Source organism: Choloepus didactylus, chromosome 11 (genome assembly GCF_015220235.1).
Source record: "Choloepus didactylus isolate mChoDid1 chromosome 11, mChoDid1.pri, whole genome shotgun sequence".
NCBI lineage: Eukaryota > Metazoa > Chordata > Mammalia > Pilosa > Megalonychidae > Choloepus > Choloepus didactylus.
Window position 1 is genome coordinate 80,646,770 of NC_051317.1, and position 277,008 is coordinate 80,923,777.

At 37.6% G+C, this 277,008-nt stretch overlaps 2 protein-coding genes and 1 pseudogene across 2 annotated transcripts; 2 read left to right on the forward strand and 1 right to left on the reverse strand.

Annotated features, from left to right (window-relative positions):
* The first annotated feature begins 38,469 nt into the window (after positions 1–38,469).
* DDX4 (DEAD-box helicase 4) lies at positions 38,470–173,418 on the forward strand. The gene is made up of 21 exons (XM_037798993.1): positions 38,470–38,551; positions 65,542–65,602; positions 118,152–118,229; positions 132,157–132,234; positions 133,893–133,943; positions 137,176–137,232; positions 145,340–145,441; positions 146,331–146,411; positions 146,949–146,996; positions 148,713–148,760; positions 148,887–148,931; positions 149,149–149,291; positions 149,759–149,911; positions 154,740–154,894; positions 157,604–157,733; positions 159,148–159,314; positions 161,940–162,085; positions 170,506–170,605; positions 171,503–171,773; positions 171,926–172,036; positions 173,095–173,418. Exons 1-21 carry the CDS (start codon positions 38,480–38,482, stop codon positions 173,179–173,181), a joined length of 2,184 nt encoding a protein of 727 aa, XP_037654921.1. The 5' UTR covers positions 38,470–38,479; the 3' UTR covers positions 173,182–173,418.
* Positions 173,419–212,100: 38,682 nt separating this feature from the next.
* On the forward strand, positions 212,101–271,114 carry IL31RA (interleukin 31 receptor A). Its single transcript, XM_037799232.1, has 16 exons — positions 212,101–212,188; positions 220,334–220,451; positions 223,436–223,617; positions 235,224–235,375; positions 240,828–240,993; positions 246,678–246,757; positions 249,743–249,959; positions 254,576–254,758; positions 258,069–258,170; positions 258,988–259,134; positions 262,725–262,865; positions 263,235–263,328; positions 264,642–264,723; positions 265,598–265,652; positions 270,604–270,662; positions 270,757–271,114. The coding sequence occupies exons 1-15, from the start codon at positions 212,134–212,136 to the stop codon at positions 270,612–270,614; spliced, it is 1,785 nt and encodes a 594-aa protein (XP_037655160.1). The 5' UTR covers positions 212,101–212,133; the 3' UTR covers positions 270,615–270,662; positions 270,757–271,114.
* On the reverse strand, positions 231,950–232,469 carry LOC119506522 (annotated as a pseudogene).
* Positions 271,115–277,008: the final 5,894 nt, after the last annotated feature.

Sequence of the window (277,008 nt, forward strand, 5' to 3'; positions counted from 1 at the left end):
ACTTTCCACAAAGTTGGGAAGCACAAAAGTAATGAGTGTGGAGCAACATCAACAAAAATGGTATAGTAGGGAACACTACAAATCTGGCTTTTCACAAAAGCAACAAATAGAGTGGCCAAAAAATGATAGAATTAACTTTTTAAAACCTTGGAATCTAATAAAAACTCACAACAATCAGGGAAACATTTAATGAAGAAAAAGCTGCTGAATTTCATTATGAGATTTCTATGGCTATTTCCAAACTTGGTGGCCATTTGGAAAATGACAGCCCACATTCCTGGTGCAGGGTGGTCATAACGGAGCAAAATGGACCTTTTTCTAAAAGAATTGTGGTTGTGTGTTTTGGCCTTGTCTGGTGACTCCCAGAAGTTTCCATTCAAAGCCTTGTCTTTGTTTTGTCTGCTTCAGAGCTTCTTTAGTACTGAGGTGGCTTCCCAAATGGTATTTAGTCTAAAGCATTTAAAGGCAAATGAATAAGCAACTGCCCTTAAGGGCAAGATATAACTGTCTGGGAAAGCAGTATACAAACCAAAAAGCCTAGAAAAGAATATGCTGGAGAAGAAGACGTTAGACAGGATAAGGAGATTGAAAAGCTCCCTTTATTCCAGGAAATCTGTAAAGCCATATTCATGCCCAGGACTGGATGCACACCCAGGAAAAAACCTGAGAAGACCCTAATCTCTTACCTTTGGTCGGTCAGTGCAAACAGGTATTAAAAGCTAAGGCAGAACTGTAAAGTGCCTGGCTGAGCATTGAAGGAGAGCCCTAACATACAGCCAATCTACAAAGACTGGGAGAGTTATTATTATTTTGTTTGTTTTGTTTTGGTCCCAGGCATTTAAGGAAATCTTCATCAAATCAATAGCTGATCATTAATCTAACCAAGCAGAGACATCAAGAACCACATGACAAAGAATACAAACTTTACACAATTAGTCAAGAAGGTTACTAAACAAATAACAACAATCACCACAAAGAGTAACAAAAAACTCTGGGGAAGGAGGAGAATCTGATTTCCAGAATTGCCAAACTATTGTATTCAAAATGTCCAATTTTTGACCAAGGAAACTCTGAGATGTGTAAATAAATGAGAAAATATGTCCCATTCTTAGGAGAAAAAGAAGAAATTAATAGAAACTGTCCCTGAGGAAGTCCTGAAATTGGACTTTCTAGACAAAAACTTTAAATCAACTGTCTTAAATATACTCAAAGAGCTAAAGGCAAGCATGAACAAAGAATTAAAGGAAAATGGAAGAACAATGCCTAACAAATAATAATATAAATAGACATAGAAATTATGACTAGGAACCATACAGAATTGATGGAGTTGAAAAGTACAATAATTGAAATAAAAATTCACTAAAGGGATTTAATAGCACATTTGAGCAGGAAAAAGATGATAGGTCAATTGAGATAATCCAGTCTGAAAAGCAGAAAGAAAAAAGAGTGAAGAATGATAAACAAACCTCAGATACTGGTGGGACACTGTTTGGTTTGCTAATGCTGCCATTATGCAAAATGCCAGAAATGGATTGGATTTTATAAAGGAGGGTTATTTGGCTACAAATCTACAGTCTGAAGGTCATGAAAATGTCCAAATTAAGGCATCAGCAAGAGGCTACCTTCACTGAAGAACACCGATGGCATCCAGAAAACCTCTGTTAGCTGGGAAGGCACAGGCATGTGGCTAGCATCTGCTCCAGGTTCTGGTTTCAAGATGGCTTTCTCCCAGTTCATTTCTCTCTAGGCACCTGGGGGTATTCTCTTAGTTTCTTCCAGGCAAACTCCGGATTAGCAAAAGTCTGCTTTCAATGGCTGTCTCTAAAATGACTCTCTCGGCTGCAGCAGCACTAAGTTCCTTCTGTTTGTCAGCTCTTTTATATTGCTCCAGTGATTTAATTAAGACCCACCCTGAATGAGTGGGGTAACACCTCCATGGAAGTTATCCAATCAAAGTTCTTCCCACAGTTGATTGAGTCACATTTCCATGGAAACAATCAATAGGTTCCAACCTATTCAACACTAATACATCAGCCCCCAGACGATTGCATTAAAGAACATGGCATTTTCTAGGACATAATACATCCGACCTGGCACAGACACAATTAAACCTACTGTGCCAGTTTAAATGTATTATGTCCCCCCAAACACCATTATCTTTGATGTAATCTTGTGTGGGCAGACCTATCAGTGTTAATTAGATTGTAATTCTTTGAGTGTTTCTGTGGAGATGTGCCCCACCCAACTGTGGGTGATGACTCTGATTGGATAATTTCCATGGAGGTGTTGGCCCGCCCATTCAGGGTGGGTCTGAATTAAACTACTGGAGCAGTATGTAAGATCAGACAGAAAGAGCAAGCTTGCTACAGCCAAGAGGGACACTTTGAAGAACACACTGGAACTGAGAGAGGAGCTTCAGCTTACAAAGTCATTTTGGAGATGGCCTTTGAAAGCAGACTCTTGCTCTTGAGAAGCTAAGAGGGGACAAATACCCCAAGTGCAACTAAGAGTGACATTTTTGAGGAACTGTAGCCTAGAGAGGAATGTCCTGGGAGAAAGCCATTTTGAAACCAGAACTTTGGAGCAGATGCCAGCCATTTGCCTTCCCAGCTAACAGAGGTTTTCTGGACACCATTGGCCATCCTCCAGCAAAGGTACCTGATTGCTGATGTGTTACTTTGGACACTTTATGGCCTTAAGACTGTAACTGTGTAACCAAATAAACCCCTTTTATAAAAGCCAATCCATCTCTGGTGTTTTGCATTCTGGCAGCATTAGCAAACTAGAACACCTACCAACATGAGCAAAATGGGAGTCCTGGAAGGAGAAGAGAGTGAAAAAATGGCAGAAAGAATATTTGAAGGAATAATGGCTGAAATTTCCCAAATTTGATGAAATACATGAATCCACACATCCAAGAAACTCAATGAACTCTAAGTAGGATAAACTCAAAGAGATTCACACCAAGAGAAATTATAATAAAATCATCAAAAGACAAAGGCAGGAGGCGGGGCAAGATGGCGGCATAGAGAGGAGTGGAAGCTAAGTAGTCCCCATGGAACAACTACAAAAAACCAGAAACAACTAGTAAATAATCCAGAATAACTGTGGGGGGACAAACGAGACCATCCACTCATCATACACCAACCTGAATTGGGAGGAATGCCTGAGAATACAGCATAAAATCTGTAAGTAAAACCTGCGGATCCAAGTCGTGAGACCCCCTCCCCCATAGCCCGAGTTGCAAAGCCTCCTGGTGCCAGAGAGAAGCTATCTCCCAGCAAGTGAATATACCTCAGCTGAGCTCCAACTGGGGTTTTAAGTAGCAAGTGTGATCTGCTCACTACAGGTACGCATCCCCAAAAAACAGACAGAGGCTTTGGGTGATGACTGACCTTGGAGAGCCGGAGGGTCGCCTTGGACGGGGTCTGAAGGGGACTATCTGTTTCTTTTTTGGCTCAGTGGAGAAAGCCCCAGTCATTTTCAGTTTCCAGGGCTGTGACTCGGGGAAGGGTGGAGACAGCACAAGCAGAGAGTGAGACATTAAAATGCTAATGACCTCCACCTGGGGGGGGGTCTGTCTTTTCTAGGAGGAAAGGGATGGGGCCCTTTCCATTCAGAACCAGACCCCAGAGCCTGGGGGAACATGGCCATACCTCCTCACACAAGTCAAGAATTATAGGCTAACAGGCATCACCTGCTGGGCAGAAAAGCACAGTGACCCGAGGCATCAAAGGGTGGAGCAATTTTCTAAGACACACCCACAGGGAGACCAGATACTGAATATTTCTTCCCTCTGGGACCTGAGCCTGTTCTGGTCTGGGAAAACCTGATTTAGATAACCAAGGAAACCATGCCTAGACAACAGAAAATTACAACCTACACTAAGAAAAACAAAGTTATGGCCCAGTCAAAGGAACAAATGTACACTTCAACTGAGATACAGGAATTTAAACAACTAATGCTAAATCAAATCAAAAAATTTAGAGAAGATATTGCAAAAGAGATAGAGGCTGTAAAGGAAACACTGGGCATATATATGGCAGAAATCAAAAGTTCAAAAAAACAACTAGTAGAATCTATGGAAATGAAAGGCACAACACAAGAGATGAAAGACACAATGGAAACATACAACAGCAGATCTCAAGAGGCAGAAGAAAACACTCAGGAACTGGAGAACAAAACACCTGAAAGCCTACACGCAAAGGAGCAGATGGAGAAAAGAATGAAAAAATATGAGCAACGTCTCCGGGAACTCAAGGATGAAACAAAGTACAATAATGTACGTATCATTGGTGTCCCAGAAGGAGAAGAGAAGGGAAAAGGGGCAGAGGCAATAACAGAGGAAATAATCAATGAAAATTTCCCATCTCTTATGAAAGACATAAAATTACAGATCCAAGAAGCGCAGCGTACTCCAAACAGAAGAGATATGAATAGGCCTATGCCAAGACGCTTAATAATCAGATTATCAAATGTCAAAGACAAAGAGAGAATCCTGAAAGCAGCAAGAGAAAAGCGATCCATTACATACAAAGGAAGCTTAATAAGACTATATACGGATCTCTCAGCAGAAACCATGGAGGCAAGAAGGAAGTGGTGTGATATATTTAAGATACTGAAAGGGAAAAACTGCCAACCAAGAATCCTATATCCAGCAAAGCTGTCCTTCAAATATGAGGGAGAGCTCAAAATATTTTCTGGCAAACAGACAATGAGAGACTTTGTGAACAAGACACCTGCCCTATAGGAAATACTAAAGGGAGCACTACAGGGTGATAGAAGACAGGAGCGCGTGGTTTGGAACACAATTTTGGGAGATGGTAGCACAACAATGTAAGTACACTGAACAAAGGTAACTATGAATACAGTTGAGAGAGGAAGGTGGGGAGCATGTGAGACACCACAAGAAAGGAGGAAAGATAAAGACTGGGACTGTGTAACTTGGTGAAATCTAGAGTATTCAACAATTGTGATAAAATGTACAAATATGTTCTTTTACGAGGCAGAACAAGCAAATGTCAACCTCGCAAGCTGTTAAAAATGGGGAGGCATTGGGGGAGGGATGCAATCAGCATAAACTAGAGACTGTAACTAATAGAATCATTGTATTATGCTTCCTTTAATGTTACAAAGGTGATATACCAAGGTAAATGCAGATAAGAGGAGGGGATAGGGGAGGCATGTTAGACACTTGACATTGGTGGTATTGTCTGATTCTTTATTCTACTTTGATTTAAGGTTATTTTTCCTTTTGCTGCTTCCTAGCTGTCATTTTTTTTCCTCTTTCTTTTGCCTCTCTACCTTCTTTGACTCTCCCTCCTGCCTTGTGGAAGAAATGTAGATGCACTTATATAGATAGTGGTGAAGGTGGTGAACACATAAATGTATGACCATGCAGAGAAACATCGATTATTTACTAGGGATGGAATAGATGGTGAGTGAACAAAACCATATTTAAAAAAAATTGGGTTGATGACAAAACCTCGAGGGCAATATACTGAGTGAAATAAGCCAGACACATAAGGACAATTATTGCAGGGTCTTACTGATAGGAATTAATTATAATATATAAACTCATAGACATGAAATATAAGGTACCAAGATACAGGATGAGGCTTAAGAATGGGGAGTGGTTGCTTAGTATGAGCAGAATGTTCAATTAGGATGAACTTAAATGTTTGGAAATGAACGCGGGTATTGGTAGCAAGATGTGAGAATAACTAACAGCGCTTAATGGTGTGTGAATGAGGTGGAAAGGGGAAGCTCAGAGTCATATATGTCACCAGAAGGAAAGCTGGAGGTCAGAAGATGGGAATGTATAAAACTGAATCCTATGGTGGGCAATGTCCATGATCAACTGTACAAATACTAGAAATCGCTTCCATGAACCAGAACAAATGTATGACAATACAATTAGAAGTTAATAATAGAGGGGCATATAGGGAAGAACTATATACCTATTACAAACTATATACTACAGTTAGTAGTATTTCAATATTTTTTCATAAAAAGTAACAAATGTACTATATCAATACTATGAGTCAACAATTGAGGGGGGTTGGTTAGGGATAGGGGAGGATTAGAGTTTCCTTTTCTTTTTTTCTTTTTTCATCTTTCACTTTATTTCTTGTCTGGAGTAATGAAAAGTTTCTAAAAATTGAACAAAAATTAAGTGTGATGGATGCACAGCTGTATGAGGGTACCTAGGGGCAAGTGATTGTACACTTTGGATCTTTGGATAATTGTATGGTATCTGAACAATCTCAATAAAAATGAAAAAAAATGTAAAAAAAAAAAAGACAAAGGCAAAGAGAATCTTAAAAGCATCAAGAAAGAATCAACTCTTCACCTGTGAGGGATCCTCAATAGAAATAACAGTTGCTTTCTCATCAGAAACATGGAGGACAGAAGGCAGTAAGATCAAGTATTTAAAGTGCCAAAGGAAAAAAAAACTGGCATCAAAGAATTCTATATCTGGTAAAACTATGCCTCAAAATGAAGGGAAATTAAGACATTCAAGATAAACAAAAATGGAAGGAGCTCATCACTAGTAGACTTGCTCTACAAAAAATGCTAGTAGGAGTCCATCAGGCTGAACTAAAAGGCCATTAGAGAGTAACTTGAAGCCAGATGAAGAAATAAAGCACAATGGTAAGGGTAAATACATAAGTAAATGTAAAAGCCAATAGTATTGTATTTTTCATTTTTGACTTCTCTTTTTTTCCTATATGATTTAAAAGAAAAATGCATAAATGTATGCTAATGCACATACAATGTATAAAGATGTAATTTGTGACAATAACAACACAAAGAGGGGATGGAGCTCAATAGGAGTAGAGTTTTTATATACTATTGAAACTATTAAATAAACTAAGGTGTTATTAATTCAAAATACATAGTTAAGAATTGAGATGTTTAATGTAATCCCAGGGCAACCACTAAGAAAAAACTTTAAAAATTCAGTAAAGAAACAATATAGGGATAAAATAGTATGCTAGACAAAAGCAAACACAAAAGAAGGCAGTAATGCAGGAATTGAGGAATTAAAATACTTAAACATATACAAAAATAGTAAATGGCAGAAGTAAGTCCTCCTTTATCAATAACTACATTAAATGTAAATATATTAATCTCTCCAATTTGAAGGCAGAGATTGGCAAAATGGATAGAAATCATGATTTAACTATATGCTCCCTACAAGGGACTCGCTTTAGATATAAAGACAGAAATAAGTTGAAAGTGAAAGGATGGAAAAGCTATCTCATGCCAACAGTAATCAAAAGAGGCTAGAGTGGCTATACAAATATCAGAAAAATAGACTTTAAGTCGAATATTGTTACAAGAGACAGAGAAGAGCATTATATACTGATAAAAGGGTCAACCCAACAAGAAGATATAACAATTATAAACATAAACTCACTTAACAACAGGACCCAAAATATGTTACATAAATGTGACAGAATTGATTGGAGAAATAGGCAGTTCTACAAAAATAACTGGAGACTTCAATATGCCACTTTCAATAATGGATAGAATAGACAGAAGATCAAAAGGAAATAGAAGACATGAACAACACTAAAAACCAAATAAACCTAAAAGACATGTAGAACACTCCACCCAACAACAGCAGAATACATATTCTTCTCAAGTGCATATGGAACATTCTTCAGGATAGGCCATATGATAAGCCACAAAATAAGTCTCAATAGATTCAAAAGATTGAAATCATAAAAAGTGTCTTTTCTGACCACAACGGAATGAAATAAGCAATCAATAACAGAAGGAAATCTGGAAATTCACAAATATGTGAAAATTAAACAACACACTGTTAAATAACCAATGCATCAAGGAGGAAATAACAAGGGAAATTAGAAAGTACTTTGAGATGAATGAAAGTGAAAGCACAACATACCTAAAACCTACGGGATGCGATAAAGGCAGAGGTGAGAGGGAAATTTATAGTTCTAAATGCTTACACATAAAGAAGAAAGATCTCAAATCAGTAACCTAACCTCATATCTGCAAGAACTAAAATAAGGAGAGTAAACTAAATAAGAGTGAGTAGAAGGAAGTGAGAGTCAGGGACAGTGGTCCTAAATTTTGTGTATCAACCCTACTCCCATCTCTAAATGACCACTAAATCATGACTGTGGAATAAATTCTAAACATCCTAGTTAAAAATAAAATACCTGAGCTGAGATTTGAGCTGCCTTCCAAGAAAAAGAGTTTGCAGTTTGAGTCAAAACAAGTTAACTGTCTCCCGAAACAAGGAAAATTAATGTTCTTTGAAGGAAAAAAACAGAATCCAGAGTTTCTACAAAATATCATAATCAAAGAATCACATTGAAGATCAGTCATATTCCTAGGGCTTAATAAATAGAAAATACTGACACCATGGATGATTGTATGGCATGTAAATATATTTCAATAAAACTGAATTTAATTTTTTAAAAAATAAAACACTGAGAATTTTGTCAGGTTTTATTTTATGTATGGAAAGCCTATGCAGTTGATCATAATATTTAATGTGAATATTAATTCAAGCTTGAATTCACTGCTTTCATTTTTCTGTATTATTTTTAGTAGCAATAAAAATTTCATTAAAAATTTAAAAAAATCATATTCAATGTCTAGGATACAATGAAAAGTACTCAACCTATGAAGAAACAGGAAAACACAACCTTTTTAAAAAATTTTTATTATTTATTTATTTTTACTTTTTAAATTCAGTTTTATTGAGATATAGTCACATACCATACAGTCATCCATGGTATACAATCTGTACAATCAGCTATTCACAGTACCATAATATAGTTGTACATTCATCACCCCAATCTATTTTTGAACATTTTTCTTACACCAGAAAGAATGAGAATAAGAATAAAAATAAACGTAAAAAAGAACACCCAAATCATCTCCCCCATCCCACCCTATTTTTCATTTAGTTTTTATCCCCATTTTTCTATTCATCCATCCATACACTGGATAAAGGGAGTGTGATCCACAAGGTTTACACAATCACACTGTCACCCCTTGTAATCTACATTGTTATACAATTGTCTTCAAGAGTCAAGGCTACTGGGTTGGAGTTTGATAGTTTCAGGTATTTACTTCTAGCTATTCGAATATATTAAAACCTAAAAAGTGTTATCTATATAGTGCATAAGAATGTTCACCAGAGTGACCTCTTGTCTCCATTTGAAATCTCTCAGCCACTGAAGCTTCACTTTGTTTCATTTCACATCCCCCTTTTGATCAAGAAGATGTTCTCAATCCCACAGTGCTGGGTTCAGATTCATTCCCAGGAGTCATATCCTGCAGTGCCAGGGAGATTTACACCCCTGGGAGTCAGGTCCCATGTGGTGGGGAGGGCAGTGAGATCACCTGCCAAGGTGGCTCAGTTAGAGAGAGAGGGCCACATCTAAGCAACAAAGAGGCACTCAGGGGGAGACTCTTAGGCACAATTATAAACAGGTTTAGCCTCTGCTTTGTGTAACAAGTTTCATAGGGGCAAGCACCAAGACAGAGGGCTCAGCATATCAAGCCATCAGTCCCCAATGATTGTGAGAATATCAGCAACAATCCGGGTGAGGAAGTCCACACCTCCGCATCCTCCCCCAGCTCCTCAGGGAGCCCCAACTACATATTTTCATTCTCCACCCAAATTACTTTGGGGTGAAACACAACCAAAAATAACGTAGACAGGTCCCAAGATGACCCAGATGTTAGAATTAGTAGACAAGGATTTTAAAGCACCTATTTAACTATGTCAAGGATGTAAAGGTAAATATGTTCATAATGAATGAAAATGGGAAATACTAGCAGGGAAATAAAAACCAAAAATAAACCCTAAAATATTCAATATCTGAAATAAAAAACCAACTAGATAGGCTTAACAGCAAGATGGAAATGACAGATGAAGTGAACTTGCAAATAAAACAAAAGGAAGTATCCAGTCTGAAGAAAAGAGAGGTTAATGGTTGAAAAAATATAGAGACTCAGGGACATGTGGGACAATTTCAAAAGGTCTAACATATATGTAATTGTAGACCCAAAAAGAGAGAAGAGAGAATATTTGGAGAAATAACAGCTTGAAAATTCCCCAAATTTGGTTAAAATCAAAATTTTAGATTCAAGAAATACAGTGAAACATAATAGGATTAAAGAAAAAAAATTTGATTGCCAGACTGTATCCCCACTCTTTTTTTTTCTTTATCAAACCTTGCCTGTTTAATGGTGATTTTTGTCCAATCAAGCTTGCATAGTGTTTTTTACAAATAATATTTATCCCTATATCAGTTGATTTAGTCACCCTAATCTAGAAGCAAATAGGATCAACATGGTTTCTGCTGTCAAGGGCCTTATGTTCAAGTGAGGGAGACAAATAGTAATAACAATAATAATTAAATAAACATTTTATTTTAATTAAATAATTATTTAAGATATTATGGTAAGTTCTATTACATAAATAAACTAGGTGCCATGTTAAAATATAATGGGTTGGCGGTCCTACTTTAGATGACGAGATCAGAAAAAGATACTGCAGTAATCTAGATGAGAAGTGGCCACTGAACTATTGTACTGACAATGATAAAGAGATGAGTGAGCACAGCCAAGATATAGAGATACTGACATAGAATTGACAGGTATTGCTGATTGAGTGTGGAGGATGATGGATAGTCAGAAGTAAAGAAGGGGATTCACAAGTTTGGGACTTGCACAAGTGTGTGAATGGTGTTGTCCTTCATTGAAATTGGAAATACAGAGAGAAAGCAGATTGAGAGAGGTTGAAAGAATGAATTCAGCATTGGAAATGCTGAGTTCAGAATATATGTAAAATGTTCAATTGGAGATATCCAGGGGGCTGTCGGATGTGTAGATCTGGAGCTCAGGAGACCTCTACATTTGAGAGTTTCATCATACAAATGGTAATTGTAGCCTTGTTTGGGGTACTGGGGTAGCTATTTTTATTTGCCCAGTAAACCCTTTCCTCTGATAATAGACCCTACTCCCTTGGCCACCAGAAGGCTCTCCTGACCCAGGCCTAGACAATAATCCTACCCTGACAACAGTGATTGTCCAAAGATAGGGCACATGACTCAAAAGGCATATCAGAATCTATCTCTAGAGTTGATATCTAGACACCAAGAGAAAAAAATTCTCTTCTTAAGTTGCTTGTTCATTCACTGAATGGCTGAGTTAGATGACTGTGATTCTGGGACTTATGGTAGCAATTATCTCCCCTACCTCATGGTGAGAACCCATCTGTAGAACAAAGATATCTCTGCTTGATGGATGGAGAGTCCTAGCAGCACTGTCTGGGACTGACATCTTGTTTCCCACAACTCTGCTCTTTATTCTATATTCTTCCTAGATACATTAACCAATAAATCTCCACCCACCACCACCAGATACATACAATTATTATTTTTTTTTTAAAGCTAGTGAAGCCAGGTTTGCACTGAAAAAGTCATGACTAATACACTGTGAGAAAAGACAAAATCACTCAGGACAAAGAAAGGATTGGGCCAAGAGTTGAGGACAAACCCAAGAAACCCCAGTGTTTAAGGGTTATCAGAGAAAGAGGAATCTGCAAAAAAGACTAAGAAGGAATTGATTATAGTGGTAGAGGAAAGCCAGAATTCAGAGGAAGGAGGGAGATTTTCTATTTTTTTTTCTAATGGAAAACTCTGTACATATACAAAAGTAGGGAGTATGATGAACCCACATGTATCCATCACTCATAACAGCAACCAACACAAAGCCAATCTTGTTTCATCTATAACCACACACCAATGTGTATTTCTAAAAGATAAAAGACTCCTAAAAATCCTAAAAAAAGATAAAAGACTCCTAAAAATCAAAACCACAATACCATTACCACATCTAAAAATTAGTATTTGCTTAATATCATTTAGTATCCAGTTAGTGTACAAATTTCTCCAGTTGTTTCACACATATATATATACATATATATATACATATACATATGTGTATATATATATATGTATACATATATATACATATATATAATATATATATATTATATATATATATAATATAAATATATATATTCATATATATAAATATATATATATTTACAATTGGCTTGGTTTGAGTCAAGGTCCAAACAAGATCAACAAGTTGCATTTGGTTATGTTTTTTAAATCTCTTTTAGTCTCTAAGTTCTCTTTTTCCTGTTAAAATTAACTTTTTGAAGAAACAGTTTATTTTTTCGAGTAAAATTTCCTGCATTTTAGATTTTGCTGATTATATCTCTGGGGTGTCATTTGGCATTATCTATTTGTTGTAGACTGTAGTTAGGTCTAGAAGCTTGATCATAGTCAAACTTGATTTTTTAAGTTAAGCATTTATAGGCAGTATATTGTACTTCCTATTGTTTCACATTGGGACGCACATAATCTCTGCAAGTTTTTCTTTTATGACATAAACACTGTTCACTGGGATCAAATACTGTCTATTATAAAGTTCCCCTTCAGCTTTACATCTACTTCTTTTAGCAGCCATTGATGGTCATCTGCTAGATCAGAGGTTCGTGGCACCCTTAGTGTCTCAGTAATTTTTTCTCAGTCCCCGTAAGACAATATAAAAACATAACAGTCACGTTTAAAGAGGTAGTTATGTCCAAAAAACTTGACATGTTTATATGTGCTGACAACTTAGTAACTATCTAAAACATATACATAAATTGAAATGAAGAATAATATTTTTATTTCACTCTTAAATAACCACAATTAATCACTAATGGGTTATGTATACCTATTGGGCACTACATAACTTCTCAAACTTTGAAGTCACATTGTAAACCACTACCCTCGTTTCCCTCATTACACTAGATTTTGTGCAACACTTGCTTGGTATCATAGCAACTGCTGAAAACTAGGCTTTACAATGGTATGATGTTATTGAGAAGAATAAAGCTTGCACTAATGTTGAAACTGAGAATTTCCCAAGTTCATGTGGTTTCCAACAGACGTCACTGTGTATTCTCAAATATTTAAAATACCCTCCCATGTCTGGGTGAGGTAGTTGTAGTGCCTGCACAGTTTGGGAACTGGGGGTCACTAGCCGTTAGTTTCCTGGCCTGGGGCAAGGGTTGGCAATATTTTTGTGTTATGGACCCAGTGGTAAGTATTTTAGGCTTTGTGGCCATGTGGTCTCAGTTGCAACTATTCAATTCTGCTCTTATAGCATGAAAGCAGCACCATAGGCAATATATAAATAAATGGGGTGACTGTATTCCAATTTATTTACAGAAATTGACCATAGGTGGATTTGTCCAGAGAGCTATAGTTTGCTGACAGCTGGCCTAGAGGATACAGAGTGGAGTTTTTTTGTCTATTAGCAGGAATTCTTCTAAGGAGAAGAATTTCCCCTCAGTAATTTGGTTATGCCAGGATCACATGTGTTTAGGAAATGCAGTGCAAATGCTTGTTTCTTTCCCTGTACCAGTTTTCAGAATGAGCTAGTTTCCTAGCATCTTGCAAAGGTGACCAATGAAGTTTGTTTGTTTTTTCGGTATCATCATGAACTCATGAATTTTAAAAACATTTTTGATGTTTTAATCCTTTGAAGATATTATTTTTGAAAATTGAAATAATATCTAACTTAAAAATAGTTGCAAAGATATTGCAAAGAACTCTGATATACCCTTCACCCAGAATTCATTTTGCCATATTTGTTTTACTATTCTCTCTTACTCTCTCCATATACAAACACACATGCACGCACACACACACACACACACACACACACACACACACTCATACATTTTCCTAAAACATTTGAGATTAAGTTGCAGATAACATGACTCTTTGTCCCTAAATTCTTCAGTATCTATTTCCTAAGAGTAAGGATATTCATATTACAATTATTGAAATCAGAAAATTTCATCTTAAAACAATGCTATTATTTAACCTAAATCCTTATTCAAATTTCCACCAATTGTTCCAATAATGTCCTTTATAGCATTTTTTTTTTTCCTCATCCAGAATTCAGTCTAGGGTTAGGCATTGCATTTGGTCTTTAAGTCTCTTTAGGCTGCTTTTATCTAGAATGGTTCCTTAGCCTTTTTCTTTTACATCATTGAAAGTTTTGAAGAGTATAGCCCTCAATTGGGCTTATCTGATGTTTCTTCATGAAGTTATACGTTTTTGGCAGGAATAATACACGAGTACTGCAGGGTTCTTTTCAGTGCATTACATCAATAAGCACGTGATGTCAGCTGACACATATTAATCATCATTGGTAGCTAATTTCCAAGTCCTTACTGCCAATGAAACATGTTTCCAGTTTTCCAAGGCTTTATGTAGTTCCTTCTCCTTGAATCTGGATGGGCCCTGTAACATTCTTGTAAGCAGGAGAATGTGACAGATGTGACACTGTATGGCTTTGGTCTGAAGAAGGCTTGCCTTGTCCCACTTGGAATGCCCACGCTGGGGGTAGGCAGCCACTGTAAGAAGTTCTGACTACTCTGAGATGTCAACCTGTGAGGAAGCCTAAGCTAGTCACTTGGGGAGAAAGAGACACTTGAGAGATGCCTGCCCAGCCCCCAACTGTTGACCCATTCCAGCCACCTGATATCTGAGTAAAAAAGCCATCTGGGATATTTCACCAGATTGATTTGAGCCTTTAGCTGAACTAAGCACCAGGTAACAACTGGCTGCAACTGCAGGAGAGTTCCCAATTGAGCCTACTCAATCAATAGAACCATCAAAGATAATAATAAATTGTTTTAAACCACTAAGTTTTGTAATAGTTTTTTATGCAGCAATAATAACCAGAATAGCAATGGTAATAATAATGATAACTTTGATCTCTTGGAAACAGCCCAAATGTCCATCAAAGGACGAGTGGATAAACAAACTGTGGTATATACACATGATGAAATATTATGCAGCTGTAAGACAGAACAAAGACATGGATCATGTAATAATGTGGATGAACCTTGAGGACATTATGTTGAGTGAAGTTAGCCAGAAACAAAAGGACAGATTCTGTATGGTCTCACTAATATGAACAGACATTAATGAACAAACTTTGGGAGTTAAAAGCTGACAACACAGGCGACCAGGAGATAGAAAGAGGGCAGAGATCAGCCATTTGATGCTGAAGGACTACAGAATGTTTAGGATTGATTGCATAGATCCAGAAATAGATAGCATAATACTGTGTGATGGTAGCACGGTATTGCAAGTACACTGAACAAAGATGTCTGTGAGTAAAGCTGAAAGAGGTGGGATAGGAGAATGTATGACACCAGAGGTAAAGATAGATGATAAAGACTGGGACTGTATAACATGGCAAAAACTGGAGTGGCCAATGACTGTTGCTAAATATACAAATATAAAAATGGTTTTGCATGTGGGAAAGCAAATGAGTGTCAACCATGTAGAAATTTGAAAAGGAGATGGTATTCAGGAAAAAACATAATCAAAGCAAACTGGAGTCTATGGTCAACAGTAACATTGTAATATACCTCCATTAAATGTAACAGGCAATATGCCAATGCTAAATGTATATGAGAGGGGGATATAGGGGAGGAATATGGGATTCTTGGTAGCGGTGTTATTTGCTGTCCTTACTAGTATATTGTATTGTATGACATGTTATTTTTCTTTTTATCATTTTTTTCTTATTGCTAAAAAAAAAACAATTTTTCTTGTAGTAATCAGTATGTTCAAGTACTGATTGTGGTGATAAATGTACAACTTTATGATGATACCATGAACAACTGATTGTACACTGTGGATAAATGTATGGTGTGTGAATATAACTCTATAAAATTGTAGGAAAATATATATATAGGAGTAAAAGTGTTGGAGAAAACATGGTGAGAGGGATGATGCCTCACCAATATGGACTAACTACAATGTGTAAACTCAGAATTGAATCTTAGAACATAGCCTAACGTGGACATAATAATTGTAATAGTCCTTAGATTGTAAGCTCTTACAGCAGTTAACTCTATCCCTGAATTGTAATGCCTATCTCTAAACTTTGAGACGCTGATCCCCTAGCGTATAACCTGATTGGTCTCTGGAACAATGCATATCTCTGAGACACCTGAAACTCAGAGCTAGAGCTCGGCAGATATGAATGTCAGTATTAGTGCATACAGCCACTGTCAAAAAAAAAAAAAAAAAAAAAAGCTGAAAAAGAGCCTAGACTTCTATTAGTGATATGAATGAAGCAGGTCTGGTTAAGACCAGGGCAAGCCAGGCCAAAGGGTAAAGGTTGAAACTGATTGTACTTTAAAACTTCAACTTCCATATGAGACCAAGGGAAGAGATATCTGTTTGGTACAGGATCTAAATTTTCTAAACAGTACAACTCTACAGTCAATTTGTTCAAACACCACAATTGCATGGAACTTTGAATAGGAAGTGAGATGCGGTAGGTTAGTATAGGCTGGAGTGAAATAGTGACACATCCCAGAGTAATTTGGGCAGTTAATAAAAAATATATTTACAGCCTCCCCCTCCCCAGCCCCGAGGATCTGGGGGAAGGTGCGGATGTGTTGGACATCTTCACCTGGACTGGTGTTGATGTTGTCACAAACATTGGGACTGGCGGTTTGATGTGCTGAGCCCTCGAGCATGGGACTTGCCCTTATGAAGCTCATTACCACAAAGGAGAGTCTAAACTTGCATGTAATGGTGCCTGAGAGTCTCCCCCTGAGTACCTCTTTGTTGCTCAGATGTGGCCCTCTCTCTCTCTAACTGAGCCATCTCGACAGGTGAACTCACTGCCCTCCCCCCTACGTTGGACCTGACTCCCAGGGGTGTAAATCTCCCTAGCAATGCAGAATATGACTCCCAGGGATGAATGTGGACCCGGCATCGTGGGACTGAGAGTATCTTCTTGACCAAAAGGGGGATGCAAAATGAGACAAAATAGTTTCAGTGGCTGAGAGATTTCAAATGGAGTCGAGAGGTCACTCTGGTGGACATTCTTATGCACTATATAGATAACACCTCTTAGGTTTTAATGTATTAGAATAGCTGGAAGTAAATACCTGAAACGACCAAACTCCAACCCAGCAGTCTGGACTCCTGAAGACAATTATATAATAATGTAGATTACAAGGGGTGACAGTGTGATTGTGAAGACCTTGTGGATCACACCCCCTTTATCTAGTGTATGGATGAGTAGAAAAATGGGGATAAAAACTAAAGGATAAATGGGGTGGGATGGGGGGATGATTTGGGTGTTCTTTTTTTCACTTTTATTTTTTATTCTTGTTCTGGTTCTTTCTGATGTAAGGAAAATGTTCAGAGATAGATTGTGGTGATGAACGCATAACTATGTTATCATACTGTGGACAGTGGATTGTACCCCATGGATGATTGTATGGTGTGTGAATGTATTTCAATAAAACTGAATTTAATTAAAAAAAAAAAAAAGATGGTGTCTGCCAGTTTTCTTCATTGTGTAGTTATGGTTCTTTCTTTATATTTGCTAAATAATTTGTGGGGTGATATTTTTAGACCTTACTAATATCATTTTATTCATCAGGCTTTCAGCTGCTCATGTTTGTAAGCCAGAATCAAATAATACTGTGATGTTTTCAAATTGATGATTTTTTCCCTAATGCTATGAGTTCTTCTACATTTATTAGTTAGTTTTCTGCTGTAAGGAAGAGCTTTGCCTTCTTACTTTTTTACTTGTTACCAATATATATGCATGTGTTCTTATTTTATTCAATGGGTTATCATTTGTTACTATAGTTATTTATTTTGGTGCTAAAATTGTCCCAGATTTGGCCAGTGGGAACCCATTTTGATTGGCTCCTTAGTGCACTGGTAGTCTTTGAAAGCTTCCTTGCTTTTTGGTATGAGCTGTATCTCTGGCTTATCTTGTATATTTCTTGCCCCAGACCTAGTACTAGTCTTTTCTCCAATGAGGTTATTTCCTCATAGTGAGAAATGGTATTTAGAGACCATAGTCTGTGCACTAGCATGTTTATTACTAATAAATTGGCCATTGTTTCTAGTTTTTTTCAGTAGATAGTTAGGAAATACTTTTTTTGAAAGAGATAGTATGTCATGAGTTCATACACATATTTCCAGTTTAAATTTAGAAGTACAGGGTTGTTTTTTTTACAAGCTTTATTAAGATATAATTCACATAACATACAACTCACCCATTTAAAGCAAACAATTCAATGTTTTTTAGTATTTTCACAGATTTGTGCAACCATTACCACAGTCAATTTTAGAATATTTTCATTACCTCAACAAGGAACCCATACCCTTTAGCTATCACCCTCCTATCTCACAGTCCCCCCACCAGCACCACCTCACCTCCAGCCTTAAACAATAACTAATCTACCTGGTGTCTCTATAGATTTCTCTGTTATGGACTTCCATATGAACAGAATCATATAGTACATGGTCTTTTGTGACTGTCTTCTTTTACTTAGCATGATGTTTTCAAGGTTCATCTATGTTGTAACATGTATTGGTACTTCGTTACTTTTCACGGCCAAATAATATTTCATTGTATGAATATGTCATATTTGTTTATCAAGTTATCTGTTGAGGTGCCTTTTTGTTGTAGCCATCTTTTAGTTATTATGAATAATGCTATTATGAAAATTTGTGTACAATTTTCCATATGTGTTCATTTCTCTTGGGTATATCCCAGATCATATGGTAACTCCATATTGAATTGTTTGAGAAATTGCCAGACTATTTTCCAAAGTGGCCACACCATTTTATATACCCAAAAGCAATGTATGAGGGTTCCAACTTCTCTAAATCCTCAAACAACCCTTGTTCTTATGTGACTTTTTGATTCATATCCTAGTGGGTGTGAAGGAGAATCTTACTATAGTTGCATTTCCCAGAAGACTAATGGTGTTGAGTGTCTTTTCATGTGTTAACTGCCCATTTTTATATCTTCTTAGAGAATATATTCAGATCTTTTCCCATTTTTTAATTGAGTTTATTGTCTTTTTGCTGTTGAGTTGTAAGACTTCTTTTTATATTCTGGATACTAGACTGTTATCAGATATATGATTTTCAAATATTTTCTCCAATTCTGTGGGTTGTCTTCTTACTTTCTTGATAGTGTCCTTTGAAGCACAAAGGTTTGAATTTTGATGAAGTCTAATTTATCTATTTTTTTTCTTTTGTTGCTCATGTTTTTGATGTCTTGTTTTGGATAAACAAGAATTCTTTGCCAAATCCAAGGTATAAAGTTGTTTCTCAACTTTGATTTTATATTTTAATCTCTTCTCTCATATTGCAAATCTTAGTTCTTAACAATATTAACTTAATTATATATATTACCATCAATGTAATTACAGAAATAGTTTATTATTATTTTTTTGCAGTTCTTTTTGTCTTAGAATATATCTCATTAGAGATATATAATCAAATTACTATATTTTAAATCACTTGAAATAATTCCTGTGTGGTTAAGCCACCAACTCAAGTATTTGTATATCTGTTTCCTTTTGCTTTAAATTTTAATGCTTTTTTCATTTTGATTTAATTTTTTTAAATTATAAAATTTCATTTCATAGTCACATGGTTTCACAATCAAATTCATTCAGCACCCATCCCTATCCATTTCTACCTGTTCCTATTTACTCAGTAGCAATTTTATTAATTTTGGGATTATCCTTCCATTTTAAAAAAAATCAAAGCATATATATCTCTTGTTTTACTTGTAAGCTAGCATACTGGACACACTGCTCTGCACCTGATTTTTTTTTACATAATGAATACTGAAGATTATTTCATAGCAGTATATAGACTGCTATATAGAGATAATCCTTTTCCTTTTTTACAGCTGCAGAGTGCTCCATTGGTGGATATTCAAGTCTGCTATTGAGAAACTTTGGGGTTGCTTCCATTCTTTTGCTTTTAGTTCTGCAATTAATAGCTTTGTGTATAGATCCTTCTGTATTTTCTACCACTGTTTTGAGAAAATGTCTAGAAGTAGGTTTGCTGGATCAAAGGGTAAATGCATATGTAATTTTATTATATGTCGCCAATTTCCCCTGCCTTAGCATCTCTAACTTCAATGTATGAGAGTTCCTGTTACTTCACAGCCTCTTAACAGAGCTCATTTTTCAAAAGCTTGACATTCTAATAAGTGAAAAATTATATTGAAGTATAGTTTCAATGTGCATTGCTCATAAAATAAATGAAGTTGAGCATTTCAGGGCTGTTTGCTTTTCTTTTTCTGTGAACTCTTTGCTTACATCTCTTAACCATTTTTCTTTAGATTGTTTTATTTTTAGATGCTTTCTCTATATTACAGATATCAACCCTATGTGTTGATATATGTTGGAAATTTTTTTTTCTAGTTTGTTGTCTTTTGACTTTGTTATGGTGTTTTTTTGGTCATGAAAATATTTTATTTTTTAATCTTTATGTAGTCACATTCCATAAAATTATTGTTTTTGGATTTTGAATCATAAGTAGAAAAGCTTTTCCAAGTATAGAGGAATTCACCCCTGTTTTCTTCTAGTACTTGCATGGTTTCATTGTTTTTACAGTTGAATTTCTTATCCTTTTGGAATTTATCTTGTTTGCATGGTTTGAAGAAGCAGCCCAATTTAATTTATTTTTCATATAGCTATTCAGTTATACAGTATTTTCAGTAAGAAGTAGTCAAAAGTGACAAAGACTGCTGAGAAGTCCACTAGGCTAAGAATTGAAAATTGTCCACTGGGTTTAGAAACAAAGAGGTCAATGTGACCTTACCATTAGCAGTTTCATTGAAGCAATGGGGCAGAAGCCAGGTTGCAATGGGTTGAGGATTGAAAGGTAGTGAATTAGCAAGAGCAAGTGTAGATAATTTCTTGTGAGTCAACTACATTAATAATGTCTTTTTTATTAGGCAACATACAAAATATTCAGAATTCTAAAAGATTTCAGACAAAGCAATTTTTTAGTAAAGTCCTTATATAAGTCAAGGACCAATAAGAAAAATAGAAATCATTATATATATTTAAAATAGAGAAACTTTAACCTTCATAAGAATCAAAAAAAGGTGCCCAAATGGGTGAATGCAGCTCCACAGGTGCACAGTTTGACAAGTGGCATGCAGTATTTGTTCAGCTCCCTCTTGCCTTTTGGCTTGATGGCTTTGTGCAGAGCCCAGCTTCCACAGTTCATAAGTAGGACCTAGTCACAATGTCTCCTCTTGAGATGAACTACTTTCCTCTTTTATACCCAGCATGACTGACAGTGATGACATTCACAAATCACTTTGCCTTTGCCATTTGGGATGCAGATATGTCAGCTTTCTTTGTTCTCAGATGTAGCAAACCTGTTGTGGGAATGGAAACTAAACCTTGGTATATACTATGCTTCCCTAGCAACTCTTTACCAAGCTCCATGGGTCACTGATGATGTGTTTTGTGGAAATTGACCAAAAAGATCTAAGTCTTAAGGAGACTTTAACACACCACTCTAAATAATGGATAGAACATCTAGTCAGAAGATCAATAAGGAAGTACAGGACTTGAATGACACATCAACTAGACCTAACAGATATATAGAGAACACTGCACCCAACAAAAACAGAATGTAAATTCTTCTCCAGTACACATGGATCATTTTACAGGATATAAGATACTTTGGGTCACAAAACAAATCTCAATAAATTAAAAAAATTCTGAAATCATATAATGTATAGTCTCTGATCACAAAGGAATAAAGCTAGAATTCAATAATAGAGGGAGAAATGGCAATTCAAAAATATGTGGAAATTAAACAATGTACTCTTAAACAAGCAACGGATTGAAGAGGAAATCAGAAGCAAAAAATTAGGAAATAACTTTAGGTGAATGAAAATGAAAATAAACATACCAAAATTTATGAGCTGCAGTAAAGGCAGTGCTGAGAGGGAAATTCACAGCTCTAAATGCTTACATTGAAAAAGAAGAAAAACTTCAACTCAGAGACCTATCCCCAAAACTGGAAGAACTAAAAGAGAAGAGCAAACTAAACTCAAAGAAAGAAGAAAGAAATAACAAATATTAGAGGGGAGTTAAATGAATAGAAAACAAAACAAAACAAAAAAATAGAATCAACAAAACCAAAAATAGTTACTTTGAAAAGATCAATAAAATGGAAGCTTTATATATAGACTGACAAGGAAAAAAAGAGAGAGTATACAAATAACAAAAATCAGATTTGAAAAGGGGGACATCACTACCAACATGCTGAAATAAAAAGGATTGTAAGAGGATACTATAAACAACTGTATGCCAATAAATTAGATAACCTAGATTATCTAATTCTTAGAAACACACAAACTACTTACATTGACTGAAGAAGAAATAGAAGATCTCAACAAGCCAATCACTAGGAAGGAGATTGAATAAATAATCAAAAACTTGCCAGCAGGAGGAGCTAAGATGGCAGCATAGAGAGGAGGGGAAGCTAGTTAGTCCCTCTGGAACAATTAATAAACAACAGGAACAACAAGTAAATAACCTGGAATAACTGTGAGGAGACAAACGTGACTGTCCACTTATCATACAACAACCTGAATTGGGAGGAATGCCCGAGATTGCAGCATAAAATCTGTAGGTAAAAACTGCAGACCTGAGCTGAGAGCTGAGAGCCTGTCCCTCATGGAAGCCTTGCAGTGCTAGAGAGCAGCACTCTCTAAACAAATGAATATACCTCAGCCCAGCTCCAACTGAGGTTTTAATGTTAATTGCTCAATACAGGCTGTGAATCCCCAACTGGCAGTCAGAGGCTTTTGGAGATGACTGACCTTGGAAAGTCAGGGGATGTATCTGTCTCGGGACAGGGAGCCCAAAGGATTGGGTGCTGTCTCTGGCTGATGGGTGAATCTGGGCGCTTTCTGTCTCTTTCTCTCTCTGTCAACTTGGGCAACTCAGTGGAGAAAGCCTCAACTGTTTTCAGCTCACAGCACTCTGCAGTAGAGAAAGCCTCAGCCATTTTAAACTCACAGCACTCTGACCCAGACAAGGGTGGAGATAGCAGAGTCAGAGAAACAAATAATCTATTTATATGCAGATGACCTCTCTCTAGGGGGCATAGCTTTCCAAGAAAAAAGAGTTGGGGTCCAGCTCTACTACTTGCCTTCAGTTTAGGGCCAGACCCCAGAGCCTGAGGGAGGAGAGCCACAGGTCATACCTCCTTACACCAGTCTGGAGTGAGAGGCTGACAGGCACCACCTCCTGGGCAGAAAAGCACAGGGTGTGTCAATCCTCTAAGACACACCATCAGGGAAGCCAGATACTGAATATTTCCTCCTTCTGGGACCTGAGCCTGCTCTCTTCTGGGAAAACCTGACTGGGGTGGCCAAGGAGGCCAGATGCCTAAACAACAGAAAACTACAATCTACGCTAAAAGAAATGAAGTTATGGCCCAGTCAAAGGAACAAAGTTACACTTCAACTGAGATACAGGAATTTAAACAACTAATATTAAATCAATTCAAAAAGTTTAGAGAAGATATGGCAAAAGAGATAAAAACTATAAAGAAAACACTGGGTGTACATAAGGCAAAAATCAAGAGTTCAAAAAAACTGGCAGAATCTATGGAAATGAAAGGCACAACACAAGAGATGAAAGACACAATGGAAACATAAAACAGCAGCTCTCAAGAGGCAGAAGAAAACACTCAGGAACTGGAGAACAAGATACCTGAAAACCTACACACAAAAGAACAGATAGAGAAAAGAATGGAAAAATATGAACAACCTCTCTGGGAACTTAAGGACAAAATGAAATACAAGAATGTATGTATCATTGGTGTCCCAGAAGGAGAAGAGAAGGGAAAAGGGGCAGAAGCAATAATAGAGGAAATAATCAATGAAAATTTCCCATCTCTTATGAAAGACATAAAATTACAGATCCAAGAAATACAGCATACTCCAAACAAAATAGATCTGAATAGGCCTACACCAAGACAATTAATGATCAGATTATCAAATGTCAAGGACAAAGAGAGAATCCTGAAAGCAGCAAGAGAAAAGCGATCCATCACATACAAAGGAAGCTCAATAAGACTATGTGTGGATTTCTTAGCAGAAACCATGGAGGCAAGAAGGAAGTGGTGTGATATATTTAAGATACTGAAAGAGAAAAACCACCAACCAAGAATCCTATATCCAGCAAAACTGTCCTTCAAATATGAGAGAGAGTTCAAAATATTCTCTGACAAACAGACAATGAGAGAATTTGTGAACAAGATACATGCCCTATAGGAAATACTGAAGGGAGCACTAAAGACTGATAGAAAAAGACAGGAGTGAGAGGTTTGGAACACAATTTTGGGTGATTGTAGCAGAGCAGTGTAAGTATACTGAACAAAGATAATTATGAATATGGTTGAAAGAGAAAGGTGAGGAGCATGTGGGACACCAGAAGAAAAGAGAAAAGATAAAGACTTGGACTGTATAACTCAGTGAAACCTAGAGTGTTCAACAATTGTGATAAAATGTACAAATATGTTTTTTCATGAGGGAGAACAAACAAATGTCAACCTTGCAAGGTGTTAAAAATAGGGAGGTATTAGGGGGAAAATACAATCAAAGTAAACTAGACACTATAATTAACAGAATCATCGTATTATACTTCCTTTAATGTAACAAAGGCAATATACCAAGGTAAATGCAGATAAGAGGGGAGCATAGTGGAGGGGTTTGAGACTCTTGGCATTGGTGATGTTGTCTGACTCTATTCGACTTTGTTCTAAGGTTATCTTTCCTTTTGCTGCTTCCTAGCTGTCATGTTTTTGTTTGTTTGTTTCTCTCTTTTTTTTCTTTTTCTTTTGCCTCTTTACCTTCTTTGACTCTTCCTCCTGCTTTGTGGAAGAAATGTAGGTGTCCTTATATAGATAGTGGTGAAGGTGGTGAACACATAAATATGTGACTATACAGGGAACCATTGACTGTTTACTTAGGATGGACTGTATGGTGTGTGAACAAAACCATCTTAAAAAAAAATAAGGGTTGATGAGGAAACCTTGAGGGCAGTATACTGAGTGAAATAAGCCAGATACGTAAGGACAAATATTGCAGGGTCTCACTGATAGGAATCAACTATAATATGTAAACTCATAGACATGAAATATAAGTAACCAAGATATAGAATGAGGCTAAAGAATGGGGAGCAGTTGCTTAGTATGAGCAGAACATTCAACTAGGGTGAACTTAAATATTTGGAAATGAACAGAGGTGATGGTAGCATGTTGTGAGAATAACTAACAGTGCTGAATGGTGTGTGAATTTGGTGGAAAGAGGAAGCTCAGAGTCATTTTTGTCACCAGAAAGAAAGTTGGAGGTTGAAAGATGGTGAAGATGGCCGTTGAAAGCAGACTTTTGCTCTGGAGAAGCTAAGAGAGGAAAAACACTCCAAAAGCAACTAAGAGTGACATTTTTGAGGAACTGCAGCCTAGAGAGGCGCGTCCTGGGAGAAAGCCATTTTGAAACCAGAACTCTGGAGCAGACGCCAGCCACGTGCCTTCCCAGCTAACAGAGGTTTTCCAGACACCGGTGGCCATCCTCCAGTGAAGGTACCCAATTGTTGATGATTTACCTTGGACACTTTATGGCCTTAAGACTGTAACTTTGTAACCAAATAAACCCCCTTTATAAAAGCGAATCCATTTCTGGTGTTTTGCATTCCAGCAGCATTAGCAAACTAGAACAGAAGGGAATGTATAAAACAATAAACTTTGTGGTGGGCAATGTCTGAGATTAACTGTACAAATATTAGAAATCTCTTTCATGAACCAGAACAAATATATGACACTAAAACTAGAAGTTATTAATAGAGGGGTATATAGGAAAAAATATATATATATACCTATTGCAAGCTATATACTACAGTTAGTAGTATTTCAATGTTCTTTCATAAACAGTAACAAATGTACTACACAAATACTACGAGTCAACAATGGAAGAGGGGTTGGTTAGGGATATGGGAGCATGTGAGTTTCCTTTTCTTTTTCTCTTTTTTTTCCTTCTTTGTCTTTATTTCTTTTCTAGAGTAATGAAAATGTTCTAAAAATTGAACAAAAATTAATTGTAGTGATGGATGCACAGCTGTGTGATGGTATTGGGGGCAACTGATTGTACACTTTGGATCTTTGGATAATTGTATGGTATGTGAACAATCACAGTAAAAAAAATGGCAAAACAAAAAAACAAAAAACAAAAACCTCCCAACAAAGAAAAGCCCAGGACCGGATGGCTTCACAGAGAAATTCTACCAGATATTCCAAGAAGACTTAACTCAAACTCTGCTCAAACTCTCCCCCAAAACTGAAGAGCATGGAACTATCTAACTAATTCTACAAGGTCAACATCCCCAAAGCTGGGTCAAAGAAGAATACCACAAGAAAAGAGAATTACAGATCAAGATCTCTTATGAATATAGATGCAAAAATCTTCAAAAATATACAAGCAAACCAAATCCAACAGCATATTAAAAGAATTATACACCATGATCAAGTGGGTATACACATATTATACACATATACACATTATACACATATGCCTGATATGTGAGGTTGGTTCAACATAAGAAAATCAATTAATGTAATACCACATTAACAGAAAAAAGGGGAAAACCATGTGATTGTCTCAATTGATGCAGAAAAGGCATTTGATGAAATACAGCACCTTTTCTTGATAAAAAACACTTTGAAATAAACACTAGGAATAGAAGGAAACTTCCTTAACATGATAAAGGAAAAGCCCACAACTAACTTCCTATTTAATGGTGAAAAACTGAAAGCTTTCTTTCTAAAATCAGGAACAAGACAAGGATGCCCACTGTCACTACTGTTATTCAACACTGTACTCAAATTTATAGCCAGAGCAATTAGGCAAGAAAAAGAAATAAAAGTCATCCAAATTGGAAAGGAAGAAGTAAAACTTTCTGTATTTGCAGAGGATATGATCCTATATACAGAAAATCCTGAAAAATCCACAGCAGAACTCCTGGAGCTAATAAATGAATTCAGCAAAGTGGCAGGATACAAGATCTACACCCCAAAATAAGTAATGTTTTTATAGAAAAACAATGAACAATTGGAAGAAGAAATCAAGAGAAGAATTCCATTCACAATAGCAACCAAAAGAATCAAATATCTAGGAATAAATCTAACCAAGTATTTTAGTTTCCTAAACTGCTCAAAATAGATACCATGAAATGCACTGGCTTTAATTATGGGGATTTATTAGCTTGAAAGCTTACAGTCTTGAAGCCAAGAAAATGTACAAATCAAGGCATCATCAAGACAGTGTTTTCTTTCTGAAGACCAATGGCTGGTGATCTTGGACTTCTCTGCCACATAGCAAGTCACACGGTCTGCTGGTCCTTCCCTTCTCTTCTGGATTTCTTTACTTCAAGCTTCTTATTTCCATGGCTCCCCCCTCCCTTTCTGTATTCATTGTATTTATAAAGAACGCCACTAAGAGGATTAAGACCTACTCTGAATGAGGTGAATCATATCTTTGTTTAAAACTTATTTTGTTTATTCATTCATTGCTTCTTTTTTATGCAATTTAATTGAGATATAGTCACATACCACACAATCCAAAGTGTACAATCAGTTGTTCACAGTATTATCATAGAGTTGTGCGTTCATCACCACAGTCAATTTTTGAACATTTTCATTACTCCCAAAAAAGTAAAAATAAGAATAAAAATAAAAGTAAAAAAGAACATCCAAAACATCCCATCCTCCCCATCCCCCCCATTATTCACTTACTTTTTGTCCTCATTTTTCTACTCATCTGTCCATACACTGGATAAAGGGATTGTGAGCCACAAGGTTTTCACAATCACGCAGTCACACCATAGAAGCTATAGAGTTATATAATCATCTCCAATAATCAAGGCAACTGGATTGCAGTTCAACAGTTTCAGATATTTCTTTCTAGCTATTCTAATACACTAAAAACTAAAAAGGGGTAGCTATATAATGCATAAGAATAAACTCCAGAATGAACTCTTGACTCCATTTGAGATCTCTCAGCCACTGGAATTTATTTTGTTTCATTTCTCTTCCCTCTTTTGGTCAGGAAGGCTTTCTCAATCCCACAATGCCAGGTCCAGACTCATCCATGGGAATCATGTCCCACATTGCCAGAGAGATTTACACCCCTGGAAGTCATATCCATGTCGGGGGAGGGCAGTGAGTCCACCTGCCAAGTTGGCTAGAAAGAGAGGCCACGTCTGAGCAACAAAGAGGTTCTTTGGAGGTGACTGTTAGGCACAATTATAAGTAGGCTTAGCCTCTCCTTTGCAGTAACAGGCTTCATAAGGGCAAGCCCCCAAATCTAGAGCTCAGCCTATTAAACTGGCAGTCCCCAATGCTTGCTAGAATATAAGGAATTACCCAGATGGGGAAATTTAATATTTCCACATTTTCCCCCAGTCTCTCAAGGGGGCTTTTCAAATACATTTTTATTCTCTGCCCAAATTAACTCTGGGATGTATCAGAGCTCCAGACTAACCTGTACAAAGAAACCAGCTCTTACTTCCTATTCAAGTTTCCAAGTAATTACAGTGTTTGAATAAACTGACCATACAAGTTAAATTATATAGCATGCTACAAAAAATACAGATTTTTGAGTCACATCTTAACTGAAGTGGCCTTATCAAAAGATTGTACTTACAATGTGTCCATAACTATGGGAATGGATTAGCTTTAAGAGCATGATTTTTAGGGGTACATACAGTTTCAAACCACTACACCAAGAATGTCAAGGACTTGTACAGAAAACTACAAAACATTGCTAAAATAAATCAAAGAAGACCTAAATAAATGGAAGGACATTCCATGTTCATGGTTTGGAAGACTAAATATCATTAAGATGTCAATACTACCTAAAGCAATTTATAGACTCAATGCAATCCCAATCAAAATTCCAACAACCTTTGCAGAAATGGAAAAGCCAATCATCAAATTTATATGGAAGTGTAAGGAACCCTGAATAGCTACAGCCGTTTTAAAAAGAATGAAGTTGGAGGATTCACACTTCTGATCTTAAAGCCACAATAATCAAAATAGCATGGCATTGAAACAAGGACAGACATATAGACTAAAGGAATTGAATTGAGAGCTCAGAAATCAACCCTAACATTTTATGGCCAACTGATTTTTGACAAGGTGGCAAAGACCACTCAATTGGGAAAGAATAGTCTCTTCAACAAATGGTGCTGGGAAAACTGGATCTCCATTCGGAAAAAAAGAAGGAGGACCTCTACCTCACACCATATACAAAAGTCAACTCAAAATGGATCAAAGACCTTAATGTATGAGCCAGAATGATCAAACTTCTAGAATAAAATGTAGGGAAGCATCTTCAGAACCTTCTGTTAGGCAATGGTTTCTTAGACTTTACACCCAAAGCACAAGCAACAAAAGAAAAAAAAAACAGATAAATGGGGCTTTCTCAAAATTAAAAACTTTTGCCATGAAAGGAATTTATCGTCAAAGTAAAATGACAACCTATACAATGCGAGAAAATATTTGGAAGAAACATATCCGATAAAGGATTAATGTCCAGAATATATAAAGAAGTCCTTCAACTCACCACAAAAAAACAAACAACCCAATTAAAAAATGGGCAGAAGACTTGAATAGACATTTCTTCATAGAAGGTATACAAATGACCTAAAAGCACATGAAAACATTCTCAATATCATTAGAAATCCAGGGAATGCAAATCAAAACCACAACAGGATACCATTTCATACCCATTAAAATGGCTATTATTTTAAAAAAGTGTTGGAGAGGATGTGGAGAAATAGGAACACTCATTCATTACTGGTGGCAATGTAAAATGGTGAAGCTGCTGTGGAAGACAGCTTAACAGTTCCTTAGAAAGCTATGTATTGAACAACTATATGATACAGGATGCTCACTACTAGCTATATGCCCCAAAGAATGGAAAGCAGAGACTTGAACAGGCATTAGCACAGTAATGTTCATAGCGACATTATTCACAATTGCCAAAATATGGAAGCAACCCCAGTGTCCATTAACCAATGAATGGATAAATAAAATGTGGTATATGCATACAATGGAATATTATTTAGCCAAAAAAAAAAAAGGAATGAAGTCCTTATACATGTGACCACATGGATAAACCTGGAAGATATCATGTTGAGTTAAATAAGCTATGCACAAAAGGACAGATATTGTATGGTCTCACCGATTTAAAACAATTAGAATAAGTAAAATAATAGAGTCAGAATCTGGAATACAGGTTACCAGGGGATGGGGTGGGGATAGGGAATGGGAAGTTAAGGCCTAAAATGTACAGGGTTCCTATTTGGAATGATGGAAATGTTTTGGTAATGGATGGTGGTAATGGTAGCACAACATTCTGAATACAATTAACAGTACTGAAATATATATCTGAATATGGTTAAAAGGGAAGATGTTACACAGGATATAATATGGTAACAGAATAAAAATTTTTAAAAAATCCATGAACTGCACTGTACAAACAGTCCACCCTAAGTTAAACCAAGGACTTGAATTAATAGTACAAGGTTTAAATATGATATCATCAATTGTAACAAATGTTCCACACCAATGCAATTTGTTGTTGGTGGGGTAGTGTATGGAAATCCTATATTTTATGCATGATTGTTCTGTAAACCCACAACTTCTCTAATAAAGAAGAAAAAAAAAGAGGCTCTCTTAGCCTAAGGAAGCACTTATCAATTTACCCCGACACAGTAATTACCTTTTATCCTCCACTCATTTAAAACTATCATTAAATGCATTTGTAACAATGTTTGGGGGCTAATGAATGTATTATGTTATCTAAGAGAACTGATCAATTACAAGGAAGGACTCTCAGGAACATTACCTAAACTTACACAAGAATGATTTCTAAACCAGAATGCCAGTATATTAATTCATATATAGATATTGAAACCCCCCACAACATAGTTCCTGACACCAATTATTTTGTTATCAGAAACTTCAATCAGCAACTGCAAATAGCTACTGAGTCACTCAGTCACTTCAATTCAACTCTAACTACCCAGAGTTAGGCCAGACTCCACAGGAAAAGGGCAATTCTCTGCCCTTCAGGTACCAGTTTTAATACCAATCAAAAGTGGTGTGTTCTCTTCCAAATGCACTCAAATGACCAATTCCTGAGACACCAGCATTTAAAAGAGAGAAAGAATTTATTGCTAGGCACAGAGCAGGAGATCAGATGGCTTAAAAATCTGTCTGCCTGAACTGAAGTAATTCTGATCATTTTATAGTATCAAAAAATGGACAGGTTTTAGGATAAATACAATGGCTCAAGACAACAAGGTTAGAGATGATCTAATTATTGAGCATTCACAGACTGATTACATGCTTAGTCACAGAATGTACGTAAGAAAATGGGAGCCTTAATATGAGGACGTACATGATTTTTAGGTCACTTAAATGTTAAAGTTTAAGCTACTGCACATGTCAGGCAGGTCCATTTTTGTTAGATCCAGCTTCGTCTATCAAGATAGTTTTGGAATTGAGGTAGGGTATTTCTAGGCTGATTCAAGGCCCTTCATTAATAAACATTAGGGGCTGTCTTTAGTGATCATAGGACTGTAAAATGGAAAAACTGGATAAAGGGGTAAAAGTGAGGGGCAATCACAAGGTTTTTATAATCACAAGATAAAGGCTATATAGTTATACAATCATTCTCAGAGATCAAGGCAGCTGGATTACAGTTCAGAGATTTCAAGTATTGCCCTTCTATTCTAATATACCAGAAGGTAAAAAGGAATATCTATATAATGATGCAGTAATCATAATCATCCTGTAAATCCTAACTTCTCAGTTAAAGTTGCAAGTGCAGAGACCCAGGCCAACTGCACTTCCTACAAACTGACTACAAATTCGTAGGTTCCTACCATCCCTTCTCAGGTTTGAAAATTCACTAGAATGTCTCACAGAACTCACTGAAAGCATTACACTTAAATGATTATAGTTTTATATTAAAAGGATACAAATAAGAAGAAGCTAAAAGAAGAGATGCATAGGCTGAGGTATGGGAGGATCTCAAATGCAAGCTTCCTTATCCTCTCCATATTGAGTCAGAACGTTTCAAACTCCCAGCACAGCAGTGATGTCTTTTCTCAATCATGGAAGTTCCTCGTGGTTTTGAGTGTCCCAAGTTATTTGGGGTCTCATTCTGTAGGCATGAGTGATGGAATCATTGTTGCACGGTTATGGTTGAACTCAATCTGCATTCTCCTTCCCCTGCCAGAGGTCAGGGAGGAGGGGCCAATGAGAGGTGACTCAAAGCCCCAACCCCTTAATCACCTGATTGTTCTTTCTGGTAGGGCTAGCCCCTACTAAGAGTGCAGGTATGGCTGGGAGTCTGATCTCTCTATCTCATTAGCGTATAGCAGGCGTGGTTCTGGGCCACCATGAATAAGGAAAGACACTCCTATCACAGAAAATTCCAAAGATTCAGAGGTTGCTTCCCCAGGAACTGAGGGCAAGAACCAGCCAAATTTTGTATTGCATTCATAATGGGGAGTAAGTAAGCCTTGTATCTCCTTTTCACTGTACCTCCTTTCCCAATATGGAAGTACCTGGAAGACCAAATTATTAATTGGGATGTTGCTGTGTGAGTATGAAATTAGAACAGATGCTGATGAAATATTTTTACCTCACAATAGAGAATAGTTCCTTAGTGACCAGCTCCTCGATCCAGAACCTTTTCCCATTGGACCAGTGATTACCACACTTCAGTCATTTAAATACCACCTTCATGAGTTTTGCTGTTCCTCCATACTATTATGTACTGAATTTTTCTTTGGTTGAACACACTTTTTAAAAAAATGTGATTTTATTGAGTTATCTTCATACACCATACAATCCATCCAAAGTATACAATCAGTGGCTCACAGTATTATAACATAGTTGTGCATTTATCACCATAATCAACTTTAGAACATTTTCATTACTCCCCCCAAAAAAGATAAAAAAATACCCCAAAACATCCTATATCCCTTACCTCCCCCCGCCATTACTGACCCCTTGTATTGGTGTGGTACATTTGTTACTGTTGGGGAAGGAATATTAAGATCCTAATGCTAATTATAGTCCATAGTCTGCAATAGGCACACACCCCCCCATACCATTAACTTCTTATAAGAGTGTTGTACATTCCTTCTAGTTCATGAAGGAACTTTCTAATATTTGTACTGTTATTCATAGTCATTGTCCACCAGAAGATTCACTGTGCTATACATTCCCATGTTTTAATCTCTAGCTTTCCTTCTGGCAACATACATGACTCTAAACTTCCCCTTTCAACCACATTCACATGCAGTTCAGCACTGTTAATTATGCTCACAATAACGTGCTACCACCACCTCTATATATTTCCAAACATTTAAAAGTTCAACTTAATTAAGAATTCTGCACATATGAAGCAACCACTCTCCATTCTCTAACCACATTCTATTTCTTGGTAACCTATGTTCTGGATTTTATGTCTTATGAGTTTACCTATTATAATTAGTCCATATTAGTAAGATCATACAATATCTATTCTTTTGTGTCTGACTTTTTTCACTCAACAAAATGTCCTCAAGTCCTCAAGGTCATGCATGTTACCACATGCTTCAGGACTTCATTCCTTCTTACTGCTGAGTAATATTCCATCATATGTATATAACACATTTTGTTTATCCATTCATTAGTTAATGGACACTTGAGCTGCTTCCATCTTTTGACAGTTGTGAATAATGCCGCTATGAACATTGCTGTGCAGGTGTCTATTCACATCCCTGCTTTAGATATTCTGGGCATATACTGAGTAGTGGGATTGCCGGGTTGTAAGGCAACTCTGTGCTTAGCTTTCTGAGGAATCGCCAAAACATCCCACAGCAGTTGTACCATTTTACACTCCCACCAGCAGTGAATGTTCCTATTTCTCCACATCCTCTCCACCAATTGTAGTTTCCTGTTTGTTTAATAGTGGTCATTCTAGTAGGTGTGAAATGACATCTCATTGTGGTTTTGATTTGCTTTTCCTTAATGACTAGTGAAGATGAGCATCTTTTCATGTGCTTTAAGTCATTTGTATTTTCTCTTCGGAAAAATGTCTATTCATGTCTTTCATCATTTTTTAAATTGGGTTGTTTATCTTTTTATTGTTGAGTTGGAACAATTTCTTTTTAAAATTAAAACATTTATTTTAGCCTTATTCTAAGAAGTTATATTTCTGAAATTATAGGTTTGGTGTGCTAGTTATAGTTTTCCAGTACGTACTAAAATAAATATTGAAAATAAATGTTAAGATAATCATCAAAATGAAAATTGTCCATGAACTGCCTAAGGTCAGTGTCATGTATACCACACTTTGATAAATACTGCCTTTGCCACTACTGGAAAAACTACAGAGATTTTGTCTTTCTGAACCCTACTTTTTATGACAAAAACGTCACTATTGATGTTCTGGTTTGCTAGAGCTGCCATTATGCAAAATATCAGAAATGGATTGGCTTTTATAAAGGGGATTTATTAAGTTACAAATTTACACTCCAAAGGCATGAAAATGTCCAAACTAAGGCATCAACAAGAGGATACCTTCACTGAAGAATGGCCAATGGCATCCGGAAAACCTCTGTTAGCTGGGAAGTCACATGGCTGGCATCTACTGATCCTTTGCTCTGGGATTCTGGTTTCGAAAATGGCTTTCTCCAAAATGTCTCTGGGCTAGCATCTCCAAATGTCTCCAAGTATCCCTAAGCGTCAGCTCCCAAGCATCTCTCCAGAAGTCTCTCAGCTGCTCTGGGGTGTTTTGTCTTCTCTTAGTTTCTCCAGAGCAAACTCTGGGCTAGCATCTCAGAGCATCAGCAAGCATCTCTCCAGAAGTCTCTCTCAGCTGCTCTGTGTGAGCTCCTCTTAAAGGACTCCAGTAAACTAATCAAGACCTACCCTGAATGGGTGGGGTTAAATCTCCATGGAAACATTCAATCAAGAGATCTCACCCAATCAGAACGATTAATAAGTCTGCCTCCACAAAACTGCATTAAAGAATATGGCTTTTGGGGGGGGGGGGAGGGGACATAATATATCCAAACCGGCACAACTGAATTTCCTCCTCTGATGTGTTGCTAGTACCAAGGTATCTTGAAGATACTGTATTCCGCTCCTCCTCCTCATCTTGTGTTGATTGAAAGAACAACTTCACAAGACCCCACAGTTCCAATCTACAATATATTTTAATATATTTTTTTAATTCCCTTGATTTTTTTCAACATTCAGATATTAATCAGTGTGAGCCCCAACACAATACACCAACATGATTTTGTGCATTTAGAGGGGAAATATTTCTGGGTTAAGTGGAAAATGTTGTGGATAGCTTCTGGAAGAACTTCATTTTAAGCAGGTTTGGAGGGAACTATTTCATTTAGAAGTGTGGGCGTTCTTTCTTCAGTTTGTCACATTCACTGTGTAACACTATCTTCAAAAGGATCAAACTCGGATATTTCTTGGTCTGACAGAGGGTCTGGCAGGCCATATTTGTGGCAGAGACCTCCAGTTCCAAAGAAGCAAAAAACAAAGTTGCAAGGCCCAGGACTTAGCCATCTCTGCCCTTCTGATTTTAAGTATAATGTATTATTAGGGAACTACAACTTTGATTTTAAGGTACTTTACCTTAGAATTGTTCATAGTTTTACGTATTTATATTATGCACATATGTATATGGTTATGTGCATAGAGGTAGTTTCTCAAATATTTATAGTAGCTAAGAATGAATATCTACACTCTCCATTTGAGATGATCCATTTTTGGCCTACTGGTAGATTAAAAGCAATTTTTGCAGATTTGACATGGTGCTAGGCACAGATTACACTAATATAAAAAAACAGTAATGTGGAGATAATGCTGAAACCATAAAATCACTAAAATTTCCATTTTCTTTATCTGCATTAACTTGGAGAATTTGGTGCCTCTCTCTGAGAGAGAAGGATCATAACTTCAACGTTTGATTTACAACTGTATCTTTGAGGAAACGCTTGCTCTACCATATTTCATGGAATTTAGAGAACTTGGAGAAACTCTATATGAGAAAACTTTCCTCATGTAAGTTTTCTTGTGATTCTTGAGACAAGCACATTAAGTTTTTCATTTCGTTTCCACTACATTCTTTATCTAGACTGTTGAGGTTCTTGAGTCATGGGCTTACCTAACTCATAGTACTTAGTTGTATAGCACTTGGCATATAGTAGGTATCCGTTTAAAGACTATTCAACAACTAAATGAATACCTACCTGCCTTTTCCCTATGTTACAATGTATTACCACCACTAAGATCTGTTAGAGAGAACCTGGAAATAGACTATACTGGCTTCACTTTTCTTGAGTCACATATCAGAGAACAAGAGTTTCCTGAACTGTGTGTGTGTCTTTTTTCACTGTTTCATTTTTGAATTATATTATTATCATCCATTGCTTACTTATCCTTTCCTCAATATTGAATCAGAATTCACTTTTTCTTAACCAGGGCTAGCTTGCACAAATTATATATATCAAGTTTTTCATAAAGAACCTTTTGAGATACCTGAAAGCAACAAAAATCTGTTCCCTCCAAGTGTGAGTATCAGAGAATGAGGTGTTTTTCATTAAAAAACCTGTTTATTTAAAAAATATGTTCACTTTAGAAATTTGTTACGTTTGGGGTAACATGAAAAAAATCCTACTTTTTTTGTATTTTACAATAATCTAGTTGGTTATAATCCTGTCTACACAATTTTATATCTTGCTCTTTTCATTTATTTTCCCACAGAATTAACATTTTCCCAAAGAATAACATTTAATTCAAATTGAGTTAAAATACCTCAGAGGACCCTGGATATATATTCAGAGCACCAGGAGGAGGCTTGGCTGCCCTCCCCCTTATATATACAATAATTTAAGGTACTAGCTGCCTCAAGAGTATGGTGTGAAAATTTGGTTTAAAAAGGGAAGTTATTAAAAATTGACAGTTAGTACCATTGGGACCTAATCTTGTCCTGGCTCTTCCACTGGGAGGAAAAGGGAGAAACTCTATATGAGAAAACTTCACCAGTCTCGGCCAGACGTTGAAATACTGGAAATCCCCGGATGTGAAGTGAGCGGCTCAGAAAATAACCAGAGGTGGTAACTGCCAGGGACTGCGGTAGGTTGAAAGGGAGAGAAAGCTAAAGGGGAAGGAAGGAGGGCTTTAACCTCCCCTCCATCCCCTTTTATTTTTGGTGTTGGAAAAAGGGAGATGGACATCTTTGGCTTGGAGTGCTGGCGTAGGGAAATTCTAAGGCCTCCCCAGACTGAGAACCCCACCCGAGATCGCAGGGACAAGTGGGTACTAGGCCCACAGCTAGCCTTGTACCCACAGGCTCAACGGGCCACTTTGAGTAAGTCAGTAGATCTCAGTGCGATCACCTCGAACTCAGGCAAGTAGAAAACGCTAGGGCCGAGGGTGGGGGCGGGACGACGCCGGTCCTCTGATCGCTGATTGGCTGGTGGCATCAGTCTCCTGGTGCCATTTGACGCATTCGCCGTCAGGCACGTGCGGCCGTTTAACCGGCGTAGGCGCCTGCGAGGACCCTGGGAGAGCAAGTGGTGGAGAGGTGAGTGGGTCAGGTTTTCCTCGTTGCGACTTTGGCCTTGCCCCTGGACTGTGGACTTCCCAGTGGCCGGAGTTTGGGCAAGTTGGAAGAATGAGTGGCGCGAGTAGGGGTTCGAAGCAGCCCTGTGGGGCCTTTTCGATTCCCTCCTGCGAGTCCTAAGACCCTATGGACGCTCGAAGTCCAGGCAAAAGGCCTGCCAGGGAGGAAAAAGAGCCTTCGAGGAGACAAAGAAGACTTTTCTGCCTCGACTCTGCACGTTTTTTTCTCCGAACAAATATAGGTTGTGGTACAATTAGTGTCGAGGTACTCCTTGGCTCGTCTATTGTTGGAGGGATTTGGGATGTTTCACCCCTCTTCCCCGCCTCCCAGACTTCCAAGGCCTCTTTCTCTTCCCAACCCCCTCTTCCAAACGCCAAGACCTTTCTCTCCTCATAATACCACCCCCCACCCATCAACCAAACTCCCAAACCAAACATCCTGCCCACCTTTGAAGGGAAAGGCCAGAAGGAAGAAATATTGTGTAGTATATGAAAAATTTCCCTTCTTAATATCGAATAAGCTGTTGGGGGACAGAGATAAACTATGAAGAGATATTGAGTGAAAACTTAGGAGTCAGTGGGGGCTTGGTTATTTTACTAATTAGTTGAGTGGTTCAACTACGTTTTAAAGCAGAAAAGACTGATCTGTGTAAGAAACAAGAACAACTGCAGATTTTGCAAAAATATATCTGAGAGAACAGTACCTAATTGAGTAGTTTCAAGAGATATATGTGAAATGATGCCATTCTAATCTAATTGAGGTCAAAGGTGCATGTTTGTTATTTTTCAAAAATAGAACTGAACTTGAAGCCACCATGGGAGATGAAGATTGGGAAGCAGAAATCGTCAAACCTCATATGTCTTCCTATGTCCCTGTTTTTGAGACGGTAATAAAATTTAAACTTCAAAATTTTTAAATGCTATAAATTTTATCAGAGTCAAAAATCACTGTGGTGGGAAAGTTCTAAATTATGCAGTGAATTTCAGTAGGCTGTGCTTATGTTCATGTGATTGTTATTAACTATCTAATGGGGAATGAGAAAGAGGCACCCTAAGCCTCATATTGAGTAAAATAGTCTGGGGTGATTTGATAATTAAAAAGTAAAATATATATACTAATGTTAACAAAAGCAAAATCTCAATGATTTAGGATTTATGGGTGAAATCAGACCTGTACAAATGTGGTTACATGTCCCTGAAAGATACTTGTATAGAAAATTGAAAACTATAATTTGGTTCTGGGTGACATTTTGAATTCTGAAAATTGGTTTTATGTGATGAGGACTCAAGATAAATCTGTTAGGCTGATTCAGATGGAACCATCCGTTTGATCTTCAAGTGTGTAAAATCATATCTTTTCCCTTAATGGCATTTGGGAGTTACATTGTAATTCTGACAATGAAGCCCTGTAATAGGTTTTTGGGTTTTAATTTGACTTGGAAATTGACACTTGAAAAAAAAAAAGTTAATAGAATGTACCTTAGAAGACAATATGTTTTAAGAAATTGTTTTTGTGTAAGTGTTATCTACTTGAAAATGATTTTTTTCTTCAGAATTGTCAGTTGGAGTATACAGCAGTCAAATACAATTAATTCTGATGAACACTTTCTGATTTCAAGTGATGCCTTAGTGGATGGAGCTTTTATTTATACAAAAACATAAATTATGCAATATTTTGTCTTAATTAGAGTAAATATGTACAGAGAGTTTATCTTAAAATACCCAAGACAGAGCTTATTTTCTTTCTTGTCTTGAAACTTAATAATTTTAGAAATAATGTTTTGTATGTTTTCTTTCCATAGTCCTCTTCCCATCATAAAGGTATGATAACAATATTTTGGGGGACAGAGGAGAAAAGTCGCCTAAAAATCTTGCCCACTGGAACAGCCACTCTTATTAAATTTTTAGTAAATTTTCTTCTGTTTTTCCCAAACATGTTTTTATACAGTTGTGCATATTAGTAAGTTTTGAATCCAGCCTTTTCACTGTTTAGAGCTAACTATTCTTTATTACTAATTTTCTAAAAATATTTTTTATTGTTATATAATATTTCAAAGAATGGTTGTACCATAATATGAATATTTTCCTGTTGGTGAGAATTTAAGATATTAGCTTTTCACTATTGTGAATATCTACAGCTTATTATTTGTTCATTTGGGAATTCTTTTTTTTTTCTTTCCCAAAAGTGTGATTACCTGGTCAAAGGACATTTTATGCTTTTTTTTTTCCTGGTTCTCAATAGATTTATTATAATACAAAGTTCAATTCACAGACTTTCTTCTATCCAGACATTCATACTCATCTGTCCAATTTTTCAGTTTTCTCTTAGCCTGTGGTTTTTACTTCTTGAAGTGTTCTTCAGACAGCATACTGCACTGTATCATGTTGTGCATCTGTCTTGCATTTATTACATTGGATATCTGAAATTGAGACACCTGATTACCTATTTGGAATTTTTGTGCTATTCAATAATATACCTTGTTCCTTGATACTGGTAATGCTAAGTTGAGTGTTAATTTATGTTGACAATTCCATTTTATGATTCTTAATACTTGTGTAGGGCCAATTTGTAGTAAATTTTTTGCGGTTGTCTGCAAACTTGACACATGGTGCTGGTTGTGCAGTTAGTTGTCTGCCTAGTTCAAGGGACAGCGTGCAATCAAGGGCTTTACTTAACCTTCCTTTCTTGAATAAAAAGTGCAGAGACTAAGGATGAATAAATGGTATTTTTATGTGAGAAATCTTTTATTCAGTGAAGCTTCTTTTAAAAACACTATGCTTTTGATTTTTTTTTTTTAACTAGTATTTCAAGAAAAAGCTGGGCTTCCCTTTTGTTAAATTTATAGTGGCTTGGACAGTCTTGGATTGCTGTCTTCTAAAGCATTATCCGTTATCAGTCTTTTCTGAGTTCTCAGCATGTATATTTGGAGAGTTAATGTATACACAATCTTTATACAGTCTTGAACTAATAGGATACTGTTTTGTTAGCTATTCTAGTTTTTGAAGTGATATGCCATCTAGGAATAGAACAATGAAAGATGTTAATTTAAGAAAAATTTGGTAATCTGGCAGTTACATACTCAGAATTCCCAAGGGCTAGGCATTTGCACATTTCATGCAATTTTGTTGGGATAAGTGTTGGAATGAATGGGTGTGGTAAGTGTATCAGGGTATTTGGTTTTCTTACTAGCTGTAATGGTTCTTGTTAGCAGACCATGGAGCAAGTCTACGTATCAGATTCTGTGTGATATAATTGCTATTTTTGTGGCACATTTCAGAAGGCAAATACTTTTGTGAGTAAAGTGGAGTAGCTTGAGATGATTAGCCCATCCATAATTATAATTTTGTTAAGCAGTAGTAGCAAAGTTGATAATAATTGTTAGATAAAGTGATAAACATGTATATTATATTCCAGAATTGCAAATAATAAAAATACAAAGTGGAAAAAATGTGTTCATTAAAATACGGAAGTATTAATTATTTGTAGCTGCATGTAAGAACCTTTGTGTTTAAACATTTTGAAATTCCTGGATTAGTTCATTTAAGTGGTTTATGAGGTTATAAAGGGTTTACAGCTAAATGTTCTAAGGGTAAACTGATTCATTTAACAGATTTTATTTTTAGCCCTCCTAGGTGATGGAGATAGAGGTGAATATGATACCTAAGGTTGCTGCTCTCATGGATGGTATTCCTTTAGGGGAGACAGAAAATAAGCACATTTGAGAACCAAATAATTATACATAACAAAGAATGCTATAAGGGATAAATTAGGGAAGTGTGTGTGTGCCAGGAGTGGGAGTAGATTTAAATCAGGTGGAGAGGGAAGGCCTCTCTGACACAGTGATACATGAGCCAAGATTTGAAGGAGTTCTAAGAAAACAGTATGTGCAAAAGTCATGAGGAGAGAATGAGCTTGGAGATATAAGGGAAAGAGGAAGGAGGCCAGTATATTAGTTTTCTAGGATTGCTGTAATAAATTACTGCAAACTGGGTGGCTTAAAACAACAGATTTATTCTCTCAGTTCAGGAGAGAAGTCCAGTATCAAGATGTCAGTCAGGCTGTACTCCCTCTGGAGACTCTAGAGGAGAATCTTTGTCTTTTTCAGCTATGGGTGGTTGTTCACATTACTTGACTGGTGGCCAGATCTCTCTCTCTGTCTTCACATGGCCTTCTGTGTGTGTCTCTGTTATCAACCTTTGTCTCTCTTATCAGGGAATGGGATGTGATGTCTTTGGGTAGCCATTATTCAAACTGGTATAGCCAGTATGGCTAAAGCACAATGAGATAGGACAAGTATGATAGAAAATGAAGTAGAGAAGAAAGGGGGAGGGAAAAAGTGGCGGGGGGGACTGATTTGGAATAGTGGTGGACATAGAATTGATAGGACTTGATGGACAAGATATGGGGAATGAAAGGGCAGAATCAAGGGTGATAACTAGGTTTTTTTTTGTTTTTGTTTTTGTTTCCCCTGCTTAAACAGTGGAATTTGTTAGCTTACAGGTTTCAGGCTAAAAGAAAGTCCAAGTCAAGTCATCATTAAGGGGATGCTTTGTCCTCAAAGATTGTGGCATTCTAGGACTGGCTGCCAGCAATCCTTGGCTTCTCTGTCACATGGCAGGGCACATGGTGGTGTCTTCTGGTCTCTCCCTTTTCTTCTGGGTTCCACTGATGGATGGGTTCCATCCTTGCTTTCTGTGGCTTTCTCTCCCTCTCTGAATTTCATTCTCTTATAAAGGACTCCAGTAATAGGATTAAGACTCATCTTGATTGAGATGGGACACATCTCAACTGAAGTAACCTCATCGAAAGGTCTCTTTTACAATGAGTTTACATCCATGGAAATGGATTAAATTTAAAAACATGTTTTTTCTTGGGTACGTAGAGCTTCAAACCACCACACATTTAAGCAATTTTTGTAAACTTTTCAGATTTTTGGTGCTTATATGCTAAATCACATTCAGCATGTATATATTTTTGTTTTTTAGTCTGAAAATTTTATTGAAATATATTCAATACCATATATTCCATCCAAAGTATACAATGTCTCACAGTGTCATCAGCTAGCTGTGCAATCACCATCACACTCAATTTTAGATCATTCGCTTTACTCCAAAAAGAAAAATATCAGATAAATATAAAAAAAGAAAACCCCAAACACCCCATATCCCTTACCCCCTCCCCCCCATTATTGACCCCTGATATCTGCGTGCCATACCTGCCACCACTGATGAAAGAACCTTAAGGTATTGTTAACTATAGTCCGTAGCCTGCAACAGATAATTTTTCCCCATAAACCTCTCTATTATTAACTCTTTGTACAATATTGTATATTTGTACTAGTTCATGCAAGAACTCATTTATATTTGTAGTACTAATCAGTGACATACATGACTCTAAATAACCCTTTTCAACCCAAATTCACCCACCATAAAGCACTAACACATAATCCCAATTATGAGCTCCATCCATTTCCAAACATTTAAGTTCAACCTCATTAAAAACGCTATACAGATCAGGCAACTGTTCCCCTTTCTCTACTTTCTGTCTGTCTCTAGGTATCTTATATTCTACATTTTAAGACCCCAAGTTTACATGTCATAATTAGTTCATATTAGTGAAATCATACAATAACAGCCCTTTTGTTTCTGACTTATTTCACTCAGCATTATGTCATCAAGGTTCAATTCGTGTTGTTGTATGCTTCAGGACCTCATTCCTTCTTACTGCTGCCTAATATTCCATCGTATGTCTATCCACATCTGTTGATGGACACTTGGATTGTTTCCATCTTTTGGCAATTGTGAATAATACCTCTATGAATGTTGGTGTGCAGATGTCTTTTCATGTCCCTGCTTTCAGATCTTCTGTGTATATACTGAGTAGTGGAATTGCCGGGTTGTAGGGAATTCAATATTTAGTTTTCTGAGAAATTGCCAAACCATCTTCCACAGCGGCTGTACAGTTTTGAAGTAGTGAATAAGTGTTCCTGTTTTTCCACATCCTCTCCAACACTTGTAGTTCCCTGTTTAATAGCAGCCATTCTGATAGGTGTGAGATATTTCGTTGTGGTTTTGGTTTGCATTTCCCTAATAGCTAATGATGATGAACAACTTTTCATGTGCTTTGTAGCCATTTGTATTTCCTCTTTGGAGAAATGTCTATTTGTATCTTTTACCCATTTTATAATTGGGTGGTTTGTCCTTTTATTTTTGAGTTGTAGAATTTCTTTATATATACTGGTTATCAAACCCTTATCAGATATATAAGTTACCAAATATTCTCTCCCATTGAGTTGGCTGCCTTTTCACCTTTTAGACAAAGTCCTTTGAAGCACAGAAGTGTTCAGTCTTGAGGAGTTCCCATTTATCAATTTTTTTGTTGTTGCTTGTGCTTTGGGTGTAAGGTCTTAAGAGGCTACCTCATATCACTAGGTCTTGAAGAGGTTTCCCTATATTTTTCTCTAGGGGTTTTATGGTACTGGCTCTTACATTTAGGTCTTTGATCCACTATGAGTTAATTTTTGTATCGAGTGTGAGGTAGGGGTCCTCTTTCATTCCTTTGGATATGAATATCCAGTTATCCTGGCACCATTTGTTGAAGAGACTATTCTGTCCCACTCTGTGGATTTGGGGGTCTTGTCAAACATAAATTGACCATAGATCTGAGGGTCTATTTCTGAATTCTCAATTCGATTCCATTGATAAATATGTCTATTTTGTGCTAGCACCATGCTGTTTTGACGACTGTGACATTATAATAAGCTTTAAAGTCAGGAAATGTGTCTTCCCACTTCGTTCTTTCTTTTAGAGATGGTTTTGGCCATTTGAGAACTCTTTCCCTTCCAAATAAATTTGATAACTAGCTTCCAAGTATGCAAAGTAGGTTGTTGGAATTTTGGTTGGTATTGCGTTGAACTATAGAGCAATTTAGATTAAATTGACATCTTAATAACATTTAGCCTTCCTGTCTGTGAATATGGAATGTCTTTCCACCTATTTAGGTCTTCTTTGATTTCTTTTAACAATGTTTTGTAGTTTTCTGTGTACAGATCCTGTACGTCCTTGGTTAACTTTATTCCCAGATATTTGATTCTTTTAGTTGCTATTGTGAATGGAATTTTTTTCTTAGCTGCCTCCTCAGTTGGCTCATTACTAGTGTATAGAGACACTATTTGCACATTGATTTGTATCCTAAATATCCTTGCTGAATTTATTAGCTTGAGTAGCTTTGTTGTAGATTTCTCAGGATTGTCCACATAAAGGATCATGTCATCTGCAAATAATGAGAGTTTTACTTTTCCTTTCCAATTTGTATGCCTTTTGTTTATCTTGTCTAATTGCTCTAGCTAGAACTTCTAGCATAATGTTGAGTAAGAATGGTGACAGTGGGCATCCTTGTCTTGTTCCTGATATTAGAGGGAAGGCTTTCAGTCTCTCACCAGAGTACTATGCTGACTGAGGGTTTTTCATATATGCCCTTTATCATATTGAGGAAGCTTCCTTTGACTGCTCCCTTTTGAAGTGTTTTTATCAAGAAAGGATGCTGAATTTTGTCGAATGCCTTTACGGCATTAGTAGAGATAATTATGTGATTTTTCCCTTTTTATTTCTTAAAGTGTTGTATTACATTAATTGATTTTCTTGTGTTGAACCACCCTTGCATGCTTGGAAAAAAACCCATTTGGTTGTGGTGTATTTTTCTTTCAATGTGCCTTTGAATTCAGTTTGCAAGTATTTTATTGAGAGTTTTTGCAACTATATCATTAGGGAAATTGGCCTGTAGTTTTCCTTTCTGCAGTATCCTTATCGGGTTCTGGTTTTAGAGTGATGTTAGCTTCATAGAATGAATTAGGTAGTGTTTCCTTTTCTTCAATTTTTTTGGAAGAGTTTGAGCAGTAATTGTGTAATTCTACTTGGAATATTTGGTATAATTCCCCTGTGAAGTCATCTGGCCCTGGGCTTTTCTTAGTAAGGAGGTTTTCGTTGACTGGTTGAATCTCTTTACTTGTGATTGGTTTGTTGAAGTCTTCTATTTCTTCTCAAGTCAGTATAGGTTGTTCATGTGTTTCTAACAAATTGTCCATTTCATCTTAGTTGCCTAGTTTGTTCGCATACAGTTGTCATAGTATCCTCTTATGATCTTTTTTATTTATTCGGGCTCTGTGGTAATGACCCCCCCCCATTTCTGATTTTATTTATTTGAATCTCTTTTTTACTTTGTCAGTCTAGCTAAGGGTTTGTTGATCTTCTCAGAGAACCAACTTTTGGATTCATTCTCTCTGTTGTGTTTTTGTTTTGCAGTTCATTTATTTCCACTTTAATCGTTGTTATTTTGTTTCTTCTACTTGCTTTAGGGTTTGTTTGCTCCTCTTTCCCCAGTTTCTTCAGTTGTTTAGTTAGGGCTTTGGTTTTAGCTCCCTCTCCCTTTTTAATGTAGGTGTTTAGAGCTGCCTCCCATAGGTTTTGATATCTTGTATTCTCATTTTCAGTCTCCAGATATTTGCTGATTTTGCTTGCAGTTTCTTCTTTGACCCATTGATTGTTTAAGAGTGTGTTGTTTAACTTCCATATATTTGTGAAAGTTCCCGTTCTTTGGTGGTTATTAATTTCTAGCTTCATTCTATTGTGATCAGAGAAAGTACTTTGAATAATTTCAAGCTTTTTAAAATTAAGAACTATTTTATGCCCCAGCATATGATCTGTCTTGGGGAATGTTCCATAAGCACTTGAGAAGAATCTTTATCCTACTCTTTTAGTGTGCGCTGATCTATATATGTCTGTTAGATCTAATTCATTTATCATATTTCAATTGATTTCCTTATTGATCCTCTCTCTAGTTCTATTTATTGAAGAGAATGGTCTGTTGAAGTCTCCCACTATCATTGTAGAAATGTCTTTTGCTCCCTTCAATTTTGCCATTTTTTGCCTCATGTACTTTGGAGCACTTTGATGGGTGCATAAACATTTATGATTATTTCTTCTTGGTGAATTGTCCCTTTATTAATATATAGTGCCCTTCCTTGTCTCTTGTAACATCTTTGCATTTAAAGTCTATTTTATCTGATATTGGTATAGTTACATTGGCTTTTTTTTTTGTTATCACTTGTATGGAATATCGTTTTCCATGCATTTTCTTTCAACCTATTTATATATTTGGGTCTAAAATGAGTCTCTTATAAAAAGCATATAGATGGATCATATTTTTTTAATCCATTCTACCAATCTGTGTCTTTTGATTGGGGAATTTAATCCATTAACATTCGAAGTTATTACCATAAAAGCTGTCCTTCTTTCAAACATTTTATCCCTTAGCTTCTGTTTGCTAGATCTAGTATTATTTTCTCTTTTTATCCTTTTATCCTTACTGATAGTTATCACTTCTATACTCTCCTCCAAGCCTCTCTCTCCTGTCTTTTTTTTTCACCCTGCAGAATGCCTTTTAATATTTCTTGCAAGGCAGGTCTCTTGTTACCAGATTCTCTAAGCATTTGTTTATCTGTGAAGATTTTAAATTCTTCCTCATTAAAAATTTTTTTTCACTGAAATATATTCACATACCATACAGTCATCCAAAGTGTAAAACAGTTGTTCATAGTGTATCATCATATAGTTTTGCATTCATCACTGCAGTCAGTTTTTGAACATTTTCATTACTCCAAAAAATAAAAGAATAAAAATAAAAGTAAAAATAACACCCCAAATGTCCCATGCCCCCCCCCCATATTATTCATTTACTTTTTGTCCCCATTTTTCTACTTATTTGTCCATACACTGGGTAAAGGGAGTGTGAGCCCAAGTTTTTCACAATCACATGGTCACATTATATAAGCTATATAGTTATTTGCTCTCCTTCAAGAATGAAGGCTACTGGATTGCAGTTCAACAGTTCAGATATTTTCTTCTAACTCTTTTAATAAACTAAAAACTAAAGAGGGATATCTATATAACACATAAAAGTTACCTCCAGGAGGCGGGGCAAGATGGCAGACTGGTGAGCTGTATGTTTTAGTTACTCCTCCAGGAAAGTAGGTAGAAAGCCAGGAACTGCGTGGACTGGACACCACAGAGCAATCTGTCTTTGGGCATACTTCATACAACACTCATGAAAATGTCGAACTGCTGAGATCAGCGAAATCTGTAAGTTTTTGCGGCCAGGGGACCTGCGCCCCTCCCTGCCAGGCTCAGTCCCTTGGGAGGAGGGGCTGTCAGCTCCGGGAAGGAGAAGGGAGAACTGCAGTGGCTACTCTTATCGGAAACTCATTTACTGATCCAGACTCCAACCATAGATAGACTGAGACCAGACACCAGAGAATCTGAGAGCAGCCAGCCCAGCAGAGAGGAGACAGGCATAGAAAAAAAAAAAAAACACAAAAAACTCCAAAATAAAAGCGGAGGATTTTTGGAGTTCTGGTGAACACAGAAAGGGGAAGGGCGGAGCTCAGGCCCTAAGGCGCATATGCAAATCCTGAAGAAAAGCTGATCTCTCTACCCTGTGGACCTTTCCTTAATGGCCCTGGTTGCTTTGTCTCTTAGCATTTCAATAACCCATTAGATCTCTGAGGAGGGCCCTTTTTTTTTTTTTTTTCAATCCTTTTTTCTTTTTCTAAAACAATTACTCTAAGAAGCCCAATACAGAAAGCTTCAAAGACTTTCAGTTTGGGTACGTCAAGTCAAGAGCAGAACTCAGAGAGCTCTGAGACAAAAGGCAATAATTCAGTGGCTGAGAAAATTCACTAAACACCACAACTTCCCAAGAAAAGGGGGGTGTCCGCTCACAGCCACCATCCTGGTGGACAGGAAACACTCCTGCCCATCGCCAGCCCCATAGCCCAGAGCTGCCCCAGACAACCCAGTGTGACGGAAGTGCTTCAAATAACAGGCACACACCACAAAACTGGGCGTGGACATTAGCCTTCCCTGCAACCTCAGCTGATTGTCCCAGAGTTGGGAAGGTGGAGCAGTGTGAATTAACAAAGCCCCATTCAGCCACAATTTGAGCAGACTGGGAGCCTCCCTACACAGCCCAGCAGCCCAGAACTGCCCTGGGGGGACGGCACTCACCTGTGACATAGCACAGTCATCCCTCAACAGAGAACCCGGGGTGCACAGCCTGGAAGAGGGGCCCACTTGCAAGTCTCAGGAGCCATACGCCAATACCAAGGACTTGTGGGTCAGTGGCAGAGACAAACTGTGGCAGGACTGAACTGAAGGATTAGACTATTGCAGCAGCTTTAAAACTCTAGGATCACCAGGGAGATTTGATTGTTAGGGCCACCCGCCCTCCCCGACTGCCCAGAAACACGCCCCACATACAGGGCAGGCAACACCAACTACACACGCAAGCTTGGTACACCAATTGGGCCCCACAAGACTCACTCCCCCACTCACCAAAAAGGCTAAGCAGGGGAGAACTGGCTTGTGGAGAACAGGTGGCTCGTGGACGCCACCTGCTGGTTAGTTAGAGAAAGTGTACTCCACGAAGCTGTAGATCTGATAAATTAGAGATAAGGACTTCAATAGGTCTACAAACCCTAAAAGAACCCTATCAAATTCAGCAAATGCCACGAGGCCAAAAACAACAGAAAATTATAAAGCATATGAAAAAACCAAACGATATGGATAACCCAAGCCCAAGCACCCAAATCAAAAGACCAGAAGAGACACAGCACCTAGAGCAGCTACTCAAAGAACTAAGGATGAACAAGGAGACCATAGTACGGGATATAAAGGAAATCAAGAAGACTCTAGAAGAGGATAAAGAAGACATTGCAAGACTAAATAAAAAAATGGATGATCTTATGGAAATTAAAGAAACTGTTGACCAAATTAAAAAGATTCTGGACACTCATAGTACAAGACTAGAGTAAGTTGAACAACGAATCAGTGACCTGGAAGATGACAGAATGGAAAATGAAAGCATAAAAAAGAATGGGGAAAAAAATTGAAAAAATCAAAATGGACCTCAGGGATATGATAGATAATATGAAACGTCCAAATATAAGACTCATTGGTGTCCCAGAAGGGGAAGAAAAGGGTAAAGGTCTAGGAAGAGTATTCAAAGAAAGTGTTGGGGAAAACTTCCCAAATCTTCTAAACAACATAAATACACAAATCATAAATGCTCAGCGAACTCCAAATAGAATAAATCCAAATAAACCCACTCCGAGACATATACTGATCACACTGTCAAACATAGAAGAGAAGGAGCAAGTTCTGAAAGTAGCAAGAGAAAAGCAGTTCACCACATACAAAGGAAACAGCATAAGACTAAGTAGTGACTACTCAGCAGCCACCATGGAGGCGAGAAGGCAGTGGCATGATATATTTAAAATTCTGAGTGAGAAAAATTTCCAGCCAAGAATACTTTATCCAGCAAAGCTCTCCTTCAAATTTGAGGGAGAGCTTAAATTTTTCACAGACAAACAAATGCTGAGAGAATTTGCTAACAAGAGACCTGCCCTACTGGAGATACTAAAGGGAGCCCTACAGACAGAGAAACAAAGACAGGACAGAGAGACTTGGAGAAAGGTTCAGTACTAAAGAGATTCGGTATGGGTACAATAAAGGATATTAATAGAGCGAGGGGAAAAATATGGCAAACATAAACCAAAGGATAAGATGGCCGATTCAAGAAATGCCTTCACGGTTATAACGTTGAATGTAAATGGATTAAACTCCCCAATTAAAAGATATAGATTTGCAGAATGGATCAAAAAAAATGAACCATCAATATGTTGCATACAAGAGACTCATCTTACACATAGGGACACAAAGAAACTGAAAGTGAAAGGATGGAAAAAAATATTTCATGCAAGCTACAGCCAAAAGAAAGCAGGTGTAGCAATATTAATCTCAGATAAAATAGACTTCAAATGCAGGGATGTTTTGAGAGACAAAGAAGGCCACTACATACTAATAAAAGGGGCAATTCAGCAAGAAGAAATACCAATCGTAAATGTCTATGCACCCAATCAAGGTGCCACAAAAGACATGAGAGAAACACTGGCAAAACTAAAGGAAGCAATTGATGTTTCCACAATAATTGTGGGAGACTTCAACACATCACTCTCTCCTATAGATAGATCAACCAGACAGAAGACCAATAAGGAAATTGAAAACCTAAACAATCTGATAAATGAATTAGATTTAACAGACATATACAGGACATTACATCCCAAATCACCAGGATACACATACTTTTCTAGTGCTCATGGAAATTTCTCCAGAATAGATCATATGCTGGGACATAAAACAAGCCTCAATAAATTTAAAAAGATTGAAATTATTCAAAGCACATTCTCTGACCACAATGGAATACAATTAGAAGTCAATAACCATCAGAGACTTAGAAAATTCACAAATACCTGGAGGTTAAACAACACACTCCTAAACAATCAGTGGGTTAAAGAAGAAATAGCAAGAGAAATTGCTAAATATATAGAGACGAATGAAAATGAGAACACAACATACCAAAACCTATGGGATGCAGCAAAAGCAGTGCTAAGGGGGAAATTTATAGCACTAAACGCATATATTAAAAAGGAAGAAAGAGCCAAAATCAAAGAACTAATGGATCAACTGAAGAAGCTAGAAAATGAACAGCAAACCAATCCTAAACCAAGTAGAAGAAAAGAAATAACAAGGATTAAAGCAGAAATAAATGACACAGAGAACAAAAAAACAATAGAGAGGATAAATATCACCAACAGTTGGTTCTTTGAGAAGATCAACAAGATTGACAAGCCCCTAGCTAGACTGACAAAATCAAAAAGAGAGAAGACCCATATAAACAAAATAAAGAATGAAAAAGGTGACATAACTGCAGATCCTGAAGAAATTAAAAAAATTATAAGAGGATATTATGAACAACTGTATGGCAACAAACTGGACAATGTAGAGGAAATGGACAATTTCCTGGAAACATATGAACAACCTAGACTGACCAGAGAAGAAATAGAAGACCTCAACCAACCCATCACAAGCAAAGAGATCCAATCAGTCATCAAAAATCTTCCCACAAATAAATGCCCAGGGCCAGATGGCTTCACAGGGGAATTCTACCAAACTTTCCAGAAAGAACTGACACCAATCTTACTCAAACTCTTTCAAAATATTGAAGAAAATGGAACACTACCTAACTCATTTTATGAAGCTAACATCAATCTAATACCAAAACCAGGCAAAGATGCTACAAAAAAGGAAAACTACCGGCCAATCTCCCTAATGAATATAGATGCAAAAATCCTCAACAAAATACTTGCAAATCGAATCCAAAGACACATTAAAAAAATCATACACCATGACCAAGTGGGGTTCATTCCAGGCATGCAAGGATGGTTCAATATAAGAAAAACAATCAATGTATTACAACACATTAACAAGTCAAAAGGGAAAAATCAATTGATCATCTCAATAGATGCTGAAAAAGCATTTGACAAAATCCAACATCCCTTTTTGATAAAAACACTTCAAAAGGTAGGAATTGAAGGAAACTTCCTCAAAATGATAAAGAGCATATATGAAAAACCCACAGCCAGCATAGTACTCAATGGTGAGAGACTGAAAGCCTTCCTTCTAAGATCAGGAAGAAGACAAGGATGCCCGCTGTCACCACTGTTATTCAACATTGTGCTGGAAATGCTAGCCAGGGCAATCCGGCAAGACAAAGAAATAAAAGACATCCAAATTGGAAAAGAAGAAGTAAAACTGTCATTGTTTGCAGACGATATGATCTTATATCTAGAAAACCCTGAGAAATCGACGATACAGCTACTAGAGCTAATAAACAAATTTAGCAAAGTAGCGGGATACAAGGTTAATGCACATAAGTCAGTAATGTTTCTATATGCTAGAAATGAACAAACTGAAGAGACACTCAAGAAAAAGATACCATTTTCAACAGCAACTAAAAAAATCAAGTACCTAGGAATAAACTTAACCAAAGATGTAAAAGACCTATACAAAGAAAACTACATAACTCTACTAAAAGAAATAGAAGGGGACCTTAAAAGATGGAAAAATATTCCATGTTCATGGATAGGAAGGCTAAATGTCATTAAGATGTCAATTCTACCCAAACTCATCTACAGATTCAATGCAATCCCAATCAAAATTCCAACAACCCACTTTGCAGACTTGGAAAAGCTAGTTATCAAATTTATTTGGAAAGGGAAGATGCCTCGAATTGCTAAAGACACTCTAAAAAAGAAAAACGAAGTGGGAGGACTTACACTCCCTGACTTTGAAGCTTATTATAAAGCCACAGTTGCCAAAACAGCATGGTACTGGCACAAAGATAGACATATAGATCAATGGAATCGAATTGAGAATTCAGAGATAGACCCTCAGATCTATGGCCGACTGATCTTTGATAAGGCCCCCAAAGCCACTGAACTGAGCCATAATGGTCTTTTCAACAAATGGGGCTGGGAGAGTTGGATATCCATATCCAAACGAATGAAAGAGGACCCCTACCTCACCCCCTGCACAAAAATTAACTCAAAATGGACCAAAGATCTCAATATAAAAGAAAGTACCATAAAACTCCTAGAAGATAATGTAGGAAAACATCTTCAAGACCTTGTATTAGGCGGCCACTTCCTAGACTTTACACCCAAAGCACAAGCAACAAAAGAGAAAATAGATAAATGGGAACTCCTCAAGCTTAGAAGTTTCTGCACCTCAAGGAATTTCTCAAAAAGGTAAAGAGGCAGCCAACTCAATGGGAAAAAATTTTTGGAAACCATGTATCTGAGAAAAGACTGATATCTTGCATATACAAAGAAATCCTACAACTCAATGAGAATAGTACAGACAGCCCAATTATAAAATGGGCAAAAGATATGAAAAGACAGTTCTCTGAAGAGGAAATACAAATGGCCAAGAAACACATGAAAAAATGTTCAGCTTCACTAGCTATTAGAGAGATGCAAATTAAAACCACAATGAGATACCATCTAACACTGATTAGAATGGCTGCCATTAAACAAACAGGAAACTACAAATGCCAGAGGGGATGTGGAGAAATTGGAACTCTTATTCATTGTTGGTGGGACTGTATAATGGTTCAGCCACTCTGGAAGTCAGTCTGGCAGTTCCTTAGAAAACTAGATATAGAGCTACCATTCGATCCAGCGATTGCACTTCTCGGTATATACCCGGAAGATCGGAAAGCAGTGACACGAACAGATATCTGCACGCCAGTGTTCATAGCAGCATTATTCACAATTGCCAAGAGATGGAAACAACCCAAATGTCCTTCAACAGATGAGTGGATAAATAAAATGTGGTATATACACACGATGGAATACTACGCGTCAGTAAGAAGGAACGATCTCGTGAAACATATGACAACATGGATGAACCTTGAAGACATAATGCTGAGCGAAATAAGCCAGGCACAAAAAGAGACATATTATATGCTACCACTAATGTGAACTTTCAAAAATGTAAAACAAATGGTTTATAATGTAGAATGTAGGGGAACTAGCAGTAGAGAGCAATTAAGGAAGGGGGAACAATAATCCAAGAAGAACAGATAAGCTATTTAACGTTCTGGTGATGCCCAGGAATGACTATGGTCTGTTAATTTCTGATGGATATAGTAGGAACAAGTTCACAGAAAGGTTGCTATATTATGTAACTTTCTTGGGGTAAAGTAGGAACATGTTGGAAGTTAAGCAGTTATCTTAGGTTAGTTGTCTTTTTCTTACTCCCTTGTTATGGTCTCTTTGAAATGTTCTTTTATTGTATGTTTGTTTTCTTTTTAACTTTTTTTTTCATACAGTTGATTGAAAAAAGAAGGGAAAGTTAAAAAAAAAAAGAAAGAAAGAAAAACAAGGAAAAAAAAATGATGTAGTGCCCCCTTGAGGAGCCTGTGGAGAATGCAGGGGTATTCGCCTACCCCACCTCCATGGTTGCTAACATGACCACAGACATAGGGGACTGGTGGTTTGATGGGTTGAGCCCTCTACCATAAGTTTTACCCTTGGGAAGACGGTTGCTGCAAAGGAGAGGCTAGGCCTCCCTATATTTGTGCCTAAGAGTCTCCTCCTGAATGCCTCTTTGTTGCTCAGATGTGGCCCTCTCTCTCTGGCTAAGCCAACTTGAAAGGTGAAATCACTGCCCTCCCCCCTACGTGGGATCAGACACCCAGGGGAGTGAATCTCCCTGGCAACGTGGAATATGACTCCCGGGGAGGAATGTAGACCCGGCATCGTGGGACGGAGAACATCTTGACCAAAAGGGGGATGTGAAAGGAAATGAAATAAGCTTCAGTGGCAGAGAGATTCCAAAAGGAGCCGAGAGGTCACTCTGGTGGGCACTCTTACGCACACTTTAGACAACCCTTTTTAGGTTCTAAAGAATTGGGGTAGCTGGTGGTGGATACCTGAAACTATCAAACTACAACCCAGAACCCATGAATCTCGAAGACAAATGTATAAAAATGTAGCTTAGGAGGGGTGACAAAGGGATTGGGAAAGCCATAAGGACCACACTCCACTTTGTCTAGTTTATGGATGGATGAGTAGAAAAATAGGGGAAGGAAACAAACAGACAAAGGTACCCAGTGTTCTTCTTTACTTCAATTGCTCTTTTTTACTCTAATTATTATTCTTGTTATTTTTGTGTATGTGCTAATGAAGGTGTCAGGGATTGATTTAGGTGATGAATGTACAACTATGTAATGGTACTGTAAACAATCGAAAGTACGATTTGTTTTGTATGACTGCGTGGTATGTGAATATATCTCAATAAAATGATGATTAAAAAAAAATAAAAAAATAAAAACCAAAAAAAAAAAAAAAAAAATAAGTTACCTCCAGAATGACCTCTCAACTCAACTTGAAATCTCTTGGCTACTGAGCGTTTTGTTTCATTTCTCTTCCCCTTTGGTCCAGAAGACTTCCTCTGTCACATGATGCAGGGTCCAGGCTCATCCCTGGGAGTCATGTCTGCATTACCAGGGAGACTTACACCCCTGGGAGTCATGTACCACGTAGGGGGAAGGGCAGTGAGTTTACTTGCTGAGTTGGGTTAGAGAGAGAGGCCACATCTGAGCAACAAAAGAAGTTCTCTGGGGGTGACTCTCAGGCACAATTCTGGGGAGGCTTATCTTCTCCTTTGCATTAACAAGCTTCATAAGGGCAAGCCCCATGATGAAGGTCTTGGCCTACTAACTGGTAGTCCCCATTGCTTGTGAGAATATCAGTAAATCCCCATCTGGGGAAGTTTAATATTTCCACATTTTTCCCCACTCCCTCGAGGAGGCTTTGCCCAAATTACTTTGGGTTGTATCGGGGCTTCATGCTATCCTGTGCAAACCAACAAGATCTCACTCCCTAGTCAAGGTTCCATGTAATTATAGTATCTGAGTAAACTGACCATATAAGTTAAATTATATAGTGTCTACAGAAAATTTAGATTAGGCACCAAATAAATATCTCTTCCTTTGTTCCCACACAGAAGCCAAAGTTTTAAAACACAGTTAATGTCATCCTCTACCCTTTAGTCTGATCTACCCCAATCTCAGTCAAGTCTGTTTTGTTCATCTCTCCAGTCAAAGTCTGATCTCCTTTTCAGCCTATTTAACAGTTAATTCATGGGGCAATGTGACACTCACAGCTGCTGAACTCTGGCTCTGAGTTCCAGGCACCACACAGACACCTGAAGCTCCAGGGACCAACCACATGACACACAAACAGCTCAGCATCTCAAAATTTAGAAATAACTGTTACAACTCATGAATAAACATGACTGCTCTAAGAGCTTGCAATCCAGGAACCTTTACATAAGCCTATCCCTGATGACCCATGCTCCCAGATTCAATTCTCAGAGTTTGCACATCATTAGTTCATATTAGGCATTATACTGTTTGTCTTCTCATTTCTGGCTTATTTCACTCAATCTACTGTCCTCACAGTCTGCCTAGTTGCATAGCTCACAACTTCATTCCTTCTTTCTGCTCCCTCATGCAAAAGCATTCTTATATTTGTACATTTAATCACACTTATTGACCACTCTAGGTTTTAGTAAGTTATACAGTCCCAGTCTTTATCTTCTATCTTTCCTTCTTGTGTCATGCTTACTCCTAACCTTATTCTTTCAACTGTATTCACAGTCATCTTTTTTCAGTGTACTTATGATATTGTGCTACCATCACACAGTATTGTGCCATCCATTTCTGGATCTACATAATCAGTCCTCTAGGACAGTCTATACTAGTTCAGCATCAAAGCCCAATCTGTACCTTCTTTCTGTCTCCTGATATCTTCATTTCCACACTCTTCTACAAACCTCTCTCTCCTGTCTTTTCCTATCTGTCTGTAGCACTTTTAGTATTACCTGTAGAGGAGGTCTCCTGTTCACAAACTCTCTGTGTCTGTTTAACTGTTATATTTTAAACTCTCCCTCATGTTTGAAGGACAGTTTTGTAGTATATAGGATTCTTGGTTGGCAGTTTCTTTCAGTATCTTGAATATGTCATACCACTGCCTTCTTGCCTCCATGGTTTCTGCTGAGAGATCCACACTTAGTCTTACTTACCAAGCTTCTCTTGTATGTGATGGATTGCTTTTCTCTTGCTGCTTCCAGAATTCTCTCTGTGACATTTGAAAATCTGATTAGTAGGTTTCTTGGAGTGGGTCTATTTGGATCAATTCTGTTTGGGGTACACTGTGCTTCTTAGACTATAGTTTTATATCTTTCATAAGAGTTGGGAAATTTTTATTGATTATTTCCTCTATTATTCTTTCTGCCGCTTTTCCCTTCTCTTCTTCTGGGACACCTATAAGATGTATATTCGTGTACTTCATGTTGTCATTCAGTTCCCTGAGACCCTGCTCATATTTTTCCGTCTTTTCCCTATCTGTTCCTTTGTGTGCAGGATTTCAGATGTCCTGTCTTCTGGTTCACTGATCCTTTCTTCTGCTTCTCCAAGGCTGCTGTTGTATGTCTCCACTGTGTTTTTCATCTTTTCTATTGTGCCTTTCATTCCCATAAATTCTGCCATTTGTTTTTTCAAGCTTACGCATTCTTCCTTTTGATCACCCATTGTCTTCTTTATATCTTTCATCTCTTTTGTCACATTCTCTCTCAACTTGTTGATTTGATTTAAAAGATTTGTTTGAATATCTCTAGTTAGTTGTTTCAACTTCTTGAATCTCAGTTGAGGTGTTAGTTTCTTCCTTTGACTTGGCCATATCTTCCAATTTCCTGATGTGATTCATGATTTTTTTGCTGTCTAGGCATCTGATTTTCTTGATTGGTTTATTCAGGAGGTTGGTTTTTCTTGTTATTTGACTTTGATCTGTGTCTTTCCTTGTTTCTCTCCCTGGCCAGTTGTCAGATTGGTTTGGCCCCTCAGTCTTCCCCCAAAAACAGGGGGTGGGAGGTGGGCTCTCAGCACCCCTGAAGTTCACTGTGTGTGGTAATACATATCTGCTGGCTTCTAGTGGTGCTCTGTTTTCCACTGGTCACCGGTTTTAGAGCCCCGCTTTCACCATTGAGTCTTCCCTATTTCTCAGCCTAAACAGGGCCAGGTTTCCATACAGGGCATGTAGACTAGCTCCTGTGCTCCTAAGAAAGGGTCTGAAGCATCGTTTAAAAAGTATTTTTACTTCCTTTGCATTTTCCAGACTGTCCAGTAGATAGGGCTGTTCATTAACTTAATGGTTCTCAGAGGCTGCTTTATCTACCCAGGTGAGCTGAAAATGTGGGATTCCTGTGCCCTCATTTTCCTGGCCAAAATCTGGCTTAGTGTGGGGCTCCACCTGTGGCAAAGTACCCCCTCAGCCAACCCAGCACTCCAGCTATCTCCAAGGCAATGTAACAGCCAAGGGCTGCTGCTTCCCTCAAAGGTTGGGGAAGGACTTTCAGACCCAGGGCTGGAAATGCAGTCTGTGTCCACGTTTACTTAGTCTCTTTGTCCCTCACTGATCTGGGCCTTGAAATGTCCTCCAGCCACCCGGTCTTAAAACAGTGAGGGTATTTTTCACTGCTGAGAGATTTTAAAATCTGTGTTCCTTGTGGGAGGGTTCTGGTCCTGTTTCTATGCCTTTCCCATATAGAGACTGAGTGAGGGGAAGGGGAGAGAACCGTCTGGTCTGGGATGGAAAATTCCTACCTGATATTTCTTCTCTTTCTTCAATTTGGCATTTTCAGGGTCTTTCTCCAGTCTCTATCCTTCTGCAGGATTTCAAACAAATCAGAATTGTCCTTTTTTCCATTGAATCCCTGGAGAGAAGTTTTCAGTAGCTGTTTATGTCATGTTGATGATTCCACCTCTCCCTTATTTTTGAAGGACAGCTTTGCTCAATAAAGAATTCTTCAATAGCAGTTTCTCTTCCAGAATCTTAAATATAGCATACAACTGCCTTCTCACCTCCATGGTGCCCGATGAGTAGTCAGTGCTTCGTCTTATGTGGCCTTCCTTATATTTGGTGTATTTCTTTTCTTGTGCTGCTTTCAGGACTCTTTCTTTCTCTTTGGCACTGGATAGTCTGATAAGTATGTGTCTTGGAGTGGGTCTGTTTGGATTTATTCTATTTGGAGTTTGTTGGGTTTCTTTGATTTACATATTTATGACTTTTCTAAGGGTGGGGGAGTTTTCCCCAGTTGTCTCCTCAAATAATCATTCTAGCCATTTTCTCTTCTTCTGGAACAGCAACGATTCTTATATTTGTGTGTTTCATTTTGTCCCTCATTTCCCTGAGATCCAATTCAAATTTTTCCGTCTTTTCCATTATTCTTTTGTGCATTCTAATTCAGTTGTTTGTCCTCTAGTTCACTTTTGCTTCTGCCTCTTCAAATCTGCTATTGTGTGTCTCTAGTACATTTAAAATTTGATCTTCAGTGTCTTTCATTGCCATAAGATCTGCTGTTTTTCCATTTATTGTAGTCTTCTTTATGTTCTTTTAGTGTCTTCTTGATACCATTTACCTCTTTAGCCATCTTGTTGAAGTTATTTAGGAGAATTGTTTGAACATTGTCTATTGGCTGTTCCAAATTCTGTGCCTCCTCTGGCTTTTTATATTGATCATTTGGCTTGGCCATATCTTTTTGCCTCTTCATATGCTGTGTAATTTTTTGCCCATTTCTTGGCATTTTATTATCTTGATAAGGTTATTTTGAAAGTAGGTTTCCCTCACTCATGTAATACTTTGTTGCTTGTGTTTGCGTTGAAGGTATCCCTTGGTGCTTGGTTTTTCAGTAATTCCCAGACAAAACGAGGCTGGGGTCTTATGCAGGTGACAGAGCCCTTCTCCGATGGCTGTCAGAGGCTGGGCAGGAAAGCTGCTTGCCAGACTGCACTTTCCCAGACTTCCCAGCAGATGGCATTCTTGGGCCGCCTCTTCCCACAACCTTGCCTCTCCCTATTGCAGTGGCCTGCTAGGCAGGGTCTAGACCAGGTAAAATCCAGTCAGGCCTCTGTGAGCCCTGGTAGCCACTGACTCTGGGCGTAGGGACTGGCATTGTGGACCTCATTGGAGAGTCGGCTTGTGGGTACGTTGGTCTGGTGATACCCAGACTCTAGTATGTAAGGACTTTGCTATGGGACTGAGGAGTTCAACTTCACAGCCAGCAGCCTGCCCAGAAGTGTGCTACTATTACTAAGCTTGCATGACCCAGGCCGGAATGAACCCACAGGTCTTTGGAGTTGGGGGAAGAGCACCTGGCGTTGCGGTGCAGGTCCCTTGCCCCTGCCTCTCCACTTGTGTACACAGTGAGTGCCCTGGGCCTCCTTGGAAAAAGAATAGAGGCAGTGAGATCCAGAGGTCTCTCACCGGCCAATTGTCAGATCAGCAGTGCTCTGTGTTCCCTTCTGCTGCCAAGAGGAGGGCTTTCCAGTTTCCCCCAGTTTTAGGTGCCCACAGTGGCCTGTCCCAGGGATGGGGGTTGGGTACTGGGCACCAAAGCAGTGTGTCTCTGTAGAGACAATGAGTCTGCTGGCTCCTGGGTTCCTCCGCAGGAACTCTAAGCACTCAGGACAGAGGGGGTTAACTCCCGAAGCTGGCAGCCAAAGGAGGGATGCCTGATCCAGCCACTGTGCCGTGATGGGGTTCGGGGTTTGGGGTGGTCATGAATGAGTACACTCATCCCACTTTCTTAGTCATAGTTTCTCTGCTTTTTCATCCAGGTCTTCCTTACATAATGCAGCAGTCTTTCTCTGGGACTGCTGCTTTGGTTGTTTTCTGCCTGTTCTCTAGTTGTTCGATGGTGGAGAAGTGAGTTCTGCCTATCCTATTCCACCATCTTTGAGGACTAGGTTTTTTAACTTTAGCAGTTAGGTAGATAATAGTGCCATTTACTGAAATGAGTAATTTGTGAAAGATGAACAGGTATGGGAGGAAAAAAATCAAGAATTCTGTTGTTGCTGTGTTAAATTTGAAATGCTTATGAAGACATACAAGTTGGGATCCAGTCAGTAGGATATATAAATTTGTTGATTAGGAGAGGAGAATTTTCTGCATATTAATGGGATTTAAAGTTATAAGATCTCTTGAAGTCAGATGTTGAAGTCAGAGAAAAGAGTATAATTGACTAGAGGGTCTTGCTGTGAGCCAGGGGTCACTCTAACATTAGAGGTCCGGTAAAGGCAGAGCCTGAGGAGGGAGTGGCAAGGAAAACCTGGGAGAGTGTGTTCCTTAAGCCCAGAGAAGAATGTTATAAGAAGGGAGAAAACCTCAGCAGTTTCAGATGTTGCTGAGAGGTATGGTAGGATGAGACATATAGTAGTAATTTAATACATAATTTCCTTATTAAAAGTATTTTCAGTGGAGAGGTAGGGATAGAAGCTAGATGGAGTGGCCTGAGGGAAAAATGGGATATGAGAAAGTGGAGGCAGCAATTGTAGATAAGATTTTTTTTAAAGGGGGGCAGAGAAGTAGTGCAATAGTTGGAGGGGAATGTAAAGTTAAAATTTTTAGTCTGATTTTAAAGATAATGAAAAAGGTTAAGAATTTTTGTGATGAAACAAATCTTATTTAAAAATATAGTTTCTTAAAAAAGAAAATGCTTCACAATTTGCCTTGGTATTTATAAGTTAAGTGTATGTGGAAAATTAAATTCCCACAGACAGAAGATCATTTAATAATAGCTTTTCAGTTTTTAGTGCAAGAGCATGTCTTTAATCTTTTACCAGCTTTATGTCATTTATGAAAGCAACCTTTTTTGACTCTATCTGCCCAATAGTACTTTGGCCACTAGAAACAAGAAAAAAGTCCTCAGGGTTTCAGTTTAAATAAGGAAAATTGGGTCACTATTCTTGTTTGTTTCAGTATCTTTGGTAGTCATCAGCTGTAACTTTTGTGGCAATTACAAAAAGCCAAGGCATATCAAGAAAACTGTTGTCGTTCTGCTTTTCATGATAACTTATAAAAATGTTTGAATGACTTCCAATCTTTATGTAAGTGTTTTTGAAAGTCATTTAGTGACTTTATGTTATTGTAGAGAAGAAAAAAAAATTGGAAAATAAGTATTAACCTGAATATTCCTAACTTAGTGCACTCCATGTGATGGCAACCCTGTGGGTCTTGGGTCCTTGCCAGGTGCAGCATGAATGATGTGTCTCACTGGTTTGGTTGCAAGGGAAAGTGATTTAATAGCTTTAGAGACAGGGACGGAGACCTCAGGGTCTCAAGCAAATCTGCCTCCCCAAAGGATTGTGAGAGCTAGGCTTATATACATCATTGGAATCAAAGAAAATCAGGGGAACGAAAGGAAAAACAGGAAGATGATGTTGAAGGATTCTTCAGGAAATGAGAAAAATTAGGGCGTATGATCAGAAGTTTAGGGAGCATGATCTAGTTCTCTTTGGGCTAATAAGATTGCTTAGATGTGACTAGAATGTAAACGTTTGGTCCAGAGACCATTTGGTCATTTGGTCAGGGGATTTGGTCAAGTTTTGAAGTCTTGTTTATTATTCAGGTTGACTGACTCTCCCTTTGTTAGAGAGATCGGCATCACTGGGAAAGAGTAAGATTTAATTGCAAAGGTTTTTTTTTGTTAAATTAAATTCAATTTTATTGAGATATAGTCACATACCATACAGTCATCCATGGTGTATAATCACCTGTTCACAGTACCATCTTATAGTTGTGCATTCATCCCCCCAATCTATTTTTGAACATTCTCCTTACACTGGAAAGAATCAGAATAAGAAAAAATAAAAGTAAAAAAGAACACCCAAATCTTCCCCCCCCATCCCACCCTATTTTTCATTTAGTTTTTGTCTCCATTTTTCTCCTCATCCATCCGTACACTGGATAAAGGGAGTGCAGTCCACAAAGTTTTCACAGTCACACGGTCACCCCTTGTAAGCTACATTGTTATACACTCGTCTTCAAGAGTCAAGGCTACTGGGTTGGAATTTGATAGTTTCAGGTGTTTGCTTCTAGCCATTCCAATACATTAAAACCTAAAGAGGGTTATCTGTATAGTGCCTGAGAATGTCTACCAGAGTGACCTCTTGACTCCATTTGAAATCTCGTAGCCACTGAAGCTTCACTTCGTTTCATCTTGCATCCCCCTTTTGGTCAAGGAGGTGTTCTCAATCCCATCATGCGGGTTCAGACTCATCCCTGAGAGTCATCTGTGTTGCCATGGTCATTTCCACCCCTGGGAGTCAGATCTCACGTGGGGGGAGGACAGTGAGTTCACCTGCCAAGGTGGCTTAGTTAGAGAGAAGGGGCCACATATGACCAACAAAGAGGCATTCAGGGGGAGACTTGTAGGCACAATTATAAGCAGGTTTAGCCTCTCCTAATTGCAAATGGTTTTAAAAAGAATAGCAAAGATTAACGCCTTGTTCCTCTTATCAAGGATGGGAACTGACAAACCCAGTTGCAGAAATGAGAATAAGGAAGCCTTCCTATCATCAAAGATGGGAACTGAGAGACCCAGTTGCAGGGGTTTTTTCACCTGCAGCTTTGGGACTTACTTAAAGGAACTTGTAACTGTTCTAATGCAGTCAGTGGATTCAAGTATCATATGTACGTTTTAGGTCATCTTTCATTTTTACACTAGTGAATTCTGACTGTCATGTGCAAGAATTTCAGAACTTTGTTCTGAAGGTTTTGCCTTAATAGGGAAAGCTTACATGAGAGGAAATGAGAGTTATTTAATAAGGACACCCTAGGAGTTAGAAACAAGAAAAAAATTACTTAAATTGTCCTTGTTCTGGTTTGCTAGAGCTGCCACTATGCAAACTACCAGAAATGGATTGGCATTTATGAAGGGGGCTTATTATGTTACAAATTTACAGTTCTGAGGCCATGAAAGTGTGCAAACTAAGGCATCAACAAGAGGATACTCCTTCACTGAAGAATGGCTGAAGGCATCTGGAGCACCTCTGTCAGCTGGGAAGGCATGTGGCTGGCATCTGTTGTTCCTTTGCTCCTGGGTTGTGTTTCAAAATGGCATTCTCAAAAATGTCTTTGGGCTTGTCTCTCTTAGCCTCTTCAGCTCCTGTGCATCTGACTGTCTGGGGGTCCTCTCTTAGTTTCTCCAGAGTAAACTCTGGGCTAGCATCTCTTAGCTTAGCATCTCAAAGCGTTTTTCTGTCTGCATCTCCAAGGATCAGCTTTCAATGACTGTCTCCAGAAATCTCACTCAATTGTTCTTAAAGAACTCCAGTGATTTAATTAAGAACCACCCTGAATGGGCAGGGTCCACATCTCCATGGGAATAATTTAATCAAACGTTTCCTCCCTAATCAACAGACTAATCATTCTGCCCCCACAAGATTGCATTAAATATGGCTTTTCTGGGGGACATATATCCAAATCAGCACAGTCCTTAACCAGAGATACCCCAAGAAATGTTAGAAGGTTCCAAAGTTAACTTGGTATTAAGCTACTGACTTTATAACAAAGTTTATTGAATTTTCTGAGTCCAACAGTCATGGTGCTACTGCAAAGAATTGCATGTACATTAATAGGGGTACAATTTTTTTTTTAGATTAAAGCCAGGAAGATGGAACAGTAAGCATTTGAGAGCATCAAAGACAATCTTCAACTATTCCTGTGATAATTTGGATTGAAATTAACCATGAGTATTCTGGCTTTATAGCTGATGATGTACTTCATTGGATTTGTAGTACAGGGCAGGGTAGATATGAATTGTTTTTAGTGCATAAGTGGATTTTCTTTATGTTAGAGTGGGTTTCTTTTAAAATATTTTAATATGTTAATTTTTCACTTTATATAAACAGAAGTTTTAAAAATAAATTTCTGTAATACTTTTCTGTAAAAACTGTGCAACCCAGTAATCTTTTACTCTCTACAGTATTGATGAGCATACTGTAAAATACTGAACTCTGCAAACTATATTGTATGTTGGCAGGCATTGATTTGTATTGAGTTGATCGGATTTTATTTATACAGTGGTAATATTTTATTATTCTTTACAAGTATATTGGTTACTTAAATGATGAAATTTTTAAGTCAAGAGTCAGCAGACTCTTTCTGCAGAGGGCCAGATAGTACATAATTTAGACTGCAGGCAATATGGTCTTTGTTGGAGCTACTGAGCTTTGCTGTTGTTGTGTGAAAGTAGCCATAGACAATAAATACCTAAATGAGCAAGTGGGCTGTGTTCCAGTAAAACTTTATTTACATCAGGCAGCAGGATAGTTTGGCTCATGGTTCTAGTTTGCTGATCCCTGTTTTAAGTGATATATTAATATGATATGCATACATGTTAAAGTGCAGCTGTCTGGGAATAGTTAATAAAGGAATATATAGTGGTCCAGGAAATCTCACAACCTGCTACTGTTTTGTTTTGAACAAAGCCCAGTTATAATTTTGTCAGTTTTTGTGAAATAGATGATGCATAGATATTATTCAAAGTAGACTAGAATTTTTTCTTCTTGTTACAGGATAAGTATTCTTCTGGAACAAATGGAGACACTTTTAACAGGACTACATCTTCATCATCAGGTATGTGTTAAGGTAAAAATGTGTAACTCTTTGTAGGTTAAAGGCTTCATTTAGTTAATAAGAAGCTGACTAGTACCCATCTTGTTATTAGGTAGAATGGTGTTTTAAATTCCAGTGAGAGTTCATTCTGTTTTGAATATTTTGGGATGGGAGCACTGCTGGATAAAGGAAGGGAGGGAGGAGGAGAGAGAGTGGTGCTATTGAATATACTACTTGATTTAGCGGGTTGCTGTAAAACCTTTGCCCAACCTGGAAGTTACATATATGGCTTCCAGGCTACTGGGGAGTTGTCAGGGTTCCTGACATAGGGTTAGGGTACTGGAAAATAAGGTTGTTGAAGCAGATTGCAAAGCTGGTGATCTGTCAGGATGACAACTGCTTAAGCTAAACCTGCCATACCATCAAGATACCATTAATTTTTTGGGGGTCAGAGAACTAATATAGGAAAGGTCTTGGGAATAGAAGAGAAATTGTCAGGATGAGGGCGCCCATATCCTTCCTGCTGTTTTTTTCCTTCCCTTGTTTTCACCTCAGTTGCCTAAATATTTTACAAGAATTGATGTGAAAGAGAAGATGGGTAGAAGTGGTAGGACTTTGTCTAGAAAGTTAAACTCATTGCAGTAGTCTTTTGCTTTGTTGAAGTCCAAAGCAGGCTGAAATGAAGTTCTCTAATCAAAAACTAATGGTGAGGTAAAACCTTTAATTGTCAAGGGATCTGATGGCTCACTGAAGCCTGACCTAAAGTGAAAAATCCTGTGAAGGGTTAGTTTCTAAAATATGAGGGGAAATTTGAAAGTCAGAATCCATTAGGTTAAAACATATTTAATTTCTTGTAGATCCTAAGTTCAGGGTAATTCTCTTGGCAATAAAAGTTAAGATTGGAAGAGATGCCTTTGCTATTGTTGAAATACATTTATCTTTCATAAAAATTTAAATGAGTGGTATAATGTAGAATATTCAGGTCCTCAAATAGAAGTTCTTGAAATTGCTGCTTGCTGACACACCAGCAAAAGGCTGTTTGTTTTCTGCATATAAACCGTTTGTGTGTACACATGAAGTATTCAAAAAGGACAAATGGGTAAAAATAACCTGTACTTCTTAATATGTTTGTTTGCATAGATTGCTGTGTAATCAGGAGAAACCAGTTCTTTGTGTGTAAAACAGAAGCCAACTTTTGTAAAGGGATGAAAGTTTAAGGTTATGGTATATTAAAGTATAACTTTGTTTTTGTTTTGTTGGTGGAATCGTCAGGAAGCTAGGTTGAATAACCACCAATTAAAATCCAGAACTTTTCTTAGCATTAGATCTGGGAATGTTCAAGCTCCATATGTTACAAAAACTATGGCTAAATATAGATTGCCTGTTCATTTTCTTCTGCATAACAAGTTCTTTTACTATTTTTTTTAAGTTAAAAATTTTTTTCATGAACATAGGTTTTCTTATTACAGAAATATATACCACACCAAAGAAAATATGCTAAACCAATGAATATTAAGTTGATAACTAAATATACTTCAAAAATTTTTAAATATAGAGGTAGGAAAATAAAATAATTATTTGAAATCTTGGCCCCCAGTGTTAGCTACCAGTGATAGTCCAGTGACTCTGAGTTTTGTAGAACTCTACATATATTTCCACATATATAATTGAATTCCACTGTCCTTTCCTATTGATACATGGTGCAAATTTCAACTCTAATGCAATTTTGTTACTCCTTTTTTCTTATTTTAAAGCACTGGATAAAATCTATAGTTCAGTGAGTAGCTACAGCAGGCATCTAGGCTTCTCTTCACTTCAATGGGAATACTCCTAAATTTCTGAAATTAAGCAAGATATTTGTTCTAGGCTTCTGATAGGTATTTTTTCACACCAAGGAAATGTCTTTCCATTTTTACTTGAATATTAGTTTTGTTCGGGAATGGCAGTTGAATGTTACCAATCTTTTTTTGAAATTACTAATTTCTTTTGTTTTCATTTTTAAATCTATTAATGTAGTGAAATAAATGGATTTTTAAAATTGAACTAATTTTATGTTCTGGGAATAAGTCCTCCATGGCTATTTTATTGAATGAAATTTTTTTATTTATTACTTTTGAATTAATATTCATAGGTAAGACTGGTCTGTAGTTTTGTTTTCTCATCCTCATTTGATTTTGGTTTCAGGCTTTTCATCTTTTCTAATAAGTTTTGGAACAAGGAAATTGCTTGTTTTTTACATGTTTATTTGAATTTGTCCTCAGAACTGTCTAGCCCAGGCCAGGTGGTAGTTTTTTTTTAAACTATTTAATTGATGCACAATGCATATACAAATTCAGTATATTTAATTACATTCATAAAAGTGAGAACAATAACCCCTGAAACTACTGTGAGTTTTAAAACTAAAAAAAAATTAAATGATTAAAAGAAACCCCAATAATTGCTTATTTTTCTCTGAAATGGGTGCTAATAGCAAAAAGACAACTTCTTATTTAGAATCTTCTATTTTTGAATCATCATGTTTAGACTCCTCTTGAGCTTTTTTTAAAAAAACTTGTGTGATAATTCCTGTTATTCTTAAAAATAATTGTAAATGTTTTCTGTTTTATTTCTCAAGTTGGAGTGACTAATGGAGTATTTTCTCAGATTTTTTTTAACTTTGTCCTCTAATTTGTCATCTGGAAATGGCAAGGTACTTTGATATATTTGTTGTAGAGAATGTGTATAGGGTGTGTATAGGGCTTCAATAAGTAGGATTTTAAATTTGATAAACTGGGTTCAAATTGAAGCCCAATCTTTGTACTGTCTCTGACTTTGGGAAAATTGCCTAGCTCCTCTCTAGGCTATATTTGTTTTCTTGTTTTGAAAATGAGGATAATACCTCATAAATTTGAAGCGCTAATAATAAGCTAGTTAATATATAAAAGGTTTAATATGATGCCTAATACCTGTTGGTGCTCAATAAGTGATCGTTTCCTTGTGCATATCTAATAATTAACTATCTTGAATTTGACCACTTGTTCTAGTCATCTAATTTTACTTAACCTGTGGCTATCATTGACTCATTGACTCTAAGTTTTCTTTTTGGTTGTTATCTTATTCTTTTGTCCATGTCTGCTACTAGCTTAAATCTTTAAAAAGTTTTTTGGAATGCATATAAAGTTCACAGTTTTGAAATAGAAATCCTGAGATCTAGCCTAGCTCTTATGGGCTATAATGGGAGTGACCTTAATCTTTTCCAAAAGCAAATGGGCAAAACAAACTTGATAACACCTACCCTGCCTCTTAACAGGATTGTGATAAGCATAAGACCAATGAATAAATATATGTAAAGGTCATTTTGTAAAGTATAAAGCTGTGTACCTTTGCCAAATGCTTTTCTTGAAGATTCCGTATGATAGTTTATTTTTGTGTCAATTTGGCTAAGGTGTAGTGTCCAGTTTGGTTAAACGCTGGCCTGGATATTGCTGGGAAAATATTTTGTAGATGTGATTAGCATCTCCAATCAGTTGTTTAAGTAAAGGAGATTACCTTGGAATGTGGTTGGGCCTCAGCCGATCAGTTGAAGGCCTTATGAACAAAGAATTGAGGTTTCAAGGGAAAGAAGAAATTCAGCATCAAAACTACATCATCTGTTCCTCTCTGAGTTTGCAGCCTGCTGACCTTCCCTGCAGATTTTGGACTCAAGACTTCAAAATCACCTCTTAATGGAATTCACAGCCTGCCAGCTTCCCCTGTGGATTTTGGACTTAAGACTGCAACAGTAACTCTTACTGGAATTTCCAGTCTGCTTGCATGTCCTATAGCTTTTTTAAAAAACTTATTTTGAAATAACTTCAGACTTTACAGGAAAGTTGCAATAATAATACAAAAACAATGTATAGAACTTCAACATGACACGCCCCCCCGATACCCAGATTTTGCCGCAGTTATATCATTCTGTCTATCCATTAATCTATCATCTATCTGTTGTGTAAACATTTTTTGATTAGAGAAGTTGTAGGTATACAGAAGAATCATGCTTAAAATACAGAGTTCTCATATACCATCCTATTAAGCACCTTGTATTAGTGTGATACATTTAATATAATTGATGAAGGAACATTTTAATAATTGTACTAGTAACTATAGTCCATGGTTTATTTTAGGATTCACTATTTGTGTTGCAGAGTACTATGGATTTTGTAAAAAAGTTTTATTTTAGTACCATACATACAAGCTGAAATTTCCCCTTTTAACCACATTCGGATATATAATTTAGTGCTGTTGATTACATTCACAATATTATGCTACCACTATCCATCCCCGAAACATTTCCATTATCCAAATAGAAACAGTGTACAATTTAAGCATTAATTCGTCATTCCCCACCTCTACTCCAGCCTCTGGAAAACCTATATTCTAGTTTCTGACTATGAATTTGCTTATTCTAATTATTTTATATTAGTGAGATAATACTATATATGTCTTTTTGTGTCTGGCTTATTTCAGTCAACATGATGTCTTTAAGGTTCATCCATGATGCCGCATGTGTCAGAACTTCAGTTCTTTTTACCACTGAAGAATAATGCATTGTGTTTGTATTCCACATTTTGTTTATCCATTCTTCAGTTAATGGACACTTGAATTGCTTCCATCTTTTGGCAATTGTGAATAATGCCACTAAGAACATTGGTGTGCAAATATCTGTTTGAGACCATGCTTTCAATTCTTTGAGGTATATACTGAGAAGTGGGTTGCCAGTTTGTATGGTAATTCTATATTTAACTTTCTAATGAACCACCAAACTCTTCTACAGCTGTGGGACCATTTTACATTTTGAGCAACAACGAATGCGTGTTCCTGTTTCTCCATATCCTCTCTACACTTGTAATTTTCTTTTTTTTTTTTTTTTAATAGTAGCCATTCTAGTTGGTGTGAAATGGTGTTTCAGTGTGGTTTTGATTTGCATTATCTTAATGGCTAATGATGTTGAACATCTTTCCAGGTGGTTCATGGCCCCTTGTATATCTTGTATTCAATGTTTTGCCAATTTTTTAATTGGGTTGTCTTTTTGTTGTTGACTTTTAGGATTTCTTTATATTCTAGATTTTAAACCATTATTGTATATGTGGTTTCTAACTATTTTCCCCCATTGTGTAGTTCGTTTTACTTTCATGATAAAAGTTTTAAATTTTGATGAGGGTCACATTTGCATTTTTTTTCTTTTGTTGCTTGTGCTTTGGGTATAAAGTCTAAGAAAACATTGCTATTGCAAGGTCCTGAAGATTGCTGTGGCAGAACTTCCAGTATAGTGTTGCATAGCAGTTCATGAAAGCAGGCAGCCTTTCCTTGTTCATGACTTTAGGGGGAAAGTTCAGTCTTTGACCCTAGAGGATGATGTTTGCTGTGGGTTTTCCTTAAATGCAGTTTCTCATGTTTAGCAAATTCCCTTCCATTCCTAGTTTTCCAAGTATTTTTGTCATGAAAGGATGTTGAATTTTGTCAAGTGCCTTTTCTGTATCAGTTGAAATGATCGTGTGTGTGTGTGAGTGTGTGTGTTTAAGTTCTATTAATGTGGGTGTATTACATTGATTTTTCTTACCTTGAGCCATCCTTGTATTACTGGAATAAATTCCACTTGGTCATTGTGCCAGTTTGAATATTATGTCCCCCAAAATGCCATTATCTTTGATGCAATCATGTATGGGCAGACGTATTAGTGTTGATTAGATTGTAATTCTTTGTTTCCATGGAGATGTGACCCTCCCAAATGTAGGTGATAACTCTGGTTAGATCATTTCCATGGAGGCGTGGCCCCACCCATTCAGCGTGGGCCTTGGTTAGTCTACTGGAGCACTATATAAGCTCAGACAGAAGGAGTGAGCTTGCTACAGCCAAGAGGGACAATTTGAAGAACTCCCAGGGGCTGAGAGTGGAGCTGCAGATGAGAGACGGCTGTTGAAAGCAGACTTTTGCTCTGGAGAAGCTAAGAGAGGAAAAACACCCCAAGAGCAACTAAGAGTGACATTTTGGAGGAACCGCAGCCTAGAGAAGAATGTCCTGGGAGAAAGCCATTTTGAAACTAGAACTCTGGAGCAGAGGCTAGCCATGTGCTTTCCCAGCTAACAGAGGTCTTTTTCTGGACACCATTGGCCATCCTGCAGTGAAGGTATCCAATTATTGATAACTTACCTTGGACACTTTATGGCCTTAAGACTGTAACTTTCTAAGCAAATAAACTCCCTTTATAAAAGCCGATCCATTTCTAGTGTTTTGCATTCCAGCAACATTAGCAAACCAGAACAGTCATGGTGCGTAGACCTTTTAATATACTGTTGGGTTCCATTTGCAAGTATTTTGTTGAGGACTTTTGCATCTATATAAGAGATACTGGTCTGTAAAGAAAATTACAGAAAATTCTTGTTTTTTTAAATTTAGGTTTGTTATTGGGGTAATGTTGGCCTCATAAGATGAGTTAGGAAATATTCCTCCTACTTTTTGGAAGATTTTGAGAAGGATTGGTGTTTATTCTTTTTATGTTTGGTAGATTTCAGTAGTAAAGCTATCTGATCCTGGACTTTTCTTTCTTGTGAGATTTTTGATCCCTGATTCAGTCTCTATTTGTAATGTGTCTGTTGAGATTTTCTGTTCCTTCTTGAGTCAGCTTTGGTAATTTGTTTCCAGTAATTTTTTCCTTTTATCAGGGTTATCTAATTTGTTGGTGTATAATTGTTGGTAGTATTCTCTTTTCTTTTTGTAAAATTTTTTATTTAGAGAAGTTGTGAGTTTACAAAACAATCTTGCATAAAATACAGTATTCCCATATAGCACCCCACCACTAATGCTTGCATTGGTGTGGAACATTTGTTACAATTAATGATAGCACAATTTTGTAATTGTACTATTAACTATCATCCATAGCTTAACTTAGGGTACCATGTTTGTGTAGTGTAGTTCCATGGATTTATTTTTTTAAATTTTTATTCTGTTACCATATAGATAGTATACTCTTATCGTCATTTTTATTTCTCTAATGTAGGTAGTGATGATACCACTTTCATTTCTGATTTTTGTTGCTTGTGTCCTCTCTCTTTTTCTTTGTCAGGCTGGCCAAAAGTTTGTGTATTTTATTAATATTAACAAAGAACTAAGTTTCAATTTTGTTGATAGTATTTTTTTTCTTTTTCATTTACCTTTGCTCTAATTTTTATTATTTTCTTCCTTCTGCTAATTTTGAGTTTAGTTTGCACTTCTTTTTGTAGTTTGTCTAGTTGTGAAGTTAGATTATTGTTTTGTGATCCTCCTTTTTTAAAATATAGGCATTCATAGCTATAAATTTTTCTTTGAGCACTTCCTTCACTGCATCCCATAGGTTTTGGTACGTTGTGTTTTTGTTTTCATTTGTCTCTATGTATTTTCCAAATTAACATTTGATTTCTTCTTTGACCCACTGATTGTTTAAGAGTGTGTTAATTTCTACATATTTAAAAATTTTCTAGTTTTCTGCTGTTAATTTCTAACTTCACTCCATTGTGGTTGAAGATGCTTTGTATAATTTCATTCTTTTAAAATTTATTGATTTTGGGCATAACATAAAAAGGTATTTGTGGATGATTCTGGGAAGATGGTGGCATAGAAAGAAGTGAAAGACTTAGTCTCCCCCAGAACAATTCATAAATGAACAAAAAACCAGTAAATAACCTGGATTAATAGCTGGGAGACAAACGTGACTGTACACTCAACATCCACCGACATGAATTGGGAGGAATGGCCGAGATCACAGCATAAAATCTGTAAGTAAAACTGCGAACCCGCGCTGAGAGCCGAGAACCTAGAGCCGAGAGCCCCTCCCTCACAGAAGCTGCGCCGTGCACTTTCTCAGCCCATCTCCAAGTGAGGTTTTAATATTAACTGCTCAATACAGACAGTGAAACCTTGACAAGCAGACAGAGGCTTTTGGTGACAACTGACCTTGGGAGAATCGGGGGACATATCTGTCTCAGGATAGGGAGCCCAGAGGAGCGGGTGCTATATCTGGCTGACGGGTGAACCTGGGAGTTTTTCGGTCCATCGCTGTCTCTCTGTGGAGAAAACCTCAGCTGTTTTCAGCCCACAAGGCGTTGCAGTAAAGACAGCCTCAGACATTCTGCATTCTGAAATGAGCTGAGAGCCCCACGGCACAGCCCAATGGCCCAGGGCTTCCCTTGAGGGATGGCGCACACGGAAGATGTAGAATGGCATTCCCTTGGCTGAGGGAGGATCATGGCTGGGAGGGGGGATCCACTCGGAGAACTCAGGGGCGCTATGCCAAGTCCAGTGGTTTGTGGGACAGCGAGAGAGAAAGTCTGGGGCTGAACTGAAATGAAGGCTTAGTCTCTTGCGGCGGCCTTGAATCTCCTGGAACCTGGGAGATTTGAACAGTAGAACTGCCCTTCCTCCCTGGCCACCTGTACACACGCCCCACATTCAGGGCGGAGGGCTCCAGCAACACACCCAAACTGAGTTCTCCAACAGAACACACAAGAATTATTTCCCCACACTCCGTGGAAAAAAGGTTGAGAACTGACTTGAGGGATGTGGGTGACTCACAGACGCCATCTGCTGGTTAGTTAGAGAAAGTGTACGTCACTAAACTGTGTCTCTGAAAAATTAGATCAATATCCTTTTTTTTGATACAACTTGAAAGAACCCTATCAAGCAAAACAAATGCCAAGAGGCCAAAAACAACAGAAAATCTTAATGCATATGATAAAACCAGACGATGTGGAGAATCCAGCTCCAAACACACAAATCAAGATTTTGGAAGACACATTGTACCTCGCAAAATTAATCAAAGAGCTACAATCAAAGAACGAAAACATGGCATAGGATTTAAAGGACATCAAGAGGACCATGGCCCAGGATATAAGTGCCATAAAGAAGACCCTAAAAGAGCATAAAGAAGACATTGCAAGAGTAAATAAAAAAATAGAAGATCTTATGGAAATAAAAGAAACTGTTGGCCAAATTAAAAAGACTCTGGGTGTTCACAATACAAGACTAGAGGAAGCTGAACAATGTCTCAGTGTCCTAGAAATCCACAGAACAGAAAATGAAAGAACAAAAGAAAGAATGGAGAGAGAAATTGAAAAAATCTCAATGGATCTCAGGGATATGATAGATAAAATAAAACGTCCAAACTTAAGACTCATTGGTGTCCCAGAAGGGGAAGAGAAGGGTAAAGGTCTAGAAAGAGTATTCAAAGAAATTGTTGGGGAAAACTTCCCCAACCTTCTAAACAATATGAACACACAAAGTGTAAATGCCCAGCAAACTCCAAATAGAATAAATCCAAATAAACCCACCCCAAGACATCTTCTGATCAGACTGTCAAATACTGAAGAGAAGGAGCAAGTTCTGAAAGCAGCAAGAGAAAAGCAATTCACCACATACAAAGGAAACAACATAAGACTAAGTAGTGACTACTCAGGGCCACTATGGAGGCGAGAAGGCAGTGGCATGACATATTTAAAATTCTGAGACAGAAAAATTTCCAACCAAGAATACTTTATCCAGCAAAACTCTCCTTCAAATTTGAGGGAGAGCTTAAATTTTTCACAAACAAATGCTGAGAGACTTTGCCAATAAAAGACCTGCCCTACTTCAGATTCTAAAGGAAGCCCTACCAACAGAGAGACAAAGAAAGGAGAAAGAGATATAGAGAATTTCAACAGACATATATAGTACCTTACATCCCAAATCACCAGGACACTCATTTTTCTCTAGTGATCACAGATCTTTCTCCAGAAGGGACCATAAGCTGGGACATAAAACAAGCCTCAAGAAATTTAAAAAAAAAAAATTGAATATACTCAAAGAACATTCTCCAAACACAATGGAATACAAATAGAAGTCAATAATTTTTGAATTGTAACTTCACTATTTACTTCCTACATGATACAAAATACACAAACTCTAATGACAAATAGATGGTTTTGAACTCAATGTAAAATATGTAGTTTTTGACAAGAACTATATAAAAGTGGGGGAATGGAGGAGTACATAGTTTATGTGTCCTATTGAAATTAAGTTGGTATCAAAGAAAAACAAGATTGATAGGGATTTAAGAGGTTAATTTTAAGCTCCACAGTAAACACAAAGAAATTATCAGAGAATATAACCATAGAGATGAAAAGTAGAGTTTGGGTTAAGAGAAATGGGGGAAGGGGCAATGGGGAGTTAAGAAAGGAGTGTAGGGTTGCTGTTTGAGGTGAAGGGAAATTTCTAGTAATGGATGGTGGGAAAGAGCATAACATCATTCTAAATGTGATTAATCCCGCTAATGGAAGGCTAGGGATGGGGTGGAATGGGAAGATTTAGGCTGTATATATGTTTCCACAATTGAAAAAAGAAAAAAAAAAGCCTAACTAGACGACAATTGAATGCTAAGGATGAACTTGGGTGGGATTGGAGGGTGGAGGACAGGTGGCTCTAAGGGACACAGTTGAGACATAAGGAAAAGGAAATACAGAATGTAAGCTTTGTATCATTGTTGAATCTCTTATACTTCTTAGCTGCGCTTAATGGAATTATGTAAAAGAATGTTCTTGTTCATGGGAAGTACATATGTGAATTACAGTGTATGTTCAAGGATGTGTGCAGCTAACTCTCTTATGTTCAGAAGACAGAGAAATAGATGATAGATGATAGATAGGGAGAGAGGGAGGGAGGGAAAGAAATAGTGATGTGACAGCATGTTAAAGTTGGTGGATTGAGCTATCAGGGAAGGGGGGTCAGGGTATGATGGAATTCTGTGTATGGGGCTAGTATTGTTTTTGCAACTATTCATGTAACTTTGAATTTATTTCAAAACAAACAAAAAAATTCTGTTCTACCGTCACATTATGAAACAATTTCCATCACCCAAACACTGCTTAGCCATTAGACAATAACTCTGTATCTCCCTTCACCCCTACCCTAATTTAATTTCTGCCTCTATGTATTGCATATTCTAGTTATCACATATAAATGAAATAATACATTATGGTCCTTCTGTCTAACTTGTTTCACTGAACCTGATGTCCTCAATAATAATCCATGATGTAGCATATAATAGAAACTCATTTTTATGAGTGAATAATATTTCATTGTATGAATATACCAAAAATTGTTTATTCATTCATTGTTTGATGGACACTTGGGTTGTTTCCACCTTTTGGCTTTGAACATCAGTGAGCAAGTATCTATCTCAGTCCTGTCTTCAGTCCCTCTGTGTATATACCTAAAAGTGGGAGTGCTGGGTCATACGGTAGTTCTGTGCTTAACTTTTTGAGAAAATGTCAAACTGTGTTCCACAGTGGCTGCACTATTTTACATTCCTATTAAAGGTTCATATATCTCCACATTGAAAAAGAAAAAATAAAAAAGATATTTGCAAAGTCCCCTTGAGGGACCAGGGCAAAATGTGGAACTATTAAACTTCCCTACCTGAGCAATTCCTGCTATCCTCTTAAGCAGTAGGGGCTCCCAATTTAATAAGCCAAGCCCTGGATCTAGAGGCTTGCCCTTAGGAAACTTCTCTCTCCAACGGTGAGACTAAACCTACTTATAGCTATGCCTGAGTCACTCTCTCTACCCCCCCGCCCCTCACTCCCTAGAGGACCTCTTTTGTTGATCATTTGTGGCCTCTCTCTCTAAGCCAACTATGCAGGTAAACTCACTGCCCTCCCCACCTACGTGGGACATGACTCCAAGGAGTGTAAGTCTCCCTGGCAACATGGGACATGACTCCCAGGGATGAGCCTGGCCCTGGCATCCTGGGATTAAGAATGCCTTCTTGATCCAAAGAGGGAAAAGAACTGTAACAAAATAAAGTTTCAGTGGCTAAGAGATTTCAAATAAACTCAAGAGGTCATTCTGGAGGTTATTCTTATGCATTATGTAGATATTCCTTTTTAGTTTCTAGTGTATTAGAATAGTTAGAAGGAAATACCTGAAACTGTTGAATTGTAATGCAATAGACTTGATTCTCGATGATTGTATAACTGATTAGCTTTTATTGTGAGACCATGTGATTGTGAAAACCTTGTGACCGACACTCTTTGGATCCAATATGTGGGCAGATGAGTAATAAAATAAAGACTCTGTGTATGTGTGTGTGTATGTGTGTGTGTATGTGTGTGTGTGTATGTAGATATATATAAGGGGGTGAATAAGGCGTATGGGATGTTTTGGGTGTTCTTATTTATTTTTATTTTTATTATTATTTTTAGATTAATAAAAATGTTCCAAAATCAATTGTGGTGATGAATACACAACTATATGATGAAAAAAAAATAAAATTTATTGAGATTGGATTTGTGGCCTAATATATGGTCTGTTCTGAAAAATGAGCCTTGTACACTTGAGAAAAATCTATATTCTGCTGCTGTTGTTGAATGTTCTATATGTATCTGTTAGGTGAATTGTTTTATAGTGTCCAAATCCTCTCCTTATTGAGCTTCTGTCTAGATGTGGATGCCATTTATCTGTTTTTTGTATGTCTTCTATGGTTTTTGTTTTCAGTTACTGCATTACTGCAGTGTTTTTGGTAATTATTTGATTTTTTTGTAGTGTTCCATTTTTATTTCCTTCTTTTTCCCCTTTCTCTGTATTTTTAATTTTTTAATGATTACCTTTGTGATTACAATTAACATTGTAAACTAATAACAACCTAGTTTGAATAATACCTAGTTTCAGTAGTATAAAAATGCACTAATTCTATACATCTACTTCCCTTCCTCTTTTTAATGGTGTTGTGTCACAATACATTTTTATACATTGTGTGCCCATTTACATAGATTTTAATTATTGTTTTACACATTGGCCTTTTAAGTCATAAATGGTTACAAAACAAGGCAGTTAGAACCCCAGTGTACAATAATTCAGAATTTTATATTTAGTTATTGTGCTGGGTTGGATTATTATGTCCCCCCAAATGCCATTATCTTTGATGCAGTCTTGTGTGGGCAGGAAACATGTTGGTGTTGATTGGGTTGAAACTTTTGATTGGATGTTTCCATGGAGATGTGATCATTCAACTGTGGGCAAGGTCTTTCATTGGATAATTTCCGTGGAGGTGTGGCCCTGCACATTTAGTATGGGCCTTGATTAGTTTACTGGAGCACTATATAAGCTCAGACAGAAGGAGCAAGCTTGGTACAGCCAAGAGGGGCACTTTGAAGAATGCACAAGAGCTGAGAGAGGAACTGCAGTTTACAGAGACATTTTGGAGATGGCCTTTGAAAGCAGACTTTTGCTCTGGAGAAGCTAAGAGAGGAAAAATGCCCCAAGAGCAACTGAGAGTGACATTTTGGAGAGAAGCTGAAACCTAAAGAGAAACGTCCTTAGAGAAAGCCATTTTGAAACCAGAACTCTGGAGCAGATGCCAGCCACATGCCTTCCCAGCTAACAGAGGTTTTCCGGATGCCATTGACCATCCTCCAGTGAAGGTACCTGATTGTTGATGCGTTACCTTGGACACTTTATGGCCTTAAGACTGTAACTATGTAACCAAATAAACCCCCTTTTATAAAAGCCAGTCCATCTCTGGTGTTTTGCATTCCGGCAGCATTAGCAAACCGGAACAGTGTTCTGTGTTTCTTTACCAGTGTTCTTTGTTTCTTCTTATGTCTTCAGGTCACTATCTAGTGTACTTTTATTTCAGCCTGAAGGATTCTTTAGCATTTTTCATAGGGCAGGTATTTTGGTAATGAACCCCTTCAACTTTTGTTTATAAATGACTTTGTTTCTTTCATTATTAAAGGATAATTTTGCTGCACATAGACGGTTTTTTTTTTAAGTACTTTTAGATATGTCATCCCATTGCTTTCTGACTCCCATGGTTTCTAATGAGATGACAGTTTTTTTTTTTAAGGACTTTTAGATACGTCATCCCATTGCTTTCTGACTCCCATGGTTTCTGATGAGAATCCAGTTGTTAGTGCTACTGAGGATCCCTTGTATGTAACAAGTTGCTTCTATCATGCTGCTTTCAAAATTCTCTTTGTCTTCGGATTTTGACAATTTCACTATAGTGTGTCTTGGTTAAGATCTCTTTGAGTTCATCCTACTTAGAGTTCATTGAGCTTCTTGGCTATGTATACTCATGTCTTTTTTCAGATTTGGGAAGTTTTAGGTCTTTATTTCTTCCTATAGTTTTTCTGCCCCCTTTCTTCTCTCTTGTCCTTCTGGGATTCCTATGATCGGTAAGATGATGTCCCACAGTTCTCTTAGGCTCTGTTCATTTTTCTTCATTCTTCTTTGTGACAGCTCTTCACACTGGATAATTTCAGTTGTCTTGTCTTCAAATTCACTTATCCTTTTTTCTTACTGCTCAGGTCTGCTATCGAAACCCTCTGGTGAGTTTTTAATTTCAGTTAATTTTCATCTCCAGGATTTCTGTTTAATTTGATTTTATAATTTCTACCCCTTTTTTTTTGTTGTTTGTTCAGCTGTTTTCCTAATTTTCATGATACCTTTTAGGTCATTGAAAACATTTGATAGTTAGTTTAAGGTCTTTGACTATTACTTGTAAAGTATGAGCTTCCTGAGGAATGGTTTCTGTTGAATTCTTTTTTTTCCCTGAGAATGGGCCATGCCATGCTTTCCTGTTTCTTCCTGTTTTGTAATTTTTTTGTTCAGAGCTGGACATTCTGAGTATTAAGTTGTTGAAACTCTGTTAATCTTTATGTGTCTTACTCCTCTAGGATTTTTGTTTTTGTTTTGGTTGTTGTTGTTGAGGTCTGTAGCAGGAAGTTTGTTTCTTTTCCAAACTATGTTTTTCTTCCAAATGGTGAAGGGAAGGAAAAAAAATGTACTGCTTCTTTGAGACACTTTTGTAGTTCTGTTTGTGGGGTTGAAACAATGGCTGCTCTCCTTGTTCCTTTTCCCCACCACAGTGATCAAAAGGGGAAATCAAAAACAGTGAACAGCAGTCAGACCACACACACACATACTCAGTTTTTTGAGTAGAAGTTCTTTATTGTCCACCTTAACTACAGAAAGCTGTACCACGAATGCAGGCTGCAGTCTCCACAACTGTCTGCCACAAGGATGGAGAATGGTAGCAACAACATTGAAAGTGAAATTCACCAGTATTTTTGACAATTTAGCAGCCTCTTTATCAAGCTCTTCCCTGGCTGCTGTAAGTGTTCACCAGGCTCCAGAATTCCAACATTTACTAATTCAGAGAGTTTCTGTTAGTTCAGTAATTGTTTTGATGAAGGGACAGATTTATGGAACCTACTACTATGCTTTTTTTCCACCATTTTATTTTTTCCTATGATTTTTTTTAAATTTAACAAATTTGATTTTGAAATAAATTCAATCTTACAGGAAGAGTTGCAAAAACAGTACAAACCCCATACATAGAACTCCATCTTACCACGACCCCCTTCCCCTGATACCCCAATCCACCACCTTTGACATCTTGTCACACCACCATTTCTTTCACTCTCTCTCTCCCTCCCTCCCTATCTGTCATCCATCATCTATTGCTCTGTCCTCTGAACATACGAGAGCAAGCCGCACATATCTTTGAACAAACAATATAATTCACATATACCTTTCCCATGGACAAGAACATTCTTCTATGCAGTCTCATTAAGCGCAGCTAAGAAGTTCAAGAAATTCAGCATTGATACAAAGCTTACATTCTATATTTCATTTTGTGTGTGTGTGTGTGAGTGTCTCATCTGTGTCCCTTTGAGCCTCCTCTCCTCCATCCTCAGATCCCATCCAGGATCATCCTTGACATTTAATTGTCCTCTAGTTAGACTTTTTTTTTTCAATTGTGGAAACATGTATATAGCCTAAATCTTCCCATTTTACCCCCTCCTTAGCATTCCATTAGTGGGATTAATCACATTTAGAATGTTGCAATGCTATCACCTGCCCACCATCCATTTCTAGAAGTTTCCCTTCACCCCAAACAGAAACCCTATACTATTTCTTAACTCCCCATTGCCCCTTACCCCACTTCTTGGAACCCCTACTCTACTTTTCATCTCTATGGTCATATTCTCTGATACTTTTTTTGTGTTTACCATGGGGCTTAAATTTAACCTCTTAAATCTATAACAATCTTGTTCCTCTTAAATCTATAACAACCTTGTTTTTCTTTGATACCAACTTAACTTCGATATGACACATAAACTGTGTTCCTATACTCCTCCATTCCCCCACTTTTATGTAGTTCTTGTCAAAAATTACATGTTTTCCATTGAGTCCAAAACCACTGATTTATCATTACAGTTTATGTATTTTAGATCCTGTAGGAAGTAAATAGTGGAGTTACAAATCAAAAATATGGTAGTATTGGTGTTTATATTTACCAGGTGATCTTTACTGGAGATCTGTATTTCTTCATGTGGTTTCAGTCAATTGTTTAGTGTCCCTTCCTTTCAGCCTGCCCAACTCCCTTTAGCATTTCTTATAGGACTGATTACTGGTGATGAAGTCCCTTAGCTTTTGATTATCCAGGAATGTTGTCATCTCCCCCTCATTTTTATCCTCCAGGTGATTGTGAATTCTCCAGATCTCTGATGGTTATTGACTTCTATTTGTATTCCATTGTGGTCAGAGAATGTGCTTTGAAGAAATTCATCTTTTTTTTAAATTTATTGAGGTTTGTTTTTATGTCCCAGCGTATGGTCCATTCTGGAGAAAGATCTGTGATCAGCAACTTAACTTAAGAGAAGAATGTGTGTCCCGGTGACCTGGGATGTAGTATTCTATATATGCTGTTAAAATTTTCTATTTCTCTGTCTCCTTTCTTTGTTTCTCTGTTGGTAGAGCTCCCTTTAGTGTTTGAAGTAGGGCAGGTCTTTTATTAGCAAAACCTCTCAGCATTTGTTTGTGAAAAATTTAAGCTCTCCCTCAAATTTGAAGGAGAGTTTTGCTGGATAAAGTATTCTTGGTTGGAAATTTTTCTCTCTCAGAGTTTTAAATATGTCATGCCACTGCCTTCTCACCTCCATGGTGGCTGCTGAGTAGTCACTACTTAGTCTTATGTTGTTTCCTTTGTATGTGGTGAATTGCTTTTCTCTTGCTGCTTTCAGAACTTGCTCCTTTTCTTCAGTATTTAACCGTCTGATCAGAATATGTCTTGGAGTGGGTTTATTTGGATTTATTCTGTTTAGAGTTTGCTGGGCATTTATGCTTTGTGTGTTTATATTGTGTAGAAGGTTTGGGAAGTTTTCCCCAACAATTACTTTGAATACTCTTTCTAGACCTTTATTTCCCCTTCTGGGACACCAATGAGTCTTAAATTTGGACGTTTTATTTTATCTATCATATCACTGAGATCCGTTTTGATTTTTTCATTTTTTTCCCCCATTCTTTCTTCTGTTCTTTCATTTTCTGTTCTGTGGTCCTTGAGGAGGCTAAGTTGTTGTTCACCTTTCCTCTAATCATGTACTATGAGTATCCAGAGTCTTTTTAATTTGGCCTACAGTTTAATTTCCATAAGATCTTCTATTTGTTTATTTACTCTTGCAATTTCTTCTTCATGCTCTTCTAGGGTCTTCTTTATGTCTTTTATATCCTGTGCCATGCTCTTCTTCATGTCCTTTATATCCTGTGCCATGCTCTCGTTGCCTCTCTGTAGTTCTTTGATTAATTGCACCAAGTACTGTGTGTCTTCTGATCTTTTGATTTGGGTGTTTAGGTTTGGGTTCTCCATATCGCCTGGTTTTATCATATGCTTTAAGATTTTCTGTTGTTTTTGGCCTCTTGGCATTTGCTTTACTTGATCTCGAATATGTCAGAACTGCAGCTTGATGGTGTACACTTTATCTAATCAGCAGATGGCTTCCGTGAGTCACCTATTCCCCTCAAGTCAGTTCTCCCCAACTTTGTCTTTGTGGTGTGTGGGGATCTGACTCTTGTGGGGTCCAATTGGTGCACTTAATTTGGCTGTGTTGTCAGTGCTGTCCGCCCCGAATGAGGGGAGTGTGTCTGAGTGGTTTGGGAGGAAGGGCAGCTTTAATAATCAAACCTCCCAGGTGTTCCCGGAGATTTAAGGCTGTTCTCTGCCACTGACCCACAAGTCCTTGGTATTGGCGTAGGTTCTCTGGGATTTCTGAGTGGTTCCCCCCTTCCCTGCTGTGCTCTTCCAGGACCTCTGCTGAGGGAGGGCTGCGCCACATCACAAATGTGCGCTGGCCTCCAGGGAAGCCCTGAGATGCCGGGCCGTGCACTAGCGTTCCTAGCCCACTTCAAAGATGGTTGAATGAGGTGTGTTAACTTCCCTCTTTCCGTGCAGCACCGCCCTCCCAGCTCCGGGACAATCAGCCGTATTAATCAGTGTATTAAAGGCCACTGTCCATGGCTGACACTGTGGCATGTGTGCGGTGCTGTGGGAAAGAGTCCCCATCACACTGGGCTTCCCGGTGCGACTCTGGGCTGCAGTTCCAGCCCCAGGCAGGAGCGTCCCCCTCCCGCCGGGGAGCTGGCTGCAAGTTGTGCGGTCCTTTCTCCCTTTGGCTCCCCTTTGCTCCCCGGGGCCTGAGACAGTCAGCAGCGGGTGTGGGAAGGGGTATCCTCCACGCCAGACACTGAGGCATTAGCCCAGCCCGCTCCAGCAATGCTTCACTTCGGGGCTCTCCCTGTCATATCTGCAGCTGCTCCTGGGCTTTTTTTTTTTTTTTTAAAGAACTAGTCCGTCTCCAAATGCCAACCTACCGTTTCCCCACACCGCAGCATGGCTGAGGGACTTACAGTTAACTCACTCACTCATTTCAGAACGCAGACTCCTGGTTTCACCAAATGCACGGTCCCTGTAGATTTAACAGACCTTGTCTGGCTGGTGGTACTCTGGAACTGGTGTTCTGGGTCACTTTCTGGTTTTTATCTAGTATTTTTCACGGAGGTGTTTTTTTGCCCTGTGTCACCTAGCCGCCATCTTAGGTTCTCCCTACCGTTTTTTAAGTTGCCTGTTTCTTGATTAAGCATTTGTTGGTTGCTCTAAACATTTGACTTTTTTTTTTTAATCATCATTTTATTGAGATATATTCACATACCATGCAGTCATACAAAACAAATTGTACTTTCAATTGTTTACAGTACCATTACATAGTTGTACATTCATCACCTAAATCAATCCCTGACACTTTCATTAGCACACACACAAAAATAACAAAAATAATAATTAGAATGAAAAAGAGCAATTGAAGTAAAAAAGAACACTGGGTACCTTTGTCTGTTTGTTTCCTTCCCCTAGTTTTCTACACATCCATCCATAAACTAGACAAAGTGGAGTTTGGTCCTTATGGCTTTCCCAATCCCATTGTCACCCCTCATAAGCTACATTTTTATACAACTGTCTTCGAGATTCATGGGTTCTGGGTTGTAGTTTGATAGTTTCAGGTATCCACCACCAGCTACCCCAGTTCTTTAGAACCTAAAAAGGGTTGTCTAAATTGTGCGTAAGAGTGCCCACCAGAGTGACCTCTCGGCTCGTTTTGGAATCTCTCTGCCACTGAAGCTTATTTCATTTCCTTTCACATCCCCCTTTTGGTCAAGAAGATGTTCTCCGTCCCACGATGCCGGGTCTACATTCCTCCCCGGGAGTCATATTCCACGTTGCCAGGGAGATTCACTCCCCTGGGTGTCTGATCCCACGTAGGGGGGAGGGCAGTGATTTCACCTTTCCAGTTGGCTTAGCTAGAGAGACAGGGCCACATCTGAGCAACAAAGAGGCATTCGGGAGGAGGCCCTTAGGCACAACCATAGGGAGGCCTAGCCTCTCCTTTGCAGCAACTGTCTTCCCAAGGGTAAAACCTGTGGTAGAGGGCCCAACCCATCAAACCACCAGTCCCCTATGTCTGTGGTCATGTTAGCAACCATGGAGGTGGGGCAGGCGAACACCCCTGCATTCTCCACAGGCTCCTCAAGGGGGCACTACATCTTTTTTTTTCCCTTTTTTTTTTTTAACTTTCCCTTCTTTTTTAAATCAACTGTATGAAAAAAAAGTTAAAAAGAAAACAAACATACAATAAAAGAACATTTCAAAGAGACCATAACAAGGGAGTAAGAAAAAGACAACTAACCTAAGATAACTGCTTAACTTCCAACATGTTCCTACTTTACCCCGAGAAAGTTACCTAATATAGCAGCATTTCTGTGAACTTGCTCCTACTATATCCATCAGAAATTCACAGACCATAGTCATTCCTGGGCATCCCCAGAACGTTAAATAGCTTATCTGTTCTTCTTGGATTATTGTTCCCCCTTCCTTAATTGCTCTCTACTGCTAGTTCCCCTACATTCTACATTATAAGCCATTTGTTTTACATTTTTCAAAGTTCACATTAGTGGTAGCATATAATATTTCTCTTTTTGTGCCTGGCTTATTTCGCTTAGCATTATGTCCTCAAGGTTCATCCATGTTGTCATATGTTTCACGAGATCGTTCCTTCTTACTGCCGCGTAGTATTCCATCGTGTGTATATACCACATTTTATTTATCCACTCATCTGTTGAAGGACATTTGGGTTGTTTCCATCTTTTGGCAATTGTGAATAATGCTGCTATGAACATTGGCGTGCAGATATCTGTTCGTGTCACTGCTTTCCGATCTTCCGGGTATATACCGAGAAGTGCAATCGCTGGATCGAATGGTAACTCTATATCTAGTTTTCTAAGGAACTGCCAGACTGACTTCCAGAGTGGCTGAACCATTCATTATACAGTCCCACCAACAGTGAATAAGAGTTCCAATTTCTCCACATCCCCTCCAGCATTTGTAGTTTCCTGTTTGTTTAATGGCAGCCATTCTAACCGGTGTTAGATGGTATCTCATTGTGGTCTTAATTTGCATCTCTCTAATAACTAGTGAAGCTGAACATTTTTTCATGTGTTTCTTGGCCATTTGTATTTCCTCTTCAGAGAACTGTCTTTTCATATCTTTTGCCCATTTTATAATTGGGCTGTCTGTACTATTGTCATTGAATTGTAGGATTTCTTTCTATATGCAAGATATCAGTCTTTTGTCAGATACATGGTTTCCAAAAATTTTTTCCCATTGAGTTGGCTGCCTCTTTACCTTTTGAGAAATTCCTTTGAGGTGCAGAAACTTCTAAGCTTGAGGAGTTCCCATTTATCTATTTTCTCTTTTGTTGCTTGTGCTTTGGGTGTAAAGTCTAGGAAGTGGCTGCCTAATACAAGGTCTTGAAGATGTTTTCCTACATTATCTTTTAGGAGTTTTATGGTACTTTCTTTTATATTGAGATCTTTGGTCCATTTTGAGTTAATTTTTGTGTAGGGGGTGAGGTAGGGGTCCTCTTTCATTCTTTTGGATATAGATATCCAACTCTCCCAGCCCCATTTGTTGAAAAGACCATTATGGCTCAGTTCGGTGACTTTGGGGGCCTTATCAAAGATCAGTCGGCCATAGATCTGAGGGTCTATTTCTGAATTCTCAATTCGATTCCATTGATCTATATGTCTATCTTTGTGCCAGTACCATGCTGTTTTGGCAACTGTGGCTTTATAATAAGCTTCAAAGTCAGGGAGCGTAAGTCCTCCCACTTCGTTTTTCTTTTTTAGAGTGTCTTTAGCAATTCGAGGCATCTTCCCTTTCCAAATAAATTTGATAATAGCTTTTCCAAGTCTGCAAAGTAGGTTGTTGGAATTTTGATTGGGATTGCATTGAATCTGTAGATGAGTTTGGGTAGAATTGACATCTTAATGACAATTAGTCTTCCTATCCATGAACATGGAATATTTTTCCATCTTTTAAGGTCCCCTTCTATTTCTTTTAGTAGAGTTATGTAGTTTTCTTTGTATAGGTCTTTTACATCTTTGGTTAAGTTTATTCCTAGGTACTTGATTTTTTAGTTGCTATTGAAAATGGTATCTTTTTCTTGAGTGTCTCTTCAGTTTGTTCATTTCTAGCATATAGAAACATTACTGACTTATGTGCATTAACCTTGTATCCCGCTACTTTGCTAAATTTGTTTATTAGTTCTAGTAGCTGTATCGTCGATTTCTCAGGGTTTTCTAGATATAAGATCATATCATCTGCAAACAATGACAGTTTTACTTCTTCTTTTCGAATTTGGATGCCTTTTATTTCTTTGTCTTGCCGGATTGCCCTGGCTAGCACTTCCAGCACAATGTTGAATAACCGTGGTGACAGCGGGCATCCTTGTCTTGTTCCTGATCTTAGAGGGAAGGCTTTCAGTCTCTCACCATTGAGTACTATGCTGGCTGTGGGTTTTTCATATATGCTCTTTATCATGTTGAGGAAGTTTCCTTCAATTCCTACCTTTTGAAGTGTTTTTATCAAAAAGGGATGTTGGATTTTGTCAAATGCTTTTTCAGCATCTATTGAGATGATCAATTGATTTTTCCCTTTTGACTTGTTAATGTGTTGTAATACATTGATTGATTTTCTTATGTTGAACCATCTTTGCATGCCTGGAATGAACCCCACTTGGTCATGGTGTATGATTTTTTTAATGTGTCTTTGGATTCGATTTGCAAGTATTTTGTTGAGGATTTTTGCATCTATATTCATTAGGGAGATTGGCCGGTAGTTTTCCTTTTTTGTAGCATCTTTGCCTGGTTTTGGTATTAGATTGATGTTAGCTTCATAAAATGAGTTAGGTAGTGTTCCATTTTCTTCAATGTTTTGAAAGAGTTTGAGTAAGATTGGTGTCAGTTCTTTCTGGAAAGTTTGGTAGAATTCCCCTGTGAAGCCATCTGGCCCTGGGCATTTATTTGTGGGAAGATTTTTGATGACTGATTGGATCTGTTTGCTTGTGATGGGTTGGTTGAGGTCTTCTATTTCTTCTCTGGTCAGTCTAGGTTGTTCATATGTTTCCAGGAAATTGTCCATTTCCTCTACATTATCCAGTTTGTTGCCATACAGTTGTTCATAGTATCCTCTTATAATTTTTTTAATTTCTTCAGGATCTGCAGTTATGTCACCTTTTTCATTCATTATTTTGTTTATATGGGTCTTCTCTCTTTTTGATTTTGTCATTCTAGCTAGGGGCTTGTCAATCTTGTTGATCTTCTCAAAGACCCAACTTTTGGTGATATTTATCCTCTCTATTGTTTTTCTGTTCTCTATGTCATTTATTTCTGCTTTAATCCTTGTTATTTCTTTTCTTCTACTTGGTTTAGGATTGGTTTGCTGTTCATTTTCTAGCTTCTTCAGTTGATCCATTAGTTCTTTGATTTTGGCTCTTTCTTCCTTTTTAATATATGCGTTAATGCTATAAATTTCCCCCTTAGCACTGCTTTTGCTGCATCCCATAGGTTTTGGTATGTTGTGTTCTCATTTTCATTCGTCTCTATATATTTAGCAATTTCTCTTGCTATTTCTTCTTTAACCCACTGATTGTTTAGGAGTGTGTTGTTTAACCTCCAGGTATTTGTGAATTTTCTAAGTCTCTGATGGTTATTGACTTCTAATTGTATTCCATTGTGGTCAGAGAATGTGCTTTGAATAATTTCAATCTTTTTAAATTTATTGAGGCTTGTTTTATGTCCCAGCATATGATCTATTCTGGAGAAAGTTCCATGAGCACTAGAAAAGTATGTGTATCCTGGTGATTTGGGATGTAATGTCCTGTATATGTCTGTTAAATCTAATTCATTTATCAGATTGTTTAGGTTTTCAATTTCCTTATTGGTCTTCTGTCTGGTTGATCTATCTGTAGGAGAGAGAGTGATGTGTTGAAGTCTCCCACAATTATTGTGGAAACATCAATTGCTTCCTTTAGTTTTGCCAGTGTTTCTCTCATGTCTTTTGTGGCACCTTGATTGGGTGCATAGACATTTACGATTGTTATTTCTTCTTGCTGAATTGCCCCTTTTATTAGTACGTAGTGGCCTTCTTTGTCTCTCAAAACATCCCTGCATTTGAAGTCTATTTTATCTGAGATTAATATTGCTACACCTGCTTTCTTTTGGCTGTAGCTTGCATGAAATATTTTTTTCCATCCTTTCACTTTCAGTTTCTTTGTGTCCCTGTGTCTAAGATGAGTCTCTTGTATGCAACATATTGATGGTTCATTTTTTTTGATCCATTCTGCGAATCTGTATCTTTTAATTGGGGAGTTTAATCCATTTACATTCAACGTTAAAACCGTGAAGGCATTTCTTGAATCGGCCATCTTATCCTTTGGTTTATGTTTGCCATATTTTTCCCTCTCTCTATTAATATCCTTTATTGTACCCATACCGAGTCTCTTTAGTACTGAACCTTTCTCCAAGTCTCTCTGTCCTTTCTTTGTTTCTCTGTCTGTAGGGCTCCCTTTAGTATCTCCAGTAGGGCAGGTCTCTTGTTAGCAAATTCTCTCAGCATTTGTTTGTCTGTGAAAAATTTAAGCTCTCCCTCAAATTTGAAGGAGAGCTTTGCTGGATAAAGTATTCTTGGCTGGAAATTTTTCTCACTCAGAATTTTAAATATATCGTGCCACTGCCTTGTCACCTCCATGGTGGCTGCTGAGTAGTCACTACTTAGTCTTATGATGTTTCCTTTGTATGTGGTGAATTGCTTTTCTCTTGCTGCTTTCAGAACTTGCTCCTTCTCTTCTGTGTTTGACAGTGTGATCAGTATATGTCTCGGAGTGGGTTTATTTGGATTTATTCTATTTGGAGTTCGCTGAGCATTTATGATTTGTGTATTTATGTTGTTTTGAAGATTTGGGAAGTTTTCCCCAGCAATTTCTTTGAATACTCTTCCTAGACCTTTACCCTTTTCTTCCCCTTCTGGGACACCAATGAGTCTTATATTTGGACGTTTCATATTATCTATCATATCCCTGAGGTCCATTTCGATTTTTTCAATTTTTTTCCCCCATTCTTTCTTTTATGCTTTCATTTTCCATTCTGTCATCTTCCAGGTCACTGATTCGTTGTTCAACTTCCTCTAGTCTTGTACTATGAGTGTCCAGAATCTTTTTAATTTGGTCAGCAGTTTCTTTAATTTCCATAAGATCATCCATTTTTTTTATTTAGTCTTGCAATGTCTTCTTTATGCTCTTCTAGAGTCTTCTTGATTTCCTTCATATCCCGTACTGTGGTCTCATTGTTCATCTTTAGTTCTTTGAGTAGCTGCTCTAGGTGCTGTGTCTCTTCTGGTCTTTTGATTTGGGTGCTTGGGCTTGGGTTATCCATATCGTCTGGTTTTTTCATATGGTTTATAATTTTCTGTTGTTTTTGGCCTCGTGGCATTTGCTGAACTTGATAGGGTTCTTTTAGGGTTTGTAGACCTATTGAAGTCCTTATCTCTAATTTATCAGATCTACAGCTTCGTGAAGTACACTTTCTCTAACTAACCAGCAGATGGCGTCCACGAGGCACCTGTTCTCCACAAGCCAGTTCTCCCCTGCTTAGCCTTTTTGGTGAGTGGGGGAGTGAGTCTTGTGGGGCCCAATTGGTGTACCAAGCTTGCATGTGTAGTTGGTTTTGCCTGCCCTGTATGTGGGGCGTATTTCTGGGCAGTCGGGGAGGGGGGTGGCCCTAACAATCAAATCTCCCTGATGATCCTAGAGTTTTAAAGCTGCTGCAATAGTCTAATCCTTCAGTTCAGTCCTGCCACAGTTTGTCTCTGCCACTGACCCACAAATCTTTGGTATTGGTGTATGGCTCCTGAGACTTGCAAGTGGGCCCCTCTTCCAGGCTTTGCACCCCGGGTCCTCTGTTGAGGGATGACTGTGCTATGTCACAGGTGAGTGCCATCCCCCCAGGGCAGTTCTGGGCTGCTGGGCTGTGTAGGGAGGCTCCCAGTCTGCTCAAATGATGGCTGAATGGGGCTTTGTTTATTCACACTGCTCCACCTTCCCAGCTCTGGGACAATCAGCTGAGGTTGCAGGGAAGGCTAATGTCCACGCCCAGTTTTGTGGTGTTTGCCTGTTATTTGAAGCACTTCCGTCACAGTGGGTTGTCTGGGGCAGCTATGGGCTATGGGGCTGGCGATGGGCAGGAGTGTTTCCTGTCCACCAGGATGGTGGCTGTGAGCGGACACCCCCCTTTTCTTGGGAAGTTGTGGTGTTTAGTGAATTTTCTCAGCCACTGGATTATTGCCTTTTGTCTCAGAGCTCTCTTAGTTCTGCTCTTGACTTGACGTGCCCAAATTGCAATTCTTTGAAGCTTTCTGTATTGGGCTTCTTAGAGTAATTGTTTTAGAAAAAGAAAAAAGGATTAAAAAAAGAAAAAAAAAAAAAAAAAAGGGCCCTCCTCAGAGATCTAATGGGTTATTGAAATGCTAAGAGACAAAGCAACCAGGGCCATTAAGGAAAGGTCCACAGGGCAGAGAGATCAGCTTTTCTTCGGGATTTGCATATGCGCCTCAAGGCCTGAGCTCCGCCCTTCCCCTTTCTGTGTTCACCAGAATTCCAAAAATCCTCTGCTTTTATTTTGGAGTTTTTCGTGTTATTTTTTTTTTTTCCTATGCCTGTCTCCTCTGTGCTGGGCTGGCAGCTCTCAGATTCTCTGGTGTCTGGTCTCAGTCTATCTATGGTTGGCGTATGGATCAGTAGAATGAGTTTCCGAGAAGGGCTACCACTGCAGTTCTCCCTTCTCCTTCCCGGAGCTGGCAGCCCCTCCTCCCACAGGACTAAGCCCGGCAGGGAGGGGCGCGGGTCCCCTGGCCGCAAAAACTTACAGATTTCGCTGATCTCAGCAGTTCGACATTTTCATGAGTGTTGTATGAAGTATGCCCAAAGACAGATTGCTCTGTGGTGTCCAGTCCACGCAGTTCCTGGCTTTTTACCTACTTTCCTGGAGGAGTAACTAAAACTTACAGCTCACCAGTCTGCCATCTTGCCCCGCCTCCCAACATTTGACTTTTCCAGAGGTTTGAAATGTAGGCTCTGGCAGTTTGCTTTTGTTTTCAGTGTTTCTGTGGGGAGATGAGATTTTGGAACTCCTACTCTGCTGTCTTGCTGATATCACTTCTAGCCATTCCTTTTTTTTTTTTTTTTTAAAGATTTGTAAGTATGGATATCCCGAGACAATATATTCAATCTTGCTTCTTTAAGACTCTCAAAAATAAAAGCTTACTTTATATAGTCTTTATTTGGCAATTTTAATTTTTCAGTTAACATTGTTTGCCAGTTTTATCCATGTTGCCAACAGTTTAATTTCATTTACAGTTATTGTTATATAATACTCCATTGTGTGACTATATCATGTATTTTTAGTCTCTTAGTGGACATTTGAGTCGGTTTTGAACATAGATGCCCTTAACATCCCTTCTCTTTCTAGTTAGCTAAGTATATGATTTTAAGCCATGAAAAGTTGTTGAACTGCATCATATATTTTTATCTGTGGAGATAATTAAAACTTTTTTTTTTAATCTATTAATATTTCCTACCTCCTTTAGATATTCTAATGTAAAAATGTCCTTGCATACTGGGATAACTTAGCTTTATCATAATGTTTTATTCATTCTATATACTGATGGGTTTGTTTTGCTAATATTTGTTTTGGGATTTTGTATCTATATTTGTGAGTGTGAGGTTTATACTTATTTCTGTTCTTGTCATTATCAGTGTCATATTGGCCTGTGGAATGATTTAGGATATGTGATGGGTTAGGTTCATGTGCAGCTTGGCCAGGTGATGGTGGCCGGGTGTCTGGTCAAGCAAGCACTGGCCTAACCATTTCTGCAGGGACATTTGTGGCTGGTTAATAAACCAGAAGGCTGGTTTATTAAATCATCAGTCAATTGATTGCATCTGTAGCTGATTATATCAACAAATGGAGTGTCTTCCACAATGAGAGAATTCAGTCAGCTGGATTTAACCCAATCAGTTGAAGACTTGTAAGGGAAAAGAGAGAGAACCTTCAGTTCTTCAGCCAGCCAGCCAGCCAGCCTGCCTGTCATGGGGAGTTTATTGAAGTACCTTCATCGGAGTTGCCAGCTTGCTGCTTGTGCTACGGATTTTGGACTCATGAATTCCCACAGTTGTGTTAGAAACTTTTATAAAATATCATATTTACAGATAACTCCTGTTGGTTCTGTTTCCGTAGACAACCCTTAACTAATACAGGATATAATTCCTCTTCCTGTTTCTTGGAAGAGTTGTTTTGATTTGTCCTTTTTAGGTTGGTGGAACTCTACTGTAAAACAACTCACTGTGTAAATACACTTGGGCCTGATGCTGATTACCAGTTACTTTAAAGGTTGTGGAACAATTGGGGCTTTTAATTGCTTCTTGAATCATATTTGGTAGGTTAATTTAATAGGAATTTTTCCATTACAAATTTTTAAATTTAGTGGCATAAAACTGTTCTTACTAAGTTTTTAATAATTCTTTCATTTTCTTCTTAGATTATTTCCTTTTTTAGTTACTAATACTGCTTATGCATGGCTTCTCTTTCTCTCTCTTTTCCTAGATAAATCTTGCTAGATGTTTGTTGTTCTGGCTGGTATTATTGGTCTTTTCAAAGAAAAAGTTGTTGGTTTTGTTGAGCCCCTCTATTTTATGTTTTATGTTTTATTAATTTGTGCTCTTTGTTCCTTTTTTATTTTCTTACGACTTTGTTGTTCTTTTTCTAATTCTGACTAATTGAGATGATTGTTTAATTCATTAATTTTGAGTTCTTATTTTCTAGTATAAGAATTTAAGTCCGGATAATTAACACTTAAAAATTTTTATTTTAAATTTCCATTTTAGAGCACCTGAAGGTTTGCAGAAAGACCTTGCAGAAAATACAGATTTCTTGTACAACCCCTTCTCATACTCACAGTTTCCCCATTCGTTCTGGTTTGCTTAAGCTGCCAGAATGCAAAGTACCAAAAATGGATTGGCTTTTATATAGCGGATGTAATAGGTTACAGATTTACAGCTCTCAGGCCATAAAAGTGCCAGACTAAGGCATCAACAAGAGAATACCTTCAAGGAAGAAAGGCCAGTGGCATCCTGGATTTCTCTGTCACATAGGAAGGCTCATGGCTGGATTCTGCTGGGCCTCCCATGGGGTTAGCTTCTGGTTTCTGTTGCTTTCTTCAAAATGTCTCTGGGCTTCTGTCTTAGCTTCTCTCTCTCAGCTCCTATGCATCCTTGCTTGTCTATCCCAGAGTGTTTCTCTCTGAGTGTCTGCGGGTCCTCTCTTAGCTTCCCTGGAGCAAACTCTGGATTTCATCTCAGCTTCTCTCCAAATGTCTTTCTGTCTGCATCTCCAAGCATCTGGGTCTGTGTCAGCTCTTAGCTCTCTTAAGGATTCCAGTAAACTAAACAAGACCCACCTTGAATGGCGTTTCTGGGGATGCATAATATAATCAGACCAGCATATTCCACCCTGTGGACTCCAGAAAAGACATGTTCTTTCCATATGCAAAATATATTCATTCTATCAGAATATCACAGAAACCTTAAATCATTGCAGTAATGATAGATAAGTACAAAGTATTATCAAAATAAGTTACAGGTGCTGTTCATCCTAAGGCAAAATTCCCCTCTGGTGGTGGACTTGTGAAACTTAGAACAAGTCATCTGCTTCCAATATACAAAGGAGGGACAGTCATAGGATAAACGTTCCCATTGCCATAAGGAGAAATTGAAAGGAAAACAGGAGTCATGGAACCTAAACAGTTTCTAATACACACAGGGCAAACTCCATTAGATTTCAAAGTCTGAGAGTCATTTATGGAAAGGCTTTCTATCATCAGGGCTTGATAGAGCAACACTCCCACCCCTTCCAAAGGCTTACACAGTGGCCTTGCTGTCTCCAAATGCTGTGGGGTGATTGCTCCAACATACCCAAGTATTGGTGAGACTACTTGTCCTCAGCCCCACTCTCTTCAAGCATCTGGGTGGCACCCAGATCCTCTGCCGTTTCTGGGGCACATGCTCAACACCTTCAGAACAGTGGGGTGGAATGGCCAGGCTCCCTCCAGTCCCTGGGGAATGTGCTCCATCTTCTTGGAACTCACTCACTCTCCATGCATGGGTGGGTCCTGTCCTAGTTTGCTAATGCTGCAGAATGCAAAACACCAGAGATGGATAGGCTTTTATAAAACGGGGGTTTATTTCGCTACACAGTTATAGCCTTAAGGCCACAAAGCATCCAAGGTAACACCTCAGCAATCCGGGTACCTTCACCAGAGGATGGCCAATGGCGTCCGGAAAACCTCTGCTAGCTAGGAAGGCAGCTGGCGTCTGCTCCAAAGCTCTGGCCTCAAAACGGCTTTCTCCCAGGACATTCCTCTCTAGCAAGCTTGCTCCTCTTCCAAACATCACTCACAGCTGCACTCTGTTCCCTCTCTTTGAGTCAGCTCATTTATATAGCTCCACTGATCAAGGCCCACCCTGAATGGGCGGGACCACGCCTCCATGGGAACATCTCATCAGAATCATTACCCACAGTTGAGTGGGGCACATTCCAAGCAAAGCCAACCAGCACCGAAACGTCTGTCCCACAAGACCACAAAGATAATGGCATTTGGGGGACACAATACATTCAAACCGGCACATTCCACCTCCTGGACCCCAAAATGACATTAATTCCATCACAATATCACAAAAACTTAAATCATTTCAGTAACAAAAGTTAAGTACAAAATCCCATCAAAATCAGTTTAGGCATGGTCAGTCCTAAGGCATAATTCCTCTCTAGCTGTGGATCTGTGAACTTAGAACAAGTTATGTGCTTCCAATATACAAAGGAGAGACATTCATAGGATAAACATTTCCATTGCCATAAGGAGAAACAGTAAGGAAAACAGGGTTAACAGGAGCAAAACAGTTCCTAAAACCCGCAGGACAAACTCCATTAGATTTCAAAGTCTGAGAGTCATTAACAGAACAATGTTGCATCCTTGGGGCTTGAGAGAGCTGGATCCTAACCCTTCCCAAGGGCCTTTTTGGCAGCTGTTTCCTCTCCAAATGCTTGGGTGAGTGCTCCAACATATCCACACACTGGGGAGACCACCTTCTTGGCCCCACCCTCCTCAAACATCAGGGCAGCTCCCGGATTCCCTTCCATCTCTGGGGCACATGCTCAACCCCTTCAGAACAGTGTGCTGGCAGGCAGGCTCTCCCCAATTCCCTGGGAATATGCTCCAACCTCTTTGGGACCTGAGGTGGCAAAACTCTTCCAGAGCATCGAGGCGGAAAGCCCGCCCTCGACCTCCAGGGCAAACTCACCCTTTCCATGTGTGTGGGCTGCTCCGCTCTCCCAGCCCTAGACCTCCTGACTCCAGACTTCAACCTCCATGGCTCTGTCTTTGAAGAGATTTTTCCTTTAATTTTTTCCTTGTCTGTCTCCTCCAGTCCAGACTGGCAATGGCTCTGTCTATAAAGATCTTGCAAAAATTCTGTTGGCTTTGCATGAAGCATGCAGGGGTCAAAGCCATCAGACAATAGGAGTTTCCACAAATCCTTTCTGGATAATTCCATCTCCAATCTTGGCTTGTACTGAAATGGTGGCTGGGTTCCATGTTTGGTTACATCCTCACGTTGGGCTGTAGCTTCTGGGATTCCACCCCCTGGAAGCTTGTAATTTTCCAAGCGATCAGCTTCTGGTTTCTTGGAACCCAAGAGTTCAGTTCTAAGTTTATCTCTCTCTGCTCGCATTTTACTATAAGCTGCAAGGAGAAGCCAGGGTATATCTTCCACACGTAGTCTGGAGATCTCCTCAGCTAAGTATTCCAGGTTGTCGCTTTCAAATTCTTCCTTCCATCCAACACCAGGACTCAATTTTGCCAAATTCTCTGCCACTTTAAAACAAGGATCACCTTTCTTCCAGTTTACAACAACACATTCACCATTTCTGTTCAAGGCCTCATCAGAAGTATCTTTAGAGTCCATATTTCCACAAACAGTCTCTTTAAAGCAGTTTTGGCCTTTTCTATCAAGCTCCTCACAGTTCTTCCAGAATCTCCCCATTATCCATTTAAAAAGCCGTTCCAGCATGTTTGGTGTTTGCAAACTCAGCAGCAAAAGCATCCTACTTCTCTCGGTACCAAAATCTGTTCTCATTTGCTAATGCTGCAGAATGCAAAACACCAGAGATGGATAGGCTTTTATAAAATGGGGGTTTATTTCGCTACACAGTTACAGTCTTAAGGCCACAAAGTGTCCAGGGTAACACATCAGCAACTGGGTACCTTCACTGGAGGATGGCCAATGGCGTCCGGAAAACCTCTGCTAGCTAGGAAGGCAGCTGGCGTCTGCTCCAAAGCTCTGGCCTCAAAATGGCTTTCTCCCAGGATGTTCCTCTCTAGCAAGCTTGCTCCTCTTCCAAACATCACTCACAGCTGCACTCTGTTCCCTCTCTTTGAGTCAGCTCATTTATATAGCTCCACTGATCAAGGCCCACCCCGAATGGGCGGGGCCACGCCTCCATGGGAACATCTCATCAGAATCATTACCCACAGCTGGGTGGGGCACATTCCAAGCAAATCCAATCAGCACCAAAACGTCTGTCCCACAAGACCACAGAGATAATGGCATTTGGGGGACACAATACATTCAAACCAGCACAGGTCCTCTTTCCTGGCCTGAATTTTCTTGACTGCAGACCTCAGCTTCCGTGTTTCTGCCTTTGAAGAAATTTTTCCTTCAGTTTGTCCCCTTTCTGTCCCTTTTGGTCCAAACCAGAAGTGGTTCCATTTATACAGATCTTGTAAAAAATTTGTTGGCTTGGCATGCACCATATAGGGGTCAAAACCATCATACAATAGGACTTTCCACAGATCCTTCCTGGATAATCCATCTCCGATCCTGGCTTATGCTGAAATGACTGACTGGTTCTATATTTGGTTAAATCCACATGTGGGGCACTGTCCTCTGGGGTCTCACTTTCTGGAAGCCAGAATTTTCCAGACCATCAATTTCTGTTTTTTTTTTTTTTTTTTTTTTTTTTTTGTACCCAAGAGTTCAGTTCTCAACTTATTTCTGACCTCTTGCATTTTACTATAAGCTACAAGGAGAAACCAGGTTGCATTTTGGAAGCCTGGTTTGGAAATCTCTTTAGCTGAGTATCCCAGCTCATCACCTTTTCTATTAAGCATATGAAAATTCTTCCAGAATCTTCCCCAGACCCATTTATAAAGCTATTCCAACATGTTTTGTATTTGCAGTCAGCAGCACCCCGCTTCTCTGGTACCTAAATCACTGGTTTGCTAAAGCCACCAGAATGCAAATTACCAGAAATAGATTAGCTTTCATAAAGGGGATTTATTGGGTTACAGATTTACAGTTCTAAGGCCATAAAAGTGTCCAAACTAAGGCATCAACAAGACGATACCTTCATGTGGTAATGCCGAAGGCCTCTGGAATACCTCTGTTAGCTGGGAAAGCAGATATGTGGCTAGTGTCTGCTGGTCCTTTGCTCCCGAGTTGTATTGCTTTCTGCTACTGATTCCAGTAGCCTTTAAGTGTCTGTGGGTTTTCACTTAGCTTTTCTGGGGCAAACTCTGGGCTTCATCTCTTAGTTTAGCAACTCCAAATGTCTGATTTTAATTGCTGTCTCCAAAATGTCTCTGGATGTTTTCTCTGTGTCACTCTGCTCTCTTCAAAATGTATCTGCCATTTATCCTCTCATAGAGGATGCCAGTAAACTAATCAAGATCCACCTTGAATGGGCAGGGTCACATCTCCATGGAAATAATCTAATCAAAAGGTCCCACCCTCAGTTGGGTGGGTTGCATCTCCATGGAAGCAACCCAGAAAAAGATCCCACCCACAGTAAGTCTGCGCCCACAAGACTGGATTAAAAGAACATGGCTTTTCTGGGGTACATAGTACCAGCACACCCTTCATTAACATTTTGCTGTATTTTGACACATTTATTAAAATTATTGAACCAATATTATATTATTAACTGAAGTCCATAGTTTACATTAGGTTGCACTCTTTGTATTGTGTGGGTTTAGAAAAAAATTTTGTTGTATGTAACAAAAAAATGCTGCATTTTGACCACTTTCAAGTATACAGTTCAGTGGTATTAATTACATTTCCAATGTTGTGCTGTCAGCACCTTCTATTTCCAAAACTCTTCCATCACCTCAGGACAAATCCTCTATACCAGTTAAGCATAGACAGTAATTTCCTGGCTCATGTTTTTGGATGCTAGGAGAAGTACAAAATCAATGTGTCTGCAAGACAACACTAAGGTCCATAACTTTCTTGTGCTGACTGCCAGCAATCCTTGAGGTTCTGTGGCTTGTATCCCTGCCTTGTGTCACACATGTAGCTTCTCCCTTTTCTTCTGGACTCTGTTGACTTCTGGCTCCCAACTCCTCCCTGTGGCTTTCTCTTGTAAGGTCTCCAGTAATCTGGATTAAGGCCCACCCTGCTTTAATTGGCTTCACCTTAACTAAAAATAACATTTTCAACAGGCCCTATGTACAATGGGTTCACACCTACAGGAATGCAAGTTAAGATTAAGAATATGTCTAGGGGGTGATGTCATCAACATGATGACGTAAACAGCTACTGAAAACTTCTCTCCAGAGATTCAGTGAAAAAAGGGACAATTCTGAATTGTTTAAAACTCTGAAGGTGGGCATAGACTGGAGTAAGACACTGAAAATGCTGAATTGAAGAAAGAGAAGAAATATCAGGTAGGAATTTTCCATACCAGACCAGCTGGGTGTCTCCCCAACCCCTCACTTGGTCTCTGTGCGGCAAAGGCACAGAATCAGCAGACGGGAACCCTGACACCAGGGACACAGATTTTAAAATCTTACAGCAGTGAAAATACCTTCAATGTTTGAAGACATGCTGGACAGGGGAGGACATTTCAAGGCCTAGATCAGTGAGCGAGAAAGAGACTGAGAAAATGTGGACAGGGATGCATTTCCAGCCTGGGTCCAAAAGCCCTTCCCCCGTTCTTAAAAAAAGCGGAATCAGCTGCTGAGATCTGAGGCAGAACAGCGTCTGAGGATTATTAAGTTACCAAACAGTGCCATCTGCTGACAGTCCTTTCTTAGGAACGCAGAAGCAGGTCTGTATGCCGTCTATGGAAACCCAGCCCTGTTTTTGCTGAGAAATAGAAAAGACCCAACTATTAAAGCAGAGACCCAAATCAAATCCAGGTCTTGCTAGCCAGTGGAAAACAGAGCACCACTGGAAGCCAGCAGATTTGTATTACCACACACAGGAAACTTGCTGGGGTACCCAGTGCCTACCTCCCATCCCTGTGGCAGGCCATGGTGGGCACTTAATTTTGGGGAGAAGACTGAGGGGCAGAGCCAATCTGAAAACTGGCTGGGGAGAGGAAGAGAAAATAAAGAGATGAAAGTCATCCAACAAGAAAACCTTAGGAAAAGAGAGAAAACAACCTCCAGAATAAACCAGTCAAGAAAGTCAGATGCTGAGAAGACAGAAATGGAAAGATGGCCCAGTCAAAGGAAGAAACTAACATTTCAGCTGAGATTCAGAAGTTGAAACAACTAAGTATAGATTTTCAAATCTTTTAAATCAAATCACTGAGGTGAGAGAGAATGTGACAGATCAAGGATATAAAGAAGACATTGAGTTATCATAAGGAAGAATTTGAAAGCTTGAAAAAACAAATGGCAGAACTTATGGGAATGAAAGGCAAAACAAGAGATGAAAAACCCAATGGCAACATATAACCACAGACTTGGAGAGGTAGAAGAAAGGATCGGTGAGATGGAGGACAGGACATCTGAAATCCTGCACACAAAGGAACAGATAGGGAAAAGATGGAAAAGTATGAGCAGGGTCTCAGAGAACTGAAAGACAACATGAAGTGCAGAAAGATGTGTGTTATAGGTGTCCCAGAGGGAGAAGAGAAGGGAAAACTGGCAGAAGGAATAATAGAGGAAATCAATAAAAATTTCTCAACACTTACGAAATGCATAAAATTACAGGTCCAAGAGGCACAGTGTACCCCAAACAGAATTGATCTAAATAAACCTACTCCAAGAAACTTACTAATCAGATTTTCAAATGTCAAAGACAGAATTCTGAAAGCAGCAAGAGAAAAGCAATCAATTACATACAAGGGAAGCCTGACAAGACTAAGTGTGGCTCTCTCAACAGAAACCATGGAGTGAGAAGGCAGTAGATGACATATTCAAGATACTGAAAGAGAGAAATTGCCAACCAGTTATCCTATATCCTGCAAAACTGTCCTTCAAAAATGAGGGAGAGTCTAAAATATTTACAGATAAACAGCGTTCATGAAAAGGAGACCTCCTCTACAGGTAATATAAAGGAAGTGCTACAGACAGGAAAAAACAGGAGAGAGAGGTTTGAAGAAGAGTGTAGAAATGAAGTTATCAGGAGCTAGAAGGAGAGTAGAGATTGGACATTTGATGTTGGAGTATAGAATGTTCTAGAGGATTGATTGTGTAGATCTAGATGTGTATAGCACAATACTGTATGATGGTAGCACAATGTTGTAAGTACACTGAGAAAAGGTGACTGTGAATACGGTTGAAAGAGGAAGGTAGGGGTCTGTATGACACCAGAAGGAAAGATAGAAGATAAAGACTCAGACTGTATAACTTAGTAAAACTTAAGAGTGGTCAACAAGTGTGATTAAATGTACAAATATAAGAATGTTTTTGCATGAGGGAACAGCAAGAAAGAATGAAGTTGTAAGGTATGCAGTGAGGTGAATGGACTATGTGGACAATAGTTGAGTGATGTAAACCAGAATAGAAAGGACAAACATTGTAAAGCCCTACTAATATGAACTAATGTCAGTATGTAAACTCTGACAATTGAATTCTGGGAGCATGTGCTGTAAGGGGAAGGCTTGTGTGGAGGTTCCTAGATTGTAAGCTCCTACAGCAGTCACATTTATTCATGGGTTGGAACAGTTATTTCTAAATTTTTGAGATTCTGAGCTTGTGTGCATGTGATGTGGTCAGTCCCTGGAGCTTCGAGGGGTCTGTGTGGCATCTGGGACTCGGGGCCAGGGGTCAACAGCTGTGAGTGTCAGCATTGCCCCATGAATCAACTACTAGAGAGTCTGAAAAGGATATCAGACTTTGAGTGGAGACATGAACAAAATGGACTTGGTTGCGATTGAGGTAGATCCAACCAAAGGGTATAGGATGTTACTAACCATGTTTTGGAACTTTGACTTCTGTGTGGGACCAGGGGAAGAGATGGTTATATGGTGTGAAATTTGTATTTTCTGTAGCACAATATATAATTTGACTTGTATGGTCAGTTTACTCAAATGCCGTGATTTCATGGAACCTTGACTAGGGAGTGAGGCCTTCTTGTTTTTACAGATTAGCATGAAGCCCCGATATAACCCAGAGTAATTTGGGCAGAGAATAAAAAGTATTTATACAGCCCCCTTGAGGTACTGTGGAAAAATATGGAAATATTAAACTTCCCCAGCTGGGGAATTCCTGATATTCTTGCATGCATTTGGGACTGCCAGCTTGGTGGGTTGAGCCCTTGATCTTGGGACTTGCCCTTATAAAGCTTGATATTACAAACGAAAGGCTAACCCTACTCATAATTGTGCCTAGGAGTCACCCCCAGAGGGCCTCTTTTGTTGCTGAGATGTGGCCTCTCTCTTTAAGCCAACTCAGCAGGTAAGCTCACCTCCCCCCGACATGGGATATGACTCCCAGGGATATAAATCTCCTGACAATGTGGAACATGACTCCTGGCAATGAGTCTGGGCCCTGCATCCTGTGACTGAGAAAGCCTTTTGGACCAAAAAGGGGAGGAGAATTGAAACAAAGTTTCAGTGGCTGAGAGATTTCAAATGGAGTGGAGAAGTCATTCTGGAGGTAACTGTTAACACGTTATATAGATACCCCTTTTTAGTTTTTAGTTTATTAGAATAGTTAGAAGGAAATATCTGAAATTGTTAAATTGCAATCCAGTATCCTTGATTCTTGAAGGTGAGCGTGTAACTATATAGCTTATGTGGTGTGACCGTGTGATAGTGAAAACCTTATGGCTTACACTCCCTGTACCCAGTGTATAGATACATGAGTGGAAAAAATGGGGACAAAAAGTAAATGGATTATATGGAGAAGGGAGACATGGGACATTTTGAGTGGTCATTGAACTTTAATTTTTATTCTTATTTTTTGGAGTAATGAAAATGTTCAAAAATTGACTGTGGTGAAGAATGCACAATTATATGATGATACTGTGAATAATTGTTTTACATTCTGGATGATTGTATAGTATGTGGCTATACTTCAATTAAAAGAAAAAGTAAATGGGGGGGAGAAGGGATGTGGGATACTTTGAGTGTTCTCACTTTTATTTTTATTCTTATTTTCATTTTTTGGCATGATGAAAATGTTCAAACATTGATTGTGGTATTGAATGCACAACTATATGATGAAACTGAACAATTGTACACTTTGAATGATTGTATGGTATGTGAATATATTTCAATAAAATTGCATTTGAAAAAAAATGTGTCTAAATCAGGGTATGTTAATCAATCTACTATACTCCCCATTCCCTAGCCCTACCCACACCCGTGGTATCATGTATTCTAACTTCTGACTATGAATTTGCATGTTCAGTTTATTTCTTATAAATCAGCTCACAATATTTGTCCTTTTGTTTTGGCTTATTTCATTCAGCATGTCTTCCACATTCATCCATGTTGTTACATGTATTGGGACTTCATTCCCTTTTATGGCTGAATATTCCATTGTGTGTGTGTATGTGTGTGTGTGTGTGTGTGTATATACACACCACATTTTCTTCATCTATTCATCCATTAATGGAGACTTGGTTTGCTTCCACCTTTTGGCTGTTGTGAATAATACTGCAAGGAACATCGCTGTGCAAATATCTGTTCAAGTCCATACTTTCAGTTCTTTTGGCTATATGGATAGAAGTGGGATTGCCGGCTCACATGCATTATTCAGTTTTCTCTATATAAGATCAGTTCATATGCAAAGAAGGGAGTATTTTAACCTTTTCCTTTCTAATTTGGTTACCTTTTATTTCTTTGACTCAGACTCCCAGTACAGTGTTGAATAACAGTGGAGTCAGTGGGCATGTTTTTTTTTTTGTTTCTGATCTTTGTGGGAAAGCTTTCAGTCTTTCACTGTTGAGTATGATGTTACCTGTGCATTTTCATATATGCGCTTTATCATTTTAAAGACATTTCCTTCTCCTAATTTTCCAAGTATTTTTTTAATCAAGAGGGGTGTTTGTTGTTGTCAAATGCATTTTCTGTGTCAGTATGATAATATGGGTTTTTCCTTAATGTGGTGTATCATATTAATTGGTTTTGTTATATTGAACTACCCTTGCATTCCTGGAATGAATCCCACTTGATCATGGTTTATAATTCTTTTAATATGCTGTTGGATTCTGCTTGCAGGTATTTTTTTTTGAGGATTTTTGCAGCTATAATTCATGTGGGCTATTGGTCTGTAATTTTCTTTTCATGTGATATCTTATATCTGTCTTTTGTATTAGGGTATTGCTGGCCTCATAGAATGAATTAAGAAGTGTTTACTCTTCAGCTTGTTTGAAAGAGTTTAAGCAGGAGTGGTGCTAATTCTTCTTGAAATGTTTGATAAAATTCATCCATGAAGCTCCCTGGCCTGGACTTTGTTGGGAGGGTTTTGCTTACTGATTCAGTCTCTTTGGTAGCTATTTGTCTCTTTATGCCTTCTATTTCTTTTTGTGCCAGTTTAGGTAATTGCATGTTTCTAGGAATTTGTCCATTTCATCTAGGTTGTGTAATTTGTTGGCATAAAATTGTTTATAGTAACTCCTATATTCCTTTTTATTTTTGCATAGTGGGTTGGTTGTCCTGTCCCCCTGCCTTCATTTCTGATTTTTTTTTTGCATCTTCCATCTTTTTTTCTCTGTCTATCTAAAGGTTCGTGAATTTTATTGATCTTTTCTAAGAATTAGCTTTTGGTTTTGTTGATTCTTTCTATTTTTCTGTCTTCTATTTTGTTTATCTCTGCTATGATCTCTGTTATTTCCTTCCTTCTCACTTTGGTGTACTTTGCTCTTCTTTTTTGGTTCCTCCAGGTGTGAGTTCAGGTTACTGATTTGAGTTCTTATAATGTAAGCATTTAGAGCAATAAATTTTCCTTTCAACACTGCCTTAGTTGCCTCCTCTTCTGGTTTGGATGTATTATATCCCCCAAAATGCCGTGTTCTTTAATGCATTCTTGTAGGGGCAGACATTATTAGTGTTGATTAGGTTGGAATCTTTGGATTAGGTTGTTTCCATGGAGATGCGACCCTTCCAACTGTGGGTAACAACTTTGGGTATATTATTCCATGGAGATGTGGCCCTGCGTGTTCAGCATGGGTCTTGATTACAATACTGGAGCCCTATAAGAGCTCAGACAGAAGGAACTCAGTGCTGCTGCAGCTTAGACATTTTGAAGACGGCCATTGAAAGCTGAAGCTGACATTTTGGAGAACGCCATTTTGAAATGCAACCTGGGAGCAAGCAGATGGCAGCCATGTGCTTTCTGAGGTAACAGAGGTTTTCTGGATGCCAATGGCCTTTCTTCAGTGAAGGTATACTCTTGTTTAGGCCTTAATTTGGACATTTTCATGGCCTTCAGATTGTAAATTTGTAACCAAATAGACCCTCTTTATAAAAGCTAATCCATTTCTGGTATTTTAAATAATGGCAGCATTAGAAAACTGGAACACCTCCCATAAGTTTTGGTCTGTTGTGTTTTCATTTTCATTCACCTTAAGGGATTTCCTAATTTCCCTTGTAATTTTTCTTTGACTCTTTTATTGTTTGTATTGTTTAGTTTCTACGTATTTGTGAATTTTCAGTTTTCTCTCTGTTACTGATTTCTACCTTCATTCCATTATGGTCTGATGAGTATATGATTCCACTCTAAGATTTTTGGGTCTTGTTTTCTAACATAATATATGGTCTGTCCTGGAGAATGATCCCTGTACATTCGAGAACAATGTATATTCTGCTATTGGGTGTTCTATATATGTCTATTAGGTTTACTTGGTTTATAGTTTGTTCAAGACCTCTATTTCCTTATTGATCTTCTGTTGAGATTTTCTATGTATCATTGAAAATGGTGTATTGAAAGCTCCTACTATTAATATAGAACCAATTATTCCTCCCTTCAAATCTGTCAAGATTTGCTTTGTTATTTTGTGGTTCTATTCTTAGGTGCATGTATGTTTGTAAAAGTTATATGTTGTTGTAGAATTGACATCTTTGTTAGTATATAGTGTCCTTCTTTATCCTTCACAATAGTTTTTGACTTAAAAATCTTTTTCATGTGATATTTGTATAGCTACCCCAGCTCTTTTGGTTGCTATTTGCATTATATATATATATATCTATTTTCATCTTTTTACTTGCAGCCTACTTGTGTCTTTGAATTTAACGTGATTCTCTTGTAAACAGTATATAGTTAGACCATGATTTTTTAAAATCCATCTTCCAGTCTCTGCCATTTGACTGGAGAGTTTAATCCATTTACATTTAAAGTAACTACTGATAATGCAGGACTTTTTCCTCCGTTTTGCTACTTGGATTTTTTTAAAGTTTCATACCTTTTTTGTTCCTTATTTTTCCATTACTACCTACTTTTGTATTAAGTGATCTTTTATAGTGAACTCTTTAAAGACCCTTTTCATTTCCTTTGGTGCATAGTTTTCCAGTTTGTAGCTTGATGGAGTCCCTCATGTCTCTTAGTCTCAGTTTTCTTTTCTTCATTCTATTTCCTTTTGCTCCTCAGACTGAATAATTTACATTTTCTTATCTTCACTATCACCAATTTCTTCTTCTGCCAGCTGTAATCTGCTGTTGAACCTCTCTGAGGAATTTTTTATTGCAGTTATTGTGGTTTGCAGCTCAAGTATTTCCATTTGGGTCCTTTTTATAATTTCTGTCTTTATTGAACTCTTCATTTTGTTCATTTATCATTTTCCTGATATTCTTTGTTTTTTTTATCCTTGGTTTCCATTAGCTGTTTGAGCATATTTAAGACCATTTTTAAAAATGGCTGTGTGGTATGTCCAAAGACTCATTTTCTTCATCGATGGTTTCTGATATTTTATAATTTCCTTTGGATGGGCCATCATTTTCTATTTCTTTGTATGCTTTCTAACCTTTGGTTTCAGACTGTAAATTTTAATATTTTAATATATTAACTCCGTAATTTAGTTCCTGGGGTATCTGTTCCATAAGTATGTATCCAGATAGTAATATGAATGAGATGTTCTTGAATGTCAGAAGCTAACAAAAACAATCAGATGCAACAAACTCTTTTCATAGTCTTTACACATTGGCTCTGCATTGGTTGGTGCTCTTCTTCAGAGTTTAGCCCACCTCTGACTGAACATGAAGAACTCTACAAAAGTGCAGGGTCCTCTCCTGTCTCTTCTGAATATGGTTCTTGTCTTGGTCATTGCATTACAGTCTTCAGAATCACCTATTTACAGGGATCCAAATTCTCCATCTTCTCCCTATGAAATAGTCTTTCCTTCTGGTCCAGTGCACTCTGTTGTGTCTTAAAGTTGGTGATCCTTTGTGTAGGCTGCTGTTTCTTATACTGATTTAGGTGCCTGCCAGCTGCTTCTGTGTGCAGGCAAGTTCTAGGATTGTGAGCCAGAGATGAGTCCTTCAGGCTAATGCCAGATACATTGGCACAGACATACATGCACTCCACTATGTGCATGGAGTTCCTCTCCTCCCTGTGAAGCAGGGACCCACAGTGAGAGTTGTGGGCCACCACAATGAGCCAATGAGAGGGCAAACGTGGGGTCAGCAAGGGCACTATGAAATCCTACAATTTTTAAGTTGTGTTTTCCTTGATTAACTGCTCGCTGTAATACTTGCCACCCTTAACTGTTTTCTGGAGCTTTGAGAAAGATGGTCTGTCAACTCTTGTTTGTTGCTTAAAGGTTCTGTGTAGGGATGGAGACCTGGAGTGGCTTACCTTCACCATTTTGTTTTTTGGAAGCCTTTTCTACTATTTTTAAGTTGCCTTTTTCTTGGTTTGGTGCTTGCCAGTTACTGCAACCCTTGAACTGTTTTCCAGAGCTCTGTAAAACATGGCTCTACCAGTTTTTGCTAGCTGTTCAAAGATTTTCTGGGGTAATGGAATCCCCCAGAGCATCTCCACCATTTTGGTTGGCTAGAAGTCTGATAATTAGCATTTTTATCATTAATTCTAAGTTTTAAAAAATTCCTTTCTTATTTTTTTCTTTGAATTGTTGGTTCTTTAGAAGTGTCTTTTAAAAATATATTTCCAAATGTAATGGCCTCTTTTTTTTTTTTTTTTAAATTCAGTTTTATTGAAATATATTCACAAACCATACAGTCATCCATGGTATACAATCAACTGTTCACAGTATGATCATATAGTTATGCGTTCATCACCACAATCTATTTCTGAACATTTTCCTTACATCAGAAAGAATCAGAATAAGAATAAAAAATAAAAGTGAAAAGAGAATACCCAAACCATCCCCCCATCCCACCCTATTTGTCATTTAGTTTTTACTCCCATTTTTCTACTGATTTTTTTCAATTTTTTAACTTTGTTTATCAAAAAATTAAAAACGAACAGGCAAACAACAACCAAAAAAACCCCACAACATTTCAAACAAAGCAATGGATTAAGGAAAACAAATAACCTAAAATAACTACTTTGCTTCCAATATGTTCCTACCATACCCTGAGAAAATTGATAAACCATGTCCAAACAGAGGAGTAAGAAAAACAAATAATCTAAAATAACTACATTGCTTCCAACATGTTCCTACCATACCCCAAGAAAATTAACAACCCCTAAGAAAACAAAGGAATAAGAGAAAAAAAAAACCTAAAATAACTCTATTGCTTCCAACATGATCTTATTATATCCAAGAAAGTTTACAAACCATAATCATTCCTGAGCATTCCCATAACATTGAGATTACCCTCCATAGTTTATCTGTTCTTATTAGATTATCATTCCCCCTCCACTAATTGGTATCTCTAGGTCCCCTACATTCTACAGTATAAAACATTGTACATTTTTCACAGAATTCACATTAGTGGTAACATACAATATCTCTCTTTTTGTGCCTGGCTTATTTTGCTCAGCATTATGTCTTTTTTTTTTTTTTTTTTAATCTTCATTTTATTGAGATATATTCATATACCACGCAGTCATACAAAACAAATCATACTTTCGATTGTTCACAGTACCATTACATAGTTGTACATTCATCACCCAAATCAATCCCTGACACCTTCATTAGCACACACACAAGAATAACAAGAATAATAATTAGAGTGAAAAAGAGCAATTGAAGTAAAAAAGAACACTGGGTACCTTTGTCTGTTTGTTTCCTTCCCCTATTTTTCTACTCATCCATCCATAAACTAGACGAAGTGGAGTGTGGTCCTTATGGCTTTCCCAATCCCCTTGTCACCCCTCATAAGCTACATTTTTATACAACTGTCTTCGAGATTCATGGGTTCTGGGTTGTAGTTTGATAGTTTCAGGTATCCACCACCAGCTACCCCAATTCTTTAGAACCTAAAAAGGGTTGTCTAAAGTGTGCGTAAGAGTGCCCACCAGAGTGACCTCTCGGCTCCTTTTGGATTCTCTCTGCCACTGAAGCTTATTTCATTTCCTTTCACATCCCCCTTTTGGTCAAGAAGATGTTCTCCGTCCCACAATGCCAGGTCTACATTCCTCCCCGGGAGTCATATTCCACGTTGCCAGGGAGATTCACTCCCCTGGGTGTCTGATCCCACGTAGGGGGGAGGGCAGTGATTTCACCTTTCCAGTTGGCTTAGCTAGAGAGACAGGGCCACATCTGAGCAACAAAGAGGCATTCGGGAGGAGGCCCTTAGGCACAACCATAGGGAGGCCTAGCCTCTCCTTTGCAGCAACTGTCTTCCCAAGGGTAAAACCTGTGGTAGAGGGCCCAACCCATCAAACCACCAGTCCCCTATGTCTGTGGTCATGTTAGCAACCATGGAGGTGGGGCAGGCGAACACCCCTGCATTCTCCACAGGCTCCTCAAGGGGGCACTACATCTTTTTTTTTTCCCTTTTTTTTTTTTTTTTTTTTTTTAACTTTCCCTTCTTTTTTAAATCAACTGTATGAAAAAAAAGTTAAAAAGAAAACAAACATACAATAAAAGAACATTTCAAAGAGACCATAACAAGGGAGTAAGAAAAAGACAACTAACCTAAGATAACTGCTTAACTTCCAACATGTTCCTACTTTACCCCGAGAAAGTTACCTAATATAGCAACATTTCTGTGAACTTGCTCCTACTATATCCATCAGAAATTCACAGACCATAGTCATTCCTGGGCATCCCCAGAACGTTAAATAGCTTATCTGTTCTTCTTGGATTATTGTTCCCCCTTCCTTAATTGCTCTCTACTGCTAGTTCCCCTACATTCTACATTATAAGCCATTTGTTTTACATTTTTCAAAGTTCACATTAGTGGTAGCATATAATATTTCTCTTTTTGTGCCTGGCTTATTTCGCTTAGCATTATGTCCTCAAGGTTCATCCATGTTGTCATATGTTTCACGAGATCGTTCCTTCTTACTGCCGCGTAGTATTCCATCGTGTGTATATACCACATTTTATTTATCCACTCATCTGTTGAAGGACATTTGGGTTGTTTCCATCTTTTGGCAATTGTGAATAATGCTGCTATGAACATTGGCGTGCAGATATCTGTTCGTGTCACTGCTTTCCGATCTTCCGGGTATATACCGAGAAGTGCAATCGCTGGATCGAATGGTAACTCTATATCTAGTTTTCTAAGGAACTGCCAGACTGACTTCCAGAGTGGCTGAACCATTCATTATACAGTCCCACCAACAGTGAATAAGAGTTCCAATTTCTCCACATCCCCTCCAGCATTTGTAGTTTCCTGTTTGTTTAATGGCAGCCATTCTAACCGGTGTTAGATGGTATCTCATTGTGGTCTTAATTTGCATCTCTCTAATAACTAGTGAAGCTGAACATTTTTTCATGTGTTTCTTGGCCATTTGTATTTCCTCTTCAGAGAACTGTCTTTTCATATCTTTTGCCCATTTTATAATTGGGCTGTCTGTACTATTGTCATTGAATTGTAGGATTTCTTTCTATATGCAAGATATCAGTCTTTTGTCAGATACATGGTTTCCAAAAATTTTTTCCCATTGAGTTGGCTGCCTCTTTACCTTTTTGAGAAATTCCTTTGAGGTGCAGAAACTTCTAAGCTTGAGGAGTTCCCATTTATCTATTTTCTCTTTTGTTGCTTGTGCTTTGGGTGTAAAGTCTAGGAAGTGGCCGCCTAATACAAGGTCTTGAAGATGTTTTCCTACATTATCTTTTAGGAGTTTTATGGTACTTTCTTTTATATTGAGATCTTTGGTCCATTTTGAGTTAATTTTTGTGTAGGGGGTGAGGTAGGGGTCCTCTTTCATTCTTTTGGATATGGATATCCAACTCTCCCAGCCCCATTTGTTGAAAAGACCATTATGGCTCAGTTCGGTGACTTTGGGGGCCTTATCAAAGATCAGTCGGCCATAGATCTGAGGGTCTATTTCTGAATTCTCAATTCGATTCCATTGATCTATATGTCTATCTTTGTGCCAGTACCATGCTGTTTTGGCAACTGTGGCTTTATAATAAGCTTCAAAGTCAGGGAGCGTAAGTCCTCCCACTTCGTTTTTCTTTTTTAGAGTGTCTTTAGCAATTCGAGGCATCTTCCCTTTCCAAATAAATTTGATAATAGCTTTTCCAAGTCTGCAAAGTAGGTTGTTGGAATTTTGATTGGGATTGCATTGAATCTGTAGATGAGTTTGGGTAGAATTGACATCTTAATGACAATTAGTCTTCCTATCCATGAACATGGAATATTTTTCCATCTTTTAAGGTCCCCTTCTATTTCTTTTAGTAGAGTTATGTAGTTTTCTTTGTATAGGTCTTTTACATCTTTGGTTAAGTTTATTCCTAGGTACTTGATTTTTTTAGTTGCTATTGAAAATGGTATCTTTTTCTTGAGTGTCTCTTCAGTTTGTTCATTTCTAGCATATAGAAACATTACTGACTTATGTGCATTAACCTTGTATCCCGCTACTTTGCTAAATTTGTTTATTAGTTCTAGTAGCTGTATCGTCGATTTCTCAGGGTTTTCTAGATATAAGATCATATCATCTGCAAACAATGACAGTTTTACTTCTTCTTTTCGAATTTGGATGCCTTTTATTTCTTTGTCTTGCCGGATTGCCCTGGCTAGCACTTCCAGCACAATGTTGAATAACCGTGGTGACAGCGGGCATCCTTGTCTTGTTCCTGATCTTAGAGGGAAGGCTTTCAGTCTCTCACCATTGAGTACTATGCTGGCTGTGGGTTTTTCATATATGCTCTTTATCATGTTGAGGAAGTTTCCTTCAATTCCTACCTTTTGAAGTGTTTTTATCAAAAAGGGATGTTGGATTTTGTCAAATGCTTTTTCAGCATCTATTGAGATGATCAATTGATTTTTCCCTTTTGACTTGTTAATGTGTTGTAATACATTGATTGATTTTCTTATGTTGAACCATCCTTGCATGCCTGGAATGAACCCCACTTGGTCATGGTGTATGATTTTTTTAATGTGTCTTTGGATTCGATTTGCAAGTATTTTGTTGAGGATTTTTTGCATCTATATTCATTAGGGAGATTGGCCGGTAGTTTTCCTTTTTTGTAGCATCTTTGCCTGGTTTTGGTATTAGATTGATGTTAGCTTCATAAAATGAGTTAGGTAGTGTTCCATTTTCTTCAATGTTTTGAAAGAGTTTGAGTAAGATTGGTGTCAGTTCTTTCTGGAAAGTTTGGTAGAATTCCCCTGTGAAGCCATCTGGCCCTGGGCATTTATTTGTGGGAAGATTTTTGATGACTGATTGGATCTGTTTGCTTGTGATGGGTTGGTTGAGGTCTTCTATTTCTTCTCTGGTCAGTCTAGGTTGTTCATATGTTTCCAGGAAATTGTCCATTTCCTCTACATTATCCAGTTTGTTGCCATACAGTTGTTCATAGTATCCTCTTATAATTTTTTTAATTTCTTCAGGATCTGCAGTTATGTCACCTTTTTCATTCATTATTTTGTTTATATGGGTCTTCTCTCTTTTTGATTTTGTCATTCTAGCTAGGGGCTTGTCAATCTTGTTGATCTTCTCAAAGACCCAACTTTTGGTGATATTTATCCTCTCTATTGTTTTTCTGTTCTCTATGTCATTTATTTCTGCTTTAATCCTTGTTATTTCTTTTCTTCTACTTGGTTTAGGATTGGTTTGCTGTTCATTTTCTAGCTTCTTCAGTTGATCCATTAGTTCTTTGATTTTGGCTCTTTCTTCCTTTTTAATATATGCGTTAATGCTATAAATTTCCCCCTTAGCACTGCTTTTGCTGCATCCCATAGGTTTTGGTATGTTGTGTTCTCATTTTCATTCGTCTCTATATATTTAGCAATTTCTCTTGCTATTTCTTCTTTAACCCACTGATTGTTTAGGAGTGTGTTGTTTAACCTCCAGGTATTTGTGAATTTTCTAAGTCTCTGATGGTTATTGACTTCTAATTGTATTCCATTGTGGTCAGAGAATGTGCTTTGAATAATTTCAATCTTTTTAAATTTATTGAGGCTTGTTTTATGTCCCAGCATATGATCTATTCTGGAGAAAGTTCCGTGAGCACTAGAAAAGTATGTGTATCCTGGTGATTTGGGATGTAATGTCCTGTATATGTCTGTTAAATCTAATTCATTTATCAGATTGTTTAGGTTTTCAATTTCCTTATTGGTCTTCTGTCTGGTTGATCTATCTATAGGAGAGAGTGATGTGTTGAAGTCTCCCACAATTATTGTGGAAACATCAATTGCTTCCTTTAGTTTTGCCAGTGTTTCTCTCATGTCTTTTGTGGCACCTTGGTTGGGTGCATAGACATTTACGATTGTTATTTCTTCTTGCTGAATTGCCCCTTTTATTAGTACGTAGTGGCCTTCTTTGTCTCTCAAAACATCCCTGCATTTGAAGTCTATTTTATCTGAGATTACTATTGCTACACCTGCTTTCTTTTGGCTGTAGCTTGCATGAAATATTTTTTTCCATCCTTTCACTTTCAGTTTCTTTGTGTCCCTGTGTCTAAGATGAGTCTCTTGTATGCAACATATTGATGGTTCATTTTTTTTGATCCACTCTGCGAATCTATATCTTTTAATTGGGGAGTTTAATCCATTTACATTCAACGTTATAACCGTGAAGGCGTTTCTTGAATCAGCCATCTAATCCTTTGGTTTATGTTTGTCATATTTTTCCCCTCTGTCTATTAATATCCTTTATTGTACCCATACCGAATCTCTTTAGTACTGAACCTTTCTCCAAGTCTCTCTGTCCTTTCTTTGTTTCTCTGTCTGTAGGGCTCCCTTGAGTATCTCCAGTAGGGCAGGTCTCTTGTTAGCAAATTCTCTCAGCATTTGTTTGTCTGTGAAAAATTTAAGCTCTCCCTCAAATTTGAAGGAGAGCTTTGCTGGATAAAGTATTCTTGGCTGGAAATTTTTCTCACTCAGAATTTTAAATATATCGTGCTACTGCCTTCTTGCCTCCATGGTGGCTGCTGAGTAGTCACTACTTAGTCTTATGCTGTTTCCTTTGTATGTGGTGAATTGCTTTTCTCTTGCTGCTTTCAGAACTTGCTCCTTCTCTTCTGTGTTTGACAGTGTGATCAGTATATGTCTCGGAGTGGGTTTATTTGGATTTATTCTATTTGGAGTTCGCTGAGCATTTATGATTTGTGTATTTATGTTGTTTAGAAGATTTGGGAAGTTTTCACCAACAATTTCTTTGAATACTCTTCCTAGACCTTTACCCTTTTCTTCCCCTTCTGGGACACCAATGAGTCTTATATTTGGACGTTTCATATTATCTATCATATCCCTGAGGTCCATTTCAATTTTTTCAATTTTTTTCCCCATTCTTTCTTTTATGCTTTCATTTTCCATTCTGTCATCTTCCAGGTCAGTGATTCGTTGTTCAACTTCCTCTAGTCTTGTACTATGAGTGTCCAGAATCTTTTTAATTCGGTCAACAGTTTCTTTAATTTCCATAAGATCATCCATTTTTTTATTTAGTCTTGCAATGTCTTCTTTATGCTCTTCTAGGGTCTTCTTGATTTCCTTTATCTCCCGTACTATGGTCTCATTGTTCATCTTTAGTTCTTTGAGTAGCTGCTCTAGGTGCTGTGTCTCTTCTGGTCTTTTGATTTGGGTGCTTGGGCTTGGGTTGTCCATATCGTCTGGTTTTTTCATATGCTTTATAATTTTCTGTTGTTTTTGGCCTCGTGGCATTTGCTGAACTTGATAGGGTTCTTTTAGGATTTGTAGACCAATTGAAGTCCTTATCTCTAATTTATCAGATCTACAGCTTCGTGGAGTACACTTTCTCTAACTAACCAGCAGGTGGCGTCCACGAGCCACCTGTTCTCCACAAGCCAGTTCTCCCCTGCTTAGCCTTTTTGGTGAGTGGGGGAGTGAGTCTTGTGGGGTCCAATTGGTGTACCAAGCTTGCGTGTGTAGTTGGTGTTGCCTGCCCTGTATGTGGGGCGTGTTTCTGGGCAGTCAGGGAGGGGGGGTGGCTCTAACAATCAAATCTCCCTGGTGATCCTAGAGTTTTAAAGCTGCTGCAATAGTCTAATCCTTCAGTTCAGTCCTGCCACAGTTTGTCTCTGCCACTGACCCACAAGTCCTTGTTATTGGTATATGGCTCCTGAGACTTGCAAGTGGGCCCCTCTTCCAGGCCGTGCACCCTGGGTCCTCTGTTGAGGGATGACTGTGCTATGTCACAGGTGAGTGCCGTCCCCCAGGGCAGTTCTGGGCTGCTGGGCTGTGTAGGGAGGCTCCCAGTCTGCTGAAATGATGGTTGAATGGAGCTTTTTTAATTCACACTGCTCTACTTTCCCACTTCTGGGACAATCAGCTGAGGTTGCAGGGAAGGCTAATGTCCACGCCCAGTTTTGTGGTGTGTGCCTGTTATTTGAAGCACTTCCGTCACACTGGGTTGTCTGGGGCAGCTATGGGCTATGGGGCTGGCGATGGGCAGGAGTGTTTCCTGTCCACCAGGATGATGGCTGTGAGCGGACACCCCCCTTTTCTTGGGAAGTTGTGGTGTTTAGTGAATTTTCTCAGCCACTGGATTATTGCATTTTGTCTCAGAGCTCTCCTAGTTCTGCTCTTGACTTGACCTGCCCAAATAGCAAGTCTTTGAAGCTTTCTGTATTGGGCTTCTTAGAGTAATTGTTTTAGAGAAAGAAAAAAGGATTAAAAAAAAACAAAACAAAACAACAACAACAACAAAAAAACGGGCCCTCCTCAGAGATCTAATGGGTTATTGAAATGCTAAGAGACAAAGCAACCAGGGCCATTAAGGAAAGGTCCACAGGGCAGAGAGATGAGCTTTTCTTCAGGATTTGCATATGCGCCTCGGGGCCCTTCCCCTTTCTATGTTCACCAGAACTCCAAAAATCCTCAGCTTTTATTTTGGAGTTTTTCGTGTTGTTTTTTTTCTATGCCTGTCTCCTCTCTGCTGGGCTGGCTGCTCTCAGATTCTCTGGTGTCTGGTCTCAGTCTGTCTATGGTTTGAGTTTGAATCAGTAGAATGAGTTTCCGATAAGGGCTGCCACTGCAGTTCTCCCTTCTCCTTCCCGGAGCTGACAGCCCCTCCTCCCCTGGGACTGAGCCTGGCAGGGAGGGGCGCGGTTCCCCTGGCCGCAAAAACTTACAGATTTCGCTGATCTCAGCAGTTCCATGTTTTCATGAGTGTTGTATGAAGTATGCCCAAAGTCAGATTGCTCTGTGGTGTCCAGTCCATGCAGTTCCTGGCTTTCTACCTACTTTCCTGGAGGAGTAACTAAAACATACAGCTCACCAGTCTGCCATCTTCTGTAATGGCCTCTTAAACAGGTTTTTACTATAATTACTTCTAATTTGGTTGCATTGTGCTTAGAGAATTTAGTGTATATGATTCTGACTTTTGAAATTTGTTGAATTTCCATTGTGGCCTTGTACACAGTCAGTGTTTATATAAACATTCTATCTGTTGTCGAAGAATGTCAGTTTTTTATTGAATCCTATATATTTCAGTGAAATCAGTGTTTGGTATTCTGTTATAGGGATGACTATAATTTGACTATTTGCTCAGTTTTTGATATTACAAAAAGTATTTGTATAAACATCTTTATATGTTTGTTTACCATGTAAGTATATTTAGAGGAAAATTCATGCCAGTGTACTTACAAAATGTGTTGGCATTTTAAATTAGGATCAGGATTGATCCAGTTTATTGTCTCAGTAATACAGTATGTAGTTTGCGCTTGTTTCCCTACCTCCTTGACTATTGTGGTATTGAAAACTTAATAATGAAAAACTTGAAACTGTTTTCCAGTTAGTTATGTGTTTTAAAAATGCTCTGTCCTTTTGATTTCCTATTCTTTAATTATGAGTGACATTGTCATTTTTTTGTGTGTGTAAACTTATTTATCATCATAGCCCATATTCTCACTTTTCATTGTTTTTCTTATTCAAGTATAAAATTCCTCTTTTTTATATGTGTATAGCATGTAGAAGTGGTTTAAATTTTGCATACAACTGAGATAGTTCTTTTGTTTTTGTTTTTTCAAAATGTTATTTTCTTTAGAAATGGATGATGGGCCTTCTCAAAGAGATCATTTCATGGGGAGTGGATTTGCCTCTGGGAGGAGTTTGGGAAACAGAGGTGAGTATCTTTGTTTTTCTTTCCTTAACTTTGTGGGCTATTGAATAGTGAAGTAAAACTTTAGACTTTATGGCTGTTTGGTACAAGGCCAAGTTTGTTATAACTCACCATATGGTAGATTTTGTTGGGATAATGAGTTCTTCTCTCTTTCAAATGTCAATGAATATTCTTTTTCCTGTTTAACTTTTTAGAGATAATGGGAAATAGTTAAATTGATTAGATTAGATTGGTTAGATAGATTGAAGTCCGTTGCCTCAGAGAACTACTTCTTAATATGTTTATGATTATTGATTTCCAACAGTTGGCATGAAAAGAATGTTTGTAAAAGCTTCAGAGATTAGGATGAGAAGAATTACTTTCTTGAATTTCGTATTTTTCAAGAAAAGGCGGTATGGGAAGCTCTTCTGTTAGTTCATCAATATTAAGTTTGATGTTATTTTTTTCCAAGCTTGGTCCTTTTAATTGTTAATTTTAGAACATCCAGCACTTGATTTGACAGATAATGTTAGAATAAAAATACCTTCCTACAACCCATTTTTTTAAAAAAATTCAGTTTTATTGAAATATATTCACATACCATACAATCATCCATGGTATACAATCAGCTGTTCACAGTGTGATCATATAGTTATGCATTCATCACCACAGTCTATTTCTGAACATTTTCCTTACATCGGAAAGAATCAGAATAAGAATAAAAAATAAAAGTAAAAAAAGAACACCCAAACCACCCCCCCATCCCACCCTATTTGTCATTTAGTTTTTATCCCCATTTTTCTACTCATCCATCCATACACCAGATAAACGGAGTGTGATCCACAGGGTTTTCACAATCACACTGTCACCCTTTGTAATCTATTTTATTATATAATCGTCTTCAGGAGTCCAGACTACTGGGTTGGAGTTTGGTAGTTTCAGGTATTTACTTCTAGCTATTCCAATACATTAAAACCTAAGAGGTGTTATCTATATAGTGCATAAGAGTGTCCACCAGAGTGACCTCTTGACTCCATTTGAAATCTCTCAGCCACTGAAACTATTTTGTCTCATTTTGCATCCCCCTTTTGGTCAAGAAGATATTCTCAAACCCATGATGCCAGGTCCAGATTCATCCCCGGGAGTCATATCGTGCGTTGCCAGGGATATTTACACCCCTGGGATTCGGGTCCCATGTAGCGGGGAGGGCAGTGAGTTCACCTGCCGAGGTGGCTCAGTTAGAGAGAGGGCCACATCTGAGCAACAAAGAGGTACTCAGGGGGAGACTCTCAGGCACAATTATATGCGAATTGAGCCTCTCCTTTCTGTAACGAGCTTCATAAGGGCAAGTCCCACGATCAAGGGCTCGTCATATCAAATCGCCAGCCCCAATGTTTGTGACAACATCAACACCAGTCCAAGTGAAGAAGTCTAACACTTCTGCACCTTCCTCCAGCTCCTCGGGGCGGTGGTGGGGGGCTGTAAATATATTTTTTTATTCTCTGCCCAAATTACTTTGGGATGTGTCACTATTTCACTCTAACCTATGCTAACCTACCGTATCTCACTTCGTATTCAAAGTTCCATGTAATTGTGGTGTTTAAACAAACCGACTGTAGAGTTATACTGTTTAGAAAATATAGATCCTGCACCAAATAGACATCTCTTCCCTTGGTCTCACATGGAAGTTGAAGTTTTAACACACAGTGAGTTTCGACCTTTACCCTTTGTCCCGGTTTGCCCTAGTCTTAACCAGATCTGCTTTATTCATATCACTAATTGAAGTCTGGGCTCTTTTTCAGCTTTTTTTTTTTTTAACAGTTGCTGTATGCACTAATACTGAAATTCATACCTGCTGAGCTCTAGCTCTGAGTTTCAGGTGTCTCAGAGATATGCATTGTTCCAGAGACCAATCAGGTTATACACTAAGGGATCAGCATCTCAAAGGTTAGAGATAGGCATTACAATTCAGGAATAGAGTTGACTGCTGTAAGAGCTTACAGTCTAAGGACTATTACAATAATCATGTCCACATTAGGCTATGTTGTAAGATTCAATTCTGGGTTTACACATTGTAGTTAGCCCATATTGGTGAGGCATTATAGTGTTTGCCTTTATTTCTGGCGTACTTCACTCAAATACTGTGTACAGGATCCATTCACCTCATTCTACAACCCATTTTTATATTACTTCAGTACTTTTATATTAAAGTACTGAAATACTCTGCACTATGTTTTAATATGGTAGAATAAAATATTATTAGAAGGAGATGGATCTAAGATGGTGGCATAGAGAGGAGCAGAAGCTAAGTAGTCCCCCTGGAACAACTAAAAAAAACAGAAACAACTAGTAAATAATCCGAAATAACTGCAGGGGGACAAACATAACTGTCTACTCATCATACACCAACCTGAATTGGGAGGAATGCCTGAGATCACAGGATAAAATCTGTAAGTAAGAACTGCAGATCCAAATCGGGAGACCCCTCCCCCACAGCCTGAGCTACAAAGCTTCGTGGTGCTAGAGAGAAGCTCTCTCCCAGCAAGCTAATGTAGCTCAGCTGAGCTCCAACTGGGGTTTTAATTAGTGAGTGTGAACTGCTCGCTACGAGGTACGAACCCCCAACAAGGAGACAGGGGCTTTGGGTGACGACTAACCTTGGAAAGCCACAGGGTCACCTCAGACTAGCTCTGTTCCTTTTTTGACTCAGTGGAGAAAGCCTCGGCCATTTTCAGTTCCCGGTTCTGTGACCCAGACAAGGGTGTGGCACAGGCAGAGAGATACCATTGAAATGCTAATGACCTTTCCCTAAGGTGTCTATCTTCTCTAAGAGGAAAGGGGTGGGGCCCAGCTCTACTACCTGCCTTTCATTCAGAACTTACACCAGTCAAGAATTGTAGGCTAATCTTTGCGTCATGCAGAGAGCGCCCCTGCACAGCCTGGTGGCCCAGGGCTTCCCTTGAGGGACGACACTCACTAGTGACTTAGCACAGCCTTTCCTCAACAGAGGTTCTGGAAGATCACAGCTGAGAACGGGGGCCCACTCGGAAAACCCAGGCATGCTACGTCAATGCCAGTAGTTTGTGGGTCAGCAACAGAGAAAATCTGGGGCAAAACTGAAATGAAGGCTTAGACTCTTGCAACAGCCTTGAATCTCTGGGAACAAACACCTGGGAGGTTTGAATATTAAAGCGGCCCTGCCTCCCTGACCACCCAGACACACGTACCACGTTCAGAGCAGATAGCTCCAACAACAAACCCAAACTGAGTTCACCAACTGAACCCCACAAAAATCATTTCCCCACACACCACAGAGACAGAGTTGGGGAGAACTGACTTGAAGGGTATAGGTGACTCGCAGATGCCATCTGCTGGTTAGTTGGAGAAAGTGTACGCCACCAACTTGTATTTCTGAAAAATTAGATTGGTATTTTTTCTTTTACAACTTGAAAGAACCCTGTCAAGCAAAGCAAATGCCAAGAGGCCAGAAACGACAGAAAGTCTTAATGCATATGATAAAACCAGACAGTATGGAGAACCTGGTCCCAAACACCCAATTCAGAATATCAGAAGAGACACAGTACTTGGCACAATTAATCAAACAATCACAATCGAGGAATGAAAACATGGCACAGAATATAAAAGACATGAAGAAGGCCATGGAACGGGATAAGAGGTACATAAAGAAGACCCTAGAAGAGCATAAAGAAGAAATTTTAAGATTAAATAAAAAAATAGAAAATCTTAATGGAAATAAAAGAAATTGTTGGCCAAATTAAAAAAGACTCTGGATATTCATAATACAAGATTAGAGGAAGTTGAACAACAACTCAGTGTCCTAGAGGTCCACAGAACAGAAAATGAAAGAACAAAAGAAAGAATGGAAAAAAAATCAAAAAATTCAAAAAGCATCTCAGGGATACGATAGATAAAATAAAACATTGAAATTTAAGACTCATTGGTGTCCCAGAAGGGGAAGAGAAGGGTAAAGGTCTAGAAAGAGTATTCAAAGAAATTGTTGGGGAAAACTTCCCAGACCTTCTACACAATATAAATACACAAAGCATAAATGCCCAGTGAACTCCAAATAGAATAAATCCACATAAACCCACTCCAAGACATGTTCTGATCAGACTGTCAAATATTGAGGAGAAGGAGCAAGTTCTGAAAGCAACAAGAGAAAAGAATTCACCACATACAAAGGAAACAACATAAGACTAAGTTGTGACTACTCAGTAGCCACCATGGAGGTGAGAAGGCAGTGGCATGACATTTTTAAAACTCTGAGAGAGAAAAATTTCCAACCAAGAATACTTTATCCAGCAAAACTCTCCTTCAAATTTGAGGGAGAGCTTAAATTTTTCACAGACAAACAAATGCTGAGAGACTTTGCCAATAAAAGACCTGCCCTACTTCAGATACTGAAGGGAGCCCTACTGACAGAGAAACAAAGAAAGGAGAGAGATATATAGAGAATTTTAACAGACATATATAGAACCTTACATCCCAAATCACCAGGACACTCATTTTTCTCTAGTGATCACGGATCTTTCTCCGGAATGGACCACATGCTGGGACATAAAAGAAGCCTCAATAAATTAAAACAAAACAAAAGAAAATAATTGAGCTTATTCAAAGCACAATCTCTGACCACAATGGAATACAAATAGAAGTCAATAATTTTTGAATTGTAACTTCACTATTTACTTCCTACATGATACAAAATACACAAACTCTAATGACAAATAGATGGTTTTGAACTCAATGTAAAATACGTAGTTTTTGACAAGAACTATATAAAGGTGGGGGAATGGAGGAGTACATAGTTTATGTGTCCTATTGAAATTAAGTTGGTATCAAAGAAAAACAAGATTGTTATGGATTTAAAAGTTTACTTTTAAGCCCCACAGTAAACACAAAGAAATTATCAGAGAATATGACCATAGAGATGAAAAGTAGAGTATGGGTTAAGAGAAATGGGGGAAGGGGCAATGGGGAGTTAAGAAATGAGTGTAGGGTTGCTATTTGAGGTGAAGGGAAATTTCTAGTAATGGAAGGTGGGAAGGTGATTGCATTACAACACTCTAAATGTGATTAATCCCACTAATGGAAGGCTAGGGAGGGAGTAGAATGGGAAGATTTAGGCTGTATATATGTTTCCACAACTGAGGAAAAAAAAAAAAAGTCTGAATAGATGGCAGTTGAATGCCAAGGATGACCCTGGATGGGATCTGAGGATGGAGGACAGGAGGCTCAAAGGGACACAGTTGAGACATAAGGAAAAGGAAATACAGAATGTAAGCTTTGTATCATTGTTGAATCTCTTGTACTTCTTAGCTGTGCTTAATGGGATTGTATAAAAGAATGTTCTTGTTCATGGGAATTGTATATGTGAATTATGGTGTTTGTTCAAGGATGTGTGCAGCTAGCTCTCATATGTTCAGAAGACAGAGCAATAGATGATGGATGATAGTAAGAGAGGGAGGGAGGGAGGGAGGGAAAGATATAGCGGTGTGACAGCATGTTTAAAGTTAGTGTATTGGGGTATCGGGGGAGGGGGTCAGGGAATGCTGGAGTTCTGTGTATGGGGTTTGTATTGTTTTTGCAACTGCTCCTATAACTTTGAATTTATTTCAAAATAAAATTAAAATATATTATTAGAACTTAAGGATTAAATTTACCTGAAAATACCTATGACCATTTATTTCTTTAAAGGGATGCATACATTAGGGCTTTTTTTTTGTTGTTTTAAATATACATACTTTTATTTGAATTTATTAGATATATTATTCTTTCAAAAACTTTATTGATGACTTACATATTTTTATCTGTATTGGAAACTAAAGAATGGTGTTTCATCTGACATTTTGAAAGCTTAATTTTTTGTTTAGATATGATTAACAAAAATTTGAATTTTATATTTTAATATATTCTTTTTACTAATGGAAATAAATTATTCTTCAAAAATGCATATGTATGTTGTCTCTTAAGCCTGTGCATTAAGAAAGATGCATTGATTCTTTGGAACATTTAATTGTGTGAAAAAGTTCAAATGTGGGTTTTATTAGTTCATTTGCACTGCTGTCTTTAGAAACAATATTTTAATATGCTCAGGAGAATATTTGTTATTAAGATATATTTTTAAATCCTAATTTAGAATAGGTTATGTGATATTTTTATTTTGGTGGTTTACATGTTTTAATTTAAAGCCTTTTTTTGTAGTTACGTATGTATAACACAAAATTCCCCATTTTTAACCTTTTCAAGTGTACAATTTAGTGTTATTAATTACATTTACAACATTGTGCTGCTGTTACCACCATCCATTACCCCAACTATGTGTGATACTTTCTGATGCATCCCTGTAAACATTGTTGGTTAAAGTTTTTCAGTGAGAAAACTCTTGAGACAGATTTTACCACAAATGATTGCCATATGTTTTAAGTTGAAATACACATTATTTCAGTAAATATTTCTGATCAGAAGTGTTTATTCAATGCTAGTAGTTTAAAAAGTTATCTTTATACTGCATATACTTCCAGAAATTCTTAGATGCATGACTGTAACTTCTTTTCCTTTTGATTCATTCTAATATTTTAGTTTCAGTGTTCTTGATATTTTTTCTTTGCAGAACTTGCATTGGTAGTAATATGTTTGTTTTTAAATTTATTGTGATAACATATATAACACAAAATTTGCCGTTTTAACCATTTTCATGTATACATTTCAGTGATATTAATTACATTCACAATACTGTGCTATTGTTACCACCATCCATTACCAAAATTTTTTCATCTCTCCAAACAGAAACTCTGTGCCGATTAAGCAATAGCTTCACATTCTCTTCCTCTCACCCCTATCTCTAGTAACCTTTAACCTAAATTCTGTCTCATGGATTTGCTTATCTGGGTATTTAATGTGTGTAAGTGAAATCATAAACATTTGTCCTTTTATTTGTCTGGCTTTATGTCATTCAGCGTGGTGTCTTCAAGGTTCATCCATATTGTATTAGTCAGGGTTCTCTAAGGAAACAGAACTAACAGGAGATATCTGTAAGTATGAGATTTTATAAAACTGTCTCACGCCAGTTGTGGGGATGCACATGTCCAAATTCTGTAGGGCAGGACGCACGAGTCCACATTCTGTAGGGCAGGCTGTGAGCTGGCATCTCTGATGAAGGTCTTCTGTGAACTCCCAAGGGGAGAGTGGATGGCTGAAAAAGAAGTGAAAGTTCTCTCTTCCTTAAAAGTCTTCAACTGATTGGATTAAATCCAACTGATTAGATTCTTTTTTTTGGAAGACATGCCTTTAGTTTATCATAGATGTAATCAGCCACAGATGCAGTCAATTGACTGATGAATTCATAAACCAGCCATGAAATATGCTTGCATAATGGTTAGGTCAGTGCTTGCTTGACCAGACTACTGAGCATCATCACCTGTCCAAATTGACACACAAACCTAACCATCCCACATGTTGTGGCATGTATCAGAACTTCATTCCCTTTTTTGATTGAATAATATTATATTGTATATATGAACTACATTTTGTTTATCCATTCATGTGTTGAACACTTGGGTTGCTTCTACCTTTTGGCATTTGTAAAGAATGCTGCTGTGAACATTGGCATTCAGTTATCTGTTTGAGTCCCTGCTTTCAGTTCTTTTGAGTATATACCTAGAAGTGGAATTTCCAGGTCATATGTTAATTTTATGTTTAACTTTCTAAGGAATTGTGAAACTGTTTTCCACAGTGGCTGCAGCATTTTACATTTGAATTTGATTCTTAATTGCTCAAAAATTAATATTGATTACTTTGTTATGTTCTGTGAGGTATGGTTAGTTGTCTTAAGTTCTTGAATTACATACATCTTTAGAATGATGAAAATACTCATATTTACACATACACAATTTTGCATGTGGTTTTAGGAGTTTCACAGATACCTCTAATTTCCCTGTACTAGGAAATTATAGAGATAGGTAAGATAATTTATGAGGATCACAAGGGAATGATTTTATTTTTCCCAGGAATTGTTTAAAATGGTAGTTTATGCTGTTCTGGATGTCTTCTGCGCCTTTTGGCTTTTCTTTTTCTTTAAGTAACTGTGCTTCTTGCCATGCAGGTATGCCTGTAAGATTCTTAGTCTAGTGGTAGTGAAACCTATAGAAAGAAGTATTACTAGAAAGAGGTATAGGTGGTGTGCTGTGGAAATGTGGAGAAAAAAAGTAATGCTGACTGGAAAGTTGAAGAAAGAGTCACAGAAATAGTGGCCTTTCAGCTGGGCTTTTGAAGAGTGAAAGAATTTTCATAGAAAAATTAGGAGTGGAGAGAATGCCAAGCTGAAGGAACAGCATGAGTAAGAGTACAAAAAGTATTAAAAGTCCACAGAGAGGAGAACCTAAGATGGCGACTAGGTGAGACAGGGTGAAAAAACACCTCCGTGACCCAGAATACCAGTTTCAGCAATGCCCCCGCTGGACAAGATATGCTAAAACCACAGGGACCATGCACTTGGTGAAACCAGGAGTCCGCTTTCTGAAACAAGTGAGTAAGCCAGCTGAAAGCCCCATGGCTGCGCTGCGGTGTGGGGAAACCGGGGGTTGGTGTTTGGAGATGGACTAGTTCTTTTAAAAAAAAAAAAAAAAAAAACAACCCAGGAGCGGCTGCAGTTACGATGGTGAGAACTGCACAGTGAAACACGGCTGGAGCGGGCTGTGCCAACTTCTCGGTGTCTGGCTTGGAGGATAGACTGCTGCTGATTCCCTCAGGGCCGGGGGACAGAGGGGAGAGCCAAAAGGAGAAAGGAACCACATTTCTTGCAGCCAGCTCCCCGGCGGGCTGGAGACACTCCTGCCTAGGGCCGTACCCACAGCCCAGAGCCGCGCCAGGAAACCCAGTGTGACCGGGAGTATATCCCATGGCACCGCGCACATGCCACAGTGTTGGCCGTGGACAGTGGCTTTTGGTGCATACACAGCTAGTTGTCCCGGAGTTCAGAAGGCGGAGCTGTGCGAAAAGGGGGGGGGGGGTTTGAGACGCCCCATTCAGCCATCTTTGCATTAGGCAGGGAGTGCCCCTGCACGGCCCAGCGGCCCGGGGCTTCCCTTGAGGGACGGCACGCACTTGTGACGTAGCACAGCCTTCCCTCAGCAGAGGTCCTGGAAGATCACAGCTGAGAAAGGGGGCCCGCTCAGAAAACCCAGGGATGCTACGTCAATGCTGGGGACTTGTGGGTCAGCGGCAGAGAAAATCTGGGGCAAAACTGAAATGAAGGCTTAGACTCTTGCAACAGCCTTGAATCTCTGGGAACACCTGGGAGGTTTGATTATTAAAGCTGCCCTGCCTCCCTAACCACCCAGACACACACCCCGCAAGTTGTATTTTTTGCAACTTGAAAGAACCGTATCAAGCAAAGCAAATGCCAAGAGGCCAAAAACAACAGAAAATCTTAAAGCATATGATAAAACCAGGTAATATGGAGAACCCAATCCCAAACACCCAAATCAAAATATCTTCTAGAAGAGACACAGTACTTGGCACAATTAATCAAAGAATTACAGACAGGCAACAAGAGCATGGCTCAGGTTATAAAGAACATGAAGAAGAGCATGGCACAGGATATAAAGGACATAAAGATGCCCCTAGAAGAGCATGAAGAAGAAATTGCAAGAGTAAATAAAAAAGTAGAAGATCTTATGGAAATAAAAGAAACTGTTGGCCAAATTAAAAAGATCCTGGATACTCATAATACAAGATTAGAGGAAGTTGAACAACAACTCAGCCTCCTTGAGGACCACAGAAAGGAAAATGAAAGAACAGAAGAAAGAATGGGGAAAAAATTGAAAAAATTGAAAAGGATCTCAGGGATATGATAGATAAAATAAAACTTCCAAATTTAAGACTCATTGGTGTCCCAGAAGGGGAAAAGAAGGGTAAAGGTCTAGAAAGAGTATTCACAGAAATTATTGGGGAAAACTTCCCAAACCTTCTACACAATATACATACACAAAGCATAAATGCCCAGCAAGCTCCAAATAGAATAAATCCAAATAAACCCACTCCAAGACATATTCTGATCAGACTGTTAAATACTGAAGAAAAGAAGCAAGTTCTGAAAGCAGCAAGAGAAAAACAGTTCATCACATACAAGGGAAACCACATAAGACTAAGTAGTGACTACTCAACAGCCACCATGGAGGTGAGAAGGCAGTGGCATGACATATTTAAAACTCTGAGAGAGAAAAATTTCCAACGAAGAATAGTTTATCTAGCAAAACTCTCCTTCAAATTTGAGGGAGAGCTTAAATTTTTCACAGACAAACAAATGCTGAGAGATTTTGCTAATAGAAGACCTGCCCTACTTCAGATACTAAAGAGAGCCCTGCCGACAGCGAAAAAAGCTGAGGGACTTCACCACCGGATCAGCCCTATAAGAAATGCTAAAGGGAGTTGAGCAGGCTGAAAGGAAGGGACACTAAACAATTGACTGAAACCACATGAAGAAATAAAGGGTACCACTAAAGATCACATGGTAAATATAAATACCAATACTACTGTATTTTTGATTTGTAACTGCACTATTTACTTCCTACAGGATCTAAAATACATAAACTGTAATGATAATCAGTCGTTATGGACTCAATGTAAAATATGTAATTTTTGACAAGAACTACATAAAAGTGGGGGAATGAGGGAGTATAGGAGCATAGTTTATGTGTCATATTGAAGTTAAGTTGGTATCAAAGAAAAACAAGATTATTGTAGATTTAAGATGTTAAGCTTAAGCCCCATGGTAAACACAAAGAAAGTATCAGAGAATATGACCATAGAGATGAAAAGTAGAGTAGGGGTTCTGAGAAGTGGGGGAAGGGGCAATGGGGAGTTAAGAAATGAGTGTAGGGTTTCTGTTTGGGGTGAAGGGAAACTTCTAGAAAGGGATGGTGGGAAGGTGATAGCATTGTAACATTCTAAATGTGATTAATCCCACTAATGGAATGCTGGGGAGGGGGTGGAATGGGAAGATTTATTATGTTTCCGCAATTGAAAAAAAAAAAGCAGTCTAACTAGAGGACAACTAAATGCCAAGGGTTATCCTGGATGGGATCTGAGGATGGAGGAGAGGAGGCTCAAAGGGACACAGATGGGACATAGGGGAAAAAAAAAAGGAAATGTAGAATGTAAGCTTTGTATCAAGGTTGAATTTCTTGAACTTCTTAGCTGCGTTTAATGGGATTGCATAAAAGAATGTTCTTGTTCATGGGAAATGTATATGTGACTTATATTGTTTTTTCAAGGATGTGTGCAGCTTGCTCTCATGTTCAGAAGACAGAGCAATAGATGATGGATGATAGGGAGGGAGAGAGGGAGGGAGGGAAAGAAAGAAAGAAATGGTGGTGTGACAGGATGTTAAAGGTGGTGGATTGTGGTATCGGGGGAGGGGGTTGGGGTATGCTGGAGTTCTATGTATGGGGTTTGTAATGTTTTTGCAACTGTTCCTGTAAGTTTGAATTCATCTCAAAATAAAATTTCTTATAAAAAAAATTTGAGGGAGAGCTTAAATTTTTCACAGACAAACAGATGCTGAGAGATTTTGCCAATAAAAGATCTGCCCTACTTCAGATACTAAAGGGAGCCCTACCAACAGAGAAACAAAGAAAAGAGAGAGAGATATAGAGAATTTTAACAGACATATATAGAACCTTACATCCCAAATCACCAGGACACACATTTTTCTGTAGTGTTCATGGATCTTTCTCCAGAATAGACCATATGTTGGGACATAAAACAAGCCTCAATAAATTAAAAAAAAATCATTTGAATATATTTAAAGCACATTCTCTGACCACAATGGAATACAAATAGAAGTCGATAATTTTTGATATGTAACTCCACTATTTACTTCCTACATGATATAAAATACACAAACTCTAACGACAAATCAGTGGTTTTGGACTCAATGTAAAATATGTAGTTTTTGACAAGAGCTATATAAGGGTGGGGGAATGGAGGAGTATAGAACATAGTTTACGTGTCCTTTTGCAGTTAAGTTGGTATCAAAGAAAAACAAGATTGTTACAGATTTAAGAGGTTAAATTTAAGCCCCACAGTAAACATGAAGAAATTATCAGAGAATATGATCATAGAGATGAAAAGTAGAGTATGGGTTATGAGAAGTGGGGGAAGGGGCAATGGGGAGTTAAGAAATGAGTGTAGCATTGCTGTTTGAGGTGAGAGGAAATTTCTAGTAATGGAAGGTGGGAAGGTGATTGCATTCCAACATTCTAAATGTGATTAATCCCACTAATGGAATGCTAGGGAGGGAGTGGAATGGGAAGATTTAGGCTGTATATATGTTTCCACAATTGAAAAAAAAAAGACAGTCTAAATAGATGACAGTTGAATGCCAAGGATGATCCTGGATGGGATCTGAGGAGGACAGGAGGCTCAAAGGGACACAATTGAGACTTAAGAAAAGAAAAAAAAAAGAAATATAGAATGTAAGCTTTGTATCAACATTGAATTTCTTGAACTTCTTAGCTGCACTTAATGGGATTGTGTAAAAGAATGTTCTTGTTCATGGGAATTGTGTATGTGAATTATAGTGTTTATTCAAAAAATAAAAAGTTCACAGAATGTGGAGTAGGGAGAGTTGTTTGGCGTGAATTGAAATGTTGGATGTCCAGAGTTGTGTAGTGGGAATTGTGTAGTGGGAGATAAGAAAGTTAATGTGTGGAAATACTGTAGAGAGTTGGAGAGGTGAAGAAATGTGGGGAAATATTATAGAGATTTGGAGACGTAAAGCAGATAGGTCTTCATAGCTTTCCCCCCCTTATATAGTGTCTTCATAATTTTAATTTTATAAGTGGAATGGTTGAGAAAGATAAGTACTAGAAAAATGAAATAAGATAATAAATAGACCAGTTAAATAGGACAAATATAAAATTTTCTTGGGCATTGACTGCCATATAGCAGGGGCAGATTGCAAGTATCTGGTTTTATCAGGGTGATAAAACATGGTCTTCCAGTTTGCTAAAGCCGCCGGAAGGCAAAATACCGGAAATGGATTGGCTTATATAAAGGGGATTTATTAGGTTACAAATATACAGTTCTAAGGCCATAAAAGTGTCCAGACTAAGGCATCAGCAAGAGGATACCTTCACTGAGGAAAGGCTAATGGCCTCTGGAACACCTGTTAGCTGGGAAGGCATTTGGCTAGCGTCTGTTGGTCTACTGGTCCTTTGCTCCCGAGTTGTGTTGCTTTCAGCTTCTGATTCCTGTGGCCTTCTCTTTAAATGTCTGTGGATTCTCACTTAGCTTCTCTGGGGCAAACTCTGGGTTTCATCTCTTAGCTTAGCAACTCCAAATGTCTGTTCTCCAAAACTCTGGGTGTTCTCTCACTATGCATGTCTCTGAGCTCTCTTCAAAATGTCTCTGCTTTTATCCTTTCATAGAGGATGCCAGTAAACTAATCAAGACCCACCTTGAATGGGCATGGTCATACCTCCATGGAAATAAGCTAATCAAAAGGTCCTACCCACAATTGGGTGGGTTATGTCACTATGGAAGCAACCCAGTCAAAAGATCCCACCCACAGTAGGTCTACCCCCACAGGATTGGATTAAAAAACATGGCTTTTCTGGGGGGCATAATAGATTCAAATCAGCACACATGGTGAGTAGAATTTCCTGATTAAAGGTTGTCAGAAAAATAACAACTAGTAAAAAGCTATATTTCACTAGTAGTAGGTTGCTTTTTAAGTTTTTATTGTGGTCCATAGAGTTTTTTGAAAGAAGCTTCCAGGATTATTATTTCTTTATTAATTTTAAGTTCCTGTACTATTCTCCCTCTCCTTAGAGATCCTCTTCCTATAAAGATTCATGTAATTTCTAGATTTTGATGATACTCTTAATTTTGTATGTTGAAGAGTTTAACTTGGACTGAACTTTTTCAGATGCTGGCGAGTCTAATAAAAGAGATAATGCATCCACAGTGGGTGGTTTTGGAATTGGAAAAGGTTTTGGAAACAGAGGTAATTACCTGCTTTTACTATCATAAAATCAGCACTTGAGTGACCCCACGTTTTCCAGTCTTTTGGATTCTTATTTCTCTTTAATATACATAGAAAGTATGTGCTTTTCCCAGGAATTTGAGGGTCACAAGGGGATGCTTTCATTTTTCTACTCATAGCTAAAAGCAGCATTTTATGCTGCTTTGAGTGTCTCTGCTGTTCCATCTGAGTGGCTTGCTTGCTTTTTATTTAGTTTAAACATCTATGCTCCTTGCCACAGCATCTCTTCAAATTATTGACCCTATGTGTGAACTCCAGTTCTTCTTACTCAATATTCACCCCTCCCCATACAAGAAATCCATCTTGTATCTCCAAAGGGGACTTTGAATCTTCATCTTTAGTTGAGGAAAAGAATCAGGTTTGAAATTATAATTTCTCCTTAAAGACTTCAGAAATTGTAGCTCTAAACTTAGGCAGAGTTTAACATCAAAACCAATAGTGTGTAGGTGGAAGATTTTCCCAAGCATTTTGGAAACCCAGCATTGACTCTTTTGGAGGAGGGGAGCATGCAAGAGAGGGGGTTGTTGATGGCAGCAGGATATAATCCTTTCCTGAAGAAACTTGAAAGACTGAAAATACTTGAATGAAATAAGAATGAAATAACTCCAAAACTTAGGTTTTGTGATAGTACACTCTTCCTTTAGGAACTATCTTTACATATTTTGAAATAAGACTTCTTTTTATCTGCTCAAGGAAAAACTTGTCCAGTCATTTATCAAGGCTATAGGATGCTTCTTTTTTATATGCTGATTATGTATTACATTTCCATGGGGTGTTTGATTGCTAAGGACCTCAGATTTTGTTGAACCTGAGATGTTAAATGACTTGAGATATATATATAGTATAAATACAACATTCGTAAGACAATAATTGATTAATTCCCATAGTATAGAAGCCAAAAAGTAATGTTTGAGTATTTTATAATTTGGATTAAATGCTGATTGGCAGGCATCCTGTATTGACATTTAACTTCAAAATATATATTCCCTATTATATTTACATTAGAGATCATTTTATTAAGACTGAGCATCTTTTGATTTTATGGAAGATTACTGATGGGTACTTTTAAAATGTATTTTAGATACATAATCTGTATGTTCCAGAGATGTATAAATCTAAATGTAGGGTTTTTAAAAATGAGAATTTTGAAAGCAAAGCTTGATATTTTTTATTTGGTAAACAAAAAGAAATTGACAGGATTTCCTTGTTACTGAGAGGGGAGAAATTTTTGCATATCAAGTTATAGCTTAGTTGTGTTGTACTCTGGCATATGAAGAGATTACAAGTTATTTGTAAAATGTTGACATTTTGAATAGCAAGTATATTGTGATTATACTGACATATTCCCTTGTTTGTAGATAAATATAACATTCAAAGTAATATAGAATTGGCTGAAAAGGAAGTTCTTCTTCACCTTAAGAGAATGGAGTCGATAATTTGACACAAGACAGAAATTGTATTATATGCATCTCATCCAAAATTGATGTCTTCAGTAGCATGTAGTTTATCTTATTTTAACAGAACATCATAACTTGTAGTTCTGTAAGGTTTATTTCCTCTGAGGCACAGATAATTGTTGGTTTCAGAAATTAGCCAGTTGCATTTTATATTTTGTATAGGTTTTTCAAATAACAAGTTTGAAGAAGGTGATGGCTCTGGTTCTTGGAAAGGTAAGTTCAGTATTTTTTACAGTGACTTTTTAATTTGACAACTATAATACAAGCTAAAAAGAAACTAAGATTAAGTACCTTAGTTTGGTCCAGTTCCATTTTATTTAAACCCAATTTTATGCAGCAGCTATTGCCAGAGCCTTAATCAAGGATATTGCTGGTTTGTAGATAAAGGATTCAGGCATCCTTCTTTGCCACCTGCCTTAGTTAATCCATGAGGTACAGCCTTTTGAATGCCATGCTGCCGCTGGGAAAAGGGGATAGTATAAACAGCAAATCAAGAATCAAAATTCCACTTCCAGTATAAACATAAATTGTGACTCAAATAAGTCTTTTAAGAACATATTAGCAGTGGAAAAAGATTTACAAGAATGGGGATAACTGTTGAAATTAAAAACCGTGTTTCTGTCAAAGCTGCTGACACTGGTTTGGGGGAGACACAGAGAATGTAAAAATGAAAAAGAATAATGTCACCAGAGGATAGACTACAGTAATGAACAGTACTTTCCTTGAAGAATCCGATTGAGTAGATTTAGGGTTTAGGCCCTGGAGCCTGTATTTTAAAGCATTCCTGGTGATTCTGATGATTCCTTTGAATGGGAACTACTGATATATGGAATCTGTATAATGTAGTTAACTTGGTAGTTCCAGACTTTGTTTCATGTTCCTGCTCTGTTAACCTGCTAGCTGAATGACCTGGAGCAAGTCATTTAACTTATCTGAGCCAAGGTTTCCTTTTCTGAAGAATGGAGGCCATCCATTTTATAAGTTTATTGGGCAGACCAAATGCATATGAATGTAAAAGTACTAAGCTCAGTACCAGACACATTCATGGCAAATACTCAATAAATACCATCGATCTCTCTTTTATTAATTATGAGACTTGATTTTATTATACTCCAACAGTGATTTCCAGAGTTAAAACCAGACCTAGACTTTATCACCTTAAACCCTTTTGGAATAAATGGCATTGTAATATATATCAGATAGGATGATTGCCCCCAACTCGACTACCAGTTTCACTCTCCCTGCTTCTCTCTGTTTTTTCCTCCTGTCTCATTCAAATAAAACAAACTATTATTTACGGTAGAAGAAAAAAAAATCACCACTTTATTCTTTTTATTCTTTTCCACTTCTACTTGAACCTTTCTATTCTAATATCCTAACTTTTAATGCATTTAATATTCAAGAATATTCCCACTTATCAAAGATCTTCCTTCCCTAGTTGATTCCTTTCTAGAGTGGGTTGGACAGAGACCTTTTGAATGGAAGCTCCAGTTTCTCATAGCACTTCAGAGAACTTTTTTTCTCCAAAATGGCCTACTTCCCATTGGCCTACTTTCTGCTGTTCTCATTCTGATTTCCTCTAAAATTATATATGGATCCAGTTCTTTCATTCTCACAATTGTTATTAGTAAACACAGGAGCAGATTTTGATATTTAAGATGGAAGCTTTTTCTCTGAACACAAATGGACAGCATATTTTGTGGTTGTTTTTTCCCGTAATCTAATTTCTCTTAGCTGCTGTATTGTAGTGATATGGAACTCAGATTTTAGAAAGGGACTGCCTAGGTTTGAGACTCAGATCTTGCTCCTGTCGGTTCTATTATCTTGAAATAACCTTTCTGTACTTCTTTTTCGTTTCTATAAAATGAGGATTTAATACTTTCCTCATAAGTTATTTTGTGAGAATTTAAAAAGTTAATACATATAATGCATTTAGAACAGTGCTAGCCACACATTAAGCTCTATATAAATGTAGTTATTACTATTATTTTTATATCTTACAATTAATAAGTTGTAACTAATCTTGACATCATCTCATTTTTCTTTGTGTTTGGCTTTATTTTATAACTCTACAGAGATCTTTTTTTAAAATTAAATGAAATTTTATTTTCAGAGAGTTTAAGACTCATGAGAAATTGGGAAAATAGTACAGAAGATTTCCATGTATCCTTCCCCTAATGTCATTATCCTATTTTAATTTCCAGTGTGGTCAAAATACCTGTGTTGTTTTAAATGAGTGACTGGCCAAAGATAACATGAGAATCCCTTCTTCTTGCCAGGTTCCCATTTTTTTTTTTTCTACAAGGTAATACACCATTAGTTATTACTATCATTATTCCAGAGCCAACCTTCTTTCCTGAATTCTTTCTTTCCTGCTCAGCGACCTTGTACTAAATCCTACTTCTGGGAAAGTTGTCACAATGTTAGATTGTTCATCAGGTATGTTACAGCTCAAATAGCATCCTGTTACAAGAGCTCTTGAGTCATGGTTTATTATAAAACAGCATTAATTGTTAAGTAGATTAATACTTTTACACTGCTTTTTAACTAGTAGCCTCCAAACTATTTAGTCACTTAATGTCATTACTATGAATTTAAGTTTTCAGATACTAAACATTATGACATGTACAAAGATCCCTTGAAACCATATCTGTATTTTCCAAACGTGGCTTTGTTGGAATCTTCTAGGAAGCTTAAAGCCATTCATTATGTAAAGCTATATTATAATAACATATAATAACTTTTAAAGTTGTTTAAGGTTTTATTCATTCTTTGCTATCACCATATACTTTTCAGAATAAACGTCTCTGGGAGTGGGGCCAGGAATTAATTTCTAACCAGCTCTGCAGATAATAATTAGTTTAGTCATCCTCATACCACTGTTTAAGAACCCTGGCAATGTTACTTGTTAACGTAATTTAAAAACAGGCCAACATATCCCCATATTCTTTTATTAGGGTGCATGGGGAAAAGTTTTCCTGTTAAGAAAGCACCAATGTTTCAGGTTTATTAGGAAATAAATTATAGAAAAACATATAATTTCATTATATGTAAGTTATGTATTTCTAGTGGTCTGTGGACCTCATTTGAGAACCACTTGCCTACTTAGTTTAGAGATTCGTGAAACAATTTTTAGTTGTTTTGACATTTATGAAATTCTTTTTTTTTTTTTTTTGGTTGTGCTGAGTATAGTACATGGCAAATAGTGGGTTTTCAATTTTATGTTTAATATTTAGATATAAGAGATGATTTGCATAGAGAATTGACTGAATAATGTCTTTATATTTCTGTTGTGAAAATTATTTCAAGAAATAAAATGCTCATATTTTAATTATGAACATATTTTTTATTTTCTTACTGATTTATCTTGTGGCAGTGCTATTTTTTAGATATCACATCTTGAAAGTTATGTAGTTGTTATTCACATGTTAAATTTTTATTCAAGAGTGTAATGACTGTGAAGATAATCAAACACAGAACAGAGGATTTTCCAGGAGAGGCGGTAAGAAGCCCATGTTTTGGAACACTGTGTACTTAAGACAGAGATATGACCACTGTGTACTTAGTCTGAGATACTAAGCTGATGAAACTGATTATGGAAGAACTGAAAGAAAGAAAAATTTGGAAGTTGAAAACCTTTGAGGAAAAACGCTTTGGCATATGTTTTCTGCTGTTAAAACTTGAGCGACTATTCAGTAGTTTCCCCTCATTCCGCTTTCTAATGTCTCTGGATCTTTTTTTTTTTTTTTTTTAAGATCTCCAGAGTTGCTGTTTAGTACAGATGAGGGACTGTGAATCTTGGTCAGTCACAACGTAGATGAACTAGGGTGTCTTTGTCTCCAAATTGGATCATTGGAGGTGTAGGGGAGGGGAGAACTTGTAGACTGCTTTTTGTTCAGATCTGGCAGTATTCCGCCACACCCTGCTAATGGTGCCTCTGATGAAGTTGAAATGAGATGGTATAAAAATTATGCTTATTTTTTATTATCTATAGACAACCATTGTAAAAACAACTACAACAACAGCGATAGAACTCACAGAAAACATAATGAATTTATAATCAAATTGCTGCAGATGTGCAAATCTACCTGTAATAAAAGGTTTTTTTTGTTTGTTTGTTGTTGTTTGGAACTACATAGTATTCAGAAACCTGAATGCTACAACCTGAAGACATCTCCTGGCCCATTAGATGGGTACCTTGCTGAAATAGAAGGAGGCCCTTCCTTGCTCTCTATTTCATTATAGCTTAGTTAGGGCTACCACTGGAAGGGGATTTGGTGGTGAATGAGAGATGGCTATTTGTCTCCTAAACTCACCTATTGGGTGTGTATTGAGGTGGGGGCGGGGGGAGTTTAGCTAAGAAAAATACAGACTCTTGTAATAGACTCATCTTTTAACACGTTGACACTTAATGTTCTTAAAACGTAACCCATATTATAAAATTTTTGGTTTGACTCTTCTTTTAACATTGCTATTTTTAAAAAAAGCAAATTTTGATACTTAATGTTCCTAAAACACAGCTCATATTGTAAAATTTTTGGTTTTCTGCAGAACAGTGAACATCATCTTTACTTTCACATTTAAGTAATTTAAGTAAATCAATTTAATTCATATTTAAGTGAGGCAGTGAAAAACCATTAAGCTGATTTAGTCTTTTCAGTAAGTGATGCTAGGTCAACTGGATATCCTTATGGAAAAATTGTACCTTATTTTTGTCTTACTCCATATGCAAAAGTAAATTCCAGATGTACAATCTGAATGTGGAAGCCAAAGTGATCAAGTTTAAAAAGGAAAATATAAGAGAAAATATTCCTGACTTTAGAGGAGTAAAGACTTCTTAAATGGGTTTAAAAAAAAAAAAACAGCATCCATAAAAGAAAAGCTGGCTAAATTGGGCTTGATAAAAATGAATAACTTTCATTCACTAAAAGATACCCAACAGAAAGGGCATACAGGAGTTATTTGTTACATTTTTGCAACTTTTCTGTAAGTGTGAAATTGTTTTCAAGGCTGACTTTGTCTTAAATTAGGTGGCTGAATATATGTGGGTCTGTTTCTAGACTCATTTCTTTTCCATTGATCTGTTTTTCTGGTTTGCACCATTACCACATTATCTGATCACAATAGTTTTCATAAAGGTCCTTTCTGGTAGTGTAAGTCCTCCAGTTTTGTTGTTCTCTGAGATTGCCTGTGTTATCCTTAGTCCTTTTCGTTTCTATGAGATTTTTAAAATTGGCTTATAAATTTCCACAAAGAAAAACATGATGGGATTTTTATTGGGATTTCATTGAGTCTGTAATTAATTTGAGGAGAATCAAACATCTTTATAATATTGTGTCTTGCAATCTGTGAATCTCTCCATTTATTTAAGTCTTTAATTTTTCCTAACCAGGTTTTGTAGTTTTCACTGTGGAGGCTTTTGCATCTTTCTGTGCCTTAGTGTTTGATATTTTCTGATGTTTATCACTTTTTATAGCATTTTAAAAATTGAAATATGCTACACATTACATAAAATTCATTTTGAAATATACATTTAGTGGTTTTTAGTACATTCACTGTATTGTGTAATGGATCACCATCTAATTTCAGACTATTTCCATCCCCCCAGAAAAGAAGCCCTGTACCTATTAGCAGCTAGTCCCAATTCCCCCATTCCCTTGCAACCACCAGTCTTCTCTCTGTGTTGATGAGTGTCCCGCATCTTTGCTGAACTCATTTGTTAGCTCAAATTATTTTTATTTAGATCTTTAGGGTTTTGTATATATAAGATCCTGTTATCTGAATGTAGAGGTAGTTCTGCTTCTTCCTTTCAAATCTGGATGCTGTTTATTTCTTTTTCTTTTTCTTGCCTAATTATCTCACCTGTTTTGTATAGTTTCATTCTTTTAAGATTTATTGAGATTTTGTGACCCAACATGTGGTCCAACCTGGAGAATGATCCATGAGCAGTTGAGAAAAATGTATATCCTGCTGTTGAGGGGTGCAAAGTTCTGTAAATGTCTGTTAAATATCATTCATTTATCATATTATTCAAGATCTCTGTTTCCTTATTGATCCTCTGTCCAGATGTTCTATCCATTGATAAGAGTGATGTACTGATGTCTCCAGCTATGATTGTGGAGGTGTCTACTTCTCCCTTCAGTGTTGTCATTGTTTGCTTCATGTGATTTGGGGCATTCTGGCTAGGTGCATAAATGTTTACGATTGTTATTTCTACTTGATGAATTGTCTCTTTTATGAAAAAGTACATAGTGTCATTCTTTTTCTCTTTCAGTTGTATTATATTTGAAGTCTAATTTGTCTGATATTAGTAAAGCTATCCCTGTTCTTTTCTGGTTGTTGCTTGCATGGAATATCATTTTTCCAGTCATTCACTTTCAACCTACTTTTGTCCTTGGGTCTAAAGTGAGTCTCTTGTAGACAGTATATAGATGGATCCTGTTTTTTTTTAATCCAGTCTGTCTTTTGATTGGGTGGTTTAATCCATTAACATTTAATGTTATTAAAGTAAAGACAGTACTTTCCTCAACCATTGTCTTTTGGATTTTATATGTCATATGTTATCTTTCTCTTTCTTTTTACCCTTTTAGTTATCCTTACTGATAATCTTCATTTCTATACTCTCCTCCAAACTTCTTTCCTGTCTTTTCCTATCTGCCTGTAGTGCTCCCTTTAGTATTTCTAGTAGAGCAGGTCTCTTGTTCACAGACTATCTCAGTGTCTGTTTATCTGTAAATATTTAAAACTCACCCCCTTTTTTGAAGGACAGTTTTGCTGAATATAGGATTCTTGGTTGGCAGTTTTCTCTTTCAGTATCTTAAATATATCATGCTACTGCCTTCTTGCCTCCATGGTTTCTGCTGAGAAATCCTCGCTAAGTCTTATTGAGCTTCCCTTGTATGTGAGGGATCACTTTTATCTTGCTGTTTTCAGAATTCTCTCTTTGTCTTTGACATTTGGCAATCTGATTAGTAAGTGTCTGGAGATTTGAATCTTTTCTGTTTGGGGTATGCTGCACTTCTTGGACGTGAATTTTATGTCTTTCATGAGAGTTGGGAAATTTTCAGTGATTATTTCCTCCATTATTCTTACTCTTTTCCCTTCCCTTCTTGGACACACATAACATGTTGTCATTCAATTCCCTGAGACCCTGGTCATGTTTTCCCATTGTTTTCCCTATCTGTTCTTTTGTGTGTATGATTTCAGATGTCCTGTCTTCCAGGTCACTGATCCTTTCTTCTGTCTCTTCAGATCTGCTGTTGTATGTCTACATTGTGTTTTCAATCTCTTCTATTTTGCCTTTCATTCCCATAAGTTCTGCCATTTGTGTTTTCAAGCTTATGGATTCTTCTTTACAGTCACCCAGTGTCATCTTGATATCCTTTGTCTCTTTTGCCACATTTTCCTTCAGCTTGTTGATTTGATTTAGAAGATTTGTTTGAACATCTTTAATTAGTTGTTTCAACTCCTGTATCTGAGTTGAAGTATTAGTTTGTTCCTTTGGCTGGTCCATTTCTTCGTGCTTACTAGTATGGCTTATGATTTTTTTTGCTGGTGTATAGGCATCTGATCTTGATTAATTTATTTTTGAGGTCATTTTCTCTCTTTTGCCTAGAGTTTCCTTGTTGGTTGGCTTTATGTTCTAACTGTTCTTTGGCATTTGGTTCAACTCATTCTAGAACTCTAGCATAGCTTCTGTTTAACTGATCAGAATTTTTCAGCTCTTATTTTTCTGATTCTTGACCTGCCTAGATGGAAGTTTTTGAGATTGCCCTTTTTTTTGTAAAGGTGTTTTACCCCCAGGAAAAAGCTTCCTCTTCCCTCTTCCTCCTCAGGGAATGTGGATCTGCTGTTTGTTTTGTTTTGTTTCCTGTCTCCCTATATTTTAAACACTCCTTTCGTTACCTCCAGCAACTTTTACTTGGAGGGCTTACTTTTGGAGGAGGGTCTCCCCAGATAGGATCGACTCTAGTCAGGTTTACCCAGACAAGATAGGCACAGGACTCATGAAAGGGGTGATAAATCAGTATCAAAGTTCCCTGGGGATGAGACCCAGCAGGATGCCAGTCTTTGCTGTGAACCTCCTGATTCTGTGCTTTCCCTGTCCTGCCTAGCAGATGGCAATTGTCAGCCTGCTGCTCCCCACATGCCTAAAGTGTGCTTTTAATTTCAGCAGACCCTGCCTCTGCCAGGGCCTTGTTGAAACAGAGGCTGAGGCTGAAGGCAGGCTGAAACTGTTTCTATTTTCCCAGCTCCTGAGGTCTGAATTCTCTAAATAACAGTCACCAGCTGTGCTGCTCCTTGCCACCCCCTCTTTTTTGGGGGAAGAACTGCTATTCAGCCCCCCTTTTCCTGCAGGCTGGAAAAGGTACAGGATTCTCAGTCAGCCCCACTTCCACCCCTGCAGGGAGCATGTTTGAGAGCCTGGGCTTTTTGTAGCTTAAAGCTGTTGCGTGTTTGAGACAGGCTGGGCCTCCACTTTTTGTAGGTTGAAACTGTTGCTGATATCCCAGCCCCTACTGTCTAAATTCTCTAAATGAGAACTGCCACCTGCACTGGGTCCTGCCTCCCCCCTTTTCTTGGGGAAGATACAGCCTTTAGGGAATGTCTCCTCCACCTGATTAGTTACTTTGTCTTTCAGTCAGCCCTACTTCCATCCTTGCCTGGAGCAGAGCTGAAAATGGAGAATGCCTGCTGCTTTCATTAATGGGCTGCTTAAAGGAAAAAAAAAAAGGCTATTGTCAGAGCCAGTCCACAGCCCCCCAGGTTTGCCAGTTAAGAGGTAGAGTTGGTACCCAGCTTTATATGCCCCTTTTCTTGGGGCACAGCCCTTTTCCAGTAATTTGAGCTCTAGTAATGTGTTGCTGGGAGTGGGGCTGATACAGAACTCCCGATTTCTTTCTTGTTTGTGTTGTAGATTTCTCTGTGCTTGGAGCTGGTATTCAGCAGTCCAAATTTGTTAATCATATCTGCAGTTGGGGCATGGCTGAGTTCTCCTTCCCTTGCTACTAGTTGAGAGGGCTTCTATTTCTCACCGGGGATTGACTCCGAGTCAGCCTGCTGTGCCTGTGGGGGTGGGGTACCAGCCTCCACAGCATGGAAGAATTTGTTTACAGTTCTGTGCTGCTATTTATCAGTTGCAGCCTTTCCCCCCTTTCCTGCTGGTGTACAATGTGTGTCTGGCCTCCAAAGGTCCCCCAAACAGTTGTTCCAGATAGATCCTGGCTATTTACTAGCTTCCCTGGAGGATGGACTAAATCCCACAGCTCCCTATGCCACCATCTTTATCTCTCCTGCCTATTTTGAATGAATAGCAGTGGTAAGAGTGAGCATCCTTGTCTTAGGGGGAAGACTTTCAGTCTCTCACCGCTAAATATGATGTTAGCTGTGGGGTTTTCTCAGATGCTTTTTAACAGATTGAGAAAATTCCCTTCTGTTTCTGGTGTGTTGAGTTTTTAATCATGAGAGGGAAGGTATTAGATTTTGTCAAATGCTTTTTCTGCTTCTATTGGAGATGTCATGTTTTCTTCCCTTTATTCTATTAATATGGCATATTACATTGATTGGTTTTTATGTTTTACCTTCCTTGAATTCCTAAGAGAAATTCAGCTAGGTCATGTGTATAATCTTTTTTATATACTTCTGGAATCTGTTTGCTAGTATTTTATTGCATATTTTTATATCTGTATTCATAAGGGATATTGGTCTGTAGTTTTCTTTGCTTGTGATGCCGTTGTCTGACTCTGGTATCAGGATAATGTACTGTCCTTATAGAATGAGGTTGAAAGTGTTTCTTCCTCTTCCACTTCTTTGGAAGGACTTGAGAAGGATTGGTGTTAATTCTTTTTTAAATGTTTGGTAGAATATACCAGTGAGGCCATCTGTACTTTCTTTGTTGGGAAATTTTTGATTACTGATTCAGTCTCTACTTGTTAAAGGTCTTCAGATTTTCTGTTTCTTAATGAATCAGCTTGTATAATTTGTGCAATTCTAGGAATTTTTCCATTTCATTTATGTTATCTAATTTGGAATACAGTTGTTCATAATATTCTTTTATCTTTTTTTGTTTCTGTGAGGTCGGTAGTAATGTCCCCTCTTTTATTCCTGATTTTAGTAATTTGAGTCTTCTTTTTTTTTTCCCTTGGTCAGCCTATTTAAAGACTGTTAATTTTGATCTTTTCAAAGAACCAACTTTTGGTTTTGTTGATCTTCTCTATTGTTTTTCTATTCTATATTTTGTTTGTTTGTGCTATAATCTTTTTTGTTTCCCTTCCTAGTTGCTTTGCATTTAGTTTTCTCTTTTTCTAGTTTTTTAAGGTGGAAGGTTGGGTTACTGATTTCTCTCTCTTATTCTATTTTTTACTTATTATGTATTATAAAATCCATATAACACAAAATTTACCATTGGTGACATTTTAATACATTTATAGTATTGTACAATCATTACCACTATCTAGTTACAGAACAGTTTTATCCTCCCAAAAGGACACCCTGTATCCATTATTTAGTCAGTCTCCATTGCTGGCCTCTTCCCAATCCTCAAGTTCCTGGAAATCACTGATCTGCTTTTTGTCTGTGTGGATTTGCCTCTTCCGGATATTCTGCTGTCAACTTATTCTTTAAAAGATGGATTTGTCTCTTTGTCCGGTAGTGGTAAAGATTTTCTATCTTTGTAATACTGTAATAGCAACAGATGCATAAGGGTGTGGATTTGCTTTTATTTTTGCTCAGGACTCTTTTGTTTCTTTTACTCTGAAAAATTCTTGTGTATTTTCTTTGAATAGTCATCCCTCCTCTCCACACTTCGCCCCACCCCACCCCCCAATTTTCTTTTTCCATTCTCACCTTCAGGAGATATAAACCTGTGTTGAAATAACAAACCTTTTTATTCTATCTTCCGTATCTATTAATCATGTTTTCCATTTTCAAATTTAGAGAATTTCCTCACATGTATTTTTGAGTCATTTATTCTTTTCATCTCAGTTTAATCTGTTTAACATATCCATTTGTCACAGCCCAAGAAGGCCATGCCAGTCCAGAGGCCAAAGAAGACAATGAGCATTTTCTGATACATGAACTTTCATTGATGGCTTACATGTTCTGATTCATGAACTTTTATTGAGGGTGAGAAGTCGTGGAGAGATCATGACGGCTCTCTCATGCTGGGCAGGCATCGCATTCACAGGGAAGACGACCCAGCGATGCAAAAAGAACAGAAAGCCTTTTATAAGGGTTTAAGACAAAGGCCTTCCTGAGGGTGAGGGGGAGCATAGATGCAGGAATAGGTCATTCTGACCTGGGGGGTGGTGCAGGAAGGACTAGAATTACATTTTACTCTCTTTGTGAGAATAAGAGCCTCTCACTTCCTGCCTGCTTGCATAAAGTTACATTTTAAGGCCAATTTACCTTTTTTTTTCTTTACTGGCTGAGAAAGACAATAGGTTAAACATTTAGCTGCCTAGGTCATGCAGACTGCTGTGCACCAAAGATCTGCACGCCTGTTTTGCTCAGGCCACGGGTTGCCACACCATTTTAATTTTTATTTTAATCACTGTATTATTTTAAGTTCAAATTGGTTTCCTTTCAATGTGTGTGTTTTAATATTATAGGATATCAAGACAGAAATGATTCAGAAGCTTCAGGGTCATCCAGAAGAGGTGGAAGAGGTAGTTTCCGAGGTTGCCGTGGAGGATTTGGTCTAGGAAGTCCAAGTTAGTAGTGGATTGCAAATAGTGTGCTTTATTTGTTAAGGAAATTATTAAAATAATACCTATTACATAGGATTGTTATGAGGATTATCTGAGAGTATCTTAGCACAGTGCCTGACATGCAATAATCACCTGCATTGTAGATACTACTATTTTTTTAGACACATATGTAATTTCATATTGGCTAAATTAGAATGTATAATTCTTTTAGGAGTATGTGTTACTCAGTTATTTTACATTATGAACTAAGAGTTTTAGAGCTTTAATAATGATTGGTGATTTTATAAATAGGTGGCCTTCTCTATACCTCTACCTCCAAAAAGCCCTTCTACCTCAAAAGTCACTGTTAACAGAGGAGGACAAATTAGTGGTTTTGAAAGCTAAAAACATAAAGACATTTATAATAATGATTTAATAGATGTGGATCATGTTAGTGAATTGTTACTTTTTAAACAGATAGGAATTTGAAGGGTAGCTGTACAGGAATGGTGAGGTTAGATTTGGCGATAGTGTGAGAACAAAGGGTGCTATTCAGGAGAATAAGCAGTGAAATGCAGTGTGAAGTTTCTGGGACAGTAACATTGCTTTTTTGGGGAAGTGACAACTTTGCTTTATCGTATTTTGGCATAGTATTAGCCCTAACTTCTTTATAAATAAATTTAATAAAATTTTAATAAAATAAAAACTTTGAAGATATAATTTGTAACTAAAGGAAATAATTTGTGGAGAAGTCCTTTTTGAGATACTTAGAAAAATACTAATTGTGATTCTTGTTAACCTGTTTTACCCCTCATCTTTTAACTTCTGGCACTGTATTTGATTTTTTCTTTCCTGTATGATTTTAAAACTTCTTGAAAGCAACATAATCTAATTTTATTATCCACAAATTTAGATAACAAATATGAACAAGATGAGGGGACACAGCGCACTGGTGGCCTTTTTGGTTCTAGAAGACCATCATTAAGTGGTGCAGGTGAGAAATAGAATTTATTACCGAATATTAATAATTCATGTATGCTTTTAGCTCTAGGGTTAGTAAACTTAGAATATATGTCTAAACACATTACATAGTCTCATCAATTTTCTCTGCCTTTTAGATCTATAAGTGGAAAATATTACCTACTTTATAAAATTTATACCCTGTGGATTATTGCTTCTCTGTAATCCACCAGTTAATTTGAAGTGTGAACTATGCTTTTAATTGGAAGAAAGAAAATGAAGTTTGCAGTGGTTTCAAAAAAGGATTCTGAGTTAGGGGAAAATGATTTTGTGAGATTTAAAGAGAAAGTGAAAAAAATGAGAACATAATTGTTGATGAAAAATATGAATGAGGAAAAGGTTTATAAATTAAATCTAGAATTAAGAAATGGGTAGATTAAAGGAATAGGAGTCTTGACTAATTACTTCCCCTGAGACCATTGTCAGTGATTGACTATAAATAGCTGTATGGTTTATGTGCTCAAGAAAGAGTTGGGTTTTCTGTAAATACTATGCAAATTAATATTTGTAGGTAATGGTGACACTTACCAAAGTAGAAGTGGCAGTGGAAGTGGACGAGGTGAGTTCTTATTTGGTTTACTTATAAGTGGTTAAAAGTGTTGTAATTCAAATTTAAATTTTGAAGTTAAAGGAAGTTGTTACCATTTTCATACATTGTGAGGAGTATAAATTTGCGCAGCCTGTTTTGGAGAGTTTTTTGTTAACTTCTGATCCAAAAGTTGTGTCCTACAGATATATTTGCTCAATATATGTACAAAGTTTTTATTGAAGCCTAATTTATAATAAGTGAAAACTGAAAATGACCTGAATTTCAACAATAAATGTATAATGAATAAATGATATACAGTAGGATGCTGTGCAGATGTTTAGGAATGAGATATATCTATATGTACAGATCCTTATTATATAAAAACAAGTATGCCTTTTCATATCATGGGATAGAGATTTGATTTAATCTAGGAAATACAAAGGCTATTTTAATATAAATGATTCTGTACTCTGAAAAATAATGTTATCAAAGTTATAAGTGAATCCACAGAGAGAGAGAGAGAGAGAGAGAGAGAAATGTCATATAAAAGTTAGAATGCTTTCCAGACTACTAAACCAGTAAAGACTGTTTGACATCTTTGAAAGATTCTCGGTAATTATTATTAGGCTGGGAGCATTCAAATCGACTTCTCTCTTGAACTGCCCACCCCTGACCCCAAATCCTGTATTTTTCAATATTGAAAAATGCTATCAGTGTTCGCTTAAACCATGTCCTCCACAAATGCTCACATCCTTTATGAAGGATTTCAAGATCTGTGGACATTTAAGGTGAGGAAATTATGTTACATGTAAAAATGTTGTATTGATTTTTGGATCCAGTGCAGTCCTTATTCTGTTTATAATAGTACCTGGGAGTGTCACAGTAGATGACTAGTTGTCGAAGAATTAGAAAGGTGATGTGCAATGAAGACTTAACCTGTAGGTCTGACTTGTCCTTTGAAAGGCCTGCTTAGGAAGTTGGCCCTTGCTTTGTGTCTGGGAAGTGGGATTTTGGGAGGGTTCCCTCTACCCTAACTGATAAGTGTGGCTCACTGTGTATGAATGGTACAAACCAATGCAGTTTATGCTGAACACCTACCTGCATTCCTTCTGGGAGTCTAAAATTTTGGTACATGCTAGACAGAAGCTACCTGTGTGATCAGTCCCCAATAAAAATCCTGCATACTAAAGTCTTTAATGAGCCTCCCTGGTTGCCAGCATTTTACACTTGTTGTCACAACTGGTTGCTGGGGGAATTAAGCACTTCCTGTGTGACTCCACTGAGAGAAGACTTAGAAGCTTGTACCTGGTTTCTTCTGGACTTTGTCCCATGTACCTTTACCTTTTGCTGATTTTGCTCTCTGTCGTTTCACTGTAGTAAATCATAGCTGTGAGTACAACTATTTGCTGAGTCCTGTGAGTCCTAGTGAATCATCAAACCTGGTGGTGGTTTGGGGGACAGCAATACAGGTAGAGTTTAGTTCCTGTTAGAAAATATATTCCTTTGATGATTAGCAACAAGACATAACAGTTTAAACAAAAAAATTGTAGTATCTGATGGCTTCATCTGCGTAAAATCAGCACTTTGAATTTTTAAGGTAACGTAAAATTTACAATTCTATTTTATTTTAACTGTCTCAAGTATGATTTGTAAGAAGAGATTTTAAGGATGCCTGTCCCTTTTTAGAACTTGTCTTCTATAAAGATAAGCAATGAAAACTGATGTCACTATAAATTTCTTTAATAGGTGGTTACAAAGGTTTAAATGAAGAAGTAATAACAGGCTCTGGAAAGAGTAAGTTTTACTTTAGATAATGTATTTGATTTGATTTTTAGGGTGAAAGTTCCTTTACTCCTGGTTTTTAAAAAATCTGTTTCTTTTTTTTTTTTTGTTTTTTTTTTTGGTTTGATCCCCTTTAAGATTCTTGGAAGTCAGAAGCTGAAGGAGAAAGTGGGGATACTCAAGGTATATTAATGTTTGTATATCCACATGAATGTATATTCATGTTAATAAAAATGCAAAATATATAAATGCAGAGGTAACTTTTTTATATGAACAGTAGAAACTTTGATGAGCAATGGGACATTTTAAAGAATTTAAAATTTGATTTGGTCTGTTTTCTCTCTTGTTTTTCTTTTATTTCTTATAATGTAAATTCTGTTTTTTTAATTTAACTTACAAGGACCAAAAGTGACCTATATACCACCTCCTCCACCTGAGGATGAGGACTCCATCTTTGCACATTATCAGACAGGCATAAACTTTGACAAATATGATACTATTCTTGTGGAAGTGTCTGGACATGACGCACCACCAGCAATTCTGGTCAGTATAATAATTCTTCCTAAATAGGCTATGTAGCAAACTTTAGTTTTTAAATATATGGTACATTTCATAAGATGATACTAAAGAACACAAATTTTCACCTTTAGTATCTAAAGTCTTAGGTTGGAAATTTAGAACCATGCCTGCCTTCTAAAGTAGAATTAATTATTGTGTTGAGAGGGTTCATCCCTACCTCCGCACACTAGGATGAGAACTTTCTTTAGATTTACTAAAAAGAATACTTTTCCTAGAGGTCAAGATGTTTGCTTCTGAAGTATATGAGAAAGTGTGTCTTAGAGGAGTGATTTTCCAAGGGAAGAATGGAATCCTCTGTCCCATAATGACAATTATGCCCATAATGGGCCATTGTTACTGATTAGAATTATTTGAATATGTTTATGGAATGATTTGAGTATGGTATGGAATTTAATCACTGCCCCCCCCCCCCCCTTTTTTTTACTTCACAGACTTTTGAAGAAGCTAATCTCTGTCAGACATTGAATAACAACATTGCTAAAGCTGGTTATACTAAGCTTACTCCAGTGCAAAAATATAGTATTCCTATTATACTAGCAGGACGAGATTTGATGGCTTGCGCTCAAACAGGGTCTGGGAAGACTGTAAGTCATTTTCCCACATGTATGCTGCCCCATATTCAAACTGTTGCATTTTTTTTAAACATTGGTTCTTCCTAAGTAGCTTGTATCTCTTCTGATGGAAATAAGATTTATAGATGGTTATAGTGAACGTCATAAGTATTCATATTTTTTTCTGATTTCTAGTTTTATTGGATTTATGTGTACTTCTGAAGAAAGAATTTTGAACTAATTCTAGGGTAGTGTTGCAATCTATGAATCTGTTTCTAAGTGTGTTCAACCCCTTTTGGAACATGGTAGTATCTAAAACAAGATGATTAAAGGTCAAGGCATCATGATTATAAATAATTTCTGTAATATAGCTGATATAGTTTTGGAGTTAAAAAATGATAAAGAATGAGAAAGAGTTAATCATTTTACCTGATCCTTGGTATACAGTGACCTCAGGGTTTGCTAACTCTAAAAGAACTCTGGTGAGACCAGGTTGGTCTTAACACTGATCTAGGGTTGGTTGTCTGTTAAATAGGATTCCATGAGATGAGTCTTAAAGACTGTCTTTCTAGGGGTGTAGAGTCCTGGTTCATACCATTTTAATCTTAAACAGGTTTCATAATAGAGTTGAAGGGCAAATGGGTGATTTAAGTAATACAGCTGCTGGTGAGTGACTTAAGCATAGTGTTGGAGGGTCCTTTCAGTATCTTATTTGTGTAAATGAGAAAACTAGCACGAAATTTTTCTTGTCAGATGTAACTTCAATAAGGGTGAAATGTTTTTTTTGTGTGTTTTTTTGTTTTTTGTTTTTTGAAATAAATTCAAGCTTACAGGAACAGTTGCAAAAATAATACAAACCCCATACACAGAACTCCAGCATACCCCAACCCCCCCTCCACCAATACCCCGATCTACAAACTTTAATATTTTGTCACTTTACCATTTCTTTCTTTCCCTCCCTATCTATCATCCATCATCTATTGCTCTGTCTTCTGAACATGAGAGCAGGTTGCACACATCCTTGAACAAATAATATAATTCACATATACATTTCCTATGAACAGTAATATTCATTTATGTAATCACATTAAGTGTAGTTAAGTTCAAGAATTTTAACATTGATATAAAGCTTACATTCTATATTTCATTTTTTTCCTCATGTCCCAGTTGTGTCCTTTTGAGCCTTTTCTCCTCTATTCCTAGATCTCATCCAGGATCATCTGTGGTATTTAATTGTCATTATCTATTTAGATTGTCTTTTTTTTCTCTTGTGGAAACATATATACAGCCTAAATCTTCCCATTCCAACCCCTCCCAAGCATTCCATTTAGTGGGATTAATCACGTTCACAATGTTGCGATGCCATCACATTCCTGCCATCCATTACTAGAAATTTCCCTTCACCCCTAACAGAAACCCTACACTCATTTCTTATTAACTCCCCATTGCCCCTTCCCCCACTTCTCATAACCCATACTCTACTTTTCATCTCTATGATCATATTCTTTGATACTTTGTGTTTACTGTGGGGCTTAAATTTAACATCTTAAGTCTACAACAATCTTGTTTTCTTTGATACCAACTTAACTTCAATAGGACACATAAACTATGTTCCTGTACTCCTCCATTCCCCCACCTTTATGTAGTTCTTGTCAAAAATTACATATTTTATATTGAGTCCAAAACAGTATTTTAGATCCTGTAGGAAGTAAATAGTGGAGCTACAAATCAAAAATACAGTAGTTTTGGTATTTATATTTACCAGGTGATCTTTACTGGAGATCTTTATTTCTTCATGTGGTTTCAGTCAATTGTTTAGTGTCCCTTCCTTTCAGCCTGCACAATTCCCTTTAGCATTTCTTATAGGACTGATCTACTGGTGATGAAGTACCTCAGCTTTTGATTATCTGGGAATGTTTTCATCTCCCCCTCATTAACCTCCAGGTGTTTGTGAATTTTCTAAGTCTCTGATGGTTATTGACTTCTATTTGTATTCCATTGTGTTCAGACACTGTGCTTTGAATAATTTCATTTTTTTTAAAATTTATTGAGGCTTGTTTTATGTCCCAGCCTGTGGTCTATTCTGGAGAAAGTTCTGTGATCACTACAGAAGAATGTGTATCCTGGTGATTTGGAATGTAATGTTCTATGTATGTCTGTTAAATTTCTCTATATCTCTCTCTCCTTTCTTTGTTTCTCTGTCGGTAGGGCTTCCTTTAGTATCTGAACTAGGGCAGGTCTTTTATTGGCAAAATCTCTCAGCATTTGTTTGTCTGTGAAAAAATTTAAGCTCTCCCTCAAATTTGAAGGAGAGTTTTGCTGGATAAAGTATTCTTGGTTGGAAATTTTTCTCCCTCAGAGTTTTAAATATGTCATGCCACTGCCTTCTTGGCCTCCATGGTGGCTGCTGAGTAGTCACTACTTAGTCTTATGTTGTTTCCTTTGTATGTGGTGAATTGCTTTTCTCTTGCTGCTTTCAGAACTTGTTCCTTCTTCTCAGTATTTGACAGTCTGATCAGAATATGTCTCGGAGTGGGTTTATGTGGATTTACTCTATTTGGAGTTTGCTGGGCATTTATGCTTTGTGTATTTATATTGTGTAGAAAGTTGGGAAGTTTTCTCCAACAATTTCTTTGAATACTCTTTCTAGGCCTTTACCCTTCTCTTCCCCTTCTGGGACACCAATGAGTCTTATATTTGGACGTTTTATTTTATCTATCATATCCCTGAGATCCATTTTGATTTTTTCAATTTTTTCCACATTCTTTCTTTTGTTCTTTCATTTTCCGTTCTGTGGTTCTCGAGGTTGCTGAGTCATTGTTCAGCTTCCTCTAGTCTTGTACTATGAGTACAAGTACTACAAGAATCGTTTTAATTTTGTCGACAGTTTCTTTTATTTCCATAAGATCATCTTTTTTTTATTTACTCTTGCAATTTCTTCTTTATGCTCTTCTAGGGTCTTCTTCATGTCCTTTATATACTTTGCCATGCTCTTCTTCATGTCCTTTATATCCTGTGTCATGCTCTCGTTGTTTGTCTTTAGTTCTGTGATTAATTGCTCCAAGTTCTGTGTTTCCTCCTATCTTTTTATTTGGGTGTTTGGGTTTGGGTTCTCCATATTGTCTGTTTTTTTCATGTGCTTTAAAATTTTCTGTTGTTTTTGGCCTCTTGGCATTTGCTTTACTTGATAGTGTTCTTTTAGGATATGAAGGATTATTCAAACCCCAATCTCTAATTTGTCAGATCTACAGCTTGGTGGTGTACACTTTCTCTAACTAACCAGCAGATGGTGTCCACGAGTCACCTATTCCCCTCAAGTCAGTTCTCCCCAACTTTGTCTTTGTTGTGGTGTGTGGTGCACCAACTTTGGGTGTGTTGTTGGTGCTGTCCACCCTGAATGTGGGGCATGTGTCTGGGCCGTTAGGGAGGCAAGGCAGCTTTAATAATCAAACCTCCCAGGTGTTCCTGGGGATTTACGGCTGTTGCAAGAGTCTAAACCTTCATTTCAGTCTTGCCACAGCTTTCCTCTGCCACTGACCCACAAGTCCTTGGTATTGGCATAGGGTCCCTGGGATTTCCGAGTGGGACCCTCTTCACAGCCGTGCCCTTCCAGGGCCTCTGCTGGGGGAAGGCTGTGCTATGTCACAAGTGCGCGCCATCCCTCAAGGGAAGCCCTGGGCCGCCAGACTGTGCAGGGTCTTCTCAGCCTGCTCTAAAGATGGCTGAATGGGGCATGTTAACCTCCCCCTTTTTGCACAGCTCCGCCTTCCCAGCTCCGGGACAACCAGCTGTGGGTATGCGAAAGGCCACTGTCCACGCCTGATATTGTGTGTGCGCGGTGTTGCGGGAAACACTTCCTGTCACACTGGGTCCCTTGATGTGGCTCTGGGCTGTGGCTCCGGCGCTGGGCAGGAGCATTCCCAGCCGGCCCGGAAGATGGCTGCAAGGGGCATGGTTTTTTTCTCCTTTTGGCTTACCTCTGTCGTCCTTGCTCTGAGACAGTTAGCAGTGGGTCCACGAAGGCTATCTTGCACGCCAGATAATGAGGCATTTTCACAGACCATTCCTGCCGTGCTTCACTGTGTGGTTCTTGCTGCCATATCTGCAGCTGCTTTTGGGTTTTTTTAAAAAAGAACTACTTCGCCTCCAAATGCCAACCCATGCTTTCCCCACACTGCAGCGTGGCTGCTGGACATTCAGCAGGTTCACTCTCATTTCAGAATGCAAACTCCCAGTTTCACCAAGTGCATGGTCCCTGGGGATTTAGCATACCTTGTCCAGCTGGTGCATCGCTGGAACTGGAGTTCTGGATCACTCTGTGGCTTTCATCTAGTATTTTGCATGGAGGTCTTTTTTTGCCCTGTCTCTCCTAGCCGCTGTCTTAGGTTCTCCGAGTGATATGTTTTAATCCATGTGAATGATTTCCCAGTTTTTGCTCTATCTGTGGACCATTTTTGTCATGTATTCTGAGTGATAATTTTATTACTACACCAAAAAATACTCATTTAGAATAATGGCTAGCTGCAGTGATTTGCATCAGATTGTATCAGTTTTTCATGTCTGTAAATAAGTTAATTTTGTTATCTTTAGAATCCTTGGGTATGCTGTTTTTTAAAGAACTCAAAAGATATTTCGATAGGGTAGATTACCTTTATAAAATTTTTAAAACATTCTATAATATGAGTGTAAAAACCTAAATGTTAAAACTCATCGAAATAAAAATTGTTTTCAGTTCTTATCTTAAATTTACCAGCAAGATGGAAGAAAAATCTAAAGGTGATAAGGGGATGGAGGAATATTTTTCCATAGGGGAATAGATGATACATTATAAAATGTGTATATTATGCAATATAACCTCTAGGCAGCTTTTCTCTTGCCAATTTTGGCTCATATGATGCGTGATGGAATAACTGCCAGTCGTTTTAAAGAGCTGCAGGAACCAGAGTGTATTATTGTAGCACCAACTCGAGAACTGATCAACCAGATCTATTTGGAAGCCAGAAAATTTTCTTTTGGGTAAGTATACCTGAATTGCCATTAAAAAAGAACATTTTCTTTAGAGATTTTTCTCACTTATTTTGCAGAGAACTCTGTAATAAAGCACTCATGTAATTAGCATTACTTGATTGAAGTGTACTTTTTTCATAATCTTATTTATGGAATAAGTTTATTAAGAAATAGGCTTATTAAAAGTGAAATAATAGAGATAGATAAGAAAACGAACATATTGATGTGTTTTCTGGTAATTTTTTATGCATGTTTTAAAAATGAATTTAGGATGATCCTAATAATTTTCAGTCCTTTTATGCATAACCTCATAATATGGAAAACTGCTTAATGTATAATCAGATGTAATTTTTAATAGTTTTAAAATTGACTGTGTGTATACACATTCTTTCCCTATTTTGGAGCATTTAGATAGTTTCTAATATGAGGACATTATAAGTAAAACTGTGATGAGCATATTGATCCATGAAACTTTTTGTGTTTGTGTTTTAAGTATTTCCTTAAAATAGCTCTTTAGAAGTTTTGATGTTACAGAGTATGAACTTGTTTTAAGGCTTTGCACCAATTTACATTTTTACCAGCAATGTGTGAAAATGCCAATTTTACTATACCCTTTGCCTGCAATTGGTATTGTATTATCTATTGCTGCTTAACAGAATATGTATAAATGCTTAATACAATAAGCATTTAGTATCTCAGTTTCTAGAAGTCAAGAATTGGAGAACAACTTAGCTGGTGGTTCTGGTTAGGATCTCTCGTGAGGTTTTAGATGTCAGTCAGGATTGCAGTCATTTGAAGGCTTGACTGGGCCTCTTTATAGGATGCTTTAGTGTCCTCAGGAAATGGCAGCTGACTTCCCTAGAGTGAATGATCAGTGAGAGAGAGAGCAAGGAAGAGGCTACAGTGGCTTTTATGAAATAGTCTCAGAAGTCACACAAGTCACTTCAGTCATGTTGTTTGTAAGAAGCAAGTCACTAAGTCTAGCCTACACTCAGAACTCGCTGTATAATTTGCTGGGACCAGTGCAAAATGAAAATGCAGGGCCCTTTGTTAAAAATGTATTGCAAATTTTAAGACAGCAAAGCAGAGCATTAAACCAAGCACAGGGCTCTTCTAAGGATGGACTGCGCACGTCACATATCCACAAAGCCAACCTTCCCCCTACACTTAAAAGGCAAGAGAATTAGGGTCCATCTGTAAAGGGAGGAGTGTTGACAATTTGTGTTCATGTTTTAAAACTAGCACAAGTAGTTTTTCATTTATTTGGTCACTATGAGAGGTTGAACTACTTTTTGAGTGCTTAATAGATTTTTCTTTGTGAGTTGTCCATGTGTTATCAACCATTTTTATTTATAATTTTTTAGAGGTTTCTTTCTTGTGTGGAAATTATTTGTTATTACTCAGTGCATTTAGAATAAGAAAAAAATATTAAAATCACGTTAATGTCAAACTTGATAGATTTGTTGGAAAAAGATGTGGATTCCTTTTATACAGTATTTATTTCTTGCTAATCCCCATGTATGATGTTGTTTTCAGGCTTTAAATCAAGTAATAGGTAACAAATTTAAAAACAAACATGGCTTGATAAATTCAGATAATATGTATGTACAAATATATATAATTAGGCATATTTGTTGCAACATTTTTTATATCGGTAAAAGACTGAAAAGTATCTGAAAGTCCTTTAGAGGGAACTGGTAAATTACAGTACACTTATAATAATAGTAGTAATGACTCACTTATTGAATACTTAGCATATGCCAAGAATGTTAAGTATCATATATATGTATATAAACTCATTTTGTCTTCACAATAGTGAAATTTTAAAAAGCCAATTAAATAATGAGTTCATTTAATAAAACTTAAATTTTTCCTACATTCTTGACCCCCAATCCTTAATTCTCTTTTTCAGAGTTACCCACTGTTAAGTTTTATGAGTCATTGCAGAGGTAGCCTGTGCACATATATGTGCTTTAATCCTCCTCCCCACAAATAGTAGCATACTTAGCTGTTTGGCACACGTTTAAAAAAATGTATTTTGGAGGTCAGGGTTGACCTAGAACCGTAGCTCTTTCTTTTTATGAAGGAACAGTACTCCTTTGTATGGGTATACTGTTTAATTCCTTTATTCATAGATACTTAGTTTTCAGTTTTCTGATACTAAAAACAATTGTGGCAATAAATATTTTTGTACATCATCTTTGCCTATTTGTGGGAAACTATCTGAAGGGTAAATATCTAGATGTGAATTTATTTGGACAAAGAGTAAGTTTTAGAATTTTGATAGACTGTAAAATTATGAAAGAAGTTGTAACAATTTACCCTCTTGAGTACCAGTTTCCCTATACCCTGGCTAACATTATCACACTTGAGGAAAAATGTTTTCTTAGTCTTAATTTTTCTTCCTTTTTTAAGTAATGGTAAACTTTTCTTTTTTGTTTAAAAGCCATTTGTGGTTTTTATGAACCTTTTTTTTTTTTCCCATGTGTTTGGCCTATTTTGGGCAGTGGTTTTCATTGTTTTTGAAGAGCCTTGTTATCAGGTAGATTGCAAAATATTTTTCCCCTGGTTTGTCGTTTCTTTTTCAACAATGTTTTTCAGCTTCTTGCTGGGTAGGATTTAACTTTTTTTAGATAGTTGAATGTATTAGCTCTTTCTTGTTAGAAACAAATGCCTAGCTTTTAAATAACCAGAAAATATTTATTTTTCTCATCATAGGACTTGTGTAAGAGCTGTCGTTACTTATGGGGGAACCCAGTTGGGACATTCAATTCGACAAATAGTACAAGGCTGTAATGTATTATGTGCTACACCTGGGAGACTGATGGATATCATAGGTAAAGAAAAGGTAGGCCCTAGAGGGATTACAAAGTTGTGGGGATTAATATTTTTTTGTTTGGGAAATGAGAAGAATGGTGTAAATAAAGAAAGGTATTAACATTTATTAGAGCACTGTTTATGTTAGGACTCCCATCAGATTCTTTGAATACATTCTCATATAATTCTCAAAATAATCCCAACAGGAGGTAAATAGTATCTTTCCATTTAATACTTGAGAAAATAAACTCAGTGAGATTACTTAATTAAAATCCTTTATCTCTAATAAGTGGCTGAATTGGGATTAGAATGTGGGTCTGTATGATTCCAGAATCCAGATTCTTTATTCTTTTTCCCTCTACATTGAGAGAAAAATGAAATAAGTACTTTTACCAAGTTTCATTTTGTCTTGATGAAATGGTTGTCCTTTTCTGGAAGAAAGCTTTTGTGGCATCAGTAATTCTATCTCTTATTAAATAAGGAGTGATATTAATGAGGATTGTTAATTTTCTGAGTCTTTAGGAAGATATTTTAGGGTTACGTACTTGCTTTAGTATTCATATACCAGATTATTATGTCTCTAAATCAATATTTTAAGTTCACTTTAACGAAGCTGATTTGCTTTTTTAGTATCTTCTCTAAAGGAGTTACTCACAAGTATGTTCTCTATGCATAATGTAACTTTCTTAGGATACTTCTTAAAGAGTATTCAGGAAAATCCACCTTGCTCTCTTGCTAAACATCCTCCATGGTGGTACCAAGTCACTTGTCTTCTTTTTGCAAATGTGTGCTTCTGTTTATAGCAATAAATGTTGTTCATGAAAAGGTGAGAAAAGTTTCCCAGTTGTTCCGAGTGATTAGAAAATGGAGAATTTGTTAAGGGTTTAAAGGTGTTAGAAAAAAATTAGCAATGATAAAACACGTGAATATATCAAACTGTTAGGAGATTTTATTTCATACATTGAGTCAGACTTTATCAGACAGCACAGTCTGTATTGGTGCTGCCCAATAGAATAGGTACTAGCCGCATGTGGTTATTTAAATTTAAAATGATACAAAATTAAGAATTCAGTTCCTCATTCTCACTGGCCACATTTCAGGTGCTCAGTAGTTACATTGTAGCTAGTGGCTATCATCTTAAACAGTAAAGAGAAAGAACTTTTTGTATTAATCATTGTAGAAAGTTCTATTATATAGTACTGATCTAGATGTTTTGGTTTCTTTTAGCCTTAATTTTAAAACATGTTTTATAATGTTAGAGAAAATGGAGAATTGAAGTAAACAGTAATACTATTATTGAAGCATAACGATTCTTATCTTTTATGCACTGACTGCTAGTTTTATCCTTCAGAATATTTTAATAGTTGGTATTATGGAGAATATTTTAGCTTCATCTATTAACAAGTATGCCTTTTCTTTTTTAACTCTTGAAAATATCGTTAAAGATTGGTCTCAGACAAGTCAAATATTTAGTTTTGGATGAAGCTGATCGCATGCTGGATATGGGTTTTGGACCAGAAATGAAGAAGTTAATTTCCTGCCCAGGAATGCCGTCAAAGGAACAGCGTCAAACCCTTATGTTTAGTGCAACTTTTCCAGAGGAAATTCAGAGGTAAATTTTTTTCTTCTTATAAATAATTTGTATATATGCATAAATATCTTTATGGAAGGAAAAGCAATGGGTATATCTTATTTTCAAATAGATTGGATTGTCTTTTGTTATGATTTTAACATCAGTAGTTTAAAAAGTAGATGCATTCCTAAAAAGTGTACCACAGTTTTCATTGTTTCTTCCTTCTTTATTCTTGGCTTTCCCTTAGCATCATATTTTATTAAAGTGTGTGTTTGTTTGTGTGTATTTGTGTTTGAATAGTTCTGCTTCTCTCACCATGCTGAGTTTCTCTGATTCTGGAGGAATATTGTTGCACAGCACATAGCTAGGATTTAATAAGTGCTTATCAAATTAAGTTATTTTTATTATTGTACCCTTTTCTTCAAGCCTAAATTTATTTATAGTGCTTGAGAGAATTAGGCCTCAGTTAGAACATCCACATTAGCACAAGTTGACATATATTTGCACATCATTCTTGAGGCGAACTCACAGATTAAGATGATACTTCTTGCCAGGATAGTGACTTTTCTTCCTGCCTGCTCGTCCTTTGGTACAGAGAACCTGAAGTACCCAGGCAGCACCTGTAGCTTATAATTGAGTAAGACTGTTTTTTGGTGAAACTGCCTCTACGTGGGAACCAAGACCTTTCAACCTGCAGAATCTAGATTTATGTGGGATCTGGGAAACATAGATTTCCCAGATGAGTCAGTGGGAGAGATGGTAAGTGGGCCCCTTGGTTTCCAGACCCATCCATGCACTATGTAAAGATCTTCGGTTCAGAGAGTGTATTGTGTCCCATTGGATGATGTCCTGTCCTCTTGAAGAGTTGACTTCAAGCTGGTCCTTTAGCTGTTCCTTCTGCAGACTGCTTATTCTAGTTTGCTAATGCTGCGGAATGCAAAACACCAGAGATGGATTGGCTTTTATAAAAAGGGGGTTTATTTGGCTATACAGTTACAGTCTTAAGGCCATAAAGTGTCCAAGGTAACACATCAGTAATCAGGTACCTTCACTGGAGGATGGCAAATGGCATCCGGAAAACCTCTGTTAGCTGGGAAGGCACATGGCTGGCGTCTGCTCCAAAGTTCTGGTTTCAAAATGGCTTTCTCCCAGGATGCTCCTCTCTAGCAAGCTTGCTCCTCTTCAAAACATCACTCACAGCTGCACTCTCTTCAGTCTCTTTGAGTCAGCATGTTTATATGGTTCCCCTGATCAAGGCCCACCCTGAATGGGTGGGGCCACGCCTCTATGGAAATATCCCATCAGTTATCATCTACAGTTGGGTGGGGCACATCTCCATGCAAACAACCTAATTCAAACTTTCCAACTTAATCCCCACTATTCTGTCTGCCCCACAAGACCGCATCAAAGAACATGGCTTTTTCTGGGGGACATAATACATCCAAACCGGCACACTGCTATTTGTTTTTTTTGTTGTTGTTTTGTTTTTTGTTTTGTTTTGTTTTTTTGGTCTAGCAACTTCTGGGTGGTATAGTAAATGATATGACCTGTGGATCCCATTGTTGATGGGCCCACTCTAATACCTCTTTTGCTGTCAAGTGGGACCCTAGTCTGATGCAGTGATATGTGGAATTCTGTGCCAGTGGATCTCTCCACAATCTCTTGGATAGTGGTACTGGCTATGGATTTGTTTTGCTTATTATTTGATAAAAAAATCTTTGTGTAAAGTTAAAAGGTACTATTGGGAAAAAAAAGTCCTAAGTCATGAGAAAGGATTGAGTTAGTTTAGCTGGCAGTGACTTTTGCTTTCTTAATGGCACATAAGATAATATTTTGTCTTATATTTGAAGTGTTTTAAATTTGAAATGGGATATCTATGTCTTCACTCTTAGCTTTCTTAATATTAGGGAGGGTCCTACTGCCTAATTTTGGATATAGGCAAAATGTTTAATGTGTACTATGTTCAGTCAGTAATATTTTTTGAGGACCTTTTATGAGCCATAGCTGAGGTCAGTGAAGTGCATGTGTCATGATATTGATCCCTCATGCTTCAGGGGAGGCACACAGAACTTTGTATGCATTACCACGTAGGCCCTTTACCTCTTGTCTCATTTGCTTGCTCAATTGTACTATACAAATATTATCTTTTTTTTTATGTGTCATGACATGATGGTCACTGACCTCAGCTATGGTTTGCTCAGTTCATTTGAAGTGTAGTAACTTAAAAGGTGGTATTTTCAGTAAACATCCCCTAGCAATAACTTACATAAAAGCAACGAGTGAAGAATTTTTGCCATAAGTTTCCATTTCAATTTTTAATAAAAAATCCTGCTTGTTGCAATCTGATATTTGTTAGTTTAGCAAACTTTTTGTTATATACACATTTTATATAGTTTTGGATGGCCAGCAAATCTACTTGAAATTACTGTATCCATAATTTGACCCAAACTTTTTCATTTGTAGTTGTTGTTTTGCAAAGTCTTAACATTTTATACTGATCTTTAAAAATAGTGTTTGGATGATATAAGTAGCTGCCTTATCTTATTATAGCTGTTAATAATCTGCTGTCTAGTTAATATTGAAGCAGTACTTGCAGGAATTCAATGAATATTTTGATTATTAATGGAGGAGGATAAGTTAAGGAATATTCTTTTGTCTTTCAAGGTTGGCTGGGGAGTTTTTAAAGTCAAATTATTTGTTTGTTGCTGTTGGACAAGTGGGTGGAGCATGTAGAGATGTTCAGCAGACCATTCTCCAAGTTGGCCAGTACTCAAAAAGAGAAAAACTTGTTGAAATTCTACGAAACATAGGTATCTTACATTGATAAAATTATTTTTTGTCGTTATGTTGATTTTTTTTAAAAGTGACTAAATTTTAAAAAATGACTAAAGAATTGTTTGGCATGAGTTTTTAATAAGAATACAATTTGTTTCTCTTCCTTTAAAGCTGTTTTAATAAAGGTTTTATGATTCAATTTTTCCATGTAAGTTTTACATAAATACAGTTCTTTCTCCTCCATAAAGGTTGAAAATGGGAAGGATTTGAGACTTTTAACAATATTTGATTAAAAACTTTTTCAACCAAATTATTTTTCCTTATAACACTAGAAAGGCTTGGTAACATATCTTTGTAGCAAACTCTATTACTTCATCAAAAGTGAATTCTTGTTTTTGCATTTCTGGTTCCTAGGTCTTGGTTCCTCAGGTTTCATAGATTCAAAGAATTTTAGAGCTAGAAGGATCTAGATCTGTTCCTTCACAATACTAATTAGAAATCTATCTCCTCCCCCCAAAAAACAAAACAAAACAGTTTTTCTCCGTTTGTTTGTTCGAGATAGCTTTAGTTCATGCCTGGAAATCGTAAATTTTCTAATATGGTAATTTTATACTTTATTGTTACCTCACAGGCTAGGTTTCCTTATATGCTGTACATTTCTCCTGTCACCCCTCCTCCCATTTCTTTTCAGTATTGGGGTGGGGCAGTGAGAAGGCAAAACAAATCAGCTAGTTTCTAATAATGAATGAACAGAAAAATTGGAAAGAACGGTGACTTAGAAAGCACCTACGACTTCTTTAGCTTCTGTTGTGTTTTATTAAATCTAAAGCCAAATACTTAATCATCTTGACTTTAAGAAATATTATTGGTTTATTTCATCAAATGTTTCAGAACACATACTAATGACATCTAAAATAAAAATAATAGCAGCTTTGGGACATATACTGTTCTATTGTTCTATGTATGTTAACTCATTTGATTCTCAAAACAACCTTAAGAGGTAGGTGGTGGTATTATTATCCCCATGTACGGATGAGGAAATTGAATTATAGAGAGGTCAAGTAACTTTCCCAGTATAAATTAAAGCTGCAAACACAGAAGAGATAAATACTGAAGTTTTGCTGAAATTAGAGCCTATTTATAGTATAATCACCTTAAAATTTTCATATATGAATTTTTAAAATAAAGCTTATTTTGAGTATAATCCTGAGGAAGTGAGTTTTTCAGAAGTGCTGGTTTGTTCTTGAGAAAAGGTCAGTGTATGAGCATGATTGATATACTTCTATATTATTTAAACTCTTAAATTTTCAGTAGTTTATTCTAGTTATTTTACTTTCCATGTAATGTCTATCCAAGAAATCCTCAAAGTTTACATGTTTTTTGTTCATATAATTGATTATCTCCTTAAGTCCACTAGCTCCTTCGCTTCTGCTTTTAAAATACAGAGGTTTCATTACATCAGAGTAGTATAGCTAACTGCCTTCTTCATAATTTTACTATTTTTTTTTAAATGAACAAGCATAAGAGATTTTTTTTTAGCTCACTAATTACTGAGGGAACCAATAAAATGCTACAGCCAGTTGAAGGAGAATTCAAAGAACACATATATGTATGCTATCAGGAATATTAGAATGAATTAACAGATAGATGCAAAAATAATTTATATCCATAGGGCTGTAATCAGTTACATTTCAGGTGAAATTTTCATTTGCATTTCTGTTGACAAGGATAATTTGTATTGCTGTCAGTTGCCTACCACCTATAGAATTATAAAATAAAAAAGACCATAAAAGGCACAGATAATTCTCAAGGGTATACTAGACAGTAATCTTTCTGCTCATTTCCAAGTTTTTCACAATTTTTCCTAACAGCCTGTATCCTCTTGTGGTCATAGTAATTTCAGAGATTATCATTGGTCACATAAAAGACCTTTTTGGCCTGATCATTTGCATTGGGGCAGCAATATAGGTTTCCTTGAGTTCTTTTTACAAATCTAGAGTCATACAATATTGAACAGTTAATAAAGTCACAAAATTAGTTTTTGTCTGTAAGTTTTCATAGGAAATCCCGGATTATATTTTTAAAAGCCTCATTATTTGCTGTCCCAAGGATAGGAAACTTAAGTTTAAGGAACTTTTTCTACTAGGTCTTACCTGCAATGGCATTTGCAGTAAATTTGCATAAAGTCCTCTCCTCTCGAGGTCCCCAAAGGTTCTGGCCTGCTGAGAAGTGGCCTTTCTTACAACCACTAGGGCTGGGCCCTGTAAGCCAGGTTACCAGATTGGTTTACTTGGGAAGGCTTTGTAGGCATTGGCTCCTTAAGGAAAGCCAACCTTTTTTTCCTTTAAGGTGTCTGGTCCTACCATTCTCAAATACAGCCCTCCAGTTAAGACCTTAATTGGCACAATCAATTTATCCAGTAATATCCTGGTAAAAAGGAGAGAATAAATTCTTATTGATGTAATGCAGATGACTATATTACCATGAAAAGTAAGGAGATTTGGTAAGAGTTTCTGAATTTGGGTTGAGTGGAATGTCATTGAGAAGTGAGATCAGATATCATTTCAAAGTGTTTCATTTTAGTTTACAAAAGCAGAGTGTACTACATTAGCATGGATTACAGTAGTTTAAGAAGAGAGAAAGGGCTGTCTTGTATATCCAGAAAATGGGACATTAAAACATCAACAGTACTTCAACCAAATGACTACAATAACATTTTCCTCATCAGCTCATTAAGTCCTATGAATTAATTCTTGTTTCATAGGATCTGTTAGCAGTTTCATGATTCTGTCTACTGCTACTTTCATGATATGTCTGCTTCTGGATTAAAAGAATCCCGGAAATCCTGCTCAGTCCATTCATACAGTCTGAAAATTGTCTAAGTGATGCCAACTTGGAATCTTCTACCCAAGAGTCTATTCTTTGAAATATTAATAGTTTGAAGTGCCTGGTACAGTCCTTTTCCACAGAGCTCTGAGTGCCCTTGTTGTTGAAGATACAAACTCTGATCTGTGGCTTGTAGCACAGACTCCAGGCAAGCATCAAAAGAAACAAAACCTGTTTGTAGATGATAGACTTAATGACTGTAGTTAACTTATTACTGATATTTTTAAATTAAATATAGAAGGTCTGAGGAGGGTTCATAATAAGAATAATGTAACTGGATAAGGAAATTTGATTATTTCTGTGGCATGCAAAGCAAAGACAAAGTCATTCCAAAAATATTGTAGACATAATATCTTTAATGATGATGAGTAAGCCTGTTTTCAAAGAAGTATGTAACTTTTACATCTACTTTATGAAAATGGATAGATGTAATTTTTCACATCAAGAGTATCAAGTAAAGAGATTCAGTAAGTGTAGAATAAGGTTTAGACATCCATATTTTTATACAACACCATGAGTAAGTCTGACATAATATGGTTGAGAACCATATTTCCAAGATGCTGATAAATATTGAAAACCTCTATAGGGCTATTTCGTAGGAGTTTGGATCAGTGTTTCCCCATAGGATAAACCCATATTATCAACAGTGAAGGATTTTACTGATCTCCAGGGACTTCCTCCGAAAAAGCATACATTTCTGAAATGTTTATATTAATAACAGTTTACCTGTAAAGTTTAACCCTAAGGAAAACTGAATGTCTCTTCTGATTTGATGCATTTTACAATAGTAACACATCAGACAGACAATTACTTCTAGCATCTTTTTTTTTTTTTTTAAGGTGAAAGAAAAAACCTTTGTGATTTTTCTGGGTCCTTCTAGGAAATCTCAAAGATAGTTTAGGTGGGGGTTTTTCCCCCCTTCTTAAATTTACAGTTCAATCTTAGAAAGGTAAAATAAAAAAAGTTTTCAGAGGAAAGTTGAACACTTGAATAGTATAGGATCATGGGTGCCTGAGAAACAATATTTGGTTACCAATTTAATTAAAGTGACAATAAAGGATTTAAATATAAATGTAGATGGTAACATGATAGTAATAACCATAACTTTCATGAGGGAGGAACCTTTGCTTCTTGTTTGTTTTTTTCTTAAATAAGACATAAAGTCCATACAATCTCTGCTATCTAGGCTGATTACACAAAAGATAAAGAATATCCTTTCATGTTACAGGTGAAGGCATTGAACGGTAAATCAAGGAAGCAATCCATCCAAATTGAGTGAACTTTCTAAAAATTCAACACATTCCATAGCTTCTTTCCAGACTCAGATATTAAAAATTGAAGCAAATAAAAATTCACTTTTCAAGTTTATTTCTTCATTGTGCTGTTTCATATTCTGGAACAAAATTTTATTTTAGGAAAATGTGGATTTTCCCAAGGCCCCTAAGACCTTCTTAAGGGATCCGTGAGGTAAAAATGGTTTTCCTAATTATACTAAGATTCCTTTATTTTAATATGCAGTACTTTAAGTATTCCAAGTTTTTCTTGGTTTTAATTTTTAACATGGTAAATATTAGTAGTTATAAGCCACATTAACAAAAACTCTTTGAGATCCTCAATTTTTTTAAAGAGTTTAAAAGAGTGCACAGACCAAATAGTTTGAAAGTTACCATTTTAGGGGAAAAATGACTCTTTTTCCTTGAAAAACAAAAGCACATACATTTTGCATTTCTCTGTTACTATTACTCCTTGAAACTTTTAATCATAACTTTTAACCATAGTAACTTCTACTTCATAGAGGAAACTAGTAAGGGTGGACAATTGAGATATGTCATACACAAGCAATTTAGCAGACTACCAGAGCTCATGAACACATGTAACACAACTTTCCACACCACCCACTTCCCTTTTATGTTTTAAGTGGCAAAATGAACATGTTCATTAACATGACCCAAAGATACAGCTTTATAGCATGCAAAAATAGGCAAAAGGACATTAAGTTAAAATTATGCATAGTAATCAGTGCTTGAAAATTCTGTCCTTTTATCCATTAATGAACACAATTTAATGTAGTCTAATGTCTTAATTTACCTAAAGATCTTGGAAATTGTCTTCAAGCTCATATTCTACAAAACATAAATACTGTTAAATAGTGTTCAAATTAGTTGAACACACATTTGCATTTTTCATATTCTTAAACATTATAGAGGAATGATAAGAGTTTATTTGACTGGTAAAGCTCTAAAAATTAGGAAAGACAAACCAAAATAGAATAAGATGTATTTTGAGTTGTATTTTACATTGATAAACCAGAGAAAAGATACAGTGATTTTTTTCTATATGGTGTTTTTTAAAACCAAAGTTACTAAACTCATCTTGTTTGCACAAGATCTCACTTAAATTATGTGAACTTGAATTCATAAAATGTTTCTGGTTTAGTTTCTGCAAGAAGAATTTTTTTACAAATTTGATACATTTAAAGTATTGTAAGTTCTATTTCTTTATTTTCTCAAAATTTTAGGAATACTTATTTATCTATATAGCTTAGTCCTCTATTTTATTTATCTCTATAAGCCAGTTCATTCAGAGCTCCTTTAATTTAAGAGACTTTGTAATTGAATTTGGTAATACTATATGGAGGTAAATGCTAAGTAAAAGCTTTTTCTGAATTATAAACACATAGACTTCATAGCTTCAATTCAGTCACTTTGGCCACAAGTCACAGTAAATACAAACAAAAAAAAAAATCACTGGTCTAGCTATCAAAAAGCTGAACACAAAATTCTTAATATCAGCTCAAAATGGACAAAGATACAAAGACCAACAAAATGGATTCTTTATCATTTCTCACTCAACAGAATAATTGTAATTCATTAATCCATATATAGACATCAGATAGTCTGATCATAAAATCAGATTCACAGTCATTGCTGCTACCAATGGGAATAACTTACTGTCTGAACTAGAACAAATACAAAATCAGTAGAGAGGAAAAAAAAAAACTAGAGAACAGAGGGCTATCAGAGTTAAATTTGTATTGCCACTTGGGATTCAGTATTGTGGGTACCAAGAAAAGATGAGACCAGGTCTTAAGCTGCTCATGATATAAACTTCTCCAGTAAGGTTGTTTACCTGACTCTTACCAGTTTTGGCATTGGGCATTTTGTTGGATGACCTTCAGAACTACTGAAAAATAATTTTTTATAAAAGATAAAATCATTACTTCCAAATAAATATAAAATGGCTGCATCTCAAAAGATTTAACTCATTTTTTATTGCAAGAATCTATAGCCCTTTTGATTTCTCTGCTTGATTGCCTAATAGGTTTCTGAGACAATTATGACCTCTAAAACTTTTTTTCTTGCAGTCTTCCCCATCTCAGTTTATGGTAGTTCTTCTTCCAGTTGTTCAGGCAGGAAATCTTAGAGTCATCCTTGATTTATTTCTTTCTCTATTATCTGATCTGTCAGCAAAATCGTCTTGGCTTTACCATCAAAATATATCCAGAATTCAGTAACTGTTCACTTAAAACAAAGGTCAGATCATGTTTCTTCTCTGCTCAAAACCCAATGACTTTCCTTGGAGTAAAAAATTTCTTTCAGTGGCATTCAAGGCCCTATGTGATATGGCTTCTGTTACCTCTCTGACTTCATCTCCTGCTTCTCTCCCTTGCTCTATACTCCAGCTATTACTTTCCCCATAAATGTTCTTCAGATATACCAGGCACATTGTTACCTCATGTATTTGTGGTTCACTCTACCCATAATGTAGAGGCCATGTTGGTGGGGGGAAGAGAACTCTTTTTTTCTTTTTTTTTTTAAGCCCATCAGGAAGACTCATACTTCAGAGCCTTTGCACTTGTTCTTCCCTGTGCCTTATATAATGCTCTTTCCCCAGCTATACACATAGTTCAGTAGTTTACTTTATTCATGTCTGCTCAGATACCATCTGTTCTAGTTTGCTAATGCTGCCGGAATGCGAAACACCAGAGATGGATTGGCTTTTATAGAAGGGGGTTTATTTGGTTATACAGTTAGAGTCTTAAGGCCATAAAGTGTCCAAGGTAACACATCAGCAATCAGGTACCTTCACTGGAGGATGGCCAATGGTGTCCGGAAAACCTCAGTTAGCTGGGAAGGCACGTGGCTGTCATCTGCTCCAGAGTTCTGGTTTCAAAATGGATTTCTCCCAGGATGTTCCTCTCTAGGCTGCAGTTCCTCAAAAATGTCACTCTTAGTTGCTCTTGGGGTATTTGTCCTCTCTTAGCTTCTCCAGAGCAAGAGTCTGCTTTCAACGGCCATCTTCAAACTGTCTCTCATCTGCATCTCCTGTGCTTTCTTCAAAGTGTCCCTCTTGGCTGTAGCTCCTCTTCAAATTATCACTCTCAGCTCCACTGAGTTCCTTCTGTTTGTCAGCTCATTTATATGTCTCCACTGGTCAAGGCCTACCTTGAATGGGTGGGGCCATGCCTCCATGGGAATATCTCATCAGAGTTATCACCTACAGTTGGGTGGGGCACAGTTCCATGCAAACAACCTAATCCAAACATTCCAACTTAATCCCCACTAATATGTCTGCCCCACAAGATTGCATCAAAGAATATGGCTTTTTTCTGGGGGATGTAATATGTTCAAACCAGCACACCATCTAACTAGAGAGGTTACCCTACATAAAGGAACCCACTCTATCCTGTTTAACATGGTGATGTTTCCTTTTTATAACTTAACACATAATATTTGTTTAATCTCCTTCCCACAGTGAGAGCAGAGGCTTTGTTTTATTGTATTTCTAACATCTAGAATGGCAGCACTAAGTATTTGTTAAATAAATGAATGAAACGAGCTTATGGAGAGGTGAGAGAAAGTAATTATGAACAATAATGCATTCTTCCATCCATTACGGCTATAAATTATCATCTTTCTTCCCTAACATTTTACAGAAAAGTTCCCTGTGTGGAAAAATCTCTGATCCATGCTTGAACTTCTACCAGTTAAATACTTCAAGCTAACAAGTGAATATTCCTTAATGAGTTAAGACCCTGGAATGTGTGGTTTTCTTTATATATATAAGATACTTTGAGGAGCAAGGTGTTTAACTTAAGAGGTATTGATGGAACATGTAATATTGTACAGTTTGGCAGCCCTGGGTAGGATGCCACTACTGTGAACACCTGATGCAATCAAGACAGGATGAAAGATTGGATTATGCTAAAACGTAGAGAGCAAAGGGATTTATAGAGAGAGAAATGGAGGGCCAGAGACAAATCTGAAACCACAAACAGTTGGCAGGTAGATATTATTTACCTTTTCCTAAGTTGTTACTTCCTGATGTTGACCTGGGAAGGGTAATGACAAACTTTTTTTTTTTTAAGTCCCTTAGTAAAACAGTGTTTGTCCCTTTGTCTTTGACATTCACCATTCCGGAAATGTTTGAATTCCTGTCACACACCAGGTCCAACTCTGGGTGTTTGGGATACAGTGGTGGATGAGATAAATGAAGTTCCTAGCTCTCCTCCTCTATTTTTTTTTTCCTTTAGTTTAAATGTTCATTACTGTGTTTCATTATTTTGTAGGTGATGAAAGAACTATGGTCTTTGTTGAAACGAAGAAAAAAGCAGATTTTATTGCAACTTTTCTTTGTCAAGAAAAAATAGCAACTACAAGTATTCATGGGTAAGTAAATTAATGTGATTTCCTACTGGAGAAATGACTTCTATTTGGCATTTGTTAAGAAGCATCAGTATACAACTAGTATTATATAATCCTAGAATTAGCATTCAGAATTCTCTCAAGATCTAAACTGTTGGTTACTTTGCATCTTCTTTCTTGGTTTTTATAAGAACTGAGTAGCAGGGATGGGGAGTTAAATATCTACCTTAGACTCCTCATCATTAGGAGTGGTAATTTCTAAAGAGCTCACTTAAGAATCTCTGGCCCTTAGAGCTAAGTTTTTCCCTTGAGCTAAGTTAAATATGTTTGGAGGAAGACAAGGCTAGATTTTCTAGCAATAAAATTGACTGGGTCCCAGTATTTTTTTGAAAAAAAAATCATATGCTGAATATGATCTTTCTGATATTTGGCATTTTTTGTTGGAGTTCTTTAAAATATCTTATTAACAGAACTTGATTGGCACTTTACTAGTGGATCTAAAATATAAATAGCTGAATATGTAGAATTCTGAAATTGTACTTTTTAAAATATCTGTGTTTTGAGAAAGAAATTCTAATCAAGTAGTTGCATTTATCTTCAAAACTAAAAAGCCTAGAGATTATTAATATGTGGGATTTGTTTGTCATACTTGGGTTTGTATTCTAGCTCTACATATTAGCCTTACCTTACCTCACTTCATCTGCAAATGAGGATAATTGTTCCAATCTAAAAGTATTAAGGTAAGAATTAATTAAAATGATGCCTTGAAAGGAATTAGTATACTACTTGGTATGTAAGAAGTGAGCATTAATTTTAAATGCTGCTACTTTTGCTATTATTTAAAAAAATTTATGTTGAGCTTTAATGATTCTCTTTAATGATTTTCTTAAGAGCTGTCCTAATACATGTTTTTCTTTCAAGTGATCGGGAACAGAGAGAGAGAGAGCAAGCTCTTGGAGATTTTCGCTGTGGAAAGTGTCCAGTTCTTGTTGCTACTTCGGTAGCTGCCAGAGGGCTGGATATTGAAAATGTTCAACATGTTATCAACTTTGACCTTCCTTCTACCATTGATGAATATGTTCATAGAATTGGACGTACTGGTCGTTGTGGGAATACTGGCAGAGCTATTTCCTTTTTTGTTCCTGAATCGGATAGCCATTTAGCACAGTCTCTAGTGAAAGTACTGTCGGATGTAAGTTTTACACTTTTTAAACTGAATCGAGTATGCTTTATCATTGAAAGCAGACATTTTATGCATTTACGTGTATTCAGGAAAAGTAAACTATTCCAATCTTTGAGACTTCATCTATGCATGTTTTATATGAAGTTAAAATTTCTTTTAAGGCTCAACAAGATGTTCCTGCATGGTTGGAAGAAATTGCCTTTAGTACATATGTTCCTGGCTTCAGTGGTAGTACAAGAGGAAATGTGTTTGCATCCGTTGATACTCGAAAGGTTAGTTGAGAAAAATTCAGAACTTGGCTTCCAATTAATCTTTGTAAATGTTGTGTTTAATATTGTGATCATTCATCTAAACCATTGTTTTCATGCCTAGAAGGTAGCTACTTTAATGTTTCTTTAAAACTTTATTTATTACGTATTTTGGGTTTTAATTTATACTTAAACATCTTCCTTTCCAAAATTTGCTGTTATTTGAAATTCTAATTTGTGATCTTCTGAAGGTTATATAGGAATTCTTTATTTTTGGAATTCTCTCCACATTATTAACTAAGATAAAATACTGTAGTGTTAGAGCTGCAAGTCTTTTCTGACGTGCAACTTTTATAAGCAGCACCACCTATATACAGAAACAGCATACTTATCATTAAATATTTATGCTTATTCATAGAAATATAGCATTTTAAGCTTTTTTGCTTGCCAAAGCTATTGGATTAAAAAAGATCTTTTATATTTTGTATTTCTTTTGAAATACATCAAATATGTAAAAACTTATGAGTTTATAATGATGAATTACACACACAACCCAAAGTTTTTACACATCATTGGAAGTAGCTAGGGCACCAGTTCCTAAATCTAAAGTTGGCAATTAAAAGGAAAGAAATAAGCATTTATCTTGCCTTTACAAACTTTATTTTAGGGTAACAAAATATTCATAATTTATGAGGAAAATATCTTATTTACAGAAGAATTTCAGCTAAAAAATTTGGCAGAAATGATAGAATTAGGAAAAAAAATTGTTTTTCAACCCAAAGAATTAATTGATTCAGGGTATTACCAAGGGATAAAAACTATTGGTTAAAAAGAAAAAAGTTCTCTTGAAATATTTTGTCCAGTTTAGACTTTACTACTGGCCTATTTTCAAATCAGTTGGATTTAGTGAGAAATGAAGTTCTTTATATATTTCGGGAAGACAGTGGTGGAAAGCTTGAGACCCTACTTCTTGGTCTGAGCAGTGTAACTTTAAGTCTATCTTAAATTAAAATTAAATGTCCTTCTTTTTTAAAAATGTTTTTCTTTCTTTCTTTCTTTCTTTTTTTTTTTTTTTTTTTAAGAATTACCAGGGCAAGAGCACTTTGAATACAGCAGGGTTTTCTTCTTCACAAGCTCCCAGTCCAGTAGATGAGGAGTCATGGGATTAAAACAAAACAATATCAAGTTTGTGGTACAGTTTGATACAGAGAAGAAAATAGTTTGGTTGTTGAAGTTTTAATGGAAGGTGAAACTTGGCACTCTTGTAACTCCTGTGCTTTTGTTCTTACTCCCACCCTTAAAAAAATATTCCTTACTGACTAGTTATGTGAAATGCTAAAATTTACAACATTACAGTTGCTTATACAAATGGTGTTACCTGGAAAGATTAAAGCGTTCTAAATGTCTTGCTTATTTCTAGTGTATTCTTCAGGGGCGTTTTATTTCATATTTAAATGTGAAGTCTTAATATAGTGTTTATGGATCCTATAAAACAAGCAATAGCATATGATACACCTTTGGTTAAAAATTATTAGGTCTCATTTTTACTTAAAAGGAGACTTTAAAGTAATACTGTGTCACTGTAATGTGATAACTGATTTCCGTGAAGCAAACAGTGAGAGATTTAAGCCTTTTATGGTGATTTTGACTTTAGATTATCAAATAGTTAACAAAACTGGTTACATGTTTGCATTGTGAGCTCTGTACTCAATGACATAACAAATGTTTGTTTTTATAATATACACTGTCCATGGAAATAAAGGCCAAAACATATTTTTCCCCAAGTTTTACATCATCACTTTAATTTTTCTTTGTTACATGTCATAGTTCTCAATTCATATCTTGAAATTTTTTCTTATTGAGTTTTGTTAAACAAAAGTCAGAAAAACTGAATATCGATATATAAAATACAGATGTGGAAATGAAAATCATTCATAGAACTCAAACTCACCAATAAAACGAAGCTGTTTACTCTTGCCGTAATTAATTTTTTGATCCATACATTAAGATTGATGAGAGAAGGAACTCTGTCTTTTTTCATTCACCTTTATATATATCTTGAACTTACTATATCTAGAATGTGAGAAATTCTTAAGTCATTAAATGAATGAACCAAAATATTAAAACATAAAACAAGTCATTTGGTATAAATATTGGGGAGATAAAAATGATAAATTTTAGAGTGTATATTATTGTTCATCTAAAAAGTTCAAACCACCATGTCCCCCAAAATTATATAGTAAGTTAGTTGATGAGTGAAGTATCACATATGAAAAAAGGAGTATTCAACAGATGTTATTAGAATAACTGGTTAGATGCCCACCCCATGTCACATTAAAAATTAATTCCATGTGGATTATAAAAAATTTAAACTACAAAAAAAAATAGTTAAATATTACATCTTTGAATTGGGGGCAAAAGTTGATCTATGCTCAAAAAGGACAGATCACAAAGGAAACTCTCAACAGATTTGGTCACAAAAACATTAGTAGCCTATATAAAAAGAGTTGAGTAGCAGACATGGAAAAATATTACTATGATCACAGTGGATTTCAGCCTGTAGTTCTTTATATATGGATATGGAAGAATACCAACCAATAGACAAATGGTCAAAGAACACAGACAATTCAAGAAAGGAAGTTCAACTGATAAAAATATGGGAAATATTTAACCTATGCTCTGTAATCTCACTTCTGGGAAAGGTAAAATGAATGGAGATGTTTGCATTGTTATTTGTAATATGTGTAGTCTTAATTTTCTCTTCCAGCTTATTTTGTTTGCAGTGAACATTTATGAAACATTCCTGCCCATTTTTTCCTTCTCTTCAAAGGGCTACTTGGTCATAGTTGTTCTGACTGCTTTTTCAAAAATTTTGCCTTTGCTTGATTTGTCAAATTACCATTTTTATAGCATTTCTGAATCAAATATAAAAAAGGAAAATCACACATAATCCCACCATGATTACAAACCAACTGTAAATGTCCCTGTGTTCAGTTGCTCTCTTTCTAGGTATAGATTTGAATTATTTCTTTAAAAATTATCAAAATAACAAATACACGTATGATTAGAAAATAAAATACTACAGAAGGATTTATAATAGCAGTATTCTCCTGTCCCTCTCTTTCTAAATTGCCATCCCACTTTCCTCAGTCAGCTGTCTTTAACCATTTCTAGTGGTTGACCATCATATATTTTGTTTTTTTGATTGACCAAATTTAGTCATCTATTGATTTGCTGCTATGATCAATGAAGTGAGTGGCCATCTCTCACTTCCTCGGTAATATGAAATGATACAGTTAGAAGTATACTTTATAAGATGGTAATAAAGGCACCCTTTTCTTTCCTTCTCTTTCTCTTTCTACATCTCAACATCTGTAAACTGTACCTTTACATTTCCAGAGTTTATAATATTTGCAATCTATAACCGTAAAGTTTTTCTTTTTACATCTATAGGTTGATTCTAAAATTGAAAACCAGTAGCTGTGTTTACATTTATTTATGTAAATATTGTTCACTGCATGGGCCAGTTACCACAGTCTGATTTCCTTTCCTTATTATTTCCAATTTCATGACCTCTGTGTGTGTCTACAGGGAGAATTATGTGTCAGGGTCAAATAAAAATTGCTCAAGACCATTCCACATACCAATGTTTCAAATTTGGACCATACTAATTGTTCTGGTTTGCTAAAGCGGGCGGAATGCAAAATACCAGAAATGTTTACAACAAGGATTTATTAGTTCACAAATTTACAGTTCTAAGGCTATGAAAATGTCCCAATTAGGGCATCAATAGGACAATACCTTCTCTGAAGAAAGACCGATGGCATCTGGGATTTCTCTGTCACATGGGAAGTCACATGACCGGAGTCTACTAGGCCTCTCCCTGGGTTAGCTTCTGGTTTCCATTGCTTTCTCCAAAATGTCTCTGGGCTTCTGTCTTAGCTTCTCTCTCTCTCTCCTGTGCATCCTTGCTTCTTTCTCCCAGGGCATTTCTCTGTATACACCTGGGAGTCCTCTCTTAGTTTCTCCAGGGCAAGCTCTGGATTTCATCTCTTAGTTTCTCTCCTGGTTCTGGTTGCAATGGCTGTCTCCAGATTGTCTCTGAGCATTTTCTCACTTTAAGTGTCCCTCTCAAGGACTCTAGTAAACTAAGACCCACCTTGAATGGTTGGGATCACACTTCCAAGGAAATAATCTAATCAAAAAGTCCCACCCACAGTTGGGTGGTTCACATCTCCATGGAAGCAATCTAAGTGAAAGATCCCACCCATAATAAGTCCGCACCCACAAGACTGGATTGGGAACATGGCTTTTGTGGGGGACATAATAGATTCAAGCCAGCACAATAATTTTGAGCAATTTCTTTACCATAAAATTTGATTGCCTTTATTCTTGCTGGGAAAAGAAACATGCCTTTTTCATGGTATAACTTTTCTAGGTTCAAATTCTCTGGAATTTTACAGATCTTTAAAAAACTCAAAAAATGATGGTGCTCTTGAATTTTGTAATGATAAATGGGCCTTTTAATCCTGAGTAGCAGGCTGGAGTGATTTGAAATTTTCTCTCTTAGGTCCTGTGAATGTTTTTGTATTACATTTTAGATAATTTTTCCTACATTTTCTTGTAGGAACTTTTATTAGATGCTAAGTTGATCTTTATATCTCATGTAATTCATATTTTTTCATCTTTTTACCTTTACTTATAGTCTGTTATAATTTTTACTGTCTTTCAACCTGTTCATTGTTTTTCTAAGAAATTATTTTAAATTTCAAAGTGCTATTTTATTTTCTTTTCAAATGTTGCTTAGTAGTGATTTTTCTGCTTCACCCTTTTATCCCTGTAATTTAACCTAAGAAATAATTTCACATCAAGTATTTGTTTTTCTGCTGCTTGGCGTCAGAAATCTAAAGCCTTTATTTTGTAAATTGCACGTATGTTTAGTATAACTCATGGCTAACTTTAAAAAATTAATTTTTAGTAAGATTAATTCAGCAATCCATCCCATTTTTGTACCTTTTCCCTATCCTCTAGAGTCTAGTGCCTTTCCTCTTTGTAATCCTGTTCATTCTTTGCTGTCAAGAGACTCGTAGGCTTTACTTGGTCTCTCTTGTATACTTTGCATTTTAAGAGAAGTCAAAGGCTCTGGCCCTAAATTAAGTAGGAAGCTCAAAATGTGGAATAGTAAGTATCAACTAAATATGTGAAGGTTTGGGAATGACAGTGATGGTTAAGGGATGAGGGTAAGGAGTGGTCCTGATTGCACAGAGTGGGTGACCTACCTTACTCCACCTGTCCCTAGGAAAGCTGGAATAGGAATGGTTTCTCTGCTTTCATTGTTAAGCATAAAATTTCTATACAGGCAGCAGCAATTGGTCAGAAGTTTATTCCTCCCACCTTTCCCATAGTTTCACACTTGCACTGTTTATCTAGTTACCTCCTTATTGGTCTCCTAATTTGGGAGACGGCAGCTTTCATTTTGTTTGGTCTGTGTGTGGCCATTATAGATTTTAAATGTGTTGACATTTAAATTTAGTCTTTTAAAGTGTCTTTCAAAGGTCCTGTTAAATTCACGACCTGCTAGCAGCTTCTTATGCTCGTTGGCTTTAGACTCCTTTCTGCTCCCAGTTGCTGACCTTCGTACCTGATTCCTCCTCTGTGAAAGTTCAGAATGAGACTGGCCTTGAGCAGCCCTGAGAAAGGCTCTCTTTTATGCTCTTGGGGCTAGAAGAAAGCCGAGCTTCTGGCAGTCAGGGGCTGCGGGCAGTGGCTACTGCCCTGAAACTGCTAGGGAGCAGCTGTCTGGGAAAGCTGCTCCTGCTCCTGTCCTGGACTCACAAGGATGGCCTCCAGAGACCCTTCCATTCTCCCGGACCTGGCAGTGCATGATCCAGAGCTAGTTAATGACAATTAGCTAGCAAGGGCGCACGACAGCCAGAGCCTATGTGTGAGATTTCTTGAGGGTGGAGTAGGTGGTTGGCAGGGTGGGACCTGGGGACCTGGCTGGGCGGCTGCCAAGGGGACACTGCTGTTGGGAATGCAGGGGGGCTGCACCAGAGTGAATGACACAGTGGGGTGGGATGCAGCTGAAGTGGGCTGGCTCTGGCTTTAGAATTGCAGTTCCTAATATTTTTGGATCAGGTGAGTTACAGACACAAGTTTCACTTAGGATTTCAGTGGATTTTCCAGCCTCTCTGAAATACATTCATAGATACACTCAAAGGGTTGGATGAACTGCAGGTTAAAGCCTCTACCCTAAAGACAGATGGTGGTGCCATTAGGAATTTTATGTCAAGGAAGAACTGGGATAATGGGGTTAGAATGTCATGACACTTTGGACACTTGGGACACCAAGAATTGAAGTAAGCAAATGAGATTTGTCCCCAAATTTGAGGAACTGGAGATTCAGGTATATTTCTCATTCCTTTGCCTAAGTGATTTACTGATTGGTTTGCTGTAATTTAGGTGATTATCAAAACATCAAAGGGCATCTGGAATTTACGTTTCTGGGGAGGATTTTGTGTGTGAGAACTCTTTGAAGGTTTTTTGTGTCCATATGTTAGCATTTTCTGGATTTGACATCTCTTGTGTCTGTGGATTTAGTTTTTAACAATTCAGGAATAAAAAAACAACTTCTGCCTCTCCTTCTGAAAATGTGAACACACTAATTATCCCAAAGTCTTAGATATACCTATTTGATCTTCATCTTAGGTTCAGGGTACAGTGTAGGGGGATTAAAAAAATGTCAACAGAAATCAAAACACCTTAAAACAAAGCGAAACCTTTTATGCATAGGAGACACTCCTGTATACCTGGGCATGACACATCCTAATAACTTGTTGGAGTAGCCTTAATGTTGATCTTATTTATCAACTTGTGTGGGGTCTGGTCTAGCATAACAGCATTCTACTCTAAGCCTAGGTTTGCTTACATTTAAGAGAGGGACAGTGACTCAATTTTTGTCCACATTCATCTCTATTCAGTGACAATCTTAATATTGCCACACAGTGCATGTAGTTACAGTGAAATATTTTTGAGTGGCAGTCCTGTGTAAGAATACAGAGTATCATTATTGAATGCTGGTGCTCTTGTATTTTAATGCTGAGGTCTTATTCTGGTATTGCATTAGCTGCTTTATCAACATTAAAAGTAGCTTTTCAACAAGTCAGAGACCACATTTCCAACTATAGTGGTGAAATCTCTGTTACAACTACAGTTTGCCCTTAGGGGATAGCACAGGGCATGAGTGATACTTGTTAACTGACCATTTTATTTCTTGCTGCATTACCTCATCTATCATTATTTTATCAGTATTAGGATCTTCCACCACCATTGGAGATTTATTCATGATACCACAAAGATGCTAATCAGCTAAGGATACTCCCCATTTGTCCTTGCCAGTTGAATGCTGTGACAGTTCAGACAGTTTTGTCTTAACATGATTTTTCTCCAGCTGAATTATTTTATTGGGTTAGTAGGCAACTGAGATGATGGAAAGTTTGCTTCCAATAATTTAAGTCAATTGCAATTCTATAAACAAAACTAGTATTGCTATAGTGCCACAAAGTTAATACCATCATTTGGAGTAAAATTTGGTATGTATCAGTGCCAAAATGAGTACAGTTTATCATAGTGTGGACACTACGAATAAAATAGGTAGAGTAATGCTAATTATTTACACTAGGTAGTAACAAAGAATGTACAGTTTTCTCATGTGTATACAATTAGGTAGGAAAATGCATTCTACTGTAGTGAAAACACCTACTCTAGGGAAAAAGACTCTAAACTACCCAAGTTTGACTCCCAGCTTGGCCGCTTTCTAGTTGTATGATCTTGGGAAAATTATCAACATTTTTATTTGAGATAAAATTTACACACAATGAAATGCACAAATTTTAAGTGTACAGCTCAAGTTTTTACCTGTGTACATTCCCTGTAGCCATCACCCAAATCAAGATATGAAAGATTTCCATCATCCTAAACAGTTTCATCCCACTCCTTTTGATCGACTCTCTTGCCCACAGGTAACCGCTGTTCTGGTTTTTATCACCATAAATTAATTTGCCTGCTCTTGAATGTCATATAAATGGAGTCATACTATATACCCTCTTTTGTAACTGGCTCCTTTTGCTCAACACAATATCTGTAAGATTCATCCATTTGTATGTGTGTGTGTGTGTGTGAGAGAGAGAGAGAGATTGTGTAGTATTCTGTCATGTGAATAATTGTTTTATGTCCATCAAAAACATGGGCATTTGGGTTGTTTCTAGTTTTTGACTGTTAGGAATAAAGTCTTTGGTGAACATAAGCACTCCTTTTCAGTAAATAGCCAGGTGTGGAATTGCATGTAATAGGGTAAGTATATGCTTAACTTTATTAGGAACAGCCAGAGTTTTCCAAAATGATTGTATCATTTAAGATAGCCACCAGCACTGTGAGTATTCCATTTGTTCCATGTCTTCACCAGCACTTGGTATAAACTGTCTTTTTAATTTTAGCCATTTATTGTGGTTTTAATTTATATTTCCCTGATGATTAGTAATGTTATGTACCATTTCATATGTTCATTGGCCATTTCTTTTTTTCTTCATCAGTTTACATCTCTACCCAGTCACAGTCTTGTAAACAGCACATCTGAGAGTGATAAAAAGGGGATGAAGAAGTAGTAGAAAGCGGGCTATCTTGGTGCTCATTGGTGACACCAGAGTTGTGAAAATGGTATATCCTTTGTCTAAATTACAGTCCTTTGGGTCAGTGATTATATTCATTAGGGGAACATGAGCTGCTATTACAAAAACCAAAACTCCCATAACTTAAAAAAATAGTATATATTTTGCCCATGTGACTGTCAAAAGGGATGTGCCAGGTAGATGATTCAAGAATCCAAGCAACATACATCAAGTGGCTCTGCCATCTTTGATACATGGCTACGAAGGTCTTTATGCTTTGAGTCAGAGAAAAGGAAGCGTGGTTCTGGAGGGATGGTGGACATTCAGAAAATTTTTATGTCAGGGAAATCGCATACGTCTTTTCTCTCACTCCACTAGCTCTAATTTAGGCACATCTGACAGCAAAGAAACTGGAAAATATAGTTTAATCTGTGTGCTCAGGAAGCTGGGAAATGGGTTTGGTAAATCAGGTAGCCATCTGTCAATACTGATGAAACAAGAAGTTCTCAGGAGTGGTCAGTGGGTTTCTGTACTAAACTGAGTCAGGACAAAGACTGACCTTCAAATAGCAAGGAATCTGTAAGAAGCTAAGAGGATCTTAAATAAGACACCTTTCCATTCTCTGCTCTTTGCAGCCTAACTATGCTGCAGGAGTCAGGAAGTGACCATAGAAATTCAAACAGTAACTTAATAAATGCATCCCATGATGACTTAAAATGCTTGGGTGAAAGCTCTTCCCCATGCATTTTACTTTTATCTAATATCTGATATTTACAAAATAAATGCAATTTAGAATACAGTAATAAAAATTACTTTATCTTTTATATTGCAGGACTTTGTGAGTGTATTTAAGTAGTTTTACTTATAGAAAGCTACTGAAACTATTCTTGGTAAATGCAAAGCTGTTTCTTTGACACATTTTCCTTGAGCTGTAAGATACTCCTAATTTACTGGAGTTGTAAAGTCATTCCACTGTTCTTTTGTGATTAAGCCCCTCTATCAATAAGAGAGAGCTTGCCTCAAATCATTTTAGACTCAGGATGAGCAATCTTTCTAGCTCTTAAGAGTCCAGTTCAGATCACTGTAAGAGGTGGAGAGGGAGAGGGAGAAGAAAGGAAAAGAAGAAAGTAAGAAAAGAGAACAGAAAGAAAACGAGCATGAGTTGGGAGGCAATAGAGCTTCCTCAGTACTTAACCACTTACAATTAAGTGATCCTGTGTTATCTAAGCTTTCCTTGGGCAAATCATCACCCAAGAGCAGAGCTGTGCAATAGAAGTACAGTGTCTTAGCATATCCTGGGGCAAACTCTGGGCTTCAGCTCTTAGCTAAACGTCCTTCTGTCTGCATCTCCAAGCACTTACAAGCGTCTGCGTCAGCAAGCTGATAATATTTGAGATAATCAGTGTATCCCAAATATTATTTCAACATGTAATCAATATTAAAATTATTAATGAAGTGTTTTACGTTCTTTTTGTGTGTGTGTGTGTGCTAAATCTTTGAAATCAGGTGCATATTTTACCCTTATGTCACGTCTCAATTTGGATGCTAAATTTTCACTGGAAGTCCTTGGTATGTATTTAGATTTTATAAAATTTCAGTTAATAGAGTCACTTATCTAAAAATACTTAAAAGTTTTTCAGTAGCTGAATTGATTATCAGTTTTGTGTGTTTTTTGTTTTTTGTTTTTTTTGAAGAGGAAAAGGTTTATTATTTATGTCGGTGGGAGGACGGGAAGTTTTCCCAAATCTTCCTCCCCGAAGTGTTTCTTCAGTTGGGTTTTACATCTAGGTTCAGAGACAAAAAGAGATAATTATTTAATTTGTATGCAACAAGAATGATAGACAAAGGCTGATCTATATCTAGGAGGTTTGGGACAATTTCCAGTGATTCTTTAATTGACTAAACCCATTAGAGACAAAGGGAATTTATTTAGTTAACATGTAACAGGTTTGGGAAACTTCAGTAATTTTATTTCCTGTTTTCTTCTGGAGTGTATCAGTTTTTAAATGTTGATTATTAAAATTAAATAAAATTTAAAGTTCAGTTCCTCAGTTGCGCTAGCCATATTTTAAGTGATCAATAGCCACATGTGACTAGTGGCTACTGTTTTGACCAGTGTAGCTCTAGATCTAGACTGTAAGCTCTAGGAGGGCAAGGATTTCTGCCTTACCCTGAGAAAGTGCTCAAAAAGAGTTGGTGAATTGAAAGCATTGTCAAATCTATTTTTAAAAAAGTCTAAATTGTAGGTAGAGTTCAAAGTGGGGCTTAATAAATATTTCAGCTAATTTAATTGAGTAGCTGGAGTGAGGCAGTCTTCCAAAACTTAACCTTTATCTCTAAAACTCAGTAATTCCTAATAAACATTCAGTGTGCAGCTTTTTAGACCAGAATGACTATGCCGTTTGTGTGTGTGTGTGTGTGTGTGTGTGTGTGTGTGTGTGTGTGGCTTTTTCCAGCCCAATGGCTGGTAACTTTAATTTCTAATTATAGTGCACATTAATTGCCACATAGCATATTAGCTAAACAATTATGAAAAATAAAATATAAACTGACCCTTGTGTAATCCACTGATTTGGATTAGGGGAATGCAAACTAAGGGAAAATGAATGTAATTCAAATGGTTAAGGTTGAAATTCTATTGAAAAAAAAAATCATGCATCTCATCTGTGTCACTCTGGAGAAGAAACTAGTTTGTGATTATAATCATAGGTCAAGAGGAGATGAGAGGTAGTTATGTGGGCATACACATCTACTTTACAAATTCTGACCTGCAAAATGTTCCTTTGTGTAGAAAAGGAACTCCATATTCTTTGAGAACGGAAATCTTATGCTCCAACGCCCCATGTGTCTTTTCCACTAGTTAGCCAAATTTTACCTGTAGTTTAATGCTCTGCTCAAGTCACACTTCTTCCATGAAGTCTTCCTTAACTACTGTGGTCCACGTTGTTCCCTCCCTTCCTTGTATTCATTTCTCATGGTAAGAGCCAAATATTTTGTCATCCAAATATATATCTCCACTATTGCAAATTGTTTTCCATTTGATTTTTGTTGTCGAGCACATTCAAACCAGTGTTTGGTAAGTAGCAGTTGTTCAACATTTGTTTGAGTACATAGAAAACAAGAACAATGCAGAAATCCTGGTTAATGAACTTAAGAAACTCTGACTGTTCCTATGCTTGTGCCGAAATAATTGCTTTATTTCATTCTGATGACCTGATTTAGGAGGTCATTCCACATACTTTCTCAAGGCCTGCAACTACACTTACCTATTCTATGATCCACGTTTCCCCACAATCTAATTATCAAATCAGAAGCATTTTACAATTGATGTCATCCTATAATTGTTAGCCAGGTAATGGTTGTGACTTAGTTGTGTGAAAACCTTCCATTGACACTTTTTGGTAAAATCAAGAAGGTACCAGCATCAAAAAGTCTTAGATTTGATGAGAAATGGTATCCTTTTACATCATTTTACTTACCTTCATGAACAGTGCCTACATCAGATCTTGAATTTGGCAGTTTATCTCTTTGGCTTCTCCATTTTAGGCCTTCCTAACATGTTTTGTTGAGAAAAACGTAGATATAGGTACAGAATCGTAAGGGAATATAATGGGACATTTTGAAGCAGATGGCCAATGACTAGTGGATTGTTCTTTAATTTTTACTGCCCTGTATTTCGTTGTGAGAGTACTCCAAGAGTAAGTAAATTATTTTCTCAGTCACCTGGGAAGAATATGGTTGTTTTCTTTTTGTTCTTTTTTGGACCAGTGGCCCTTATTCTGTAAGGATGAACATAGTTTTAAAACACATCATATCTACCATCTTTGTCTTTTTTCTCACTGATGTTTACCTTTTCTGGGGAATGTTAGGACTTCTAACATGCCAAGCTGTTTAAGTTTTTCTTGACATCTTGTTTAGTGGCTTTGGGAAACAAGGAACAGATGTGACTGAAAATGAAACTTCAACCATTTGGGTGGCTCATGGGTCTAACTGAGAGAGTTGTAAAAGGACTGTATACATGAAATGGGACATTTCAGTGTACTCTGTTAGGGCTGCCATGAGATGTTCTGTAAGCTCTGAATTAAACCATGGAACGTTATGTGGGCTTCTGCAGGATCCAACTGGAATCATTTTCCAAAACCCAACTATTAAACCTATCTGGAAAAAAACTTTGAAATAAAAGATTGTGATTAATCACAGTGGTCTCCTTCTGCACTGTCGGCCATTTGTCTTCAATGCAATTTGGAAACCATATCCAAATGGTAGATAAGAGCAGGAAACCAAAGGCTCCTGAGTGACCACGTAAGGAAAGTGGTGAGCCAGGACCATTTTGCAGCAAGGAGAGTAAATCATGGGACAGTGGCCTTGACAGTCCCACCTGCCATGGACTGAACGAGAGGCTCAGGTATTGGAACCCTTGAAATGGACTGTCTACCTTCTTTATTTGCTACACTCACCCATAACCTTTTCATGTATTTCTCCCTTTTAACATGCCCTTTAGTCTTTGGTTATTCTGATGTATATATTAATGTGCATATTAATACTTGTTTTCTACTCTCTGGAAATTTATTTGCAAGGTGTTGAAAATGGGATGGTATTGGTGAAAAATACGATCAACGTAAACTGGATTTTATAGCTAACAGTAACATTGTAGTGGCTTGAAACATCATCTTATTATTTCTTGTGATTTTGTGGGTTAAGAATTCAAGCAGGACAGTGAGATGACTTGTCTCTGATCCATGTAATATCTGTTGGGCTAAATGTCCAAGATTACTACTTTACTCACTTATCTGGTGTTTTCAGCTGGGATGGCTCCAAAGGTTGGGGGCTGGCCAGAATGACTAAACTGGGGACATGTATATGTGGTCTTGGTTCATTTTGTTTGCTGGATCCCTTGGCTCTTCATGTAGTCTCAGGACCTCTTCTTCTCCACCTAGCCTCTTTTCATGGCAAGATTCAGTTTCTTGTGGGCTGTTGGACTGAAGGCCTAGGTCCCTCTTGAGTGATTGGCCAAAGGCTGCTGTCAGTTCATTGAAACATGTGCCTCTCCATAGCATAGCTTACAGCAGTCAGCTGGATTCAGCAGATTGAGAAAGCAGGAGGAAGTTTGCAAGATCTTCTTTTTTAATATAAGAATTTAGAGCTATAAATTTTCCTCTGAGCATTGCCTTTGCTGCATCCTGTGTTGTTTTGTTTTTCACTTTCAGTTCACCTCAAGATAATTCTTAATTTCCCTTGTGATTTCTTTGACCCATTGGTTGTTTAAGACTACATTAATTAATTTCCACATATTTGTGGCTTTTTCGTTTCTCCCTCTGTTATTGATTTCTAACTTCATTTCACTGTGGTTGGAAAAGATACATTATATAATTTTATTGTTTTTAAGTTTATTAATCCTTTTTTTCTGACATAACATATGGTCTATCCTGGAGAATATCTGTGTGCACTAGAGAAGATTGTGTATTCTGCTGCTGTTGGGTGAAGTGTTCTATATATGTCTGTTAGGTCTAGTTGATTTACAGTAGTATTCAGATCTTCTGTTTCCTTATTGATCTTCTGTTTAGATATTCTATCCATTATTGAAAGTGGTGTATTTAAGTCTCCTACTATTAATGTAGAACTCCCAAATTCTCCCTTCAGATGTCAATATTTGCTTCATATATGTTGGGGCTCTGCTGTTAGATGCATATATACTTAACAATTATTACGTTGTCTTGTGGAATTGACCCCTTTACTGGTATATATTGCCCTTCTTTATTCCTTATAATCATTTTTGACTTAAAGTCTATTTTATCCAATACTAGTATAGCTACTCCAACTCTCTTTTGGTTACTACTTGCAGGGTTTATTTTTTTCCCATCATTTCACTTTCAACCTGCTTATGTCTTTGAATTTAAGGTGAATCACTTGCAAACAGAAATAGTTGGTTTATGCTTCTTAATCTACTCTGCCAATCTCTGCCCCTTTGACTGAGGGTTTAATCCATTTATGTTTAGAGTAACTACTGGTAATGCAGTACTTTTTTCTGCCATTTTTCTATATAGTCTTGAAAATCATATACCTTTCTTTGACCCTCATTTCTTCCGGTAATGCCTACTTTCATATTTATTTGATTTTGTGTGTGTGTGTGTGTTATACCTTACTGAATCCCTTCTCATTTCTTTCTGAATGTAATTTTAATATATTTTTTGTATGTTTACTCTGGAAATAAAATTAAACATCTTAAATGTATCACAATCATATTTGGTTTGATAGCAACTTAACTTCAGTAGCATGCATATAAACTGTTCCATTCCCCTCTGTCCATCCATCTTTTTTTTTGTAGTTGTTAGAAATATCTTTGTACATTGTATGTCCAAAACTGTAGTTATCAATTCTTTTTATGCATTTGCATTCAGTACCTGTAGGAAGTAAGAAGTGGCATTACATACCAAAAAATAGAATACGATAATACTGACATTTATAATTACCCAAATGGTTACCTTTACTGGAGTTCCTTTTTAATTTATGCTTTTATTCAGTGTCTAGTGTCCTTTCCTTTCAGTCTGAAGAACACCCTTTAGCATTGCTTGTAGGGCAGGTCTAGTGGTGAAGAAAACCCACACCTTTTATTGGGGGATGTGTTAATCTCTCCTTCAATTTTGAAAGAAAGTCTTGCCAGATACAAAATTCTTGTTTGGCAATTGTTTTATCTAGTATTTTAAGTATTTCAGTCTACTGCCTCCATGATTTCTGATGAGAAATCAGCACCTGATCCTTAGCCTCTCTGGTACATAACATGTTGCTTTTCTCTTGCAGCTTTCAGAATTCTGTCCTTGTCCTTTGTATTTGACAATGTGACCACTATGTGCCTGGGTGTATTTCTCTTCTCTTCAAGTTTATCTTCTTTAGTGTTTGATGAGCTTTTTGTATGTGCATATGCATGTCTTTTTCCAAACTTGGTAATTTTTCTGAATTAATACTTTGAATATTCCTTCTCCTTTCTCATCATCATCTCCCTCTGCAACTCCCATGATGTATGTATTGGTATGCTTGTTGGTGTCCCACAGCTCTGTTAGGCTATTTTTGCTTTTTTGAATTCTTTATTCTTATTGGTCCTCAGCCTGACTCATTTCAATTGACTTGTCTTTTTTCAGCCAGCTCCAATCTGCCTTTGAAACCCTCCTGGGAATTTTCCATTTCAGTTATTGTAACCTTCAATTCCAGTAGTTCTCTTTGTTCCTTTCAAAAATTTTTATCATTTTATTGAGATTCTCATATTGTTCATTTATTGTTTTCCTAAAATCCTTTAGTTCCTTCTCTGTATTTTCCTTCATCAACTTGAGCATTTTAAAGATCATATTTTCAAAGCTTTTCTCTAGTATATCTATACAGTCTGGTCTTCCCTGATTTTTCTTCTAAATTTTTATCCTCTTTGGCCATCATTTCCTGTTTGTATTGTAATCTTTGTTGCATACTGTACATTTTAATATTTAAAAATTAACTCTGAAATTTAGTTTCTGAGCTCTTCCTTGAATTTTTATCCAGTATTGATATGACAAGATATTCTTGAGTGCTAGATGCTAACAAAACCAAACAGTCAATGCCAAAATTCCTCTCAGGGTCCTTGCAAATTGGATTTGCTTTGGCTTTTTCAGAGTTCAGCGCTCTCATTAGGGAGGTCTGCCCAAGATGAATGCAAAGTACTGGGTCCTCCCTGTCTTTTCTGGGCCTGTTTCTTGTCCTGGGCTTGTACTTACTAGTAGCCTTAGGAGATCCACTGTTTGCAGGAATTTGTATTCCCCCATCTGCTCCCTAGGAAGCAGACCTTCTCCCTGTCCTGGGTATCTACTGCAGGACTTAAAGCAAGTAAGACTTTGCCCCAGGCCACCCAGCTCAATGGTTTCTTATACTGCTTTCACTGTATCAAGCTTCTTTTGCCTCGAGGGCAAATTCTGAAAGGGGAAGGAGGTGAGCAGCTTGTACTGGCTAAGTTCTGAACCTGGAAAATGCAGCTTCAAAGAGCCATAGGAGAAGCTCCTGGTGCCCTTACTGGCTCCTCCCTCATCCTTCTTCCAGGGCAGTGTGGTGCCTACTGGTGTTCCCTTTGAGGGAGGGTCCTTGGCCTTGTTCCACCTGGGAAAGACTGATCTGGAAAACTCGTCTGCTGTTTGCCTTTAATTCTCCTCTTCTACTTTTGCCCAGGGCAGGTTGGAAAAATGGCCACCCAAAGAGCCAGCCCCGACAGTGATCTGAAGTAGCCAATCAAAACACCTCTAAGTGTTTATGCTCATGCTGCATTCTACTCACTGTTGTAGGCATAGCTCCCATCTTTTATGCCTGGAGAGGAAGTGGAGGAAGGGACAGGATGTGACCAGAGAAGAAAGCCTAGGTATCACAGAAAACATATCTTGACAGTAGAGATATAATATAATACAACTGTAATAATTCTAGAGGCAGCTGACATTTGCCCATATGGTACTGAGAGAATCTCCACCAATACTAGGGTTTGAGACCCAAAATATGGATTCTGTCCTACTGGGCCAGACTGTGGTATCTGAACTATAAAACTTTGTGGTGGACTGGACCTTGTCATTGAACAATGCAGGTATCTCTTTTAATATGCACTTTAAAAATGTTTTCATTGTAGATGTTTCTTATGAGCTTGTCATGTAGCTCACATTCATTCATTTAGTCAATCCTGTCATGTGTCAGTGTGCTGGTCACTGAGGATACAAAGATGAATAAAACCCAGTCCCAGCACTCACCCTTAAGTCTAGTAGGGGAGATAGACAAGTACACAGATATTTATTTTTTCTTAGAATTTAAAAATTTTATTAAATATGTATTTAAAATTATTTTAAAAATATTCTGTGGTATAAAGTAAAAATTCCTCAAATGCCACTCCCAAAGGACAACCATCAGTAAAATTTGTATATAACTTTCTTGATTTGAAACATTTAAAATCACAGATGTATACATGTATGTAATCACCACATCATGCTTCACTTGCTTGGGCTGTGTAATGTTCTAATGAAAAACCAGAGCTTTCTAAATTTTCCTCTTTTCTTCCATAGGGACTCTCTCCCCACTTTTTCATTAGTCCAAATGTCAGTGTAGTGGTTCTAATCAACTCACTGATAAAAAAAACTACAGCATAAATCACTGAAACCAAGAGGAAAATCCAGATTTTATCTAATTTAATTTATAAGGGCAATACTTTGATTCAGTAGACTAAGAACCCCCTGAATAAAAAATAAAATCCATATTGATTAGATATTGAAATATAAAAATCAGAGATTTAAGTGAACCAAAAAACCCCTCAGAACATTAAAGCAAAAGCAAATAAATCTATAAAAGAGGAAATTGGAATATTTAAGGTTAAAAAAAATTTAAAAGTTTCAAATAGAAAAGTGAAAATCTATATTGGCAAAATCTACCATTATAAAAATGTTAATGATATATAGATGGTGATTGAGACTTTTCAGGAAGAGCACATACAGAGAGAAAAGGGGCCCAGGACAAAAGCCTGAAGGAGCTCAACATTTAGTAGGTGAGTGGAAGATAGAACTACAAAGACCAGGGAAAATCAGAGACAGCAGTGATCACAATTATAAATGCCGTGAGAGACCAAGTAATGCTTCTCCCTCTCTACTTAAGAGCCACCAAAGGCTTTTTTTCCTGACGCAAGCAGAACATATTTCAGGCAACACAATTCAGTCATAATGTAGATTCCTTATAGTTGATTGGTTCTTAACTATGAGTTCTTTAAAAAATAAATATGCACAGGAGTGTTGCCATCAACATGGCAACATAAGACATCCCCTGGAAAAGTCTCCCCTCAGGATCAACTATAAAAAGGACAAATCCATTTGTTTGGATCTCTGGAGTATGGCAGAGACTGGATAAGAACTCCAAAAGTGCTGAATTGGAGAAAAAGAATATTCAAAATCAGGTAGGGGGTTTCCACCTTGGACCCACCAGTCTGGACCCCTCCCCCTTCTCCTGTCCTGCACAGCTTAAGAGTCACACAGAGGCAGCAGAGCCTGGATCCCTCCTATCACAGATACAGACCATACAGCCACTAAAATTAGTGAGATAGAACCCCATGCCCAAATCTGCAGAGACCCAGTGTGGAACACAAGTGGCTGAGGAGTGCTGCATACAAAAGGGCACCCAGTGGGGGGAAGGGAGTAAGAGATCATGGCAGAACTGCGGTAAGAGATGTGCACATTCAATCCAGTCTCTGTTTGCTGGACCACCTAAATACACAACAGACCCTTATGGATTGACTCCATTTGGCTCCTTGGAGTGGGGTACCCTAATGGGAAAAAAACCAGAGGCAGAAAAACCTCACAGTAAAAAAAGATGGAAAACTGAACCACTATAAAACCAGGATGGCTCCCAGAACTGAAAAGTGTAAGGGAAAGGGGACACCTGAGTGAGGGAGGGAATTTAAACAAATCATAGAAGCTGGGGAGAAAATTCTGCACAAAACAAATAGATTAAGATCTACAGAGAAGGAAGGAAGCCCTCTTCTGGAGCTGACACAGTTGCACACAAAAAGGGCAATATTAACAATTGTACCACATACCCAGGGCAAGAATCATGTGCAGAAGATCTGAGAAAATCTGAACAGTTAAGCACAGGTTAATCTAAACATCCAGAATAAGTTGGACCAAAGAAGAGCCTTATTGCAAAGCTAAGCAACAGTAAAACCCTAGAAAAGAGGGAGAGACTGACATTCAGAGTTAACACATCAACATAATCAGATGTCCAGACATCAGCCAAAAATTACAAGCCATACTAAGAAACAGAAAGGGCTCAGTCCAGGGAAAAATATTAAAGCTTCAGAGGAGACACAGAAGCTGGAACAACTAATCAAAGATGTTCAAATGAATCTCCTCAAGAAGAAGGAAATATGGATATAAAGCCAAAGGATATTAAGAAGAAAATTGTGAGCATAAATAAGAATTTGAAAATTTAAAAAGTAATATAAAAAATATGGTGATGAAAGGTACAATAATGGAGATTAAAAATACACTAGAGGCATACAACAGCAGATTTTAACAATAAGAAAAAAGAATCAGCAAACTAGTAGGGCAATCTAAATCAAACAGAAGAATAGAGGAAAGAGTAGAAAAAAAACTGCACAGTGTCTCAGGGATATGTGTGATAGCATGAAGTGTACAAACATATGCATCATGAGTGTCCCAGAAGGAGAAAAGAAGGGAAAAGGAGCAGAAAGAATATTGGAGGAAATAATGGCTGAAATTTTCCCAACTCTTACGAAAGACATAAACATACATGTCCAAGTAGCACAGTGTACTCCAAGCAGAATAGACCCTAACTGACCAACTCTGAGACACATAATCAGAATGTCAAATACAAAAGATAATGACAGAATTCTGAAAACAGCAAGAGAAAGTGATTCGGTACATTCAAGGGATTCTCAATTAGCAAATGTGCCAACTTTTCATCAGAAACCATAGAAGTGAGAAGGCAGTGGAATAATATATTTAAGGTACTAACAGAGAAAAACTGCCAGCCCCGAATTCTTTTTCTGGCAAAACTGTCCTTCAAAATATGAGGGAGACCTTAAAAATAGATAACATAGATAAACAGAAACAGAGAGGTCATCAACAAAAGACCTGCCCTACAAGAATTACTAAAGAGCGTTCTACAGATTGAAAGGAAAAGATAGGAGAAAGTGGCTTGGAGTAGTGTGAAAAAATGAAGATCTTCAGTAAAGATAACTAAAAGGGTAAACACAAAACCCAGTGGTACTGTATCATTAATATACATCTCTTTAATTCCTATGAGAATCAGAATACAATTGAACAAGAAAAAAAGTCATATTTACAGGTAATGGACACACGAAATACAAATATGTAATGTGAAACAAAACAGAGAAAACAGAGGGATATGGGAGCAGGAAATGTGTATGCTATTGAAGTTAAGGTGGTTATAAATGTAGGTTGTGTAATACAAACCCCAGGGTAACCACAAAGAAAATATTTTAAAAATATATAGAACCAGAAATGAGAAAGGAAACAAACATCACAAAAGAGCAACTATATAGAAAAGGAGGTTGCAATAAAGGAAAATAGAGACAAAAAAAGATATGACATAAAAACCCAGAAACAAAATGGCTGAAGTAAGTACTGCCTTTATACTAATAACACTGAATGTTAGTGGACTAAACTCCCCAATCAAAAACACAGGTTGGTGGAATGGATAAAAAAGCATGATTCAACTATATGTTGTTTACTTGCCTTAGGCCCAAAGATACAAATAGGTTGAAAGGGAAAGGATGGAAAAAGACATTCCATACAAATAGTAATCATAAAAGGGCTTAGAAAGCTGTACTAATATTGGACAAAATAGACTTTATGTCAAAAGCCATTATAGGAGACAGAAGGCCAATGTATAATAATAAAAGGGTCAATCCACCAAGAAGAAATAATTATAAATATTTATGCACCTAAGCATGATGCACAAAATGCATGAAGCAAATACTGGCAAAACTGAAGGGAGAAATAGACACCACTACAATAAGAGTTGGAAACTTCAATACACCATTCTCATCAGTAGACAGAATATCTAGACAAAGATCAATCAGGAAACAGAGAAGTTGAATAGTATGAAAAGTTACCTAGACATAATGGACATACACAGATCATTGCACCACAAACAGCAGGATATACTTTCTTTTCGGTGCACATGATTATTCAGCATAGACCACATGTTGAGCCACAAAACAAGTCTTAGTAAATTTAGAAAGACTGAAAGTATACAAAGCATCTTCTCAGACCATGTTGAATGAGGGTGGAAATCAATATCAGGCAGAAAACTGGAAAAGCCACAAATATACAGAAGTTAAATACACACTCTTAAACAACCAGTTGGCCAAAAAAAGAAATTACAAGGGAAATAAAAAAAAATCTTGAGATGAATGAAAATAAGAACACAACATATCAAAACTTAAATGGTGCTGTGAAGGCAGTGCTGAGAGGGAAATTTATAGCTCTAAATGCTTACATTATAAAAAAAGAAAGAGCTAACATCAAAGACCTAACTGCACACCATGAGAAATTAGAGAAAGAACAGCAAACTAAGCCTAAACCAAACAGAAGGAAAGAAGTAGCAAAGATTAGAGCAGAAATAAATGAAATAGAGAAGAAAAAACAATAGCATTAACAAAGCAAATGTTGGTTCTTTGGAAAGACCAATAAAATTGACAAAACCTTGGTTACATTTGACAAATAAAAAAAGACACAAATAAATAAAATCAGAGGTAAAAAGGGGGACATTCTACTGACCCCACAGAAATAAAAAGGATCATGAGAGAATACTATGAACAACTGTGTGCTAATAAATTAGACAACCTAGATGAAACGGAAAAATTACTAGAAACACATTAACAACATACACTGACTCTGGAGGAAATAGAAGATCTCAAAAGACCAATTACAAGTAAAGAGATTGAATCAGTCATCAAAAACCTCCCAACAAAGAAAAGACCAGGACCAGATGGCTTCATAAGTGAATTCTACCAAACATTCCAAAAAGAATTAATACCAGTTCTGCTCAAAGTCTTCCAAAAAGTTGAACAGGAGGGAACACTCCCTAACTCATTCTGTGTTGCTAACATCACTCACATACCAAAGCCAGATAAAGTGCCACAAGAAAAGAAAACTGCAGAGAAATATTCTTTACGAATATAGGTGCAAAAATCCTCAAGAAAATACTTGCAAATTGAATACAATGCAGGGAAAACAACAATGACAACAACAACAACAACGACGCCATGATCAATTGAGTTTTATCCCAGGTATGCAAGCATAGTTCACCATGAGAAAATCAATAATGTAATGCATCAAATCAAAAAAAAAAGGGGATAAGACCACATGATCATCTCAATTGATGCAGAAAAGGCATTTGACAAAATTCAGCATCCTTTCCTGATAAAACCATTTAGAAACATAGGAATAAGAGGAAACTTCCTCAACATGATAAAGGGCATCTATGAAAAACTGCTAACATCATAGTCAATGGTGAAAGACTGAAAGCTTTCCCTCTAAGAACTGGAACAAGACAAGGGTGCCCACTGTCACCACTGTTATTCAACATTGTGCTAGAAATTCTAACTAGAGCAGTTAGGCAAGAAAAAGAAGCAAAAGGCATTCAAATCAGAAAGGAAGAAGTAAACTTTTCAGTATTTGCAGATGCCATGATCCTATATTTAGAAAATCCCAAAAAGTCTACAGCAAAGCTATCAGAGCTAATAAACTAATTTAGCAAAGTGGCAGGGGACAAGATCAACATGCAAAAATTAGTAGTGTTTCTATACACTAATGATGAGCAATATGAGGAGGAAATCAAAGAAAAAATTCCGTTTACAATAGCAACTAAAAGAGTCAAATATCTAGGAAGAAATTAAGCCAAGGATGTAAAGTACTTGTACACAGAAAACTACAGAGCATTGATAAAAGAAATTAAAGAAGACCTAAATAAATGGAAGGACATTCCATGGTCATGGATTGTAAGACTAAATATCATTAAGATGTCAATTCTACCCATAATGATTTACAGATTCAATGCAATCCCAGTCAAAATTCCAATGGCCTACTTGGCAGAAATGGAAAAGCCAATTACTAAATTTATTTGGGAGATAAGGGGCCCTGAATAGCCAAAACCATCTTGAAAAAGAAGAATGAAGTTGGAGGACTCACACACCCTGACTTTAAAGGTTATTACAAAGCTATGGTGGTCAAAACATCATGATACTGGTATAAGGATGTATATATTGACCAATGGAATTGATACATCTATGGCCAGTTGATTTTTCACAAGGCTGCCAAGTCCACTCAATTAGGAAAGAAGAGTCTTTGCAACAAACGGTGCTGGGAAATCTGGATATCCATATGTTAAAAAATGAAGGAGGACCCCTATCTCACACCATACACAAAAATTAGCTCAAATTGGGTCAAATACCTAAATATAAGAACCGGGACTATAAACTCCTAGAAGAAAACATCTTCAGAGAAGCATCTTGAGTTAGGCAGTGGCTTCCTAGACTTTTCACCTAAAGCTCAAGCAACAAAAGAAAAAATAGATAAATGGTACCTCATCAAAACATAAAACTTTCATGCTTCAATGGACTGTGTGATGAAAATGAAAAGGCAACCTACACAATGGGAAAAAAAAATTTGAGAACCACATATCTGATAAGGGTTAATATTCAGAACATGTTAAAAAAAATCCTACAACTCAACAATAAAAAGACAACCAAATTTAAAAATGGGCAAAAGACTTAAATAGATATTTCTCCAAAGAGGGTATACAAATAGTTAAAAGGTACATGAAAAGGTGCTCAACATTATTTGCTATTAGAGAAATGCAAATCAAAACCACCGTGAGATACAATTTCCCACCCACTAGAATGGGTACTAATAAGAAACAGAAAATTACAAGTGTTGGAGGGCCTATGGAGATATAGGAACATTCATTATTTGCTGGAGGGAATGTAAAATGGTGCAGTCACTGTGGAAGATAGTTTGCAGTCGCTGTAGAAGATAGCTTTGATGAAAAGCTAAGTATAGAATTACCATATGACCCCGCAATCCCTCTACCAGGTATATATCCAAAAAATATTGAAAGCAGGGACTCAAACAGATATTTGCATATCAATGGTCAAAGTGTCATTATTCACAGTTACCGAAAGTGTGAAGCAACCTAAGTGGCTATTAACCAATGAGTGGATAAATAAAATGTAGTATAAATATGCAATGGAATATTATTCAGCATTAAAAAGGAATGAGGTTGTGATTCATGTAACAACATGGATGAACCTTGAAGACATCATGTTGAGTGAAATAAGCCAGACACAAAAGGACAAATATTGTATGATCTCACTGATATAAAATAATTAGAATAAGCAAACTCATACATTTAGAATTGAGAATATGGGTTACCAGGGGCTGGGTTGATGGTAGGGAATGGGGGGTTCGTGCTTAAATTGTACAGAATTTCCATTTGGGTTGATTGTAAAGTTTTGGAAACAGACGGTGGTGATGGTAGCACAGTATTGTGAGTGTAATAAACAGCACTGAATATTTGTGAATGTGGTTAAAAGGGGAACTTTTAGGTCATATATATGTTACTAGAACAAAATTAAAATATAAAACATAGAACTGTTCAACACAGTGTATCCTATTGTAAACGATGGACTATAGTTGATAGTACAATTATAAAAATGTTCTTTCATGAATTATAGCAAATGTACCAAAGTAATGCAAGGTGTTAATAATTGGGTGATATATGGGGAAAAAATACACCCTAAGGTAAACTGTGGGCCATATTAATAGTACAATTATAATATTCTTTCATCACTTTTAACAAAGGTACCACACTAACGCAAAGTTTTAATAATAGGGTGGATATGAGAACACTGTATCTTTTACATGATTTTTCTGTAAACCTGCAACTTCTCTAATTAAAAAAACTAAAAATTATATATACATGTACAAACCCTACCCTGTACCTCTTGAAGAGGATTTCAGGAAGACAGTGGCCTTTGTATTTGGAAAAGGTCTTGCTGGATGAATTTGATTGGCATCCCTCATTAAGAACCACATCTGTAGGTAGAACTGGTTACATAATTAGAGGGACTTGGTGAAAAATGAAAATATGGGGTCCCTTTTTCAAAAAAATTAACAATTTTAAGGCAGTGATAGCAAAGCATTAAACCACACACAGGGCTTTCTATGTGCAGGGCCATATGTTATATGATTACACAGGTTGTAGGCCCTGTCTACCAAAGATGAGTAAGTAAGAGACAGAAGATTGTAAAGTAACTGAAGAAAACAAAGATTCATTTATTTAAAATCAAAACCAAAAATGTCTATTACTTTCCCAACACAAATTACAGAAAGGAAAGTTAAACAAACTCTTCTTGGTTGTGTGGAATACACAAAAAAACTGACACTATTTTCTGTGTATCAGAGATTCTAGATCAGAGGGACATGTACCATGTGCCATCTCTGAGCATGGGAGTGAGTCAGATTTTTACATTTATCAAAAGTGAGAGTGGATAAAACATTGAGAAACAAGGCTGAGAAGATGTATAATTTGCACATGAAAGCTTGTGGAGAGATTTGCAAGATACAGAGAGTGATCCATTCATTCAACAAATATTTATAGAGTGCCTAATATACTGCACAAAAACATGGCAGGCTTTCTCTTTTACTGTGGGAAATTTCTGTAGTTGCTTTTCTTTTGGGTATAGCATGTTTATTAAAGCCTGGGAAAGGGAAAGGGACAAACTGAACTGAGATACAGGCCTAGTAAAGCCTGAGAATCTGCATTTTTAAACAAACTCTCAGTTAATGTCTATGCAGCTGATCTATGTACCACACATTGACTAGCAAAGTTCTAGTGCCAATTGACTCATTCTCAGCTGTTAATAGAAGAATAAAAAGAGCAACTACTACCTATGTATATGGCTTATCAATGGTTTCTTTTTAGTCATGATGTGGGAAAACTATTTGGTATTTTTGAGTTATGTTTGATTATGTGAAATTGTAGTTAATAGTTTTCATTCACAGGTCTTCAAGGAACATTTTTTGAAGATGAATTAATGAAGTTAATACTTACAAGGTCTTGTAAAGTTTCCTAGAAAGCATGATGCCACATTAGTGATAATACAGTGGAGTCTACTTGTCAGAATTTCCTTGGGAAATTGTTATTTGATTTTATGCTGTTCTGTTTCAGAAATTGCATTTTAAAGTGTCTCTTTCAGATCAATATTGTTACAGAAGTGGGATTGTGTATACAAGATTTTGTCATTGTCCTGCAATTTTCCTTTGTTGAGTTAGTGGAAACACAACCATATACTCTGATTAGCCTTATAAAGATACCAAACCCTGAAATTGGGATTCATGCTTCTAACAGTTCTAGAGAAGGGGTGACAATTTTAGAAGGCATAACTATGCAGTTTAAAGACTTATTTTCTGAAAATAACCCAGAATTTATTAATCTAAAGGAATGTTATCTGCCAAGGTATCAGTTTACAGGACTACAGATGTATTTCAAGGATATTGTAATTGCTCAAAATGCAGAAATTCCAACTACCTTTTGGGATGAGCACCTCTTATATGTTTGTTACCTCCTCAACTGGATTTTCCCAACTGAGATTTCTTCAGAGAATTAAGCCTAATGCCCTGAAGTCATCCATTTTGTATAATATTTTATTGTATATAGTATGAATTAACTTTTTCCTATGCATCTAGAATGGTACTAATTATGTTCCATTCTTGGTTAAATTGTATAGTCACTTAAATTATTTCTGTTATTTGTGTTTCAGAGGAGGTACCCCAATGAGAGAGGTTGCCAGTGATTCTTATAGTTTTACTAGAGCTATAGTTATTAATTTGCAGATTGCTGTGTAATTAGATCCTGATATAATTATTAAATCAGGAAGAGGGAGGGATCAGGAGTTTAAAAACAGTAACACATATGCAACCTCTATTTGAGTTGTGCCAGGAAAATATTCCTTTGTTTTACACTATAGTTCTTGTATTCTCTTGAAATAATATCAAACAGCTGATGTTTTCAGGTGAGTTCCATAAGAAATGTGAAAATATCAGCATGGAGAATCTATGGATGAGTATTTCATTTCTCAGTTATGTAAGCCCCTGTGGTTGCCACTCAGCTCACCAGGAGCTACTCCTTAGTCTGTTCCTCTCAGTAGCTGATGCACAGCTGTACCACTGTCCTTAGATCCACCACCTCACCCTTTTCTGCTTTACAGATGGTCATTTCTCCTATTTTAGTGGGAGGCGGAGGCCGTCAGGTGGAGAGGGCTCCAATTTACAATCGGAACTGTGTTCAAGCCTGTTCTCAGTTCTGAGAGGAAGAAATGCCTCTCCCCTCTCCAGGGATGATCCAGTCCCCACTGGCTCTCTTAAGAACTTGCTCCAGTCCCTCTCTCCTGTGTCTCCTCTTCTTGCTTCAGGTTCCTTTCTCATGTTTCTTGGAACAAACAAATACACTCATCATACATCTGCCAATGTATCCTTTACTCTTTGCTTTCATTTCAGAATTAAGCTTCTTTCAAAAGACATGCTGCTTGACTTTCTCAGTGCTCAAAATCTCCCCTTCCCACGTCATTCATGCTCCTACTGCCAAAACCTCACCCAACTGACTCTCAGGAGAGAATTTTCAAATAGGCAATAGATTCATTTTAACAAAATGTATGATGAAGAATTTGGGTGTTGGATGAAGGTATATGCTTCTTGTGTGAACAAGAAAAACATAAACAAAGAACTTCAGGAAAAAGCTAAAGCTATACTAGAAAGTCATTGCCCAAATTGCACGCAAACTAAAATATGGCATAATTTTGAGAAACTGCTCGAGTTTAGGTAAAGAAAATCCAATTCACTTTGTGTTTTTTTAATTAAATTTTTTATTTAAAATTACTTTATCAAATAAACATTTCCAAACAAAACAAAGCAAAGCAATGGGAAAAACAAATATCCTGAAATAAATTAATTCCTTCCAATATGATCCTACCATACCAAAAGAAAACTAATGAACCATAGTCACACCAGAGCATTTCCATATCATTAAGATCACCCTCAATATCTTGTCTGTTCTTATTAGATTATCATTCCCCTTCACTAGCTGCTGTCTATCTCTAGGTCCCCTATAGTCTACAAAATATTATTTTTCACAGAGTTCACGTTAGTGGTAACAGACTCTCCATTTATGTCTGGTTTATTTCATTCAGCATTATGTCTTCAAGTTTCATCCGTGTTGTCATAGGTTTCACGACCTCATTCCTTCTTACTGCTGCATAGTATTCCATGATGTGTATATACTACATTTTGTTTATCCACGCATCTGATGAAGAACATTTAGGTTGGTTTCATCTCTTGGCAATTATGAACAATGCTGCTATGAACATTGGTGTACAAATATCTGTTTGTGTCACTGCTTTCAGATCCTCTGGGTAGATACTGAAAAGTGAAATTACTGGATTGTATGGTAACTCAATATCTAGTCTTCTGAGGAACCACCAAACTGTCTTCCATAGTCTATGAACCATTATACAGTCCCACCAGCAATGATTATGAGTTCTAATTTCTCCACATCCTCTCCAGCATTTGGAGTTTCCTGTTTGTTTAATGGCCACCATTCTTAGTGAGATGGTATCTCATTGTGGTCTTGATTTCATCTCCCTAATAGCTAGCGAAGATGAACATTTTTTCATGTGCTTTTTAGCCATTTGTATTTCCTCTTCAGAGAAATGTCTTTTCATATCTTTTGCCCATTTTATAATTGGGCTGTTTGTACTATTGTCATTGAGTTGTAAGATTTCTTTACATATACAAGATATCAGTCTCTTATCAGATACATGGTTTCCAAATATTTTCTACCATTGAGTTGGCTGCCTCTTTACTTTTTGACAAATTCCTTTGAGGTACAAAAGCTTTTGATTTTGAGGGGTTCCCATATATCTAGTATTTTTCTTTCATTGCTTGTGCTTTAGGTATAAAGTCTATGAAGCAACTTCTAATACTAGGTCTTGAAGATGTTTCTTTACATTATCTTCTAGGATTTTTATGGTACTGTCTCTTCTACTGAGATCTTTGATCCATGTTGAGTTAATTTTTGTATAGCGTGTAAGGTAGGGGTCCTCCTTCATTCTTTTGGATGTAGATATCCAGTTCTCCCGGCCCCATTTGTTGAAGAGGCTGTTATGTCCCAGTTCAGTGGATTTTGGAGCCTTATCAAAAATTAACTGACCATACACCTGGGGTCTATTTATGAATTCTCAATTCAATTCCATTGATCAATTTGTCTTTCTTTGTGCCAATACCATGCTGTTTTGACTACTGTGGCTTTATAGCAGGCTTCAAAGTCAGGTAGTGTAAGTCTTCCCACTTCGTTTTTCTTTTTAGAATGTTTTTAGCAATTCAAGGCATCTTTCCCTTCCAAATAACTTTGATGACTAGCTTTTCCAAGTCGGCAAGTAGATTGTTGGAATTTTGATGGGAATTGCATTTAATCTATAGATCAGTTTGGGTAGGATTGACATCTTAATGACATTTAGCTTTCCTATCCATGAACACGGAATATCTCTCCATCTCTTTAGGACCCCTTTTATTTCTTTTAGTAGAGTTACGTAATTTTCTGTGTAGAGTTCTTTTACATCCTTGGTTAAGTTTATTCCTAGGCACTTACTTTTTTTAGTTGCTATTGAGAATGGAATCTTTTTCTTGAGTGCCTCTTCAGTTATGTCATTTCTACTGTATAGGAACATTACTGACTTATGTGTATTAATCTTATATCCCACCAATTTGCTGAATTGTTTATTAGCTCATGTAGGTGTATTGTCACTTTTTCAGGTTTTTCCAAGTCTAAAATCATATCATCTGCAAATAATGAGAGTTTTGCTTCTTCCTTTCCAATTTGGATGCCTTTTATTTCTTTGTCTTTCCAAATTGTTCTGGCTAGAACTTCTAGCACAATGTTTAATAATAGTGGTGACAGTTGGCATCCTTGTCTCATTCCTGATCTTAGAGGGAAGGCTTTCAGTCTCTCATCATTGAGTAGTATGCTGGCTGTGGGTTTTTCATATATGTCCTTTATCGTATTGAGGAAGTTTCTTTCAATTCCTAGCTTTTGAGGTGTTTTTATCAAAAAAGACTGCTGAATTTTGTTGAATGCTTTTTCAGCATCTACTGAGATGATCATTTTGATTTTTCCCTTCTGATTTGTTAATGTGTTATTATTACATTGATTGATTTTCTTATGTCGAACCACTCTTGCATGTCTGGGATGAACACCACTTGGTCAGGATGTATAACTTTTTAAATGTATCTTTGAATTCGATTTGAAAGTATTTTAGTGAGAATTTTTACATCTATATATTTATTAGGGAGATTGGCCTATAGTTTTCCTTTCTTGTAGCATCTTTATCTGGTTTTGGTATTAGAGTTTGTTGGCTTCATAAAATGAGTTAGGCAGTGTTCCATTTTCTTCAATATTTTTAAAGAGTTTAAGTAGGAATGATGTCAGTTCTTTTTGGAAAGTTTGGTAGAATTCCCCTATAAAGCTATCTGGCCCTGGGGTTTTATTTGTAGGAAGCTGTTCTAATAACTGATTGGATCTCTTTACTTGTGACTGGTTTGTTGAGGTCTTCTGTTTCTTCTCTATTCAGTCTAAGTTGTTCATGAGTTTCCAGGATCTTATCCATTTCCTCTAAATTATCTAGTTTGTTGGCATAGAGTTGTTCATAATATCCTCTTATGATTTTTTTTAAATTTCTTCAGCATCCATAGTAATATCCCCCCTCTCATTTAATATTTTATTTGTTTGGATCTTCTCTCTTTTTGACTTTGTCAGTCTAGCTAAGGGTTTGTTGATCTTGTTGATCTTCTCAAAGAACCAACTTTTGGTTTTGTTTATTTCTCTATTTTTTTCCATATCATTTATTTCTGCTTTAATCCTTGTTATTTCTTTTCTTCTACTTGCTTTAGGATTAGTTTGTTGATCATATTCTAGCTTCTTCAGTTGTTCCATTAGTTCTTTGATTTTAGCTCTTTCTTCCTTTTTAATGTATGCATTTAAAGCTACAAATTTCCCCCCTCAATACCACCTTTGCTGAATCCCGTAAGTTTTGATGTGTTGTGTTTTCATTTTCATTCATCTCTAGATATTTAGCAATTTGTCTTGCAATTTCTTCTTTGACCCACTGATTGTTTAGGACTATGTTGTTTAACCTCTAGATATTTGTGAGTGTTCTGGATCTTTGGTAGTCATTAACTTCTAGTTGCATTGCATTGTGGTCAGAGAATGTGTTTCGAATAATTTCAATCTTTTTCAATTTATTGAGGCTTGTTTTATGCTCCAGTGTATGATCTATCCTGGAGTAAGTTCCATGAGCACTAGAGAAGAATGTATATCCTGATAATTTGGGATGTAATGTTCTATATATGTCTGTTAAGTCTAATTAATTTATCACTTTGTTTAGGTTCTCAAATTCCTTATTGGTCTTCTGTCTGGATGATCTATCCATAGGGCAGAATGTTGTATTGAAGTCTCCCACAATTATTGTGGAAACATCTGTTGCTTCCTTCAGTTTTGCCAATGTTTGTCTCATGTACTTTTAAGCATCTGATTGGGTGTGTAGACATTTTCTTCTTGGTGAATTGCACCTTTTATTAGTATATAGTGTTCTTCTGTCCTTCTTTGTCTCTTATAGCATCCTTGGATTTAAAGTCTATTTTATCTGAAATTAGTACTGCTACTCCTGCTTTCTTTTGGCTTTAGCTTGATGGAATATTTTTTCCCATCCTTTCACTTTCAATTTCTCTGTGTCACTAGGTCCAAGATGAGTCTCTTCTAAACAACATATTGATGGTTCATATTTTTAAACCCATTCTGCCAATCTATATCTTTTAATTGGGGAGTTTAATCCATTCACATTCAATGTTATTACTGTAAAGGCAGTTCTTGAATCAACCATCTTATCCTTTGGTTTTTATTTGTCAGATCTGTTTTTTCCCTCTCTTTCTTTATTTCCTTTAAGGTGCCCTTACTAAGACTCTTCAGCTGTGTACCCTTCTCCAGACCTCTCTCTCCTTTCTTTTTCCTCAGTGGGTAGAACGCCCCTTAGTAGTTCTTGTAGGGCCAGTCTCTTGTTAACAAACTCTCTCAGCATTTGTGTATCTGAAAAATGGCAGTTTTTTTTTTTTCCAGAATTTTAAATATGTCATACCATTGCCTTCTCGCCTCCATGTTGGCCACTGTATAGTCAGTACTCAATCTTATGTTATTTCCCTTTTATGTGATGAATCGCTACTCTCTTGTTGCTTTCAGAACTTTCTCCTTCTCTTCAGCATTCAACAATCTTGTCAGAATGTCTCAGAGTGGGTTTATTTGGATTTATTCAATTTGGAGTTCATTGGGTATCTTTGATTTGCATATTGATATCATTTAGAAGGGTTGGGAAATTTTCCCCAAGAATGTCTTCAAATACTCTTCCTAGCCCTTTACTCTTCTCTTCCCCTTCAGGAATCTCCGATGATTCTTACATTTGTGTGCTTCAGTCAACTTTGATTCTTGAAATACTCTCTGTCTAGCTTTATAGTTTGAGGGGTATGGGATTACATTTTTTTTTTCTACAGATGTGAAACTCTAACTTGATTCTTCTGTGATTACTGATTAAATAATCATCATAATGTAAATTCTACTTATCAATGTTTAATTTTTAGAACCAAGTTATAGACAGAGCATGGAAGCCATAATTAAAATAATGTAAAACATACAAATCTTGAAAATATAAAAGTAATAGTATAGCTGAAGTTTTTGGAGGTGGAGTAGTGGAGACGGGAAGTAGAGATGAAAATTCTAGAGAAGCTCAGTCCAATAGAAATATAATGTATATCACATTTTTAGACATTTAAAAAGGTTGAGTTAATTATGTTAAAATTTCCCACCTGTATCTTTTTTCCTGATCAATTTATACTTTGAAATTATTCATTTGTTTAGTAATTTCTGTTTTATTTCCACCTCCTTTTATTTTCTTAAAACAAATTGCTTGCAAGCATCATTGTTAAATTGGGATTATTTGTTGCAAGGAACAAAACCTGGCTCAATCTAACTTAAATCTAACAAATAAGTTGCAATGATATAATAGACAATATCATAGACATGCATAGTTAGGAAATTAATACAGGGTCGCATGCATTCCACACTAGCAACTGGGAGATTGAGTATTGAACTCTCATCTTTACTTCTCTGTTTGCTTGTTATCTCTCTTCTTAACCTGCTTCCTTTTCTTGTACATCTAAAATATGGCTGTTAGCACCAATGACCTGATAGCCTCATTGTCCATCAGTACCTAGCTGACTCAATTCCTCAGTCCTAGGTGAGAAAATCTGATGGGTGGGCTTGGCCTATGAATCAGCTGAAATCCAGGGTTACAGTCTGGCTATGGGACCATAGCCAAGGGCTACCAGCATGGCTTCTAGACCTCAATCTCAGGTGCCAAAGTATGCCTGGCTATTATATCAACTCTACTGGGAATACTTGTTATTGTATCATTTTGTACATGTTCCCACTAAAATGTCCCTTTCTTTTTGTAATTTTCCAGTATCTACTCCCAGAGGGCGAAATTAATGTCCTCCCCCTTCCCCTTTCCTGTAGCACTTTCATATGCACCTCTTTTACAGCACTTGCCACTTTGTTTTATAGCACTTTGTTTACCCATTTAAGCTGTGAGCTTTTCCTGATATGGCTCCACCTTACTCAGTTTTGTTTCCACAGTGTTGAGCACAGGACCTGGCATCACTCACCTACCTGATGTTTTTCTCATGATTAGAGGGGTTATGGGTTTGAGGAAAGAATAGCACAGAGACAAAGTACCCTTCTTGTCATGTCTTCTCAGGGGTACATGTTATCTACAAGATGTCACTAGTGATGCTAACTTTCATCATTTGGTTAAGGTCATGCTTGCCAGATTTCTCCACTGTAAATTACTCTTTTTTCTCTTTCCTTACTCTGTTCTCTGGAAGCAAGTCTCTAAGTGGGGAGGAGAGATGGGAATTTAACTCCACTTTCTGGAAGGGGGAGTATCTACATATATTATTTAGAATTCTTCTCTAGGGAAATTTGTTCTTTCTACCCCATTCATTTATAGTCATATGGACTTGCATATTTATTTTATACTTTGAATTACAATCCTATAATACTATGTTGCTTATTTATTGCTCAAATTGTTCCAGCTTTGGCCATTGGGAGCTCTTCCTTGGTTTGTATGTCCCTTTGACATGCCCCATCCTTTTGCTTTTTGAGAACTTTCTTACTTTTTGGTACTATGAAAAATTCCAGCTACAGCAAAGAAATATCACTGCCCAGGTTCCTGGAACCAGATATTTCTCCAAGGATCTATGGGCTTTAAAAAAATTACAATTTTTCTGTTTTGGATTTTATAAACATTGCTATGGTTACTATCCTTGAAGGTGTATCTTTGGAAGACTCTGTAATTACTAAAAGTGGAATTCTTGGATCAAAGGGCATGTAAAATGTTTTAAATGTATTTTCCAAGTTATCTACCAGAAAGTCTATACTGTTGTACTGTCCCACTAGCAAAGCATGAAATGCCTATTGCCATATTTACCAGTTGGGGCTGCCTCAGGAGAGGCAACTCAAGGAATACTTCAAATGGGAAACACTATCTGCCAATCAGTTAGTTATTTATCTATCTTCTATCTATGACTTTCTTTCCTTCAAAACAAACAAACAAACAAACAAAGAAGAAAAGGAAAAGGAAAGGAAGAAAAGAAAAGAAAAGAAAAAGAAAAGAAAGCAAAATAACTGAAATTTCTAACCACTCACCAAACCAGAAAACTGCTAAAAACTTCTGTGGTTCATGGGAGGAAAACAATTGAGTTGTTGGATTGAGAATGACATTTCCTATTTCCCTTAATGGAAAGAATCCTTGCTCACTTGTTATTTCATTTTCTTTAAATGTAATTTTAATTTTTCATCAAAGTAAAAATTCAAATGGCACTCCAAGGCTTATAATGAATAATAGCAATCCAGTGTCCCACCCTTTCCCATCTTTATACTTTCTTCCCAGAAATAATCACTTTCAATTCTGCTTTTTTCTAGGGTTCATATCCATGTTTATAAAGAACATTCTTACACTGTAATTTCCTGATTTTAAAATTTAAGACCATTAACTTCCTACTGTGGAAGAAGATAAGGAGTTGCCAATCTCCCACTCACTCACTCACACACACATACACACATACACACACACAAGCATGTGCATACATACATACACACTTTCCTAACATCACTCTCCTATTATATCACAATTTTTGGTAAAATACATTAATGTCTACCTTGTTATGACTGAGCCAAATATTTTTTCAATTTTATTGAGATATATTCACATACTATACAATCATCCAAAGTGTACAGTTGTTCACCATACCATCATATAGTTGTGCATTCATCACCCCAATATTTTTTGAACATTTTCCTTGTACCAGAAAAAGTGAAAGTAAGAATAAAAAATAAAAGTAAAGAAGAACACCCAAAACACCCCCTCCCGTTTTTCATTTAGTTTTTTGTCCCCATTTTTCTACTCATCCATCCATACACTGGATAAAGGGAGTGTGATCCACAAGGCTTCCACAATCACACTGTCACCTCTTGTAAACTACATTGCTATAGAATCATCTTCAAGAGTCAAGGCTACTGGGTTGCAGTTTGATACTTTCAGGTATTTACTTCTAGCTATTCCAATGCATTAAAACCTAAAAAGGGTTATCAATATAGTGCATAAGAATGTCCACCAGAGTGACCTCTTGACTCCATTTGGAATCTCTCAGCCACTGAAACTTTATTTCATTTCATTTCACATCCCCCTTTTGGTCAAGGAGATGTTCTGAATCCCACGATGTTGGGTCCAGATTCATCCCCTGGGGTCATATCCTGTGTTGCCAGGGAGATTCACACCCCTGGGAGTCAGGTACCATGTTGAGGAGTGGTGGGGCGGGCAGTAAGTTCACCCCCCGAGTTGTGAGCCAAATATTTTTATACACTGTAAATATATTTTCTTTCTTATATAACTCAATTTTTCCTGGAATTATTAATTTTGCTTTTTGTTTGTTTCCTTAATTTACTATGTACTTATCACTAATCTTTCTCCAAGCTTTCCAAAAGAACTGCAAACTTTTCAAATTCAAAATCTGTGAAATCCCTCAGGTCCTCCTACATTTTTTTTTCTTTCTTATTTGGAACATTCCATCTTGAGCCCTGTGTCTGCCTCTCCAATCCAAGCTGGTTCCTTTCTAAGCCAGCTGCACTGTTGTCAGCTGGGAATCTCCCTTGGCCATCATTCTTGGAGTTCCCCATCTCCCCTGTTTTCAGACAGTCTATTTTTTTCCTTTTATTTTGGTTTAGCTGACTGCTAGTAGTTGGCTGTGGGTCATTCTTGATCTCTTTGTCTTTTCTTCTATCTCCTGGGAGATTTCCTCAATTTTATTTTCTAAACTTTATATTTCAGCTCTCATACTTTAGGTTTCCAAGGGTTTTTCTTGTTTTCTGTTTATTCCTTTTTATAGCATCCTACAGATATTTTATAGGTAAAATATTTTTCTTATTTTCTCTGAGATAAATTTTTTGAGATTTTGACTGTCTGTAAATGCCTTTATTCTGCTATCCTCACTTGATTATTTGGTTGGGCAAAGATTCTTACATTAGAAATAATTTTCCTTTAAAGTTATGCAGGCTTTGGTCCATTGCCTTTTATCTTCTGGTTTTGCTATTGAGAAATCTGAAACCATTTTCTTCTATGACCCTTGTCATTATTATTCATCTTTGAAAGTTTTTTCTCTTTATCCTTAAAGTTTTGAAATTTTACAAGTTTGTACCTGTGTGTGCATATATTTTCATTTATTATGCTGGTTACAAATTATGTTGTAAACAAATGTTTCTTTTGGTTCTAGGAAAAAATATTGTGTCATTTCTCTCATGATTTTTTCTCCCAATTTCTCTGTTCTCTCTTTCTGGAACTGCTAGTAGTCAGTTTGGGTCATTCTTCATCTCTTTGTCTTTTCTTCTATCTCCTGGGGGATTGCCTCAATTTTATTTTCTAAACTTTATATTTCAGCTCCCATACTTTAGGTTTCCAAAGGTTTTTCTTGTTTTCTGTTTATTCCTTTTTCATAGCATCCTACAGATATTTTATAGGTACAATATTTTTCTTATTTTCTCTGAGGATTTAATTTGTACTTTCTTAAAAAAGTTTTATTCTGTTCTTTTCATTTCCTCTTTTCTACCAAATCTCTTTTCTGAATGTTGTTTTATGGGAGAAGTTTAATCAATTGGGTTTTGTGCAGTAGGGAAGGGATGGCGGGTGGTGGTGGCCTGTTTCTTTTCAGATTTTCAACCAATATTTCTATTTTCATTTTCCAGAGGTACCTACCCTGTGTCTCAAATTCCTGAGCTTTTATGAGATTCCATGCTTGCTTCTCATTGGCATCTCTTTTGCAGGCAATTTTAAACTTTAGCTTTCTTATATTTACCAATTCAGTTATTATTTGATCCACTTTCCATTTTCCAAAAAATTGTTGACATCTCTTGTTTGCCATTGTCTGTTCTCCTGTTATTTTTTGTCTTTGTGGCTTTGTATCTTTCCTATAATTTTCATGGGGTTTCATGAGGGAGTGGAGATAAATTCATATATTTAATCAGTCATGTCTTAACCAGAATTCTATTTTATACACAACACCTTTGGTCGGGTGTTATATAATATAATAGGTGTTTAAAGAGTACTGGCTGATTAAATTAATGAAGTGCTATTTTTAGCATGATATTCCTTCCTGATCAACAACTATCCTATTTAGTTTTTGACAATGGGATTTTTAATATCTCATACTTACAACCTGTTAGATGAAATAATACCTTTCTTCCCCTTATTTCTGGTAAACAATCCTACATAGTGGAACATTGCCTAAGGAAGATGAGAAATGGGTTTAAAATTTTAAAACATGGAGCTGGAAGGCATATCTTGTTTTAAAGCTTAGGTTGTAAAACCGTATGCTCAAAGGGGTCCCAGAGATCAGCTATTTTAACACTTTGATTTATAGGAAACTGGTAGTCAGGATCGATTCCTGGCTCCACCACTTTCTTGAGCAAGTTTCTCAATTGTATTGCCTCAGTTTTCTCATCTGTAAAATGGGAATAAAAGTATGTCATAAGGCTATGGTGAATATTAAATGAGACAATTTAAAGTGCTTAGTATATGCCTAACATGTAGTAAGAGTTCCACATTTTATAATCATTATCATTCTTAGTTGCTGAGCTGGGGTCCCAACTCTCAGTTCAGTGTTTTCCTTTAGACATAAAGAATTACATAACTCTTTTCAGAGTTAGTTTCTTTCCTTCATATTCTTTGTCTCAAGATAATTGCGTGATTGCATTTTTCTATTTTCAGGCTAAAGACACTCTTAATATTTCACCCATTATTGTTTGTGAAGACTTCTGGATAGAAAATGCCAACTAAAAATGTAGTCATTCCTTTTAATTTTTTATGACACTTTCCGATCCTGTAATGTTGGGTAATCTAAACAGAAGCAGATGTTTTTTTTGTTTGTTTTTTTTTGTTTTTTGTTTTTTTTTTTAGTAACACTAATATAATCTAATGCATAAGTGGGTAAGTGCCACCCTGGCCTGGGTTGGGCTTAAAAGCAAAGGAATAACTCCTGGACAACTAGACAGAAAATATTCACAAATCTTTATGTGGATAAATTACAGTCCAAATTGCCCTCCTTGTCCAGACTTGTGCTGTAGGGAAGCAATGCCTTTGATGTTGATTCTTTGAACTGGCAAGACATCTGTGGGACACCAGCTGATACACTGAGGTAAGTGTGACACTCATTTAGAAGGGCCTGATAACACAAACCCTTCCCTATGTTTTCTTCCAGAAATGCTGCATGCAGATTTTTTTCTATAATGGTTTATTTTGTTGTGAGTTGTTTTCTTTTTTCCTATAAGTGTGTGTCAGGTGAAAAGGTACATCATTTATTTCTTTTTGAAGTAAGGTATTGCTTAAACCTTATGCCATCCCCCCATCTCATCTGGAATGAGGTAAAGAGCCAGTAGGATTTTTATTCTAATTAGTTAATTAAATTCCACAAATGATGTTGACTATCTACCACATTCCATGTTGCTTCAAAGAGAAACAAGAGAAGTTCTGCTCTCAAGGAGCTCTCTGTATGTGGGGAAGCTGAAAGGTAATTTGCTAAATGCCGTTCTGTGTGACAGGGACCATATGGAAGTATAGATGACGTGATGTGGGAAAGGGGGTACTGACTGATCGGTTGATTCCATCTATGAGTTCCAGGGAGGGCATCTCAGAAAAGGTCAGCCCTGGGATGAGTCTGAAGGAAGGCTTAATTTTCCAGGAATAAGGGGAAAATGGCATTATAGGCAGAGTGAACCACAAGTGCAAAGACATTGAGATATGAAATAACATGGAAAACTGGGTTGTTCCATTTGGCTGAAGTGCTCAGGAACTGAGGCAGAAGCCAGAGGATGGCCTCGGAGCATACCAACTCACAGTATTCTTTTTCTGGAGTATATTCTTGACAGCTGGTGTAGTTTTCATGTTACATAGTAGAGTAGAATGTAGACAAAAGGAAAATGCATTGTAATGACATATCTTAAAAAATGTTAACTGGGGTTGATGAAGTAATTATGAAGGGATCTATGTGATGATAGTAAAAAAAATAGAAAAGAACACTTCCTCCCACCACCACCACCCAAAATCCAGACTCTGTTTAATGTAACTGGAAATAGAGTTGTTGAAAAGAGACAGGAAGCAAACTAACTCTTGACTGATGACAATTTCTGCTGCCTCCCTAGCCTGCCTGCATTAACTTGGGGACAATGAGGGCCTTGGCACTGTGGATGCTTCTTCTACTCTGCAAATTCGGTCTGGCAGGTAGGCCAGCTTGGGTTTATGGGTCATGGGGGGAGGAATTGTTAACTTTGGAGTAAAGGGACACATAGACCATGGAGATGCACAGATGGGCTACAGGGGATTTGTGAACCCCCTGAATTTGTGTGTATGTTTGTGTGCATGTTCATGTATACCTGTGCGTATGCATATTGGTGAAATGGCCTGTTATATTTTTTAAGGGAAATGTGATCCACAGAAGTTCGAGATCTACTGTTTTAGAGTAATGGAAAGTGCTTATCTTGATAATTTTCATGTATTAAGAATTATCTTATATGGCTTCATATAAAACATATGCATAAATACAAAAACTATACTTTTATGGTATTCATATAAATTCCAAAGACATAAAAGGAAATTATGAAACAATATATTTCTACAATGTTCCATACAATAACTTGCAGGTATAAGATGCATTGGTCTGATCATATCTTATATTATTGAGAATGTAGAGAAGGTATCATGTAGTAATTGCGAGGTCACCAAGAAGGCGTTCATGACTCAGAAAGAATGAGAATGTCTCCCAGACCTCTGTCCTGGAATTGTAGGAGCTTTATAGACAATAGAGGCAGGTAGGCCTGTGTTTCCCCTTTCCATCTAGCCTCTCCTGGCCGTCTCAGACACCAACAATCGCTCCCAGTTATCCAATCTAAATTTCTAATTATGTGTATCATAGTTTCCTTCAACTTACCCTTTCTCTTTACTTTTCTATATCTTCTTTCTCTTATCACTTTTTATAAATATCACCTCCTATGTGACTGACTCCAGTCTCTACTCTGCTTTCCAATTGGAATATCCTTCGCTTGGACTCTGTTCAGCCTTGCTATTCTTCTAATTCAAGACATTGTTCCAAACACTAACTTTGCAACAGCTCCAATGTGATTTAAGCTTAGAGGGAAGAAGGGAGGTCAAGAACATCTTTTTAATTTTGAAAATGCTACACTTGCATATGGGAACTTCTCTGATAAGCAAGAATAGAGAGGCACTTTACTTTATTCCATTGTATCTTAGAAGAAAATTAATAAATATTCCTTATTTCTAGAATCAGAGGAAATAGTTATTTTTAGCAATAGGAACTGTTATGGGTGTAACTGAAGGATAGATGGAAAGGAGTGGCAAACCTAGCCTCAGTTGTCCATTTTTTTAAAAATAAAAAAAATTATTTTTGTATAATTTTAGATTTACAGAAAAGTTGAAAAGATAGTACAAATTGTTTCCACATACCTCTCACCCCAATTCCCCCATTGTTAACATCTTATAATGCATTTGTCAAAACTAAGAAACTCTTATTGATACCTTACTATTAACTAAATTCCAGACTTTATTTGGATTTCGCTAGTTTTTCCAGCAATGTTTTCTTTCTGTTCCAGGGTACCATATTGCATTTAGTTCTTATGTCTTCCCAGACTTCTCTGGTCTGAGCAAAGACAGTTTCTCAGTCTTTCCTTGATTTTCATGACCTTGACTGTCTTGAAAAGTACTGGCTAGATATCCTGTAGAATATCCCAGACAATCTGGGTTTGTCTGATACTTTTTGTGTGATTAGAATGAGTTTATGGGTTTTTGGAAAAAGCAACAGAGGTGAAGTACCTAATTTTATACATTCTCCCGATATTCTTCTGATGGAGAATTGATATTCTGATTAGAGACAAGTTAAAGAAGAGTTCATTAAAATAGGCACACTGGTTGCCAACATGGAGGAAGGCAGGACAATAGATGTGTGGACTCTGCCAGCCAAGGCAGTTCTATTACATAAAGCTGAGACAGTTCAGAGGCAATGAGTCATACCAACTAACTGAGGCTTAAAATGGAAACAACAAATAAGCAAGGAAGTAGAAGTGAAACCTAATAGTGTTTGTTGATTTGGTTCATTTTTATTCTAGTTCTTCCTCAATCCCCTAATTTGTTGATAAAACAAATCTGAAAGACATGTAGGCTATAGAATGTTGTGGGGACAAGGGAGAAGAATAGGAAAACTACTTTTAAAATGAATTCCTCCTGAATTCTTAGAACCCTGGATTTTCAGAGCAGGCTATCTATTTTTTCGTATTAGTCAGGGAAAGTTGCTTATGCTGCAGTAAAAAACAAGCCTGAAATCTCAGTGTTTAAAACAATAAACTCTACATGTCCATCACAGGTCAGCAGTGTTCAGCCCATGGTCTATCAGGAACCTGGGATGATGGAGGGTCCAGTGTCCTATGACACCACTATGCCAACATGGGCTCTCAGAGTGTGTAGTAGCAGGACAAGAGAGAAAGGAGAATCATGTATCAGCACATAAATGCTTATCAGTGGGCAAGGCAAGTATATGGCCATGCCTAATTTAAGGGGGCAAGGAAATAAAATCTTTCATATGTCCAGAAATGGGAGATATTGATGAGCACTGGAAATATTAATAAATGTTCATTTTAACTACCACAAATCTCCTCTGTAATATCATTATCAAGTAGTCTGTCAAGAATACCCCTCTCTCCTGCCATAAGCCAAAGAGTCCCTTTAAAACATTTAAGAGAAAAATAGATGTAGCCCCATAAAAACAGCACTGGTGAGTGGAAAATCATTTATAGAACCACTTTCTCTTCTCCTGATCCCTAGTGACCATTATGGTTCAGAAATCCAGATATTTGACTCCCCTTTCTGGTTCATGGGCTATTAACATCTGTCAACTATATCTTCTGGAGGAGCTAAGGAGAGGTATTCAAGGAAGAACAGGAAAGGCCAGGATTCACTGAAGTCTTACAGGCAGGCTGTGGGGATCCATGAGTTTTCCTACGCTGTTTTTTTTGTTTGTTTGTTTTTGTTTTTTGGCTTTGAAGCTTTGAATTGAGCCAATGCAAGGCAGAGTGAGAATGAAGAAGAAAATCAAATTGGTCTTCATTCCATAGGAGGCCATAATGAGAATAGTCTAAGAACAAAGAATATTCTGGGGAGACCAGGATAGGCTTCTTGTTTCTTTGTTCTCCAGCAAAGGATCAACTTTGAAATCCTGCTAAGAGTTAGTGTGACTATTGGGTATTAGTGAAATGGAGATTTGGGTTAAGCTACCATGTATGAATATTTGTAAGAAATGAGACCCGATGACTAAAAACTGACCCCCCACATTCATATACACAGTACATGCAGACACACACATACACAGCCTTTGTTATCTCTGAACAGTGGAGATAAGGTCTGAGTTGGTCAGTGAGTCACTAATCCCAGGACATTGTTGGTTGACCCTCGGATCACCCTCTTGTAGGATTTTGCAGTTCCCCCTGGCGGTTGTGAATTATGGACTCTGTTAATATTCTGCTGGCTGACCCAGGGACTCCCCAGGGAGGGCTTCAAGCTGTGTGGGCTCTTTAAGGAATGTATTAATGATCCAGCTTCTGATTTGCACATAATATGCAGTATTATTTGATTCATGTCCAGATAACTTTGGTCTTTTTAAGCATTTGGACTTGGAAATCGCTACTCCCGGCTTTGTCATGCTTCTTAGCATGCAAGTAGCAAAGAGAGAAAGTTTGTACAACTTAACTGCTTACTGATGGATCCCACAGATGTCCAGCTCATGCATAATATTCAGAAGAAGCAGCTTCTCTAGAAACAGCTGGAAACTGTTGACACAAGTGTGGAGGCACTTTGCTCTCCTTCACTCTTACTTTTCAAAACAGTGAATGCTATCCAATCTTGAACACTTTACTACCATCTTCCTGTTAAGAGGAAGTGTTGAAATGTATTCCAATGTGCAGAGAAAATATAATATCCTTATTTTCTGTGGCTGTTCTAGTTTGCTGATGCTGCCAGAATGCAAAACACCAGAGAGGGACTGGCTTTTATAAAAGGGGGTTTATTTGGTTACACAGTTACAGTCTTAAGGCCATAAAGCGTCCAAGGTAAGTCATCAAGAATCAGGTACCTTCTCTGGAAGATGGCCAATGGTGTCCGGAAAACCTGTGTTAGCTGGGAAGGCACATGGCTGGTGTCTGCTCCAAAGTTCTGGTTTCAAAATGCCTTTCTCCCAGGACATTCCTCTCTAGGCTGCAGTTCCTCAGAAATGTCACTCTTAGTTGCACTTGGGATATCTGTCCTCTCTTAGCTTCTCCGGAGCAAGAGTCTGCTTTCAACGGTCATTTTCAAACTGTCTCTCATCTGCAGCTCCTGTGCTTTCTTCAAAATGTCCCACTTGGCTGTAGCTCCTCTTCAAAATGTCACTCATAGTTGCACTGAGTTCCATCTGCCTCTCAGCTCATTTATATAGCCCCACTGATCAAGGCCTACCCTGAATGGGTGGGCCATGCCTCCATGGAAATATCTAATCAGAATTATCACCTACAGTTGGGTGGGGCACATTCCATGGAAACACTCAAAGAATTCTAATCTAATCAGCACTAAAATGTCTGCCCCACAAGATTGCATCAAAGAATATGGCTTTTTCTGGGGGAATAATACATTCAAACCAGCACAGTGGTTAAGCTAATCAATGTCACCCACTGGTAAGTCAGTCTTGGGTGAGGATGGGGTGGGGGTAGGTAACATGGATATTTGCTTCTTAACATTGCCTCAATTTCTTCAGGTTTACAATGTCTTTTGGAAAATTCAGTCTCTTTAGGGTCAATGTGCACTGTTCCAGAGTTTCTTAAGGTGCCTGGGTATATAAGCAGGTTTTATGCAACATCAGTCTCAGACAAGGACACTTGGAACCATTGAGCAAGTCTTAAATTTCTCTGAGTCTTCCCTAGACAGTCTGGTATGGTCCAATCTCTATTCTACCATCTGCCTTGGGACAGCTGGCTTTGCCTGGACTGTGGGGCATTGTATTAGTTAGGGTTCTCTAGGGAAACAGAATCAACAAGGGATATCTAAATAGAAGATTTTATAAAAGTGTCTCATGCAGCTGTGGGGATGCATGAGTTGAAATTCCATAGGGCAGGCAGCAAACTGGCAACTCCAATGAAAGTGTTCCATGAACTCCTCAGACAGCAAACTGGCAACTCCGATGAACTCAGGAAACGCTTTGCTGGCTAGCTGAAGAAGAAGTGAAGGTCCTCTATCTGTTTTGCTTAAAAGTCTTCAACTGATTGGATTAAATCCAGCTGATTGCATTCTCTCATTGCGGAAGATACACCACAATGTATTTGTTGATGTAATCAGTCACAGCTGCAGTCAATTAACTGATAATTTAATAAACCAGCCTTCTGGTTTATTAATCAGCCCCAAATGTCCTTGCAGTAATGATTAGGCCAGTGCTTGCTTGACCAGACACCTGGGTACCATCAGCTGGCCAAGTTGACACATTAACCTAACCATCACAGGCATCATATGGGCACCTACACCTCAAGTTCATGTCCCAGTCATTTGCCTCTGGTTTTGAAGTCCCTGTGCACAACAGCCTCTTTGTCCTGATGCAAGGCATGGGCCAGTCTCACAGATCCATCCTCTTCACCTACTCTGATGCACAGGGGAATTTCTTGATCCCTGCATGCTACACACTCACCTGTATGGAGCCTGGGAGAGCTGCCCAGGCCTAACCAGCCAGCCTTCTGTGCCATGCTGGCATCGGTGCTAAGAAGAACACAAGACTTCCTGTGGATGAGGGGCTTGCAGCCTCCCCCAGGCAGTGCCTGGTGAAATAGGCGAACATCCCACATGATCTTGGGTTCATCAGACCCAGCTGCATGTTTGCACTACATCCAGAACACTGGCATCTGAATTCCTTGCTCTACTTGTCTTTCATTTCTCCTCCCTAATTTCACTTGTTATAACTGAAAAGCTTTTTCCTACTTATTTTCTGGTAGAGATTCTTTCCTAGGAAGAAATAGAGCTCTGCTGTGATGTGTAAAGGTAATTTGAGAAGCTTAGAAGTTGCTTTCCTTTCTCAAAAGTGCTTGCTTTTCAAACTATTGTCTTGCCAAAGATGAAAAATAGAAGTTCATTTAAAGTAACTACTGATTATGCAGGACTTTCTCCCACTATTTTACAGTTTGTTCCTTGTAAGTATCATCCTTTTTTGTCCCTTAATTATTCCATTACTACTCACTTTCATGTTTATTTGATTTTTTCTAGTGAACCAGTTTGAGTCCCTTCTCATTTCCCTCTGTGTATATCTTTTCAAATGATTTCTTTGTGGTTACTATGGGGCTTAAATTTAACATCCTAATCTATAACAATCACATTTGATTTGATACTAACTTAAAAGTATACACAAGCTGTATTCTTATATCCCTCCATCCCTCCACCTTTTTAGTACTTGTTACAAATTTTATCTTTATACATTCTGTATCCAAAACCATATGGGTAATTAGGCCACTTCAATCTACTGTCTAGTTGTCCTTTCCTTTTGATATGAAGAACTCCCTTTAGCATTGCTTGTTTTTTTTTTTTTTTTTTTTTTTTTTTTTGTCTGGAAATGTATTAATTTCTACTTTGTTTTTGAAAGAAAGTTTTGCTGGATATAGAGCTGTTGTTGACAGTCTTTCTTCTTTCCACACCTTGAAAGTGTTGTCCCACTGCTTCCTGATGTCCTTAATTTCTTATTAAAAGTCAGATGTTGATCTTATTGAGGATCCCTTGTATATAAGGAGTAAGTTTTCTCTTGCTTTTAGGATTCTCTTCTTGTCTTTTGACAATTTCAATATGATATGTTTAGGTGTAGATCTTTTAGAGTTTATTCTACTTGGAGTTTGTAATTAATGTTTTTCATCAAATTTGGGATTTTTCAGCCATTATTTCTTCAGATATTCTTTTTGCCTTTTTCTCCTTGTTTTCTTGGACTCCCGTTATGTGTGTGTTGGTACTCTTTATGATGGCCACAAGTCTCTGAGGTTCAGTTCATGTTACTTTGTTCATTTTCATTTTGATCACAGACTGGATGATCTCAGTTAACATGTCTTCAAGTTTGCTGATTCTTTCTTCTGCCAATTCATATCCTGATGATCTCCTCTTTAATATTTCATTTTAGTTATTGTACTTTCAACTCCAGAATTTCTATTTGTTTCTTTTTTATAATTTCTGTCTTTTTATTGATAGTTGCTGTTAGTCCAAAATTCAGAGGTTATTAATTGTGTGTGTGTGTGTGTGTGTGTGTGTGTGTGTGTATGTGTATGTGTGGCCCCTTTGTCATCTCATGAAACCCATGGATCCCTTCTCAAAATATTTGTAAATGCATATATAGTATACAAAGGACTACAAAGGAAACCAAATATATTGAAATGAAGATATTAAAATATTAAAGAAACACATTTGTGACATATTATTATGTATGCTTCTTTATTAATGCACTAAATAACAAGACTTGGTAATTATTTTGATTTAGGTCTAATAATAATCAGGTTTAATCATTACCTTCATTTAGAAATAGTGACAGTAGGATGCTCAGTGTTTCAAGGTATCTGTAACAGCTGTAATATATTATGAAAATATCTGTGATTTTTAAAATACTGATAATATTATGTAGGTTTTTTTTTTTTTTGCCTACATTCATGATAGAAGGAAATTCTACATTTCAATGATAGATTAGTGAAAAGTAAAGATGTAAATTTTTCTCATCTATATTCTTGGACTCCCTGAATTCCATTTATGTGGTACTTGAGGTTCTAGATCCTTTTTTAGATAGTATTATGTGTTCTTCCTATGAAGGGATAGATGCTATTGGGTGGGAACCACAAGGAACAAGATTTACAAGATACGAAAATACAGCTAAAGATATTTCAGAAATTTTCTCTATTGTACATGCTTCTGGGAAAAGAAAATTATTGATATGTAAGGACAAAGTGTGATACAGTTCAGCATTTTGTGTTTTTGTCCTGTTACCCAATTATAGAGAATGGTTCTACCATTTGATGCTTTACTTAGTATTTCACTAATACTTTATATTTTCTGAGTGCTTTCATGTAATTTTTGCTTCTCAAATATTGCTTTTGAGTAAAAATGTAAAAACTGTTTTTAAAAAAGTAGAAATCTAGCTCTTCAAAGGAAATAATTGAAGAGATGGAGTTAGACCCTTTCCACACACCTGATTAGGAGAGCCTATTATACCTAGCAACTAACCAACAAGCCTAGCTTTCAGTCTACCTGTTTTTATCAAAATGTTCAATGCTGGCAATATTTACCATATATTTAAAATATTGTGTTTGTGTGATTTTTTTTTAGCTCTGCCAGTTAAGCCTGAGAACATTTCTTGCATCTTCTACTACAAGAAAAATTTAACTTGTACTTGGAGTCCAGAAAAAGAAGCTGGTTATACATGGTACAGAGTTAATAGAACTTAGTAAGTATGGGGAGCTTGTGTGCAGTGGGGGTAAGAGGAGGGGACACAGATTCCTGGTTCATTCATGATTCAAGTCACTGGTGAAGTATAACATTTTCTCAATTATAACTTATGGGTCACCTCTTTACTACATCCAGTGACCAGGTTGACCTCTTGACTACTTGAAACCAAAGGACAGGATCTGTAGCTGCAGAGGGAGGGTAGGTATAGTCACATGATGGCCTCCACTAATAGCTGGCAGATTGGCTGAGAGTAGTGACCAGTTATAAGTACAGTGGAAAAAATTGTTTATTTCCTATATTCAACTATACCCCTCACTTTTCAGAATGTATTATAACACAGTTCAATCTTTAAGGATCCATATATAGTAAGTAGGAAGAATCCAGCATCAAGAGGTAGAATTACCTTAGTCTGCCCCTAATTTGCTGGGTGCCCTGTCTAACAAGGTAATGATTCTCAAACATTTCACTATTTCAAGAATCCCTTTTTATTCTAATTTATTTAAAATTCTAAAATTTTTAATAAAAATTTTTATTCTAATTTATTAACAATTCAAAAGCCAAATATTTTAGTATATGCAGGGATTTTTTGAAATTTCTAAAATAGCCTGTAAAATCCTTTATTTCCTTCACATACCTAGGAATTAGAGACTCATGTTAGGAACCACTGTAAAATTATCATTAAGTCTTTTCCATTTATAAAGAGAATCTATGGTTGCAAGTTTGTTTGTTTGTGTCTTTTTGATACAAAAACTCCATACATACTCCTTTTTTTTTTTTTTTTTTACTCCTTGGAAATTGGTACTGGTGTTGTTAAGGAAGTCCACTCCATATTTTATAGCAGAAGAAAGAGAAAACACAAACAATATTGAAGCATTGCTATATTAATGGGTATCTATGTCAGAGAGATGTTTTAATACAGGAGTCAGCAAATTTTTTCTGTAAAGGACCAGGTAGTAAACATTTTAGACTTTGCAAGCCATACAATTTTTTATTATAACTACTCAATGCTACTGTTGTAGCATAAAAGCTGCTTTAGACAATACATAAATGGATGGGCATGACTGTGTTCCAATAAATCTTTATTTATGAACACTGCAATATGAATTTCATTTAATTTTCACATGTCATAAACTCATCCTCCTCCTTCTTTCCAACCATTTAACAATGTAAAACTGTTCATAACTTGTAGACCATACAAAACAGGAGGTAGGCTGTATTTGGCCTGCAGGTTGTAGTTTGCTGACCCCTGCTTTAGAAAATAACAATGATAAATGCCCAATAATCCATGACCCAATGACTTATCTTCACAGACTTGTTAGTTCTAGGCCCATTGTTGAAAAGGAAACACCAGCAGAATGAAGTTAATAGGTTACTCCTATTTTTCTGTTTTATAGAGACCTCTTATTCTCCTTCCATCTCTCCCTATGGGTTGTCATTATCACCAGCATGTGGAGGTAGAGATCTCCGGGTGTCACTGGCCTATGCCTCTTTCCTGTTGATGGCCCCAGTTCGGCCTAGACTCTCCAGGACTTCTAAACAGGCTTGCATTTTTGTGAATTTATCATGAATATCTCTTCCAGGCAGAGTGGTAGGATTTCCCTGTGGATAGTCAATCCTGAGAGCAGATTAAAGTGGGTCAGCAGTATGAACAAAGACCTCCTGATACTCAGAGACAAAAGGAATTGATTTTGCCTTGGAGAAGAAAAGGAGACATTGTGGATTCCTTCATGGAGGGGTGGTTTTCAAACAGACTTGAAGGAGATCAGCAGGTGCAGAGAAAGGGAAAGTGGATGGAGCATGAACAAATACAAAAAGTCTCAACCATAGTCATAGTAAGACTTGCATTTATTGACTACATACCATGTGCCTGACAATGTTAAGGTGCTTTACATATATTGGTTCAATTAATTATCATTACTACCCTCATTTACTGATGAAAAAACTAAAGCAAAGAGAGGCTAAAAAACTTGCCCAAGGCATAGAATTGATAAGGGGTAAAGTCAGAATTCAAACCCATTCCATTTCCAGATCCCAGACTATGAACACTAACCTGGGGGTCATTTGTGCACTGCACAGGAACCATAGAAAACCCTTGAGTTCCTTTCCAATTTCAAGATTCCATGATTCCATGTGTCCAGGCCCTTTGCCAACAAACTCTGGCATCTTGCACAGTGGGCCTTCTTTCTTGTTCTCAGCTATCTCATCTCACCCCCACTGCCCAGGGCCATATGGACTTAGAGCTTAATCCACCTAACTGATCTCGACCAATATATGTACTTGTTTTCATTGTTACAACTTGATAGGGCTTAATATTTATTTATATAGGAAAATAGCTTTAATTAGTTTTTAATTAGACAATATATGCTAATGGTAAAAAGGTCAACCTGAAAAATATAGAGTGTAAACAAGCATCCCAAACCCCACCACCAGAGGTAACATCTTTAACATTTTGATGAAGACCTTTCCAGACATCCCTAAGCATATTAACATATCTGTATCAGTTTATATAAATGTGATCATTCAGTACATGATATGCATCCTGCTTTTTTTTTCACCAACAGAGTATGGACCTATTTCCAAATTAATAAATAATTTGATTTATGTATCTACCATAATTTATTTAACAAACCCTCTGATTTTTTTCTTTTAAGAATAAATTCTCAAGGCTATAATCTGGAAATTTTCTGGAGCCTGTTCATTATTTCTGGCCACTAGGGAATGCATTGTGAACGTAGCTTTTGATAAGCTTACAGGACTGCATGGAAGCCTCCATGAATCACAGCATCTCAGGGAGGCAGGACTCGGGTAACTTTTATATCCCCTTGGAAGGAGGAATTTGGAGAGAGGGGCACCCAATCCTGGACTGCACAGTTCTCAAGAGACATCCAAAATGAAACTAATAAATGCATGCTTAGTATATTAAGTGCAGCTATGTTTTCAAACTAGTATACTAAACTCATTGAATCACTTTTTCATTTAAAGTCGTTATGGAGATGCAAGTGATTATTGCATGACTTCGAATTTTATGAGTGGAAATCATGCTTCATGCTCTTTCTTCTACCCAAATGTAACAAACCCAGATGATAACACCATTGAAGTGGAAGCTCAAAATGCAGATGGTATAATTAAATCTGATGTGACCCACTGGAATTTAGATAACATAGGTAAGTGTTATTTGATATTCTTATATACTCATCTATTTGAAGATACCCTTTTGAAAAACAGGACTCAAAAGTGAATGCAAGGCTCAAGGTGTGATGTGTGTTATGGGTATACAGAAAATTAATCTTCTTAAATAAAGGAAGAGTAAAGGAGGGAGGGTGGGAGAAAGGAAGGATGGTATATTTACCAAATGATTAAAAAAAACACACAAGAGATATCTTGCTGATATCTTCTTGAAGTTTGTATTATATATTGTAGTAAAAGAAACAAAGAATTAAATTTTCCCCAAAATCATTATTGCTTATTTAGGAAAAGAGAGTAAAAATTCTTATTTAAAAATGTCTCACTAATTCTTACCTTTTTAATTCTTTTTCAAAAACTCATTTTACCATATAATTTAAAAATAGCTTTATTGAGATGTAATTCACATACCATTAAGTTCATCTTTGGCAAGTACACAATTCAATGATTTCTAGCTTATTCACAAACTTGTGCAACCATCACTATCATCTAACTCAAGAATATTTTCATCACCCCCAAAAGAAACCCCATAACCATAAGCAATCACTCCCTATTTCCTTCTCCTTCTGGACATTTTATATAGACATAATCATGCAATGTGTTGCCTTTTGTGCCTGGCTTCTATCACTTAGTATAATGTTTTATTTTCAAAGTTTATTCATGGTGTAGCATGCATCAGAATTCCATTCCTTTTTATAGCCAAGTAATATTCCACTGTATGTATATTCCACATTTTGTTTATCTGTTCTTGAGTTGACAGACATTTGGGTTGTTTCTCCTTTTTGGCAATTATGAACGATACTGCTATGAACATTATAACCCTCCTAGGGGGTGTGAAGTGATCTTATTATGGTTTTGGTTTTCATTTCCCTAGTGGCTAATGATGTTGAGCATCTGCTTATTGGACATTTGTATATCTTCTTGGAGAAATGTCTGTTTAAATTCTTTGCCCATCTTTTATTTGAGTTGTCTTTTCATTGTTGAGTTTAAGGGTTCTTTACATATTCTGGATACAAGTTCCTTATCAGATATATGATTGGCAAATATTTTCTTCCTTTCTATGCATTGTCTTTTCACTTTCTCAATTATTTCTTTGAAGCATAAACATTTTTAACTTTAATGAAGTCCAATTTGTCTATTTTTTTTAGCTGCTTGTGTGTTTGGTGTCATATCTTAAAAACCATTGCCTAATTCAAAGTCACAAAGATATACTCCTATGTTTTCTTCTAAGGGATTTGTAATTCTAGCTCTCAACATTTGGATCTTTGATCCATTTGGAGTTAATTTTTGTATATGGTATGAGTTAGGGTTGCTTTTAATTCTTTGGCACAAAGTATTGCACAATTTGTTGAAAAGATTATTCTTTCTGCCATTGAGTTGTCTTGGAACCCTTGTCAAAATCAACTTGCCAAATTGTAAGGATTTTATTCTGGGCTCTCCATTCTACTGCATTGATCTATATGTCTATCCTTATGCCAGTACCATACTATCTTGTTTACTGTAGATTTGTAGTAGGTTTTGAATTTGAGAAATATGAGTGCTCCAACTTTGTTCTTTTTTTGTGTGAATATTTTTTGACTAACATGGGTCCCTTGCATTTCCATATGAATGTAAGTATCAGCTTGTCAATTTCCACAAAGAAACCATCTGGGATTTTGATAGAGATTACATTGGATCTGCAGATAAATTTAGGTAGTATTGGCATCTTAATAACAGTAGGTGCTAATCCATGAACACTGAATGTCTTTCTACTTATTATTTTGTGGGTTTTAGTGTATAGGTCTTACACTTCTTTGGTTAAATTTACTCATAACTTTTTTATTCTTTTTGATGCTATATTATAAATGGAATTGCTTCCTTAATTTCATTTTCAGATTGTTTATTGTTGGTGCATATAAATATAATGAAGTTCTGTATATTCCTGAAATCCTGATGAACTTGTTTATTAGTTTTTATGTTTATTGTGTGTATTTCTCAGAATCTTCTATATACAAGATCATGTCATCTGCAAATACAGATAGTTTTACTTTTTCCTTTCAAATCAAGTTTTGCCCTACCAACAACCTCCAGTACAATGTTGAATAGAAGTGGTGAGAGTGGGCATCCTTTTCTTGTTCCTGATTTTAGAGGGAAAGCTTTAAGTCTTTCACCATTAAATACGATGTTAGCTGTTGGTTTTCATAGATGGCCTTAATAAGGTTAAGGAAGTTCCCATTTTTTCATAGCTTGTTGAATATTTTTTATAATGAATGACTGTTGGATTTTGTCAAATGCCTTTTCTGTATCTATTGAGATGATCATGTGGCTTTTCCCTTTATTTTACTAGTGTGGTGTATTACATTGATTTAAGTTGAACCAACATTGCATTCCTGGGATAAATCATACTTGTCCATGGTCTATAATCCCATTTATATGTTGCTGAATTTGGTTTGGTAGATTTTTGTTGAGGACTTTTGCTTCTATGTTTATAAGACTTTTTCATCTGTTGTTTAATTTTCTTGTGATGTCTTTGTCTATTGTTGATGTCAGGGTAACACTGCCTTCCTAGAATGAGTTGGGAAGTGTTCCCTCCTCTTTTGGTTTTTGGAAGAGTTTGTGAAGGGTTGGTGTCAATTCTTCTGGTAAACTTTTGCTAGATTTCATCAGTGAGGCCATATGGGTCTGGGTTATTCTTTGTGGTAACATTTTTGATTACTATTTAAATCTCCTTACTTGTTGTAAGCCTATTCATGTGTTCTGTTTCTTCTTGAGTAAGTTTCAATAATTTGTGTCTTTCTAATAATTTGTCCATTTCATTTATATTATATAATTTGTTGGCATACAATTTGTTCATAGTATTCCCTTATCATTTAAATTTTTTTAAGATCAGTAGTTATATCTATTTTTAATTCCTGAATTTGGTAATTTGAATCTTCTCTCTTTTTTCCTTGGTCCATCTAGCTAAAGGTTTGCCACTTTTGTTCATCTTTTCAAAGAAAGATTGTTTTCATATTCTCTATTTCATTTATTTCTTTTCTAGTCTTTATCATTCCTTTATTTTGCTTGCTTTGGATTTAGTTTGCTCTTATTTTTACAATTTCTTATGGTGAAAGAGCAGATTATTGAGTTGAGATCTTTCCTTTCTTTCAATACAGGCATTTACAGCTGTAAATTCCCCTCTCAGCATTGCTTTTGCTGCATCCTATAAATTTTGGTATGTCACACTTTTTTCCCCCCTCATCTCACAGTTTTTTCAAACTTTCCTTGTGATTTCTTCTTTGACCCATTGATTACTTAAGAGTGTTGTACAATTTCCATATATTTGTTTATTTCCAATGTTTCTTCATTTTATTGATTTCTAATTTCATTCCATTGTGGTCAAGAATATATCTTGTATGATTAAATCCATTTAAATTTAGTGAAACTTGTTTTGTGGCCGAATGGATGATTTATACTGAAGAATGCTCCATGTGTACCTGAGAAGTGTATTCTGCTGTTGTTGTGGAATGTTCAATATATGTATCTCAGGTCTAGTTGGATATAGTTTTGCTCAAGTCTTCTACTTCTTTGTTTATCTCCTCATAGTTTTATACTTTTGAAATTAGGGTATTGATGTCTCCAACTGATATTATTGCATTATTTATTTTTCTCTTCAATTCTGTTAGTTTTTCCTTCATGCATTTTGGGAGCTCTTTTGTTAAGTGCATGCATGTTTGTAATTATTTGTCATGTACAGCCACTGAAGTCTCTGCTTGATTAGCTTAATTGTTAGCTAATGATTAGGCAGAGATTTCCTTAAACGCACTGAGCCAAAAACCTCCCAGACTTTGCCAGTGGGCTCTCTCCATGTATTGGGACATGATTTCAGTGCTCCAGAAGGCAGTTTACAACTCTTACCTTAGATTTCACTTCCTCTTTGCGCAGAGCCTCAAAGTCAGCCAGAGGTTAAGAGATTAGGGCCTTCTCAGTTCTTTGCTAGGCATTTGCATAGCCTTGCACAAGAGTGCGCCTTTCAGATTTCCAGGAATATGTCAGAGCTTTTCAAAGCTCCCACTGTACTTTAATTCCTTTGTTTTTCCTTTTCAGTTTTGATCAGCATCTTGTTAGCCCCATTTTGTTACACTACCTCAGGCAAATGAAAAGTTAAACTATTGCTGTTGATTTGATTGTTTTTGACAAATTTCCTGTGAATCTTGAACTCTGAGTTAGGTCAAATAAAGCAAATCCGGACAATGGAGCATTTCAGAAAGGAGCAAGACAATTCTCTGGAGATGGGGCTTTGGGAGAGCTCCAAACTTGTCTGCGTCCTTCAGTCGCTGCAAGGCTGCTGGTTTTCAGAGCAAATATAATTGTGGGACTGTTGAATTCAGGGCTACCATAGAACACTGAAAAGGCTTACAAGACTTTCTTACTGATATTCAGCCATTTTTCTTGAATAAACACTCCTCAGATTGTTTCAACCTTCTACTTAGTTTTTCAGTTATGGAAAGGCTGATTTTGACAATTTTGCCAGTGTACTTGTTGCTTTTTGGAGGTCTTTACTCTGCCATTTTGGAAGTGAGATCTCACCATATAATTTAAAATGTACATTCTTAACCAAGATTGTATAGAAAATCTCTACAAAATTTAAATGAATGGATGTGGCTGATGTCCTAAATTCTACCTTTTTCTGAGTCAAATGACTGATTACATGCATACACATATCTATAGCATTTTTGAAGATACATACTGGTTAAATATAGTGACAGCACCAAGTTGTGGCCTTTGGAGGGAAAAGGAATACAGGGTTAACCTTTGCTATAATCTCAATTATATTTTTGCTGGTTTGAATGTATTATGTCCCCCAGAAAAATCCATATTCTTTGATGCAATCTTTTGGGCAGACATAGTAGTGGGGATTAAGTTGGAACATTTGGATTAGGTTGTTTGCATGGAAATGTGCCCCACCCAACTGTACGTGATAACTCTGATGAGATATTTCCATGGAGGCATGGCCCCACCCATTCAGGGTGGGCCTTGATCAGTGGAGCCATATAAATGAGCTGATGGGCAGAGGGAACTCAGTGCAGCTGAGATTGACCTTTTGAAGAGGAGCTACAGCCAAGAGGGACACTTTGAAGAAAGCACAGGAGCTGCAGATGAGAGACACTTTGAAGACGGCCATTGAAAGCAGACTCTTGCTCCAGAGAAGCTAAGAGAGGACAAATATCCCAAGTGCAATTAAGAGTGACATTTTTGAGGAACTGCAGCCTAGAGAGGAACGTCCTGGGAGAAAGCCTTTTTGAAACCAGAACTTTGGAGCAGATGCCAGCCACGTGCCTTCCCAGCTAACACAGGTTTTCCGGACACCGTTGGCCATCCTCCAGTGAAGGTACCTGATTGCTGATGTGTTATCTTGGACACTTTATGGCCTTAAGACTGTAACTGTGTAACCAAATAAACCCCCTTCTATAAAAGCCAATCCATCTCTGGTGTTTTGCTTTCCGGCAGCATCAGCAAACTAGAACAATATTGAATGTTATAAGCTAAGTGAAAATAGTGTGCTTGCTGTTTAAATGAAGCTTCAAAGGAAATTTCCTGTCCTTCTTTCAACTAGATCCACTTCCTATTTAAGTATTCTGTAACTGCCACTGCTTAAAATTTAGGATGAGGAGGAATTTTGCTCTAACTTAGTAAAACATGAGAGTTATAAAATTAATCTCTAAATTAACTCTCTTTCTGCAATCTGTTACTAGGGTTTGGTAAAGTGTTGCTAAGTACTAAGATCTTTTGGACTCCTTCAATGATATAAGAGCATTTAATTATTGAACATTAATAATTTTTTATAATTAGAATTTTGCTTATTTATTTTCAGTTGGATAGGACTTTGTGCTTTAAAGAGTAATTGAAATTAGTTTGGTTTTTAATCAAAATCTCCTTGCCTCCTTTTGTTTATATTAGTAATTTGCTTAAATCTTTTTTCTTTTTCATAGATAATGCTGAGGCATACCTTGGTCCAGGCTTTGTCATAAATTATCACAATTAGTGCATCTGAATAAATAAGCTTTTGCTATATTTGATATGCATTAGTTGTTAATGAGAAATTCTGAGAGCAATTTTTAATCAGAGGAAAGATTAATAATGCATATCTTCTTGGTTCTATAGCTGTGCAGTTGAATGGACATAAAACAAGGATTTGTTGTTTTTTTTCTGACTTTAGGCACTCTAGCATAATTGTTAAGGGAAGGAACTTAAGTGAGTCCCAGCTTGAACTTCTGATGAAAAATTATTTGACCTTTCAAAATCTCAGTTTTATCTTCTATAAAATGGGTATAATAAACACAAGGTGCTTGGGAGATGTCAATGAAATTATTCATCTCAGAAAATACTCATCAGGTATTCAGTTATATGAACAATCTTTTGAAAATTACTTGATATGTCTGGTCCTTTAGCTCCATGCACTGAGTGGCCATGAAGATCAATGACCACCCTTTTGTACATATTATTTTTTGACTAGCAACCAAGGGATCTCTGAATATTTTTACCCAATGTTTTTAATTCTGTGGAACTTATCTAAGCATGGATATTGCTGTCCAAAACACTCCAGGGATTGGCAAGATTAAAAAGATGATATTATTGATGCCCAAGCTCTGGCAAAATGAGAACTCATGTGCTGTTCATGGAGACTGCAATTGGTGTGGCCTTTCTGGCGATGTGTGGCAGCAGCCCTAAAGAGGTTAATGCCTTTTCCCCCAGTCACCCTATCCTAAGTGGATCTAAGAAGCCATCAGAGATGCAAATATTCACTGTCATCCATTCATTAATTTACTCAGCAAATGTTTGATTCCTGCTGGGTGCTGAGTGTTAACTCTAGGCTCTGATGAAAAGCCAACCTCTGCCCTCAATGAATTTTTTTAATACATTTTTATTGTGAAATTTAACATATATACATAATAGTGATAACTTTCAAAGTACAATTTAATGAATAGTTAGAAAGCAAATTTCAAAGAATGTTATGGGTTAGAGTTCCACAATTTCAGTTATTTCCTTATTGTAAAATATATATACAGAAAGGTGATAATATTCTAAGTACATTTTAACAGGTAGTTCTATAGTTAATTTCAAAGAATGCTATGGGTTACAGTTCACATTTTCTGTTCTTTCCTTTCTGTGAAATATATATACAGAAAGTTAATCACTTTCAAAGTACAATTTAACCAGTAGCTAAAGAGCAAATTTCAAAGAATGTTATGGGTTACAGTTCCACCTTTTCAGTTATTTTCTTCTAGCTATTCTAATACCCTAGCATCTAAAAAAATTTATATAAAGATTCAGTATTCATTATCCTTTGTTAAATCCTATCTTGTCTGTTGCTACCCCTTCCTCTCATTTAATTATGTTCTTGATCTTTGAGGGTGTCTAGGCAGTGACCACCCTAACTTGTTCATAATGGAAAGGGGCATTGACAATATGGGGAAGGGGGCTACATCTGATTGTTGTTCTTAAAAGAGGGTGTTGCCTCTGGGTTTTAGGCCTTGTCTGACATAGCAACACTGGTGGATTTAAGTTTCTGAGAGATAAACTTAGTGAGTGAAACTTTTATAAAATCTCATATAGGGACCTAGGTATTTCTGGGATTACTGTTGGTTATGGCATAGCACACTGTAGTTATCTGGGATATCTAGCTGGAGCTTGCATAAGAGAAACCTCCAGGATAGCCTCTCAACTCTATTTGAAATCTCTTAGCCACTGTAACCTTATTTTGTTAACTTTCTTTCCCCCCTTTTGGTCAAGAAGGCATTTTCAATCCCTCAATGCCAGGGCCAGGCTCATTCCTGGGATTCATGTCCCACGTTGCCAGTGAGAGTCACTCCCCTAGGAGTCATGTCCCACGTAGCGGAGAGGTTAATGAATTTATTTGCTGATTTGGGCTTAGAGAGAGAAAGGCCACACCTGACCAACAAAAGAGGTTTTCTGGAGGTGTCTCTTAGGCAGAATTATAGGAAAGCTTAGCCTCCCATTTACAGCTCCAAGTTTCACAAGAGTAAACTTCAAGATCGAGGGCTTGACTTATTAAGTAGGGGGTTCCTAATTTCACATAGCACGTGTTATATCCAAGATAAACAATCAGTGTCTCACATTATCTTCACCTAGTTGTACAATCATCAATGTGATCTTTTTTTAAAAAAATTACCTTTTAGTGGATTTGTCCTAGCCTGAGTATCCTGAAAGCAGAGCCCAAAGATGTAATTTCTGTTTGGGGATAATTTTAGATTTACAGAAGAGTTGCAATGGAGAGAACTTGAAATGCTGTTTAAGTTCTTTGTAGAGATGAAGAGACAAAAGAATTAGAATCTAAACTTGTGAGAGAATTTGGGATTCCAAAATGGGATGTAGGCAAGCCACATCCCAAAATGTTGAGGTCTTGGCAGCAGCCAAAATGGACTATTTTGTGGTCAACAAAGTGGTCTGTGGGGACTCTAAAGTTGGGACATATGCTAAGTTGGAAGGAGGGTACTGAATTATCTCCATCAACCAAGGAGACAGGACAAACACCCTTAAGGGCTCTGTGTGGTAGGTCCATGTTTCTCTTGGAAGGACTAGTCTTGACTCCTTCCTCATATACTATATGTTGCTAAGCTTCTTGCTGTTTTTGCTGAATATGATTTTATTTTGCTTTCTTGAGTTTTGCTATATGGTTCTTGAACCAAACATGCAGTACAGTTGGATGTATGCCTATTTTAAAGGCCATTTCTTTCTGAAGACCAAGGTTTGGGTATGGGTTCTTATTGAACAAGATCTTCAAATCTTCTAGTTGCTTTTCAGTGAACACAGTCCATTTCCTTTGTGGATACCTCTGGTGCTTAATTGGCATGGTGTACCTCCCGATGTGATGGGAGAGGAGCACCTTTTTTTTTTTTTTTTTTTTTAATTCAGTTTTATTGAAATATATTCACAAACCATACAGTCATCCATGGTATACAATCAACTGTTCACAGTATGGTCATATAGTTATGCGTTCATCACCACAATCTATTTCTGAACATTTTCCTTACATCAGAAAGAATCAGAATAAGAATAAAAAATAAAAGTGAAAAGAGAATACCCAAACCATCCCCCCATCCCACCCTATTTGTCATTTAGTTTTTACTCCCATTTTTCTACTGATTTTTTTTCAATTTTTTAACTTTGTTTATCAAAAAATTAAAAACAAACAGGCAAACAACAACCAAAAAAAAAACCCCACAACATTTCAAACAAAGCAATGGATTAAGGAAAACAAATAAACTAAAATAACTACTTTGCTTCCAATATGTTCCTACCATACCCCAAGAAAATTAATAAACCATGTCCAAACAGAGGAGTAAGAAAAACAAATAATCTAAAATAACTACATTGCTTCCAACATGTTCCTTCCATACCCCAAGAAAATTAACAACCCCTAAGAAAACAAAGGAATAAGAGAAAAAAAAAAACCTAAAATAACTCTATTGCTTCCAACATGATCTTACTATATCCAAGAAAGTTTACAAACCATAATCATAATCATAATCTGTTCTTATTAGATTATCATTCCCCCTCCACTAATTGGTATCTCTAGGTCCCCTACATTCTACAGTATAAAACATTGCACATTTTTCACAGAATTCACATTAGTGGTAACATACAATATCTCTCTTTTTGTGCCTGGCTTATTTTGCTCAGCATTATGTCTTTTTTTTTTTTTTTTTAATCTTCATTTTATTGAGATATATTCATATACCACGCAGTCATACAAAACAAATCGTACTTTCGATTGTTCACAGTACCATTACATAGTTGTACATTCATCACCCAAATCAATCCCTGACACCTTCATTAGCACACACACAAGAATAACAAGAATAATAATTAGAGTGAAAAAGAGCAATTGAAGTAAAAAAGAACACTGGGTACCTTTGTCTGTTTGTTTCCTTCCCCTATTTTTCTACTCATCCATCCATAAACTAGACAAAGTGGAGTGTGGTCCTTATGGCTTTCCCAATCCCTTTGTCACCCCTCATAAGCTACATTTTTATACAACTGTCTTCGAGATTCATGGGTTCTGGGTTGTAGTTTGATAGTTTCAGGTATCCACCACCAGCTACCCCAATTCTTTAGAACCTAAAAAGGGTTGTCTAAAGTGTGCGTAAGAGTGCCCACCAGAGTGACCTCTCGGCTCCTTTTGGATTCTCTCTGCCACTGAAGCTTATTTCATTTCCTTTCACATCCCCCTTTTGGTCAAGAAGATGTTCTCCGTCCGACGATGCCGGGTCTACATTCCTCCCTGGGAGTCATATTCCACGTTGCCAGGGAGATTCACTCCCCTGGGTGTCTGATCCCACGTAGGGGGGAGGGCAGTGATTTCACCTTTCAAGTTGGCTTAGCTAGAGAGACAGGGCCACGTCTGAGCAACAAAGAGGCATTCGGGAGGAGGCTCTTAGGCACAACCATAGGGAGGCCTAGCCTCTCCTTTGCAGCAACCGTCTTCCCAAGGGTAAAACCTGTGGTAGAGGGCTCAACCCATCAAACCACCAGTCCCCTATGTCTGTGGTCATGTTAGCAACCATGGAGGTGGGGTAGGCGAATACCCCTGCATTCTCCACAGGCTGAGAGGAGCACCTTTAAGAAGATCCTCTGAGTCTGTCATCTTTTAATACTGGTTTGTTCAGGTGTTCAGATCCAGTGACAAGAACAGATCCCGTAACAAGAACTGGCAACGGTGGCATCAGCACTTAAATATAGTCTTCAGGAGCTACACCTGCCCTCAATGAATTTTAAAATGAAAAAAATTGGTAACACTATATATGTGAAATAATGGAGAAATGGCCAAATAAATTATGCTCATCCATAAGCTGAAATAACATGAAGCTTTAAAAAATATTGTTTCTAAGAGTTTTAATGCAAGTGTATATATACTGATTGCATAGTATAATTAAAAATGACCAAAGTTTTATTTAGCATATTATAAATTTTAAAAAATTATACAAATACTTAGAAAAAAGTCCAGAAGAATATACATCAAAATGTTAATAATGGTTCTCACTGATTGATAGAATTATGGATGATTTAAAATTTTTATTTATATTTTTCTGTGTTTTAAAAATTCAATAATGAGCCCATGTTACTTTTATAACTAGAAAAAAAGTCTGTATCTTTGAAGAGAGAGATTTGAGGCTTGGATGGTTTCAGTGTGAAGGAAAAATGAGAGGTGCTTTGTACTGGGCATTCCATCTGGGGGTCAAGGAAAGAGAGACCTAGGAGAGGGGAGCAGAGATAAGTGGAACAGCCTGTTTTTGGGTCCTGTGGTCTTCTCTTCTTACCTCCTTTCTGCTTGGCACAGGATCTGACCCAATTGGTAAAAGACTGATTGAGAAAAATTGCAGGAATCTATCCTCTCTTCACTGGGCATTCCTTTTCTGTGGAGAGTGAATGGGGGGATTCCTTTTGCATTGCCTTCCAAATGTCATCTGCGTAAGGTGGACTTACAAACTGTGCACTGTCAATTTATTTATAGGCGTTTTTTTTTTCCCCCAATTCTGGGTGGACCTTGTGAGCACCTTCTCATCTTTTCTGCAAAATGTGAGAACTGTATGATTTTTATTTTCAGTGAAGACCGAACCACCCATGATTTACCGTGTGAAACCAGTTTGGGGAATCAAACGAATGGTTCAAGTGACATGGAAAAGGCCTGTGTTGGCACCAGTTTCATCTACTTTACAGTACACTCTTCGATTCAGGAAAGTGAATAGTGATCAGTGGGTAAGTGATGTCATTATATTTCTAGTAGAGGCCCCAAGGAAGAGAATCATTGACAAGTTTTATTCACCCAGGATCATCTTTTGCACATTCTACATTGATAATGGAAGATAGGCAATAGTGAGGACTTTCTTTCCAAGTTTCCCATTTGGGCTTTTTATATCTGAAATGTATCTACTATAGGCTTTTTGCATTTTAAGCACAGTAATATATTAAAGAGTAAGAACTTTGCTTTTGCTCTCCACAATGGTTTGTATCTAGCTATGCTGGCCTGCCAGGAATTCTTTGGCTTAACCCTTTACTTTTTTTTGATTTCCCAAATTACCAGTACCACAGAAGCCCTGTCATAGCCCTTCCTGATTACAACTCCCTCCTCTCCTTAGAGGTATTATTCTGATTTTCATGGTAATCACTTCTTTGTTTTTATTATTACGCTTTCATCCCTGAACGATATAGTTTGAGACGTTATATAAATGGAAACCATATATTTTGTACTTCTGTGTGTTTGGCTTTCTTTTTCATTGCTGTATAGTATTTCACAACAAGAACAGAATGGAATCATGGCTTTAGTGTGTATATTATTTAGTCTGCAATGCATTTAGTTTGCATTAAAAACCTGCTTTTTAATGAAGTTTCACACTTTTTCATGTGTTTATTGGCCATTTCAATTCCTTTGTGAAGTGCTGATCTAAGCTTTTTGCTCATTTTTTCTCTTGGATTGTCTGTCTGAATTTTTAATTGACTTGTAGGAGTTCCTTATATGGTCTGGTTATAGGTTCCTTATCTGCTATGTGTTGCAAATGTCTCCCATTGTGTGGGATTTTTGTTGACCAGAACTTCTTAATTTTAATCATGTTAAATTTATCAATCTTTATCTTTATGCTTAATGCCTTTTGTGTCGTAAGAAATCTTTTCTCACCTCAAAGTCATTAAGATATTCTCCTATTTCCATCAGTGCAGTCTGAAATTATATCAACTTTTTTTTGTAATCACCTCACACTATTGACTTTTATTCAGCTTATAGCCAATTAAATTGATTAAAACTTTTTTCCCCACAGAACTTACTGGTAAAACACATCTCTATTATCTTAAAATTTGTGTAGTTGATTTTTAACCTCAGTGCAAGCATTTTGTTTATTCATATTGAATTTTCTCATGTTGGTCTTATCCATCAGTCCAGCCTATTTAGAATCTTAACCTGTCATCCAAAACATGTTAGTTATCCTTTCCAGCTTTATGATATCTTCACATTTGATAAAACTTACTTGTATTCTTTTATCTAATTGTTTATCAAAATGCTAACCAGATCAGAGCCCTATGGTAAACCAGTGAAGACTACCCAGAGTCATTAACCCCTGAATCCCTCCTTCTTTGCGTGAGGTCATTTATTCAGGCTCCTATGAATATACCTAATTATGAGAAGTCATTCAGCCTACTTTCCCTGTCTTTTCCATGAGGCTATCATAAGATTCTTTCCTTCTCTGAAACTCTGACATTATGTCTATTGTATACTCTCCTAGTCTAGAACTCTCTCAGAAAAGAAAATTCGTTAAGTTTTGCTTGTCCTGTGAACAGAGCTGATGTTGGCTGCTCCTCTTCCCAGCTTCCTTTCTAAGCTGTTCTGGAATTATTCTCCTAGAACTGTACTACATGTGTCATTATACTCACTAATTTGTAGTTTCTAGAGCCCAGAATGGAACCCTTAAAGGGCAGTCCCTGGCACAGCAGAAGCTCAGAAAGCTAATCTTCCTTCACACCACATGCCATGGTGTCAGTGAACCTGAGGGACTTCTGGGGTGATCTGTTGTCTAGAAACCTTTGATTCCTTGTAGTTGTCTGTGTCCAGAGTTGCTGCAGATGCTGGGTAGGATCCAAAGGGCATTATAATATGAGGAAAACTAGGACCTATGTGCCATTGGAAAATCACTAAACACTAAGTGAGTCTAGCAGGTATAAAGTACCCCAATTCCCTGCATCTTCTGCCCCTACCTCTTGATAAACTCACCTACATCTGCTTTGATTCCTGCTTTCTTCCTTCCAGGCCCTGAGGTGAGATGTCCCTCCTCCTGCTCTCCTGGAAAAAGTGGGAAGGAAGTGGAAAGAGCAACCAGTATCCTTTCTATCCTTTCAGCTTTCACACACACACATCTACTGAGTTCTAACCCCAACTAAACCTAACCCAACCCAACCCAAACTTCCATCAGTGGTTCCCAACATCTGTGGAATAAGGTCCAAATCCTTAAACCTCCAAGACCTGGCCCTTCTTGCCCCTCCAACCTCATCTTCCATCTGTCATTTCACTATTCTGTGACTCTGCCTAAAAGACCCCCTGTTTTTGTAACTCTGCTCCTGCCTCAAACCTTGCTAATTCTATTCATCTTTCAGAATTCAGGTGTCTGATGAATTTCCTCTTGAGGCCCTGAGCTAGTTGCCTCCTCTGTTACCTTAATCTGTCATCACATTTAATACTTGGCATAGTCATTTAAAATTCTGACTCCAAGTTCAGCCACTCATGTGACTGTGCTTCAGCAACCTCCCAACCAACTTCCTGTGGTTGTGGTCTAAAGGATTACCACCTTTACATAGTGGAACCATGTGAACAAAGGGATCACAAACTGTTTTAAGGGTTTGAATTAGGCTTTGCACTAAAGACTCATCTCTTACAACACAAACACTGTGAGTGAGCTAGGATTTTGCACAAAGTATAGAATTTTAGAAACAAACCTGATGAAGTTATTTAGTGTTCTGGTTGGATTCTGCCTGTGTTGAGTCAGGGAACTTTTAGATCTAAGGCTGAATGTAAAGGATAAGTTGATCCTGGGCTCTGTAAAAGCCAAAGTAAAACATGGACAAAAAGCCAAGGTAAAACAACCCTAGAGGCACACTTTGTGAAAAACTGAGCAACATTTTTATTTCCTCTGTGACTGGGACTGGGAAGAACAGGCTTAAACAGTTACATTAGGCAGCACTTTCTGAGCAGGAACATAATGAGACTCACCAGGCATGTCAAATGCGTGCTGAGGGCACCAGCAAAGCAGGCAGAAAAATTGAAAAATATTTTTAAAGGAATATTACATATTTTAAAGAGAGAAAAATAAAATGGAACTCTATTAGACTTCCTTACACTTATTTTATGGATTAGTTTGTTTTTATTTTGAACTACTTATAGAGGGCATTATGTGATTGGGCCTCACCTAATGGTCTTCATCCCATCCTAACTGGACCCCTTAACTAAGGTAAGTTGGGGAAGCTGTTTTCCCGGAGACGATGGATTGTCCCAAGTTTTACTCCCCGTAACCCTAGTCTGACACTGCAACGTTTCTGGGGGCTGTTTGGAAGGGAGGGATCAGGAAGCTTAGGATTCAGCAGCAAATCTGCCATCACCCCTGGATCCTGCTCCTTGCTCCGACCCTATCTCACTAGGCTTGGCGTTCAGAAGTGTCACCTGCAGCTGGGATACTCAACTTTTGCCCAGTTTCCTTTAGGTTCAGGACCTATAATTATGTGCTTATTTTCATAGCTGTCATGTACACAAAAGAAATATCAGGAGTTCTTTCTCTTGCAGGATTCCATGGGATTATGCTGTGTGCATATTAACAAAAGGGACATGCCAATTATTACAGTTTATTTTCAAATATCAATTTAAGATAAGGATATATAAACAGACAGCCAAAAGTTTATATTGCAGCACCCATGACCATAGTCAGAAAGGAATAATTGAATTTTTGGTTTCTCTTTGAGGGTTGGGTCTACAGGGGACTTTAGAAATTATCTAGTGTAACACCCACTTTTTACTAATGAAGAAACTGAAGTCTAAGGAGGAGAAGTGATTGACTTGCCACCTCCACATCCACCCTCAAGAGAGTGTCAAAATGAATTTACACCCAGTTCTTTTTTTTTTTTTTAATTAAATTCAGTTTTATTGAAATATATTCACATACCATACAATCATCCATGGTGTACAATCAACTGTTCACAGTATCATTGTATAGTTGTGCATTCAACACCCCAATCTATTTTTGAACATTTTCCTTACACCAGAAAGAATCAGGATAAGAATAAAAAATAAAAGTAAAAAAGAACATCCAAATCACCCCCCCCATCCCATCCTATTTTTCATTTAGTTTTTTGTTCCCATTTTTCTATTCATCCATCCATACACCGGGTAAAGGGAGTGTCAGCCACAAGGTTTTCACAGTCATACTGTCACCCCTTGTAAGCTACATTGTTATACAATCGTCTTCAAGAGTCCAGGCTACTGGACTGGAGTTTGATAGTTTCAGGTATTTACTTCTAGCTATTACAATACAGTAAAACCTAAAAAGTGTTATCTATATAGTGCATAAGAATGTCCACCAGAGTAACCTCTTGACTTCATTTAAAATCTCTCAGCCACTGAGACTTTATTTCATTTCATTTCACATCCCCCTTTTGGTCAAGAAGATGTTCTCAATCCCATGATGTCAGGTCCAGATTCATCCCCTGGAGTCATATCCCATGTTGCCAGGGAGATTTACACTCCTGGGAGCCAGGTCCCACATAGGGGGGAGGGCAGTGAGTTCACCTGCCCAGGTGACTTAGCTAGAGAGGGAGAGGGCCACATCTGAGCAACAAAGAGGTACTCAGGGGAAGACTCTTAGGCACACTTAGATGCAGGTTTAGCCTTTCCTTTGCAGTAAGGAGCTTCCATAAGGGCAAGTCCCATGATAGAGGGCTTGGCGCATCAGACTGACAGTCCTCAATGTTTGTGAGAACATAAGCAACAATCCAGGTGAGGAAGTCCAACACTGCTGCATTTTCCTCCTAGCTCCTCAGGGGGGCTCTGCATGTATATTTTTATTCTCCACCCAAATTACTTTGGGTATATCCAGGTTTTTTGATAGCTTGGCTGATCACTCAAAGATGAACAGTTCGAAGGGGAAGATTTGGGTGAAATGGAAAAAGCCTAGGGGTGAGGAAATCTGTTTTGATCCTAGTTCTGTTGATAACAAATGCTGAGGTCATTCGGTCACTTAACATTTTTGGGTCTCATCCATGACATGAGGGTTGAACTTGATGCTGCTAAGGTCTCTTCTATCTACTGTTCATGAAGAAGTATCTCTAGGCCTTGAAGTAACCTCTAAAGTTTAAGCCCGGGTCCTGGTTGTCCCTCGTCACAAGGCTCTGCCTTGCATCTTCTAGAACAACAAGCAGCAAGGATCTACTTACTCAGATCCAGTGGCAAAGGCATGAATGTCTGCCTCTATGTGCTTAGAAAACAGAAAATGGGGAGGGAGGGGGTGGTTCATGGCATGATTCACAGTTATTTAAAAGTTTATTTAAAATTTTGAGATACAGTGTTACTAGTGCTGAAGAGATAAAGAGGGTAGATGGGGGGTGGGGGAGTGCCAGAAGGAAAAGCAGAGAGATAACATGTGCTGTCTCCAGTTCAGCTCAGAGTTGTCTTTTCTTTTAGATGGAAGTCAACTTCACCAGAGAAGACACCAATGAAAATCAAACATACAACCTAACAGGGCTGCAGGATTTTACAGAATATGTCTTAGCTCTGCGATGTGCTCCTGAGGAGTCAAGGTTCTGGAGTGACTGGAGCCAAGAAGAAATGGGAACAACTGAGGAACAAGGCAAGTTGATCTCTCGTAATTCCTTTTCTGCATGCTTTGGTTTAGGGGTGCTTGGGCCTCACCTTTGTGGTTTTGGTCAAGTGCCAGACTTTAGAATCATGGAATCCCACAGTCCCAGGACCTGGAGGGTCTGTACATTCCTTCTGCACAGAGAACTTTCACTGTGCTCATCTGGGCCCACAGGAGTAAGCCTGCCCTCCTTTGATGGCATTCGTTACATTGACAACTGAGGATCACATTGACCCAAGTCCCCAAAGACAAAAGATCGCATTTTTAATACTCTTAAAAGATTCTTATGCTGCATGTGAAGTTGTTTAATATTATTTAAAGGTATCCTATGATTAAGATATATTTTGTATTCCCTAACCTATCATTAAAAAAATAAAGGTGTAACTAATGGAGAAAAAAAGAGAGAAGGAAAGAGAAAGGGAATGGACACTAATTATCACTTGCTATGAGGCAGGTATAGTAATTAGGAACAGTCCTTGAAGTCAGTGGGCTTGGTTTAAATCCCAGCCTGGCTTTTGAGTAACTTTGGGCAAGATACATAATCACTAAGCTTCAATTTCCTCACTATTTGTTCCCCTTTCTATATTTGGAATACAATTTGTAAAATTTGGTTAATAGTAGTACCTACTGGTTCTGGTTTGCTAATGCTGCCATTTTGAAAAACACCATAAATGAATTGGCTTTTATAAAAGGGGGCTTATTTGGTTACAAAGTTATAGTCTTAAGGCCATAAAGTGTCCAAGGTAAGGCATCAACAATAGGGTACCATCACTGAAGGATGGCCATTGGCATCTGGAAAACCTCTGTTAGCTGGGAAGGCACGTGGCTGGTGTCTGCTTGCTCTCAGGTTGCATCTCAAAATGGCGTTCTCCAAAATGTCAGTGTCATTTTTCAATGGCTGTCTTCAAAATGTCTCTCTAAGCTGCACATGCACTGAGCTCCTTCTGTCTGAGCTTTTGTAAGGCTCCGTTAAACTAATCAAGACCCACGCTGAATGGGGGGCCACACCTCTATGGAAATAATCTAATCAAAGGTATTACCCACAGTTGGGTGGGTTGTATCTCCATGAAAATGACCTAATCCACACAAATACCTCTGCCCCCACAAGATTCCATTGGAGAACATGGTGTTTTGCAGGACATAACACATCCAAACCAGCACACTACTTTTAGTGTTATTTTAAGGATTACATGAAATAATGTGTTCAGCCCATAGTGAAAATTCAATAAATGCCAGATTTTCTATTATTACAAATCTTCCTAAGAGCCCTAAAAAATATGTAGTGTCCCCTTAATTTTGGAAGCAAATGAGCTGAGTTTCAGACATATTAATAACTTGTTAGCTTCTGAAACTGGGAGACAATGCTTTCCTATTGTTAAGCCAAAACCAGTTTATGGTATTTGTGATAGCAGTTCTGACAAACTAAGACAGGGGTATATAAATCTTAAATAAATGAAAATTCATACATCATTAAAACAAAACTAGTCAAGATGTGGATTTAATGTAAACCTTTAGTTAAAATTAAATACAGTTTTTGGAAACACATTTGTGTTCCACAGACATTGTCTAAAATTGTCCAGTAAATCCGAATATCATAGTTTAGCAATATCAAACAGCACATAATTTGAACAGTGAAAAATGGCCCAACAGTTATAATCTGTTGAAACCATCATTAGGTTGTTTATGTTTTAGCCTGGCTTTCCCTTTTTAAATATTAAAATGAAACCCATGTAACCTCACTGATCAAATTGTCCTCTTCCATTGCTACTCCCTCCAGTAGGCATTATGGGTAAGTGCTGCATTGGGTGTGATCTTATTTTGCCCAGCTCTTCTCCTCCCAGTGGTTGTTGCTCTTCTCTGCAGTGACCTCCTGGTGCCATTTTGGTTCAGCATATCAAAGCCTTATTTGCTTATCACAGTCCAGCTACTCTCTAATGTCAGTTTCATCAATTCATTTTCCTGCCATAAACAAGATTTATCATTTCAGCTGATTAATTATTTCTACTAGCTTGGTTAAGATGAGCAAAATATTAGATGCTACTGTTCTTTGTGCCTTTTGTTAATAAATCAAATCAACACTTATTTACCAAAGTCACCATTGGAGAACTTCTGCTTTTTCCTCCCTCATTTTTTCAGTATCCTAGAGGAAATTGATGAAAGCACAGTTTCCCCCTACAAGTCCTTATTTCTTCTTTTCCAACTCATAAGCCATTAGTTTCCCTATTTCACAGTAAAATGCAAGTTGTTTAATATATATCACCTCAAACCTTTTCTAATTGTTTGACAATTTCTATTCTAAATTGAATGTTAAGCACTACTATTTTCTTTCAGATTCTAGCATACTATTTATTGGTGCTACTTACCCACATTTAAACATATAAGTACAAACAGAATTAGATTCAAATCTGCTTTATCACTTAAAAACCTATGACAATGATCTGTTGCTTAACTTTGCTGTGCTTCAGAAACAGGGATGGTAATATTACTGCATCTAATTATAGGGTTGTGGGAATTGAATGAGATAATATAAGGTAAAATGCTTAGCACAGTGACACGATGAAAGTTAGCTATTATTTTTTTGTTGGTCTTTAGCAAAGCCACCAGAAAGTGTCTGCTTGGTGGTAATTGTTGGGTTTCCCGTATTGTAATAGAAACAATATAGCATCAACTTGTACCTGTATCAGTCCAAGTAATCTAACCCTTTGTTTATGTAGGTATTTTGGCTGATTTGGAAAAATATAGTTTTGTTCTTTCACAAGTACATTTTTTTTGCTGTTAAACTGCAAATCCATGATCAGTACATGGGTAATGGAGAGTTAACTATAATAATCATAGAAAATTTACATGTTAATGAGGCAATGATTTTATTAAAAACTGAAACTATGGGAAAGCTATATTGGGAAGACTGTTTCTCCTTGGACCATATCTGCAGGAAATAATGGCCTCAACGAAAGAAGAAAATACCTGATTAAACTCATTCATCACCACTCTGATAAAACTAAGTGGCTGCCTGTGTGATAAATCTAAGGAGAATTTCACTCATATTTCTGATCTAGTAATTGGGATGCTTGATTAAAAATCAGTTAATTTTTGCCTAGATCCATCCTTGAGGTAATTATTTGGGACTGGATTGAAACGAATACTTTGCCTTCAGTTTTTTTCTTATTCTCAATATTATTATCCTTGGGCCTGACCATCCACATAACTGGAACAGAGAGATTCTGTAAGTTAGAGATGGAGCAAGTGTGTTTCTAATTCTGTGGGCATATTTAAAGGTCTAACAGCCTTGTAGCTCTGGGCTAAGGCTGTCTTCTGGGAGTTGCTTATATCTCATTGGCTTGTAGAGAGGTTGAAACTATCCTGTGTGCTTCTGTCTAGAAAGTTGAGTACCAGCTGTCCTATCTTCTGATTCACTTAAGCCTTTTGGAAATCAGAATACTCCTGGCAGAGTTTTCAAGACAAGCACCTTAGTGCAATTCAGATGAAGTCATATGTAAAGTCAAAAATTTCCAGTCTCCTTATAAGCTATTTAAATGGAATTATAATGTATCTCAATAGGAGACTGTGGGCCTAACAGCAGACTGTGTTACTCATACTTTGACTTCTGCAAAAGTGGCTGTAGAAATGATTCTCTAATAATAAGAGAAATTACTGACTTATTTGTACATTGGCACATTTTTCTATATCCCAATGTTTCGTTTAGTTGGTGTTCTAGTTTGCTAATGCTGCTGGAAAGCAAAACACCAGAAATGGATTGGCTTTTATAAGGGGGGTTTATTTGGTTACACAGTCACAGTCTTAAGGCCATAAAGTGTCCAATGTAAGTCAATCAACAATCGGGTACCTTCACTGGAGGATGGCCAATGGTGTCCGGAAAACCTCTGTTAGCTGGGAAGGCACGTGGCTGGCATCTGCTCCAGAGTTCTGGTTTCAAAATGGCTTTCTCCCAGTATGTTCCTCTCTAGGCTGCAGTTCCTCAAAAATGTCACTCTTAGTTATACTTGGGATATTTGTCCTCTCTCGGCTTCTCTGGAGCAAGAGTCTGCTTTCAACAGCCGTCTTCAAACTGTCTCTCATCTGCAGCTCCTGTGCTTTCTTCAGTGTCCCTCTTGGCTGTAGCTCCTCTACAAAACATCACTCACAGCTGCACTGAGTTCCTTCTGTTATGTCAGCTCATTTGTATGGCTCCACTGATCAATTTAGACCCACCCTGAATGGGTGGAGCAACACCTCCATGGAAATTATCCAATCAGAGTCATCACCTACAGCTGGGTGGGGCACATTCCAAAGAAACACTCAAAGAATTACAATCTAATCAACACTGATAGATCTGCCCACACAAGATTACATCAAAGATAATGGCATTTGGGGGACATAATACATTCAAACTGGCACAGTTGGAGATTCAGTAATTTCACTGTAAAACACTCAGTTGTGTAAGACAATCTGACATTACCAAAATAGTTTACATTTTGCCCATTCCTTGTGGACCTAATTACATTATCTCTAGCACAGCCATGTGGCTTTTCCTCAAGAATTAAGATTCAGAGTGCAGTGTCTATAGCTTCAGATAGGGAAATTTCCTCTCTTCTCTAAATTACAGGCCACTAGCATTCTGGATAGTTCTTCAGAACTCTGCCTGCTTTCCTCTCATGGCTAAAGTATGCAGGTCATTCTTTAATCAGCAACTCAGAACTTTGGCACTCCAGGTGCATGTCAGAGCATTCAACTATAAATCTCCTGTGATCTACCACTTGCCAAAATTTGCTTGATATTTGAGAGCTATTTATCACATATTAAAAATATGTGATATTTGAGAGCTATGGTCCAGAGATCAAGTTAAACATAAATTCCTCTTGTTTTTGTAAGCTTTATCCGAAACTTAAGAAGCCAACACACTTGGACCATGTTTTCTTAGTTCACTGGAAAAAAGCATGAGTCAAGATTTAACATTATGCTGTTTGCTTTTTATAGAATACAACCATGAGAAATGTACATATGCAATATTTTTGTGCTTTCGCCCAACTGGGATGTTGGATATTGGCTTTTGTGTTACTCGGTATCCTTTAAAATAGTTGCTTCTTTATATGAATTTTTATGTTTCCTTTATATCAGGCCATGAAAAATGTATGACTTATGATCCTTTTTGCTTTTGCTGTCAGGAGGTTCAGCATTAAATTTGGAACTTAGGAAGGGACCCAGTGATGATTATTGCTCTATTCCTTTCTTAAGTTTTTCTTATATTTTATAACACTATAAGTGTGTAGTCTCATCCTTTTGGAAATAGACACGGTATAGATTTTACATTTATTTTTTTATCGGCCACTTGTGCCATTTCCAATTTTAATATAGAGAAGTTATGTCTTAGAAGATGTGAGATGGTCACACTTCAATCCAGATTTATGTGATAAATTATATTACATGGGGTCTATTGTGCTTTTCCTTTACCTTACATGAAATCATAGAACTGGAGGGCAGTTTTATTTTTTACCTTTTGGGTGATTCCAATCCTTTGACCACAGAATAAATAGATCATTGGCCATTCCAATGATACCTTATTCCTACTGGCTCCCTCAAACAAATACTTCCCAACTTCATTTTCTAAACAAGCAGCCCAGCTGACTGTTGTAACTCCCTTCTGTCTGAGTTGAGTACCTCATGCTTGTTCCTCACAGCTCCATGTGGCCTGGATCTGTGGAGAGTCCTGGGACCAGCTGAGGCAAATGGAAGAAGGACAGTGCTGTTGCTGTGGAAGGTGACCTCCCTTTGGGTTACTTTTCTCCCCTTGTTTATAACCCCCTTGTCTCTTGTACCTCTAAGAAGTATGAATCATGAACTTTTACCTACTGTATTTCCTTTCTTTTAGGGCTCCCAAATATCATAATGGTTGTTCAGTCTAAAAGCCCCATAAGTCATCTTGCCAGTGTCCCAACTGTGCATTACAGACCTTGAGCTCCCTCTTCCATTGTAGGAAACATTAACAGTTGGAACAGGTACAAAGTGCTAGTGTAAGAGGCGCCTTGACCTCCTCATGAAAACCATCACTGGCTGACCTCTACTAGAAGTCAGCGTAAAACTCTATAGTCCCACCCCCAAGCCTGAGAAGAGCACTGACTTGGGGTCAGCTCACTGGTGTGTCCTCAAGATCATTGCAAACATATTGCACATATGTGCCTTTGGGTACTGAGATAGTAGGGTGTAGAGGAAGAAGAGGACCCAAAAGGTCTTTCTTAGGGTGGAGGGCTAAGAGTAGAGGAAGAAGAGGACCCAAAAGGTCTTTCTTAGGGTGGAGGGCTAAGAGTGAGGAATGAAGAAGGCAGCTGGGTACTGTAGAGAAGAAGAGGGAAGAGGAGGAGTTGAGAGAAAGTTGGGGGAAAGGACAGAAGAAAGGAGAGGGAAGAGAGAATAAATGGGATAGGAAAAATGAAACAGGCAACAGGAGAGAGAAGATTGGGGAAACTGGGAGAAAGTATAAAGGGAGGAGAGGAGCAAGATGCCAAAACTCTTTAATCTATGTCTCCAAATTCTCAGGAAAAACTCATCTTGCTACACTTGCTGAAGTCCAGACAATATTTAAAGTCTTTTGAAAATGGAGGAATTACCCTACTTCGCCAAATTACATTCCAATCCCAATTATTTCAGGTTGGGTGCCTCCCCCTGCTTTTGCCTCTCTTCCTCCACACTCCTAGGGCTGTGGGTCATCTTCAGGTTGCAGAGGCTGCAGGCAAGGAAAAGAAAGCACAACAATGGTGTTAGGAAATTTTGAGAATCAATACCAGATGTCTTATTTATGAAGTATGGAAACAAATGACTCTGTCAACATATTTTTTGGGAAAGAAGGAAAATAATGACGCATAGCCACATGTGGTCTTAGTCACATAGCAGTGGGTAAGCAGTGAGTAAGCCAAACTGAAGTAGGTGAGATGGATTTCAGTGCTCTCCTCCTCCCCATTCCTCAAGGGCAGTCTTCCTTTATGCTCCATATGAGAGTTTTCTATGAATTAGAGCTGGTTAAAAAAGAATGGGCTTATTTAAACAACCTAATTACATGGAACCTGGAATAGGGAATGAGAGCTTGTTATTCTGCACAGGTTAATGTAATTTTCTGATATATTCTAGAGTATTTTGGGCAGAAAAGTAAAAAGTATTTGCGAAGTCCCCTTAAGGGACTGGGGGAAAATGTGAAAATATTAAACTTCCCCACCCGGGAAAGTTTAATATTCTCGCAAGCATTAGGGACTCCTGATTTAATAAGCCAAGTCCTTGATCTTGAGTCTTTTCCTTACGAAACTTATTTCTGCAATGGCAAAGCTACTTACATATATGTCTAAGAGTCACCCCAGAGAACCTCTTTTGTTGATCCAGATTTGGCCTCTCACAGCCAACTCTGCAAATAAACTCTCTGCCCTCCCCTCTATGTGGGGCATGACTCCCAGGGGTGTAAATCTCCCTGGCAATGTGGGACATGACTCCCAGGGATAAGCCTGGCCCTGGCATTGTGGGATTGAGAATGTCTTCTTGACCAAAAGGGGGAAAAGAAATGAAACAAAATATTGTTTCAGTGGCTAAGATATTTCAAATAGAGTTGAGAGGTCATTCTGGAAGTTACTCTTAATGCAAGCTTTAGCCAGATATTGCAAATAGCCACACTATGCCAAGCCCCAACAAACAGTATTCCTGAAAATGCTAAAGAATACCCTGGGCTTTATCTAAGACTCTATAAAGACTCAGAACCTTAAGGCCTCCAGATTTTTCCTATGCCAGATAAGCCCTGAAACCCAGAGGTACCAGTCTCTTCAAGAACATAAATGAGTTTCATTCCTCTACCCCATAAGGTCAACACCCCTTTCCAGCATGAAGACATTAAAACGGTCATTTCCCATATCCCTGACTATGACTTCTAAAATCCTGTCTGACCTTATATTCAGTGATTTGCTCCATGTATGTGTGTAATCAATAACAGAAAGTGAATAACTAGGAAGTCCTATAAGACCAAGTTTGAAATGCTCATCATGTTGACCCCTGGGCAGAGCATTTGGTCCATAGGCTGAAAATAAGAGTTTGGCTTATTTATAAAAGCCACCTGAGGCTCTTCAGCAAGGGTTTGGGACTTTTAGGGCAGCCTTGAATGTTTTAGTTCTCTTAGCTGGGTTGTCTAGGGATACTTGCAAGCTTCAGGGGTAAGTAGAATGGCTTTCTTGCTTCATGTGTGAGGGATCTCCTGAGCATCAGCTGGCACCCTCCTCAGAGGGAAAAGTGTACAGATGAAAAGCAAGGGTACAGGAACTCTCCAACCCTTAGAAGCTTCCAGGAGAGAGATGATCCAGAGCCAGACTAGCCTTGGATTTGGCTCAGTGGGAATGCCTCAGCCTTTTAGCCTATACCCCTCTGCCCATGTGGGATGGAGAAAGAGGCATGGTCAAAAGGAAAAGGAGATGGCTTGCTTACATTGGTTTGGGCATTCTCTTAGTTTGACATCATGGAATAAGATTTATGTTAAGGACTAATACCAAGGTACAATTTAGCAAATTCCCTTTTCTGGCACTTGAAAAGTTTAGTAGCACACCACAGGGTATGTTATTCATCCCTGGAAGGTTAATTTCCTGATTGTAGTTTAGCACCTAATAATTACCATCACATCTCCCTCTCTCCACCCCCCCATACCACCCCCAACATTTATCACTGTCTCAGTCTTTCTTTTTTTGTTGTTGGCTGTAAATTTTGTTTCCTTTGGGGTCAGGAGGCAAAAGGAGCTCCAGTCTTGGGGAAAACACTTGGCTACAACATACGGTACTTTCCAGAAAACAACACTAACCTCACAGAGATAATGAACACAACTAACCAGCAGCTTGAAGTGCATCTGGGAAGCGACAGCTATTCAGTGTCTGTGATTTCTTATAATTCTGTTGGGAAGTCTCCAGAGGCTACCATGAGGATTCCAGCTATTCGTGAAGAGTGTAAGTAGAGCATGAACCTCTTGCTTAGATACCTGGTGCCATCCAATGGGGGAGGAGCAGTTCCTATCCCCTCATGGGTAGCTGTTTTTCTTGATTCAAAATGAAAATGGAGTGGGGGCATTTTCGGTTCGGGAAGAGCAGAATCTGCTGGTTTCTAAGTCCAGTGATGATAATTAATAACCCCCCTGAAATCAAGTTCCTTTGGAACAAAGCCTCTGTTAAAATTCAAAAGGAGACTTCATAAGTCATGTAATATAGGTCATAAGCTTAGAAGTTCTATGTGCAGCTTTTTTTTTTTGTTCTGGTCGGATTGACTGCAACTGGGGTGAGCCATATAAAACCATGAAGTCTGTCACATTTGTCTTCAGTGGCTGAAGCCTCTCTTTTGAAATCTTCCTCCCACAAATGTGTATTGACCACATCTCCAGCCTTGGTTTAATGTTCATAGTCCTTTCTTCTTTCCCCTTCCATCTGCCTATCAAGTTAGAAAAAATTCTGTTTATGCTTGCCAATAAACTGCTCATTTTGCTTTTGACTAAGTAGTTTTTGATGTTTTACGACTTCTGGGTGAACTCATGTTTTATATCCTGTTTTGGAATAAAATACCTTCATTGATTCTTATTCAAGGAATTCTGGGCAATGGAATTCCTCTTCCTTGAATTATTTTTCTCTATAGAAATTATTATTAGCCTCCATTTTATAGATTTTCTCATTTATTTTGTTTATTATCTATCTTTTCCTCAATAGGATGCAAGTTTCATGAGGACAGGGATTTTGGTGTGTCCAATGCCTAGAAGAGGCAAAGAGCAGGCACTCAATAACTATTTGTTGAAACACACCATAATTAAAGAATGCACTCTCTAATTCTCCACCTCTCTCTATTTGCTTAGACATGGATTATTTCAGGCATTTTTTTTTTTTTTTTAAACTACCAGCTTTACACTTCTCTGCCCATGCTGCCTACTTCTCTCCTTAACCTTAACCCACTTCTTCCTTTTTTTTACTTTAGAACTCCTGGATATCTATATCTATGTATCTCTATCTCTATCTGTAGTGTTTTGAGCTAGTATTTTTGAGTTAGTATTTGATAGTACTTCCCACAGTCTCTAGTCCCTGACATCCTAGTTCCTGCCCATCCAATATCTCTAGTGATAAAGTTTCTAATGAATGAATGTGTCATTGAGATGCACATTCTTTGTTAACAGAGGCAATTATGAATAGTAATCCCAGTTTCTTGGTGTGGCCCAGATGCCCGGGGGCCTATCTCCTAAAGAGTAGGAGACAAAAGCATGGGCGTTAGAGCCTAACAGCCCTGGGTTCAAGTATTTGCTCTTCCACCCAATATCACGTGACCTTGGGCAAGTAACCTCACCTCTCTAAACTTTGGATATTTGCAGAATGGCCATATTACATAATAATATCTATTTCATAGAGCTGTTGTGAGGATTAAATGAAATTGTGCATGTAAAATGCTTAGTCTATTGCTAATTATTATGATCGCTGTTCTTCATAAAAGTTCTGATTAAATTTCTATTAGACAGAGATTATTAACTTTGGAAGTACTATAGAATATACTTAACTAAAATTGTACCAAATTCATTTAGGGTTTCTTTTTTCTAATTCTGAAGGTGCTTGCTCTGTGTCAGAAGCATCAGTGTGATTATCTGCTATAATTGTCCTAGACCAGGGGTAAGCAAACTACAGCTTGAGGGCCAAATCTGGCCTGGCACATGTTTTTGTAAAGAAAGTTTTATTGGAAACACAGCCATTCCTATTTGTTCATCTATGGTCTCTGATTCATTTTGTACAACAATGGCGGAATGGACTGGTTATAACAGAGACCCATAAAGATCCACAAGGCCTAGAATATTTGCTATCTAGCCCTTTATGGGAAAAGTTTAGAAACCTCTTTCCTAAACATATAGAAAAGTAATGTTCTACAGAATTTTGTTTAATGAAGTAGAGTCAGCTACTGAGGAAAATAGTTATAATAACAATTGTTGTTAAGTGTAACACTCATGTATTGAACATTATGTGTCAGAAATTGTGCTAAGATAACAGAGGTTATCTCATTTTAACTTGAAATGATCATATGAAATAGATGCTATCAGGTCCATGTTACAAATGATGAGGCTGCGATTCAGAATGCTTAGTTTTCTTAAGTTCTCTCAGGTGGGATTCAAACCCACATCTGCATGATTCCAAACTTGTACAATATACTTTATCCTGAATCTTGGACATGGTATTAATAAAGTGACAAACTTTTGGTCATAGATGCTGTATGACACTGAGCTAGTTATTTACCTCTGTAGGCCTGTATTTCCCTGCATGTAAAATAAGAGGTTAGAATAGATAATTCTTTAGGTTCCTTCTGGCCTGAACATCCTGTGTTCTATGAGACCTTAGCCAGCATGCAGCTGTGGAGGGGTCTGAGGCAGGGCCTAGCATAGCAGTGCCACTGGGTGGTGAGAGGGCCTGGGGAGGAGGTTGGGACAGCAGTCAGGTTGTGCTAGAAGAGCGGTGATGGTGGGGTGATACCAGCATCTGAGAACTGTATTTGATAGACCCAGAGTGACTGCTTTCCTGCAAATCAAAAGAAATTGTGTTCAAACTCAAAGCTCCTTCCCCCCTTTCCGAGAAAGAATCTTCCGCCTTCTGTATTTCCTACCACATCTAGGGAGTTATTTGAGTAATTGTTCAAAACTTTCTTGTTGTATGATGGAAGGATTCAGAGTTTATATTTAGTAGGATGATGATTTGGAAACTTCTCTTTCAACACCCCTTAACATTGTCCAGGCCCTTAACTTTAATGGTTGACTCATGACCACATCCCTTGTGGTTCAAAGCCTGGACTTGTTTCCCCACAGTCTCTGTAGCACATTTGGCCCTTCAAACCTGACTCCCCCTGCTCTCAGAGCTCCAGCAGTTTTGAGGAGGAGGCGTGTAAGTTTAGGAACCAGTACTCTCTCCAGTCTTTAGGTGAGGATTTGTGTGTAAGAGATTTACTAAGAAAGTGCCTCCAGGAGGACCAGGAAAGGAAGTGAGGGAAGCAAGTCAGGGAAGGGAAGGAGGCTGAACCAAAGGTGCCACCTGAGATTGAAGTCCCACAGAGGGTGGCTTCAAGGGGGCTCTGGATGCCTCGAAATTCTTCCAATCCAAGCAAAACATGTGTAAATAGTACAGAGGAATCCGAGAGGATCTGAGTGGAGCACCAGCATTGTCTGCTGCAAGAAGCAAGGTGAGGTTCTAGGTGCTCCAGCAATGACTTTCAGCCTGGAGCAGAACAGTGACTGATGCTTGGAAGACATGAGGCAGGGTAGAGAGGGGAGAAAGTAGGAGCCCTAGGGTTAGGGGGATTGATTTCCAGACCCTGTGCCTCTCGCCCTGGCCCCTGCCCCTACCCCAGCTTTACAATTCCTTCGGGTCTCAATTGCCTTTCCTCAGAGCTACCCTTTCAGGTCAACAAATTACCTGAACTTACTTATAAGACTAGCAGCTTTAGTGTCTCATAATGGACCATTTTGGGAAAAGGACCCATAAACTGGGACTTATAAGAACAGACTTAAAAGTGTATACACAGCCTGCTGGCGCTTGTTATCAGGAATAACATGACTCATCACCTGCCCCAACCCCCAAACTGGATATGTGGCCTGGGCTTCCTGCTTCAGAAAGCTTTTTGGTTTATTTAAGGGATACAGTCTTCAACTCTGCCCCCATCCAGACCTATCATTGGTGTTCATTTAAACATGTGTCATGTGGATTCAAATTTTGACGGCTGAGGTGTGTTGTGCGTGGTGAGTAGATTGGAAGGGAGAACCACATACTGATTTCCTGAACCCCATACCCTTCATGCCTTCCTTCTTTGCCTCATTGCCCTTCTAAATAGGTCTCCTGTCTGTTTAGGTTCAGAACACTTTCAATAAGATATCCCTCTGATTTGATTAAAACCCATATTGCATTTGAATCCACATGCTCAACTTTTCTACTAAAGGAACCATTGTGGCTTGTTTCCAGAGATAAGCTTCCTGTCAGGCTTTAGAAAATGTTGACTGTTACATATTACATTCCTAAGTGCTTTGGATGAGTGTATCCCTATCTTTTTAGTGCAAACACAATTCTTATTGCCTTGTGGATAAGCAATTCATATCCAGTTTGTATAGAGCCAGCCTAAACTGTTGAAGTTTACAGCCATCTCCCTGATGTGATTTAAGAATCACCATCTCCCAGCCTCACAGCCAAGAAATTACTGGTGCCTCAAAGTCTATATTTAGGGATTCATTCTTTTACTCAGATTTAGTTTCCTTTCGGATTGCAGATTCCTGTGGAAGGTAAGCCTTTTTAGTTTTAACTCTCCAGTGAGATCCTTTTCTGGTTATAGATCATTTGTTGGGGGTGGGGGGTGGTAAAGAAAGATTAAGAAGGCTCCTAATCATCGGAGGTGGAGGGTAAGGAAAAGGGATACAATAAAGAGGGTGGAAACAACAACAGTCAAAGGAGGGTGCAGTGGAGAACCTGACCTTCCTTACAATTTTGTGCAATGAATGGATGCCAAAGTAGTTGGTGCATTTGGGGGATGAGTTGGGCAATTGTGAAGAAGTCCTTTTCTCTCCTTTCAGCATTTCAATGCATTGAGGCCATGCAGGCCCACCTCACTCAGGGCCTGCTGGTGGTGGAGTGGCAAAGCTGTCCTCTGGAGGTGGACACATGGATGGTTGAGTGGCTCCCAGATTTGAACTCAGAACGCTCTGCCTTTTCCTGGGAGTCTGTGTCTCAGGCCAGGAACTGGACAGTCCAGCAAGGTACTCAGTGGCAACCTTCAGGTTCTCCCTGTGCAGGATTCAGTTTCATTTTCATCATTTTTAGTTCTTTAACTTTGGCTTAAAAAAACTATAAATGTGGTTACTAGCATTCAACAGCAACATACTTCTTGGCATTTCCCAGGAAAGCTCAGACAGGAAGCTGCAGACGTGTTGGCAGGTTGCTGAAATTCTAGGGAAGCCTGTGGGTACCCTTTTTTGAGTGTGTATGTCTGACGTATGAAGAAATCTATGTCTGCATTTAGGCAGCCAGCTGGGATGAGGGACATGCATCCATGAGCAAGGGCAGAGTTGGAAGTCTTTAGTGTAGTGCCCTTCCCAACTGAGTTTAAGTGGAAGTGAGAAACAGAAAGGAAACTACTTCCCTTATTAACCAACAAATGCAAGACTCTCCAGTTAGCCCAGAAAGGGAACTCTCTAAGTGGGGAGAAACAACTCATTAAGAAGTCCCAGGTCTTACTCCTCTGAAGTTCCCCTTTTCCTTGAAGTCCTCTCCTTCTAGTTACTGCTGGGCCTAAAGATTCTGTCTTTTCTTTTATAGTTGTGTGCTGACATGAACACAAACTTTCTTCAGTCCTTTTAGCTCAGCTGGTTCAGGCTAGAATGGAGACAATAATAATGAATTTGATGGCTGACTCTGTGCAGGGTACTGTGCTTATCTCAATTAATTTTCACAATAACCCTTGAGGTCAGGACTATTATTATCCCCATTGTACAGATGAAGAAGCTGAGATTCACAAAGGTTCTCAGTTACCCAGGAGCACAATTGTTGCCAGAGGAGGACACAAATCCAGGTTTGCCTGACTCCAGAATCTGAGCTCTTCACTGTTACACTCAACATGGTGCTTGCAGTCCATCTAAAAGATTTTGAAAAAATACCAATTTCCTCACAATTTTTAATTCAACCTGAATATATTTTTATCTTAAGCTTAAATCATGTAATAGATGTAAAAGTGTTACGAGACTTTAAAAATGTATCAAATGGAATCTGAATAACACATTTTATATCTACCATAATTCACTTTAAAAATACATGAACAATATTCTTCATTAACAAGCAGAAATTTTATATCATCCCCTTTTGCTCCTTGAATTTTTATCTCCATTCCACCCCCACAGTATTAAATTTTAATATATTTTATGCTTGAAATTCTTTTGATGACTATCCTATTTCTCTGTAATAAAAATATGTGTATACATTGAAATTCAACATTTAAACATTTTTTGGGCTTGTAAGCCTTTAGTGTTAAAAATAATTTCTGTTGGTTGAATTTGCATTATGATTATTAATATTACACAATCGATCAAAACATCATAAATATATTACAATTTTGACACAGATTATTAAATACAAAAAGTAAAATTTTATTGGAAATACATTTCTTTGTGATTTTTTTTCCATTAGTTTATTTAGCCATTGATGATGATTATTTACTGTTATGGTTCAACAGCAACTTTATTTCCACCTTTCATTTTTATAAATGTACATATTGAAAAACATGATTCACATAAATAAATAGATGGGAATTGGCAGTGTTCTTTTGTATAGCAATATGACTTAGTTCTTTGAAATTTCTCTGTAACAGATGCCAAAAGTTCCAAAGTCATCTGCCTTCAAAAATGATGTTTAAGGACCTATCAGCTTTACAGTCTGGTGAGGTCAGGAAGCTTTGTATAGTTGTGCTTGATTTCCTGGCTTTTGCAGTAATTCATATAAGGTTTCCAAAGCCAACTCCATGACTGCGTGAGAGTGTTAACCTTATTTACAATTTTACCTATACTTTCAGTTGTCTTTATAAAAAAATTAAGTTTTTTTTTGAAAGTCCAGATATATTGTACATAAATGTGGCAAGTGAGATGATTTCCTGTTTCTTGGCTGTAGACTTATGGGGCTCTCTTCAAACTATGATGCTTTATTTGACAATAATCAGAGGCTGAAAGTGGAAGGATTATTAAACAAAAATGTTCATCTTTCCTACTCCATTCTACAATATATGTGAATTAAGAAATTCCAACATGGGTCAAGATATTCTGTTTCTAATGCCATTCTCTGACCCTAACAGAAATATAGATAAGACAGGGCGAGAAAATCAAGAACTACTGTGCTGTTATAGTGCCTGGATTAAACAAGACTTCATGACACCAATATTTCCGGTTGCTCTGGGAGAATGCCCTATAGTCAAATTGGGATGGAGAGAAGTGCCTTTCTTTTGTAACATGGAATATGAGAGAGGTGAAAGTGGAGCTGGGAGAGGAGAACTGACATCATGCCTCTCCCACAGCAAGTTCTCAAGAGTACGATGAAAGCTGATCCTGATATGCCCTGGTACTTTTGAAAAGTCTTTGAGTATCCCCAAAGATGTGTGTGGCCTAGTTTAAATACTACTGTGATATTGTGTTCCACTAGGAAGGGGGATCAGCAGGAAAATAAGCATAGAAATAGAAAACTATAGTCTGTTGCAATACACAGATTTCTGATCCTATTATAGCTGACTAGTCCTCTAATCTTTCATGGATTTTTTGTGATATCTACCTTCTTACCCAAAGACTAGTACAATTTTACAGTTTCCATGCCTGAATTCCTTAATTCCTAGATCTCAGACTATTTCCAGATGGAAAACATCCTCTTAACACCTACTGTCAGAGAGCTCTTCCCAGATATCTTGATTATCCCATGGATAAAACCAGAGCTTGAGTCCCAATTGTCCTCTACCTAGGGAATGAAGGTCAACTTAGGGTATGAAGTCTCTACCTAGACTGAAGGTCTACCTTCCCTAAGTGATTGATACAGAGAAATGGCCTTTTCAAGAAAGTTCTTACCCCCTGTAAGACACATGAGTGAGGCTTTACCCTTTCAATCCTATTAGTCCAACCATTTCTTAGTACTTAATAACATTCATACTAAGAATTATATTATGCAGGATGTAGGCAGACAAAAGAATCTAGAATTCATGGTCTTTGAGCTGTCCAGGGCTTTATGCTTTTGAAAGAAGGGTTAAGTTTTATTCTATAGTGACCCCAAATCATATGACAATATCAGTGATGGATGAGGCACTGGATCTATTAATTCTCCCTTCCAGGATGGCTCTGTCATTTTGTCAGAGTAGAGCAAGGCTTAGTTCTCAGAATTAATTAGATCTTAAAACTGGAATAGGCATTGAAGATCATCCAACCTAACCCCTTTATTTTCCAGAGGTGGAAAGTGTAGAGAAACGAAAGATCTTGCTTAAGGATCATAACTTAGTCCAGTGTTCTTTCCATTGTGCCACTTATGCTTCTTTCTTTTTTACAGATAAATTTAAACCTTTCTGGTGCTATAACATCTCTGTGTATCCTATATCGCGAGACCGTGTAGGCGAGCCATATTCTATCCAGATTTATGTCAAAGAAGGCAGTAAGTATGAACAGAGTCCTGTGGGGGGATTAGGAAACACTGGGGCCTATCCAACATTCAGATAAGTCTGTGGATCCCTTTAGCTCATTCGTGGCTGCTGTGGGGCTCATCCCTGCTGCAGCTTCAACATGTACTAAGACACTTATATTTGACACAACTATGGTTAGATTATAAATCTGTTGGATTTTGAAGCTGGAGTAGACATTACAGATCACCAAGTCCAATTCCCTCATTTCACAAATGGAAAATCGATGCCCAGAGAGGTGAAACGACTTGTCCAAAGTCATAAGAAACTTAGTGCAAATAGAGCTGCAACCAGAAATAACATTTGATTAAGACTATAATTAAGATTATAATTATGGTTGAGAATGATGGGAGATTATTTTTGATTATGTGGCAGTAAGCAAGAGTTTTAGTGGTAAGCTGCTCAGACTTCATCATTTCGGAAGTTACCATCTTTCAGATTCAGTATTGGGAAATAGCTCCTGTTACTCAAAGGTAGCTCATGGAGGCATATTCTCCAACTATTTGATTATATCTACACTTTACAGATTTAAAAAAAGAACTGGGTGTCAAATTGGAGTGAGAGTCTAGAAGAAAGTAGTTTTTCTCTCGTCTTTGGCACTGTTTCCCTTCCTCTTCAAATGGATGACCCCAGAAAGCTATTTTCCCAAACAAGTTGATTCATCAATTTCTTTCTCTGCCGCTACCTCCCACCCCTAATACTGCAGTTTCAGTCTGACTTTACAGGGGTGTCAGACAGAGCACTGCAGGTATGTGGTTGAGTGTTTACTGTTTATCTCTCTGTCCTTTGAAGTTCCGTCAGCAGGTCCCGTGACCAGGGCAGAGAACATTGGCGTGAAGACAGTCACCATAGCATGGGAAGAGATTCCTAAGAGTCAGAGAAATGGCTTCATCAGCAACTACACCATATTTTACCAAACTGAAGATGGAGAAGAATTCTGTAAGTGCACCCATAGGTAATTTGAAAATAACAACAACAACAAATACTACATATAGACCTGCCCTAGTGGTGGCTCCCATGGTTGGTGCCAGAGGAAGCATGCTTCTTCCAAACCCATTTTGGAGGTGCCTTTCTAGAAGGAAAGCTCATAAAGACTGCCCTAGGTTTATTCTCTTTGGCTGAACATTCTGGTTCTTGTGTAACAAAAATCGAACCCTGTGCAAAGCCAGATCCTAGACTTGTCTGATAAGGGTGATTGGAACTGAGTTATGATACATGATTGACAATATCCACCTATAATTTTGCCCTTCTCTTTGTTAATGTGTCTGAAGAACATATGCTTCTACTAAATAGGGCAGAGAATACTCTTAAAAGTTATTCTGATACTGACTTGATAAGATGTGAGACAATTTCTTGATCCAGGTTAGTATCTGACTATCCTGGCACTACCAAGGCACATTTATCAAGGCCCTTGGAGGGTATAAGAGATTTCAGACCGGGCAGTTGGTCCCTGGGGAAGAGGATGTCACATTTTGCTTTTGATGCTCTATTCCTAGGTTACTTAAGCCACTGTAGTAACAAAGTAACCCAAAATTTCAGTGGCTTAACACAGCAAAGTCTTATTCTTGCCCACATCAAAGCCTGATGATGTATTTGAGTGATCCTTCTCCTTGTAGTTCCTCCATCGGGAATGCATCTTTCCGTGTTGCTGCAGCAGGGTAAGATGGAGGAGATATACTGGCTCCTAACTACTGCTGACTGAAGGGACACACAACACTTCTGTTCTCAGTCCATTGGCCAGAATTGGCCACATCACCCCATATATTGCAATAGAGGGTAGGAAATGTAGAGGAGCATGTGGACAATTGGTGAGCCCTAACAGCCTGGAACTCTTGGAAAGAATGACGACCAAGATGGTTGAGTGACAAGGAATCATAGAGTTAGAGCTGGAAGAGATTTGGAGTCTCCTTTTGATCGCAGCTTTGTGCACACAATTTCTTTTTTCCTCTTCCTAGAATATACTGCCCACTCCTCCCTCCCCTTACAAATACACACACACTGTATTTTTTAATTTGATAATGACTACATATTTTCTTTTCTACCATTTTATTATGAAAATGTTCAAACCTATAGCAAAGTTGAAAGAATTTTCAGTAAATACCCATGTACCCACCATATAGATTTCACATCTAATGTTTTATTATACTTACTTTACCATGTATCTATCCATTGATCCATCCCTCTTTCCTTCTATTAGTGTATTTAATTTTTGGATGCATTTCAGAATAAATTGCAGACATCAGTACACTTCTCCCCAAACTCTTCCATATGCTTATCACTAACAAGGGTTCAATATTTTTTATAATTATATTTAATCTTTTGAGATAAAAATGCCATATAATCAAATGCACAAATGTTAAGTGTAAAGCTGCTGAATTTTGGCAAATGCATACACCTCTGTAACCAAACACCTGTCAAGATAAAACATTACCATAATCTCAGAGAATTCTCTCATGCCTTTCTAGCCAGTACCTGCACCCATGCCCACTAAGGGCAAGTTCTATTTTTTTGTCCCACCATAGATTCTAGAACTACCTATTCTACCTATTCTAGAACTACATACCTATTCTAGAACTAACCATAGAGGAAAGCATGCAGTATGTACCCTTTTGTGTAAGGCTTCGTTCACGCAGTATGTTTTTGAAATGCATGCATGTTGTATGAATCAACAGTTGATTGCTTTTTGTTTCTAAGTATTATTCCATTGTCTGAATACATCATTGTTTGTTTATTGATTCTCCTATTGATGGACACCTGGACTATTTCCAGTTTTTGGCTTCCATGAAAAAAGCTGCTTTGGATATTCTTGTACAAATCATTTTGTAGATGTATGTTTTCATTTTTTTGGCTATATACCTGGGAATGGGATTGCTGGATCATGGGGTAGGTGTCCTTTAGTTTTACGAGATCGTTTCCAAAAGTTGTACCATTTTATACTCCTACTAACAACGTATAAAGGTTCTGGTTACCCTGCAGCTTCACTAACATTCGATGCTTTCAGTCTTTTTAATTTAGCCATTCTGAAGAGTATGTAATGATATCTTACTGTGGTTTCAATTTGCATTTCCTTGATGACCAGTGATGTTTAGCACTTTTTCATGTGCTTATTGTCCGTTTTGTATTTTTTTGAAGTATCTGTTAAAATCTTTTGTCCATTTTTAAAAATTGACTTTTTGTTATTTAATTGTAGTTTGTTATTTATCTTGGATAGCAGTTCTTTGTTAGATAAACGTATGGTCTTTGGCTTGTTTGGTCATCCTCTTAATGGCATCTTTTGATGAGCAGATTACCATTCATTCTTCAGATCTTAAATTAGATATAATTTCCTTCTGGACATTTTCCTGGATCCCTCAAATTAGGTTGAGTGCCTTCTTAAGGATAATGCTTCTATATTACTTTGTGTCTCCCCTTCCATGGCACTTAATGAGCCATATTGTAATTAACTGTTTAAGTTTCTACCCTGTCCACGTGCCCTCCTCTCCACACCCCCAGCCTCTGCCCCAGTACCTAAAATAGTGCCTCGTATGTGGTAAGCATCCAATTATTGCACTACAAATGACTAAGTGAATGAGTTTGTAGGGCAAGAAGAGAGAATCATTCTATCACAGCTAAATATTTTAAATACTTAAAACAAGCAACATGATAGCTAGACATAGCCTTGTCTAGTTTACATTCCCTCTTCTTCCTCTGAACTCCCATTCCCTATTCTCTCTGAAATATCTGCCAGAGCCAGCTTCCCTTTCCAAATGACTCCTCTGCAGAATTCCATGCAAAACAGGGCAATGTCCGTTCCCCAACTTGTTTATCCACCTCACCCCAAAGAACAGTCATTTTTTGTCCAGTCATAGAGGAGTAGGTTCAAATGCAGAAAGCAATTTCTTCCAGTTCAGGGATGGCCCCGGGCATAGCTATGGTCATGACCAGAAGGTTCTGGGTGACAAAGAAGCACGATGCTTGATCTCTTATTGAAATCAGAAAATCTGGTGTGAAACCTTGTGCTGCCACATACTAGCCTTGCAACTGTGTATGAGTCACTTAGCCTCTTTGAGCTTGTTTTGCAAAATGAGGCCCAGTTCCCATCTCTTGAGTTTTTTGGGCCAAATGAGAGTGAAATGACTGTACCTGGGGGGTCCTGTAGGAATGGGAGGGGTTGATATAATTTGTCCTCATTAAGCCCTGAACAAGTTGATCTCTCAGGAGCTCCTAAGCCATTATTCCAAGTGTGGTATTCCTGGAGAGACCCCATTTGGGAGGTGCTTCCCTCAGTGCAGGACCCTTTACCACGACTTCTTGACCACTGCCAAGTCATGCTTCTTTCCTGAGTCTACAATATCTCTTAACATCCTAACTCAGATGCCAGGCTTGGATTCCCCTTTAGATTGATTCTAAGCAGGATGGGGATGGAAGGTTTGGAATATGAGTTGGCCAGGCTTGGGAGCATAGGTTCTGATGCTCTCAGTTTGTGCTCCTGAAACACAATTTTCAGTTGGACTTGGCTGTGGTGTTTGACTTCTATATTTTTTCTTTAGCCAAGACAGTAAACTCCAGTGTCCTGCGGTATGATGTTGGGTCCCTGAGACGAAACACAGCTTATAGTGTTCAGCTCATGGCCAGCACCAGTGCCGGTGGCGCCAATGGGACGAGGATCAATTTCAAGAGCTTGTCGATTAGTGAGTATTTCCTCCAAGCCCTCGGTACCTCTCCTTGACATTTCCCTCAGCTCAGTCAGAGGTGACATTTGCCAAAAGCAGGGAAGAACCGAATGAAAGGGCAATGCCTCAGGGAGAAGAGCCGCCCTGCTCTCTGGCTCACTGAGCTTCCAGGAAGGGGTGTGGGTGAGGAAAGAATAGGGAAAGAAGGCAACTTGAGAGCTGAATTTGAAAAAAACTCAGATCATGTTGGGAAGAGGGATTGAATTAGTGCCAACTCCAGTCTAATTAGGAACATTCTTGCTGAATTTACTAGAAGGAAAAAGCACATCTTTGTTTTTGTCATGAGGAGCTCAACCTACCATGACTTTTGTTCTTCTTTTCCCAAAGGTGCTGTTGAGATGTCCCTTATAATTTCCCTGGTTGGAGGAACCCTTCTTGTTCTCGTTATCCTGATGATGGCATATAGTCTCAAAAATCCCAAGTGAGTTTAACAGTGTTTATCTTCAAAAGCAGGGAAGGGAAGGGGTGGAAGACATCATGAGCAGGAGAGGCTGCTCTACTAATAAGGGGGTGTTCCTTCATAAATAAATTTGGTAAATATTTATTGAGGTTATTATATGCCTCATTATATGCCTTGTTATGGCTCATCAAAATTCTGACCACACAAGGGGACTCTCAGCCTCCATATTCCCATGCACCAGACCAAAGTCTTTTGATGGTCAAGGCAGTGTCACTTGCCCCATAGGCTTAATTTGGTGTCTTTGCCATCTGACCTAGGGTTAGAGTGGGGGCCCTTTCTTTCAATGTCTAGAGGGGGGCCCTGGCAGCAGCAGGAGGTCTGAAGGCCACTGGCCTCTCTCCCAGGCAGAGCAGGGAACTGTGTACCCATGGAAGTAGAGCACAGGCCAATCCTACGCCCAGCACAAACTTGTTCCTCACTTGTGGTGCCGTTGGAGGATTGGCTGGATGGGCAATTGTCTGGCCTGCTCTGGTCACTGTGGGAAGGGAAGCTAGTTTTCAGGGTCCTGTGCTTTCCTTTATTTCATGAGCCTCAAGCTGTGTCCCCTGATAATCAAGGGCTCTCTCCCTGGTTAAGTTCTCTGTCTAGAATTGGACCATTATGGACTTTCTCTGCCAAGCAACTGCTCTTCCTTAATGGTCAAGCTAATGTCAACCTCAGTCTCAACCTTATCTCAGCTCCCACCTGGACATTGTAACCAAGCCACCAGCACAAATACTTGTATGCTCCATGTTTAAGCAATTATTCTTAATCTTTATCATGCAGCAGACCAAGGCCCCACCCTGAGTTTCTGATTCAGTGGTTTTGGGGTAGAGCCCAAGAATTTGCAATTCTGACATGTTTCCCAGCTGCAGCTGCTGGTGGTGGTGGTGGTGGTTGGGATCACACTTTGAGAGCCATTGCACACTCTAGTGGGTAGCTTATAAGGTTTAGTGTGTTACATTTCCCAGGGAATAAATCTCGCAGGAATGAATCTGTGATGGTGTGATTTCAGGCATCAGCACTGGGCATGGAGATGAAAGTGTGGGAGAAGGGCAAGGGTAGGAATAGCTTTGAGAGGGGAGAGGTCTCCTCCCACAGCATACCATAGATGACTTGCAATTTCCCCATTCATGGTATACTTCGCTTTCCTACTCTCTGTCAGGGGGCCAGGAGCTTGCCCTTGTTTAATAAGAGAACCATACAATTCCTTCTATCAAAGTCCTACTCTTGTTCCAGCCTTAAAATATGTGTGAATACTTCTTGCATTCATTTCTTGTTTGAAAATCTTACAGCAAATTGAAACACCAATGTTGGCCTGATATCCCCAACCCTGCTGAAAGCAGTATAGCCATGTGGCGTGGAAATGATTTCAAGGTAAATTGTTTTCATTAAGGAAATCAATTGAGCAGGCTGGTTGTGGGAGGTGGACAAGGTGGATGGAGGTGGGGAAGGAGTCCTGGGATGAACTGTCTACTGAGTTCACATAAATAGAATTCAAGGTTGAGAAGTCCCAGGGAATACCGGTGAGGCAGTTGCAATCAGTCTTCCTAGAACTACTTTAACCTCAGGCTTTGGACCAGGTTCCTGTGAACCCACTGTGTGCCCAGCATAGAACTGGTGTGGTAAGGGGTGCAATGGAACAAAGATACCTGCCCTGCCCCTGAGGATCTGACTGCTTAATTAGAGAAAGAGAGAAAGCCCTGCCATAGGATTTGTGGCCAAATTAACCTGGAGACCCCCAGAGACACTCGAGGGGATGCTGGTGGGCGTGGCTGTCCAGGGGCTGGGGCAGGCTACCTGGAATTGTGTTTCTCAGATGGGGAAATTGTAGTCAAACCTTGTTAAACTGGCAATGGGGTAAATTAGACTTAAGTCGAAACTCCTTTTCATAATTTTTTAAGCTGAAAATTGTTCTGAAATTTTTAGACTGGGTTTCTTGCTTAATAGGATTTAAATAAATCCAATCAAATATACCTTTTTAAAAACACAGTTTTATTGAGATATATTCACATACCCTACAATCATCCATAGTGTACCATCAATTATTCACAGTATCAAATATACCTTTAAGTACTTACTATTGAAAAACTGGTACTAGTTTCTCCTTGACACAGGAATTTTAAATATTAGCCCATTTCCTCTCAGAAATATTTTTCGATGTGGACATTTTTGTGGACATTTTTGTTATAAGGGACTTTATTTCTATTTCCTCCTTTCCTTTATTTGTCTTGTATTACCCTTGTTGCAGAATCATATCTCTATTGAGAAATCTGAAAATGAAGATGCTGACTCCTCCTTTCTGTGTAAGGATCGGATGGCTGAGGAGCCTTGCTGCTCTCATTTACCACCTGATGCTTTCTGTTCTGATAGTGAAGAACCAGTTATTCCTTCTGGTGTAGAAACATATTTAACAGGAATTTTACCCCAAAATACTCAAGTATAATTTCCAAATGATAGAAAGTGGAAGGGCCTTACTATAACAACTGGAACAGATGATTCATATCCTTCGAGTCCTGTATTAGAAGATTGTCCTGAGGGAGAGGCTAAACAGGCCCAAGTAGAAAAGGAGGAAGTGAGGAACATAATATGATGTAATGACTAGACTAATTATAGAATGAAAAAAGAAAATTATACTAATAAGTTAGATATAAGTAATCTCTCTTCTAATTTTTAGTTTTTATTTAAGTAAAAGTATGTTATATTGCTCTTACAGAAGTCATAGCTTAATTAGTAGAAATGTTTTCAGTAAAGTTTTGCAAACGTTTAAGGTTAAGTTTGAATCTCTAATAATGCTGTGAATACTCTCCTTTGTTTTTGACTCACCCATGGTTCACCACCCGTGGTTCACCACCTATCCATCACCTGTGGTTCAAACATAAAAATAGAATATGATTTAATTGAATGTATCCTAAATCAAAGGTTCTATAAATACTCTGTAACTTGGACTGGAAGGGTCTTCTGCTCTCGTATCCAGCTGTGTCTGTAAGGGGCAGAAGTCCCCAGGCTTGGTAATGTGTCAATTTATTTTTACATTATAAACTTGTTCCTTTTTCCTTAAGTGCTCCTTTAGTAAATATGTGTTTAAGGTGAATTCTTGTCTTGAATGTTCTTTACTTGTAAACTATTGTCTGTCCCTGTACTCTTATTTGAGTGGGAGGTTGCTTGAAGAAGCTCAAACCAACTGAATCACGACCTGGTAAGGCTCAGGCCTTTTCTAACGGAGATCACAGGTTTGAGGTCATAAAGAGATGAACCCATGGCACCCTATTTCCTTTCCTACTTCTTAAAAGTTATTAAGAAAGTAAATGAAATTATAGGCAGTGTCTGATGGCTAAAAGGCTTTTTGAATAATCTGTAGATCTGGCTTCTACAGCAGGCGCTTATTAATTATCCATTGTATACCAGACACTGAGCTAGGCCCTGGGGATACAAAGATGACAAAACATTACCCCTGTCATGAGGCTGCCTTCTTTCTGTATGATGTTGGATGTCATTTGTCTTCATGATTGTTGTTTTTTCATCTCGAAGAGTTTCAATTTTGATGCTTCCACCTCAACAGCGATTTTGTGAACATATGGTTGTGTGGAAAAGAGCCTTGAGTTTTCTATGAGAAGAAATTGTTTCAATACAAAGGGCTATTTCTTAGAAAATGGGCCACTGTTGCCAAGCTCCTATGGAAAGGCATGTGGAAGTGATTGGTCATGACTTGTGGTATCTGGGAGGAATGTGGGGGGACGTTCAAGGGAAGGGGCATTTGGTGTCCCAAATCTAATAACCTTTTTTTCATTATTATTAATAAGAGAAGTTGTAGGTTTACAGAAAAATCATGCATAAAATACAGAGTTCCCATACACCACTCTATTGTTAACACTTTGCATTAGTATGGTACATTTGTTACAATCATGAAAGAACATTTTTATAATTGTACTAATAACTATGGTCCATTGTTTACAATAGGGTTCACTGTTTGTGTTGTACAGTCCCATGTTTTTAAAAAAGTTTTATTCTAGTAACATATATACAACTAAAATTTTCTCTTTTAACCACATTTGAATATATAATTCAGTGCTGTTAATTACATTCACAATGTTGTGCTATCATCACCAACATCTAGTACCAGAACTTTATGATCAACCCAAATAGAAACTCTGTACGTACAAATTTAAGCATCAACTCTTCATTCCCTATCTCCTGCCTGGCCCCTGGTAATCTACATTCTTGATTCTGACTCTGTGAGTTTGCTTATTCTAATTATTTCAAATCATTGCAATCACATGATAATTTGTCTTTTTGTATCTGCCTTATTTCACTCAAATTGATGTCTTGAAGGTTCATCTATGTTGTGGCATATATCAGAACTTCATTCCTTTATATAGCTGAATGATATTCCGTTGATTATATGTCTATACCACATTTTATTTATCCATTTATTGGTTGATGGACATTTGGCTTGCTTCCATCTTTTGGCATTTGTGAATAATGCCACTGTGAATATTGGTATGCAAATATCTGTTCAAAATCCTGCTTTCAAGTCATTTGCATATATGCCTAGAACTGGGATTACTGGGTCATATGGTAATTCTATACTTAATTTTCTGGGGAGCTGCCAAACTGTCTTCCAAAGTGACCATATTATTTTACATTCACACCAACAATGAATGACTGTACCTAATTCTCCACATTCTCTCCAACGCTTGTAATTTTCCATTTTGTAAAGAGTAGCCATTCCAGTGAGTGGGAAATGGTATCTCATTGGGGTTACAATTTGCATTTCCTTAATAGCTAGTGACGCTGAGCATTTTTACATCTGTTCTTTGGCCATTTGTATATCTTCTTTGGAGAAATGTCTATGCAAGTCTTTGGCCCATTTTTTTTTTATGGGATGTTTGTCTTTTTATTGTTGAATTGTAGGATTTCATTATATATTCTGGATACTAAACCTTTATTAGAAATGTGGTTCCCAAATATCTTCTCTCCCATTGAGTCGGTTGTCTTTTTACTTTCATGATAAAGTCTTTTCATGCACAAAAGTTTTTAATTTTGGTAAAGTCTTATTTATCTATTTTTTCTTTTGTTGCTTGTGCTTTAGGTGTAAAGTCTAAGAAACACACCATTGCCTAACACAAGGTCCTGAAGATGCTTTGCTTCATTTTCTTCTAGGAGGTTTATAATTCTGGTTCTTATATTTAGATCTACAATCAATCTTGAGTTGATTTTTGCATATGGTGTGAAGTAGGGGTTCACTTTCATTTTTATGCAGATGGACATCCAGTTTTCCCAGTTTCCAGTACAAAGTTGAATAACAGTGGGCATCCTTGTCTAGTTCCTGATCTTAGAGGGAAAGCTGCCAAACTTTCACCATTGAGTATGACATTAGCTGTATGTTTTTCATTTATGCTCTTTATCATTTGTAGGAAGTTTCCTTCTATTCCTAGTTTTCTAAGAGTTTTTATCAAGAAAGGGTGCTGGATTTTGCAAATGCCTTTTCTTCATCAATTGAGATTTTCTATCTCATTTATCTCTGCTTTAATCTTCATTTCCTTCCTTTTGCTCTCTTTGGGTTTAGTTTGTTCTTTGTCTGGGTCCTCTAATTTTGAGTTAAGTTCTCTGATTTGAAATCTTTCTTCTTTTTTAATTTACTCTTTCTTTCTTCCCTCTCAGTAATGCCTTTGCTGCATCTCATAAGTTTTGGTATAGTGTGTTTTCATTTTCATTTACCTCAAGATATTTCTTAATTTTCCTTGAGATTTCTTCTTTGACCCATAGGTTGTTTAAGAGTACATTGTTTAATTTTCACATATTTGTGAATTTTCCATTTCTCCCTCATTTATTGATTTTTAAGCTTCATTCCATTGTGGTCATAGAGTATCCATTGTATGCTTTCAATGTTTTTGAATTTGTTGAGACTTGTCTTGTGACCTTACATATGGTCTATCCTGGAAAATGATCCATATGTACCAGAGAAGAATGTGTATTTTGTTGCTGTTGGTTCTATTTATGGCTATTAGTTCTATCTTGTTTAGAGCATCATTTAAGTCTTCTATTTCCTTATTGATCTTCTGTCTAGATGTTTGATCCATTTTTGAAAGTAGTTGTATGAGTTAGGGTTCTCTAGGGAAACAGAATCAATGAGAGGTATCTATGACTATAAAATTTATAAAAGTGACTCACGCAACTGTGGGTATGCACGAGTCCAAATTCTGTAGGGCAGTCAGCAAACCGTCAACTCCAAGGAAGATGTCCGATGAACTCCTCAGGAAACAAACCGGCAACATTGACGAATTCCTTAGGAAACGCTTCACTGGGCAGCCGAAGAAGAAGTGAAGGTCCTTTATCTGTCTCGCTTATAAGTCTTCAACTGATTAATTGGATTAAATCCAGCCAATTGCATTCCCTCATTGCAGAAGACATGCCCTTAGGTGAGTCATCAGTCACAGCTGCAGACAATTGACTGATGATTTAATAAACCAGCCTGTTGGTTTATTAACCAGCCACAAACATCCTCGCAGCAATTGTTAGGCCAGTGCTTGCTTGACCAGACAGCTGGGTACTATCACCTGGCCAAGTTGACACATGAACCTAACCATCACAGTAGTATACTGAAATCTCCTACTGTTAGTGTAGAACTAATCTCTTTGTCCCTTCAAATCTATCAATATTTGCTTCATAGATTTTGGGGCTTTGCTTTTAGGTGCATATATATTTATAATTGTTATGTCTTCTTGTTGAATTGACCTCTTTATCAGTAAATAGTGACCCTCTTTTTCCCTAGTAACAGTTTGTGACTTAAAGTCTATTTTATCTGAAATCAGTATTGCTACCCCAGCTCTCTTGTTGTTAATTTGCACAGCATATTTTTCCATCCTTTCACTTTTGATCTACTTATGTCTTTGAATTTTAGGTGAGTCTCTTATAAACAGTATATTGTTGGGTCATGCTTTTTAAATCAGTTCTACCAATCTCTGCCTTTTGACTGGGAAGTTTAATCCATTTACATTTAACATAACCACTGATAATGAAAGACTTTCTTTTGCCATTTTCCTGTTTTTTGTTTGTAAGTCTAACATCTTTTTTTGTCCCTCAATTTTTCCATTAATGACTCCTTCCATATATATTTGGCTTTTTGTATTGTATCATGTTGAGACCCTTCTCATTTCTTTCTGAATATATTTTTAATGTATTTTCTTTGTGGTTATTGGGTTAAAATTTAACATCTTAAATCTATAACACTCAAAGAAGGATCCTCTCCCACAGGTCTGGGGTGAGCACAGCCTTGCCAACACCTTGACTTTGGACTTCTAGCCTCCAGAACTGTGAGACAAGTTTATGTTGTTCTAAGCCACTAATTTTGTGATACTTTGTTATGGCAACCCAAGCAAACTAAGGCACCACTGGTTTCACTTTTAGGAATGGAATTCTCTGTCATGCCCACCTTCAGCACACCTGAGGTTAAATGCCAGGGAGGTGTCCTGAGCCTGGAATTTGAAATACAAATCAAAATGTGCAAACCAGAATAAATATGCAGAGTATTCCAAATGATTACAGGTAACAAGGAATATTGGACCTGTATACTGAAGAGAGCCATCTCCTTATAGGCTGAGCATGTTGTCTTTTCCATATATTGTTCATGTATTGACACACTATGTAATGCATGCATGAAAGCTCTGTACTCTTAAATAGATTATGACATCATGGTTATTGTAATGGGACTACCTTTAAAATGCTTCATTATAAATGCATTTGTATTTTGACCTTTCGGGTAATAAAGCTGTGCCATTTTAATGAAATACTATACTTTCATTTTAGAGTTTTTCCTACTTGGATGTTTGAAATGAGACTCCAAAATGTAAATCTCCAACTTTGTTAGAGATCAGGGGAGTGTTGTGGCTATTGGGAACAAAGAAGAGTTACAGGTGAATGGGAATCACAAGATTACTCACCTCCTGAAGTGTGGAATCACTCTTTCCCACGTGCCTCCTGCCAAGGATGAGGCTGGGACTCATATATGAGTCTTCTTATTTTTTTTCCTCATGGCAGCGTACCCAGACTCCCCCCAGCTCCTCAAGTTCCTTCTGGGTCTCACCTTGCTGCTCTCAGCAGACAACAGCGTCGCCCACCTTACTGAGGACGTGCCATCAGCCCATCATTCCTGCTCAGGCCAAACCCTCCTCCCGAGTTCTGGATTCTATACCTCCCTCAACCCTTCCCATAGCTCCAACTCCTCCCTCTCCAGCAACTCCTTCCCTCGGTTTCTAAACATGCTCAGGTCACTTCTGTCTTAAAAGAAAGAAGAGATCCCTCACTCAATCTTCATCTCCCTCTGGCTGGCCTCCGACTCTTCACTGACCAGCTCTGGTTTAGTGGCAGAAGGTCCACATCCTGGTAGCAGGTTGTCCAGGAGGCTGAATTTTTTTCCCCTTTTTTCTTGGTAGTGAGAGAATTGTATGGCTAGAACTTCCTAGAGGAATAGACAACAAGTCAGCACAGAGCAGAATATTTGTGTATGTGGGTGGGAAGGGGGGCCAAGGACACCAGAACAGCCTCTTGGGTACCCAAAAGTAAGGTGAATGTCCCAACATTGTCCTGGAGCAGGGCAATATTTCACATGCAGTTACCTCAGGCTGAGATATCCTACCAACAACTAACATATACCATCACTTATTTTGTGTCAGGTGCTCTGCCATGGGCTTTGCATACATTAACCAGTAATCCTCACAACACGTGAGGTAGGTACCATTACCCATTTTACAGATGGGGAAACTGAGCTCAGAGAGCTTAAGTGACTTGGCCACAGTTCTGTAAACAAGAAGGGGTTGATTGGAACCCAGGTCTTCTGACTCCTCCCTGAACTACTCTGTCTCTAGTTTACAATAAAAGATGACTGCCAACGTCAGGGAGAGATAAAGGCGAGTGGGGACTCCAAGGTGTGGAGGGTGCTTGAGAAGCTCTTAATGGGGTGTTTAAACCCTTCCCCTCTCTTGAGGGTGCTTTTCCGGACCCCTGAGATTTGTTTTGGAGCAAGTGGGCTCTGAGAGAAATGCTGCTGGCAGGAACAGAGGCGGGACACCATTTCCTTGTTCATGACACATGGAGTGATAAGACAAGAGAAGACCAAGAGGCCCTGAACCTCCAGATGGTCTTGGGGTGGCTGCAGAAGCAAATAGAGATCCCTTGATAGACTGCTAGAATCTGTGAGCACCTTGAGGACTTGGGTGAAGGAAGGTCTACTGGAAGAATGGATTTTCCATAGCTGTTGGAACAGGATATTGCACATTACTTTCCTCTTCCCATTTGATCACTTTTCTGCTATTTATTTCCTGGACTCCTCTTGGCTGACCTGCCCCTTGATCCTTGGTGATCTCTGGAACTCATTCCCTCGTAGAGGGCTCACTCCACATGCTCTTCATTGGTGGATGATCTCTTCCCATTCAGTTTTCAACTTCCAATGCATCATTCCCAAATCTCAATCTCTACTCTCACCTCTCCACTGAGCCCAGGATCCATATTTCCAACTGCTCACCTGGAATCTCCACTGGGTATTAACATGTCCAAAGACAAACTCTAAAGGTGCATCTCGCCAACCTGCTTCTCCTCTGTCATACTTTATCTTTCCATTCCCTAGTTACTTAAGTTGGACACTCAGAGTCATCTTAACTCCCTTGTCACCAGCATCCAATGGGGTCAAATCCTTATACTCCTCCTGCAAAATCTCTATCAGTTGTCTCCACTCCATTCCCATTGATACCTTTCCAGCACCAACCTTCTTCATCTTTGACCTGGAGCTTTGAGTAGTTCCTAACTGGTCTCCCTCCCTTCAGTTCTTTCCAATCCTACACCCAAATTCATCCCGCACATTACTTCTAGAGTGATGTTTCTATGCACAAAACCATCCTCTTGGCTGCTTGAGACTCTTCACTGGCTTCCTATGACCTATAGATAAAATCTAAACTTCTTGGTGTGGTATTGGGTGAAGTTCCTTTTAAAATTATTGACTAATGTGTGACACTTTCAAAGATTCCAAAGAGTTAATAGATCACACAAGATTATCAAAGCTCTGACCCTCCACTCATGAAATATAAAAAAACAACCAAACCCTAGTCCTTAAGTTAGTGATCTCAGACAAAATCCTGCTCTCAGAACCAGGTCTTAGGGTCAGTCAAGAGGAGGGTAGATGTGGGCCATTACATTGTGTGTTGGTTTGGTTATATTATGTCCCCCAGAAAAAAAGCCATGTTCTTTAATGCAATCTTGTGGGGGTAGGCATATTAGTATTGATAAGGTTGGAATTTTGGATTAAGTTGTTTCCATGGAGATGTGACCCACTCAACTGTGGGTAACACCTTTGATTAGATTATTTCCATGGAGGTATGGCCCCACCCATTCAGCGTGGGTCTTAATTAAATCACTGGAGCCCTACAAGAGCTCAGACAGAAGGAGCTTGGTGCTGCAGCCAAGAGAGACATTTTGAAGCTGGCCATTGAAAGTAGACTTTTGCTACTCCAGAGTTTGCCTAGGAGAAACCAAGAGAATACCCCCAGACACCTAGAGAGAAATGTCCAGGGAGAAAGCCATTTTGAAACACAACCTGGGTGCAAAGGAAGAAGATGCCAGTCACATGCCTTCTCAGAGAGCAGAGGTGTTCCAGATGCCATTGGCCATTCTTCTTTGAAAGCACCCTATTTTTGATGCCTTAGCTTGGACACTTTTATGGCCTTAAGATTGTAACTTTCTATCCAAATAAACCACCTTTATAAAAGCCAATCCATTTCTGGTATTTTGAATAATGGCAGCATTAGCAAACTGGAACCCCTTGGTAACAGTCTTATGCCAATTGTCTGGATAACATCATCTATACACTTAAATTCAGGAGAAATATCTCAATAGGGAATAATTTTGGTGCCATATTTAACATGTGTGAGAGGAAAATCCACCAGAGCCTTCTCTCTCCTACTTTCTTGCAAAATTTAGAAATGCGTAGTGGTGGCAGCCCTCAGACAGTCCTCAAATAGCCACCAAGTCCCATTGGAGTTGCCATTTATGCTGGCTTGGAACTATGTACCCCAGAAAAACATGTTCTTAAACTTAATCCATACATAGGTATGAACTCATTGTAAGTAGAAACTTTTGATGGGGTTATTTCAGTTAAGCTATGTCCTACCTTAATCAGGATGAATCTTAATCCTATTACTGGAATCCTTTATAAGTAGAATGAAATTCAGACAGATAGAGGGATAGGTCCTTGGGACCTCACATCATTTGCAGCATCAAAAGTGGGGTAACCTCCATCCTGAAGAATTGGCTGTTTTTCTCCATTGCATATTTGTAGATGATGTTTATTATTAGATTGCAAGTTCCTCAAGGAAAGGGACTTGTCTGCTTGAGCTTTGTAGTTCCTGCAGCACCTAATATAAAGTGTCTTTCACAGAGTAGGTGCTCATGAGGTGTAGAATGAGTGAGTACTTTCCTGCCATCTTTAGGATGGTTTGCTGTTTCCAGTGTGTTCAACACTACAGAGCCACTCACGACTGGTAAGGGGGCTGAATTCTTCCTTGGATTTGAACTGGTTGAACCATACCATGCCACATCCTTAGTACTATTTTGCCTTCTTTTTTGGAAGATAGCTCACTGGTATCTTAAGCTTTTAACTAATATTAGGGCAGAGATTTCTGGGGAAAGTTATCAGTGAGAAAGATTATAGAAAAAATGAGATGGAAATTTTAGGGGGTTTCTTTGTTTGTCAATATACAGCCCTGTGGGGCAATCTTATTTTAGTCATTACTGGAGAAAAGAGTAACAAATCTCCTGTTGATTACCAATTAGGTGGTTGGCCATGTATCTAGTTAGTGAAAGACAATTGGTTTTTGGCTTTTTCTCACCTTGGATTCCCCTCAATTGCTGGTATGATTGTAGTACTTAGAGTCTAATAAAGTTACTGTGACTATCTAGTGCTGTGTATAATAGCAGCTTTGTAGATGTGAAATAATCTCAAATATGCTGTGTTGTGTATGCAGGACCAGTATACTGTTTTCTTGGCCACTTTTTTATTTAAAATAAAGAACAGAAAAGAAAAATTGGGTAACTTCTCCTTTTCCTTCTCCCTGGTTCATTTACCTGGATATACCTCCTTTCCCTGTTTCCCAATTGCTTTTGCCAAACCAGTCACCCACCACATCTGGCTTCTGAAATGTCTTGTGAACTGTCTTTGCCTTCCTTTCTTTCTCCTGGGGCTAAGCCCTCTTCAGTCTTCCACCAGGATCCAAGTGATTCTCCTTAATGGTTTCTCATCCCAGGATTTACCCTCTCTTGTCCGTTCCTCAGCCAAGTGCCAGAATAGTATTCTCAAAATCATCCCACTTATCCAAATGGTGAACCTGGAATAGACCCTATCACAGTGACTACAGAAAGCCCAACCCCCACTGGCTACACCTTCCCCAAGGACTAGGATGAGGACTGCAAGAGTCATGCAAGTGCACTGAAAGGCTTCCTTGAGTTTTGAGCCCTAAGTACCTAGCTTGCCTCATCCTAGCCCCAGGCCTGTCACCAATCTCCTGTCTGCCCCTCTCCACTTCATTTCTTGCTCTTCCGTTTGTGGGAAGCTCTCTGATGTCACCAGGACATGACTGGTTTCTTTATCATGGGATCAGGTTATCCCAAGATCATTGAGTACTTTTCTCCAAAGATAAGTTACATTGAGGAAAGAGACAATTTGACACCTGCAGAACTAATTACACAAAGCCTCCTTGTTCAGAAACGGAGCTGGCTTGCTTTTCATGATTCTATTGGATAAGAGAGAAAAACCAGCTCTATATTGCCTCAGATGAAATAAAACAAGTTGCAATTGGATACCTTGATTGAACCTTCCTCAGCTGAGGTCAGAGATCCATGAGTAGATGTCACCTTGGGCATTCCCTTTTCTGTCCTGGGAGTGGAAAAAGCATCAGATTACCTCCCCATAGCTCCTGGGGGTGGATGGCTGATTAATTCCTCTGGGTCCCCACTGAGACTGAGGGAGATGTGACAAACTTGGAAGGTCCTTCATTCTTGAGGAAATCACACCTTTTGTCAAGGGCTGGAAGCAGGGCAGGTAACTGCTGGATGATGTACAGAGAGGTTAATAAAAATTATTTTGGCCAGTCCAGAAATTTAAATCTCAGTGCAACAAAGAAAGATGGTTTAGTTTGCCCCAGAGAAGTGAGGCGACACTTCTGAAAAGCAGTTTGCACCACTGTCCCCTCTACTCCTCATGAGTCCATGCCCCATGACACTTTCAAAATTCCACAGAAAATTCTCTCCCAGGAAGGCAGGCCTGATGAACACAGTTTTTGCCTGGATATAAAGTAAATATTTTTATCCAAAATCATTCCCGAGAAAAGAGAATGTCCCCTAATAGCTGAGTCCTTACAAAATTTCTCATATTGCAGGCTCTCTCTTAATTACTTTGTAAATAAAAGTTCTGACTGGGAGAGAGCCATTTACCTAAATGACCTCATTCGATGCTAGTCTGACAAGGCCTTCCAGAAGGAACCAGCACAAAAGGAGCCAAAGGCATAGAATAAAGATTTAATAACTCTTCCTGGGGTTTTATCTCAAAATTAAATGTGTTAGATATCATTGTAAAAAAAAGTTTTTAAAAGATCACTTTATGTAATTAACAGTGCT

Bases quoted from the DNA above. Each gene is read 5' to 3' on its own strand.
- DDX4 (XM_037798993.1), top strand. From the start codon at position 38,480: ATGGGAGATGAAGATTGGGAAGCAGAAATCGTCAAACCTCATATGTCT. The intron at 38,552-65,541 runs GTAATAAAATTT...TTCTTGTTACAG, and splicing joins ATGTCCCTGTTTTTGAGACG to GATAAGTATTCTTCTGGAAC. The intron at 137,233-145,339 runs GTAAGAAGCCCA...TTAATATTATAG, and splicing joins AGGATTTTCCAGGAGAGGCG to GATATCAAGACAGAAATGAT.
- IL31RA (XM_037799232.1), top strand. From the start codon at position 212,134: ATGAGGGCCTTGGCACTGTGGATGCTTCTTCTACTCTGCAAATTCGGT. The intron at 220,452-223,435 runs GTAAGTATGGGG...TTTCATTTAAAG, and splicing joins TACAGAGTTAATAGAACTTA to TCGTTATGGAGATGCAAGTG. The intron at 263,329-264,641 runs GTGAGTTTAACA...AAAATCTTACAG, and splicing joins TATAGTCTCAAAAATCCCAA to CAAATTGAAACACCAATGTT.